The sequence below is a fragment of the Pristis pectinata genome, chromosome 10 (genome assembly GCF_009764475.1).
Source record: "Pristis pectinata isolate sPriPec2 chromosome 10, sPriPec2.1.pri, whole genome shotgun sequence".
In the NCBI taxonomy this organism is placed as follows: domain Eukaryota; kingdom Metazoa; phylum Chordata; class Chondrichthyes; order Rhinopristiformes; family Pristidae; genus Pristis; species Pristis pectinata.
In genome coordinates, this window is record NC_067414.1 from 8201948 (window position 1) to 8458050 (window position 256103).

The 256103-nt window shown below is 45.8% G+C and overlaps 1 protein-coding gene across 1 annotated transcript; it reads right to left on the minus strand.

Annotated features, from left to right (window-relative positions):
* Window positions 1–69093: 69093 nt before the first annotated feature.
* Window positions 69094–238432, minus strand: bmp5 (bone morphogenetic protein 5). Its single transcript, XM_052024412.1, has 7 exons — window positions 237679–238432; window positions 128831–129023; window positions 115586–115734; window positions 80905–81102; window positions 72881–72957; window positions 71466–71576; window positions 69094–69720 (listed from the first exon to the last, which is right to left on the minus strand). The coding sequence occupies exons 1-7, from the start codon at window positions 238085–238087 to the stop codon at window positions 69571–69573; spliced, it is 1287 nt and encodes a 428-aa protein (XP_051880372.1). The 5' UTR covers window positions 238088–238432; the 3' UTR covers window positions 69094–69570.
* Between the last annotated feature and the right edge of the window lie 17671 nt (window positions 238433–256103).

The following is a 256103-nucleotide window of genomic DNA, read 5'->3' on the forward strand; positions in this document are numbered from 1 at the left end:
CCGACGGGAGAGGGGAGAAGAGAGAATGTCCGGGGTGGGAGGGGTCCTTCACTATGTTGGCTGTTTTACTGAGGTAACTGTCGAGCTGTAAGTCATCTGGTCCATGTGACTTACCTGCATCCAATAAAGACTAATATTGGTATTGGTACTGGTATTGGTATTGGTTTATTATTGTCACTTGTACCGAGCTCCAGTGAAAAACTTGTCTTGCATACTGATCGTACAGGTCAATTCATTACACAGTGCAGTTACATTGAGTTAGTACAGAGTGCATTGAGGTAGTACAGGTAAAAACAATAACAGTACAGAGTAAAGTGTCACAGCTACAGAGAAAGTGCAGTGCAGGTAGACAATAAGGTGCAAGGTCACAACAAGGTAGATTGTGAGGTCAAAGACCATCTCATCATATAAGGGAACTGTTCAATAGTCTTATCACTATGGGGTAGAAGCTGTCCTTGAGCCTGGTGGTACGTGCCCTCAGGCTCCTGTATCTTCTGCCTGATGGGAGAGGAGAGAAGAGAGAATGACCCAGGTGGGTGGGGTCTTTGATTATGCTGGCTGCTTCACCTAGGCAGCAAGAGGTAAAGACAGAGTCCAAGGAGGGGAGGCTGGTTTCCATGACACGTTCTGCAGTTTCTTGCGGTCCTGGGCAGAGCAGTTGCTGTACCAAGCCAATTGTCTTTTCCATCTATTATGATCCTGCCTATAACATGTTGATCAACTTTTAACTTAATTGTAAAATAATCTGCTTATATTATGAAGAATGAAACAAACTTAATGCATCTTCCACGTCCTCAGTTAAAGGTGCCAGCTGTTACCCCTCTCCCTCTTACATTCCAAGCCCTCAACACACACAGTTTGTAGGCAGTCTCCTCTCGCCAATACAATGGTTGCCAGAACTGCTGCATCTCTCCCTCTCTCTCTCTCAGCCATTACGTAAGCTTTCATCTTTATAAAATGTCAGAAAAGACACCTGCAGTATTTGGCAACAACACAGCCACTCCCCAGGGCTCAGTCTGTGCTCCACGATTAGAATGGATGGCTCCGGAATACTCGGCAACACAGCAGAATTCTGAAGTTTGGGTCCAGCATACAGAGGCTTTGTTTGGCGTTAGGGACCTCCCTGTCTCAGTCATAAAATTAAAACCAAGGTATTACAGAGACAGATGTTGCTGTGCAATGTGTGAAAGGTTAGCCTGACGCGTCGTACGTTCCATTGCTCCTGCTGCACTCGTCCCCAACACAACATCTACAGGTGTCTGTGTTCAGCACCCACCGGCAATCACTCCCCACATGTCACCAGCCTGCTCCTCATGCTCACACACTCACCACTCACACACCCTCATTCACACACATACACACACACACACACGTGCATATACACTGTATACATGCACACATACACACACACACACACACATAGAAATGTACACATACATACACACACACACACACACACACACACACACACACACACACACACACACACACACAGAAACATACACAGGCAAACACATATAAATACATGCACGTACACCTACATACACAGACACATCCGCACATCCACACATACTCACATGCAAACACACACACACACATAGCTACACATACATACACACACATATGCAAACACACACACACACAAACACAGGCACCCACAGACACGTATACACACATGTGCACACACTCACATGCACACACAATCACAGGCACACACAGACACACACAAACACAGGCACACACACATGTGCATGCACACGCACACACACACGCATGTATACACACATATGCACACACATTCACAAACACATGCACACAAGCACACACATGCACACACTCAAGCACAAACATGCATACAAGCACACATATGCACACACCCACATTCACACACGCATGCACACACATACATGCACACATGCACACACATACACACGCACATGCACACATATGCACACACACCACACACACACACACACACACACACACACATACACACACAGAGTCAGCTACTCCACCTTGACCCATTCTCCAACCCTCCCCTCTAGACCTTTCACACCTCACCCGTTCTCTCAGGAAAACACCACGAGGCTCCAGATAACTGTGCTGAGGAGGAGACGGACCCCTTGCACACACAAACACACACAGACGTACACACCACTCCAGGGCCTGAGCTCCGGTTCAGACCAGGCACCCCGCAGAACTTGGAGCGGATGGAAGTGGAGGAGCGAACTGCGTGTGCTGGTCCCCCCGTAGGTGACATTTGCAGCTGCCCAGGCAGAGGAAGAGCACCCAGAGGTGCCAGTTCACTGGAGGGCAAGGGTCAAGCACAATTTGTGATCCGGGGGTCTCAGGAGCTAACCTTGACACCTAGGTCCTGAAGGAAGCTCATGGAAACATATCGGAAACATGAGGTGAACTGGACACCCTACCTGAGAGCTTGTGCACACTCTCATGGAGTGTAGATGGAGTCATTGAGTGATACGTCACAGAATCTGGCCTTTCGGCCCACTATCCCATGCTAACTATCAAGTGCCGAACAAAACTAACTGTTAAGGGTGAGTGGCTAATGCCACTGGAGGGAGAATGGCCACGCCGGATTATTTATTCCTTGGAGCGTGGGAGAACGAGGGGTGACCTCATAGAAGTTTATAAAATCATGAGGGGAATGGATAAGGTGGACAATCACAGTCTTTTCCCCAGGGTTGGGGAGTCCACAACTAGAGGGGCGAGATTTAAAAGAGACCTGAGAGGTAACTTCTTTACACAGAGGGTAGCGAGTACCTGGAATGAGCTGCCAGAGGAAGTGGTCGAGGTGGGTGCAATTGCAACATTGAAGAGGCGTTGGATAGGTACATGGAGGGGAGGGGTTTGGAGAGTGATGGGCTGAATGCGGGCATCTGGGGCTAGCAGGGAGGATGTGTGGTCAGCATGGACCAGTTGGGCCAAAGGGCCTATTTCCGTGCTGTATTAGATAAAATAAGATCTCTTTATTAGTCACATGTACATTGAAACACACAGTGAAATGCACCTTTTGCGTAGAGTGTTCCGGGGGCAGCCCGCAAGTGTCACCAACACTTCTGGCGCCGACATAGCATGCCCACAACTTCCTAACCCGTACGCCTTTGGAATGTGGGAGGAAAACGGAGCACCCGGAGGAGACCCACGCAGACACGTGGGAGAACGTACAAACTCCTTACAGACAGCAGCGGGAATTGAACCCGGGTCGCTGGCGCTGTAATAGCGTTACACTAACCACTACACTACCATGCCAGCCCTTATGACTCTATGACTGTCACCAGTATTTGGTCCCTAGCCTTCTATGTCCTTATGATTCAGTTGCTCATCTAAATACTTTTTAATTGTTGTGAGAGTTTCTGCCTCCGCCACCCCCTAAGGGAGTATGTTCCAAATTCCAACCATCCTCTGGCTGATAGAATTCTTCCTTATACTCCCTCTAACCTTACCTCAAACCTATGCCCTTTGGTTATGGATGCCTCTGCTCCGGAGAAACGTTTACAACTGTCTACCCTATCTAGTCCCCTCATAATAGTGTAGCGGTTAGCATGACGCCATTACAGCACCAGCAACCCAGGTTCAATTCCGGCTGCTGTCTGTAAGGAGTTTGTACGTTCTCCCCGTGTCTGCATGGGTTTCCTCCGGGTGCTCCGGTTTCCTCCCACATTCCAAAGACGTACGGGTTAGGAAGTTGTGGGCATGCTACATTGGCGCCGGAAGTGTGGCGACACTTGCGGGCAGCCCCCAGAACACTCTACGCAAAAGATGCATTTCACTGTGTGTTTCGATGCACATGTGACTAATATAGAAATCTTATCTTATGGACGAATTGGGCAGAGGGTCTGTTTCTATGCTGTGTGACACTATGGTTCTATGACACTATAGCAGGAGTTCCTGGGACAATGGAGTTCTTTTTACCAATATGCCCATGTAATGCTGATCTAAGAGGCTGGTCAGCTCTTAAAAATTCAATCTGCAAACCCAGAATAAATTCTTCAGCAATTTTTGGGACTGAAGTAAAAATATTATTTATCTTTTATTATTTACGGCGGCACGGTAGCGTAGCGGTTAGCGCGACGTTATTACAGCGCCAGCGATCGGGGTCCGGTTTCCTCCCACATTCGAAAGACGTACGGGTAAGTTAATTTGGGGGGTTTAAAAAATGGGTGGCGCGGACTCGCTGGGCTGAAAGGGCCTGTTACCACACTGTAAATAAAATTTAAAAAATTTACCTCGCAAAGCCAAATAATGGACAACACAGAGACACAAGAGATTCTGCAGATACTGGAATCTGGAGCAACACACACAAAATGCTGGAGGAACTCAGCAGGTCAGGCAGCATCTATGGAGGGAAATAAACAGTCGACGTTTTGGGTCGAGACCCTTCATCAGGACTGGAAAGGAAGAGGGCAGAAGCCAGAATAAGAAGGTGGGGGGAGGGGGAGGAGCACACGCAGGCAGGGGACAGGGGAGTTCAGGTGAGTCCAGGTGAGAGGGGGAAGGTAGGTGGGTGGGGGAAGAGGAGAAGATGTAATAAGCTGAGAGGTGACGGGTTGAAGAGGCAAAGGGCTGAAGAAGGAGGAATCCGGTGGGAGAGGGCCGTGGACCATGGAATAAAGGATGGGGGAGGGGACGAGAGGAGATGGGCAGGTCATCAAGGTGGGAGAAGGGAACCACAGGAATAAGGGGACTAACGAGCTGGGGGTGGGGGGGGGGGAGGGGATGAAAGGAAGGGGTGGGGTTACCAGAAGTTAGAGAAATCGATGCTGAGGCCATCAGGTTGGAGAGTCCCAGGTCGGAACATGAGGTGTTGTTCCTCCAACCTGCGCCTGGCCTCAGCATGGCAGTAGAGGAGGTTGTGGAAAGAAGGCTGACAAGAATGTTGCCAGGACTTGAGGGCCTGAGTTATAGGGAGAGGTTGGACAGGCTGGGACTTTATACATTGTGGTGTAGGAGAACGAGAAGTGATCTTTAGAGGTGTTAAAATCATGAGGGGCATTAGATAGGGTGAATGCCCTCAGTCTTTTTCCCAGGGAAAGAGAATCAAAAACTAGAGGGCATGGGTTTAAGGTAAGAAGGGAAAGATTTAAAAGGGACCTGAGGGGCAACTTCTTCACCCAGAGGGTGGTGCATATGTGGAATAAGCTGCCAGAGGAATTGGTTAAGGCAGAACCATAGAACCATAGAACCATACAGCACAAAACAGGCCCCTCGGCCCACCATGTTGTGCCATCCATCAGACCACCCTCACACTACCTAACCCTTTCCTCCCGCATATCCCTCTATCCCACACTCCTCCATATGCCTATCCAACAAACTCTTGAACCTGTCCAATGTATCTGCCTCCACCACCACCCCAGGCAGTGCATTCCATGCACCAACCACTCTCTGGGTGAAAAACCTCCCCCTGACATCTCCCCTGAACCTCCCACCCATAACCTTAAAGCCATGACCTCTCGTCTTGAGCATTGGTGCCCTGGGAAGGAGGTGCTGACTGTCTACTCTATCTATTCCTCTCAATATTTTATATACCTCTATCATGTCTCCTCTCATCCTCCTCCTTTCCAGTGAATAAAGCCCAAGCACCTTAAGCCTCTCCTCATATTCAATACTCTCTAATCCAGGCAGCATCCTGGTAAATCTCCTCTGCACCCTCTCCAATGCCTCCACATCCTTCCTATAATGAGGCGACCAGAACTGAACACAGTACTCTAAGTGTGGCCTAACTAGAGCTTTGTAAAGCTGCATCATCACCTCACGGCTCTTAAACTCAATCCCGCGACTTATGAAATCCAACATCCCATTGGCCTTCTTAACTGCTCTTTCCACCTGTGAGGCAACTTTCAATGAACTGTGAATATGAACCCCCAGATCCCTCTGCTCCTCCACACTGCCAAGTACCTTGCCATTTACCCTGTAGTCTGCCCTGGAGTTTGTCCTTCCAAAGTGTACCACCTCACACTTCTCCGGATTGAACTCCATCTGCCACTTGTCAGCCCAGCTCTGCATCCTATCAATATCCCTCTGTAAGCTCCGACAGCCCTCCACACTATCCACAACACCGCCTATCTTAGTGTCGTCCACAAACTTACTAACCCAGCCCTCCACCCCCTCATCTAAGTCATCTATAAATATCACAAAAAGTAGAGGTCCCAGAAACGATCCCTGCGGGACACCACTAGTCACTGCCTTCCAATCCGAGGGCACTCCTTCCACCACAACCCTCTGCTTTCTACATGCAAGCCAATTCCTAATCCACACAGCCAAGCTTCCTTGGATCCCTTGGCCTCTGACCTTCTGAAGAAGCCTACCATGAGGAACCTTATCAAACGCCTTACTAAAATCCATGTAAACCACATCCACCACACTGCCCTCATCAATCTTCCTGGTCACCTCCTCAAAGAACTCTATCAGGCTTGTGAGGCAAGATCTTCCCTTCACAAAGCCATGCTGGCTGTCCCTAATCAGTCCATGATTCTCAAGATGTTCATAAATCCTATCCCTTAGAATCCTTTCTAACAGCTTACCCACCACAGACGTGAGACTCACCGGTCTATAATTCCCTGGCCTATCCCTATTACCTTTTTTGAACAAGGGGACAACATTTGCAACCCTCCAATCCTCCGGTACCACCCCCGTAGACAACGAGGACTAAAAGATCCTTACCAGCGGTTCAGCAATCTCCTCCCTAGCCTCTCGAAGCAGCCTGGGGAAAATCCCGTCAGGCCCCGGAGATTTATCTGTCTTAATATTATTTAACAACTTCAACACATCCTCCCTCTTGATATCAACAACCTCGAGAACATTACCCCTACCAGCACTCCCTTCTGCATCATCAAGACCCCTCTCCCTGGTGAATACCAAAGAGAAGTATTCATTGAGAACTTCTCCCACTTCCGCCGCCTCCAGGCAAATTCTCCCACCTTTGTCCTTAATCGGACCTACCTTTACCCTAGCCATCCTCCTACCCTTCACGTACTTGAAAAAGGCCTTGGGATTTTCCTTAACCCTACTAGCCAAAGCCTTTTCATGTCCCCTTCTAGCTCTCCTCAGCCCTTTCTTAAGTTCCTTCCTCGCTACCCTATATTCCTCACAGGCCCTGTCTGAACCTTGCTGCTTATACCTCACGTATGCTACCTTCTTCTCCCTAACAAGTCGTTCCACCTCTCTCGTCACCCACGGTTCCTTCACCCTGCCATTCCTTCTCTGCCTCACAGGGACATATTTATCCCTAACATCCTGCATAAGATCCCTGAACATCGACCACATCTCCATGGTACATTTTCCTTCAAAAAGGACATCCCAATTTACACTCCCAAGTTCTCTCCTTATAGCCTCATAGTTAGCCCTTCCCCAATTAAATATCTTCTTGTCCTCTCTGCACCTGTCCCTGTCCATGACAATTTTAAAGGTTATGGAGCAATGGTCACTGTCCCCCAAATGCTCACCCACCAATAGATCCTTCACCTGTCCCAGTTCATTTCCTAAAACTAGATCTAACATGGAATTCCCTCTAGTCGGCCTGTCAACATACTGCGTCAGGAATCCCTCCTGGACACACTTAACAAATTCCGTCCCATCTAAACCTTTGGCACTAAGCAGCTTCCAGTCTATATTTGGGAAGTTGAAGTCTCCCATTATAATAACCCTGTTATTTCTGCTTCTCTCCAAACACTGCCTGCCAGTCTGCTCCTCTATATCTCTACTGCTACCAGGGGGCCTATAGAATACTCCTAGTAGAGTAACTGCTCCTTTCTTGTTCCTTAATTCCACCCATACGGACTCTAGAGATGATCCTTCTACAACATCCATCTTTTCCACAGCCGTAACAGTGTCCCTGACCAGTATTGCCACCCCTCCCCCTCTTCTCCCCCCCTTCCCTATCCCTCTTAAAACACCGAAAATCAGGAATATTCAATATCCACTCCTCTCCTGACATGAGCCACGTCTCAGTAATAGCCACGATATCATAGTCCCCCATACTTATCCAAGCCCTCAGTTCATCCCCCTTATTCCTGACACTTCTTGCATTTAAGTAAACACACTTCAGTCCATCTACCTTACTACTTTTACAGCCTGTATTCTGCTTCTCCTTCCCCAAAGCCTCTCTACCTGTTTGATCTAACTTTTCCCCATCCCCTTCTTCCTCTGACCTACTCCTCCAGTTCCCTTCCCCCTCACAAACTAGTTCAAACCCTCCCGATCCACCCTAGCAAATCTCACTGCAAGGATATTGGCCCCCTTCTGGTGCGGGTGTAACCCGTCCTCTCTGTACAGGTCCCACCTTCCCGAGAAGAGATCCCAATGATCCAGAAATCTAAAACCCTCCCTCCTGCACCAGCTTCTCAGCCACACATTTATCTGCCACCTCCTCCTATTCCTACCTTCACTATCACGTGGCACTGGCAGCAATCCCGAGATTGCTACCCTTGAGGTCCTGCTCCTCAATTTTCTGCCTAGCTCCCTGAATTCACTCTTCAGGACCTCATCCCCCTTCCTACCTATGTCGTTGGTGCCAATATGGACCACAACTTCTGGCTGCTCTCCCTCCCACTCAAGAATTCTGTGGACCCGATCAGTGACATCCCAGACCCTGGCACCTGGGAGGCAACATACCATCCGGGATTCATGCTCACTGCCACAGAACCTCCTGTCTGTTTCCCTGACTATCGAGTCCCCTATCACTACCGCATGTCTCTTTCCCACCCTTCCCTTCTGAGCAGCAGTACCAGTCCCAGTGCCAGAGACCTGGTAACTGCAGCTAGGCCCCTGCAGGTCATCCCCCTCAACAGCTTCCAAGGCAGAAAACTTGGTACTGAGGGGAACAGCCTTCGGGGCTCTCTGTCCTGTCTGCCTGCCTGACTTCTTCTTCCTCTTCCCTCCCCTGACAGTCACCATTCTATCTGTCTCCTGAACCTCAGATGTACCTACCCTAAGGGGGGGTGACTGTCACCTGATGCACTGTGTCTACATAACTCTCTCCCTCCCTTATGCTGCGCAGTGTTTATAGCTGCGACTCCAGCTCATCAACTCTGAGCCGAAGTTCGTCCAGCCTCAAGCACTTACTGCAGATGTGGCCATCTTGGACCGCAGCAAGGTCCACGAGTTCCCACATCAAACAGCTGCAGCACACCACCATGACCTCCATCTGACTACCTTTCTTTTTTCCCTAGTTAGTCCCACCTACAAATCTATAATGAACAAAAGGTAAACCTTGACTTTACCTACTTACCAGCTATTACCCTCCTTGCCCATTCACGCCGAAGCCCCTTGAGCCAAAGCCCAGAACACTCTGCTGCCACTCACTCCGCTGCCCGCCGACAACAGTTAAAAGACATTTGGACAGGAACTTGGATAGGAAAGGTTTAGGGGGATATGGGCCAAATGCAGGCAAATGGGATTAGCTCAGACAGGCATCTTGGTCTGCATTGACGAGTTGGGCTGAAGGGCCTGTTTCCGTGCTGTGTTACTCTTTGACTCTATGACCTCAATCTTTTATTCATAAACATAGAAAAATCACGGCCTTAAATATGGGAAGGCACAGTGGCACAGCGGGTAGAGCCACTGCCCAGCAACATCAGAGACCCGGGTTCAATCCTGACCTCAGCTGTTCTCTATGTAGAGTTTGCATGTTCTCCCTGTGACTATGTGGCTTTCCCCCGGGTGATCCAACTTCCTCCCACATCCCAAAGACATGCAGGTCACTGGGTTAATTGGCTGCTGTAAATTGGCCCCTGGTGTGTCAATAGGGTGGGGGAGGAGTTGATGAGAATGTGTGGGAAATAAGATGGACTAGGATGGGCTAAGTGTAAAAATGGGTACTTGCTGGTTGGCATAGAACTGGTGGGCTTGTAACCTATTTTCATGTTAAATCTCTCTATTCTGGACAAGAGATGCAGAACAGTTAATGATTCATATTCTGCTGAGTTACAGGAAGATGTCTGTATCTTGCCCTGAAAGAGTTAGTTTATCATTTCTCTGTTTCCTTGACAAGCTGGTGACAGCCTGCTATGAGATATCCTGTCTAAGTCAGTACAAGGTCAGAGGCTTGAAAATGGGAATGGAGTGAAATAGAACATCTTGAGGACTATTGCAAATTCATCAGCAGAGCAGCCTGTGTTCATGACCAAGAGCACAGGCATAGTGACAGAATGCAAAGGACGGTATAGGATGCGCAACGGAAACTTCCGTCTTTAATATGACTTCTTTAGCACTGAAAACGTCCCATGACAATTTGCAAGAGTGTCACCAAATAGAATTTAACATTGAGTCGCAAAAGAAGGTACTAAGGTACATGAAAGAGGTTGAGCGAGGAGAGGTTTAGGAGGGGTATTCTGGAACTTGGGTCCTGACACCATGCAGTAATGATAAGACCATAAGACCATAAGACAAAGGAGCAGAAGTTGGCCATTCGGCCCATCGAGTCTGCTCCGCCATTCTATCATGAGCTGATCCATTCTCCCATTTAGCCCCACTCCCCCGCCTTCTCACCATAACCTTTGATGCCCTGGCTACTCAGATACCTATCAATCTCTGCCTTAAATACACCCAATGACTTTGCCTCCACAGCCGCCCGTGGCAACACATTGCACAGATTCACCACTCTCTGGCTAAAGAAATTTCTCCACATTTCTGTTTTGAATGGGCGCCCTTCAATCCTAAAGCTGTGCCCTCTTGTACTAGACTCCCCTACCATGGGAAACAACTTTGCAACTAGAGTGATTAAGGGAGAAAGTGAATATCTTGAAAGATTCCACGCTTGGCAGAGACTGGGCGAGCTGAGGCCATCCGAGAGCCAAGACGACAATCAAGGCATTGCTCAGCTCGGGGGTGGGTCACCGATAGATGAACAGTCAGGAAGTGAGCAGCAGAGTTCTGGATAGGGTCGGGTGATAGGTGGAGAGTGTGCCAGGAGTGTGCTGGAGGAGTCAGGGCCACAGGCCACAAGGTTACAGATGAAGGCTCCCAAAAGCAGATGACCTAATCCACAGCTGGAGTCAGGCAATGCCATGGAAGTGGGAGTTGGAGAACTTGGTTTTGGCACAGATATAGAGCCTGAAGCTTAGTTCAAGGTCCAGGGTTGCAAATGATCCCCGGCAATTGACAGGGATTGGAATGCACTTGAATAAACAACTAACTGCTTGCTCTGGCACCCTGAAACGAAACAGCTGCCTGGTATTTGCCCATAACAAACTCAAAGCCTCTTTGTATCTGTCCCATATTCCTTGTTCATTTAGGGATTCTTCAAAAGGGACAAGGTGCAGACAGTAGCAATGCCTTACCCGGGCAGTGTAACACCTCGGAATAAGAGCCACCGAGGACTCATGCATGCAAGGCAAGTGCCCAGCCAACTGTAGGGGAGCCTTGCATCTCCAGAACTTCCTCCAGTCAAGTGACTGCCAGTTCAGCCAGGGTGAATGTTTGTGGAGATTCTCTTCCTGAAAACGGAATTCCAAATGTTTGGAAGAGGTTCGACTTTGAAACTGTGAATTTCCACATGACCAGAGTGAAAGAAATAAAATAAAGGGGATTAATGCGGGATTAGTGTCGGTGGGTGGTTAATGGTGAGTGCAGACTCTGTGCTGTATTTGTCTATGACTCTATGGTTCCATGACTTTGGTATATAAAGCGCTTTGGCAAGCACGGTAGTGTAGCAGTTAGCATAACGCTTTACAGCGCCAGTGACCCGGGTTCAATTCCCGCCACTGTCTGTAAGGAGTTTGTACGTTCTCCCCGTGTCTGCGTGGGTTTCCTCCGGGTGCTCCGGTTTCCTCCCACATTCCAAAGACGTACGGGTTAGGAAGTTGTGGGTGTGCTATGTTGGCGCCGGAAGCGTGGCGACACTTGCGGGCTGCCCCCAGAACACTCTACGCAAAGATGCATTTCACTGTGGTTTTTGATGTACGTGTGACTAATAAAGAAATCTTATCTTATCTCAAAGAAAGTGCATAAGACTCTGTACTCCAGAACATAGAACACGGAACATACAACATCACAGCACAGTACAGGCCCTTTGGCCCATAATGTTGTGCCGACATTTTACCCTGCTCTAAGATCTATCTAACCCTTCCCTCCCACATAGCCCTCCATTTCACTATCATTCATATCTTTATCTAAGAATCTCTTAAATGTCCCTAATGTATCTGCCCCCACAGCCTCTGCCGGCAGTGCGTTCCACCCACCCACCACTCTCTGTGTAAAAAAACTTACCCCTGACATCCCCCTTATACCTTCCTCCAATCACCTTAAAAATGTGTCCCCTAAAACAGTACAGTACAGGAACAGGCCATTCGGCCCACGATGTTGTGTTGAGCTAATTAAACTAGTAATTAAGCTCCTAACTAAACTAATCCCTTCTGCCTGCACAATGCCCACATCCCTCCATTCTCTGCACATTCACGTGCCTAAGAGCCTCTTAAATGCCTCCATCATATCTGCCTCCACAACCACCCCTGGCAGCGCATTCCAGGCACCCACCACTCTCTGTGTAAAAAACTTGCCCCGTACATCTCCTTTGAACATTCCCCCTCTTGCCTTAAATACATGCCCTCTAGGATTAGACACTTTGACCCTGGAAAAAAGATACCAGCTGTCTATCTATGCCTCTTATAGTCTTATAAACTTCTATCAGGTCTCCCCACAGCCACCACCGCTCCAGAGAAAACAACCCAAGTTTGTCCAGCCTCCCCTTATAGCTCATACCCTCTAATCCAGACAGAATCCCGATAAACCTCTTCTGCACCCTCTCTAAACCCTCCACATCCTTCCTATACTGGGGCGACCAGAACTGAATTCAATACTCCAGATATGGCCTAACCAGAGTTTTATTAAGCTGCAACATTACTTCCTGACTCTTAAATTCAATGCCTCACTTAATAAAGGCAATCATGGAATATGCCTTCTTTACCACCCTATCAACTTTTGCTGACACTTTCAGGGAGCTATGGACTTGGACCCCAAGATCCCTCTGTACATCAACACAGTTCTAAGTCAAAATTGAGCCTATTGCCATCTGCACAAGTCCAGGTAAAATAAGATTTCTTTATTAGTCACATGTACATCGAAACACACAGTTAAATGCATCTTTTGTGTAGAGTATTCTGGGGGCAGCCCGCAAGTGTTGCCATGCTTCCGGCGCCAACATAGCATGCCCACAACTTCCTAACCCGTACGTCTTTGGAATGTGTGAGAAAACCGGAGCACCTGGAGGAAACCCACGCAGACACGGGGAGAACGTACAAACTCCTTACAGACAGCAGCCGGAATTGAACCCGGGTCGCTGGCGCTGTAAAGCGTTACGCTAACCGCTACACTACTGTGCCTGCTCACAGATGCAATGAAAAGCTTACTTGCAGCAGCATCACAGGTACATAGCATCAGGTAAGCAGCATTCACAAGAAAAGCACAAATTATACATAAATTATACAAAATCTTGACAAGAAAGAACACAATTAGAACAAAAAAAAGTCCATTGTGGTGGAAAGTGGTCGAAGTGGTCCCAGTGTTGCTGTACTGAGGCAGTGATTAGGGTTGTGCCGGTTGGTTCAAGAAGTGAATGGTTGAAGGGAAGTAGCTGTTCCTGAACCTGGTGGCATGGGACTTCAGGCTTCTGTACCTCCTGCCCGATGGTAGCTGCGAGAAGATGGCATGGCCCGGATGGTGGGGATCTTTGATGGCAGGTAAGGGTCCTGCCATTAACTGTGTACCGTCCTTTTACTTTTGATCTCCCAAAGAGCAGCACCTCACACTAACCTCCATATTACAAGCTTTGTCTGACCATTTCTCTCCAACACAACCCAAGACAACAGTTGTGAAGTCACTGAGTTCAAAGAATAAAACACACAGGAGACTTGTGTTCAGACAGGGAACAGGACAAAGGGCGATTCAGGTACTGGCAGGCAGTGTGGGGGTATACAGCTGAGCAAATGAATCACTTATCATTCACATGCACGGTAGTGTAGAGGTTAGCAAAATGCTATTACAGCGCCAGTGACCGGTGTTCAATTCCGGCCACTGTCTGCAAGGAGTTTGTACGTTCTCCTCGTGTCTGCGTGGGTTTCATCTGGGTGTTCCAGCTTCCTCCCACATCCCAAAGACGTACAGGTTAGGAAGTTGTGGGCATGCTATGTCGGCGCCGGAAGCGTGGCGACACTTGCGGGCTGCCCCCCAGAACACTCTACACAAAAGATGCATTTCACTGTGTTTTGATGTACATGTGACTAATAAAGATATCTTCCCATATCTTATCTATGGAAATACCCTTTCTGAGTTAAAAATTGCACTGACAATGCACAGGCATTGAAGGCTGCAGTGTGAGGGTGAAAGGGAGCAATCGGCTTTGAAACATGTCGCAACAAGTAACTGTCTAGAAAGCCAAATAGGTATTCTTCACGGAGGTAGGACAGGAGTTGGGAGGTTACTTCCATCCACAGCCACCTGAAACAGCAGAGCACCATACTCAGCACACACAGTCACAACATGGGAGAAAGAATCAGTGTTCCATTGAAAGACCAATCGAGACAATGTACTTTTGGAACATATGATGCTGGGGCAGGAGTAATCCTCTTGACCCTGCATTCAATAAGATTATAGTTACTCTCAAAGTAACTTCAACTCCACGCCCCCACCTACTCTCGGTAATGTTTCACCAACCCCCCCCCACCCCCCATGCTTATCAAAAATCCCCCTGTTTCAAAGACTCTGCTTCCACTGTGCTTTGAAGAAATTCCCAACGACTTACGACCTCTGGGAGTAGAGATTTCACCCCATATCTTTCTTCAGTCTGCCACCCTGTATATTTCAACAGCGAGCCCTAGTTCCAGGTTTCCCCACTCTTCACCTTGTCAACACCCTTCAGGACCTTCAGACGACAGCCTACGGGATGGTTTAAACCAAAAAGCCTCACAAGGTGCTAAAAACAAGAGGGTGTTGGTTTAAGATCAGAGTCGAGAGATTTAAAAGGGACATCGGGGCAGCTTCTTCATTCAAAGGGTGGTGCGTATTTGGAATGAGCTGCCAGAAATAGTGGTTGAGGCGGGTACATTAGCAACGTTTAAAAGCCATCTAGATACGTACATGGATAGGAGAGTGTTAGAGGACTATGGGCCAAACGCGGGCAGATGGGACTGGCTCTCTGGGCATCAACAGTCAGCATGGACGAGTTGAGCTGAACGGACTGTTTCCATGCAGCATGGCTCAATAACTCGATGATTTGATCCGGCTTGCAAGATTGCAAACTTTAATGGACAGAGCCATTAAAAAAAACAAGGGTTCTGCCCACTGCCAAGCACAAAGGTGACGGTAGTCTAAAGAGGGGAGGGAACAGAAAGGCTTCATTGCAGAAAGTGCATGAGCACCAGCGGGAAGTGAGTGGTGCAAATCCATGTCACTGATGCAATAGCATTCACGCTCAGTGTGATTATCCCTCCAGGGACACAAGGTGCCATTTATACCGGAAGACAGGGCACATAGCAACAGCATGCAAATCCAAACACAGAGCAACAAACAAGGGCAGTGTTGGCAATGCAGCACCTACACAGATTAGGAGGCTCATTGGTAACAGAATGTTGATTGGGACCCACAGCATGGAAAATGATGCACTCAGTGCAGAGCTTGTTTTGCATTTACATCATGAATGTAAATTGGTAAATTGGTTTATTATTGTCACATGTACCGAGGTACAGTGAAAAACTTGTCTTGCATGCTGTCCATATTGATCATTTCATCACATTAGTGCATTTAGTACAAGGGAAAACAATAACAGAATGCAGAATAAAGTGTTACAGTTACAGGGAAAGTGCAGTGCAGGCAGACAATAAGGTGCAAAGTAGATTGTGAGATCAAGAGTCCATCTTATCATACTGGGGGTCTGTTCAATGGTTTTATAACTGTGGGATAGAAGCTGTCCTTGAGCCTGGTGGTACGTGCTTTCAGGTTTTTATATCTTCTGCCCGATGGGAGAGGGGAGAAGAGAGAATGTCCGGGGTGGGTGGGGTCTTTGATTATGCTGGCTGCTTTACCGAGGCAGTGAGAAGTATAGACAGAGTCCATGGAGGGGAGGCTGGTTTCTGTGATGTGCCGGGCTGTGTCCACAACTGTCTGCAATTTGTTGTGGTCCTGGGCAGAGCAGTTGCCGTACCAAGCCGTGATGCATCCAGATAGGATGCTTTCAATGGTGCAGCGACAAAAATTGGAGAGCATCAAAGGGGACATGCAAAACTTCTTTAGCCTCATGAGGAAGTAGAGGCGCTGGTGAGCTTTCTTGGCTGTAGCATCTACGTAGTTGGACCAGGACAGGCTATTTGTGACGTTCACTTGCAATAAGATTTTAAAGTCACACTGCTGGTCAGTGGAAAGTTATTTTTGATGCAAGTGCACACAATACACATTTTTCCATCATGTACCTATGACAAGACATTGAGTTACTTGGCTTTAGCACAGAACACAGTCACTCACAGGACTTACAGGAGTGACGCTTTAAACATATTCAGGCAAATAAATTGCATGGTGCATTGTTACAGTAAGCAAAGAAAATCCCCCATAGTAGTAGCTACCTACACAGAGCGAACATTGTTATTCGGCAAGGATTGGCCAAGGACACCAGAAATTGATTAGGCAAATGTGCTTTGTGCTCAAGCTGCACATGAAGGTTCCCACGTGGGCACTGAAGGCACGATTCTTCCATTACAGCTAGCGGAGGATGATTTTCCAGTCACAGCTGCAGAAGTTGCTCAGGAGACAGAACGAGACAAGCTCCTGAAATGAGTCTGCAAACATACTGGCGGAGGTTGCACCGGTTTGGACCAGTGTGTTGAAATGCAGACCTGCAAGTATTCCACAACCTGTCCGAGTTAGGCGTAGATCAAGGAAGCGGGGACCAAGAGTAATTATCCTCCAGTGCTCAGGGAAGGTAGATTTTGGATGGGTTGCATGTGGAACATACTGCTGTTGTCAACATGGAAGCACTGCCAGCAGATTTGATTGATGGTCAGGTATACCTAAGGATTCAGAAGACTTAATGTCTAAGAGTAGCACTTGCCAGAAATGCAGGATGGCACAGCATGAGGTACCATCACAACCTTGGAAGAGTCTAACGTGATTTTGGTGTCATTTCGGTGTCAAACGTCTACATTTCGGTGAACCCGTGGTCACCGTTGAGTATGGAAGATCAGTCTTCCGGAGAGTGAACCAGAGGAAAGCATCTGGCCCGGATGGTGTCCCCTGGCCGTGTGCTCAGATCTTGTGCTGATCAGCTGGTAGGGGTATTTGCAGATTTATTTAACCTCTCCCTGCATTTATCAATGCACCCTATCTGAATGCATCACGGCTTGGTACGGCAACTGTTCTGCCCAGAACCACAAGAAACTGCAGAGAGTTGTGGACACAGCCCAGCGCATCATGGAAACCAGCCTCCCCTCCATGGATTCTGTCTATACCTCTCGCTGCTTCAGTGAAGCAGTCAGCATAATCAAAGACCCCACCCACGTGGGTCATTCTCTCTTCTCTCTTCTCCCATCAGGCAGAAGATACAGGAGCCTGAGGGCACGTACCACCAGGCTCAAGGACAGCTTCTATCCCACTGTGATAAGACTATTGAACGGTTCCCTTATATGATGACATGGACACTTGGCCTCACTATCTACCTTGTTTGACCCTGCACCTTATTGTCTACCTGCAATGCACTTCCCTGTAGCTGTGACACTTTACTCTGTATTCTGCTATTGATTTTACCCTGTACTACCTCAATGCACTGTGTAATGAATTGATCTGTACGATCGGTATGCAAGACAAGTTTTTCACTGTACCTCGGTACAAGTGACAATAATAAACCAATACCAATACTTCAGAGACTCCACTTTGTTTCAGCAAAAAGGCATTGACAACTGTCCATTTTTCACTGACGCACACTCAAAATGGATTAAAGTGAGATAAATGGACACTTATCAGACAATGGAACACCCAGCTGAAGAATTGAGATGGACCTTTACGACATGTGGCATACCTGAGGAGTTGGTGTCTGACAGTAGACCACAGTTCACATCACATTAGTTTGAAAAGTAATGGTATCAAGCATCCATTAGTTCCTCCAAATCATCTTGCCTCCATTAGTACAGCTGAAAGATTTGTGTTCTGAAGGAAGACGTAAGATGCAGATCTTCCAATGCTTTTCCAGTTTGTCATTCAATTTTTGGTCGGCTAACTTCTTGCTTAGGTGTCGCATCACATCATATTCTACCACAGGTACCATCCCAGCAAAGCTATTGCTGTAATGTAGACTTCGAATGGGCTTGAGTTTTGTACAGTCTACTGGAAAGAAGAGTTGAGAGGTAGCAGTTGAATCTAAAACTAATGGAAAGAGGCAAAGGTGGAAACGTGAGAACAAGAATCCACACACTGATGTAGGATATTGGTGACACAGTACAAGTCCGCATTCTGAAACAGTAGGTTGGAGCTGACTTCAGAAGTGTCCATTTTGACCAGTTAACTGCAGCGAGAGACATAGCCGAAGATGTTGAATAAGTGTGCAACGATACAGTCACTCCAGGAGTGGATATAAAGCTAGGTACTGGGGAAAAGACCCGGATCAATGCTGAGCTGAGTCATGACATCACTCATTCCGCAGATCCAGCAGTAACTACGGTGTCAGAGACTCAAACGTGGTAGAGAAAGCTGGTTAACAGAGTGGATAGTGTTATGTTTGTTCTTCATCAAGAGACAAACTTCGCGTGGGTTTAACATCTGAACGTTTATTAAAACAACAACAACAGACTGGCTGCAACAGACAGGCTGGCTTACTTTCCCGCTCTTTACAGCCACTTCCTGTTCCCTCATGTGACCCCTTGCATTGCCTTCTGGGAACTGTAGTTCTTTATTATAACTACATAACTACACATAATAACACAGATAGTTGTGAAAGTGTTCCACACTTTGTTTGTCAAGGAGTTTTTAAGGAGGTTTTGTTTGTTTTGTAGGGCAGCACAGTGGCACAGCTAATAGAGCCACCACCTCACAGCTCCAGTGATCAGGTTCAATCCTGACCTCCGGCGCTGTCTGGGTGGAGTTTGCACGTTCTCCCTGTGACCGCGTGGGTTTCCTCTGGGTGCTCCGGTTTCCTCCCACGTCCCAAAGAAGTGTGTGTTGGTGGGTTAATTGGCCTCTGTAAATTGCCCCTAGTGTGCAGGTGACCTGGGTGGAGTCGATGAGAATGTGGGGAGAATGAAAAAAGATTCTTGTGGGACTGGTAAAAATGGATGCTTGGTAAATTTTTTAATTGGTTTATTATTGTCACATGTACCAAATACAGAGAAAAACTTGCCTTCCAACCAGTTCAAAACGATCAATTCATTGCATTGAGGTAGTACAAGAATAACAGAATGCAGAATAAAGTGTTACAGTACGGAGAAAGCACAGTGCAGGTCGACAATAGGTCATAACGAGGTAGATTGTGAGGTCAAGACTCCATCTTACCGTATGAGGGAAGCTTTCAATAGTCTTATCACAGCGGGATAGAAGCTGTCCTTGAGCCTGGTGGTACGTGCTTTCAGGCTTTTGTATCTTCTACCTGATGGGGAGAGGGGAGAAGAGAGAATGTCTGGTGTGGGTGGGGTCTTTGATTATTTTGGCTGCTTTCCCGAGGCAGCGAGAAGTGTAGACAGAGTCCATGGAGGGGAGGCTGGTTTCCGTGATGCGCTGGGCTGTGTCCACAACTCTCTGCGGCTTCCTGCAGTCGTGGGCAGAGCAGTTGCCGTACCAAGCTGTGATGCATCCAGATGGGATGCTTTCTATGGTGCATCAATAAAAATTGGTGAGGGTCATGCTAAATTTCTTTAGTCTCCTGAGGAATTCGAGGTGCTGGTGAGCTTTCTTGGCCGTGGCGTCTACATGATGGCTGGTGGGGACTCAGTGGATGGAAGGAGCTATTTCCATGCTGTATAACTCTATGATTCCATGACTCTTTGAGTTAAATCACTGTGGTGCACACAGGTATATAAGTAGGACTTAAGAATATCTATGTAATAGCATCATCATACATTTGACATAAACACCCATGTAAATTATTGCCTGCTAAAAAATACACACCTTTGTTCCATGATTTCTGGTACTTTAAGGCATGTCTAAAGTTAGAGTGTACTGGCATCTCATGACTGGTTAAAGACTCTCTTATCCAAGTAAGATAAGATAAGTTTCTTTATTAGTCACATGTACATTGAAACACCGAGTGAAATGCATCGTTTTGCGTAGTGTTCTGGGCGCACGCTTCTGGCACCTTTTTTTTTACAAAACGTTTATTCACTAAAAGCACTACAAAAACCAACCAACATCAAATACAGTACATCTACTACAGAAGGAAACAACTAGGCAAAACTAATACCTGCGCAACACTACGCCCGCCACCGCAACACGCAACACTTCATATCAAAATCGTATCGGAACCATCCCCAACACATGTGATCCCCTGAGGGGCCCACTGAGTGCGGAACTTGGCCAGGGTGCCCGCGGAGACAGCGTGCTCCCGTTCCAAAGACACCCGCACGCGCACGTAAGCACGGAAGACGGGCAGGCAGGCCGACCTGCCGGAACCCTCGGCCGCCCTCCGCCGCGTCCCATGGATGGCCAGCTTGGCCAGGCTCAGCAGAAGACCCACCAGGAGATCCACCGCGCACCCCTCCCCACGCCGCACTGGGTGCCCGTAAACCAACAGCGTCGGGCTGAAGTCCAGCCAGAACTTAAGCAGCAGCCCCCGCAGATACGCAAAGAGGGGCTGCAACCTCTCGCACTCCACGTACGCGTGGTACACCATCTCCAGAAGTGACAGGCGGCCAGGGTGTTGGTGAACCGGCTCAGGAAACAGTTGCATGGCACCACCTGGTGCAACACCCTCCACCCCAGGTCCCCGATATACAGTGGGAGTACTCCCGCGCAGAGAGACCTCCACCAGGGACCCCCCTCGCCACCCGCCGGCAAGACAGACCACCATGGCGTGTCCGGCTGGCAGACCAAGGCGAGGAAGTGAAAGGTGTGCAGGAGCAGCCCGTACAAGAACCGCCTCGGCACCTCACGGAACGGCACCTTCGGCATGTCTGCCAGGTGGCTCAGGTTGTGCCACGCCGCCTCCCGTGAGAGATGTCAGGCCCTGGGCCCGACCAGTAACTCCGGCAGGGCGGGGGCCGGCGTGGCCGGGACCCCTCCGGCATCCCCCCCCCCAGCGCCCGCCACGACTGGAGGGGGAGCAGTCACGCACTTGCCACACGACACCACGCCCCACACCCGCATCAGATCCCAGTAGAACCTGGGCAGCCCCCACAGAGCGGCACGGCCGATGCCCGCCACTGGGAGACGCGCCCTCTCCCGGAGGCAGCGTCCCCGACGGAGGAAATAGGTGGCCAGCACGTGCCACCATGGGGGGTGCTCTGTATACACGTATCTCTGCAGCGCCTGGAGGTGGAGGGCCGCCAGCTGGGTACGCACGCACACCAGCGACAGACCCCCCCCCCCCCTTTCGCCAACGACAGACTCAGAACTGCTGCAGAGACCCAGTGCCTCCGGCCACCCCAGAAGAAGTCCGTCAACCTCCTTTGGGTGGTGGCGACAACGACGTTGGGACGCTACCGGCACCAACATAGCATGCCCACAACTTCCTAACCCACACGTCTTTGGAATGTGGGAGGAAACCGGAGCACCCGGAGGAAACCCACAGAGACACGGGGAGAACGTACAAACTCCTTACAGACAACGGCTGGAATTGAACCCGGGTCGCTGGCACTGTAATAATGTTACGCTAACCACTACACTACAGTGTACACTCCCTAATCTACCTGTAATTATATTGTATAGATGGATCATATACAGATTCATTCAGGTTGGTTTTGTCAATCTGCTTCATATCTTTCAACCCTGTCCCCTTGAAACATCTGGCCAGAAGCACCTCATGAAATAATTTTCTTTAAATCCATTGCTATTGTCATCCATTTTGACCAGTTAATTGCAGCAAGAGACATACCCAAAGGTGTTGAATAAATGCAATTGGTAATTGGTTTATTATTGTCATGTCTACCAAGATACAGTGAAAAACTTTCTTTTGCATGCCAGATCATTCAAAAACATAAGTACATTGAGGTAGTACAAGAGGAAAGGCAGTAACAGAATGCAGAATATAGTGTTACAGTTACAGAGCAAGTGCAGTGCAGGTAGACAGTAGGGTTCAAGAGCCACAACGAATTAGATTGAGGGATCAAGAGCTCATCTTTATCGTACAAGAGATATTGGTATTGGTTTATTATTATCACTTGTACCAAGGTACAGTGAAAAACTTGTCTTGAATACTGTTTGTACAGATCAATTCATTACACAGTGCAAATACATTGAGTTAGTACAGAGTGCATTGAGGTGGTACAGGTAAAAACAATAACAGAGTACAAAGTGTCACAGCTACAGGGATGTGCATTGCAGGTAGACAATAGGGCGTAAGGTCATAACAAGGTAGATTGTGAGGTCAAGAGTCCATCTCATCGTATAAGGGGATTGTTCAATAGTCTTATCACCATGGGATAGAAGCTGTCCTTGAGCCTGGTGGTACGTGCCCTCAGGCTCCCGTATCTTCTGCCTGATGGTTCAAGAGTCTCATAGCAGCCAAATAGAAGCTGTCCTTCAAGCTGGCAGTGCGTGTTTTCAAGCTTTTGTATCTTCTGACCGATGGAAGGGGGGGAAGAAGAGAGAATGTCCTGGGTGGGTAGGGCCCTTCATGATGTTGGCTGCTTTCCCGAGGCAGTGCGAAGTGTAGACAGAGTCCACTTGGGAGGGGAGGCTGGTATTCATGATGGACTGAACTGTGTTCACAAGTCTCTGCAAGAAAATGGGCAGAGCAGGTGTGATGCATCAGGATAGGATATTTTCCATGGTGTATCTATAAAAATTGGTGAGGGTCAACATGGACATGCCAAATTGCCTTAGCATCCAGGAGTGGATATAAGGCCAGCAGGACCTTGCAAGAAAACATGTGGAAGCAGAGATGCTGTGCTCAGTAAATATTCTTCACGTGACAAAGGACAAAATTCCCAGCTGTTTCCTCCAAGCCGTTTTCGGTGATCCTCAGAGCCACCAAATGTCCCAGATGTTGTGACTTGCAAGGGAGAATGAACTTGTGAGCAGTACAATGAAGCAGTAGAAGTGTCTCTTCCTCACTGATTCCTGACAGTTGTTCAGGCTTTATAAGTGGTTACTGCGCTAAGAATTATCATTGATTCAATGCCAAAGTGCCTCCAATGATAGTTTAAATAAAATGTTATCAATTACTTTGCTGTTGAACAAAAATATCTACAAACATTATGTATTAAACACAATAATTACATTTTATTTCAACACTCTCGCAGGTAATCGCTTCCCATCTTGTTAAATTCAGTCAGGAACAAAGGACTGCAGATGCTGGAGTCTAGATGAAAAACACAATGATGCTGGAGGAACTCAGCAGGCCAGGCAGCGTCCGTGGAGAAAAGCAGGCGGTCAACATTTCGGGTCAGGACCCTTCTTCAGGACCGAAGATAGGAAAAGGGGAAGCCCAATATATTGGAGGGAAAAGCAGAGCAGTGATAGGTGGACAGAAGAGGGGAGGCGGGGTGGGCACAGGGTGGTGATAGGGAGATGCAGGTAAGAGATAGAGATAGGCAGGTGCGGGGGAGGAGGGGAGAGCAGATCTGCAAGGGGGTGGGTCAAAGGTAAGGAGAGAGAGGGAAAAAAGAAGAAAAGAGGCAAGGAAAGGGAAGATGAGAAGAAGCCTGGTGTGGGGTGTGGGGGGGGGGGGTGTGGGGAAGGGGGGTGGGGATTACATAAAGTGGGAGAATTCAATGTTTGTGCCGTTAGGCTGCAAGGTTCCAAGACGGAAAATGAGGTTCTGTTCCTCCAGTTTGCGCTTGGAATTCTCCCGGCAGCGGAGGAGGCCGAGGACTGACATATCAGTGATAGTGTGGGAGGGGGGAGTTGAAGTGACCGGCAACGGGGAGATGCAGATCGCGGTTACGGACAGAGCGCAGGTGTTCTGCGAAACGGTCACCTGGTCAGATTCAGTGCACTGAAGCAAGTCACTGCCGGCTGCAGACAGTGTGAAAGAGGCGACAGTTGTCGCCAAACGAGTGGAAGACACAAAGTGAAGCTGTTCTGGAAAAGGGAAGATGTAAAGTGTAATTTTTTTCCTCAACACCCCCCCCTAATCCTTCCACTCTATGCCCCCTGGTTACTAACATTTGGGACGTTCGACCTTCTTGTTCATCTCAAGTTAATCTCCCTTCAGCCTCCTATGTTCCAAAAGAAACAATCTCAACCTCGGCCATTCTCTTTCCTCACTGTATATCTACAGCCCCAGCCTTGATAGATCTCTTCTTCATCCTCTCCTGCAGTGGGTGACCAGAACTGTACACTGCACACAAGCCTTGGCCAAATCATTTGTTTTACACCGTTCTGGTATGACTTGCCCGCTCTTGGTCTCTCTGCTTCACCAATGAAGGCAAGTATTGCACATGCTTTCATAACAATCTTATCTATGTAAGCTGCTACCTTCTTGAGTGCATGGGTGTGCGTTCCAAAATCTCTCAAATTCAATCTTCCAGGAGGGTCCTGACCCCAAGAGTTGAGACGAAGGACCTGGCTACTTCGACCTCTGCTCAAGGGTAGGCATGGTAGTGTAACAGTTAGCGTAACGCTTTACGGCATCCGCAACCTGGGTTCAATTCCGGCCGCTGCCTGTAAGGAGTTTGTACGTTCTCCCCGCGTCTGCATGGGTTTCCTCCGGGTGCTCCAGTTTCCTCCCACATTCCAAAGATGTACAGGTTAGGAAGTTGTGGGCATGCTACGTTGGCGTTGGAAGCGTGGCGACACTTGCAGGCTGCCCCCAGAACACTCTACGCAAAAGATGCATCTCACTGTGTGTTTCGATGTACATGTGACTGATGAAGATACCTTATCTTGTCTTATCAATCACCTCCCTCAGAACCCAACTGTCCCATCAGCTGTCAGGTGCATATCATGCAAACCCCACACCACTCGAGGGACAAACCTGTCCATTCCATTCCCAACTCTTTAAGTGGCTTTAGGCGGCTTTTGGGAATGACTGCCTCAAGGACTCCTCTCACAGCGGGAGGCAAATTCAGGCTGCTTTGCAAATTCTGCTTTGCCACCCATTTTATAGACCACTGGATCTGAGATCTGCATTCTAATGTGCTCAATGGATTCTTAGAATGGTTGGAATATCACCCCACACGTCTCCAATCAAAACCCCATCCTCCACCACCTGAATTAGTGCTCTGATGTGTTGAAGTTTTCTCAGAGCCTGATGTCCCACTGATGCGGAGCTGATTAGACTAGCACCAACTTTTGCCTCAGTTTTCTCTCTCAAGAGGATTGTTACCAGTCCCAGCAGACCAGTTGGAAACAGAGGAAGTATTGCACTCACAACATAAGGGCATGCCAACATCATTGTTAGAACCATGAAATCTGACCAAGAATCTAGATAGACAACATAGAACATAGAACAGTACAGCACAGAACAGGCCCTTCGGCCCACAACGTTGCACCGATATAGCTATTCCCTCCAACCTACAGAGTGCTCATATCCCTCCATTTTCCTCTCATTCATGTACCCATTCAAGCTCCTCCTAAAAGCCCCTGATGAATTTGCCTCCACCACCCTATCAGGCAATGCATTCCAGGCATCCACCGCTCTCTGAGTAAAAAAACGTAACGTCTGTTTTGAACCTACCCCCTCTCACCTTAAACGCATGCCCTCTGGTATTGAATCACTCAATATCTGGGGACTTCAAATTCAGTTAATTATGTGATCCAGCTGGTATTGGTAAAGGCAGCATGAAATGGCCTCACACTCCCAAATCAAAGAAATTTTCTGTCCTTACCTGGATTTTTCGAAGAGTATAACTTCAAAGAGTTATACTCGGAGAATGAGACGTAGTCTTACTATAAGATTCTGAGGTGGATTGACTGGGTAGATTCTGAGTGATTGCTTCCTCTTGTAGGGATTTCCAGGACTTGGCACACAGTTTCACAATAAGAGATTGCTCATTTAAGATGGAGCTGAGGAGGAATTTCTTCCCTCAACGGGTCATGACACTTTGTAATTCTCTAGAGACAGAGTCATTGAATATATTCATGGCAGAGACCGACAGACATTTAAACTAAAGGATTGTCAAGGGGTGTAGGGAGAGATGAGGAAGTGATGTTAAGGCCAAGTTTGGATCAGCCTAAAATAGTAGCAATCGGGCAGAAGATACAAAAGTCTGAAAGCACGTACCACCTGGCCCAAGGACAGCTTCTATCCCGCTGTTATAAGACTATTGAACAGTTCCTTAGTACAATAAGATGGACTCTTGACCTCACAATCTACCTCGTCATGGCCTGGCACCTTATTGTCTGCCTGCACTGCACTTTCTCTGTAACTGTAACACTTCATTTTGAAATCTATTATTGTTTTACCTTGTACTACCTCAATGCACTATTGTAATGAATTGAATCAAATTGAGAGCCCTTTGGTATGGTTAAATTATACATGAAATTGTTTGATGCAATCTTTGAGGTTGAATGAGCTGGGGCTTTTCTCTTTGGAAAGAAGGAGGAGGAGAGGTGACTTGATAGAGGTGTACAAGATGATAAGAGGCATAGATCGAGTGGACAGTCAGAGAATTGTTCCCAGGGTGACAATGACTAACACAAGGGGGCATAATTTTAAGGTGATTGGAGGAAGGTATAAGGGAGATGTCAGAGGTAAGTTTTTTTACACAGAGAGTGGTGGGTGTGTGGAACGCACTGCCAGCAGAGGTTGTGGGGGCGGATGCATTCGGGACATTTAAGAGACTCTTTCATAGGCACATGAATGAAAGAGAAATGGAGGGCTATGTGGGAGGGAAGGGTTAGATAGATCTTAGAGCAGGACAAAATGTTGGCACAACATTGTGGGCCGAAGGGCCTGTACTATGCTGTAATGTTCTACGTTCTATGTTAAGTGAACATACAATGCATATAAACTGTGGAGAGATACAGCACAGAAAAAGAGAGATACAGCACAGAGATACAGCACAGACACAGGCCCTTTGGCCCACTGACCCCATGCTGACCATCAACCAGACATTAACACTAATCCTGAATTTTCCATTCCACTCACATTCTCATCAACTTCCCCCAGATTCTACCACTTCCCTACACACTGGGGGCAATTTCCAGCAACCAATTGACCTCCCAACCCACACATCATTGGGATGTGGGAGGAGGCCGGAGCACCTGGAGGAAACCCACGTGGTCACAGGGAGAATGTGCAAACTCCACACAGACAGCACCAGAAGTCAGTCTTGAACTCGGGTCTCTGGAGCTGTGAGGCAGTGGCTCTAGCAGCTACGCCAGTGTGCTGCCCTTTCTGATACGTTGAATATTTCCTAATTTGAGAATAGAAAGGCTTGAATTTATTGACCTTGCAATAGTCAGGGAAATATGTCTCAATACACCACAGGGAACAGATAAAATATATTGAAACCTCCAAAGAAACTACCATTGGGTCTGTATAAACCCCAATGAAAGAGCTGCTGAAAGCAGTTTATTAAGAAACTTACAACAATATTTGTGCAGGATAAAGTCACTCTTTAATTACTTCCCATTCAGATTATGGAAAGTTGGCCTCTCCCAACTGGTTTCTAACACAACTCTTTGGGCAGAGGTTCATTTCTATGAATAAACAAAATTGCTCATTGAAATTCTGCATGAGCCCCCATCACACCCACATTTATCAGTAGCATTTCGAGGCATATTAGCACAGGTTTCTGGAGAAAATATCGAGCATCACTGCAGAGTTTTTATTTATTCATTTTTCAGGAATTGGAATTGGAATTGGTTTATTATTGTCACATGTACCGAGGTACAGTGAAAGACTTGTCTTGCATACCATTCACACAATTCATTACATAGTGCATTGAGGTAGTACAAGGTAAAACAATAACAAATTGCAGAATAAAGTGTTACAGTTACAGAGAAAGTGCAGTGCAGGCAGACAATAAGGTGCAAGGGCCATGATGAGGTAGATTATGAGGTCAAGAGTCCTCTTATTGTACTAGGGAACTGTTCATAGTCCTTATAACAGTGGGACAGAAGCTGTCCTTGAGACTGGTGGTATGTGCTTTCAGGCTTTTGTATCTTTTGCCCGATGGGAGAGGGGAGAAGAGAGAATGTCCGCGGTGGGTGGGGTCTTTGATCACGCTGGCTGCTTTACCAAGGCAGCGAGAAGTGTAGACAGAGTCCATGGAGGGGAGGCTGGTTTCCATGATATGCTGGGCTGTGTCCACAACTCTCTGTGGTTTTTTTGTGGTCCCGAGCAGAACAGTTGCCATACCAAACCGTGATGCATTCGGATGGGATACTTTCTATGGTGCATCTATAAAAATTGGTGAGGGTCAAAGGGGACATGCCAAATTTCTTTAGCCTCCTGAGGAAGTAGAGGTGCTGGTGAGCTTTCTTGGCCATGCCGTTTGCATGGTTGGACCAGGACAGGCTGTTGGTGATTTTCTTTCCTGGGAACTTGAAGCTCTCAACCTGCTCGACCCCAGCACCATTGATGTAAACCCTTTGATGTTACCCAGCTTTGCGCTGCTCTTACTACCACAGTATTTATGTAGCTGGTCCAGTTGAGTTTCTAGTCAATCATGACACTCCAGGTTGTTCATGATGGCGTCTCAACAATGGTAAAGGTGTTGAATGACATGGATACGTAGTTCGAATCTCTTTCAGCAGAGATGATGTGGAGGAGGAGGCTGAGGGGAGACCTGATAGAAGTTTATAAGATTATGAGAGGCATAGAGTCGACAGCCAGTATATTTTTCTCAGGATCGAAATGTCTAATACCAGAGAACATGCACTTAAGGTGAGAGGGGATCAGTTCAAAGGAGACGTGCAGGTCAAGTTTTTTTTACACAGAGAGTGGTGGGTGCCTGGAATGCGCTGCCAGGGGTGCTGGTGGAGGCAGGTACAATAGGGGCGTTTAAGTGGCTCTTCAATAGGCAAATGAATATGCAGAGAATGGAGGGATATGGACATTGAGTAGGCAGAAGGGACTAGTTTAGTCAGGCATTTAATTAATTTGGGCCCTTCTGTTATGTTCTTTGATCATTGCCTGTCAGGTATGTTATTTATTTATTAGTCACATGTACATCAAAACACACAGTGAAATGCGTCATTTTGTGTTACTGAGAACGTTCTGGGGGCAGCCCACAAGTATCACCATTCTTCCGGCGCCAACATAGCATGCCCACAACTTCCTAACCCGTACATCTTTGGAATGTGGGAGGAAACCGGAGCACCCAGAGGAAACCCACGCAGTCACAGGGAGAACGTACAAACTCCTTACAGACAGCGGCCAGAATTGAACCCGGGTCGCTGGCACTGTAAAGCGTTACACTAACCGCTACACTACCATGCCAGTATGTGGTGTGTATGTTGTTCGCCACTTATCAGCCCCTGGTTCAATGTTGTCCAGGTCTTGCTACACACAGACACAGGCTGCTTTATTTGCTGAGGACTTGCAAATGGAATTGAACGTTGCACAAACATCAACCAACATCCCCCCTTGTGGTCTTACGATGGAACAAAGGTATTTGATGAAGCAGCGGAAGGTGATTGGGACCAGGGCACTGTCCTGAGGAACTCCTGCAAGATGCGTTAAGGCTGGGATGATTGTCCTCAAACAACGACAGCCATCATCTTTTGTGCAAGGTACGAGGTACGAGGATCCCAACCACTGGAGCGTCTTCTCCTGATGCCCATTGACTTCAGTTTTACAAGAGCTCCTTGATGACACATTTGGTCAGATGTTGTCTTCATGACAAGGGTCTCACCTTTGGAATTCCACGTTTAGACTAAGGCTGTAAGGAGGTATGGAACAAGTGGGTTATTGGTGAACAAGTCCTACAGATTGGGTCGTAATTAGTCACATTGGATTTATCCTGGATTCTGTAAACAGACATACCTGGGAATTTCTTCACATTGCCAGTGTTGCAATTACACAGGAACAGCTTAGCTAGAAATGGATCTATTATCAAAGGACCTCATCATCCAGGCCATTCCATCTTCTCGTAGCTACCATCGGGCAGGGGGTACAGAAGCCTGAAGTCCCACACCACCAGGTTCAAGAACAGCTGCTTCCCTTCAACCATTCGGTTCTTGAACCAACCAGCACAACCCCAATCACTACCTCAGTATAGCAACACTATGACCATTTTTCACTACAATGGACCTTGTTTTTTTGTTCTAATTGTGTTCTTTCTTGTATAATTTATGTTTTCCTTGTGAGTGTTGTGTCTCTAATGCTTTGTGCCTTTGATGCTGTTGCAAGCAAGTTTTTCGTTGCACCTGTTCACACATGTACTTGTGCATATGACAATAAACTCGACTTTGACTTCAGCTAGTTCTGAGCACAAGTCTTCAGCATCATAGCCAGATGTTGTCTAGTCCCATAGCCTTTGCTTATCCAGTTCCCTTAGCCATTTATATAAGTTGAATTAGCTGAAGACTGCTGGATGTGCTTGTGAGGTTCCCAGAGAAGCTGAGACCAGGTGGGATCTAAGGAGAGAGAAACGGAGATTATGTTTTAGGCCAATAGTCCTTCATACAATGCTGCTTTGATGAAAGGTCATCGACATGAAATGTTAATTCTGCTCCTTTCTCCATGGATTGACCACTTTCTCCACAAAACCAAGGAAATGATCGTGGACTTTAGGACGGAGAAGTCAGCCGATCATGCGCTAGTCCTCATTGAGGGGTCAGCAGTGGAAAGGGTGAGCATCTTCAAGTTTCTGGATGCCAACATCTCAGAGGATCTATCCTGAGCCCAGCACATAGAAGTGACCATGAAGAAGGCACGCCAGAATCTCTACTTAAACTTCTAAGAGAATCAGCATGTCATCGAGGACTCTGGCAAACTTCTATGGATGTACAGCGGGGAGCATTCTGACTGGTTGCATCACGGCCTGGTATGGAAACCCCAATGCACAGGATCACAAGAGGCTACAGAGAGTGGTGGGACTCAGCCAGCTCCATCATGGGTACAGCTCTCCCCACCATCAAGGAACATCTACAAGTCGCAATGTCTCAGGAAGGTGACATCTGCCATTCCCAAGGCTCTTTACTAATGCAGCAGCCTCAGTCCAAGTTGCAGGTCCAAGGACTAGGTACAAATCAAAGGTCCCATTTTGGCCAAGCCTTGGGCCTCTAACTTTGAACCCCCATTTGCCCCCAGGATTGTCATCCTTTACATAGAAACATAGAAACATACAAACATAGAACACTACAGCACAGTACAGGCCCTTCAGCCCACAATGTTGTGCTGACATTTTATCCTGCTCTAAGATCTATCTAACCCTTCCCTCCCACATAATGCCTTATTCCTCTATCATTCATTTGTCCATCTAAGAGTCTCTTAAATGTCCCTGATGTATCTTCCCCCACAACCGCTGCCAACAGTGCGTTCCACGCACCCACCACTCTCTGTGTAAAAAACTTACCCCTGACATCCCCCTTATATCTTCCTCCAATCACCTTAAAATTATGTCCCCTTGTGTTAGCCATTGTCACCTTGGGAAAAAGTCTCTGACTGTCCACTCGATCTATGCCTCTTATCATCTTGTGCACCTCTATCAAGTCACCTCTCATCCTCCTTCTCTCCAAAGAGAAAAGCCCTAGCTCACTCCACCTAACCTCATAAGACATGCTCTCCAATCCAGGCAACATCCTGGTAAATCTCCTCTGCATTCTCTCTAAAGCTTCCACATCCTTTCTATAATGAGGTGACCAGAACTGAACACAATACTCCAAATGTGGTCTAACCAGAGTTCTACAGAGCTGCAACATCACCTCGCAGCTCTTGAACTCAATACCCTGGCTAATGAAGGCCAACACTCCATATGCCCTCTTAAAAACCTTATCGACCTGTGTTGCAGCCTTGAGGGATCTATGGACGTGGACCCCAAGATCCCTCTGTTTCTCCACAGACATTGTTTCCAGACATTGGCTGACCCGTCGCAGAATGCCTTGTTTCATTTACCGGTTACCGTTAACGAATTCAGCCTTGGAGCGCAATAGATGAAGATCGGGTGGAGGGTGGGGCGGGTGCAGAGAGTGGGTTGGAGGAGTCAGGCGAGAGAAGCCTTCCTCTGAAATGGAAGCGGCATATATTTCTGAGCTTGTACAAATTACAGAGAAAATGGCATCTTTCTGTGCTGCGTCTATTACCCATATGAAGATGCACATTAAAAAATAGCAGTGGTGATAAATCTCAGTCTCAAAGGAAGCCAATACAAAGAGCTCCCTGTGAAATGTAGCAATGAGAAACACATTTTATGTTCATTATGGTAAATATTGCTGAAACGTAATTTACTGGTTCACTTTTCAAACCAAAAATATTACGCTACTTCAACAGGATGCTGTGGTCAAGGGAATCAAAGGTTTTAGATCAAGGAACAGGACCTCAGCTTGAAATTAAGGCATTCATAGTTCAGGAAGGTTCTCTCAAAGCTGGTACGGTGGGTGTGTAAAGGATCCTAAACTTCACTGCGACAGATCAGGAAAACCTAAAGTTGAAGCCTTGAAAATAAAATCCAAGCTATAAGGTTGCAGTGTCAGATGACTTATTTTCTAAGAGTTTAAGTCCAATGATTGACAACATGGTTCACGCTGGTGATAAGCGTTGGATTCCAAGTCAAATTCCAGGAACACAACTAAACACCTAGATAGATAATAGATAAGATCTTTATTAGTCACATGTACATCGAAACACACAGTGAAATGCATTTTTTGTGTAGTGTTCTGGGGGGCAGCCCGCAAGTGTCGCCACACTTCTGGCGCCAACATAGCATGCCCACAACTTCCTAACCTGTACATCTTTGGAACGTGGGAGGAAACCGGAGCACCCGGAGGAAACCCACGCAGACACGGGGAGAACGTACAAACTGCTTACAGACAGCGGCGGGAATTGAACCCAGGCCGCTGGCGCTGTAAAGCGTTATGCTAACTGCGACACTACCGTGCCCCATCTTCCCCATTTGCCCTGCCAAAAATAACTCATCCAAATTATTTCAAAGCTCGATTACTTTAGGAAATAAATACCTAAACACAGATTATAACACAGAACAGTTCTATATGGTTCTAATAACATGATAAGTATCTGAAAACCTGATCTGCAAGCTGGATTCAAATCAAGATAGCTTTGTATGAACACCAGGAATGATTTTACCTCCCCAGCTCAATTTCCACTTTGGCGTGATTTGTGATGGATCAGTCTTGATTTTGAATAATATCAGCATTTTACTGTTCATCAAAGAAAACACATAATGTGGGATATAGAAACACTGTAAAATAAAATTTAGAACATAGAACAGTACAGCACAGGAACAGGCCCTTCAGCCCACGATGTTGTGCCAAACTAATTAAATTAGTAATCAAATGCCCAACTAAACTAATCCCTTCTGCCTACACAATGTCCACATCCCTCCATTTCCTGCACACTCATGTGCCAATCCAAGAGCCTCTTAAATGCCTCTGTCATATTTACCTTCACCACCACCCCTGGCAGCACATTCCAGGCACCCATCACTCTCAGTGTAAAAAACTTGCCCCGCACATCTCTTTTGAACTTACCCCCTCTCACTTTAAATGCATGTCCTCTAGTAATAGACATTTCAACCCTGGGAACCCTGTCTATTCTGTCTATGCCTCTCATAATCTTATAAACCTCTTAAATTTGAAAACTGCATTTTAATCTTGCCAATCGTGCTTCTTCCAGTCCAGTTGGCCACCAACTCATCCTCTCTCTCATGCAGATGGGAGCCTGCTGCCTACGTCTATCCTGATTTGCATCTTTAAAACAAAACCACCAACCACAACTCTCCACTGATGTCACCATGCATACAACGCAAAACCTTGATTGACAAGCCCATGCATAAAGCACGCAGCCCTCAACTGATATCCCGATGTCTATAGTGCACAATTCTCAACCAATGTCACCACCCATGCAGAGAGCAACCGTTGACTGATGTCAATGTGTGTACAATGCTCAACCCCTGATTCACGGTAGTGTAGCGGTGAGCGTAATGCTATTACAGCACCAGCAACCCGGGTTCAATGCCGGCCACTGTCTGTAAGGAGTTTGTACGTTCTCCCCATGTCTGCATGGGTTTCCTCCGGGTGCTCTGGTTTCCTCCCACATTCCAAAGGCGTATGGGTTAGGAAGTTGTGGGCATGCTATGTTGGCGCCAGAAGCGTGGCGACACTTGTGGGCTGCCCCCAGAACACTCTACGCAAAAGATGCATTTCACTGTGTGTTCCAATGTACATGTGACTAATAAAGAAATCTTATCTTATCATATAACGGTATCTATAGTGTGCAACACTTGATTGACATCACCTTGGATACAACACGTGACGCTGGACTGATAACACAGTGCAGAACCCTGCAATAATGAGACCATGCACACAGCATACAATGCTCATTGGTGCCACTGTGCACAGAATGCACATCACTTGTCTGGTGTCACCGTGTGTACAGCAAGCACTCAGCTGTGTGCACAGTGCACACCTCTTGATTGATGTCTCTGCACAAAGCATGCAAAATGCTCAAATTGTGGCACTTTGCATACAGTACTGTCACCACAGGCACAGTGCGTGACACTGAGATGTTGTCACCATGAATACAGTTCACCACACTTGATTGATATCAGCCTATATACATCAGAGTCAGAATAAGAATCAGATTTATTATCACTGACTCAAGTGATGTGAAATGTGTTGATTTGCGGCAGCAGTACAGTGCAAAGGCATAAAATTACTATAAATTACAAAATAGATAAATAGTGCAAAAAAAAGGAATAACGAGGTAGTGTTCATGGGTTCATGGACCGTTCAGAAATCTGATGGCGGAGGGGAGGAAGCTCTTTCGGAATCGTTGAGTGTGAGTCTTCAGGCTCCTGTACCTCCTCCCCAATGGTAGTAACAAGAAGAGGGCATGTCCTGGGTGGTGAGGGTCCTTAGTGACGGATGCTGCCTTCTTGAGGCACCGCCTCTTGAAGATGTCCTCGACAGTGCGGAGGGTTGTGCCTGTGATGGAGCTGGCTGATTCTACAACCCTCTGCAGCCTCTTTCGATCTTGTGCATTGGAGCCTCCATACCAAGTGGTGATGAAGTCAATCAGAATGCTCTCCACCGTACATCGATGGAAATTTATACAACTAAAACTAAAACAAAAATAGGAAATGCTGGGAATACTCAGCAGGTCAGGCAGCAAGTGAAGAGAAGCAGAGTCAACGTTTCAATCGAGAACCCTGCCTCAGAACTGAAAAGGAGACAGAAGAAACTTGTTGAGCTGGAGGGAAGGTGGGGATGAGGATGTCTCTGATGGGGTAAAACCGGGTGACCATGGGGTTAGGCTGTAAACAAGGTCAAAGAGTGAATTGGAGCAGTTAGAGGGTGAGAACCCGAACAAAAGAATGTGGGAGAGGAACATAACACTGACATAACATAAAACATTTGATTTACTATCCATTCAAAGGGAAGCCAGCATAGGCTAGAGAGCCAAATGGGCACTTCACAAATATCTTGCCAATGCAATAATGATTGGACGTTCTGCAAAAACGGAAAGTTGGAAAGCTTTCTGAGATAAGCAGGAAGAGCAAGGGATACTGGATAATCCCAGCAGTTCAGAAAGCACCTGTGGACAGAGGAACAGTCCATGTTTCAGATCCAGAACCCTTCCTCAGAATAGAACTCTTTCTCAGTTCTGATAAAGGTTCCCTCACCTGAAACATTAACTGGTTCTCTCTCCACAGATGCTGCCTGACCTGCTGAGTTTTTCAAGCATTTTCTGTTTTGTTTCTGAGTTCCAGCATCTGCAGTTGATTTTGATTTACCACAGCTAAATCTATTGTTTCGTAATAAAGTATCACAATTAGGTACTCAAACCCAATAATTAATTGGGAAGATACATTTCCAAAGAAACTTTCATTTTCCTCATTGTCCTCAATGGAAGGACTAGAGCCAGAATTCCACCTTCAAATCCAAGGAGTCCTAATGTAATAGAAAGCAAAGAATGTGCATTTTTTAAGATATCTTTATCAGTCATATGTACCTCGAAACACACAGTGAAATGCGTCCTTTTGCGTAGAGTGTGCTGGGGACAGCCCGCAAGTGTCAGCACACTTCTGGCGCCAACATAGCATGCCCACAATTTCCTAACCCGTACGTCTTTGGAATGTGGGAGGAAACCGGAGCACCCGGAGGAAACCCACACAGACACGGGGAGAACGTACAAACTCCTTACAGACAGTGGCGGGAATTGAACCCAGGTCTCTGGTGCCGTAAAGCGTTACGTTAATACTGTTCATAAACAGCTAAGCCAGCTCAATACCTCTATTATGGAAAGTCTTGCTACTTTTTATTACAAAATTAACCTGGAAAAAAAGGCCAAAATGTCGGAAAATTATATTATGTTCTTTTAAACAGGAATTAGAATGATCTATTTATCCCAGGATTTGAAGTAAACTTACTATTGGACTGTCTCAGATATAAGGTATGGGAAGGTGCATGCGGTGAATTGGATGAAAGAGAAATAACCATTGTTACCTGGGGCAGAGTGGCTCAGACAGGTGAAACAGATGAGCAAGAAATGATGAGCTGGTCCACCAAGTGTGGCCCATCAACATAACCTCCCCCACCACCTCGCCCATACACTGCCAAGTGTCGTCTTGGGTAAACTGGAAGAACTGAGCTACCAAGTGAAAAAAAAGTACACAGAAGAATTCAGCTACAAAGCTGCCAGATTTTGGCAGTGTAATGTGTTGCATTCGACAGAGTGCGAGTGTAGTAGACTCTTCACTCGTCCATGTTTGCCTCTTCACTCAGCCCTGTCTGGACTTGATTCTGGCTGGCGATTGGCCTATCACAAGGTGGGTTAGAAAGATCAGATGCTTAGGCTTGTGGTTTCTTTCATGGGTGCAGCTCATTGGCTGCGCATTTGCAGTGATCGCGGCACCCATTACACAGCGGATTGGAGAGTCATACTGTACATCCTGTTAAGGATGACATCCACGATGTGAAACCCTCAGGGGTATCCCGCATGCATTTGTTGACATGACATTAAACTTGTGATGCATATCATTGTGGGCTGAAGGGCCTGGACGGTGCTGTAATGTTCTAAGTTCAGCATGAATCAGAGCTGGACACACTGTAAAGTCTGCATCAAGGTAAACGATAACATTGAGTTGTGATAATTTCCGTATATCCCACAGCCCAGACTCAGAGATCCTCATGGAATCATAGAGCAGTACAACACAGAAACAGGCCCTTCGGCCCAACTCATCCTTGCCGACCTAGATGCCCTATCCAAGCTAGCCCCATTTACCTACATTTGGCCCATATCCCTCTGAACCTTCCTGATCCATGTGCCTGTTCAAATGCCTTTTAAATGTTATTGTACCTGCTTCAACCACTTCCTCTGGCAGCTCGTTCCACATAAACATCACCCTCTGTGTGAAGCAGTTGCCTCTTTGAAATCTTTCACCTCTCACCTTAAACCCAAGCCCTCGAGTTCTTGATTCGCTTTCCCTGGGAAAAAGACTGTGGTATTGATATTGGTTTATTATTGTCACTTGTACCAAGGTGCAGTGAAAAGCTTGTCTTACAAACCGATGATACAGGTCAATTCATTACACAGTGCAGTTACAATGAGTCAGTACAGAGTGCATTGATGTAATATGGGTAAAAACAATAACAGCACAGAGTAAAGTGTCACAGCTACAGAAAAAGTGCAGTGCAATAAGGCGTGAGGTCACAACAAGGTAGATGGTGAGGTCAGAGTCCATCTCATTGTATAAGGGAACCATTCAATAGTCTTATCACAGTGGGGTAGAAGCTGTCCTTAAGTCTGGTGGTACGTGCCCTCAGGCTCCTGTATCTTCTACCCGATGGACGAGGAGAGAAGAGAGAATGTCCTGGGTGGGTGGGGTCTTTGATTATGCTGGCTGCTTCAGCAAGAGGTAAAGGCAGAGTCCAAGGAGGGGAGGCTGGTGTCCGTGATGTGTTGGGCTGTGTCCACAACTCTCTGCAGTGAAAACCTTGTCTTACAAACCAATTTCCTGTCAATGTCCCTTGTGATTTTATACATCTCTATAAGTTCACCCCTCCTACGCTCCAAAGAATAAAGTCCCAGCCCGCACAACCTCTCCCTATAACTCAGGCCTGACAACATCCTTTTAAATCTTCTTTGCACTCTTTCCAGCTTAATGGCATCTTTCCTTAACAGGGTGACCAAAACTGTCCACAAAACTCCAGGTGTGGCCATAGTAATGTCTTATACAATATACCAGACAACCTGGACCCATTGCAATTCGCCTATCGCCAAAACAGGTCTACAGCGGATGCCATCTCCCTGGCCCTTCACTCAGCTCTGGAGCATCTGGACAGTAAGGACACTTACATTAGACTATTGTTTATTGACTACAGCTCTGCCTTCAATACAATAATACCAAGCAAGCTTGTCACCAAACTCCGAGACCTAAGACTCAACACCTCCCTCTGTAACTGGATCCTTGACTTTCTAACAAACAGACCGCAATCAGTGAGGATAGGCAGCAATTCCTCCGGCATGATTATTCTCAACACTGGTGCACCTCAAGGCTGCGTCCTCAGCCTTCTACTCTACTCCCTATACACTCATGACTGTGTGGCCAGATTCTGCTCTAACTCCATCTACAAGTTTGCAGACGATACCACCGTTGTAGGCCATATCTCAAACAGTGATGAATCGGAGTACAGGAAGGAGATAGAGAGCTTAGTGGAATGGTGTATTGACAACAACCTTTCCCTTAATGCCAACAAAACTAATGAGCTGGTCATTGACTTCAGGAAAGGGGGCAGTGTACATACACCTATCTACATCAATGGTGTTGAGGTCGAGAGGGTTGAGACCTTCAAGTTCCTGGGAGTGAACATCACCAACAACCTGTCCTGGACAAACCATGTGGATGCCATGGCCAAGAAAGCTCACCAGCGCCTCTACTTCCTCAGGAAGCTAAAGAAATTTGGTTTGTCCCCTTTGACTCTCACCAACTTTTACCGATGCACCATAGAAAGCATCCTATCAGGATGTATCACGGCTTGGTATGGCAACTGCTCTGCCCAAGATCGCAAGAAGCTGCAGAGAGTTGTGGACACAGTCCAGCGCATCAAGGACACCAGCCTCCCCTCCTTGGACTCTGTCTTTACCTCTCGTTGTCTTGGTGAAGCAGCCAGCATAATTAAAGACCCCACCCACCCAGGACATTCTCTCTTCTCTACTCTTCCATCGGGTAGAAGATACAGGAGCTTGAGTGCACATACCACCAGACTTAAGGACAGCTTCTACCTCACTGTGATAAGACTATTGAACAGTTCCCTTATACGATGAGATGGACTCTGACCTCATGATCTACCTTGTTGTGACCTTGCACCTTATTGCACTGCACTTTCTCTGTAGCTGTGACACTTTACTCTGTACTGTTATTTTTTTTACCTGTACTACATCAATGCACTCTGTACTAACTTGATGTAACTGCACTGTGTAATGAATTGACCTGTACGATCGGATTGTAAGACAAATTTTTCACTGTACCTCGGTACAAGTGACAATAATAAACCAATACCAATACCAATACCAATTGCAACATAACATCCCATAACTCCTATACTCAGTGCACTAACTGAAGGCCAGCGTGATAAATGCCTTCTTCATCACCCTGTCTACCTGTGACGCTGCTTTTGGAGCAATTGTCAGCCAGCAATATCCTTATATCACGGCTTGGTACGGCAACTGCTCTGCCTGGGACCGTAAGAAACTGCAGAGAGTTGTGGACACAGCCCAGCACATCATGGAAACCAGCCTCCCCTCCATGGACTCTGTCTATACCTCTCGCTGCCTTGCTGAAGTAGCCAGCATAATCAAAGACCCCACCCATCTGGGTCATTCTCTCTTCTCTCTCCTCCCATCAGGCAGAAAATACAGGAGCCTGAGGGCACGTACCACCAGGCTTAAGGACAGCTTCTATCCCACGGTGATAAGACTATTGAACGGTTCCCTCATAAGATGAGATGGGCTCTTGACCTCACGATCTACCTTGTTATGACCTTGCACCTTATTGTCTACCTGCAATGCACTTCCCTGTAGCTGTGACACTTTACTCTGTATTCTGTTATTGTTTTTACCCTGTACTACCTCAATGCACTGTGTAATGAATTGATCTGTACTAACGGAATGCAAGACAAGTTTTTCACTGTACCTCTGTACAAGTGACAATAATAAACCAATACCTATAAAGGAGTATTTCTGGGATACACATACCTGATGTGCTATTTTGAAACTTCCTTGACACAGTTCACATAACCAGGGAAGACCTGAGGCAGTAGATTTAATTGATAGCTGTGTCTGGGATGTTTGAAACTGGGTGGGAGCCATTAATTAGTTCTCATCCTCCTTGATGGAGTGATATCTACTCCACATTGTCTCCAACTATGGAGTTACATTAGAGAGTCAATGTAAACTCAGCTTTTCAGCAGTGCTGCTATTGGCTATGTCTTTTCATCTTTTGTGACAGTTTAGCTTCTGATATCCAAAGCAACACACAAAAAATGCTGGAGGAACTTAGCTGATGTAGAATCTCGGCCCGAAATGTCGACTGTTCGTTTCCCTCCATCGACGCTGCCTGACCTGCTGAGTTCCTCCGGCATCTTTTGTGTGTCTCTCCAGATTTCCAGCATCTGCAGTCTCTCTTGTGTCTCTGTTCTGATATCCAAACCCCTTTTCTCCACCAGTGTCTAAATAGCCACGAAAGTTTAATGCAAATGAAAGTCCGGAAGTCTGAAAAGGTAAAAACAGTTCAAAAGTTCTCAGACACTGTTTGCTTAGTGCTGGTAACCTGTTCTTCCCTGCTGAGCAGCATGCAAGACAACCCAGTTTATCCACTCTCTTCACATCCTGGAGATCATGTTCTGTACTGTTTCCAGAACAAAGGCTTTTTTTTAACAATCTGACTCATAACTTCCCAGCAGACTGTCTGGCCGGGATGAGATATCACCATCCCAATCCCATCAGATGCAATACAACCCCATGTATCCAAATCATTCTGCTCCCCAGGACAGTTGATGCTACACCTGATGTGACATTAATAAGTTGCACTCATTCAACACTTACTTCAGTTCAGTTCGAGTAACCTCCCGTAGGAGCTTGTGTACACAACTTGTGCCATTGCAAAGTCAAACAACTTTTCACGAATGCAAAATGTATTTTATAACTGGATTATTGTCCAGTAATTTTACACCGTAATACATAGTCGAAGGGTCTTTATTTGGGAACTTTTCTGTGTGGTTGATACTGAAGTACCATTGAACTCGATTAACAATCAAGCAATCTCTAGTCTGTCGTCTTTCACTGAAAGAACGAGAGAGTCATGGATAAAAAAAACCTATTCATCTCGCATTCTTTTTCTAAAAGAAGGCACAAGCTCTGCCTAATTATCTGATTTTTTTTTTGTGCAATGCTGACCTTTGAATTTTGTGGCAGCAGCTTTCAACAAGAAGGCAGCGGGGCCAGAGAAGATGCACTTTGTTAAACTCGAGGCTCGCCATCCATCTATAGAAAGCACCTCCGCTGTCTGTGACGGTATCAGAAATCTCAGTGTGATCTGATAAAAAGCAAAAGCCCCTTTTTTATTATTTGGAAAGATCTAAGGGCATAAATGCTACGCAGCAAAGAAACGTAACTTGACCTGTTATCTGTAAATCACAGGTGATGAGGGAAAGCAGAGTGGAGGATTGCAGAACAAGAAAAGCTTTAAACTGACACTATTCACTCAAGTAAATTTAGCTTGCTGAGAAACTTCTCTGCTCTACAATATGCATTCAGCTTTTCTTTAAAGACCCAAACAGACTTATACCATGTGGCTGCTTGTAATTTTTAAGTGTGACCTATGCATGAAACTAATTTAAAGAAATGAAACTGCATCAAGGTGTGGTTCACAATAAATAGCACATTCAAAATGATTCACTCTAATTTGACAATAGACTGCTTGTGCAGAAGTCAGTGACGTTATTGTTTTGTTGGAGATCTCTTTTGGCTTGAGGTAAATTACATTATAATAACATCATTATTACAGGATGCAGGCTTAATTTGTGTTTTTATATAGAGTTAGTGGATATACAAGTTTACTATTGTGTCAAAGTAATGATAAGAACAGTCTTGGAAAAAGGGTGCGTCTTAACCTCAGGATATTATTGACATTCCTTGGCAGAAAGAGAGAAAAGTAGACAAAAGGATAATTGTTACCCAATTACTTAACTGATGCTGTTGCAACTGTCATGAGCGAAATATTAACCCTGTAGCACTAAAGAGTTAACCATAACGGGAGATGATTGTTTCAAAAATGGGACATTTAATGGGAATCGTGCACTTGGCACTTATAACTATAGATTATTAGCACTCAGTATAAGTTATTGTAAGGCTAACTGGGAAACGTCCCAGAGATGTAGGGGCTTTGATTTAATATTAACTTCTGCCAATTACATTACGGAAGCTAAAAATTGGTCTTTGCCAGCAGTCATTTTACAAAGCTTCCATCTTTTATATTTTACTGCATTTAGCTGCAAATACATTTTACAACACTGCTGAGTATCAGTTCATCCCCATTGTCCCCCAGTCATGACACACACACATTGCAATATGGTGATACTGTAGCGGCTAGCTACACACTACGAAATGAAGACACAGAGTCGCCGGTTTCGAAATCAGAGGTCGAATGCCGACAGGGGCGTGGTGCGCCTTTAATATCCGAAAACTTCCCGCGCTACAGTTCCCGTGCTGACGTCACGCGCGGGTCACCTGACCTTCCCGCACGCGGGCTTTCTCAGCCCGACACTGGGGAAGAAGGAGGGCCCCACGCCATCTTGGATCGGGGCCTCCGACGACGTCGCGACGTCGGGAGCCGGTGCGGTGAGTCGCTACAATACCTTAATACTTTTCTCTTCAAAATATGCCATCCTGGCAATATAGCAAAGTACTCAGATCGTTGGAGTCCAAATTACGCAGGCAGATCAGGTCAGTGTAACTGGAAACCTGATCTTCACCTACTGTTGCTTTGTCTGGTTTACACATAGTAAGATCCCACAATCAGTGAATGGTTGAATATATTTTTGAATGGCAAGTGAAACAATTCACTTGAGGTGCCAGGAGGTCTCCATGCTCCTGTTTGAATCGGGCCAAGCAAGCAGACTATGTAGGGGAGAAGTGGAACATGTTCCCAGTGGTTTTCTGGAGTACAGGTTCATAAACTGTGCTCATGATGGTGGCCTTCATCCACACTTGAGCCAAATTGATTCATGCAGAAGCCTTTGCAAATGACTGCTATTGAAGATGACCTCACACAGACTGCTCAGTTAGTAAACTGAGTCCCGAATGAACGTAGAACATAGAACAGTACAGCACAGAACAGGCCCTTCGGCCCACAATGTTGTGCCAACATAGCTAATCCCTCCTACCTACAGAATGACCATATCCCTCCATTATCCTCTCATTCATGTGCCCATCCAAGCCCCTCTTAAAATCGCCCAATGAATTTGCCTCCACCGCCCTATCAGGCAACATATTCCAGGCATCCACCACTCTCTCAGTAAAAAACGTACCCCTCACGCCTGTTCTGAACCTACCCCCTCTCACCTTAAATGCATGCCCTCTGGTTTTGGATCACTCAATAATGGGGAAAAGATACTTCTTGTCCACCCTATCAATGTCTCTCATTCTTTTACACACAGAAAAAAGAGGGGACAAAATTTCAAGATAAAGGGCTGGTCATTTAAAACCAAGGTCCATAGAAATTTCTTCTTGCAGAGGATGGTGAATCTCTGGAATTCTCTGCCTCAGGGAGATGTAGAGGCCAGATCATTTGAAGTATTTAAAGTGGAGGTAATTACAAGATTGGGGATTGAGGGCAATGGAGATCTGGTACAGAGAAGGAGGTGAGGTCTGGGGTAGATCAGCCAAGATCATATTCAGTGAGGAGCCAGCTGGCCTACTTCTGCTCCTATTTGCTTCAGTTCTCCTGATCTTTCCTGTGTAGTTCCCACAAATTCACGTCCATTAAGGTGGCGCAGTGGCACAGTTAGTAGAGATGCTCTCCCACAGCTTCATCAGCCCAGGTTCGATTCCGACCTCCGGTTCTATCTGCGTGGAGTTTGCACGTTCTCCCTGTGACCGCGTGCGTTTCTCTGGGTACTCCGGTTTCCTCCCACATCCTCAAAAATGTGCTGGTTGGTGGGTTAATTGGCCACTGTAAATTATCCCCAGTATGTGGGTGAGGGGTAGAATCTGGGAACGTGGGGAGAATAAAATGGGATGAGTATAAATGGGTGGTTGATTGTCGATGTGGTCTCGGTGTGCCAAAGTGCCTGTTTCTGTGCTGTATTTCTGCAAGATTTGAAAATTGTTTTGATTTCGACACCTATTCCACAGCAAAGGGAATTAACACCTCTGCCTTGTGAGATTTGACTTTTGGAACATGATGGCTGAGAATCTTTGGAAGTGCACCAACAACATTCATTTACTCACCTACAGCAAGTGGTGTTACTTGTTACGGCAACTGCTCTACCTGGGACCGCACACAGCCCAGCACATCACGGAAACCAGCCTCCCCTCCTTGGACTCTGTCTATACTTCCCACTGCCTTGGAAAAGCAGCCAACACTGGTCAGCGTTATGACCTTGCACCTTATTGTCTGCCTCACTGCACTTTCTCTGCAGCTGTTACACCTTATTGTGCAGTCTGTTATTGTTTTACCCTGTACTACCTCAATGCACTGTGTAATGAATTGATCGGTATGAACAGTATGCAAGGCAAGTTTTTCACTGTACCTCGGTACATGTGACAATAGTAAACCAACTTACCAACATAATCAAAGACCTCACCCACCCCGGACATTCTCTCTTCTCCCCTCTCCCATCGGGCAGAAGATACAAAAGCCTGAAAGCACGTACCGCCAGGCTCAAGGACAGCTTCTATCCCGCTGTTATAAGATTATTGAATGGTCCCCTGGTACAATAAGATGGACTCTTGACCCCACAATCTACCTCAACATAGCCCTTGCACCTTATAGTCTGCCTGCACTGCACTTTCTCTGTAACTGTGACACTTTATTCTGCATTCTGTTATTGTTTTCCCCTGTACTGCCTCAATGCAGTATAAAATGATCTGTAAGGATGGCATGCAAGGCAAGTTTTTCACTGTACCTCGGTAGGTGCATCAATAATAAACCAACTCTTCACCTCTGGTGGATTATTCGGTGCTAACCATGAACCTGGTTTTCAGCAATCTACCATTTGGATTAGTTAAACCAAATGGTGCAAGTCGTCACGATCCAGTTGTGCTCCACTTGTTAGCTGATGCTGCATTGGTGCTCATTTGACCTTGACTGAACGGAGGTTCTTATGGGATGAGTTACTTGTGCCGGTTTCATCTGGTGCAGATCACACATACACGTCCTGGTGTAATTTCTGAAGTTTATGATTGTTTTCTGTGCTTTGGGAATAAATGCTGCTACGTTGGTAATCCAGAACAACAGCACGCATTTGATTCATTAACCCCTTATTCTGAACCAACAAGGTAGATTAGCACTGAAGTACGGCTCCTCCTTTCTTCCTGGCTCAATTCATCAATGTTTATAAAGCCCAGCACCAACAGGCTTGAAGTAACATTGAGTCAATGGAGTCATACAGCACAGAAACAGGCCCTTTGGCCTAACTGGTCCATGCTGACCAAGATGCCCCATCCAAGCTAGTCCCATTTGCCAGAGTTTGGTCCATAACCTACTAAACCTTTCCAATTCATGTACCAACTGTCTTTTAAATGTTGTTAATGTACTGCCTCAACCACTTCCCCTGGCAGCTCGTTCCACATGGATACCACCCTTTGTGTAAAAAAGTTGCCTCTCAAGCTCCTATTAAATCTCTCCCCTCTCACCTTAAGCCTCTGCCCTCTAGTTCTTGATTCCCCAACCCTGGGAAAAAGACTGAGTGCATTCACCCTATCTGTGCCTCTCAGGATTTTATACAGCAGCATAAAATCACCCTTCTGTCTCCTCTGCTCCAAGGAATAAAGTCCTAGCCTGTCCAACCTCTCCCTGTAACTCAGTCCCTCGAGTCCTGGCAACATCCTTGTAAATCATTTCTGCACTCTTTCCGGTTTAATAACATCGTTCCTACAGCAGGGCGACCAAAACTGAACACAATACTCCAAGTGTGGCCTCGCCAGCATCCCATACAACCACCGCATGACCTCCCAACCTTTATACTCAGTGCCCTGACTGATGAAGGCAAGTGTGCCAAAACTGTTCTATAGTTACTATTAAGCAGAGTTGGTTTGTCATCCTCTCATGGAGACAGGCCCTTCAGCCTAACTAGCCCATGTTAACCATCAACCACCTATTTTTACATTAATCCCGTTTTATTCTCCCCAGATTTTCATCAACTCCCCCCAGATTCCGGACTCCAATCCTGATGCAGGATCTCAACCCGAAACATCAACAATTCCTCTCCCCCCAAAGATGCTGCTCGACCCACTGATTCTTCCAGCAGATTGTTTGTTGGTCCCCCCACAGATTCTACCCTTCCCCTACACACTAGGGGCCATTTACAGACACCAGTTAACCTACCAACCTGTACATCTCTGGGATGTGGGAAGAAACCGGAGCACCCGGAGGAAACCCACGCGGTCACAGGGAGAACGTGCAGACTCCACACAACCAGCGCCGGAGGTCAGGATGGAACCTGGGTCCCTGGCACTTCGAGGCAGCGGCTCTACCCGCTGTGCCACCGTGCCGTCCTTAACAGATCTGCCTTAACACCATTGAGATATTTAGGGTGATACTGTCCCAGTGCAGGCCTGTTTCCTCAGGAGTTGTAGGAGAATGGAAGATACAGCTGGAATTTCCCAAAAAATCAATAGGGAAAGTACATGGAGAGTATACGCCGGGAAACCGAGTCACATGTGGTGATAATATAGAATACAACCGTGGTTATAGCCATATACAAAGATTTCCATTGTTCCCATTTATGTAATAAAATCCTTTTAATAGAATCTGTTGCTTCATAGCATTATTCTCTGCCACTCCTTCTGGGATTTAAAAGTTGGCAGGACACCACGTTGTAATGAGATCATGACGTTTTGTGCTTCACTACTTTTTTTCAATCCAAATACAGATGCTGAAAAAAGCTTCGGCAAGGAATGTGGTAGAAGTCAAAACCTTAATCATTGGAAGGTTTTAAATTATATTGGTGCTAATTAAATTGTTCCTTCCTATTGCCATTAAAAGTAGATTTATTAAATACATGAAGTATAGTCCAAATAAAGTTTGATCTATTGCTGAGATTTCCAGCCTAATAAATTCATTACTACCAGACCGCTCGAACAATTCAATGGGATTAGAGGCCAATTTTCATGAGTCCATATCATTAGGGTATAAAGCTACTAACAGATTCCAAAAAGTTTCGGGTTGGACCCATTTCTGGGACCCGTTTCGGGTGAAGACCCTGGTGCAGGGTCTTAATCCAAAACATCGACACCTGCCTTTTGCCATCACAGATGCTGCTTGACCTGCTGAGTTCGTCCAGTTTAGATTTTGCTCCAGATTCCAGTCTCTTGTTTCACCCTGTTATATCCAGGAAGTGCACTGTTTTGTAATCAGTTTTGGAATGGCAACTAACTTCAATTCACAGGATAATTCAATGGTGAAAAAAAAAATCTTCACATAGAAAGTTTGTAAGATTTGAAGAGATCAGTGTGTTGGGTGCATACAACTGGAAGAGGTCCATATAATGGTGGGTTCCTATTGTGCACTGATTTTCACCTGTATCGGCTGCAAGTTGACTGGACTAAGAGCTAAGAGAGTGTGTTCTGAATCTCCTGACCCTGCCTGACACAAATGACATCTCATTATTGCCTCCCAACTAATTTTCAGGGCTTGCAGAAGTTGCACATTAAATCCCCAATAAGCCCACCATCAAAAGTTAGAGCTAATAATTAGCATGGTAAGTAACAGCGGTAATTGTTAACGCAATGTCCTTCAAGCCTAGTGATGCAGGAATCAAATGATTCCAATTCTTCCTCTCAAGAAGTTAAAACATTTAATTGCCTTGAAAACTCTTTTCCTGTGTCTTCCTTTCAACACCTGAACTCATTCTAATCCCCCTCCTTTTTCTACCTTTATACACCCTTCTGTCCCATTGGTTCTGGAGATACACTGAGACTTCCACCTTTCACTGAAGTCCAGGACATCTTGTGAAATGATAATCAGCTGGCTCATCCAGCAACTTACAGCGCGAGTGATACTTGAGGTGCAAAGTACAGTAGGGTCCCGGTTCAGTAGAATTCGGCTCATTATTGCTGTTTGCTCCCACCATTCCATTCACAGAGTAGGAGTTGATGAAGACCACCATGATCTCACACGCACATAACAAAACTGTAAGTCCTGCTGCCAGTCCTACATGTAAAGAGGGTTCACACCTCCACCATCTTATGGGAAATGCCATCTCAATCTTAATCAGTCCACATGAAGAAGTTCTTTGGTATTGGTATTGGTTTATTCTTCCTCACATCTGCCCATTATTGTCCATTCTGCCTGTTTTATAGGCATCCTTACTTGCCTATACTCCTGCAACTGATTTTCTATCATGCACGCCTGATAACTCTCCTTTAATCCATTATCCATTAACCTACGCTGAGGGGTAATTTAGATAAGAAACGATCTCTTTATTAGTCACATGTACATCGAAACATACAGTGAAATGCATCTTTTGCATAGAGTGTTCTGGGGGCAGCCCACAAGTGTCGCCACTCTTCCGGCACCAACGTAGCACGCCCACAACTTCCTAACCCTAACCTGTACGTGTTTGTAATGTGGGAGGAAACCGGAGCACCTGGAGGAAATCCATACAGTCATGAGGAGAACGTACAAACTCCTTACAGACAGTGGTGGGAATTGAACCTGTGTCGCTGGCGCTGTAATAGCGTCACGCTAACCGCTACACTACCGTGCCTACCCAAATCATGTTCCTGCCCAGGATTGAACTGGGGACCCTTCGGGTGTGAGGCGAATGTGATAACCGCTACACTACATACCGACTGTCACTCCTTTGGTTTGGGGTGTGGGAGGGAATGGGAACAGGGAGAACATGCAAACTCCACACAGACAGCACCCGAGGTCAGAATCGAACCTGGGTCACTGGAGCTGTGAGGCAGCAGCACCAACCGCTGTGCTACCATGCCAGCCTTAACCTTCATAGTATTTTGACTTTACTGGGTTTGATTTTAGCCACAGGTTGACCTTGAACATGGCAGGCAGTATGTAAACTGGATGTCCTCAGCTTGAGGACCAAGCTAGATTGAGCCCTAGGCCTAGACAGACCTCAGATGTTGATCAACACTCCCATGCGGCACCCTGATCAATTTTGGTCGCTCTGTCTCAGGACTGACCTGGAAGAAATTAGTTGAAGGACAAAGGGGAGGTTACAGTGGAATGAGATGATGGCTTGGGGAAGTTTCCAGAGCTCCATCTGACCCCACAAAAATCTCTTAAAAGTTTGTGCTCTTTTTTCCTTAAGAGACCTGCTATGCTCCATTCAATGACTGTTCAGTGGGCCCTCTCTGGGCTCAGTATAAATAGGAAAGTGTAGAGGACAAGTACACGCCCCTTTAAGTTGAGGTCCTGTTTACCTCACAGGACCTAAACTGGCAGACAGATCATAGGCTCACCTTGAAGGAGCTGCTCAAGTGTACGACAGTGATTGCAGGAAGAACAGAGACATAACCGACCTTGTGCCATGTTTAGATCCCTGCTCCATTGGCCAAAACCATGAGGTTGACCCAGGGTTATCTTTGTCCCATGTTCCAAATCCACAGAGACATCCACAGTATCCAATGTCAGCAACTGTGGTTACTCTCAGTTCCCTGTTAGCTGCAAACCTTTCCAGTATGCCTCTAAAGTGTTGCATATTCCTCCAAGAAGCTTTTCTTCCCTTTCTCCTGATGCATTGGTCTGGCACTGAAACGCCTAGACCCTGGAACATCATCAGGAATTTCAGTGGCAGGACAGTTGTGTTAGGTTATATTAGCCAACCAATTCCTAGCCATTAGAGTATTAATGTATTTAAGGTAATGCATTTACTTATGAGTCACATGTACATCGAAACACACAGTGAAATGCGCCTTTTTGCGTTACTGAGAATGTTCTGGGGGCAGCCTGCAAGTGTCGCCACGCTTCCGACGCCAACATAGCATGCCCACAGCTCCTAATCTGTACGTCTTTGGAATGTGGGAGGAAACCGGAGCACCCGAAGGAAACCCACGCGGACACAGGCAGAACGTACAAATTCCTTACAGACAGCGGCAGGAATTGAACCAGGGTCGCTGGCACTGTAATAGCGTTACACTAACCGCTATAAGAGAGACTGCAGAGGTTGGAAATCTGGAGCAACACACACGAAAACAACAAAGGACTGATGAAGGGTCTCAGCCCAAAACGCAACTGTTCGTTTCCCTCCATAGATGCTGCCTGACCCGCTGAATTCCTCCAGCTTTTTGTGTATTGCACTGGAGCGTTATCCAAGTTCGCCACATACATGGTGATCTCTCTGAGTGGATCGCCTACCCACTGTATAATACACCACCACAGGGGCTTCTGCCCGATTACCAAGCGGAACAGAGACATGGAAGGGTGAAAAACAAATTGGACCACCATGCAAAATAACGTTAATAGGACTCAGAGTATTCAAAAGCCAGACTTTAAGACGGTGTTAATTCACAGAATACTTTCAGTAAGGTGGATGAATTAATTGCCCGCTTAGATGTCATCAAGTAATGTATAATCTCTGGTTGCTTACTCCAGAAAACTACCCTGTGTACATTCCAGAAATTCCTTCTTTGTGGTATTGTTTCTAATTTGGCTCACACAATCTATGAATTAAAGTAACCCATGATTACAAGTGTACTTTATCACATGCACCTCTGATATCCTGTTGAATACCAACATAGAACATAGAACAGTACAGCACAGAACAGGCCCTTCGGCCCACAATGTTGTGCCAACATAGCTATTCCCTCCTTCCTACAGAATGTCCATATCCCTCCATTATCCTCTCATTCATGTGCCCATCCAAGCCCCTCTTAAAAGCCTCCAGTGAATTTGCCTCCACCACCCTATCAGGCAACGCATTCCAGGCATCCAGGCAGGCACGGTGGTGTAGCGGCTAACGTAACGCTTTACAGCGCCAGCGACCTGGGTTCAATTCCCACTGCTGTCTATAAGGAGTTTGTACGTTTTCCCTGTGTCTGCTTGGGTTTCCTCCCACATTCCAAAGACGTACGGGTTAGGAAGTTGTAGGCATGTTATGTTGGCGCTGGAAGCGTGGCGACACTTGTGGGCTGCCCCCAGAACACTACGCAAAAAGATGCATTTCACTGTGTGTTTCGATGTACATGTGACTAATAAAAATATCTCATCTTATCTCTCAGTAAAAAACTTACCCCTCACATCTGTTCTGAACCTACCCCCCTCACCTTAAGTGCATGCTCTCTGGTATTGGATCGCTCAATAATGGGAAAAAGATATTGCTTGCCCAGAGGAGGTTTACTAGGATGCTGACTGGATTAGAGGGCATGTGCTATCAGGAGAGGCTGGACAAACTTGGGCTCTTTTCTCTGGAGCAGCAGAGGCCTAGGAGTGATCTGTTGAAAGTGTATAAAATTATGAGGGGCATAGATAGGGTGGACAAGCAATATCTTTTGCCCAATATTGAGTGATCCAATACCAGAGGGCATGCACTTAAGGTGAGAGGGGGTAGATTCAGAACAGACATGAGGGGTACGTTTTTTGCTGAGAGAGTGGTGGATGCCTGGAATGCGTTGCCTGATAGGGTGGTGGAGGCAAATTCACTGGGGGCTTTTAAGAGGGGCTTGGATGGGCACATGAATGAGAGGAAAATGGAGGGATATGGGTATTCTGTAGGTAGGAGGGATTAATTATGTCAGCACAACATTGTGGGCCGAAGGGCCTGTTCTGTGCTGTACTGTTCTATGTTCTATGAAGAAAGATTGGGACAATTGGACTTCTCCTCAGTAGAGCTTAGGAGAATGAGAGGGGATGTCATTGAAACTTACAACATCCTAATGGTACTGGAGAGATACAGAAAAGATGTTTACAATGGTGGGGGTGCCCAGAACCAGGGGACACAAGCCGAGGTTAACCGAACAAAACATGTAGGACTGAGATGAGGAGAAGCTTCTTCACCCAAGGAGTGGTGAAACTGTGGAACTCTCTACCACTGATGGCTGATGAGGTCAAATCATTTAAAATATTCAAGAAGGAATTATACGTAGTACTTACAGCTAAAGAGATAAGGGCATAAGGGGACCGAGCTGGAACAGGGGACTGTATTTGGATGATCAGCCATGATAGTATTGAATGGCGGAGCAGGTTCGAAGGGCCGAATGGCCTCCTATTTTTCTACCTTTCTACATTTATCTGAGGGAGGTCCTGACACATGGTGTGGATATTGCATTCAACATTACATGCCCAAAACTCACTTGGAAACCCGGCAAGAAGAGGCAGGAATGGGGCTCAAAAGGAATGTAGGTTTTGTATATTGAGACATTACACTTGATAGCGCTATGGTTCTTTTTTTAAAACGTTACAGTTTTGTTCACTAGGTTAAGAGATGAGAAAACAAAGAAATGGAAGGTTATTCACATCTGATTGTCGATCAGGTCAATGCAATGTATGATGCCCTTTGCATTGTTCTTGAGAGTGGCTCAACCCCAGAATAACAAGCCTTTTGGAACAAGTATTATTCTTGGTATAACACACAAAAAGCTGGAGGAACTCAGCGGGTCAGGCAGCATCTGCGGAGGGAAATGAACAGTCGATGTTTCAAGTCAACATCCTTCATCTGGACAGTCCAGAGGACGGGTCTTGACCTGAAATGGCGACTGTTCATTTCCCTCCGCAGATGCTGCCTGACCCACTGAGTTCCTCCAGCTTTTTGTGTGTGTCTCCAGATTCCAGCAGCTGTAGTCTCCGGTGTCTCCATTATTCTTGCTGCCTCTTCCTAATTCCACCAGAAAATGGCAAGGGATTCAAATGAACAACGTGGCCACTTTAATCAAAAAAAGTGGTGGCAGTGAGGGACAGAATCACTGCTCTGCTTTAATTCCAGACGCACACACACCCACACACACACTCACACACACACACACACACTCACACACACACACACACACACACACTCACACACACACACACACACACTCACACACACACACACTTGCACACATACACACTTGCACACACACTCACGCGCTCACACACACACTCAAACGCACGCACACACACGCTCTCACACACACACTCACACGCTCACACACACTCACGTGCTCACACACACACACTCACACACACACGCTCTCACACACACACTCACGCTCACACACACTCAAATACACACACTCACACACACACACACGGTCACACACTGACACGCTCACACGCACTCACACACACACGCTCACACACACCCACACACACACACTCACACACACACTCACGCGCTCGCACACACGCTCACACACACTCATGCACTCACACACACGCTCACACACACACACTCACACGCTCACACACACTCACACGCTCACACACACACTCACATGCACACTCACACACACACTCACGCGCTCACACACACACTCACACACGTACCCAAACACACACTCACACACACACGCTCACACACACGCTCACACACTCACACACACACACACTCACACTTCTATACTCAAGCAGCTGATCACAGGCATCAATCCTTAAAGGGGCATGCACCCAATATGACATCAGCCCCTTTTATTACCTGTTCTATTCCTTCTAAATAGCCAATACCCCAGCAGCATTGCTGAATTAATATTTGATTGTGAGCAATTTGACCTATGGGTGGATACCACAAAGTAACGAATCAAAATGGCTGGAAATAATTTTCTTGTTATCATTAACAGCTATTGGACATCAAATGTCTTGCTTCACTGTCTAATAGTTATATAGGCACAGAATGGTTAGCTTTGACTTTGTTACAGTATATTTTAAAAACTTTAATCGATAAGTCCGATGGAAGTATATTTATGATTCGTGCATCCATTTGCCTGAACTGGAAAGGAATATACTGTCATCTCCATTTGTCTCAATAGCACTTCAGTTTCTGCATGAAGCCCAGTGAATGAATATGAGTCTGGAACATTTTCTTTCAATTGGACGCAAGATTGCAGTGGGAAATGGGAAGCCTTGGTAAAAAGGAACAATGATATACAAACCAGCATGGTGGAGAACAGTAGGATTTAATCCATCTCCTTTGGGGCTGCCTCACTAACTGCCCCCACAGACACAATGGGAGCATTTTGCCCACCCTTCAACTTAGGTGCCACACGCAAAAGTTTGGTAAGCCAGGGATAAACCAATTAGGAATGCTCAGAGCAACAGATCTCAAGGAATTTTCTGCCATCTCCAATACCTGAAACAACTCTGCCAAAAGTGATCGATCTCAAAGCATTCCCAAAGGTAAGAGTGCCAAAAGGATAGAAATCTCTGTCAATGTACAAGGAATTGAACCCCTCCCCATCCGAAGGCCAAGAACAGTTTCATCAGAACTTGTTAAACATAAAACCTTCCTTTCCGAATTAAAAAATGTTTTGCTGAGGAAGCCTCAGGGAGCTCAGAATTTTTTTCCTCTGGAGATATTCAGCTATCTTTGTCCAACCCGCATGGCACTGTGGGCCCATCCACTACCCCTTTCAACCATTATTCACAACTACCCACATTAAATCAGCACTGGACCTGGTCTGTTTGAACATCTGCTGTCATCTGTAGGCATTGCTATTCAGTTAATGTGTGAACCATTTGCTAGTCATCAATATAGTTGTCTATAAATCCTCCTTATTGAAGAACAAGCACTTCATTGCACTAGTCCAACCTCCAGCTGATGAACTTTGACCAGCATTTGACCAGCAATTAGAGTCCCAGACCAGCCATCAGTTGTGGCAGGGCTTACATGCTATAACATGCTATAACTGACATCCACCATCATGAAGTGCTTCGAGAGGCTGGTCATGGCACGCATTAATTCCAGCCTCCCGAAAAACCCCGACCCACTGCAATTCGCCTACCACCAAAACAGGCCTACAGTGGACGTCATCTCCCTGGCCCTACATTCATCCCCTGTACGATGAGATGGACTCTTGACCTCACAATATACCTTGTTATGACCTCGCACCTTATTGTCTACCTGCAATGCTCTTCCCTGTAGCTGTGAAACTTTACTCTGTATTCTGTTATCGTTTTTACTGTACTACCTCAATGCACTGTGTAATGAATTGATCTGTACAAATGGTATGCAAGACAAGTTTTTCACCGTACCTCGGTACAAGTGACAATAATAAACCAATAGCAATTTGGAAAACTAAAGTATTGGAAAAGCAACTCCAAATGAAATTGGTTATTTTAGTTCCAAAACAACTGAACAGCTGCAGACATATGTTTGAGCCTTTCCAAAGTGGATCTAAATGGGTTGCTGTGGGGTTGATATCATGCTGTTATCAGTTCATCAATAACTAAGATTGTACATTTGTTCTCAAATGCAAGTGAATAGAAAACATCAAAAAAAAAGTGCATATGGACCTGTTAGTTGTACCAAAAGTACATCAGAGATCAGGAACTTAGAAAGATTTTGCAATGTTATTTTTATGCAAAATCTAGATTCAATTGTGGGTTTTTTGTGTTTTTTTAAATTTTGGCTGCATCTTTATCTGAACTGATCCTTTTGTTTAGATTAGAGTCAAGTTTCAGTACCAAAATGTAATATTTTTTAAAAATTACTCCTTAAATACTTGAAATTAACAACTGTTGAGGGTCAAAGGGATTCTGTACTTTAACTATTTGTAGTTCTTTATTTAATACAAAGAAGCAGCAATTTGTCACTGTTCTCATGAATTCTCTGTGTTAATGATGCAACCAAACTATATTCCTCTGCCACTGTTTTAATAGGGACATCACATTCCTATTACAGCAAAGACTAATTTTTAAAAAATTTTTTAAATTTAAATTTTTAAAAAATTTTTATTTACAGCATGGTAACGGGCCCTTCTGGCCCGACGAGTCTGCACCGCCCATTTTAAACCCAAATTAACCTACCCGTACATCTTTGCAATGTGGGAGGAAACCAGAGCACCCGGAGGAAACCCACGCAGACACCTTACAGACAGTGACAGGAATTGAACCCCGATCGCTGGCGCTGTAATAACGTTGCACTAACCACTACGCTACCATGCCGCCCATACTGCACATGTGTGACAATATTGCCAAATGAATAAGCTGGCCAACATTATCCCGCTAAGGATGTTATAGATCCTTACAGTGATTGGGAGGGCAGTATGATGGTGCAGTGTGGTGGTACTGATTGCTGTTAGTATTCATGGTTAATTGGTTTATTGTTGTCACATGTAACGAGGTACAGTGAAAAACTTTGTTCTGCATGCCATCCATACAGATCATTTCATCACATCAGCACATCGAGGTAGTACAAGGGAAAAGCAATAACAGAATGCAGAATGTAGTGTTACAGTTACAGAGAAAGTGCAGTGCAGGCAGACAATAAGGTACAAGGGCTATGTTGAGGTAGGCTGTGAGGGCAAGAGTCCATCTTATCGTACAAGGTGACCATTCACTAGTCTTATAACAGTGGGATAGAAGCTGTCCTTGAGCCTGGTGGTTCGTGCTTTCAGGCTTTTGTATCTTCTGCCCAATAAGACGAGGGAGAAGAGAGAATGTCCGGGGTGAGTGGGGTCTTTGATTATGTCGGCTGCTTTACCGAGGCAGCGAGAAGTGTAACCAGAGTCCATGGATGGGAGGCTGGTCTCTGTGATGTGCTCCGCCGTGTCCACAACTCTCTGCAGTTTCTTGTGGTCCCGGGCAGAGCAGTTGCCATACCAAGCCATGATGCATCCAGATAGGATGGTGCATCGATAAAAGTTGGTGAGCGTCAACAGGATCATGCTGAATTTCTTTAGCCTCCTAAGGAAGTAGAGGCGCTGGCACGCTTCCTTGGCCATGGTGTCTACACTTCATAGCTTCAGGGAGCTGGGTTCAATACTGATCTCAGGTGTTGACTGCCTGGAATTTGAATGTTCTCCCTGTGACACTGTGAGTTTCCCAAAGACGTGTTGGTAAGTTAATTAATGACTGTAAATTATCCAGTATTGGTTTTGGTATTGATATTGGTTTATTATTGTCACTTGTACCGAGGCACAGTGAAAAACTTGTCTTGCATACAGTTCGTACATGTCAATTCATTACACAGTGCATTGAGGTAGTACAGGGTGCATTGAAGTAATACAAGTAAAAACGATAAATAGGCAAAAAGGAAGGATGATGATAAGCATTTATGTTGCAGGGCTATAGAGAAAGTAAGGAGAGGGGAAATGGGACTGCTAGGAGCTAACATGACCCGATGGGCTGAAAGACCTCTTTCTGTGTCAGACTAAGTAACGTTTTAATTTCCAGTGCCTCCAGCCATTGTACGTTAAAAGGAAAGCAGGAATCTTTGAAATCTCCTCAAGTCCCCCCACACTTATACCACTTTTGGAACCAGTAGTGTGAAGCAGAGGCAAGTCCTATCAAGATCAATCACGGAAGCCGGATGAAATAGGCTAAGTCAGTTTTATTTCTTTCCCAAGCAAACACTTCTGTGTGGTATTTCAACCAAACAGCATGATAAGGATCTGACTCAATCCCCTGACAGGCAGTGAGGCAGTCCTGGAGCAACAATACACAGCCTATTAAGTGGAAGTCAAGTGTTCAAATGTTTGGACGACTTGGTGGTGTGCCATTTTAATATTTGCCTCTTCTGAGCTCAAATGGAAAATTTTTAACCATGTTTATGAAATAGAAAACTTAATATTGTTTCACAATAGGAATCACGCTAGAGGGGTAAAGATTCTGGTTCATTCTGCTCACCACATGCAAAATATTCTCAAATCCAACAAGGTTCAGGAATAAGAGTAAAGACAATGTGACATGAAGAAAGACAAGGCAAAGCTGGAACTTTCAGGTCCTGAGGGAAAAAAGATTAAGTTGCCTCTCACTGAAGAATGCAAAGACTAATGTGGTAAATCAAAGGTTAGTAAGGTTTGTAAGCAACGTTGAACAAAAGGGAACATATGGGAATGAGTGGAAAATAAACAGAGTGTTGGGACAGCACAGAAAACAGTCTGTGCTCAGACCAACCTGGAACAAAAACAGAAAATGCTAATGACACTGCAGCACCTGTGCAATGAGAAACCAGTCATCGTTCTAGGTCAGTGACACTCCCTCACAACTGGAGCAGACTGTGGGGGTTACAGATTTCAAAAGAGAGACGGGGGTATTGGTATTGGTTTATTATTGTCTCTTGTACCGAGGTACAGTGAAAAGTGTCTTGCATACCGATCGTACAGGTCAATTCATTACACAGTGCAGTTACGTTGAGTTAGTACAGAGTGCATTGATGTAGTACAGGTAAAAACAATAACAGTACAGAGTAAAGCGTCACAGCTACAGGGAAAGTGCAGTGCAATAAGGTGCAAGGTCACAACAAGATAGATCGTGAGGTCATAGTCCATCTCATTGTATAAAGGAACCGTTCAATAGTCTTATCACAGTGGGGTAGAAGCTGTCCTTAAGTCTGGTGGTACGTGCCCTCAGGCTCCTGTATCTTCTACCCGATGGAAGAGAGAAGAGAGAATGTCCCGGGTGGGTGGGGTCTTTGATTATGCTGGCTGCTTCACCAAGACAACGAGAGGTAAAGACAGAGTCCAAGGAGGGGAGGCTGGTGTCCGTGATGTGCTGGGCTGTGTCCACAACTCTCTGCAGTTTCTTACGGTCCTGGGCAGAGCAGTTGCCGTACCAAGCCATGATATATCCAGTAGGATGCTTTCTATGGTGCATTGGTAAAAGTTGGTGAGAGTCAAAGGCGACAAACCAAATTTCTTTAGCATCCTGAGGAAGTAGAGGCGCTGGTGAGATCTCTCCCAGGAACTTGAAGCTCTCAACCTTCTCAACCTCAGCACTGTTGATGTAGACGGGAAGCAGCAGAACCCATCACAGACCCATCCCATCCAGTGCCCCCAAACACAGCACAGACCCAACCCAACCCTGACCACATTACAGATCCATCCCTGACCACAGTACAGACCCACCCCTGACCACAGTACAGACCCATTCCTGACCACATTAAAGACACAACCCACCCCTGACCACAGTACAGACACACCCCAGACCACAGTACAGACCACCCCTGACCACAGTGCAGACCCAACCCATGCCTGACCACAGTACAGTTCAACCACACCCCTGACCACAGTACAGACCCACCCAACCCCTAACCACAGTACCGACCCACCCCCGACCACAGTACAGACCCAACCCACGCCTGACCACAGTACAGAACCACCCCACCCCTGATTACAGTACAGAACCACCCTACCCCTGACCACAGTACAGACCCATCCCTGACCACAGTGCAGACCCACTCTACCCCTGACCACAAAACAGAACCAACCCAACCCTGACCACAGTACAGAACCACCCTACCCCTGACCACAGTACAGACCCATCCCTGACCACAGTGCAGACCCACTCTACCCCTGACCACAAAACAGAACCAACCCAACCCTGACCACAGTACAGAGCCACCCCTGACCACAATGCAGACCCAACCCATGCCTGACCACAGTACAGTCCAACCCCATGCCTGACCACAGTACAGACACACCCCTGACCACAGTACAGACCCACCCCATCCCTGACTACAGTACAGACCCACCCCACCCCTAACCACAGTACCGACACACCCCTACCGTACAGACCCACCCTTGACCACAGTACAGACTCACCCCACCCCTGACCACAGTACAGACCCACCCGACCACAGTCCACACCCAACTCACCCCTGACCACAGTACAAACTCCACCCCTGACCACAGTACAGACCAACTCCTGACCACAGTACAGACCCACCCCACCCCTGATCACAGTACAGACCCAACCCTGACCACAGTACAGACCCACCCCACCCCTGACCACAGTACAGACCCACCTCACCTTTGACCACAGTACAGACCCACCCCACCCCTGACCACATACAGACCCACCCCTGACCACAGTACAGACCTAACTCATCCACAACCCCTGACAATCATTATTTACCACATTTTGCCTCCAACCCACTACCACCCACCTGCCGCCACAGCACCAACCATATCATCTGTCGTACCCTGACCACCGCACAGACCTTGGCCAAATTCCCAACCAAACCCTGGCACGGTTCCGAGGATCACATGTTCCCTTCTGCAGCTCAGACTTGAAGCATCTGTCCAGTTCGGCCTTGTGTGCTCCTGAAGCTAATAGTGGGGAATGGGTACCTACCACCCAAATCCCTGCTGGCACAACACCACCGGTCTAGTGGGCATCTTTGGCACTTGTTCTCCCAGCGATGTCACAGTGAGGAAGTGAAGCAGACACTGGAATAAAACAGCGAACGCTGGAAACACTCAGCAAATCAGGCAGCGTCCGTGGAGAGAGAAGCAAGGCTGCTGTTTCGGTTTGTGACCCTTCATCGGAACTGGGCTAAGTTCGGGATAAAACAAGGTGCAGAGGAAAGCGGGATGGGTGAAGTGAATGAAGGGAATGTCTGTGTTAGGGTGAAGGAGGCCCAGGTGGGGGTGGGTGCCTGCTGAGAGGCAGTGGTGAAGGCTTGTGATTAACAGGAGCGACTCCTACCACAGGAAGAGGTGAGTGAAGTCTATCATCAGCTGAAGACAAGACAAAAAGCTGCCACACAGATATTAGAACTTACCTTAAAAAGAATTGTTGCATTTTATTTTAAAACAGCTCTCCTGGTTTTTTTTTAACCAGATTATCCAGTGCACATTTGTAAAATATTTAAATATTTTGTTTACAAACAATATATAATTGAAAATACATTCAACCCAAGTATTATACGTAGAACACTACAGCACAGTACAGGCCCCTTGGCCCACGATGTTGTGCCGACATTTTATCCTGCTCTAAGATCTATCTAACCCTTCCCTCCCACATAGCCCCCTATTTTTCTATCATTCATGTGTCTATCTAAGAGTCTCTTAAATGTCCCTAATGTATCTGCCCCCACAACCTCTGCCGGCAGTGCGTTCCACGCACCCACCACTCTCTGTGTAAAAAACTTACCCCTGACATCCCCCTTATACCTTCCTCCAGTCACCTTAAAATTATGCCCCCTCGTGTTAGCCTGAAAACAATAACTTCATCGATGATATTCATTGATTAATTTATTTTATTTGCTTTGGAAAAAATTAATTCCTTTCCTTAACTGTAGAACCCAATGAAGCCCCAAGACTGGATAATTAAGCAGGACTTTCAAGCATTCCATTGAGCTGGCATGGACTAGATAGGCTGAAGGGCTTATTTCTGTGCCGTAGTGCTCTATGACTCTATGTGATGAAACTGAGAAGGCAGAAAAATGCAAATGTTCTGGTTTGCTGAGAAAAGACATAAATTTTACACATTCCGTATAGAACATTCACAAAAGTCTTCTGCCTTCATTACAGGATAGGTTACTTAATGGGTTGCTAAATCTCTCCATGTGCTGTGAATCTGCAATTCTTCATAACCTGTAGTGAACTGAGGAAAATAAGCGCCACCCCTCACCCCATTCACCAGCACTTCACCTGAGGCCCACAGCAGTGTCTAAACTTGTCCACACCCACAACTGCCTGCAAGGCGGCTTCAGAAGTAGAGAATGTTGGAAGAACTCAGCTGGTCAGGCAGCGTCTGTGGTGGGAGAAACTCATTAACGTTTCAGGTCAGGGTCCCTCTGTTTCAGATTCCAGCGTCTTCAGTTCCATTTACTTTCCAAGGCAGTCTCAACCCCGATCGTGCTTGGCAAAGTGAATGGAACTCATGAGATATGACAACAAGAGGGCATGCATTTAAGGTGAGAGGGGGTAGGTTCAGAACAGATGTGAAGGGTACGCTTTTTACTGAGAGAGTGGTGGATGCCTGGAATGTGTTTCCTGATAGGGTGGTGGAGGCAACTTCACTGGGGGGTTTTAAGAGGGGCTTGGATGGGCACATGAATGAGAGGAAAATAGAGGAATATGGGCATTCTGTAGGTAGGAGGGAATAGCTATGTCAGCACAACATTGTGGGCTGAAGGACCTGTTCTGTGCTGTACTGTTCTATGTTCTATTAACATCTGACACAGATGCTCTCGGGCTTTCAGCTATCACAGAGGTTATGTTTTATCCTAAATCACATCGATGCAAATCATGGCAGCCGTCGACAACAGGACGTACAAATGGAAATTAAGAACTTCCCCAGTATGGGAGGGTGAACATTAAAAATGGACAATGGAACCCATAACAAAGGAAGTGGTCGAGGCAGGTACAGTAACAACATTTAAAAGCACTTGGACAGGTGCATTGATCGAAAAGGTTTAGAAGGATATGGGCCAAATGGGACTAGCTTCGATGGGAATCTTGGTCAGCACGGATGAGTTGGGCAGAAGGGTCTTTTCCCTTGCGGTGAGGCTCTGTGGCTCTAACCCTAGATGCAAACAACAAACATGAAGGTGGCATCACGCTGCAACACCAGTCTAGTAGACATCTTTGGCACTTTGTCTCTCAGTGATGTTAGAGCTCACTACCAATACAATAGACTTCTCTCCCCAGATACAATGATCTGGACTCAGCATCTGGTGTAACATTATGTCTGTTATCCACAGACAGGCATTGGAGATAGAGAGTTGAAGCAGGAGAAGAAATGGTTTTCAATGCACCACAGTTAACAGTCACTCAGAAAGAGTCTCCACAGTTCAGCTATTAACACGTATTCATCTTTTATTCTAGAAAATATATTCCTGTATAACATACATACAATACTGGTATAAGACTTTCTTACAAAACAGAGTTCCAAAACCTTTTAGTGTTCAGTTATGATTTTGGCCAAGGATTATCTGAAAGTAGACAGTCTAAATATTAAAGATTTAAAAGTTCTCTGATATTAAAACACAACTGATGAGAAAGTGTTCCTGTAAAGCTATCAAGAACATAACATATGCAAGACTCTCTGTACGGTACTTTCTGCATAGATCTCATCAAAGTCTTGCCTGTGAGGCAGAAGGTTGGAGGTTTGAGCCAAAAAAATCTGGGCTAAAGCTTCAGTGCAGCACTCTGAAATGAGACATTAAAGCAAAGATCCCATGGCACACAGTTTTATTGAAGGTCAGTGTCCTCAATGTCCCAGCCAATGGTTATCGCTCGACCAGCTCCAAAGAGAAAAGATTACCTGGTCATATCACTATGTGGAGTCTTGTCGTGTACACATTGGCCGGCGTGTTTCCCGCACTGCCACGACAGAGCTTTGAAACGTTCCTCTTTGGCCCCAAGGCAGTTTATGAGGTTAAGAAAAAGCACAAATGTAGGCAACAGACAACCTGCTGGAGGAACTCAGCAAGTCAAGCAACATCTGTGGGAGGGAAAGGAACTGTCGACGTTGGCATCTCCATAGCACATTGGTTCGGCGGCATTTAGAGTATTGCGTGCAATTCTGGTCACCTCACTATAGGAAGGATGTCGAGGCTTTAGAGAGGGTGCAGAGGAGGTTTACTAGGATGCTGCCTGGATTAGAGGGCATGTGCTATCAGGGGAGGCTGGACAAACTTGGGCTCTTTTCTCTGGAGCAGTGGAGGCTGAGGGGTGATCTGTTGGAAGTGTATAAAATGATGAGGGTCATAGATAGGGTGGACAAGCAATATCTTTTCCCCATTATTGAGTGATCCAATACCAGAGGGCATGCATTTAAGGCGAGAGGGGGTAGGTTCAGAACAGACGTGAGGGGTAGGTTTTTTACTCAAGAGAGTGGTGGATGCCTGGAACGTGTTGCCTGATAGGGCAGTGGAGGCAAAGTCATTGGGGGCTTTTAAGAGGGGCTTGGATGGGCACATGAATGAGAGGAAAATGGAGGTATATGGGCATTCTGTAGGTAGGAGGGATTAGCTATGTCAGCACAACATTGTGGGCCGAAGGGCCTGTTCTGTGTTGTACTGTTCTATGTTGTATGTTTTGGGTTGAGACCCTGCCTCAGGACAGATGCTGCTCGGCCTTCTGAGTTCCTCCAGCAGATTGTTTGTTGATCTAGATTCCAGAGTCTGTACAGGAAGTCCCCGGGTTACGAACGAGTTCCATTTTTGAGACTGTTTGTAACCCGATTTTGTGTGTAACTCGGAACAGTATCCGCGCATACGCACTTGGCCCGGGATCGCGGCCGCACATGCGCACTTGGCTCGGGTTCCCCGACCGCACATGCTCACTCGGCCCGGGGTTGGGCCAAAAAAGGTGTACCGCCGCCGTGGTAGGATCGGGGGCTGGGCCCGCTTACCAACCGACCACAAAGGTCGGTTCGTAAGTACGGACGTTCGTAATTCGGGGACTTCCTGTAGTCTCTGTGTATCCGGCGTAAATATGAGTCTTTTATTCACCTTAATAGTGATGAATCAATGTTGGCTTTGGAGGAACGTTTTTATATTTCTGGTTAAGCAAGTCATTGAAGGACAAGCAGCTTCGATTTTAAACCTTAGAAAAAGTGACTTGTCAGAAAAATGTAATTTGGAACCAGTTAAATCCAACACTAAATGCCTCTATTTTAGCATTTTTCTGAAGGATGCATTTTAGTCCATTGACACCAATTGTTAAGGTGCAATGAAAAAATTTAATTTGGACTATGCCAGACTTAAATATTGGAACACAACATAGGATTTGAGATTGAAAACAATGTTTTGATCTCTTCTTTGCTTTCAACACAAGACAATGTCAAAAGCAGGTTGAAAAAACTGTAAAAATACTCAAGTGCTAAATAACCTGAGGATTTTTTGTTGAAAATTAGTTGCACTGGATGTAAACCTTCAGGAATACAATAAGATGAGATCTTTATTAGTCACATGTACATCGAAACACACAGTGAAATGCATCTTTTGCGTAGAGTGTTCTGGGGGCAGCCCACAAGTGTCGCCACGCTTCTGGCGCCAACATAGTACACCCACAACTTCCTAACACATACATCTTTGGAATGTGGGAGGAAACCGGAGCACCCGGAGGAAACCCACACAGACACGAAGAAAATGTACAAACTCCTTACAGACAGCGGCGGGAATTGAACCCGGGTCACTGAGAACACACAGACCTTGTTTAGGTGCCAGACAGGAAGGATATATGTTCCCCAAGAGTGATCTGGGTAAGGTAGTGAGTGGTGGCAAAAAGTCACAGACAAAGTTCTGAGTCGATGGCTTGGTGGGGAAGTGGGTGATCTTCTCTGGGACAGAGTCAGAATGGGGGTCTTCAGTCAGCTGAAGGAACTGGGGAAGCTGGAGTTGTACTAAGAGCAAATACTAAGGGAGAATCAATGGAGACGGCCAAAATTTGAAGGCATTTAGTCAAAGTAAAAGTGAACAGTTGCCACTAACAGAGGATACAGATCTAAGGTACGGAGGGTTGAATAATACTTGTTCTTCTGCAATGAGTTCTAATGGACTGGAACGTACTGCCTAAAATGGCAGTGGGAGCAGATTCAATCATAACTTCGAAAAGGAGCAGGGCAGCACATTGATGCAGCTGGTTGAGCCTCACAGCTCCAGTGACCCTGGTTCGATCCTGACCCCTGATGCTGTCTGTGTGGAGTTTGCCTTGTGACTGTGCAGGGTTTCTTCCAGGTGCTCCAGCTTCCTCCCACATCCCAAAGACGCACGGTTCAGTGCGTTAATTAGCCGCTGTAAATTGTCCCTCATGCTTAGGAGAGTGGTAGGATCTGGGTAGAGTGGGGAGAATAAAAAATGGGATTGGTGTGCGTGGTTGATGGTTGGCACGGACTCAATGGGCTGAAGAGCCTCTTTCTGTGCCTCTGTGAATGTGTGCTTAATGTGGAGAAATTGGCAGGGCAATGGTGAAAGAATAAAACCATAGAACCATAGAACACTACAGCACAGAAAACAGGCAATTCGGCCTTTCTACCCTGTGCCAAAACTTTATTCCGCTAGTCCCATTGACCTGCACCCAGTCCATAACCCTCCAGGCCTCTCCCGTCCATGTATCCATCCAATTTATTCTTAAAGCTTAAGAGTGAGCCCGCATTTACCACGTCAGATGGCAGCCCATTCCACACTCCCACCAGTCTCTGAGTGAACAAGTTCCCCCTAAACCTTTCCCCTTTCACCCTAAAGCCATGTCCTCTCATACTTATCTCTCCTAACCTAGGTGGAAAGAGCCTATTCGCATTTACTCTGTCTATACCCTTCATAATTTTGTAAACCTCTATCAAATCTCCCCTCATTCTTCTGCAGGTGATTCCAACTGGATTACTTCCTCAAAGACATGGTGTGGGTGCAATCACCTCTCCCTGCAGTGCAAGGTTTGGAAAAGCAAAGAACAGTGAAACTATTTCACTCTCTTGAGAAAAAAGGCACTGGCTTGGTTTCTGCAGTGCACGTCCGCACTGCATCACAACGGAAATTGGGTTCAAAATTAGGTAAACCTTGTCCAATTTATAAGTTTCCATGTCATAACATGGAAGATCCCCTGTTGTGCTGTTTTAAACCATATTCTCCTAATTAATATAGTAAATAGTTTATATAGTGCATAATGTTACACCTTTATTTTCAAATAAGCCCATTTAATTAGTCATTTATTGTAAACACGTTAATGTTTTCACTACAATAAAAAGAGAGGGACATCAGCAAGTAAGTGTCTACATCCTACTATAATTGTATTGTTGGATCATTTCTGTGTAAAATTTAAGATTCTGTCTAAAGGATCAAACTATTCTGTTTCGAGAATTAGTTGCTGTGACTCAGGAGTCATTGAGTCACAGAGAGAGACAGCACAGAGCCAGGCCCTTCAGCCCACTGAGTCTGTTCTGACCCACCCATTTACACTAATATGATATTATTCTCCCTGTTTTCTCATCAACTCCACACCCTCCCTCCCCCAAGATTCTACCACTCACCTACATACCAGGGATAATTTGCAGCGGCCAATTAACCCACCAACCCGCACGTCTGTGGGATGTGGGAGGAAACCGGAGCCAGGCACCGGAGAACCTGCAGCACCCGAAGTCAGGATTGAACCCGGGTCTCTGGAGCTGCAAGGCAGTGGCTCTGCTCACTGTGCCACTGTGACACCCAAACCAATGTATTCAATGTACTAGTCATGAGGGAGAATGAAAGGCAATGGCTAACAAAACCATTGCCTCAGTTTTGACTTGCTGTCAGGTTTCAGGCAGTTATCAAATAATTCAGAAAGTTCTGGAGAGGTTTGGAATCATGAGTGAATTGGCCCTGGGGAAATGTGCAACGGCAGAACGAAGCAAGTCTCAGTCGCACCAAACAGCCCCAGACAGGCTGAGAGATGTAGCATTAAGAACATGAAATGGTTGTTCACTTCTCTAAACCTATTCTGCTAGATTGTCTCTCTTATTTGCCGGCATTGATTTGCATCTCTTTATATGCCTGTTTAACAAAAACTGCATCAGTCTAGGTCATTGATTTGTATCTCTTTATACGCCTGTTTAACAAAAACTGCATCAGTCTAGACCTTGAACCCTTTAGCTTTGGTGAATCTGTACTGTGTCGCCTCCATGGTTAATAGGTCCTTCCTGAGTGGGGTGGCCAAGATTCACCCTCCGGGTATTAATTCCACCCACCCCTTTGTATTCGACCTTTTATTCAGATTATTGCTGAAGGTTAATTTCTTGCTGAAGTGACTTAAAGATGGAATGTAAATTTTGTCATTTGCCAGGGTCAATGTACAGTAAAACTTCGATAATCCGCTATCTGATTGTTCAGAAATTCCGGTGGTCCAGCATCCGGCTCACCAGGCACTGGATCCCACACTCCCTTTAACAAACCAGTACCCCGGTTCCCATGATCCCTTTAAAGCTCCAGGGCCTCTTTCTGACATTCTCCTTTAAACTCACCTGCTTCTGTTTCCCACGTCATTAAAGCAGAGCAGAATTGGGGGCTGTGGGAAACAAGGAGCTCAGGCCAGTGTAGACCAGCCATGATCTTATTGAGTGGTGGGACAGGCTGAAGGAGGTGGCCTACTCCTGCTCCTATCTTCTTGTGTCCTTGTGTTTTTGTCCTTCTGTAAACTCACCAGGGCCCAGTTTCCTGCACTCGCTTTAAACTCACCAGGGTCCTAATGCCTATCATCCATTAAAGTCAACAGGGCCCCGTTTCCTGAGCTCCCTTTAAACTCACCAAAGCCTCATTTCCTGAGCTCCCTTTAAACTCACCAAGGCCCCATTTCCTGAGCTCCCTTTAAACTCACCAAAGCCTCATTTCCTGAGCTCCCTTTAAACTCACCAAGGCCCCATTTCCTGAGCTCCCTTTAAACTCACCAGGGCCCCGTTTCCTGAGCTCCCTTTAAACTCACCAGGATCCCATTTCCTGAGCTCCCTTTAAACTCACCAGGGCCCTAATTCCTGTGCTCCCTTTAAACCTACCAGGTTTGCTCGAAAATTTATTATTCTACTGCATAACATCTAAAATAAAGTGAATTAAAAGTGTGTTGAAGCGACGTCCAATAGTCTGGAAAATCTACCAGTCCGGCACTAAATCAAAGTCCTGAGTGTGCCAGATTAATGGAATTAAATTGTCAAGGGTTGGATTCGTTCAGCCTAAATCCCAATATGCACAACCAGTTTCCTGTAATGGTACTTTTATTTTGCTGTAGTATTTTGATAAAGAGATGTTAATATTTTGAACTGCTGGACTGAATAGATGCAAATAATTAATTGAAACACATTTGAAAATTAAAATCTCCAAAGGAATTGTAATGTACTTCAAATAATGGCCAGCAAGTTTGTAGATATACAGAATATTATGGATAGGGCAAATATTAGACAACTTTTTAACCTCTAATATTTTATGTAGTACAGATTAAGAAAGAGATGATGTAAAAATATTTTTAAATCCCTCTGTTTAATAAAAATATATATAGCAGGAAATCAGATAAGTTAATAAACCATTTACCACCTTTGCAATGTTTGTATCATAATGAAAAGCTTTGTCTAAAATTGTACCAGTTCTCAGCTCTACTGAATAAATATTTAGTTGACCACAGTTGTCTTGTGCACTACCAGAAGGGACTGAGGACACCTGTTTTATTTTCCTGTAGTAAAGTAGTTAAATTGAAAGAAATAAATTATAAGCACAATGAGTACTATATACATAATACTGTACAGTTAAGCACCTTCAAACCCAATTTGGAGTCAGTTGAACAAATCTTAAGGATGATTTAAGGATTGAATTTTTAATTGGATCCTCATTCCACTTGAATTTATGTTAGTGGCAACCGCATGATCTTACCACCATGTTTCTATATTTCTTTAATATGACATTTGAACTGTCATCAAAGTACAGCACAGAGATTGCATTTAGTTTGGTTGGTGCACAGCAAGGTTTGGGGACGTTGTCAGGGAACATCAAGTGAACCTGGAAAAGGAAAGAAAATCCTTAAATCAATGTACATGCTTGGAGACTTTGAGAGATATGCATGGAAACAGGCCCACCAAATCATGTCAGCCACCAACCCACCCACTGACACTAATCCATCATTAATCCCAATCCCAGTAATCCCATACTAAGGGGCAATTTGCAGCAGACAGTTAACCAACCAACCCTCACATTTTTGGGATGTGAGAGGAAACTGCAGCACTGAAGGAACTCCATAAGGGGCGAACATGCAAACTCGACATAGGCACCACCCAAGGTCAGGATTGGACCGGGGTCTCTGGCATGGTGAGGCAGTGGCTCTGCCAGCTGCGCCACAGTGGCACCCATAAACAGCCTTGTTAAGGCAGCCAAACCCTGAGAAAAGCCAAGGTAATTGGATGCTAGATTGCTTAGTAGGCTTTCAAGACTTAGTGGTGGACCCATGACCCAAAAACTACTGAAAGAATTCGCAACCCCTTTACAGCAGGGTGGATAAACAGTAGAGGAGCAAGCATGGCCCTCGCAACATGTACCCTGATACACTATGTCATTAAGACACGGGCAACTTCCATCTCCTTCGGGACCAATGCACTCTCTGGCTTGCCAAGAATGGTTGTGGCAAAGACAACCAATTTCATGTGCTGCCTCAATTTTGGTTTTCACTGTAGTTGGTCATGAATTAACACTTGAACCAAAATATCACAGAACTGCAGTAGTCTGTGTGTTCCCGAAGCTGAAGCCTCAAGGTGCCATCCCATCTATTCACAATCTTAGTAAGAAGATCATTCTATGTACAATGCAGGATTTTTTTTGATATCTGCAAGCTGCCTTTTTTTGTCAAATCATCAACAGGAGAAATTCCAGTCCTGCTATCAAAGTGAAATGGGGGGAAGTTAAGGATTGTAGGTTTATTTTTATCAATGTTAAAATCATCAAAATAATGAGACTATCATAGAATCCCTGTAACTACAACTTAATCCTTGCATAATAAGATTTCTTTATTAGTCACATGTACATCGAAACAAACAGTGAAATGCATCTTTTGCGTGGAGTGTTCTGGGGGCAGCCCGCAAGTGTCGCCGCGCTTCCGGCGCCAACATAGCGTGCCCGCAACTTCCTAACCCGTACGTCTTTGGAATGTGGGAGGAAACCGGAGCACCCGGAGGAAACACACGCAGACACGGGGAGAACGTACAAACTCCTTACGGACAGCAGCCAGAATTGAAGCTGGGTCACTGGCGCTGTAATGGCGTTACGCTAGGTGCTACACTACCGTGCCTGCCCACTCACAATTTTATCGAAATATCTGGATATTCAGTTTTTTCCCACAATATAATCACTTTCAAGAATAACTTGATAGTCAGTGTGCATGAAGTTATAGACTGGTTCAATTCTAATTTTCAATTCCAAGAAATATAAACTACCAAACAAAAACTCAAGATACCTGGGCTAGAGATTCACTACAGCTGGTGACACAAAGCAGATGATATCTAACCAGCTGCCCATTATACAGTGGGCCTGGCCTTAACTCCATTTACTGCAAGGGTGCTGAATAAACAGCATTGCACACAATAGGTGTCCAATCCAATACTATAACTTTACACCACCACCTAGGACAGATCTCTGCAGAACTTGTCTGCAAAGAGGCGAAAGTTCATCGACCTGTCTATAGATCACGTAAAATGGCATGAGCAGGTCTGTGAAATCCGAGCTTGGAATCCAGCTATTAAGAGGATGGCACCTACCAGTGTTTGGACAATCGCATGGTTTGTAGCATTCATGTGAGCATTGAGTGGGAAGGAGCACTCTCCGTCACAGTAGAACGCAGCATATCCTTCTGGTGCTATGATCCAGTCCTGGGAACACAGTTCAGGAAAGTTCCATTATCGTTATTTCAAAATGACAATAATAAATGCATCTTCTTCCTGCCAAATTCATAAACTCCTTTCTATATTACAATCTCTCTTTTCAACCAAATCAGTTAGGATTAAGCATCTGAAGTAAATCTTGGAGCAATTTGCAATGATCAGCAATGATACCGATAGCACACTCTTAACTTTTTGGTTACGGTACTTCTAGTTTCTGTTTTGGAGACAGATTTCAAAACAGCCTCCCCTTAAGGTATATCGAGAAGATTAAGTTTTTAATGGGATCCACAGTGACTTGATAGTTTGGATTCAGAATTGGCTTGGCAGAGGGTAGTGGTGGAAGGGTGTTATTCAGGCTGGAGGTCTGTGACCAGTGGTGTTCTGCAGGGATCAGTGCCGGGGCCTCTGTTGTTAGTCATATATATAAATAACTTGGGTGTAAATGTAGATGGGTGGGTTAGAAAGTTTGCAGGCGACACAAAAATTGGTGGAGGTGTGGACAGTATAGAGGGCTAACAAAGGATACAGCAGGATATAGTTACAGATCAGTTACAGATAGGGGCAGAGAAATGGAAGATGGAGTTTAATCTGAGCAAGTGTGAGGTGTTGCACTTTGGGAGGTCAAATATAAGGGGAATGTATACAGTTAGTGGCAGGATCCTTAACGGCAGTGATGTACAGAGGGATCTTGGGCTCCAAGTCCACATCTCACTAAAAGTGGCCACGCAAGTAGATAGGACGGTAAAGGAGGTGTGCGGCACGCTTGCCTTCATTGGTCGGGGCACTGATGTGACAGTCAGGGAGTCACATTGCAACTATATAAAACATTGGTTAGGCCACACGTGGAGTATCGTGTGCAGTCCTGGTCACCTCATTACAGGAAGGATGTATTGGTATTGGTTTATTATTGTCATCCGTGCCGAGGTACAGTGAAAAACTTGTCTTGCATACTGTTCATACAGATCAATTCATTACACAGTGCATTGAGGTAGTACAGAGTGCATTGAGGTAGTACAGGGTAAAACAATAACAGAATACAGAGTAAAGTGTCACAGCTACAGAGGAAGTGCATTGCAGGTAGACAATAAGGTGCAAGGTCGCTGTGGGCATGCTATGTTGGTGCCAGAAGAGTGCCAACATAGCATGCCCACATTGTCCACCGATTTCTGTGTTGTCTGTAATGTCTACTGTACTCATTGCTCCAACCTTGGAAGGGAGTGACCAGAAGATATCCTCAGTTTAGAACAATACTCCAAACACAGTACAGAAATGGAAGAGAAAAGATGTGTTACCTGCCAGCCCAGGTCTCGGAAACTGACGTAGAGTTCATGCTTCTTGCAGGCTTGCTTCTGCTCACTGGTGTTGTAATCTGTTCAGTGAAAGGTAGGTATCAGCCTGCAGTCTAAACGAATGAAATGGCAGCATCGGCAACCTGCCTGTGTATCCAGTGCAATGCAGAAACTTCATGCCTCCAACCTTACAAATGCAAATTTAAATATGCTGACCCTGGTAGTTCTTCGGGCCCCTCCAGTTTCCCAACATCAGAATCAGAATCAGGTTTATTATCACTGACTTATATGTTGTGAAATGTGTTGTTTTGCGGTCACAGTGCGATGCAAGACATAAAATTACTAAATATTACAAAATAAATGAACAGTGCAAAAAAATGGAATAATGAGGTAATGTTCATGGGTTCGTGGACTGTTCAGAAATCTGATGGCGGAGGGGAAGAAGCTGTTCCTGAAACGTTGAGTGTGGGGCTTCTAGCTCCTGTACCTCCTCCCTGATGGTAGTAACGAGAAGAGGGTATGTCCCGGATGGTGAAGGTCCTTAGTGATGGATGCCACCTTCTTGAGGCATCGCCTCTTCAAGATGTCCCCAATGGTAGGGAGGGTTGTGCCCATGATGGAGCTGGCTGAGTCTACAACCCTCTTGCGATCCTGCACGTTGGAGCCTCCATACCAGGTGGTGATGCAACCAGTCAGAATGCTCTCCACCGTACATCTCCAAAAATTTGCAAGAGTCTTTGGTGAAATACCGAATCTCCTCAAACTCCTAATGAAGTAGAGCCGCTGGCTTGCCTTCTTCATGATTGCATCAATGTGTTGGGCCCAAGATAGATCCTCTGAGATGTTGACACCCAGGAACTTGAAGCTGCTCACCCTTTCCAACACTGACCCCTCAATGAGGACTGGTGTGTGTTCTCCTGACTTCCCCTTCCTGAAGTCCACAATCAATTCCTTCGTCTTGCTGATGTTGAGTGCGAGGTGGTTGTTGTGACAGGTTGTTGTTGTAACTCCACTAGGAGGCTGCAGGACCTCTACAGAAAGGGCCGTTTATACATGTTACCTTGGAGTTCTCTCACTCTTTCTCTTCTTTTTCATTCTTTCTCTTTCCCAGTCCCGGACTTGAACTGTTAAGTTTCTCTCCCCACAGATGCTGCCTGACCTGCTGAGTGCTTCCAACATTATCTGTTTAGATTTCAATTTCCAGCAACTGCAGTCTTTTTTTAGTTCCAACCCTGGTTTTATTGATACTCCGACAGGGAAGGCATGCATTCCTTGTTGCTCCCACCAACATACATGAAGCATCTTTTATTTAAATGGAACATCATTTGCCACACTGTGGTCCATTCCTCCCTGGACAAACCAATCTTTGTGCATTCAAATTTCCTGCAAACTTGCTGACCATACTCCCAGTAATTGATCCCAGGTTGCTAATGCAGCCCCATCTCTGTCAGTAATGTACCCCCAGCATGAATCATTTCCATTACTGCAACATTTCAGCTATAGATTGGGAACTAATCACTCACCCAGCCCTTCAAACTCCCTTATCACATGACTCCATGTTGTGAACTAACCTTGTATGAATTTCTCTATCAAAGGCTTTCTGCAGGATCCAATGAAAAATGCCCACCTTGTCCTTCGTAATTCCTCACCCAAGACATTCCCTAAAGTGCTGCATCAAATCTATTTCACAAGAGCCCACAAATTTCCAATAGTCCTTCCAAAAGCTCCTAATGTCCTTTCTAAAATCATCTCAACAATAGACTTCAGGCTGGTAGGTTGACGTTCCTTGGCTCTGGGGACAATCTCCTTTAGACTACAAGAACCATACAACTGCTTTCTGGACTATAGGATCTATCTATTAAATGATTGAAGAAATGACCAAGGCACCAACAGTGCACTTGCCCACTTGCCACACCACACCATGATTGGTATTATCACACACAAAATGCTGGAGGAACTCAGCAGGTCGGGCAGCATCTACGGAGGGAAATAAACAGTCGACGTTTCAGGCCGAGACCCTTCATCAGGACTGGAAAGGAAGAGGGCAGAAGCCGGGATAAGAAGGTGGGGGGAAGGGGAGGAGCACAGGCTGGCAGGTGAGAGGTGAGTCCGGGTGAGAGGGGGAAGGTGGCTAGGGGAGGGGGGAGATGAAAGGGGGTGATGTAATAAGCTGAGAGGTGATGGGTAGAAGAGGCCAAGGGCTGAAGAAGAAGGAATCTGGGAGGAGAGGGCAGTGGACCATGGAATAAAGGGAAGTATTATCTAGGGATGAAGCTAGGTGATTCACAACTTTCTTAATATTAATAATGTTACTTTACAGTTGTAGGCCTGGTGCATAAAGCCGCTTGAGATATATTCAAGGACAATTATTTAAGTTGAATTGCGGCTACAACAACAAAAAAATGTGGGAGGGAGGTGAACTAAATCAGATTGCTCCGAAAGGTTTGTGAATAATTAGATCCAGTCGCCACGTCAGACCTATCTCCCACTGCAAATTTGTTGCTAAGGCATGGCCAACTTTTAAACAGAAAGCTGGATTTTAATTCCCAGTCTGAAACTGGTCATAGCCCAAGAACCCTCCGTCCTTTCCTTATCCCCTCCATCCCTCCAAAGCCAGGACTGTGAGCTGCAGACCCCACATGTACCAGATGCCAGCAGCAGCTTTCCCCACTGAGGAGCAGCCAGTCAGTACCAAGGCAATGAAGATTGCCCGCCATATCTACAGGGAGCTGCCTGCTGGATGTGGTGCAGTGAGTGTCTTCTAGCAGGGGATCCTGAGGCAGCGAAGGACCAAGCACTTCCCTTGCTCCCTCTCATCTTCCCCTGGTCAACTTCTTACCTCGCACCCCTAATATAGTCCTGGAGAGATACAGCACAGAAACAGGCCTTTCAGCCCATCAAGTCCATGCCGACCATCAGCCATCTGCCTGGTTGAGGTTCATGGCCTGAGATATTGGTTGGATATCACTCGCCGTGCACCCTTTATTCATGGTTGGCTGCTGTAGGTGTCATCATCAAATCATTGAATTGATAGGTCAGAAGGAGGCCATTCAGCCCATTCTATCCCACCAGCTCCCACTTTTCTTCATTATGAGTAGCAGGGATGGAATTCAAATTTTGCAAGGTCACAAATTGGGCAGGACGCAAACAGATTTTCAATCTGCTGTCAAACATTGTACAATGGTGCTCAGTCTCATTTCATCTGTAAAGATTACAGTTCATAGATCATAGAAATGTAAAGTACAGAAGGTGCCTGTTTGGCCTTCCATGTATGTCACACCCCTTAAAATCAGCAGTGAGTCTGATACTCAGAAGGCTCCGTACCCTGAGGAACTGCCCGATCTCTTCCCGAAGTTATTTACAGACTCAACTTCAGGTGGAGCTTTCCAGATCCTGGCAACTGTGAGCGAAAACCTTCCAATGCGTTACATCTTCCCCCAGTGATTCTGAATCGTGGTGACCATTTATGGTCCATTCTCTTGTGAGGTTACTTTTCTCTACCCATTCAATCAAAGCCTCCCAATATCTTGAAAAGCTCCCACTTCTTAACTCCAAAGGAGAAAAAGTCCGAGCTTTTCCAACATCTCATAACTTAAATGTTATTTCCATGGCAGCGTTCTGGTGAATTTCCTCTTACCCTTTCAGTGCCTTTACATCTTTCCTGAAGTTTGGTCTCCAGAAATGCCCTCGATATTTCCACTGAGACCAACCAATTACTAACAAGGTTCTGACATTTCCTTTGCTTTTACATTCTATTCCTCTATTTACAATCCAAATAACAAATGCTGCTTTAACCATCTTCACAACTTGCCCTATTTGGGTCCCTCAGTCATTCGCACTTTTCAAAATTGTGCTCTTTGTCGAATCCCGTTCTCCACAGCAGCCTTACAAAGTGTTAGCTCTTCCCATTCCTTCCCACCGAACACCATCTGGGGGTTCTGCCCATTTCACCTTCCAGTCTACACCATCCTGACCATCATTACCTCGTGCTTTGCCAAGAGTTGTACCACCTGAAGATGTTATAATACAGCTCCCTACACTTGAATCTTTTGCAGAAATGTGAAAGAATAATAGACACAAAATTAACCCTTCTGAAATTTATCTTTCAGTCAGTAAAACATTCTCCATCATCCTTTGCTTCCTTTCACTCTCCATTCCTTATGCATAGAACCAATCCTTTTTAATTCAACGGACCCCTAATTTCTTATGATATGACATTTAGTATTGGTCATTGTCACGAGTACTGAGATACAGTGAAACACTTTTCTTAATGTGCCATCCAGACAGATCATGCCACACGTAAGTACATCGAGGTAGTAAAAAGAAAACAAAATGCAGAATATAATGTTGCTGCTACAAAGAAAGTGTAGTACAGGTAAACAAATAAAGTGCAAGGGCCACGATGAGGTGGATTGGGAGATCAAGAGGATCTTTTTATACAGTATTTATTTATTTTTGTAATTTATGGTAATCTTATGCTGCCGCAAAACAACAAATTTCATGCCATATAAGTCAGTGATAATAAATCTGTTTCTGATTCTGAGAAGTCCCTTCAAGAGTCTGATAGGAGCGAGATAGAAGCTGTCCTTGAGCCTGGTGGTACGTGCTTTCAGGCTTTTGTATCTTCTGCCCGATGGGAGGGAGGAGAGAGAATGTCCCGGGTGGGAGGAGTCCTTGATTACATTGGCTGCTTTCCTGAGGCAGCAGGAAGTGTAGACGGAGGTTTTATTAAAAGCCACCTGAGATCCAATATTCAATATCTAACAATATCTCTCCAAAAAATGCAAACAAGTTCCTAAGATGTGTCAAACGACCCGGAGGGGTCAGTGGGCTTGCTGGCTGGAAGTTGATACTTAGGATCTGGTCCAAGGGTCTTGCCTTCTCATCACACCATCACCTTGCTTATGACAGGGGTGCAACCAAAGAGTCACAAACCTCTGGGGCTTTATTGGTGAGACCTCACTCAGTTTCATCAGGTATAAAGTCCATGGCTCCACTCAGAGCTAAACCTGAATGAAACCCTTCAGGCTTTCCAACAAAGGTTTACTTTCTGCTCGTTGTTTTTCTCTGGTGGCGCTGACATTATTTAAGGTGAGAGTCATGGAGTTATACAGCACGGAAACAGGCCCTTCGGCCCAACTGGTGAGAGGAAGGAGTTTGCAAGGGAATCTGAGGGGAAGGTTCTCTACACAGAGAATGGTTGATATCTGGAATGTGCTGCCAATGAATCAGATACTGTTACTACATTTAAGAGGCATTTAGACAAAAACTTGAATAGGTAAGGTGAGAAGAATTCAAACCTAATGCCAAGTGTGGGTGGACAAAATGGTCGACGCGGACGTGGTGAGCCACAGGGCCACAGAGGAGATTTACCAGGATGCTGCCTGGTTTAGAGAATATGCATTATGAGAAGATACTAAGGGAGCTAGGGCTTTACTCTTTGGAGAGAAGGAGGATGAGAGGAGACATGATAGAGGTGTACAAAATATTAGGAGGAATAGATAGAGTGGACAGCCAGCACCTCTTTCCCAGGGCACCAATGCTCAATCCAAGAGGGCATGGTTTTAAAGTAATGGGTGGGAAGTTCAAGGGAGGTATCAGAGGAAGGTTTTTTACCTGGGGAGTGGTTGGCGCATGGAATGCACTACCTGGGGTAGTGGTGGTTCTGGTTCAAATTCAAGAGATTGCTAGATAAGCAAATGGAGGAATTTAAAATAGAGGGATATGTGGGAGAAAGGGGTTAGATAGTCTTAGGCGAGGTTTAAAGGTCAGCACAACATTGTGGGCCGAAGGGCCTGATCGTGCTGTACTGTTCTATGTCCTATGTTTCTGGGCTGTACAACTCTATAACTCTCTGACTTCTCGTTGGACCATTTGGATTGTGAGTGCTTGGCCAATCCTTCCCGCGTTGACAGAACAGTTGGCTCGGTTGAAGGCTGCAGCTGAATCTGATCCACTCTTCAACCGACAACCAGGCAGGGGCATCTCCAACATGGTGATCCGGACTGTGAACCCTGGGTGACTGCTCCCCCACCCAAGACCACCACCACCAATTTCAGTGCAACTGCAGCCTCTTGGCTGTGCATCACAAACTTCAGCACCATAAGACCATAAGGTCATAAGACATAGGAGCATAATTAGGCCATTCGGCCCATCGGGTCTGTTCCGTCATTCGATCATGGCTGACATTATTCTCTCTCAACCCCATTCCCCTGCCTTCTCCCCGTAACCTTTGACATCCTTACTAATCAAGAACCTATCAACCTCCACTTTAAATACACCCAATGACGTGGCCTCCACAGCCGTCTGTGGCAATGAATTCCACAGATTCACCGCCCTCTGGCTGAAGAAATTCCTCCTCATCTCTGCTCTAAAGGGACGTCCTTTTATTCTGAGGTTGTGCCCCCTGGTCCTAGACTCTCCCACTACTGGAAACATCCTCTCCACGTCCACTCTATCCAGGCACAGAGCAGTGATTGAATCCTGACCCACAAGAGGACTCTCATTGCCTTCTTGACACTCCCAACATTTGAACTGAGTGTGTTTGAATGAAACACCTCTGGTTCATTGAGACACTGAGTGACTGTTACCGATCTTATGCAGGTGAATTGCTTCAGCAGCACAGTTTGATGGGAAAACTGGTCACTTCATCACATCACTGGCCATGGAGGTATACGGTATGTGTTTGACTCATTCTTTTAAATGTGCTTTTAATTATCACAATTACAAATGACATTTTTGTCATTCTGTTTCAACTGAGTCTTAAGTACAGTATTTAGGACACTCAAAATAAGTTTTACACTCTGTCAAACATAATCATACTCATTATCCAGAAACAGATGTCATTACTGTTCAGAGAAGCAGAAAGGAAAACAAAATGGAACATTGACTATTGCATGAACTATATGGAGGATTAAGCACAGTTCCCAATCTCCTTGGCAACTTACAAAACTTCAAATGCTGCCTTTGCCCAAGTAGCTTTTTGAACCCTTGAAATACATAAACAGTGAAGTGTAGTGTTCCATTTTTCAATCTTTTTTCGTGTGTGTGTGTGTGTGTGTGTGTGTGTGTGTGTGTGTGTGTGTGTGTGTGTGTGTGTGTGTGAGATAGAACCCACAACAAACACTCTTAATATGTTTTTGGCACTGATGGAATGCAGGATTAGTGAACAGATTTCAATATTGTATTAATTACATTTGACAGAAATGGTTTCTCTTTCTTGGTGAATGTTTCAGTCATATTTTTAAGCTATCTTAGGGGACGGAGTAGAGTTTAATTCTTGATGCCTGCAGCACTCAGTTTACCACTCGAAGCAGGATGCTCTGATAACCAGATGCACCTTGAGGCAATGCTTGCATAAAATACAGGCAAATCTGACCACAAACATATACTCTCGGAGGCAGGAAGTAAGAAGTCGTTCTTGTCATCTAACTCTTTAATTATGTTTTCCAAGCCCTGTGGTAAACACTACAGATTAGGACCCTTTTCCTCAATGTAAATGAATGACAGTGTGCTCAGATCATGGTTCTAATCAAATCAACAAATATTAAAGTATCCACAGTAAACACTGAGATATTAGGAACGACAGATACACTGAAGGGAGAATGTTTCTGGAAGATCAAAGCTGTCCGCATGAATTCGATATCACACTAGACATAACATCCTGTAATAATAAGGAGCTGGTTTAATTGTGGTTGGATAGGTCACAGCTTACAGTAAGGAGGCTCAGGCAGTTTCAATGGATGATAGACTTTACCTTATCAAGTTCTTGTTAATGCTTCTTTCAAATTTCCATCTATAAGCAACTAGGGTTATAAAGTAATTAAACCAGACAAAGAACAGAAGACAAACAGGGCCACCATTCCAATCAATCAGGGAAATAAGTAAGAAAGTGTGAAAAGTTTGGTCAAGGAGTATTTTCAATGGGTGATATATGTGGAGAAATTGTAAAAGCCTTTCCAAGGAACCTCATGGAACACCGAGGAGATTTGCGCCCTGATTTCAGGAACAAGGCTAGGCTTTCATACCTCCAGGGCTGGATAACCTTGAGGAATCTTGAGAGCCACTGGACTTGTTTCGGTTTTGGTTTTTGCGCTTGCTGTTGGTAGCCCGGACAGAACGAAGCAGTACCTCACTGGCTTTGAAAAAGGCCACCATGAACGGCTGTTTGGACTGTGGTCCGTGTCTTCCTATTAGGCCAGCTGACCTAATGTTGATGGTCCGACCTAAAAGGAATCCAGAGGTAAAACTTGAATACATGCAAATCTTCAGAGTAAACATAGAACACAGAACAGTGCAGCACAGAAAAAGGCCCTTCGGCCCACGATGTTGTGCCAAACCAATTTAGCTAATGACATCTAATCCCTTCTGCCTACTCAATGTCCATATCCCTCCATTCTCTGCACATCCATGTGCCTATCCAAGAGCCTCTTAAACACCTCTATCATATCTGCCTCCGCCACCACCCCTGGCAGCGCATGGCATGGTGGTGTAACATAGAACATAGACCATTACAGCACAGTACAGGCCCTTCGGCCCACAATGTTGTGCTGACATTTTATCCTGCTCCAAGATCTATCTAACCCTTCCCTCCCACATAGCCCCCTATTTGTAACACTATTACAGCACCAGCGACCCAGGTTCAATTCCGGCCGCTGTCTGTAAGGAGCTTGTACGTTCTCCCCGTGTCTGTGTGGGTTTCCTCCGGGTGCTCCGGTTTCCTCCCACATTCCAAAGACGTACGGGTTAGCAAGTTGTGGGCATGCTATGTTGGTGCCGGAAGCGTGGTGACACTTGCGGGCTGCCCTCAGAACACCCTATGCAAAAGATGTATTTCATTGTGTGTTTCGATGTACATGTGACTAATAAAGATATCTTATATTATCTAAGGTTGTAGAGGCAGATACATTAGGGACATTTAAGTGACTCTTAGAGAGGCACATGAATGATAGAGAAATGGAGGGCTATGTGGGAGGGAAGGGTTAGATAGATCTTAGAGCAGGATAAAATGTTGGCACAACATTGTGGGCCAAGGGGCCTGTACTGTGCTGTAGTGTTCTATGTGTAAAAAACCCTGCCCCGCACATCTCCTTTGGACTTTCCCCCCCTCAACTTAAATGCATGCCCTCTAGTATTACACATTTCAACCCCAGAAAGAAGGTATCAGTTGTCTGCTCTATCTATGCCTTTCATAATTTTATAAACTTTTACCTTAAACCTTACTGCCATAATTTTTGACAGGGCCTTTTGTACATGAAATTACTAAATAAGATCACACGCTCAAAAAGACACTCTTCAGATTTAAAACAGTCAACACTCCAGGATATTTTTTCTCACTTACCCTGTTATAATCCTGCACGTTTCAAGTTAGTTTTTGATGGCTGAAACTGATAGATCTGCTGTCGTACAGCTCGAGAAACCCGGGTTCAATCCTGACCTCTGATGCTGTCTGTGTGGAGTTTGCATGTTCTCCCTGTGACTGCGTGGGTTTCCCCCATAGATCTCTAGTTTCCTCCTACATCCTAAAGACATGCAGGATGGTGGTTTCATCGGCCATTGTAAATTGCCTCCAATGTCGATTGGGTTGCAGGTAAATAGGGAAGGAGAGAGTTCAGGTGGAAACTTAGGCCAGCGAGATAGTCCTTCCTCCTCTGGACCAGGTAAGGACAGGTATGGGGTGCCACGGACAACGATTGCAAGGGCTGAGCCCAGGTGAATAAGATTCAGCCTAAAACATTTACCTGAGCTTCCCCATCATTGTGTTTGGTTTAGCAATTAGGGGACTGAAAGCTTTCCCATTTAAGATTTTCTCTGAGTAACTATGATTGCTAATATTTTACTGACAAGTATACCAATTCCATGCATAGATATTTATGTTGGCAAAGTAAACAGTTTGTTTTACAAAATGTGAGGCTCGTTTTTCACTGAAAAATGAGACTCTGTCATATGAAACTCTGCAGCTGCTCACACCAAGCACTTTCCAAACTCATCAGGGGCTGAGCCTGAAATAAGATTCTGAAATTTCTCCACCCCCTTTTATCCCCCTGTTTTTTTTTCTTGTTGGCATTTCATGATCAAACAGTTTACTTTATGACACAAACAATTTCCTGTCGAGCAATTTGCACAAAACAGTTTTGCAATATGGAACATTTCTGAGCAGCTGTAGTAGAGGAATCTGCCTCCCAAATGTGCAAGCAAATTCATTTTCTTTTCAACTAATGAAGGAGCTTGGATTGATTCATATGAGGACACCTTAAACAAATAATCTATTAAGGTACTTTTAAAGGCAGCTAAGAGCCAAAGTCTGTATTTTGTTAGCAAATGTTCTGTCCTGGCACATATGAATGGAGCAGTTTCATTTGTGGTTTCAGCCATTTTCATTCTATTTCCACTGTTACAAACATATTAATTCAGATCCAACTTCCTCCCTCTGGCAGCCTGTCCGCTGTAAAACAGAAATTAAAAATTCCAGCCCAATAGCATACCTTGAAATGGCCCACCTCTACAACTTTTATAACATGTTTGTTCAGGTGTTTCACTTTAAATTAGTTTAAGATGTTCCCAATGAAAAGAAGCATAGCTCCACCAGAAATAAGTAGGCATCTTAATGAATGTGTGCAGCTGTGTCATTCAAGTCCGCACCTAACTACTGTTCAAAACAAAACTTCCAAATCACATCACAGAAGTATCTTTGCAAGTTTACAGTGGACACTTTGTAATTGGATGTTTTAGAAGTATGGACTCTGAAAAATAAATTAGATTACTTTCATTTAATTTTACTTGGTCCAAGATCAACAGATGACCTAATGCACATTCAAAAGGAAAACTGCAGACATGTATTTTTGTCCGTTAAAAGGTCTTTTTGTTGGACTCAGTCAGAGCTTAATCTTCAGAAGAACATGAATCCATAACCATTCATGAAAATGGTTCAGCTCTGGAGCTTGGCCCACAGATACAACTGCGGGGAAAGTGCTGAGTGTTTTTAAAGGATTCCTTTCTCTTGCCTATTTTCTTCCTTTGCCCCCAACCCATCCTTACTCCCAGCACTCGTAACGGGGAAGAGTTCCACAGTGGGGCTGGTTGCCATCACTATGAGTCACAAGAAGAAGCACCATCAGGTCATTTGAAACATCAGTCGTGGTTTCAACCACCATCCACGAGGAACATTCTCCATGGGGAATCATCGGGATCACGGTCGAGGGCGAGGAGCCAGGCGGATTTATATCGCCAATCCAGGAGGATATGAAATTGACGTAGGTGGGTATTGATGGCTGACGTGGACATCAACCCCACCCACCCGTGACATTCTCTCTTCTCTCCTCTTCCATCAGGTAGAAAATACAGGAGCCTGAGGGCACGTACCACCAGGCTCAAGGACAGCTTCTACCCCACTGTGATAAGACTATTGAACAGTTCCCTTTTACGAAGAGATGGACTCTGACCTCACGATCTACCTTGTTGTGATCTTGTGCCTTATTACACTGCACTTTCTCTGTAGCTGTGACACTTTACTCTGTACTGTTATTGTTTTTACCTGTACTACCTCAATGCACTCTGTACTAACCCAATGTAACTGCACTGTGTAATGAATTGACCTGTACAATCGGGATGCAAGACAAATTTTTCACTGTATCTCGGTACAAGTGACAATAATAAACCAATACCAATACCAATACATAGAGGCAGAGAGTCATACAGCACAGAAACAGGCCCTTTGGCCCAACTCATCCATGCTGACCAGGTTGCCTACCTGAGCTAATCCTATCCACCTGCCTTTGGCAAATATCCCTCAAAACATTTCCTCTCTATGTACCTGCCCAAATGCCTTTTAAATGTTGTAATCATACCCGCCTCTACCACTTTCTCTGGCAGATTGTTCCACATACCCACCACCCTCAGTCTGAAAAATTTGTGCCTCAGTTCCCCTTTAACTCGTTCCCCACTCACCTTAAACCTATGCCCACTAGTTCCAGATTCCCATCATGATGATTTTATCATCAAAGATCCCCACCATCCAGGCTGTGCCATCTTTTCGCAGCTACCGTCGGGCAGGAGGTACAGAAGCCTGAAGTCCCACATCACCAGGTTCAGGAACAGCTACTTCCCTTCAACCATTCGGTTCTTGAACCAACTGACACAACCCTACAGTTTAGCAACACTATGACCACTTTAATCACTTTGCACTAAGAGGGGCTGTTTTCTTTTGTTCAATTTCTTATAAAAGTTGTGTATAATTTATGTTTAATTCATGTTTTCCTTGTGAATTCTGTTTATCTGATGCTGTGTGCCTGTGATGCTGCTGCAAGATTTTCATTGCACCTGTGCGTACACGTACTTGTGCATGTGGCAATAACCTTGACTTCGAAATTTTCCAGAGAACCCGGTGAGTTTAAAGGGAGCAGGAAACACACGACCACTCCGGACCCCAGTTCCAGCCACACACCTCACTCACACTCTGGATCCTTGGCTCACACTCCGGATTAATGAGTGAGCCAGCTGTCGGACTATGTCAGATTTCCAAACAATCGGGTGACGTACTATTGGAGATTTGCTGAACTTGGGATAGAAAATATGCTTGAGAAATCACAATATTTCCAAACGGTGTGCACCAAAAGCCTTTGTGCACGGAATTTTCTCAGAGACACAATCCACCAAGGATTCTGGTTCACCTACCAGCTGTGCCCATCCCTCTCATTTTCATTGCACCTGTGCATACATGTACTTGTGCCTATGACAATAAACTCAACTTTTAACTGTCAATTTTTTTGACATCTATCCTGAGATAAAGACTGCCTGAAATGCTGAATTCCTCCAGCACTTCTTGTGTGTGAACTCACCTATCCCCTGCCTGCGTGTGCTCCTCCCCGCACCTTTTTCTGGCTTCTGCCCTCTTCCTTTCCAGTCCTGACGAAGGGTCTTGGCCCAAAACGTCGACTGTTTATTTCCCTCCATGGATGCTGCCTGACCTGCTGAGTTCCTCCAGCGCTTTTTGTGTCTTGCTCCAGAATACAGCATCTGCAGAAGTTTTTGCGTCTCCATAAAGACTGAAAGGCCTGTTTCATCTTTCTATGAGTAGAGTGAACTCCTGTAGACCTTCTCCTGTTCACCTTGTTGAGTTGAGGTGATTAAACTTATATCTCAAACAGCGATGAGTCAGAGTACAGGAAGGAGATAGAGAGCTTAGTGGAATGGTGTCATGACTACAACCTTTCCCTCAATGTCAAAAAAGAGCTGGTCATTGACTTCAGGAAAGGGGGTGGTGTACATGCACCTGTCTACATCAATGGTGCTGAGGTCGAGAGGGTTGAGAGCTTCAAGTTCCTGGGGGTGAACATCACCAACAGCCTGTACTGGTCAAATCACGTAGATGCCACGACCAAGAAAGCTCACCAGCGCCTCTACTTCCTCAGGAGGCTAAAGAAATTCAGTATGTCCCCCTTTGACACTCACCAACTTTTATCGATGCACCATAGAAAGCATCCTATCTGGATGCATCACAGCTTAGTATGGCAACTGCTCTGCCCAGGACCGCAAAAAACTGCAGAGAGTTGTGGACACAGCCCAGTGCGTCACGGAAACCAGCCTCCCATCCATGGACTCTGTCTTTACCTCTTCCTGCCTTGGTGAGGCAGCCAGCATAATCAAAGACCCCATCCACCCGAGTCATTCTTTCTTCTCTTCTGTTCCATCAGGTAGAAGTTACAGGAGCCTGAGGCACGTACCACCAGGATCAAGGACAGCTTCTACCCCACTGTGATAAGACTATTGAACGGTTCCCTTATATGATGAGATGGACTCTGACCTAACGATCTACCTTGTTGTGGCCTTGCACCTTATTGCACTGTACTTTCTCTGTAGCTGTGACACTTTACTCTGTACTGTTATTGTATTTACTTGTACTATCTCAATGCACTCTGTACTAACTCAATGTAACTGCACTGTGTAGTGAATTGACCTGTACGATCAGTATGCAAGACAAGTTTTTCACTGTACCTTGGTACAAGTGACAATAATAAACCAATACCAATACCAAATTAAGCTCCAATGTATGTACAACTTTTCTTGTCTGCTACTGATCTAACATTGCTTTTTGTTCTGAAACAAGGTAGAGCAAATTAGAAGCTGAGGTCAGTCACTGGTTCCCACTCCCTACCATGTTAAGCTGTTAGCACTGGTCACCTCACTGTGATGCTGTGATCACCAGAGTCAGAAGTTCAGCCTCTGCTGTGATTTGAACCCCAGACGAAGGGTAAAAGGTCAACCTGCCACATTTGGGATTGTGTCACCAATCTTTAAATCAAATTTAATTCCTGCATTAATGAGAATTCTTAACTCAAAAGTATAGCTTAAAGCCACCATGTAAGATACCACCTTACAATTACTTGTTTCACTGCAGGATACTGCTATTGATGTTTAAATCATTAAAATAGCCTTAGGTTAAACATAGGAATTCCTATGGAATATTTTGGTTTTATTAGCAAGAACATCATTGGTCATTTTCAGAGCCATGGGTACAGCATTTTTAAAATACTTGTGTATTGTCTGTTCTTATCTTCTAGTGGGACAACGTGTAAGATTAGGGTGGGCTTGGGTCTTAAAATGTTAAAAAATCTCTAACACAGATCCTCCCTAGGACTGCCCATGTCCAGTTTTAATGGAGAGTCACGGTAGTGTAGTGGTTCGCGTGACACTATTACAGCGCCAGCGACCCAGGTTCAATTCCCGCCGCTGTCTGTACAGAGTTTGTACGTTCTCCCCATGTCTGCGTGGGTTTCCTCCGGGTGCTCCGGTTTCCTCCCACATTCCAAAGATGTACAGGTTAGGAAGTTGTGGGCGTGCTATGTTGGCGCTTGGAAGCGTGGTGACACCTGCGAGCTGCCCCCAGAACACTCTTACGCAAAAGATGCATTTCACCGTGTGTTTCGATGTACATGTGACTAATAAAGAAATCTTATCTTATCTTCTTTTCTTAGAGTCTGTGGGCAACTGACCAACAGGTTCGCTGGAGACAAGTCCCTCAGTTTTAATGAGACCCTCCTTTTTATCTCCATTTTAAGCTAAGGCCTGGTGATTCTGGGGGTCCCATGTTACAGAGACATAGAACACGATGTGGTGAGAGCTGACCCATTTCTCTGCCCAGGATTGACTGCACCTCACTTCCCACCCCACCCCACCAACACCTACCACGCTGGGTCGCTGCTTCCGAACCCCCACCATGATCAAATCTCACCTCCCTCCATAATAGAGCACAGAACGGTACAGCACAGGAACAGGCCCTTCAGCCCACGATGTCTGTGCCGACCGTGATGCCAAATGAAACTAATCCCACCGTGGTCCATATCCCTCCATTCCCTTCATGTCATGTGTTCGATCCCGACCTCCGGTGCTGCCTGTGTGGAGTTTGCACGTTCTCCCCGTTGACTGTGTGGGTTTCCTCTGAGATGCTCTGATTTCCTCCTACATCCCAAAGACACGCGGGTTGGCAGGTTAATTGGCCGCTGTAAATTACCCCCAGCGTGTAGGTAAGTGATGGAATCTGGGGGGAGTTGACGGGAATGTGGGGTGATTAAAACGGGATTTATGTAGTGTAACTGGGTGGTTGATGGTCGGCACAGACTCGCTGGGCCGAAGGGTCTATTTCTGTTCTGTATCTCGTGATGACTCAATGACCTTAGGTCCATCTCCCTCCACCCACCAACTCTCCACAATTAATCTTGGACCAGTTGCTTCTCTACTTCTTAATAACTCATAAATACTCTCGACATTATTACGTTCAAATTTTCACTGCGTTAGCAAAGGGAGGAAGTCGAGTAACTGGAAGCCTGTTATGAGTGGTAAATAGGGGTAACATTCCCTTCGACTCCTCCTATGTTCCATTTCACGGGCTTGCTGTAAATTAATTCTTGGCTTGGTTAGGTATCCCCCTTTGAGGCCCAGTAGAAGTTGGAACTGCTTGTCCCAAGCGTGTTACAAACCTCAGACTGAAAGGAAAGGCCAAAATGTTTCCTCCAATCTCACTGCCCATTGCAAATCCTGGCTCTGCAATAGGTGGTTTTCAAATAGAAACCCATTTTGCGAATCAGAGTGTGGTCAAACACTGAAAAGTACGTTCGATTCAGGAGCAACACACAAAGGAGGAACTCAGCGGGTCAGACGGCATCTGTGGAGGGAAATGCACGGTCGATGTTTCTGCAGTCTCTTGTGCCTTTGCATTAGATTCAGGTATCAGTTGTCTTCACCCCTCTCTGATTGGAGTCTCATTGTTAAAATAATGACCAGAAGAAGAATGAGCACAAGGAGACAATTTTGCCCGGAGCCAGCACTCCTTGCGTGCTCCATGGCCGCCCATCTCTGACTCCAGCGGACTGGTATACATCGACCGAGCAGTGGGTGTCCGTTAATGTTTGGCACAAGGTGCTTGGTTAAACCAAAGTCTCTGCAGCAGCCCAAAGATTTGGTGAGGCTGTATAAACTGCTCCCCCTCCACCCCAACCCCACCCGATCCCTGCCATCCCTCCACCCCACACAGGGACTCCTGGTGCAGGGGTTAACCCAGCGGGGAGCTGGCTACAGAGTGACAGAGCTTCCTCTGGGCAGGCAGCTCAGTGTGTTCTGTGTCATGGATCTCATCACCATGTGCTTAGTGACATGATGTCATGACAACAACCTTTCCCTCAAGGTCAGCAAATCAAAAGAGCTGGTCATTGACTTCAGGAAAGAGGGTGGTGTACATGCACCTCTCTACATCAACAGTGCTAAGGTCAGGAGGATTCAGAGCTTCAAGTTCCCAGCAGTGAACATCACCAATAGCCTGTCCTGGTCCAACCACGTAGACACCATGACCAAGAAAGCTCACCAACATCTCTATTTCCTCAGGAGGCTAAAGACATTTTGCATGCCCCCCTTGAAACTCACCAACTTTTATCAATGCACCATAGAAAGCATCCTATCTGGATGCATCACGGCTTGGTACGGCAACTGCTCTGCCCGGGACCGCAAGAAACTGCAGATAGTTGTGGACACAGCCCAGCACATCACAGACACCAGCCTCCCCTCAGAGTCCAGAGTCTATACTTCTTGCTGCCTCGGTAAAGCAGCCAGCATAATCTAAGACCTCACCCACCCCGGACATTCTCTCTTCTCCCCTCTCCCATCGGGCAGAAGATACATAAGCCTGAGGGCACATACCACCAGGCTCAAGGACAGCTTCTATCCCACTGTTATAAGACTATTGAACAGTTCCCTCGTACGATAAGATGGACTCTTGACCTCACAATCTACCTTGTCATGACCTTGCCCCTTATTGTCTGCCTGCACTGCACTTTCTCTGTATCTGTGACACTTTACTCAGCATTCTGTATTGTTTTACCTTGTACTACCTCAATGCACTGTGTAATGAATTGATCTGTACGAACGGTATGCAAGACAGGTTTTTCACTGTACCTCAGTACAGGTGACAATAATAAACCAATTCCAATTCCAACAGCTCCCTCACAGTTCTTCCTTCCTCTATGTATGTACACAAGATAAGTCGGGCCAAGAAGCATCCAAAGAATTGAATCTGCGCTACACCCGCATCACCTTAAATGGCAAGTAACATTTCAGCGGGCACAACCAGCAAGGTTTGGTGCTTGTTCGTGTTGTGCATAACTGCGCATAAACATGCAGCAAGCCCGAAGCTGTGCGCAGTTCTGGTCACCATACTATAGGAAGGATTTGATTAAGCTGGAGAGGGTGCAGTAAAAATTCACAAGGACGTTGTCAGGACCGGAGGGCTGGAGTTATAAGGAGAGATTGGATAGGCTGGGACTGTTTTCCCTGGAGCGAAGGAGGCTGAGGTGTGACCTTATGGAGGTTTATAAAATCATGAGGAGCATGGATAAGGTTAATGGTTACAGGGGATAGGAGAGTCTAAAACGAGAAGGCAAGGGTTTAAGGTGAGAGGGGAAAGATTTAAAAGGACAAATTTTTCACACAGAGGGTGGTGGGTATATGGAAGGTATACCTGCCAGGGGAAACGGTGGAGACGGTTACACTTCTGACATTTAAAAGACATCGGAAACCGAATCAGAATCAGTTTATTATCACTGACATATGTCGAGAAATGTGTTGTTCTGCGGCAGCAGTACAGTGCAAGACTTAAAAATGACCATAAGTTACAAAAATAAATAAAAAGAGCAAAAGAGGAATAATGAGGTAGTGTTCATGGGTTCATGGACCGTTCAGGAATCTGATGGCGGAGGGGAAGAAACTGTTCCTGAAATGTTTAGTGTGGGTCTTCAGGCTCCTGAACCTCCTCCCTGAGGGTAGTAACGTAAAGAGGGCATGTCCCAGATGGTGAAGGTCCTTTGTGATGGATGCCGCCTTCTTGAGACACTGCCTCTTGAAGATGTCCTCGATGGTAGGGAGGGTTGTGTCCATGATGGAGCTGGCTGAGTCTACAACCCTCTGCAGCCTCTTTCGATCCTGCACATTGGAGCCTCCATACCAGGCGGTGATGCAGCCAGTCAGAACGCTCTCCAGCGTACATCTGTAGAAATCTGTAAGGACCTTTGGTGACAGACCAAATCTCCTCAAACTCCTAATGAAGTAGAGCTGCTGGCATGCCTTCTTCATGATTGTATCAATGTGTTGGGCCCAGGAGAGAGCCTCCGAGATGTTGATGCTCAGGAACTTGAAGCTGCCTTTCCACCGCTGACCCCTCAATGAGGACTAGTGTGTGTTCTCCCAACTTCCCCTTCCTGAAGTGCACAATCAATTCCTTGGTCTTACTGATGTTGAATGTGAGGATGTTGTTGCGACACCATTCAACCAGCCGATCTATCTCACTCCTGTACGCCTCCTCATCGCCATCTGAGATTCTGCCAACAACAGTAGCGTCATTGACAAATTTATGGATGGCGTCTGAGCTGTGCCTAGTCACACAGTCATGAGTGTAGGGAAAGTAGAGCAGTGGGCTAAGCACACGTCCTTGAGGGGTACCTGTGTTGATTATCAGCAAGGAGAAGATGTTACTACCGATCCGCACTGTGGTCTCTTGATAAGGAAGACGAGGATCCAGTTGCAGAGGGAGATTTGATCCAGGTTTGAAGCTTGTTGATTAGTACTGAGGGGATGATGGAGTTGAATGCCGAACTGTAATCGATAAACAGCAGCCTGACTCATGTTTTGCTGTTGTATAGGTGCTCCAAAGCCGAGCGGAGAGCCAGTGAGATTGCGTCCACTGGAGACCTGTTGCAGCGGTAGGCAAATTGCAGCGGGTCCAGGTCCTTGCTCAGGCAGGAGTTAATTCTAGCCATGACCGACCTCTCAAAGCACTTCGTCACAGTAGATGTGAGTGCTACCGGGCGATAGTCATTGAGGCAGCTCACCCTGCTCTTCTTGGGCACTGGAATGATTGATGCTCTTTTGAAGCAGGTGAGAACCTCCAACTGCAGCAGTGAGAGGTTGAAGATGCCCTTGAACACTCCAGCCAGTTGGTTGGCACAGACATTTGGACAGGTACATGGAGGGGAAAGGTTTGGGCGAAACAGGGCAAATGGGACTGGCTCAGGAAAACACATTGGTCAGCATGGATGAGTTGGGCCAAAGGGCCTGCTTCTGTGCCGTATAACTCTATGAGTCTAAAAGCTTGATCTTGTAGCGACTCACCGTCTGCGCAAGCGAACTGGCTCGGCGGTAGGGTTGCGTGTCATCGGAATGGCGAGGACCAAGATGGCGCTGGGCCTTCGTCTTCCCCAAGCGACGGGGAGAACCCGCGTGCAGGAAACGTTTGATGACGTAGCACTTACGTCATTTCCGTTTTCAGTGGGCGGGAACCGTTCCTCTTAAGAGGTCCACGCAAGGCGGGAAAATAAATCAGTTTTTGTTCTGCAACTCATCAACTAGTGTCCTACTTTCACATCACGGTAGCAGCCGCCACATTGGTGACCCGGACGGTCCAAACGGATTTTGGACCCACACAATGGATGACAATGCAGCAGCCAGCACAGTGGCACTCAAGCTGCCCACCTTTTGGACGCTTCGGCCCAACATCTGGTTCGACCAGGCCAAAGCACAATTCCAACTTTGGCAGATGACCTCCAACTCCACACGGTACTACCACATGGTCAGCTCCCTGGACCAGGAGACAGCCGCCCAGGTCGGAGACTTCACCCAGTCTCCTCCGGAGGAAGGCAAGCACCCGGCTTTCAAAGACCTTCTTATTTGGACCTTTGGCCTCTCCTGTCGCGAGCGCGCCGCCCGCCTGCTTCATCGCGACAACCTAGGGGACAGATCCCCATCGGCCCTGATGAACGAGATGCTGGCCTTGACTGAGGGACGCAAGCCCTGCCTGATGTTCAAGCAGGCCTTCTTTGAACAACTACCCGACGACATTCACCTGCTGTTGGCCAATGCCAATTTCAGCAACCCACGTGAGGTAGCCGCCCAGGCAGATGTCCTGTGGAAGGCCAAAAGCGAGAGCGGGTCGTCCGTCGGCCAAATCGCCAGACCACGGGCCCAACGCCTACCTAAACCAGTCCCAGCAACCAAGCGACCACACCCCAGAAACACAGACGACAACACTGACGACCAGCTGTGTTTCTACCATCAGAGGTGGGGCGTGGAGGCCCGTCGATGCCGCCCACCCTGCAAGTTTCAGGGAAATGCCAGGGCCAGCTGCTGCTGATGGCTACGGGGGCTGGCCACCAACACAGCCCCCTATTCGTTTGGGACAAGCAGTCCGGGCGTCGTTTCCTCGTCGATACTGGAGCAGAGGTCAGTATTTTGCCCCCGACCAGCTGCGACACTCGTAGCAGGCAACAGGGTCCCGCACTCAAAGCCGCGAACGGCACAACAATACGAACTTTCGGTACCCGTACAGTTCAATTACAATTCAGTGACAGCCATTTTACCTGGAACTTTACCCTTGCCGCCTTCGCCCGGCCACTCCTGGGAGCTGATTTCCTTCGAGCCCACAGCCTGTTAGTCGACCTGCGAGGGAAGCGGCTAGTGCACTCCAGAACTTTCCAAACCTACTCCCTGGGAGAAGCCAGCCTACCAGCCCCGCGTCTGGACTCCGTTTCCCTGTCTGACAACAAGTTCGCCAAGCTCCTAGCCGAGTTCCCATCGGTTTTGGTACCTCAGTTCACAAATTCAATGCCCACACACGGGGTGCGGCATCACATCATTACCACAGGGCCACCCCTTCATGCCCGAGCACGACGACTACCTCCAGACATGCTCCGCCTGGCAAAGGAAGAGTTCCGCCACATGGAGGAGCTGGGGATCGTTCACAGGTCAGACGCCCCTGGGCCTCCCCCTTGCACATGGTCCCCAAAGCCACCGGCAGGTGGAGGCCCTGCGGCGACTACCGCAGGCTGAATGACGCCACCACCCTGGACTGCTATCCCGTCCCTCACATCCAGGACTTCACAGCGAACCTACACGGGGCCCACATCTTCTCCGAGGTGGACCTCGTTCGGGGATACCACCAAATCCCGGTCCACCCTGACGACGTCCCCAAAACTGCACTCATCACTCCATTCGGCCTCTTCGAATTCCTTCAAATGCCATTCGGCCTTAAGAATGCCGCGCAGACCTTCCAGCGGCTGATGGATGCGGTAGGCCGCGACCTGGACTTCGTGTTCATTTATTTAGATGACATACTAACCGCCAGCCATGACCGCCAAGAACACCTTTCCCACCTCCGCCAACTGTACTCCTTTCTTCATGATTTCGGCCTCACGATCAACCCGGCCAAGTGCCAATTCGGACTCAAATCTATCGATTTCCTCGGCCACAGAATCTCCAGCGAAGGAGCAACACCCCTACCCGCCAAGGTAGATGCTATCCACCATTTTGCCCGTCCCAACACGGTCAAAGGCCTGCAAGAATTCCTGGGGATGGTCAACTTTTACGATCAGTTCATCCCTGCAGCAGCCCATATCATGCACCCTTTGTTCTCGCTGATGTCGGGCAAGGGCAAGGACATCACCTGGAACGATGAGGCCGCGACTGCCTTCATTAAGGCCAAGGACGCCCTGGCTGGTATACACTAGGACAGACGTCCCAACCGCCCTCACGGTGGACGCATCCAACACCGCGGTTGGTGGAGTACTGGAACAACTAATCGAAGGCTGATGGCAACCCTTGGCATTTTTCAGCAGGCACCTTAGACCACCCGAACTGAAATACAGCGCATTTGATCGGGAACTTCTAGCGCTGTACCTGGCGGTCCGGCATTTCTGGTATTTTTTTAGAAGGCAGGCCTTTCACTGCTTTCACTGACCATAAGCCTTTGTCCTTCGCCTTCTCCAAGGTCTCCGATCCCTGGTCAGCTCGTCAGCAGCGCCATTTGTCCTACATTTCCGAATTCACAACGGATATCCAACATGTCTCCAGAAAGGACAATGTCATTGCTGACGCGCTTTCCAGACCGACCATCCACAGCCTGTCCCTGGGTGTTGACTACGCGGCCCTGGCTGACGCACAGCAAGTCGACGACGAGCTGCCCAGCTACAGAACCGCAGTCTCGGGCCTGCAGCTCCAAGATTTCTTAGTCGGTCCAGGTCAGCAGACCCTCCTTTGCGACGTTGCAACAGGTCAGCCCTGCCCTATAGTTCCTGTAGCCTGGCGGAAACACGTTTTCGACTCGGTACACGGGTTGGCGCACCCGTCCACCAGATCAACTGTCCGACTGGTCGCCAGCAAGTTCGTCTGGCACGGCCTGCGAAACAGATCAGTGAGTGGGCCAGGACTTGTCCGCACTGCCAGACATCAAAAATCCAACGACACACCAAGGTCCCGCCACAGCAGTTCGAGCCTACTGGTAGATGGTTCGACCACATCCACGTCGACCTCATTGGTCCCCTGCCAGTTTCAAGAGGAGCCCAGTATCTCCTTACCATCATGGACCAGTTCACAAGGTGGCCAGAGGCAACCCCTCTATCCGACATCACGACTGATTCCTGCGCCCGGGCGCTGCTCACAACTTGGATCTCGCATTTTGGTGTTCCGGCCCACATCACTTCAGACGGGTGCCCAGTTTACCTCCAGCCTATGGTCAGCATTAGCGAACATGCTAAGAACGCAGCTGCACACCACCACGGCCTACCACCCTCAATCAAACGGGTTGGTAGAACGTATCCACAGCCATCTGAAATCAGCCCTGATGGCCCGCCTGAAAGGTCCTAACTGGGTCAACGAACTGCCTTGGGTCCTGCTTGGCATACGCACTGCCCTCGAAGAAGATCTCCACGCTTCGTCAGCTGAACTCGTGTACGGTGCGCCCCTGGTCATCCCAGGGGAGTTCATACCCGCCCTTCGGGGCCAAGAGGAACAACCTGCGGCAGTCCTGGAAAGACTGCGCAAGAGGCTCGGCAGCTTGGCACCGATTCCCACTTCGCGGCGTGGTCAAGCCCCATCCTGTGAGCCCAAGGAGCTACGAGACTGTAAGCTTGTTTTCGTTCGCAGGGGGACACCCCGGGCACCGTTGCAATGACCATACGAGGGGCTGTTCCGGGTTATCAGGAATAATGGGTCCACCTTTATTTTGGACATTGGGGTCAAGGAAGAAGTCTTCACGATGGACCGCCTCAAACCGGTCCATTTAGACCTACAACAACCGGTCGAGGTCCCAACACCACGACGCAGAGGCTGACCTCCTAAACAAAGGCTAGCACAGCCTGCGAACCTTGGGGACCGTATCACCGGTTCGGAGGGGGGGAGGGGGGGATTTGTGTAGCGACTCACCATCCAAGCAAGTGAACCGGCTCGGTGGTCAGGTCGCACGTTGTCAGAGCGGCGAGGCCCAAGATGGCACTGGGCCTTCGTCTTCCCCGAGCGACGGGGAGAACCCGTGCGCGGGAAAAGTTTGATCACGTAGCGCATACGTCATTTCCGTTTTCGGTGGGTGGGAACTGTTCCTCTTAAAAGGCCCACGCAAGGCAGGAAATAAATCAGTTTTTGTTCGGCAACCTATCGACTAGTGTCTTACTTTCGCATCACGGTAGCAGCCGCCACAATCTTACCTATTGCCATGGCAGTGGCTCTTAAAGTGGTGGTAGCAAGCTGCTCTGGAGTAGATGGGCTGTGATGGGTGCTGGTGGCCTTCCATGCCCATTGGAACATGATGCCCCTGGAGACTGGCACCAAGGGGGAGGTAAACGCCACGACAACCCAGGAAGGGAGAAGAGAACCTTTTCTTGGGATCGTCCTCTCCCTCCAGCGGCCTTTCACAAAGCCATTCTCCGCCCTTGGGCTGAGGCAGGCTGGGCTCAGAGCATTCGCAAAACACACAGCCGTGGTGGGTAACAGAACAGGGGGCTGCAATAGTGCACTGCGCCCCGGCAACCATTACTGCAGGTGGTCCAAGGTTTCCACCTGGGGGGACACCTTGTGCATTCTGAACTGCACTCCGATTTCTGGAAAGAAGCTGCGAGGTCGTGGCGATTCCCCGTCACATTCAGTGACTGGGTTTCAGATAAAATTCCATTACATGGCGCCCAGGAATGTTGCTCTGCACAAAAAGGATTCTTGGGCCATTACACCCTGCTATTTTTAGTTTTAGCTGCCAGTTATGTTCTTCATGTAGTCGTGATTCAGTTATTCCTACTACATCTGGTTCTGTTCTGTAAATTACTTCCTCCAGTTTTGTTTTGGATGCTGTACACATTGCTGTGCAGTATTTTAATTTGTTTTTATTAATAGCTCCTCTAGTTTATTTTTGTCGCTTAGTTTAAACACACGTTCCAAAACGTTACCTCTTGGCTGACCAGTTATAATTGCCCCTCTTCCATTACTTGCCTGGTCTTTCTTCTTACAGCCCCCCTATCTTTAGGCTACTGTAAATTGAGACAGACCCTCCCTCTGTCTTCTTAGTTCAATATCTTGGTCATACATGCCCACAATGTCCATCTGCAGACCTGGAATCGATCTCTGCCGCTGTCACCACTGATGACTGGGTTAGACATGGCACAGGAGGACGAGCTAATCACTACAATGAAAACATATGCCGTGTTGTGGGTTTTGAGCTCAGATCTTTTTCCGACACTCAGCGCCAAGTCTATAGCTGAGTGCTTGCTTCCTACAATATGTGCATTTACATTGACACGGGTTATTGAACCGACCTGCACAACCCTAACCCCACCTCTGCCAACGGAACACGATGGATCGCCTCTTGCACAACATGGACTTGTTCTGATTGTGTTTTTCTTTTGCTCGAATATCTTGTTCGGCATCATTTTGTTTTCCTTCACTCTATTGTATAATTGATGTATAGTTTATATCCTCTGTGTTGTGATGATGCTGGTGCAAGCAAGTTTTCCATTGTACCTGTACCTCACCGTACTTGTGCACATGACAATGAACTCGACTTGACTTGCCTTGAATTAAGCCCTGGTCACTGTATTTGGTTCACTATATATGTATGTCAGGAACTTTAAGACAATTCTCCAAACTTCACAAAACAGGTGAGTAAACAGTGCACAATGTCCTGGTTTAGATTCCAAACTCAGAAACTGTCCAAGAGGTGTGGGTGTGCCATGGGAACAGAATACACCATGTCCTCTATCTGTCAATTTTCTGCTCACGGTTCCTCCACAGATAAAGAAATAATAGCAGCAGCGTTCACTCAAGTCCCTCACTCTGCATCTGGAACATGGCAAAGAGAATAATAGAAAGCTATCATTTATTGGAATTAAGTATAAAAGTAGGGAGGTTCTGTTTCAGTTATGAGGTTATGAGCCGCGTCTGGACTACTGGGTAAAATATTGGTCTTATTATGAAGATGTAAATGCATTGGAAACAGTTCAGAGAAAGTTTAACAGGCTGACACCCAGAATCTGATGAGAAAAGATTGCATAGGTTGGGTTATATCCACTAGAGGTCCAAACTGTGAGAGGAGACTTCACTGAAACAAAGAAGAACCTGAAGGAGCTAAGCCAAATGGATGTGGAGAGGATGTTTTCTTGTGGGAGAATCTGGAACTCAGGTTCACTGTTTCAAAATATGGGGTCATCTATTTAAGACAAATTGAATAGACTAGGCGCTATGTAATGGCAAAATATTTTCTCTCAGAGGGCCATAAGTCTTTGGAATTACAAAGGCCAGCAGGAGAAGAGTCTTTGAATATTTTTAAAGCAGAGTAGATAGATACTTGATAAGCAAGGGGGTGTAAGGTTAACATGGGTCGAGGGGAATGAGGTGACAATCAGATCAGCCATGATTTTATCAAACAGCAGAACAGGCTTTCAGGGGCTTAATGGTCTACTCCAACTCCTAATTCATGTTTGTTCAGGGGGAAATTCCAGAGACGAGGAAGGGTAAAGTCATTTGAAAAGAAGGACGCCAATTTTAAGATCTAGCTGTTGCTTAACTGAGAACCAGTGCAGGTCACTGAGCACAGGAGTGATGTGCAGCATGAGTAAGAACAAGGGCATCAAAGTTCTGACTGGTCTCACATCCGTCCAGAGTAATAAGTCACTGTGGTGGAGTGTAGAAGAAGCAAACATATAAAAGAGTCAGCAGCAGAAACAGCGAGGGGCAGGGAGGGTAATACATCGCCTAGGGTTGGCATGAAATATAAATGCTGAAACTCAGCTCTGGACCAAGTGTGGCCAAGACTGAATAGTCTGGATCAGGGTCAGAGGGTTCCTGGGGAGAGAGGCCGAGTTGGTGTCAAGGGAGCAGAGAGTGACATGGAGCGAGTTTGTGAAGGAGACCAAAGACAAAGTGAATAGCATGCCACTACTTGAAGCCTGAAGTCTCCCACCACCAGGTTCAGGAACAGCTACTTTCCTACAACCATCAGGTTCTTGAAGTGACCTGCACAACCCTAACCCTACCTCAGCAACAGAACACTACGGACCACCTCTTGCATGACCATGGACTTGTTTCTATTGGTATTGGTAGTGGTTTATTATTGTCACTTGTAACGAGGTAAAGTGAAAACTTGTCTTGCATACCGATCGTACAGGTCAATTCATTACACAGTGCAGTTACATTGGGTCAGTAAAGAGTGCATTGATGTAGTACAGGTAAAAACAATAACAGTTTCGAACTGTGTGTTTGCACTAACATGTTGTTTTGCAGTCTTTTTCTTCAATGTCTTCTATAATTGATGTATCATTTACGTTCTGTGAGCAGGCACGGTAGTGTAGCGGTTAGCGTGACGCTATTACAGCGCCAACGACCCGGGTTCAATTCCAGCTGCTGTCTGTAAGGAGTTTGTGCGTTCTCCCCGTGACTGCGTGGGTTTCCTCCCACATTCCAAAGGTGTACGGGTTAGGAAGTTGTGGGCATGCTATGTTGGCGCCGGAAGCGTGGCGACACTTGCGGGCTGCCCCCAGAACACTCTACGCAAAAGATGCATTTCACTGTGTTTCAATGTGCATGTGACTAATAAAGATATCTTATCTTATCTTGTCTGTACCTATGTGCCTGTGATGCTGCTGCAAGCAAGTTTTTCACTGTACCTCACCGCACTTGTGCACATGACAATAAACTTGAACTGGATTGGTATCCATTAAATAAACAACGAGGCTCTGTACTCACTGCATGGTCCATCAGCCCCTAACACACGGGTCTCAGATGTCCTTTCAACTAGTTGCACGATACGAGAAATATGTTGCTGAAGCCATTTGAAATTTGACTGGGTCGAATGAAATCAATGGGCTACTGAATTTAAATTCATCAAAAATTGTCTGCTGAGAAGCAAAGAGGGTGCTCCCTGCCTCCAAGTTTCCGACATCATTCAGATCCATTCAGGACACTAAGAACCCAGAGGAGATGAACAAACAATCTGCTGGAGGAACTGCTGGAGTCCTGATGCGGGGCTTTGACCTGAAACATCGACAGTTCCTTTCACCTCGCAAGTGTTGCTCGATCCACTGAGTACCTCTGGTAGATTGTTTGCTGCTCCAGATTCCAGCATCTCTTGTGTGTGCAGAGGAGATGAACATAGAACATAGATAAGATAAGATATTTATTTATTAGTCACATGTACATCGAAACACACAGTGAAATGCATCTTTTTGCATTACTGAGAATGTGCTGGGTGCAGCCCACAAGTGTCACCACTCTTCCAGCGCCAACATAGCATGCCCACAACTTGCTAACCTGTACGTCTTTGGAATGTGGGAGGAAACCGGAGCACCCGGAGGAAACCCACGCAGACATGGGGAGAACGTACAAACTCCTTACAGACAGCGGCTGGCATTGAACCCAGGTCTCTGGCGCTGTAATAGCGTTACGCTACATAGAACATAGATGGACTTGGATGATTCCAAGCAAGAGGAACGACAGTCATGTGGGGGTGATGGGGCAGCTCAGCTAGTTCTCTGCGAATCAGAGAAGGGGAGGGAAATGTTGGCTAGAGCTGACATCGATAAGGGAAACTGATTTGCTCTGGCACAAAGGTTAGTGACAGGATGGTGCAAGTTTAATCTAATTACCAGAAGAAGATCAGGAGAAAATGTTTTACGCAAAGACTTAATGTGAGCTGATTGCACAGTCTGGTAAGGTTACGGAAGCAGAGTAAACTGTAATATTCCAAAGGGAATTAGGCAAATACTTAAGAAAGAGAAATTTGGCAAGCCACAGAGAAAGAGTACGGGACTGGGAGAAGTGGATAAGTCTTTTTAAAGGACCAGCACAGTCTCAGTGGGCCATAAGATTTCTTTGACTCTAGTTCCTGCTTGAATGGATTAATCAGTTTTATTGCTTCAGTAATGTTCCACAAGGAAACAATCAGAAAGACAATATTTTTTCTTGTAACTCTTATTAAATTTGTCCTCCCAGCCTATTCCCACAGTCACAGATAAAAAGCAGAACAAAAGCTGTTTCACCTTTGTCTTAATCATTTTAAACGTGAAGATCATGATCCTGAGAAAGGTTGAGAGGGATATGGGCCAAGCATGGGCAAATGGATCTAGCACGGTGGGCACCATGGTCAGTATGGACGAGTTGGGCTGAAGGGCCTGTTACAATGCTGTATTACTCTGTGACACTATGAGATACTCGGACTCCAGTGACAACAAATTATTTTTATTGATTGCAGTTGAGAAATATCTTTGTTTCTCAACCTCAAGCACGGTAGTGTAGCAGTTAGCGTAACGCTATTACAGTGCCAGAGACCCGGGTTCAATTCCGGCCGCTGTCTGTAAGGAGTTTGTATGTTCTCCCTGTGTCTGCGTGGGTTTCCTCCCACATTCCAAAGATGTACGGGTTAGGAAGTTGTGGGCATGCTATGTTGGCGCCGGAAGCGTGGCAACACTTGTGGGCTGCCCCCCAGAACACTCTACGCAAAAGGTGCATTTCACTGTGTGTTTCGATGTACATGTGACTAATAAAGAAATCTTATCTTGTTGCACTTCTGTGAAACACAATTAATCCCTCGGAGCTTTTATATAGACAAGATGCCCTGAGTTGTACCTGTGTCGGATTTAGAAAACATGTTTTGACTGCTCAAATGTACTGAGATGCATCCAAGTACCTGAATACCCTGCCAATAACAGCATTAGGTTGACTGGAGAGTTTTGGTGGCCCTGTTTTGTTGGTAAATGCTGGCATTACAGCTATTTATCTGTTTAAATGGCAGTGTTTAGGACTTAACTCGCATGCAATCAAACACAGGAATCCTGAGCTGAGCATCAGTTACTGCCATACATCTCAGGATGTTTTGCTGATAGACTCCCTGTAGAGTCCAGCAGCAGAACTCCATCTGGCTGGGATCCCCAACACTTACACTGGGGAATCAGCTCTCCAACCCTGTGCCCAGATTTAGTCCAGCACCATTGATTTCAACAGTGAATGCATGGCTGCTGGAGAGAAATGGAAACAGAAGGCACATTCGCCCTTACATTATTTTTGTTTTGATACTTTTAATTTAAGTTTTTAGTTGAACTTACTTTCATTTTTTTAAAATGTTTCTACTGTTTTTTTAAATTTTTTAAATCCTTTATTTCATTTTTAGTGGTTTAAAATGTCCTAAATGTCAGAGGTAATCAGAAATACTTAAAAGCCCTGACATGTCTGACAGGTGACAAAGCTGGGGACAGGGCTTTGCTGGCTGTCAAACATACTTGGGGAGTCAGAGCTTCTCTGTTGAGCTGTCTGAGGCCCTGTCATCACTCAAGGTCTCACCACTGGCATCCAGGACACATCAGGATGGATGGTCAAAATATGGATCAGGTAAGTTCGGGTGCAGAGTGATAATGTACCAGCAAATCCCACTCATTGTATTACAGCATTGAAGCACTCCAATCACTGAATCAAAAGGCTGTCCATTTTGGAATGATTCTGGGTCTATTACACTGAGGCTTGAGTTAGGGAATGCACTGTTCTTGTAGTTGCTAATCTAAAGATTAAACTGAGCTACTTCCACCTTACTCAAATGGACATTACAACTCCTTCACCTTTATTTGAAGGAGCAGAGGGAATTTACCAAATGTCTCAGCCAACATTGTTGTTGGCATGTAGTGGTTAGTGTAACGCTATTACAGCACCAGCGACCCAGGTTCAATTCCGGCCGCTGTCTGTAAGGGGTTTGTACGTTCTCCCCGTGTCTGCGTGGGTTTCCTCCGGGTGCTCCGGTTTCCTCCACATTCCAAAGACGTATGGGTTAGGAAGTTGTGGGCATGCTATGTTGGCACTGGAAGCGCGGCAACAATTGCGGGCTGCCCCCAGAACACTCTATGCAAAAGATGCATTTCACTGTGTGTTTTGACATACAGGTGACTAATAAAGAAATCTTATCTTGTCTTATCTTATCAACTGTACTCAAAAATTTTTTTAATTTTTTTAAAGTTTTATTTACAGCGTGGTAACAGGTCCTTTCGGCCCAATGAGTCCATGCCGCCCATTTTAAACCCAAATTAACCTACCCGTACGTCTTTGGAATGTGGGAGGAAACCGGAGCACCCGGAGGAAACTCACGCAGACATGGGAGAATGCACAAACTCCTTACAGACAGCGACGGGAATCGAACCCCAATCGCTGGCACTGTAATAGCGTCGCGCTAACCGCTACACTACCGTGCCGCCCCCTACTCGTGAAATCATGTCATTGTTGTTTCTGGTATCTTGCTATGTGAAAACGTTGCTCTCTGTAAGCACAGGGCAGTACAATTCAGTATGCTGAAGTGTTCAAATATTTCTGAGACAGGTGTCATAATAAATATCTTCTCCAAATCTGAAATCAGCTAGTTTCGAAACATAATTAATACATCGCGATCATCACCATAACCTTGATGGAATCACAGAATCATGGAGCACAAAAACAGGTCCTTCAGCCCATCTTGTCTATGCCGACCATGATGCCTGTCTATGTTATTCCAATTGGCCTGCATTAGGCCCATATCCCTCTACGCCTTTCTTATCCAAGTACCTATCCAAATGCCTTTTGAGTTGTATCTACAACCTCCTCTGGCAGCTCGTTCCATATATCTACCACACCCTGTGCCAAAAACTTGCCCCTCAGATCCCCAGATTCCCCTCTCACCTGAAACCTGTGCCCTCTGACTCAAGACTCTCTACCTTGGGAAATAAACTCTGGCTTTCTACCACATCTATACCACTCCATAAACCTCTATAAGCCCCCTCCATTCCAGCCAACATCCTGGTGAGTCTCTTCTGTGCTCTCTCTATTGCTACCACATCCTTCCTGTAATGCAGCAATCAGAACTGTACACATTTCCTTCCTGTAATGTGATGACCAGAACTGTATACATGCTGTAATTCCTCAAAGTCTTGCTCATTGTGAATGCTGTGAATCACCAGTTTCTTTTACCACAGGGCCATTACAGGAAGTTTCATCCTCCATTCTTAAAGGGTTCGAGAGGCTGGATGCAGGGAGGATGCTTCTTCTGAATGAAGAGTCTAAGACCATGGAGCACATTTTAGAATAAAGGGAAAAGAGAGTAGAGAACCTTTGGAATTCGCTTTCCTGGAGGACTAGAAGACATTTGGTCAGTTACATGGATAGGAAAGGTTTAGAGGGATATGGGCCAAACTTAGGCAAATGGGCCTAGCCCAGGAAGATATCTCAGTCGACGTGGATGAGTTGGGCTGAAGGGCCTGTTTCCGTGCTGTATAACTCAATGACTCGATGAACTCCATAGTTACATTCATTCAAAACAGAGATCAATAGATTTCAGACCATTAAGGGAATCAAGGAAAATTATGCTGTAGTGGAAGATGAGCTATCATCTTGCTGAATGCTAGAACGAGCATGTAGGGCTGAATAGCCTACTCCTGCCCCTGCTTCATGTTCTTAACTTTGCACATGACATTGCTTACCCCGAACTACCTGATAGAAAGTGGACCCTTTGAACGGCTCCTGTTCAAAGCAACAATCTGCCAAACTTTGAATGTGATGTGATCTGAACAAATGGTGGGGCCAGTTCCTGGAAGGGCTGAACGTCCCGCTGCTGCTCCTGTTTGTTATGTGGTGCAGATCGATACCGAAAGTTGTGCCAAAATTATTTATTGAAAAGCAAAAAAACTGCTGATGACAGAAATGGGAGGTAAAAACAGAAAATGCTGGAAATACTCAGCAGGTCAGACATTGTTTGTGGAGAGAGAAACAGAAATAATGTTTCAGGTCAATGCTTTTTCAACAGGACTTTGATAGAATCAATCTTAGAACATAGAACAGTACAGCACAATACAGGCCTTTCGGCCCACAATGTTGTGCCGACCTTTAAACCTCGCCTAAGACTATCTAACCCCTTCCTCCCACATATCCCTTTATTTTAAATTCCTCCATATGCTTATCTAGTAATCTCTTGAATTTGACCAATGTACCTGCCTCCATCACCGCCCCAGGCAGCACATTCCATGCCCCAACCATTCTCTGGGTAAAAAACCTTCCTCTGATATCTCCCTTGAGCTTCCCACCCATTATCTTAACGCCATGCCCTCTTGTATTGAGCATTGGTGCCCTGGGGAAGAGGCGCTGGCTGTCCACTCTATCTATTCCTCTTAATATTTTGTATACCTCTATTATGTCTCGCCTCATCCTCCTTCTCTCCAATGAGTAAAGCCCTAGCTCCTTTAGTCTCTCCTCATAATGCATACTCTCCAAACCAGGCAGCATCCTGGTAAATCTCCTCTGCACCCTTTCCAACGCTTCCACATCCTTCCTATAATGAGGTGACCAGTTTTGTAGAGCTGATGAAAGATCATTAATCTGAAAAGTTAACTGTTTCTCTCTCCAAGGCTGCTGCCTGACCTGCTGAGTATTTCCTGGATTTTTGATTTAATCTCCATAATTACATTGCTTCTACTTCACCCCTTGTATCAAACTCTGCTTGTTATGCCAAAACCCATTATAAACTGCTGTTATCATCCTTACTAATGATAAGTAGAAAGGGCAGGGCAGATTGGATATGATTTGGACAAATAAAAATAAGGTAATAAGGTAAAAATAAAGACACTTTTTCCCAGTGCCACAATGGCTAACACGAGGGGACATAATTTTGAGATGATTGGAGCAAGATATAAGGGGGATGTCAGGGGTAAGTTTTTTTACACAGAGAGTGGTGGGTGCGTGGAACGCACTGCCAGCAGAGGTTGTGGGGGCAGATACATTAGGGACATTTAAGAGACTCTTAGATAGACACATGAATGATAGAGAAATGGAGGGCAATGTGGGAGGGAAGGGTTAGATAGATCTTAGAGCAGGATAAAATGTCGGCACAAGATTGTGGGCCAAAGGGCCTGTTCTGTGCTGTAATGTTCTATGTTCTATGTTCTACTCAATAGAGGCAGGCAAACAAATGTTTCAGTGAATGGGAAAGTATCCACTAAAACGGCTCTGGTTTCTGTCAACGGATAAAGAACTTAGCGGCCAGTCAAATTTCCAAAAATATCATGGGATATAGGAGGATTTCATAGGAAAGAGGGGGATCTGACTGGAGAGAAGCAGCCTTGGCTCATTCTGTTGTGAAAAGCTGTTAGAAGCCTCACCACCAGAGAGAAAGTCAAGAGAAAGCCAAGCACCATCCAGGAGAAACATATGGAAATGTGGACATTACATCATGACCTGCTCAGAGATGAAGTGTTTGATTTTTGAAATAATAAATGTGTGAAGTTAGTTTTTTTCAAAAATTGGTCAGAACTGCCGAAGGTTTAGACCAGTTTACTCTCCCACCCTGAAAGAAGTCCACTCTCGTTAACATCCCCCACGGCGTCTCTGCCTACACTTGCTCCCACACTCCTCCTGTCTTGAGGACTGTCACCATGACACTGCATCTGGTAGGCTACCTCAACCAAGTGATGCTCTCTGAGTCAAGGTTCACGCCTGTGCAATGACTTCCCATGGCAATGACCAGTGTAAACAAGCAGGATTATCTTGAGCCAGAACTGGTGGGGAGATGCTGGCAATTCTGTGGTGAACTGCGGGCATTTACCCCACCCACTGCCCAGCCCCTGAATGGTCTGCAAGATTGGGGCGCACATGCATATTTGCTGCCTGGGCCCCACCAACCATCTACCAGCTACACTCCAGTCTTGGACATCACACAGAGTCTTGATGTTACAGCCCAATCTGCTTAATTCCCTGACAGTTACACTGGGGGATATTCTCCTGGGTTGAACCTACCACAGGGACATCGAGACCCTTCATTTCAATGGACAGGAATAGGCTGGAATGTAGAAGATTTAGAATAAGTTCTTACTTCTTATTTAATTATTTTAAAGTGTTTTAAGTTTTATGTTTTTTCACCCTTAATAACTGATAATATATTTACTTGTACGTTTGATATTTAATGGTCTTTGAAAGATTCTGAATCACTTTCTTCGACTGTTTTCCAACGACCAGGTAAACTCAGAAAGTAGATTTACCAGCAGTCAAAGGTATTTATATCAATCTCAGAGGCAGGGTTTGCAATAGACAGAGCTCAGCGACCTCACACCCAGTGGATCGGGTCAAAGCTCGGCCGTGCTGTCACATCTTGGTGGTGAACAGCTCATTGGAGGATTCTTCAATGTGGCCTCATTACTGATGCAAGGCTCCGCCCACGAGAATATTAAATGATGCAAGGCTCCGCCCACAGGAATATTAAATGATGCAAGGCCCCGCCCACATGAGAGCGTTACTTAATGCATGGCCCCACCCACACGAGAGCATTACTGATGCATGGCCCTGCCCACATGAGAATATTATGTGATGCAAGGCTCCGCCCATACTAGAATATTACTGGATGCATCAGCCTGGCACCATCAGTTCCAAGTCTAGACCTTAATTATTGATAAATTGACACCCAGGCTCCACAAAAGTCAAGCACAAGGTATGTAGTTCTGCACCGATTTCTCTTCCCTGGTTGCTGAGGTCCTGAGCCCAACGCTCAGCTGCTGCCCAACACAGGGGTCTTCTGGGCTACGTTGTCCTCTATTCCCACACCTACTCATTATGGGAAGAGGTCATGGAAACTGAGAGTTGGAAGCAGTCAGTGATAACCCAGATGTGACCCCAGTTGTGCTTGTATCATGTCCTTCTGTTTGTCCTGCATCTGACATGTGGGCGGGGCCTTGCATCATGTGGAGCCTTGCATCAGTAATCCTCTCGTGTGGGTGGGGCCAAGCATTAAGTAGCGTCCTGCACGCAGGACTTTCATTACGTCAGGATCCTGCCCTTCCCCACCATAGGGAATGCATTTTACCAGCGGCCTGAGTTAAAACAATATCTAGTCATAGAGCAATACAGCACGGATACAGGCCCTTCGGTCCAACCAGTCCATGCCGACCACAGTGCCCACCCAGCTGGTCACAATTTCCTGCGTTCAGCCCATATCCCTCCAAGCCCCGCCCCTCCATGTACCTATCCAAGGGCTTCTTAAATGATACTGTTGTACCTGCCTCACCCACTTCCTCTGGCAGCTCGTTCCATATACCCACCACCCTCTGCGTGAAAAAGTTGCCCCTCAGGTCCCTTTTAAATTTTTCGCATTTCACCCTAAACCTCTGCCCCCTAGTTTTGGACTCTCCTACCCTGGGGAGAAGACCGTTACTGTCCACCTTATCTCTGCCCCTCATGATTTTATTGGTTTATTATTATTATTGTCACTTGTACAGAAGTACAGTGAAAAACTTGTCCTGCATGCTGTTCATACAGATCAATTCATTACACAGTGCATTGAGGTAGTACAGGGTAAAACAATAACAGAATGCAGAATAAAGTGTCACAGCTACCGAGAAAGTGCAGTGCATGAACTTCTTTCAGATCACCCCTCATTCTCTTACGCTCCAAGGAATAAAGACCTAGCCTGTCCAACCTCTCCCTATAACTCAGGACCTCTAACACTCTCGTAAATCTTCTCTGCGCCCTTTCCAGTTTAACCAAGTCTTTCCTTTAACAGGGTGACCAAAACTGTGCACAGTACTCCATGTGTGGCCTCACCAACTCCTATACTCAGCGCCCTAACTGATGAAGGCCAGCTTCCGAAATGCGTTTTTCACCACCCTGTCTACCTGTGACACCGCTTTCAATGAACAATGCACTTGTACTCCTAATTTCCTCTGTCCCATTACACTCCCTAGTGTTCTAGATAAAAATAATGAAAACCGGTGTGGTCTGTACTGGCATAGAGATTATATAACGGACTGGTAATCCAGAGAGCATGACTAATGTTACTGCGACTGTGGCAATCCAAGAATTTAAATTCAAATAAAAATTCTACACTGGGTAAGTGGTTAAATTACTGGGAGAGAGACCCAGGTCAAGTCAAGAAACGCAGTCATATCCTACACACAATATGCCTGATCCTTCCATCGTAATCCCTGGGTATGTCTTGTTCCACTGGCTGAGAGGTGTACAGGAGGGAGAGAGTAACCCTGGGAGTCCATGCCATCCAGTCCAGACCCCACAAAGTCTCGGGCATGAGCAAGGTACCGTCCTCCTGATTCCCACCTCCCATCTTCCCTCATCTGATGGCTCAGTGCTCCTCCTTGTTGAACAGCACTTGGAAGAAGCACTCAGAGCAACAAGGGCACAGAACGCCCTCTGGGTGAGGACTTCAATGTCAACCTGCCACTAGAGATTTCTAGATTGGTCCTTCATTACCGACACGTTGACATCGGGAATCCACAGACAGTGAACACAACATTCTCCTGTTTGCCATGAGCAAGTGCAGACAGCTCGGTGCTGGGATGGATTTCTGTACGGATTTCCCTACAAGATTGTCCAAGTTGGCTGAGTCCAGAGTCCTTACTGGCAGGTGGTGGTGGGTGAACCAACATAAGGGATAAACCCACTTGACCTCAGCGTCACCAGTCCTCCTGTGGACGCTACGCCCAGAAAGGACCCCTACACAGTCCTAGCAGAGACAAAGCCCTGTCTTCCCACTGAGAACACACACCATCATTTTGTGTGTCTCAGCAGTTGTGCTAAACTTAGACAGATCTGGCAGCCCAAATCTTCAGCAGCAACAGAGATGTCCTTTGCCGCATGTAACCTCATATGGGAAACTGGAAATTGGTTTATTATTGTCACATGTACCGAGGTACAGTGAAAAGCTTTGTTTTGCATGCTGTCCATACAGATCATCTCATCACATCAGTACATCAAGGTAGTACAAGGGAAAAGCAATAACAGAATGCAGAATAAAGTGTTACGGTTACAGAGAAAGTGCAGTGCAGGCAGACAATAAGGTGCCAGGCCATGATGAGGTAGATTGTGAGGTCAAGAGTCCATCTCATCATACAAGAGGTCCATTCAATAGTCTTATAACAGTGGGATAGAAGCTGTCCTTGAGCCTGGTGGTATATTTTTTCAGGCTTTTGTATTTTCTGCCCGATGGGAGGAGGCAGAAGAGAGAATGTCCGGGGTGGGTGGAGTCTTTGTACGTTCTCCCCGTGTCTGCGTGGGTTTCCTCTGGGTGCTCCAGTTTCCTCCCACATTCTAAAGACGTAGAGGTAGGAAGTTGTGGACATGCTACGTTGGCACCAGAAGCGTGGCAACACTTGAGGGCTGCCCCCAGAACACTCTACGCAAAAGATGCATTTCACTGTGTGTTTCGATGTACATGTGACTAATAAAGATATCTTATCTTAACTTATGTTGGCTGCTTTACCGAGGCAGCGAGAAGTATAGCCAGAGTCCATGAAGGGGAGGCTGGTTTCTGTGATGCGCTGAGCTGTGTCCACAACTCTCTGCGGTTTCTTGCGGTCATGGGCAGAGCAGTTGCTATACCAAGCTATGATGCATCTGGATAGGATGCTTTTATGGTGCATCGATAAAAATTGATGAGGGTCGATGGGGACATGCTAAATTTCTTTAGCCTCCTGAGGAAGTAGAGGCGCTGGTGAGCTTTCTTGGCCGTGGCGTCTCCAAGGTTGGAGACACCACATCCCTCCCCTCTGCCTTTACCGTCAATCCAGGAGGTCAACCCTGGATCAACGAGGAGTGGAGAAGGGCATGCTGGGAGCAGCATCAGGCGCGCCTAAAAGGGGAGAGATACCAGCATCGTGAAGTGCCACACAGGACTGCCTACAAGCTGAACATCAAATCAACCTGCAACGGACAGAGCTCAGCCATCTCACACCCAGTGGATCAGATCAAAGCTCTGCCGTGCTGGCACATCTGGTCCTGAATGGTGGCGCACAATTAAAGAGCTCTAAGAACAACCCCCTTCCTCAACGATGGTGGGGTCCAGCAAGTGAGAGCTAGAGAAAAGGCTGAAACATTCGCAAGCATGCTCAGCCAGAGGTGGACAATTCCTCTCAGCTCCCCCCTGCGATCCTCACCGTCACCAAAACCAATTCAATATCGAGGAACGGCTACGAGCATTGGATTCAGCAGGGGCTACAGGACCACCCAAAGTCCCAGCTCTACTGCTGAAGATCTGTGCTCTAGAAATAGCTGTGTCTCTAGCCAAACACACAAAATGCTGGAGGAGCTCAGCAGGACAGGCAGCATCCGTGAAGGGGAAATGGACAGTCAACGTTTTGGGTCATCTGAGATGAAGGGTCCAGGTGGAGGGTCTCGACCCAAAACATCGACTGTCCACGTCCCTCCACAGATGCTGCCTGACCAGTTGAATTCCTCCAGTGTCTTGCTTGTTGCTCCGGATTCCAGCATCTGCAGATGCTTGTGTCCTGTCCCTCTAGGTGTTCCAGTACAGTTACAACACCGGCATCTACCTCACAAGGTGGAAGGTTGTCCAGGTATATCCCATGCAGAAATAGGACGAAGCAGTTCCAGCTAATTACTGCTAGGTTTACTCTCAATTATCAGCAAAGTAATGGAAGCTGCCAAAGTAATCGAAGACGCCAACAGTGCCATCGAGAGCTACATACTCACCCGGTCATAGATGCCCAGTTTGGGTTCTGCCACAATCACTTGGCTCCATATCACAGCCTTGGTCCTGTCAGATCTGGTTATTTTCGAATCCGCAGGTTCTTTCAGGAGTCCAAGAATGAGTTGAAAACAACTTGGTGCTTCACAAAGTTTTATTGGAAAAGTTTAAAGCAAAGAAACAGTCACAGAGCACATGGCACTGGCTTTACTACTGGGAGATGAGCCGAGACAAAAGGAACTAAAGATGAGCTAAGGCCGGGGGGGGGGGGGGGGGGGGGGGGGGGGGGGGGGGCGGGGGGGGTGGGAGGTGGGAGGGAGCAAGATAAGCAAGAGAGAGAGAGAGAGAGGCAAGAGAGGTGAGTGAGGGAGGGAGGGAGGGAGGGAGGGGGAGAGAGAGAGAGAGAGAGCAAGAGAGCAATAGAGTGACTAACAAAAAACAACACCTTTTATACATGAGATAAGAGGTGCTCTTTAGCTAACAATAGTCCAATCAGAAAACCTATTAGATACCTGTGGCAAAATCAACCAATGAGGAAACAGGTATTCACCTGACAGATGAACCAATAAGCTAGGAAGCAGCCATTGCTTGTGCAGCCACTTCAGGTCTATTAAACACTATACACGTTAAAAACAGTCGAATCCAACAGTCCCAACATGGACTAAAGTACTAACCTCCAGAGCGAGGTGGCAGTGGAAGCTTTGGCTGTGTGTGGCATCAGGACTTGCTGGTTAAACCGATGTCATTGCACATTAGAGGGAAAATATCCCACTGGTTGGAGTCATACCTTGCACAAAGGGTGTGGTTGTCAGGTCAATCAGCCCCATCCAAGGACAACACTGGAGGAGCTCCTCAGGGCAAGGTCCTAAGTCCAACCACCTTCAGCTGCTTCATCAATGACCCTCTTTCCCCCTTTTGTTGGAAGTGGGAATGTTTGCACAATGTTAAGTTCCATTCACAACTCCTCAACAAATGAAGCAGCCTATGTCCGCATGTGGCAAGACCAGACAACATTCAGACATGGGCTCTTGGGTGGCATGTCATGTTTACAACCACAAAAGTGCCGGGCAATGATCACCTTCAACACGAGAGAGAGAGACTAACCACATACCCTTGGTCATTGACTTCAGGAAAGCGGGTGGTGTACATGCACCTCTCTACATCAACAGCGTTGAGGTCGAGAGGGTTGAGAGCTTCAAGTTCCTGGGAGTGAACATCACCAATAGCCTGTCCTGGTCCAACCACATAGATGCCATGGCCAAGAAAGCTCACCAGTACCTCTACTTCCTCAGGAGGCTAAAGAAATTCGGTATGTCCCCTTTGACACTCACCAACTTTTATCGATGCACCATAGAAAGCATCCTATCTAGATGCATCACGGCTCGGTCCGGCAACTGCTCTGCCTGGGACCGCAAGAAACTGCAGAGAGCTGTGGCTGCAGCCCAGCAGGTCACAGAAACCAGCCTTCCCTCCTTGGACTCTGTCTATACCTCTTGCTGTCTTGGTGAAGCAGCCAGCATAATCAAAGACCCCACCTACCCAGGTCATTCTCTCTTCTCTCCTCTTCCATCAGGTAGAAGATACAGGAGCCTGAGGGCACGTACCACCAGACAGCTTCTATCCCACTGTGATAAGACTATTGAACGGTTCCCTTATATGATGAGATGGACTCTGACCTCACGACCTGCCTTGTTGTGATCATTACCACCACCAAGTCCCCCATCAGCAATATCCTGGGGGGTTACCATTGACCAGAAACTCAACTGGAGCAGACACATAAATGTAGTTCCCCAAATGTAGGTTAGATGCTGGATGACTCACCTTTACCCCCCCACTCCACCCCCCCAGAGCCTTTCCAACATCTACAAGGCACAAACATGCAAGTGTGATAGAGTACTCTTCACTTTCCTGGATGTTAACAGCTCTCACGAAGTTCAACACTACCCAAGGACAAAGCAGCACACTTGAATGGTATCCCACCCACTACCCGAAACATTATTCCTTCACTGTGTCACCTAGTGCAGGACTGTGAGTCCACAACCTTCTGGTTAGGATGAGAAAATCCCACGGACACCCGGAGAGCAGAAGTTAAGCACAGCCGCCTGTTAGTAGCTCAGGGAAGGGGGGTGAGAAGCTGAAAACTGGAGGAGCACCTTCCCCACATCACCGGCACCCAAATGATACAGTGTTGGTGAGACTTTACAACAGAGGATTGAGAAAGCCTGTCTCAAAATGCCACCTGCCTGGTCTTGAGCAGACACAGAGTTTTGTGAAGTTTATACCTTCCAGGCCCAGGACCAAACTCAGCGCAATGGTTTTCCCTCCCAATGCACTTCTGTACTGAATCTTCTCCTTCCATCCTCCCCCCTTCGCAACACACACACACACACACACACACACACACACACACACACACACACACACACACACACACACCACAAACGCACAGACACAAAGCACGCACACACACACACACACACCACAAACGCACAGACACAAAGCACGCACACACACACACACACACCACAAACGCACAGACACAAAGCACGCACACACACACACACACCACAAACGCAGACACAAAGCACGCACACACACACACACACCACAAACGCACAGACACAAAGCACGCACACACACACACACACACACCACAAACGCACAGACACAAAGCACGCACACACACACACACACACACACACACACACACACACACACCACAAACGCAGACACAAAGCACGCACACACACACACACCACAAACGCAGACACAAAGCACGCACACACAGAGCGCACAGACACATACACACACAAAACACAGAAACACACACACACACACACAGATCTCCTTCCACTCAACACCCAGCCAGAAGTCACCAGTCCCTTTCCAGAAAGCTGCAATGGGTCGATTATTATTAATTATGGGCAGGCGTGGTAGTGTAGCGGTTAGCATAAGACCTTACAGTGCCAACGACCCGGGTTCAATTCCGGCCACTGTCTGTAAGGAAGCTTGTACGTTCTCCCCGTGTCTGCGTGGGTTTCCTCCAGGTGCTCCAGTTTCCTCCCACATTCCAAAGATGGACGGGTTAGGAAGTTATGGTCATGTTATGTTGGCGCCGGAAGCGTGGCGGCACTTGGGGGCTGCCCCCCAGAACACTCTACGCAAAAGGTGCATTTCACTGTGTGTTTCGATGTACGTGACTAACAAACATATCCTATCTTAATTTCCTGCCAATTGCATTCAGGCACACAGGCCAAATTCTTTACTGATATGCTGGAAATGTTGGGTGCAATTTGAAATCCTCCTCTGCCTCCAATGCAACCTGTGCAGCTGAATATAGGCTTTTCATAAAATGGTAAAACAACCCTCCTATAGTGAGCTCCCAGGTAGTTTTAATAATGATCACAATTTGTTTCCAGCAACAGATAACATACCATCCATTATTTCCACACATAGTTGCAAGCCCAGGTTATGTTGCGGGTTCAGTACCCAGTGATTGCTGGTAGCTGTGATGTCGAAGACAAGCCATCCGCCCTCTGATGCTCGAATCTTCTTGCTGTCCAACAGGAAGAGGTCGGCATCCCTAGTTGAAAGAGAAACAGCCAGCGGTGAGTCCGAATGCAGAGCAATGGATGCAGTACATTCCACGCTCCCAGTTAGTCCCAAAGTGATACATCATCAATGAGTTACTCTTCAAGTGTAAATTGCCAGATTATTGCAGAAAATGCCGGAAACACTCATCAGGTCAGGCAGCATCTGCGGAAAGAGAAATGGTTAAAGTTTCAGGCCTGGGACTCTTCATCAGAAATGGGAAGGAAGGGAAACTCGTTCCAAGTCTTTGTATAGCAAAACAATTTTGGTCTCGTCTGCATTGCAGGGCATGTCCTACAACCAGCCATTTGCAACACGTTACATAGACAGGGAAGATTAATCTAATCATCAACTCACTTGGTCTCACCTTATCAGAGATACTCCCTTTGTTCTAACCATCCCTCCTTGCACCTTCTCTGCTACTTAAGACCAACATTTTCTCTCTCTCTCTTCCACACTTCTGATGAAGAGTCTCAGCCCCGGAAAGTAAACCGCTTCTCTCTCCACAGATGCTGCCTGTCCTGCTGAGTGTTTCCAGCATTCTATGTTCTTACTTCAGATTTCCATCATCTGTAGTTCTTTTTTATTGTCACCAGGTAATCTGTTTTGAAGACTTTGATTGAAGGGTAACTATCCCCTGAGGAATTAGAACTGCAAGCTGTCCCATGATGTACTTTGCATCCACCTGCGCAAGGGGACTGTGTTTCAATTTGGACATCGCTTTTAAAAGACCACGCCTTCAATAGCATCTGCTCCAAAGCACACTCAATTAATCAGCAGTCAATTCAGCATCTCCATCAAACACAGTCAAGAAACTTTGACACATGGATAAAGATTTACTCAGCCAAAACATGAAAGGAATGTGACACCATGCAAAATACATCAACAGGCTTCAACTCCAGCCCCATTCCATCATCAGAAATAACTTCCACCGCGTTTACGGATGTCGTAACTCCTGGGCCACCTCCTAAACACCAGCACACATCTACCCCATCCGCCCCCCTCCCCCACTCCGCTCAACAAGAGTGCACTTAAAGTCCCGTCTGTTCCCAAGGCAGAGCTATGCAATTTACGTCTTGTCGTAAATGGGACACAAACCAGACACTGTCCAATTTTCCCAGCTCCCAAGAATGCCTCTACATGAAAATACATTAAAGGGACAGCTGTAAACATGCCACAGCACACACGCTGCAGTGGGAGGGATTGACAAACCAGCTGCCGACCATCCCCTGGAGATAAGGCCCCAGCACAAGAGCGCACAACTGGTGATAATTATATCAGTCGCAGTGCTGCTCCATCAGGCAGCTAATTCTGATTACTTTCTCATTTCAATCTCCTTGACTCGATATTTCGGCAATGCTCCTGGAACGACCACACAAGAAGGACATTTCTCACCTCCCAGGGGTGACTCGGAGATGGCAACAGCCATATAATTACTGCAGCCTTGACATGCCACTCCAGAAATGGTCAAATGATCAAACAAAAAGGTTCCAATACCTAATAAATTGCAGCTAGTGCTCTCTGGAGCCTGAAATGGGAAATCTCAGACTAATGGCCAGTGTGTTCTTTGAACTGCAAGATAGCCGGTAATTAATTAAACATGTCTCTTGTGATGGTTCTTTAAGTGTAACCACCTAAAATAAACATTCACAATCTTAGGAGTGATTAATGGGATCAGGGTCTTTGATTTTACTATTAACTTGCAAGAGGCAGGAACTCATTCTATAAGAACATGAAGGGTGGAGATCAGTTGACGGAAATTTCAAACATTTAGGACTTTTGATACTCCCCTTCAACCATTTGGTTCTTGAACCAACCAGCAAAATCCTAACCACAGAAAGTTTAGTAACACTATGACCACTTTGGTCACTTTGCACTAAAATAGATATTTGATTTTTTTCTGCTAATTGTGTTCTTTGTAAAAAATGTTATATAATTTGTTTAATTTATGTTTTTCTAGTGAATGCTGCTTATCTGATGCTATGTGCCTGTGATGCTGCTGCAAGTAAGTTTCTCATTTCACCTGCGCACACATGGACTTGAGCATGTGACAATAAACTCGACCTTGACTTTGACTTCAACGTACAGAAGAAGGATTTGCCCTTTTTTTTAGGTTTTATTTACAGCGTGGTAACAGGCCCATCCAGCCCAACGAGTCCGTGCCACCCATTTTAAACCCAAATTAACCTACCCGTACGTCTTTGCAATGTGGGAGGAAACCGGAGCACCCGGAGGAAACCCACGCAGACACAGGAGAACGTACAAACTCCTTACAGACAGCGACGGGAATCAAACCCCGATCACTGGCACTGTAATAGCATCGCGCTAACCGCTACGCTACCGTGCCGCCCCTTATCCTGTAACATATTTTATTTAGCTGCGTTGTTTAACCTCAGTTTCCCACCAGTAAGATATACAAATAGCGAGCTGGTGTTTTGAAATTGTAAGTATCTTTATTCATTTGGGGCTTACCTAGTGAAATGAAAACAAGGCAAGATAACTAAAATTTACTGACCACCGTGGTAACATGTTTTGGGCATCTGAATGTTTGAATGCCTGCGGCAGAGAAAAATTGAGATTATTCATCCAGATTGTGAGATATACCGACTCTGAACACTTCAATGGACTCCTAATAGTTTATATCCAAGATTGTACTGGAGTCATACTCTTCTTCAAAAATGATCCCGGGAATGAAAAGGTTAACATATGAGGAGCATTTGATGTCTCTGGGCCGGTACCCGATGGAGCTCAGAAGGATGAGGGGAGATCTCATTGAAACCTACTGAATACTGAAAGGCCTGGATACAGTGGACGTGGAGAGGATGCTTCCATCGGTAGGAGAGTCTAGGATCCAAGGGCACAGCCTCAAAATAAAGGGATGTCCCTTTAGAACTGAGAAGAGGAGGAATTTCTTCAGCCAGAGGGTGGTGAATCTGTGGAATTTGTTGCCACAGAGGGCTGTGGAGGCCAAGTCATTGGGTGTACTTAAGGCAGAGATTGATAGGTTCTTGATTGGTAAGGGGGTTAAGGGTTACAGAGAGAAGGCGGGAGAATGGGGTTGAAAAAAAATCAGCCATGATTGAATGGCAGAGCAGATTCAATGAGCCAAATGGCCTAATTCTGCTCCTATGTCTTATGGTCTATGGTCTAGTAAGCGCAGCATAATCTGCAAATTGTTGCCCGACTGGAAATTTCGCTCAGCTGGGTCATGCTAAACAATAGCGGTATGAGAATTGTATCTGTTGGGCAGAAGATACAAAAGCTTGAGGACATGTACCACCAGGCTCAAGGACAGCTTCTATCCCGCTGTTATCAGACTCTTGAATGGACCTCTTATACAATAAAGGTGAACTCTTGATCTCCCAATCTACCTCATCATAGCCGTTGCACCTTATTTGTCTACCTGCACTGCACTTTCTCTGTAACTAATGGTAACACTATATTCTGCATTGTTTTCCTTTTGTACTACCTTGATGTACTTATGTAGGGAATGATCTGTCTGGATGCCATGCAAACTGTACCTGATGTGCAGGAATGATGTTTAAATAAGTTCAAACTTTGTGTTTTAAGACTTAAAGAAGCAAGTATCTGGTAAGTATCATTTCAGTACATGTGATAATAACAAATTAATTCCAATTCCAGTTGGAAATGTTGGCACTGATGTGAGGGTTTTTGTTGACCTTGTGGTTAAGCTGAGCGAATGGGGTGAAACAATTTGCTCTTTGCCCCACTGTTGTACCTGACCGCAATGTGTCTGTTGCCAAAGGATGAACATATGTCATAGAGTCAAGAGTCATTGAGTCAGATGGCCAGAAACAGGCCCTTCAGCCCACCATGTTAATGCAGACCCTCGAGTACATAATTATACTAATCCCAGTGTAGCAGTTAGCATAATGCTATTAGAGCACCAGCGACCCGGGGGTTCAATTCCTGCCGCTGTCTGTAAGGAGTTTGTACATTCTCCCCGTGACTGCGTGGGTTTCCTCCGGGTGCTCCGGTTTCCTCCCACATTCCAAAAGACGTACGGGTTAGGAAGTTGTGGGCATGCTATGTTGGCGCCGGAAGTGTGGCGACACTTGCGGGCTGCCCCCAGAACACTCTACGCAAAAGATGCATTTCACTGTGTGTTTCGATGTACATGTGACTAATAAAGGTATCTTATATTATCTTAACTTGTACTTCATCCTCTTCTACCTTGGTAATTCAAGTGTTTGTCTAGATGCTTCTCAAATATTGTGAGAGTACCATGCTCCATTACCCATGTACTCAGGCAGTACAACCAAGATTGGAACTACCCTCTGGGTAAAAAATTTCTTCCTCAGATCCCGTTAAAACCTCCTACCCCTTTCTGTAAAGCCATGCTCCCTGATTATAGAAACATCTGTCATGGTGAGAACTTCCCTACTATCTACCCGATCTAAACACATTATTTTGGACACCTCTGTAAGGTCCCCCTTCAGCCTCCTCTGCACAAAGGAAATCAAAATCAGTCTATTCAGTCTCTCCTCATAACTGAAACGCTCTATCCCAGGCCACATCCTTGTGAATCTCCTATGCACCCTCTCCAGTTCAATCGCCTCTGTGTTATTTTGATGTGAAGTTGTTTCAGGTGCACATTGACATGAAAATGGCATTTTAACTTGGCGGTCAGGCACTAGGCCAACGCACTATCACCAGTGTGGCAAAGGTAGAAGGTGAGTCTCCACAGGTGTTGAGCAGAAGAAGATTTGGGATGAAATTGGCTGCCATCCAATGACATGCCACAGGAATGCCATTGAGGAACACAATGTCCAGGTGAGTGCTTACCCTTAACCCACTTCATCAAGAAACTTGGCATGTCCCCTTTGACCCTCGCCAATTTTTATTGATGCATCACAGAAAGCATCCTATCTGGATGCATCACGGCTTGGTATGGCAACTGTTCTTCCCGGGATCACAGAGAGTTGTGGACACAGCTCATCACATCACAAAAACCAGCCTCCCCTCCATGGACTCTGTCTACACTTCTTGCCACCTCAGTAAGGCAACCAGCATAATCAAAGACCCCACCCACCCCGGACATTCTCTCTTCTCCCCCCTTTCCATCAGACAGAAGATGCAAAAGCCTGAAAGCACGTACCACAAGGCTCAAGGACAGCTTCTATCTCGCTGTTATAAGACTATTGAACGGTTCCCTCGTACAATAAGATGGACTCTTGACCTCACAACCCACCTCGTTGTGACCTTGCACCTTATTGTCTACCTGCACTGCACTTTGTCTGTGACTGTTGCACTTTATTCTACATTCTGTGTTGTTTTACCTTGTATTATCTCAATGCACTGTGTAATGAATTGATCTGTATGATTGGTATGCAAGACAAGATTTTCACTGCACCTCGGTACATGTGACAATAATAAACCAATTGACCAATTTGTTTCCTGGTAGCTAGTTGCCCAGAAATTCAATCCCAGTCACTTTACAGTTGTGGCAGTAAGTTGAATTCGCTCCCAGACCCAGAGGGCAATACACAGTTGTTAACAGTGGCATGTCAGAACGAGGATGAATTTCCAGGCATAAATACTCAGTAATTAAGGCAGCATCTGTGATGGTTAAGGGTGGTTAAGAAGGCTTATGGAATGTTTGCTTTCATTAATCGAGGTATTGAGTACAGGAGTCAAGAAGTTATGATGCATCTCTGTAGAACTCTGGTTAGGCTGCATTTAGACTATTGCGTTTAATTCTGGTCACCTCATTACGGGAAGGATGTTGAGGCTTTAGAGAGGGTGCAGAGGAGGTTTACTAGGACGCTGCCTGGATTAGAGGGCATGTGCTATCAGGAGAGGCTGGACAAACTTGGGCGCTTTTCTCTGGAGTGGCAGAGGTTGAGGGGTGATCTATTGGAGGTAAAATTATGAGGGGCATAGATAGAGTGGACAAGCAGTATCTTTTTCCCATTATTGAGCCATCCAATACCAGAAGGCATGCATTTAAGGTGAGAGGGGGTAGGTTCAGAAGAGATGTGAGGAGTAAGTTTTTTACTGAGAGAGTGGTGGATGCCTGGAATGCGTTGCCTGATAGGGCGGTGGAGGCAAATTCATTGGGAGCTTTTAGGAGGGGCTTGGATGGGCACCTGAATGAGAGGATAATGGAGTGATATGGGCATTCTGTAGGTAGGAGGGAATAGCTATGTTGGCACAACATTGTGGGCCGAAGGGCCTGATCTGTGCTGTACTGTTCTATGTTCTATGTTATTTGTCCTTCAAATGCAATTATAGTCAATAATGCCAACAAAATTAATTGTTAATGAGTCCTTATAAAATGCCTGAGCCCAGCAATTCAAACTTGTCACACCATATTATATGCATCCCAATTTCTATGAAAAATAAAATGTGAATGGAAATCAGGGACTTGATAGATGGATCATTTACTCTGTGATTTTCAACCCAGGTCCTTCAAGTGTTTGTCAGTAATGGATGTGGGGTTCTGTAGTTGTGTCCAATTGTTGGATACAATCTTTATGTGTCTAAGGAGCTGTGTACAGTTGTGTCCAATAAAATGTGCGGATGCAACATCCATGACTTCAATGTCATTTTGAGTGCCCGTCGGTTACTCGCACCGATGTAGGCTTTTGAAGGGTTTGGTTCCACACTTAAAGGGGAAATAGTCTGAGTAGGTCGCAGAACAGTATGTAGAACAAGATTCAGATGGGCCCTTTTAAGGTGTTGGGCCCTCCTTCAGCTCCCAGCACACTGGACAGCCATTATGCTGCCCCCACAATGCGCACACAAACCCTTCTTCACCCACGGACTTTCCAACTCAATTCCTCCTCCCACCCCCATTCCTCTATCGATCTCTCAACCTGACTGAAGCCCAAAACCAACTCGCAGCCTCTCCCCGCCTCTATCGCCAGCATTGACCCACTTCCTAAAGCAGGATCCTCCCACTCCACTCTGGTCCTCCCTCACCTGTCACCTTTGATGAGCTGACCCCAAACCTGGGATTATCAGATCTCATTAGCACATTCCGCTTCAAGGTGGCCAACAAAGGCTAGACCTTACTGTCCATGAGGTCACCTCAATGCCTCATGAAGTCTTGAGCCTTGGGCTTCAGGCCTGCGGCTGCCACATTTTCCAGCACCAGATACATCTGTGGCTCCACTATGCTACAACCTTATATCGTGCCTTTGCTGGGAGCGGCAAACTTCTGGACCGCTGAGCTTTTGTTTCTAGTTTGAATTATCATTTGCTCAAGTGTTTGAGCCAATTAAAGTGAAAGTAATTGGAGAAAGCGTATTCACTGACTCCTACTAGTGCATAGGTTCAGTCTCAACCCTTGCCTGAGATAAAGAGGTTTGAATTCCTCTTGAGTCAGCTCTGCCTCAAAGCCTCGCCTGTATGATATTCCTTGGGGTAATTCACAGACCTCCCACAATAATGGCATAATGGGAATGGATATATGGATTAAACACCCTGAAAGATCTCCATGTGCCTGAGGTGTTGGGGAGGCAAGTGCTGTCACTACACTTAAGAAGTATCAAGATAAAGCACTTGAATCACCAAGACAGAGAAGGCTGTGGACCAAGTGCTGGTAAATATCATTAGCATTGATGGGACTCAACAGTCAGTGTGGATGGAGTGGGCTGTGACTCTATGACTATAACTTGGAGACTATTTGAAAGGAATAACGGATATCGCGACAATTCTTCATGTTCCTACTCTCCTGTGTCCAAGAGCAACACTTGATACAGTTAGCACTACAGTGTGGCGACTCACCGTCTAGTCGGGCGAACCGGCTCGGCAGTCGGGTCGCGCGGCGTCGGAGCGACGAGGCCCAAGATGGCGGCGGGCCTCGTCTTTCCGAGCGACGGGGAGAACCCGCGCGCGGCAAAGTCCTGATGACATAGGACTTACGTCATTGCCGGTTTTTTTGGGCGGGAGTTTTTCTCCCTTAAAGGGCCCGCACAAGGCAGGAAAATAAACCAGTTCTGTTTGGCAATCCTCCGAGTAGAGTCTTGTTTTATTCCGCGGTAGCAACCGCTACATTGGTGACCCCGACGGTCCAAACGGCTTTTGGACCCGCGAAATGGACGACAGCGCAGCAGCCAACGCAGTGGCCCTCAAGCTGCCCACCTTTTGGACACTTCGGCCCAGCGTCTGGTTTGACCAGGCTGAAGCGCAATTCCACCTTCAGCAGATCACCTCCGACTCCACGAAGTACTACCATGTGGTTAGCTCTCTGGACCAGGAGACAGCCGCCCAGGTTGGAGACTTCATCCAGTCGCCTCCGGAGGAAGATAAGTACCCGGCTTTCAAAGATCTTTTGATCCGGACCTTCGGCCTCTCCCGTCGTGAGCGCGCCGCCCGCCTGCTTCATCTGGATGGCCTGGGGGACAGATCCCCATCCGCCCTAATGAATGAGATGCTGGCATTGGCCAAGGGACACAAGCCATGCCTGATGTTCGAACAGGCCTTCCTCGAACAGCTCCCCGATGACATCCACCTGTTGTTAGCCGACGCCAACTTCAGCAACCCCCGTGAGGTGGCTGCCCGGGCAGATGTCCTGTGGAGGGCCAAGCGCGAGAGCGGTTCGTCCGTCAGTCAAATCACCGGACCGCTATCCCATCCCTCACATCCAGGACTTCGCAGCGAACTTACACGGGGCCCGCATCTTTTCCAAAGTGGACCTCGTTAGGGGATACCACCAAATCCCGGTCCATCCGGATGACGTCCCCAAAACTGCGATTATCACCCCATTCGGCCTGTTCGAATTCCTTTGGATGCCGTTTGGCCTTAAGAACGCCGCGCAGACCTTCCAGCGGCTGATGGACGCGGTAGGCCGAGACCTGGACTTCGTGTTCATTTACTTGGACGACATACTGATCGCCAGCCGTAACCGCCAGGAACACCTTTCCCACCTCCGCCAGCTGTATTCCCGCCTCCGCGATTTCGGCCTCACGATCAACCCGTCCAAGTGCCAATTCGGACTTGACTCTATCGATTTCCTCGGCCACAAAATCACCAGCGATGGGGCAACACCCCAACCCTTGGCATTTTTCAGCAAACACCTTAGACCGCCCGAACTGAAGTACAGCGCTTTTGATCGGGAACTTCTAGCGCTGTATCTGGCGGTCCGGCATTTCCGATACTTTCTAGAAGGCAGGCCTTTCACCGCTTTCACCGATCATAAGCCTCTGTCCTTTGCCTTCTCCAAAGTCTCCGATCCCTGGTCAGCTCGTCAGCAGAGACATTTATCCTACATTTCCGAGTTCACAACTGACATCCAACATGTCTCCGGAAAGGATAATGTCGTCGCTGATGCACTTTCCAGACCAACCATCCACAACCTATCCTTGGGTGTCGACTACACGGCCCTGGCTGACGCACAGCAAGCCGACGACGAACTGCCCAGCTACAGAACCGCAGTCTCGGGTCTGCAGCTCCGAGATTTCTTGGTTGGTCCAGGTCAGCGGACCCTACTTTGCGACGTTGCTACTGGTCAGCCCCGCCCTATTGTCCCTGCAGCCTGGCGGAGACGCGTTTTTGACTCGGTACATGGGTTGGCGCACCCGTCCATCAGATCTACTGTCCGACTGGTCGCCAGCAAGTTTGTCTGGCATGGCCTGCGCAAACAGGTCAGTGAGTGGGCCAGGACTTGTCTGCACTGCCAGACGTCAAAAATCCAGCGACACACCAAGGTCCCACCACAGCAGTTCGAGCCTACCCGTAGGAGGTTCGACCACATACACGTCGACCTCGTGGGCCCTCTGCCGGTTTCAAGAGGAGCCCGGTACCTCCTTACCATCGTGGACCGGTTCACGAGGTGGCCTGAGGCAACCCCCCTGACTGACATCACAACTGATTCCTGCGCCCGAGCGCTGCTCACAACTTGGATCTCACGTTTTGGTGTTCCGGCCCACATCACTTCAGACAGAGGCACCCAATTCACTTCCAGTCTCTGGGCTGCATTAGCGAACCTGCTAGGGACGCAGCTGCACACCACCACGGCCTACCATCCTCAATCAAACGGGTTGGTGGAACGTTTTCACCGCCATCTAAAATCGGCCTTGATGGCCCGCCTGAAGGGTCCTAACTGGGTTGACGAGCTGCCTTGGGTCCTGCTCGGCATACGCACTGCCCCCAAAGACGACCTCCGCACTTCGTCAGCTGAGCTTGTATACGGGGCGCCACTAGTTGTCCCCGGGGATTTCATACCTGCCCTTCAGGACCAAGGGGAACAACCCACAGCAGTTCTACAAAGACTGCGCGAGAAGCTCGGCGCCTTGGCCCCGATTCCCACCTCATGGCACGGTCAAGCCCCATCCTGCCAGCCCAAGGAACTACGGGACTGTAAGTTTGTTTTCGTTCGCAGGGGCACACCTCGGGCGCCATTGCAACGACCATATGAGGGACCGTTCCGAGTCATACGGAATAACGGATCCACTTTTATTTTGGACATTGGAGGCAGGGAACAGGTTTTCACGGCGGACCGCCTCAAACCGGCCCATTTGGATCTGCAACAGCCTGTCGAGGTTGCCACGCCACGACGCAGAGGCCGCCCCCCCTAAGCGGCAGCTGGCACAGCCCACGGACCTTGGGGACTGTCTCGCCGGTTCTGGGGGGGGGGGTTGTGTGGCGACTCACCGTCTAGTCGGGCGAACCGGCTCGGCAGTCGGGTCGCGCGGCGTCGGAGCGACGAGGCCCAAGATGGCGGCAGGCCTCGTCTTTCCGAGCGACGGGGAGAACCCGCGCGCGGGAAAGTCCTGATGACGTAGGACTTACGTCATTGCCGGTTTTTTTGGGCGGGAGTTTTTCTCCCTTAAAGGGCCCGCACAAGGCGGGAAAATAAACCAGTTCTGTTTGGCAATCCTCCGAGTAGAGTCTTGTTTTATTCCGCGGTAGCAACCGCTACAACAGCTAATCTACCAACTGTATGTTCATCCATTACTTCACGAAATTAATCTGAACTAATAAAAATCATACAGTGTAGGAGCTTAATAACTAACTTTTGTAGGCTGCGTGCAAAGCATTGCAAATTCTATTCATACATGTGAACATCTTGGAATGCATTAATTTGTCCAGTAATAGGTTGCATTTGTTTTTAATTCTACTTGTAAATTCAAACTATTTCCAACCATTTAAGATAGAATTTAAATAAAAAAATCTCCAATATCTACCTTCATAAATCCTCAAGCTCCTAGCAACCAACATTTTCTGTTTCTCTTTTGTTTTCTTATTACCATGCAGATGCTAACTGTTTGATACGATACATAATTTCAGTTTTTCAAGAGATACTACTGTTTAACTCCATCACCAACAGATTCTTAACCATCTTCCTTATGCATTGCTATACTGTCACCTTTTGCAAAACACAAAGTATTTTTCAAGAAGAAAAATCCCTTCCAACCTTTCAACCGTAACTAATAATTATTCAGAAAGGCCACTCTTTAATCTCAGTTTTGATGAATGTTATTATCCTCTAATACATTATTTAATAGAGTAAGATAAAATGTAAAAGTTGTAATGTAGTTGAAATAGAACATAGAACATTACAGCACAGTACAGGCCCTTCAGCCCACGATGTTGTGCCGACATGTTATCCTGCTCTAAGATCTATCTAACCCTTCCGTCCCACATAGCCCTCCATTTCTCTATCATTCATGTGTCTATCTAAGAGTCTCTTAAATGTCCCTAATGTATCTGCCCCCACAACCTCTGCCGGCAGTGTGTTCCACGCACCCACCACTCTCTCTGTAAAAAACCTACATCTGACATCCCCTCTATACCCTCCTCCAATCACCTTAAAATTATGCCCCCTCGTGTTAGCCATTTTTACCCTGGGAAAAAAGTCTGACTGTCCACTCGATCTACGCCTCTTATCTTGTGCACCTCCATCAAGTCACCTCTCGTCCTCCTTCTCTCCAAAGAGAAAAGCCCTAGATCACTCAACCTATCCTCATAAGACATGCTCTCCAATCTTGGCAGCATCCTGGTAAATCTCCTCTGCACCCTCTCTAAAGCTTCCACATCCTTCCTATAATGAGGTGACCAAAACTGAACTCAATACTCCAAGTGTGTTTTAACCAGTGTTTTATAGAGCTGCAACATTACCTTGCAGCTCTTGAACTCAATACCCTGACTAATGAAGGCCAACACACCATATGCCTTCTTAACAACCCTATCAACCTGCGCAGCAACCTTGAGGGATCTATTGACATGGACCCCAAGATCCCTCTGTTCCTCCACACTGCTAAGAGTCCTGCAATTAACCTGGTATTCTGCCTTCAAATTCAACCTTCCAAAGTGTATCACTTCACACTTATCCGGGAAATATGTCTGAAATATTTGCAAGTCAGAAATCTTTCCGATTACATTAATAAAGTAGGTACTATGTAGAGCACAGAAGCACTGAGAGTATTGTGTACAGTTGTGGTCACTACAGTACAGGGAGGATGCAGTAGTTATAGAGTGCAGAAGGGAGTCACCAGGGTGTTGCCTGGAATGGAGGGCTGTTGTTTTAAGGAGAGATTGGATAGGCTATGTAAAGCGTTATGTAGGAGACTGAGGGCTGACCTTATACATAAGATATATAAATTGATGAGGGTCATAGATGGGGTGGATAGTTTGAATCTTTCTTTCCCAAGGCTGGGGAATCTAGAACTAGAGGACACAGGTTTAAGGTCAGAAGAGAGAAAATTTAAAGGAGATCTGACGGGTAGGTTTCTCACACAGATGGGGTTGACTATCTGGAACGAGCTTTAAAATGAGTTTGGACAGGTACTCGGATAGGAAAGGCGGAGAGGGATATGGGCTTAATGTGGGCAAATGGGATTGGTGTAGATAGGGATCGTGGTCAGTACGGACGTAATGGGCCATAGGGCCCATTTCTGTGCGTACATCTCGATGGTTCTGTGTAGGTGACTCGATCCATTCCAGTTTCTTGAATTAATCCCACTCCCCTGCATTCTCTCTCTGCAGTCTTTTCCTATAGTACCACCAGAGTATAGCATATGGTATATAGTATAGTGTATTGTATAGTATCATTATCACTATAGTATAGTACATTGAATTATAAGAACTTAATGACGTCTGTACTTTACCAAATACATTACCTTTTAGTATATTCTTTAATAACTTGGTATATAGTAATCCTGAAGGTATCATTTTCATATCTACTGTTGCTTCGGTCTTTGTAGATGCGGAATTCTGCTACCGTTACTGCTTCTCCTTCAGGGATCTGTGTGAGATCAAATCGGAATTCCTTGTAGTGCCTTCGTTGGTGAGAAAAATACTTGTCCCTTTCAACTAAGATAAGGAATAAGAAGAAGAGAAAAAGAACAGTTAGTATCTGTTATGATTTCTTTTTGCTATTTATACTAGAATCAGAACCTTTTCTTTCACCCACTATTCTGCATGGTTCAACGCTCCATTGAAGATATTTTTGTTCAGTTGACCGTAGTCCAGGACTTAACACAGCTCACTTCAGGAGTAAAAAAATGAATACTGAAGAATAATATCCACAGCCCTCACCACGTTTCTCTTTGGGAAGACAGATGGACTGACAATGAAGAGAAACAGATTCCACAATTTTCAAGCTTTTCATCACTTTTTAAAACACAATCAAAATTTGTACCAGAGCAAAGAAGCAGTCATTAGTAGCATTCATAAATAAACAGAACGAATGATCACCACCGTGCTGTAAAATGGTATGTTTGCTTTTTGCCTTCCAATATCCACAGAAGATCTTTCAAAGAAAATAAATTCAGTGTAGTACTCTGGGAGTACCAAACTGTGAGAGAGAGTGCTGTGCCAAAACCTAAGAATACTTACTGTCCCTTTTTCCTTGTATTTGTTTATCTAAAATGAAAGGCAATGCAATTCCATGTGTACCAAATAATTTGTCTTTGCATGATGTATTTTGAAATAAATGCATTCATTTTGTTCTGTAGGCAACACTGGGTGAATGAATGACATTTCTCAGCATCGTTGTCAAGTCCAGACGCCAATACCAATTTGGGCGGCACGGCTGGTACAGCCACTGTCTCGTGGCACCAGAGACCCGGGTTCAATCCTGATCTCAGGGGTGCTGTCTGTGTGGAATTTGCTTGTTCTCCCTTTGACTGGGTGCTCCAGTTTCTTCCCACATCCCAAAACCATGCGGGTTTGTAGGTTAATTAATTGGCCACGTAAATTGACCTTGGCATTTAGGTAGGTGGTAGCATTGGGGAGGCGGAGAGAGGCAGTTAATGGGAATGTGGAGAGAAAGAAAATGGAATTAGTGCGGGATTAGTGTAAATGGGTGGTTGGTGATTGTCGCAGTCTTTCCCTGTTTCTATGATATCTTTCCCTATGATTTTATGACCATTTCTTCTTCATTTATACATTACCATGTTCCTTTCAGCTTGCTGTGGTTTACTTGCCCTTGATTATTGGGTTTTGCCTGCAGGCAGTTTAAGCAAAGCGACCAGCCAGAATTCAACTCTTTGAAACACTGTGAATAAAGTAAAACCGTTTGCATTTGATTGGAGATTTCTGTAACTGAGCAAATGCATACCCCTGCTTCCTTAATCTCAGAAAAGTAAGATATCTTTATTAGTCACGTGTACATTGAAACACACAGTGAAATACATCTTTTGCGTAGGGTGTTCTGGGGGCAGCCCGCAAGTGTCGCCATGCTTCCGGCGCCAACATAGCATGCCCACAACTTCCTAACCTGTACATCTTTGGAATATGGGAGGAAACCGGAGCACCCAGAGGAAACCCACACAGACACGGGGAGAACGTACAGGGAGAACATACAAACTCCTTACAGACAGTGGCCGGAATTGAACCCGGGTCGCTGGCGCTGTAAAGTGTTACACTAACCACTACACTACCGTGCCTGCCTGTATACACAGAGGAGCAGTGGTCCAAAGGATGTGCAGAACGGAGTGTATAAATGTATAAATCTTTGGGGACAGCAGGGTTTGTAGAGAAAGGGTTTGTACAGCTCGGGAACCTGAGCTTCATAAATTGAGTGCAAAATGCGGGTGTTAATATGACCCTTTCTAACACTCTGGGCAAGCAGTTCCGGGAGTATTGCGTCCAATCCTGGTCACTGTGCTTGAAGAAGGAAGAGAAGGCTTTGGAAAGTGAGGAGAAAAGATTCACTAGGATGGTTTCAGGGATGAGAAATTTCAGCTGTAAGGCTAGACTTGAAAAGATGGGATATTTGGCATTTATACAACTATTCTGCACATCCTTTAGAACTGGCCTGTCCTGGGCCCAGCACATAGATGCAATCACAGGGAAGGCATGCCAGCATCTTTACTTTCTTAGAAGGTTAAGGAGGTTCAGCTTGTCACCAAACACTCATAACAAACTTCTACAGATGTGCTATTGAAAGTATCCTGACTGCATCGTGGTCTGGTACAGCAATTCGAATGTGCAGGAACGTAAGAAGCTGCAGAGAGCAGTGGACTAAGTACATACAAAGTAGTACATACAAAGTTGGGTGGCAGTGCGACATGTGTAGAGAAAGTTAGGAGAATTCAAGGTGATTTGGATAGGTTGGGTAAGTGGGCAGATACTTGGCAGATGAAGTTTAATGTGGATAAGTGTGAGGTTATCCACTTTGGGAGCAGGAACAGGAGGGCGGATTATTATCTGAATGGTGTGGAGTTAGGTAAGGGGGAAATACAAAGGGATCTAGGAGTCCTTGTTCATCAGTCACGGAAAGTGAATGAGCAAGTGCAGCAGGCAGTGATGAAGGCTAATGGAATGTTGGCCTGTATTACAAGAGGAATTGAGTACAAAAGCAAAGAGATTCTTTTGCATTTGTACAGGGCCCTGGTGAGACCACTCCTGGAGTATTGTGTACAGTTTTGGTCTCCAGGGTTAAGGAAGGATATCCTGGCTATAGAGGGCGTGCAGCGTAGGTTTACGAGGTTAATTCCGGGGATGTTGGGACTGTCTTATGCTGAGAGGTTGGAGAGACTGGGATTGTACACGCTGGAATTGAGAAGATTGAGAGGGGATCTGATTGAAACATACAGGATTATTAAGGGATTGGACAAGATAGAGACAGGAAATATGTTCCAGATGTTGGGGAAGTCCAGGACGAGGGGTCATGATTTAAGAATAAGGGCTAGGCCATTTAGGACAGAGGTGAGGAAAACCTTCTTCTCCCAGAGGGTTGTGAATTTGTGGAATGCACTGCCTCAGAGGGCAGTGAAGGCCAATTCTCTGGGCACTTTCAAGAAGGAGCTAGATAGGTTTCTTATAGATAGGGGAATCAAGGGATATGGGGACAAGGCAGGAACAGGATATTGATTGTTGAGGATCAGCCATGATCTCAAAATGGCGGTGCAGACTCGAAGGGCCGAATGGTCTACTTCTGCTCCTATTGCCTATTGTCTATTGACTCAACACAATACATTACGGGCACATCCCTCCCCACCATCAGTAGTATCTACAGGCAGTACAGCCTCAGGAAGGCAACATCCATCATCAAAGATCCCCACCATCCAGGCCATGCCATCTTCTCACAGCTCCCATCGGGCAGGAGGTACAGAAGCCTGAAGTCCCACAGCACCAGGTTCAGGAACAGCGACTTCCCTTCAACCAGTTGGTTCTTGAACCAACCGGCACAACCCTAATCACTACAGTTTAACATTATGACCACTTTGATCACTTTGCACTATAATGGACTTCTTTTTGTTCTAATTGTGTTCTTTCTTGTAAAATTTGTGTATAATAGATAGGCAACTTGGTCGGCATGAACGAGTTGGGCTGAAGAGCCTGTTTCCATGCTGTATCACCCTATCACTCTATCACTTATGATGCATCTCTATAGAACTCTGGTTAGGCCGCATTTAGAGTATTGTGTGCAATTCTGGTCACCTCACTACAGGAAGGATGTCGATGCTTTAGAGAGGGTGTAGAGGAGGTTTACAAGGACACTGCCTGGATTAGAGGGCATGTGCTATCAGGAGAGGCTGGACAAACTTGGGCTCTTTTCTCTGGAGCAGTGGAGGCTGAGGGGTGATCTGTTGGAAGTGTATAAAATGATGAGGGGCATAGATAGGGTGGACAAGCAATATCTTTTGCCCATTATTGAGCGACCCAATACCAGAGGGCATGCATTTAAGGTGAGAGGGGGTGGGTTCAGAACAGACGTGAGGGGTAAGTTTTTTACTGAGAGGGTGATGGATGCCTGGAATGCGTTGCCTGATAGGGTAGTGGAGGCAAATTCAGTGGGGGCTTTTAAGAGGGGCTTGGATGGGCACATGAATGAGAGGAAAATAGAGGGATATGGGCATTCTGTAGGTAGGAGGGAATAGCTATGTTGGCACAACATTGTGGGCTGAAGGGCCTGTTCTGTGCTGTACTGTTCTATGTTCTATATTCGTTATTCTATCACTTTAATTTATGTTTCTCTTGTGAATGCGGCTTATCTGACACTATGTGCCTGTGATGCTACTGCAAGTAAGTTTTTCATTGCACCTGTGCACACATGTACTTGTGCATATGACAATAAACTCAACTTTGACTTTGACTTTGAGCTGTGCCAGTCAGTCTACAGTCTACTCAGCTAACTAATTTATGCCCCCGACACAAGTTCCTGAATTGAAAGCACCATGCCTCTAGTTCAGCAGTGAATGGCATCAGTAATGACAACCGTATATTGTTTGTCAAGTGACTCCATTTCCCTGGAACGATGGCGGTTGAGAGGAAACACAGCTGTGGTACACAAAACCGTGCCTAATTTAGAAAGGATAAATAATGAGAAGTTATTCCTATTTGCAGATGATTCATGGACACAAATTCAAAGGTTAAAGACCAACAGATACAATGGAGATTCAAGGAAAAAACCTTCTAAACAGAGATAGGTTACAATCGAAGTCACAACCTGAATGGATATACAATCAGGTCTTTCTCAAAGGAACTTTATAGACACATTTTGCAAGCCAACATAGAAAGAGTGGAGGAATGGTCATGATAGGATTGCTGTGCAAAGAACCAGTATGGAAACAATGGGCTGAATGGCCTTTTTCTGTATCGTAGCCATTCAATGATTCCAGATTATTATAATGTAATGGTTTGTAATCAGTGCAGGATGAGATCATTGTGAATCCTGTCCTGTGTCAGTAACCTTTTCCGCAAGCAATGGTGTGCAAAAAATATCTTCAGGACTTTTTCAACATAAAAATAAGCTATTTCTGTGGAAAAAGTATTTGGCAATTTGCTGGAAAATGCATGGCAAAATATTGAAGGTCACCGCAAGTAAAAAGATTTACATTTCTACTGCAGCGTAATGAGCCTTTCAGGATTGTCCAAAGTAACTCACAGCCAATGAAGTACTTTTGCAATGTGGTCACAGTTATAACAAATACATTATTCTAGCGCCAGTTTGTGACATTATTAAAATAAAATTTGCATCTCTCTTTTCTGGATCTTTCCCTTCCCAAGCTATTAGTGAGTGTGCCAGATCTTTTGTCCAGAATATAATTTACTCCATCAGAGAGGTTGCTAACTGCATGGAGTGGCTGTTTCTAAATTCTAACATCTAGACATCTATAAGCAGCCTTACTGCTAAACAAATGCACCATGCAATAAACTAATTTCATTTGCATATATAATTACTTAGTGAAAAATAGGGGAGGTCATTTGGACCAATCCCTCTCATAATGTTTGAAAAAGTCAACCAATTATACCCAGTCACTTGCTCTTTCCCTGTGGAGTTACAGATTTCTCAGTTCCTTTCTTAACGTCACCACGTATTGAAAGGCCTGGATAGAGTGGACGTGGAGAGGATGTTTCCAGTAGTGGGAGAGTCCAGTAACAGAGGGCACAGCCTCAGAATAGAAGTACGTTCCTTTAGAGCAGAGATGAGGAGGAATTTCTTTAGCCAGAAGGTGGTGAATCTGTGGAATTCATTGCCACAGACAGCTGTGGAGGCCAAGTCATTGGGTATACTTAAAGCGGAGGTTGATAGGTTCTTGATTAGTAAGGGTGTCAAAGGTTACGGGGAGAAGGCAGGAGAACAGAGTTGAGAGGGTAAAATAAATCAGCCACGATCGAATGGCAGAGCAGACTCGATGGGCCGAATGGCCTAATTCTGCTCCTATGTCTTATGGTCTTATTTGATTTTCCCATCCTTATTGGCAAAGCTGCTCAGCTCCTGCCCAACATTTTGGCATTACATGTCACCAACTATTTCTCAAAGAAAATTGGCCTTCTGACCAACTGCAAATGACGTTCTTAACCATCTGAAATCAAACTTCTGTCTCCCTACTTTACAATGGTTATCACCTACATTAAAAACAAACAGGTCAATGCTTCCTCGAAGAAGGAGAGACAAAGTTGGGGCATAAGGACGTGCATGAGCACACCATCATCCAGTAACTTTCAGAGTATGTAGTTACTCATTAAGTTTAACGAAAACACCATTGAACTTTCTTTAAAAAGTGGTTTAAGGCTACACCCATGTGTGGTTACGTTTCTGAAAGGAACAGAGTGTGATGAGAGCTGTGGCCTTGAAATGTGTGGTCAATCTTTTCAAACTGCATTGCTGGGATGATGAGTTGCCGTCTAAGGTCTGTGGTTGCAGACATATGGGCCGCACACACTCTCAACACGGTTCTTGGTAGGAAACTCAAGGATGGTGGCAGGAGCTATGTATAAGATCCAATACATAAGTCAATGTGCAATTTAACTTTGTTTACACAAGGGACCTACCTAGCTCCTTTCAGAATATTCCATAGGATTACTTAAAACATTTGGAAACACCATAATGTCATCCACAGAAATCTTTCCTTATTAGATGCATCATTCTTACAGCTTAAACGAAAGCACCACAGAGGATTGGGTCTATGTAAGCAACAGTATTACTTTCAAAGATATTTCAGCCTCTCAAGTCTTTGTGTTTCCCGTTATCACAGCTTCTTTTTTCTGTAGCAGAGTGTGATAACAATTCTTTTATCACAAGATAAGCTTGAGAAGTTATTTACTCAGCAAAGGTTTCCTCAGAGGAGCAATGATGCAGTAAGTGTATGAGATATATGCGTGTTCTCACACATTAAATAATGACCAATAAATCAACACTGCATGCTCGCAGATTCGAAGAAATGTGCAAATGTGCTTTGAAAAGAGCAGATATATGGAATTAACCCAATATTTCATATCCATGAGTTTGCATTTTATACCTTTTGAATATTTTAAAAAGGGAATGCATTATTTTGGTAAGAAACAATCATTTTATGCATTGCAGAATAAATCCGTGTTATTCCAATAGTTTTACACAATCTTTAATAGTTTTCATACTGCAGTCTTTGCCACTCTCATTGCAAATCGTGTACATGGATTGAAATAAAAAAGTTTTGTATAAAATACTGTATGCAAATGTTCTTTTTCTTTATGTGATTACATTCAGTTGACTATTTTTGAAAAAGGTACAGAGCTTTTTTACGTCTATTTATTCTATTTGATGTTCATTTTTACTTTAACCAAACAAGTTTTGGAAAGATAACCTGCAATCCAGCAACAGAGAGGCAGGCACAAGGTTTGTCAGACTTTACTGCAAGATGACTGGAGTATAAGAGTAGAGAAGTTTTATCACAATTATATATGGTCTTTGTGAGGATACTGTTGTGTAAACGACACAGAAACAGAATGATGAAGCTCACTGATCTGAAAGAATAACTGTTCATGTCCCCACAGAAGCTGTCTGACCTGCTGAGTGTTTCCAGCAGTTTCTATTTTCATTTGAGATCTCCAGCTTCTGCAGTTTCATAAATGCATCGTATGGTTTACCAGTAAACCAATGCACCAGATTTGCTCAATTATTTTACTACAAGCCTAGAATTCTTTAAAATTCATGTTTAATCATTACATTCATCGAAAATGTCCTTTCATTCTGTAAATTTCCAGGATAGAACTTACAGGGAAATACCACCAACTCCACATGAAACGTCTCCCCAGAGGTGCCACAGTGACAGGATACCATCAGGAGCACAAGGGCCCGAACTTTGTGGCCACACATCACGCACAATTTCCTGGCTGTGCTCTGATGTTGGGTTTTCCGTGGAAGAAAGTGGCAGTGATCATAAACCTGTGTCAATTCCCCAGCACATAGGCTTGGGAATCTGCAAACTATTCCCGCACAACTTTCGTTCTGGTGCCATTCACTCCACAGCCATATGCCACTAAGATAAATATTAATTAAGTAACATTTTTGAATTAATTGCATTTGCTTAATTTTTTCAGCATTATTTACGGGGTTTGTCTATTCCTCATTAAAAGGATATGGTAGTTTTGTTATAATTATTTAATTGTTTCATTGTATTTCTAATAGCCTTTGAATGTTTCTTGGGATGAGGAACATTTCCAGTGCATTGAAGTAGTACAGGGTCAAAACAATAACAGAATACAGAGTAAAGTGTCACAGCTACAGGGAAGTGCAGTGCAGGCAGACAATAGGGTGCAAGGTCATAACAAAGTAGATTGTGGGGTCAGAGTCCATCTCGTCGTATAAGGGTCTTATCATCGTGGGATAGAAGCTGTCCTTGAGCCTGGTGGTATGTGCCCTCAGTCTCCTGTATCTTCTGCCTGATGGGAGAGGAGAGAAGAGAGAATGACCCGGGTGGGTGGGGTCTTTGATTATGCCGGCTGCTTCACCAAGGCAGCGAGAGGTATAGACAAGAGTCCATGGAGGGGAATGCCATCTTCTCCTTAGGTTAGGCCTCAGTCTCTTTGAGTTAGAGTGGGTCCCTTTGGCCTTCTCATAGGTCAGCAGCATCAGCAAGGCCGTCCCCAATAGGGTGCCGTGAAAGGTCAGTTGGTTTTCCCAGGAGTGTGGCTTAGCCACTTGTCAGTCTTTCGGCTATTTTGCGGGCCGGGCTTATTCTGGCCCATCCCACTCCATGTGATGGCATTCCATCACACAAGGCCCCGCCCCCCCCCCCCCCCCCCCCCCCACATTCATGAATAGGTAGCCTTTTGAAAGACAGTTGACAATGGAGCATCTGCAAGACATAAACATGTGCTTCTTCCCTAACACGGTCAGCTCCAGCCAAAGATGTTCTCCAGAATTGTGTAAATGATTCCTTTAATTGATACAGGGAGTTACAACGGGATTTAGCCACACTAGATGGGGACATCTTTCTGCACCACCTTGGAACGGCAGTTCAAGGTGCTATATAAATGACGTAATGTGGGCATTGCAGCTCCCTCTAGTGGAGCAGATTCACCCCCAGGAACTGGTCCATTAAAACCTGAGGCAGAATTGGAATTGGTTTGTTATTGTCACATGTACCGAGGTACAGTGAGAAACTTGTCTTGCATACCGTTCGTACAGATCAATTCATTACACAGTGCATTGAGGTAGTAGAAACTAAAACAATACAGAATGAGAGTAAAGTGTCACAGCTACAGAGAAAGTGCAGTGCAGGTAGACAATAAGGTGCAAGGTCATAACATAGAACAGTACAGCACAATACAGGCCCTTCAGCCCACAATGTTGTGCAGACCTTTAAACCTCGCCTAAGACGATCTAACCCCTTCCTCCCACATATCCCTCTATTTTAAATTCCTCCATATGCTTATCTAGTAATCTCCTGAATTTGACCAATGTACCTGCCTCCACCACCACCCCAGGCAGCGCATTCCATGCCCCAACCACTCTCTGGGTAAAAAAACCTTCCTCTGATATCTCCCTTGAACTTCCCACCCATTACTTTAAAGCCATGCCCCCTTGTATTGAGCATTGGTGCCCTGGGAAAGAGGCGCCGGCTCTTTAATGAGCTAGATGGTGAGGTCAAGAGTCCATTTTACCGTATTAGGGAATCATTCAATAGTTTTATAATCTTATCTGAGGCTGAGTGGGAGGAAGGAACCATGCTTCAGATGCACAGATTTTATGAAGCACCAGTGCCACTTATCAAACAATTAAACAAGAGGGTCCATGCAGAGCTACACTGACAAACAATAGGTGGGAGGTGGATCTGACCAGAACTTCCTTGAGTAAACTGCTGCATTTACAGAGGTATAGATGCTGGATGGGATCAGATGTGATGAAAGAGAAAAGTTTTTCACGGTCAAATGTACCAATCTTTTTACACAGCTATGTGGAAGGCAGTCTGTGCTGTAATAAAGTGGACAACAACAGAACCAAGGAACGTACAATAAGCGTTTTATTATTTAACGCTAGCGGGAGTTGCTAGCGGGAGTGAGGGATACAGAGAAAGAGTAAACAGTGTAACCTGGGCTCTGTACTGATCCCCACTCAAAGATTTACATGTTTGTGTCCCTCTTTTTATACTTAATTTAAAGATGCCAACATGCGGAGTTACACATACTTGGGCAGTTGCTTACAGCAAACTTTTAGCAAAACAACATATGCCCTAAGCACTCCCAAGCACCTGCACATCTTGCAGTCATAACTATAGTCATGCCATGGTTGAAGCAATAACAGCCGTACGTTATTAACCCTTACATATCCTGTTACTTTTACAGGTAGGGTAGGCGGTCTTTTCCAATGAAATAGCTTCTCATTCTCCTCAGCGATTTTTTTGCAATTCCTTTCATACGATCCAACAGAAGGACAGCTCTCTGACTGTCATTATAAGCAAATAATATGGCTTCATACGTCAGGAGAAGCAAAATTCTATGCCAGTTATATTATGTGATGGGTTAAAATAAGGTTTGAGGGTGAACCTGCGTTAAGTGTGCAAAATGAAAATGTAATGAATTTGTGCGGAAGTTTAGACCATCTCTAGATTAGCTCTTTCCTTTACTTCTTCTGGTCCCACCGGCCCCCATCACCCTGTCTCTTTCCCCTCCCCTGCTCTCTCCAGCTGCCCATCACCCACACCCTCCTCCCTCCGATTCCCCTCCCCACCTCCTTCCCTTTATTCCAGGGTCCACTGCCCTCTCCTATCAGATTCCATCTTCTTCAGCCGTTTGTCACTTCCACCTATCACCTCCCAGCTTCTGACATCAGTCCCACTACTCCCCCCCCCCCCACCTACCTATCACCCTCCCCTCACCTGGATCCACCTATCACCTGCCAGCTCTTGGTCCACTGCTTCCCCCCCCCCCCCAACCCCTTTACACCAGCCATCTCCCCTCGTTCTTTCCAGTCCAGATGAAGGGTCTCGGCCTGAAATATCGACTGCCCATTTCCCTCCACGGATGCTGCCTGACCCGCTGAGTTCCTCCAGCACTTTTGTGCGTTGCTCCAGAGCTCCAGCATCGGCCGTCTCTCTTGTATCTCCACTTTTTCCATCTGCTCCCCTCCTTTACATGAGAATAGCATGTATAACGTTTGAGGCTTTTACACTTCAATTTCATCCATTGGTATCTGCAAGAGGTCCGTGCGTGAAGAAGGGCGTATTTTCTATTTGAATGCATATTATCATTCTGTGTAAAACTTCAGCTGTGATTTGTGCTACTATCAACTGCAACTCTTTTATGTCAAACATTTCTTTACTTTTCTTAAACTTCAAACGCCTCTCTTGCCGAGTGAAACTCTGTCTGTTGATCCCCAGAGCCACCTTATCTGGCAAAATTAGACCAAGGAGGACTTACCCAGCAAAACTTTAGGACAATTGTTGTATTTTCAGTCATCCTTCTTGGACGTGCAGTGCACTCTCTCCGCACAGAGAAAGGAACCATCTCATGCTTCATTGGATATGTTCTTTGCGATTTCCCCATCATCTAAACATTAACTAATTACGAGTTCCTGAGACGGGCCATTCATTTTTCTACAGTGTTCTACAGGCCTGATCTTGCACCCATTATAACCAACCTCAGAAAAATGCACACCAGATCCAAGCCTGGAATTTCACTGTACACAACCACTTCCCATTCACTCCCATTGTAAAAGAATTCTGATCCAAGCATAATATTTAAACATAGATCCTTGATCCAAGCGAAAACTGTTCCTCAATTAACTGGTTTACAATGGTCAGTGCATTAAGTACTGCAAATTCACTGCCAAAAGTTTTATCTACAAACAACATTGCAATTTTGGATAAATCTGACCACTTTTGAATCAAATGTGTGTTTGATAAGTGCTTTCCGATGCATTTATTCTGATTAATTTGCCAACTGAGTAATTAAATGGGCTGTGATGCAAAGATTTTCAGATTGATTATTGTTATCTCCAGTTCATAAAACTCTGATCCAAGTATCACATTTCTTGGCAAATGGGTTACACTTGAGGATTCAGCTGCACTGCCACAAGTTAGGTTTTTCATCTGACATAAAGCATTGAATGTTTTGGTTCTGTCTTGTATTCATGAACATTTTGGCACATGGAGGTAATCCCTCAACCTGAATAAATTTGCAACTTATCAACAAGAACACCAGGGCATGTTTTTTCAGTCTACTGAATAGAACATATTCACTTCTTTCTGCTCTCTTACTTCATGACTTCAAAAGATTTACAAAGATGTTGCCAGGACTTGACGGATTGAGTTAGTGGGAGAGGTTGGACAGGCCAGGACTTTATTCCTTGGAGTGTAGGAGACTGAGAGGTGACCTTAGAGAGGTGTATAAAATCATGAGGGGCTGTAGATAGGGTGAATGCACTCAGTCTTTTTCCCAGGGTTGGGGAATCGAGAACGAGAGGGCACAGGTTTAAGGTGAGAGGGGAAAGATTTAATAGGAACTTGAGGTGCAACTTTTTTACATAAAGGACGGTATGAATGTGGAATGAGCTGCCAGAGGAAGTGGTTGAGGCAGGTACATTAACAACTTTTAAAAGACAGTTGGACGGGTACGTGGATAGGAAAGGTTTAGAAGGTTATGGGCCAAACGCTGGCAAATGGGACTAGCTTGGATGGGGCATCTTGGTCAGCATGGGCCAGATGGGCTGAAGGGCCTGTTTCCATGCTGTATGACGCAATGACTCTGTGATCAAACTCAGTGATAGGCTTGGAAAGAAGAAATTAACAAGTTCTACAATTCTAGTCTTTGGTGAGTCTGGCTTTAATGGGTTGCGGCAGACACAGAGAACAATGTTTATCAGGTAGAACCTTTGTTCAGAAAGGAAACAGCTTATTGAGGACTAGTATACACCCAATGGGAAAACAACTCTACTTCATTTTAATGCACGGGAATGTAAGAGGCTGCAGAGGGCAGTTGGCACAGCCCGGTCCAATACAAGCACAGTCCCCCCCCACCTTTGACAGCGTCTACAGGAAGTGCTGCCTCAAGAAGGCGGCATCTACCATCCAGGCCATGCCATCTTCTCGCAGCTACCATTGGGCAGGAGGTACAGAAGCCTGAAGTCCCATACCACCAGGTTCAGGAACAGATACTTCCCTTCAACCATTCGGTTCTTGAACCAACCGGCACAACCCTAATCACTACCTCAGTAATAACAACACAATGACCACTTTGATCACTTTGCACTAAAATGGACTTTGTTTTTTTGTTCTAATTGTGTTCTTTTTTCTTTCTTGTAAAAATTGTGTTTAATTTATGTTTTTCTTGTGAGTACTGTTTTTTGATGCTATGTGCCTGTAATACTGCTGCAAGTAAGTTTTTACAGCTACTTTCCTACCACTATCAGGTTCTTGAACTGACCTGTACAACCCTAACCCTACCTCAGCAACAGAACACTACAGGCCACCTTTTGTATTACCATGGACTTGTCTTCGATTATGTTTTGTTTGCACTAAGGGCTTGCTTTAGCACAGCCTTTTTTTGCATTGTATTGCATAATTTTATGTATAATTTATATTCTGTGTGTTATCTTACCTACGTGCCCGTGATTCTGTTGCTAGTAAGTTTTTCATTGTACTTGTCTACATGACAATAAACTCGACCTGACTTGACTTGACTCAACAACCAGCTCTGGCTTCTAAGACTCTGAGAGTTGAGGCGTGGTAATTCAACAGTTAGTGCTGCTGCATTACAGCTTCAGGTATCTGGGTCTGATCCTGACTTCAGGAGCTGCCTGAGGGGAACTTGCACATCTTCCTGTGTAGGACAAGGTTTTATGATTCTCTGAGTTCACTCCTTTTTTGTACCAACTGTCACAGCAAGCTCAGTCCCACCACAGATTAACCCCCAACTGCCTTATCAAGCTTCATCTCTGCACAGATGCAATAATTGCTTTATCAAATTCTCTGCCCAACCAGCCAAACACAAGTTCACAGTTACTTTACCATTTACTGTTTCCATGGACTAAAAGCTATTCAATTTCCATCTTCCCATGCACCAGTTAGCAGAGTGGCTCACTCTGTCCAGTACCACCCATGTCATTAAGCTCATACTCCCCATACACTATGTAAACTATATCAGGAGAACACACACCAGTCCTCATTGAGGGGTCAGCAGTGGAAAGGATGAGCAGCTTCAAGTTCCTGGGCGTCAACATCTCGGAGGATCTATCCTGGGCCCTACATTCTGATGCAATCATGAGAAACGCATGCCAGCGGCTCTACTTCATCAGGAGTTTGAGGAGATTGGGTACATCACCAAGTACTCTTACAAATTTATATAGATGTATGGTGGGGAGCATTCTAACTGGCTGCATCACCGCCTGGTATGGAGGCTCCAATGTGCAGGATCAAAAGAGGCTGCAGAGGGTTGTAGTCTCAGCCAGCTCCATCACGGATAGAACCCTCCCACCATCGAGAACATCTTGAAGAGGCGGTGCCTCAAGAAGGCAGCATCCATCAGTAAGGACCTCACCATCCGGGACATGCCCTCTTCTCATTACTACCATCAGGGAGGAGGCACAGGAGCCTGAAGACCCACACTCAACGATTCAGGAACAGCTTCTTCCCCTCCGCCATCAGATTTCTGAATGGTCCATGAACCCATGAACACTACCTCGTTATTCCTTTTTTGAACTACTTACTTATTTTCGTAATTTATAGTAATTTTATATCTTTACACTGTAATGCTGCCGCAAAACAACACATTTCACGACACATGAGTAAGTCAGTGATAACAAATCTGATTCTGATATCATCACTCTCAAACTGCCCATGCACCAGATATCTGATCAAACTCACCTCTGATTGCACCATTTAGGCTATTATTCTCTCTAGAGAAAGATCATATCAATTTGCTTCACAACCCATGCACCAACCACTATATCATGATTTATTCCAACACCAACTAAGCACCAGTTATCTCAACAAAGACTCTCTCTGAGTGCACTAACCCTCCTGCCTGCTGGATCTGCACCAGTTAACTAGATGTAAATCCAGTGACACACAGATTTCATTTATGCTATTAATTACATAAGGCACGGTGATGTAGCGGTTAGCGTAACGCTATTATGGCACCAGTGACCTGGGTTCAATTCCCGCTGCTGCCTATAAGGAGTTTGTACGTTCTCCCTGTATCTGCGTGGGTTTCCTCCGGGTGCTCCGGTTTCCTCCCACATTCCAAAGACGTACGGGTTAGGAAGTTGTGGGCATGCTATGTTGGCGCTGGAAGCGTGGTGACACTTGCGGGCTGCCCACAGAACACTCTATGCAAAAGACACATTTCACTGTGTGTTTCGATGTACATGTGACTAATAAAGATATCTTATCTTATAATTGCCTGTGAATTTGTGTGTTTTAACTTCCTCTTTAAAAATATTGTTTGACCTTGCACCTGCCTGCAATGCACTTCCCTGTAGCTGTGACACTTTACTCTATATTCTGTTGTTTTTACCTGTACTACATCAATGCACTTTGTAATGAATTGATCTGTACAAATGGTATGCAAGACAAGTTTTTCACTGTACCTCGGTACAAGTGACAATAATAAACCAATACCAATACTTAATTTTTTTTAAAAGGTAACAGTATTTTTAACTTTTAATGATCTTTCAATGCAAGTGTCAGAGTTATAGGATGTCTTCCATTTGATGAGCTGCCTTCTCCATGGAACTTATATCACGGCACACTGGGGTTCTGCAGACACAGACCCCAGCCTTCCCAATATTTTGGATGCCTTAAACAGGCCTTAGTCATGGCTAGGTGTGCTGTCACTGGGATCTCTTCCGAAAGAACTGCCTTTGAGGAGGAGTCTTGCCAAGGGAGGAAAAGTGTGCAGTTTATTTACACTACATCACACCTTTCTTAAATCGTTGTTCTCAGGAGAAACAACTCTAACTTTTTCAGTGATACAAGTCCCTTGTTTCTGCAACTATTTTAGTTAATTATTTCTGTATTTTCTCCAAGAACTTTACATCCTTCCCAAAAATGAGCTGCACAAGATCGGAAACAATCCTCCAGCTGAGGCTGAAAACAGTGTCACAGAGATTTAGCTAAATTTGTGCAGTCTCTCTAAATCCCAAGAACACACAGATGGAGTTTAACCCGGGTAAACGTGAGGTGTGCACCTTGGTGGGACTAATGTCAAGACCAAACTAAAGGGCAGGACCCTTAACAGTTTTGAAGAGCAGAGAGACCTTCGGGTGCAAGTCCACAGCTCACTGAAAGGGGCTACACAGGTAGATAGGGTGGTAAAGAAAGCTTATGGAATGGTCACTTTCATTAATTGAGATAAAATTATGAGGGGCATAGATAGAGTGGACAAGCAATATCTTTTTCCCATTATTGAGTGATCTGTACAGCGCAGAACAGGCCCTTCGGCCCACAATGTTGTGCCAACATAGCTATTCCCTCCTTCCTACAGAATGCCCATTTCCCTCCATTATCCTCTCATTCATGTGCCCATCCAAGCCCCTCTTAAAAACCCCCAGTGAATTTGCCTCCACCACCCTATCAGGCAACGCATTCCAGGCATCCACCACTCTGAGTAAAAAACGTACCCCTCACACCTGTTCTGAACCTACCCCCTCTCACCTTTACTGCGTGCCCTCTGGTATTGGATCGCTCAATAATGGGGAAAAGATATCGCTTGTCCACCCTATCTGTGCCCCTCATAACTTTATACACTTCCAACAGATCACCCCTCAGCCTCTGCCGCTCCAGAGAAAAGAGCCCAAGTTTGTCCAGCCTCTCCTGATAGCACATGTCCTCTAATCCAGGCAGCATCCTAGTAAACCTCCTCTGCACCCTCTCTAAAGCCTCGACATCCTTCCTATAGTGAGGTGACCAGAACTGCACGCAATACTCTAAATGTGGCCTAACCAGAGATGTGTCCACAAACAGAATTCCCAGGCAGCAGAAGATGCCTGTGGCCCCACAGCAGCCGATAAATCCATCCCGCCAGTCTCCCAAACACTCGATCATACGTATGGGCTGTACATCAGTCAGCGGGCCTGTTGTCACAATCTAGATGAAGGTTTCACATGTTGGCAAAACCATTGGATTGATCCCATGTACAAGTGAATCTGTTTAACAATCAACTAATTTCCTTGTTTGCTGAACCATATTATCATTGTACCAACAATGATGGTGAGCTGTGACTGGCACACTTAGTCACCCTGCTATTAAACTGGACAGAGTGCAGAACGATTTACAAGGATGTTACCAGGACTTGAGGGACTGAGTTATAGGTTGAGATTGGACAGGCTAGGACTTTATTCCTTGGAGCGTAGGAGACTGAGAGGTGATCTTACAGAGCTGTATAAAATCATGAGAGGCATAGATAGGGTAATTGCACTCTGTGTTTTTCCCAGGGTTGGGGAATCTCAAACCAAAGGGCATAGGTTTAAGGTGAGACGGGAGCGATTTAATAGGAACCTCAGGGGCAACTTTTTCTCCCAGAGGGTGGTCGGTACATGGAATGAACCGCCAGAGGAAGTGGTTGAGGCAGGTACATTCGCAACATTTAACTGGCACTTGGACAAGTACATGGATAGGAAAGGTTTAGAAGGTTATGGGCCAAATGCTGGCACATGGGACTGGCTTGGATGGGCATTTTGGATAGACTTCAGTTGGGCTGAAGAGCCTGTTTTGGTGCTGTATTGCTCTGTGACTCTCTGTGTCGCACAATGCAAGCAGTGATGCACATCCGTTAAAGTTTATGCACTGGGGTGTTTCTTCATAAAATGGGCAGATTAGTGGATTAATAACTGAGCAGGCAACCGAATTTTAGTTTTCAATAGGTCACAATGGAAGTGATAATTATAGAGTTCAAAACAGACTAGCAATCCACAACTATCCATTTTCAAGCCAAACTCCATGGCAAAAGGACTTCTCCTTCAAAAACACTCTGCATAAAATGTCAGCTGTGGTCATGTGGTCAGCTCTGAAAGATAAATATCTTAGAGCTTCTCTCTGCTACCACAGTAAATCAGGTTAATTATGTGATTAAAAGATCTTAAGAGTCATAGAGTTGCAGCATGGAAAAAGGCCCTTTGGCCCAGATGTATCCATGGCAACCAAGATGTATACTCGAGCTAATCCCATTTCCCAGCACTTGGCCCATAACCCTCCAAATCTTATTTAAGAGGAAACTATCGTCGTAACTAAATTAGATGCGATGACAGGTAGGAAAATTCAGGTAGGAATAAAAAAGTACAGGCCTTTTCCAGGATACGGCAAGGTCCTGTTCCTGTGCACTGTTTGTAACCCCGGCAGTTCGCAGGTCCGAACCACGTTCCCCACGGCAAAAGGTACCTGCGGTCCCACACCAGCCGGAAATTCCATCCCGCCGGTCTCCCCAAACGCTCGTTCGTATATACGGGCTGTACACAAGTCGGGCGTTCCTGAGCTGGGGGTGGGACCTGTAGTGTCAGGAGAAAAGGAGGGAGAAGCCAGAGAGACGATCCTAATTGATTTGTGGTTGTGTAACTAGATACATCAGATCCACTGACCGAAAATATACCCTAAATATTGAAAGAGTAGACTGCAAGCAGAAGAGACATCTGCTCCTAAAGGGGCTCTTGTTTGCTAGTGGAGGAGAATAAGACCCAAAGAAAATGCTCCAGTTATACTGATGCTGCCCCTGATTAAACTTCCAAGCTACAGAAAGGAAGGGCTGCCTTACTTATAAGTACTTCCCGGTTTGACAAGTAAACATTCATAAACCTTTGACTCAAGCAAGTAAAAGAAATCTGTTCACACTAAAAAGGATTTTTTACAACAATTACAGGCTGGGAAGTCCATTCTCCCCAACTGTCCGTCACGTGGTCACTACCAGGGGGAATCAGTGTACACATTTCCATTTATTTTCCTATGATAGAGGCATATAAAGTTGATGGAAGAGGGGCACACAGGGTCAGAGACCACACCACTACCTGCATGTAGACAGGCACGGTAGTGTAGCGGTTAGCGTAACACTATTACAGTGCCAGCGACTGGGGTTCAATTCCCGCCGCTGTCTATAAGGGAGTTTGTACATTCTCCCCGTGTGTCTGCGTGGGTTTCCTCCGGGTGCTCCGGTTTCCTCCCACATTCCAAAGACGTACGGGTTAGGAAGTTGTGGGCATGTTATGTTGGCGCCGGAAGCGTGGCGGCACTTGCGGGCTGTCCCCAGAACACTCTACGCAGAAGATGCATTTCACTGTGTGTTTCCATGTACATGTGACTAATAAAGAGATCTGATCTTACATGTGACAATAATAAACCAATTACCATTTACTTTTCAACAATGCAGCCAGCCCACAACCAAGTAACGTGTCTTCCCTCACCGTCTACCTTGACAGATCATTCAACTGGACAGGAGGCAACATTGCCAGGAACGTGCTCTCTGGAAGTGGAATAAAATGTACCCCAAGATGGACAGGGAAAAGTCACGATCCCGGGGAGAAAGGCCTGGGAAGGTTTTGCTCCCAATCCCCACCAATAGGTTTAGGATAGCATTTTCCTTTGAAGCTGGAGTGGGGTAGGGAGCAGGAAGCCAGCAGAGGAGACACTTGCCCGGCAGGAAGCCACTGCAGGAATGTGCACAAGTCCGCAAGGAAGCTAAAATTACATATCTAAAAGCTTAATTTTAAAGATTTACTTTTGGACCTTTTAGGAGCCACCCTTAGCCAGAATTATTTTAAACTCTTGCTGGTTTTCTCATTCTCCTTCCTCTAGTAAAGGTGTTAAGTCCCTTTTGAGGAGAGGCCATGGTGCATATTAAATAGTGAATGTCCCCACATATCCATCATTGGATATGCACATCATAGAGTTTGGGCTATTCTGTCAAGATTTGCATTAGGGCAGCTCCTCAAAGAATGTTTCAAAAAGTTCCTGGCATTCGTTTCAAGATCTTGGAACATCCTTGTCGAGTTGGAAACATCTGCACGGGATGGCCACATGTGATATAATGTGTACAACTTAGCCCTGGACAGGAAGAGGGAAGTGCTCAGAGTGTCCAGACCTGCCATAAAATAAATCACAAACCAATCCAGACCACCAGGCAAAAAAACAAATCCACACTGAGCAAGGATAATGGAAGCCCGTAAAAAGAATGTATAAGGGGGAGAAAAACCAGTCAAAGAGATTTAGCGTTTGTTTTAAGCAAGGACTATCATTTTAAATTCTGTGAATGGCTTGCCTTTGGTTTGCAGGTAATGACTTGTAAACATCACAATTAGTGTGTAGTGACTATACAGTTAAATGTTGATAATAGGGGATGGCCTGAAGGAGACTGAGCTGCACGAGAAGGGTAAAAATATCCTTGTCAGTTGTCCTCGCTTCAATAGATTGTAAACTGACCCAGCAGTTGCTTAGCCACTGTGAATAAACATTTATTATATTCATGTGTATTTGTTTCCTGCAATATAAACAGGTTTGGTACACATGGTTTAACCTATATACTCTAAAGTTTCACAACTGACAGATTTAGGATTGAATGCAGACAAATAGTCAGCACACCCATAAAAATTCTGATTATTTTCTGCCTGCACATTTTCCTATTGTACAGTTTAAAATAACTAGCCTTGTACAATATTCTTTGGGGCAATTAAATAAGAACTTTTTATTTTCTTGATTTATTGCCAATCTTTAAATTAGCCTCTAGCTTTATCTCAAACCGAGGTTTATGAGAGTGCAGGTAAACTTTCCTGGTGAAAATGTTCAAAAGCAACCTTCAGTTTAACAATAACCACATGTATGTTATGTTCTGAAATCTCATAAAGAGATCATTTGCCACAAGAAGTGTCCTGAACCTCAGAATTGACTACATTACAGATCTTACTGTCTCAACATTACATTCTGCTACCCTCTGGCATCTATAACTGATGACGAGCTAGAATTGCTAAGTTCTTTGGAAACATTTCATGGCTTATTTAAGTTAATTATCCAATTCTTTTCCTTTCTGATCTATCAAATTTTACGTTGTAACTTAATCATTGTGCTGCCATTAAAAATTGAAGCTATGGATGAGTGCTGGGATTCAACGATCCCAAAATTAACTAGCTAATAAACTACATATCATTTATTTAAGAGATTTCACTACATGAATTAGCACAAGATTGAAAGATATTGCTTGTTCTTACACTATCTATTTCATCGTTACCCCTTTGTTATGCACAAGTCAATGGCATAATCTGCCCTTTGTTGTTCCTACATAGGATGTGGGTGTTGTTAGCATTGCTAATCATCCTTGATGAGATGGTGATGAGCTGCCTTCTGAACCACTACAGTCCATGGATGAAGGTACTCTAACAATATTAGGCGGGGAGGTTGGGGCGAGTAAAGCTGCTGCCTCACAGCTTCAGAGACCCAGGTTCAATCCTGACCCAGGGCGCTGTCTGTGTGGAGTTTGCACGTTCTCCCTTTGACTGCGTGGGGTTTCCCACAGGCACAGTAGCGTAACGCTATTACAGTGCCAGCGACCCGGGTTCAATTCCCGCCGCTGTCTGTAAGGAGTTTGTATGTTCGCCCCGTGTGTCTGCGTGGGTTTCCTCCGGGTGCTCCGGTTTCCTCCCACATTCCAAAGACGTACAGGTTAGGAAGTTGCGGGCATGCTATGTTGGCGCCAGAAGCGTGGCAACACTTGCGGGTTGCCCTCAGAACACTCTACGCAAAAGATGTATTTCACTGTGTGTTTCGATGTACGTGTGACTAATAAATATCTTATCTCACATTCTGGAAATGCACAGGTTGGTAGGTTAATTGGCTGCTGTAAATTGCTCCTCGTGTGGGTGAGTGGTAGAATCTGAGGGCGGGAGGGGGGGTTCGATGGAAATGTGGGGAGGAGAAATGGGATTAGGTGTGAATGGAGATTTGATTGTCGGTGCGGACTCAGTGGGCAAAGGGGCTGTTTCCCTGTGTGCCTCTGTGACTCTATTTTGACCAGGTATCGGGTCTTAATACCAGAATCAGAATCAGGTTTATTATCACTGACACATGTCGTGAAATTTGTTGTTTTGCAGCAGCCGTACAGTGCAAGATATAATGACATAAAAATGACTATAAGTTACAAAAATAAATAAATAGTGCAAAAGAGGAATAACGAGATAGTGTTCATGGGGTCATGGACCGTTCAGAAATCTGATGGCAGAGGGGAGAAGCTGTTCCTGAAACACTGAATATGGGTCTTCAGGCTCCTGGACCTCCTTTTTTTCTAACGCGAAGAGGGCATGTCCCGGATGGTGAGGGTCCTTAGTGATGGATGCTGCCTTTTTGAGGCACCGCCTCTTGAAGATGTCCTCGATGGTGGGAAGGGTTGTGTCTGTGATGGAGCTGTCTGAATCTACAACCCTCTGCAGCCTCTTGTGATCCTGTGCATTGGAGCCTCCATACCAGGCGGTGATGCAGCCAGTGAGAATGCTCTCCACCGTACATCTGTAGAAATTTGCAAGTCTTTGGTGACAGACCAAATCTCCTCAAACTCCTAATGAAGTAGAGCTGCTGGCATGCCTTCTTCATGATTGCATCAATGTTTTGGGCCCAAGATAGTTTTAGTAACACACTGCAACACGCGATACAATTCAAGCAGAGAATTTAATATTATTGTTCCTTCACAATCCCCACCCCTACCTCCTCCCAACCCATCCACAAAAAAAATGAAGATTTCTTTCCAAAACTGGGGTCAAAGGTTACTTGAGGGTCCTGGAGTTACTACAGTTCCAGTAATTTTGTTAATTTGAACCAGAGAGCCGAAATATGAAGCATGCTGAGTGACAGATAAGCTGCAGACAACAGTAGATGCCTGCACTGCGTGTCATGGGTCAAAAGAAACAGTTATTACCTTACTATGAAAGAACACAGCTTGCCCTTGCCTGCTAGGACTAAATTCTAACCATTCAGCTAAAGATCTCCGCTTTCAAGTATATCCGAATTTCAACTGACTATAGAAAACGAAAAAAGTTAAGTCCATAAGAATAATAAACTGTCCTTAATATGAATCACTGCAAGCATACACACAAGACTTTCAATTCCGTATTGTATCGTACCGGCTGAACATTTAAATGCATTCAGCAGAACTTCATTATTTGAAAGTGAAACGTACATGAGGAAAATTGGACATATTTTCTTTCTTTGCGGCTCCCATTACTTAGATTCCAGATTCAGTTATTCCAACCTGAAACGTCGACAATTCCTTTCCTCCCACAAATGCTGCTCGACCCCCTGAGTTCCTTCAGCAGATGTTTGTTGCTCCAGATCCCAACAGCTACAGTCTCTTGTGTCTCAATTGTCATTGAGATGATACCTTGTCAAGCCATCAAAATGAAGTCAGTTGTCCTGTTCCTCCACTTGTCCAGTGTTTCAATACATTAGCGAATGTAATTCTTCAATAACTATGGAGAGTAATATTGAACACACACTGCCCCACCCCTGTTAAAATACATCATGTGCTGCTTGATTTGCTGTAAGTTACTCTCAGAATACATTGAAACTAAAGAGGTCTGTGCAAACTAGTCTATGACCAATTTAAGTATCAACGGTAGGATCCTACCACATTAATCTTACCATCAAGGAATTGGAAATGATGTTGGGAAAATGGGGGTATTGAATTCAATAGCAAGCCCGAAAGTGTTATGCATGTTGTGTAGCTCGGTTTCCTTCATTCCCAGCAGAAATCCATCAACAGAGTCAAAGGCTTTTGTAAGGACTGGCTTAAAAGTCAATGCCTCTCCCTCCATTTACAAGTTTGCATCTACAAGTTTGCAGATGATACCATCGTAGTGGGCCATATCTCAAACAATGAGTCGGGGTACACAAAGGAGATACAGAGTTGGTGGCATGTTGTCATGACAATAACCTTTCCCTCAATGTCAACAAAACAAAAGAGCTGGTCATTGACTTAAGGAAAGGGGGTGGTGTACATGCATCTGTCTACATCAATGGTGCTGAGGTCGAGAGGGTTGAGAACTTCAACTTCCTGGGAATGAACATCACCAATAGCCTGTACTGGTCAAATCACATAGATGCCATGGCCAAGAAAGCTCACCAGTGCCTTTACTTCCTCAAGAGCCTAAAGAAATTCGGCATGTCCCCTTTGACACTCACCAACTTTTATCAATGCACCATAGAAAGCATCCTATCTGGATGTATCACGGCTTGGTACGGCAACTGCTCTGCCCAGGACCGCAAGAAACTTCAGGGAGTTGTGGACACAGCCCAGTGCGACACGGCCACCAGCCTCCCCTCCTTGGACTCTGTCTTCACCTCTCACTGTCTTGGTGAAGCAGCCAAACATAATCAAAGACCCCACCCACCCGGGTCATGCTCTCTTCTCTCTTCTTCCATCCAGTAGAAGATACAGGAACCTGAGGGCACGTACCACCAACTTAAGGACAGCTTCTACCCCACTGTGATAAGACTATTGAACGGTTCCCTTATAAGATGAGATGGACTCTGACCTCACAATCTACCTTGTTGTGACCTTGCACCTTATTGTCTACCTGCACTGCACTTTCTCTGTAGCTGTGACACTTTACTCTGTACTGTTATTGTTTTTACCTGTATAACCTCAATGCACTCTGTACTAACTCAATGTAACTGCACTGTTTAATGAATTGACCTGTACGATCGGTATGCAAGACAAGTTTTTCACAATGTTGTGCCTTCATCAGGGTCTTGACCCAAAACGTCAACTGTTTACTTCCTTCCATAGATGCTGCCTGACCTGCTGAGCTCCTCCAGCATTTTGCGTGTGTTGCTCCAGACTCCAGCATCTGCAGAATCTCTTGTGTCTTCATGCTGGAAACCAATGTGGAGCAGTTTCAAGGGCTCTGACATTCACTAGTATTTTAAAGTGTCTGCATTATTGTCACCAAAGTGATAAGTAGCCGTTTTGCTTTAATCCAGTAATGGGTCTGTTGACTACTAATGTAGTCTTCCAGTCACATTCACTGCATGAGTCATCACAATGATCAAGGATTTGGATATTAAGGACAGCTTCTATCCTGCTGTTATCAGACTCTTGAATGGACCTCTTCTATGCTAAAGGTGAACTCTTCATCTCTCAATCTACAGCCATGGCCCTTGCGCCTTATTTGACCACCTGCACTGCACATTCTCTGTAGCTGTAAAACTATATTCTGCATTCGGTTATTGATTTTCCTTTTGTACTACCTCAAAGTACTTCTGAGTTTAAGACAAGATACGATATCTTTATTAGTCACATGTACATCGAAACACAGAGTGAAATGCATCTTTTGCGTAGAGTGTTCTGGGGGCAGCCCGCAAGTGTGGCCACGCTTCCAGTGCCAACATAGCATGCCCACAACTTCCTAACCCTTATGCCTTTAGAATGTGGGAGGAAACCGGAGCACCCGGAGGAGACCCACACAGACACGGGGAGAACATACAAGCTCCTTACAGACAGTGGCCGGAATTGAACCTGGATCGCTGGCGCTGTAATAGCGTTACGCTAACCGCTACACTACCGTGCCTATAGTGGTGTGCAAACAAAAGCTTTTCACTGTATGTCAGTACATGTGATAATAATAAGCTAATTACCAATTACCAAAGAAAAACAGAGCTATGGGCATAAAGTAGGGGATTGGGACTAATTAGATTGCTCTTTCAAGCACTTAGCACATACAAGAAGGGCCAAATGGCCTCTGAGCAATATGATGCTAAGATCTATAATAAATATTATGAGGAATACAACAACAGTTTCCATTTAACTATTTTGCAATTAAATTATTTTGCATTAAACTCAGGGCACACTGTGGCCCTCATAAAACTCCATAGAACTGTTGCACCAACATAAACTCTTTGGCAGAAAGATATAGGATGAAGATAAAATCCTCCAGGAGAGCCAGCTGCCAGTTATCTGCAATGTTTGCCAATTTATGCTGCCGCCATTAACTGGTTGTAAATTAGTTAAGAGCCTTGTGGAAGTTGGACATTCAGTAATCAATTCATTCAGCAAACAAATTTTTTTCGTCCTTTCAGTCAACATAACTGTAAACTAAATAGTTGAAAAGAGTGAAGCCAAAAATCATTTCCACCATAAACCTACCTAGTTGTTAAAAGGGATTAACAAAGCACTCTCACACAAATTATTCTGACATAGTTAAGTACGTATATTTGTTATTACTTGTAAAGCTTCCTGCCTCCATGTCTCACACAGATCCAAGTTTAATTTTCGCTTGTGAACTTGCAAACAATTTAGATTAAGCTGATAGGATTTTTGCTTCAAAAGTTCGGAATTCTTGACCTTTCCCACAGGAGTAGGGTGTCCGAGCACTGGGAAGAGATGGGCTGATGATGTCGGGCTGCAATAATGCTTCATCACTCTTTAATTGTCTCCACAATGTCCCTCCCTTTGGCTGAATTACATCCAACCATCACACTCAACTTTGTCTCCCTACAAAGCCACTGAAAGACAGCAGTCACCCAGCGACGTGTGTGGGGATGATAACAGATGGTAGGTGGAGGAGCTCACTTGTCGTACGGTCATGGAGAGAAACAGTGCAGAAACAAACCCACTGAGTCCATGCCAGACATCAGCCACCCATTCACACTAATCTACATTGACCCCATTTTATTCTCTCCACATGTCAAAGGTTGCTGGTTAGACTCTCTCAAACTGGAGATTATCATATATTTATCATATTTAGTTATGGATAACATGATGATGATGTACCTTTATTAGTCACATGTACATTGAAACACAGTGAAATTCATCTTTTGCGTTGAATGTTCTGGGGACAGCCCGCAAGTGTCGCCACGCTTCCGGTGCCGCATGCCCACAACTTCCTAACCCGTACGTCTTTGGAATGTGGGAGGAAACCGGAGCACCCAAAGGAAACCCACGCAGACACGGGAAGAACATACAAAATCCTTACAGACAGTGGCCGGAATTGAACCCGGGTCGCTGGCGCTGTAATAGCGTTACGCTAACCACTGCACTACCGCGCCTGTCTGTGCCAGTTTATAGAACAATCCCATTCCACACTAATTTGCTCTGTAACCTGTGTGCCCCACATTCCCATCAACTTCCCCCAGATTGTACGACTCACCCACTAACTGGGGGCAATTTACAGCAGCTTTTGGGATGTGGCAGGAAACCGGAGCACGCGGAGGATCCCCACGCGGTCACAGGGAGAACATGCAAACTCTACATAGACAGCACCTGAGATCAGGTTTGGATCCAGGTCTCTGGCGCTGTAAGGCAGCGGCCCTACCAGCTGCACCATGGTTTGCTAGTGACAAATTTTATAGAGATGGACAGATGGTGAGAAACCGGCCAGTGCTTACCAATGGAAGTTAACGGTTGCTACGCGGTAGCAACCGTTTTCTTACGTCCGCGTGCGGGTGCCCTTGGAGAGGGAGCATGCGGTATATGCAGGCACCCTGGCTGAGTTCGCAATGGTGGGCCCCTCAGGGGATCACGTGTGTCGTGGACGGTGAAAATGCGATTCTTCTCTGAAGTATTGCCGGTGCGTTTAGCGGTTATTAGATAGTATTATTGCTGTAGTTCTGTAGTTTTTCTTCAACTTTCTGTATTAATTGTAGTAGTTTGACACTGGATGTCCTTTTGTAGTGCTTTTAGCGAATAAACGTTTGTCTAAAAAAAATGGTAAGTCAATTACTTAAAGGGGATCTACCTTAGCTGGGTTTCCAATGCTGGCCCAGAGCCGATTCGGACCAGTCCCCTTTAAGAAGCACAGAGCAGGATTCCCAAGGCTGTTCCATCACCGAGATTCTGCAGCCACGCAAACATCAGCAAAAACTATGAATGTGGCTTCCAGACGTCAGTTGCATATCGTTGGATATCACGGCTCGTGTCTGGACTCCTGTTCATTACGGATGACAGCGTCAGAGTGTGGAACACTCACTAATGATTGTTCAGTGGTCGGTTTCATTCACAGCTCCTTCCTGGGATAATAAAGCAGTCCAGGCCTTCACGCAACAAGACCCAGAAAACATTCATGTGTGGGCAGGTCAGTGGCAAGTAACTTTCACACCACATAAGGGCCTGTCAATGACCATCTCCAACAAGGGCGTCTAACCACTCACCCTAAATATCGATACTCACCCTAACATCACCAAGTCCCCCGTTAATAAAGTGTTCACCATTGACCAGAAACCCAATTAGCTCAGCTTATAAATTCTGCATCTATGAAATGGTTGTGTAAACAGCAGAGGGAAGGGTTCAGATGAGAAAAGATTTAAAAATTTAAAGATGATGCAGTAGTATAATGATCTACTGATAAGCAGAGAGCAGTACAGATGAATAACAGTAGTCAGTGCAAAGAGTAAACAGGCACAAAATAGGATAAAAAGGTTAAAAATTTAAGATCAAAGGCTTTTAACCTGAAGGCCAGACACAGTAGTGTAGCAGTTAGCGTGACTCTACTACAGTGCCAGCGATCGGGGTTCAATTCCCGCCACTGTCTGTAAGGAGTTTGTACGTTCTCCCCGTGTCTGCGTGGGTTTCTTCCGGGTGCTCCGGTTTCCTCCCACATTCCAAAGATGTATGTGTAGGTTAACACGGGTTTAAATGGGTGGTGCAGACTCGTTAGGTCAGATGGGGCTGTTACTGCGCTATATAAGTAAGGTCTTAAATTTGTGCATATCATTTACAAGAGTGTTTGAACCCAGGGTGGATCAGGCTAGCAACCATTTCCGGATAAAAACACACATATCCAGAAATTGGATTAGGCATTCTGCTGTGTCAGTTTTTCTGAGGAGTGACTGACTTTTACCCAATGACAGACACGCACTGAACAATATCACAAGTTGCGCCATGCATATTTCCTTCCCAACTGACACACCTCATGATCTACCTTGTTGTGACCTTGCACCTTATTGCACAGCACTTTCTCTGTAGCTGTGACATTTTGTACTGTTATTGTTTTTGCCTGTACTACCTCAATGCACTCTGTACTAACCCAATGTAACTGCACTGTGTAATGAATTGATCTGAACAATCGGTATGCAGGACAAGTTTGTCACTGTAACTCAGTACAAGTGACAATAATAAACCAGTACCAATACCAATCTGCGACCAGAATTGAATGCTCACAGAAGTGCTCAGAGCACTGAAGTCGTCAGTGTGACCTTGGTTCTATTCCAAGGACGATGTCATACATCTGCCAGCCTCAATTTTCAGTGTTCGTCTTTGCCTTTCCCTTAGTGATGGGGGTTTTCCAGACACCTCACACCAGAGCTGCATAGTGTGACTCCTGCCTGATGATCTGACCAGATCATTACACTGGGAAGTGGGGGTGAGGTGACCATCCACGACATCTCAAGTCCCAAGTGTTGTCGCCTCCTCAGAAGTCTTTGATGCAGCCATTTACCAGGACTGCAAGAAACTGCAGAGAGTTGTGGACACAGCCCAGTGTGTCACAGAAACCAGCCTCCCCTCCATGGACTCTGTCTTTACCTCTTGCTGCCTTGGTGAAACAGCCAGCATAATCAAAGACCCCACCCACCCGGCTCATTCTCTCTTCTCTCCTCTCCCATTAGGCTGAGGACACATACCACCAGGCTCAAGGACAGCTTCTATCCCGTTGTGATAAGACTATTGAACGGTTCCCTTATACGATAAGAGGCACTCTTGACCTCACAATCTACCTTGTTGTGACCTTGCACCTTATTGTCTACCTGCAATGCACTTCCCTGTAGCTGTGACACTTTACTCTATATCCTGTTATTGTTTTTATCTGTACTACCTCAATGCATTCTGTACTAACTCAATGTATCTGTACAGTGTAATGAATTGATCTATACGAACGGTATGCAAGACAAGTTTTTCACTGTACCTCGGTACAAGTAACAAAATAAACCAATACTAATACCACTTTATTGGCTGTCATTGAAAGAGTTGCTTTAAAGTCTGATGCATCTTTCAGTGACCAGCACAGCCAAGGTGCAGCAGTTGCGAATTCTTTGAGGATGTTTCTACCAGGGTAGAAATGGGGGAACCAATAGATGCAGTGTTCTTGGATTTAGAAACACAGAAACATAGAAAACTACGGCACAATTCCAGCCCTTCAGCCCACAAAGCTGTGCCGAACATGTCCCTACCCTAGAAATTACTAGGCTTACCCATAGCCCTCTATTTTACTCAGCTCCATGTACCTATCTAACAGTCTCTTGAAAGACCCTATCGTATCCGCCTCCACCACCGTTGCCGGCAGCCCATTCCACACACTCACCACTCTCTGAGTAAAAAACTTACCCCTGACATCTCCTCTATACCTACTCCCCAGCACCTTAAACCTATGTCCTCTTGTGGTCACCATTTCAGCCCTGGGGAGAAGCCTCTGACTATCTACCCAATCAATACCTCTCATCATCTTATACACCACTATCAGGTCCCCCCTCATCCTCCGTCGCTCCAAGGAGATAAGGCCGAGTTCCCTCAACCTGCTTTCATAAGGCATGCTCCGCATTCCAGGCAGCATCCTTGTAAATCTCCTCTGCACCCTCTCTATGGCTTCCACATCTTTCCTGTAGTGAGATGACCAGAACTGAGCACAGTACTCTAAGTGGGGTCTGACCAGGGACCTATATAGCTGCAACAATACCTCTCGGCTCCTAAATTCAATTCCCTGATTGATGAAGGACAATACACATATGCCTTCTTAACCACAGAGTCAACCTGTGCAGCTGCTTTGAGCGTCCTATGGACTCGGACCCCAAGATCCCTCTGATCCTCCACACTGCCAAGAGTCCTACCATTAATACAATATTCTGTCATCATATTTGACCTACCAAAATGAACCACTTCACATTTATCTGGGTTGAACTGCATCTGCCACTTCTCAGCCCAACTTTGCATCCTATCTATGTCCCTCTGTAATCTCTGACAGCCCTCCAAACTATCCACAACACCCCCAACCTTTGTGTCATCCACAAACTTACTTACCCACCCCTCCACTTCCTCATCCAGGTCGTTTATAAAAATCACAAAGAGTAAGGGTCCCAGTATAGACCCTGGAGGTCACCAACCTCCACACAGAATACGACCCTTCAACAACCACTCTTTGCCTTCTGTGGGCCAGCCAGTTCTGAATCCACATTGCAATGTCCCCCTGGATCCCATGCCTCCTTACTTTCTCAATAAGCCTTGCATGGGGTACCTTATCAAACGCCTTGCTGAAATCCATGTATTCACTACATCTACTGCTCTCCTTTCATCGATGTGTTTAGTCACATCCTCAAAAAATTCAATCAGGCTCATAAGGCAGGACCTGCCCTTGACAAAGCCATGCTGACTATTGCTAATCATATTATACCTCTCCAAATGTTCATAAATCCTGCCTCTCAGGATCTTCTCCATCAGCTTATCAACCACTGAGGTAAGACTCACCGGTCTATAGTTCCCTGGGCTATCCCTGCTCCCCTTCTTGAATAAGGGAACAACATCTGCAACCCTCCAATCTTCCGGAACCTCTCCCGTCTCCATCGATGATGCAAAGGTCATCGTCAGAGGCTCTGCAATCTCTTCCCTCGCCTCCCACAGCAACCTGGGGTACACCTCATCAGGTCCCGGCGACTTATCTAACTTGATGCTTTCCAAAAGTTTCAGCACCTCCTTTTTCCTAATATCTACATGCTCAAGCTTTTCAGCCCACTGCAAGTCCCCACTACAATCCCCCAGATCGTTCTCCGTGGTGAATACTGACGTAAAGTATTCATTAAGTACCTCCGCTATTTCTTCCGGATCCATACACACTTTCCCCCTGCTGCACTTGATAGGCCCTATCCTTTCGCATCTCATCCTCTTGCTCTTCACATACCTTTAGAATCCCTTGGGGTTTTCCTTAATCCTGCCCGCCAAGGCCTTCTCATGTCCCCTTCTGGTTCTCTTAATCTCCTTCTTAAGCTTCTTCCTATTAGCCTTACACTCTTCCAGATCTCTAACATTACCTAGCTCTCTGAACCTTTTGTAAGCTTTTCTTTTCCTTTTGACTAGATTTATTATTGCCTATGTACACCACAGTTCCTGTATCCTCTTGTGACTCCCCTGTCTCATTGGAACATGTCTATGCAGAACTCCACACAAATATCCCCTGAATATTTGCCACATTTCTTCCATACTTTTCCTTGAGAACATCTGTTTCCCATTTAATCTTCCAATTTCCTGCCTGAGAGCCTCATAATTCCCTTTTCTCCAAGTAAACACCTTTCTAGCCTTGTCTGTTCCTATCTCTCTCCAGTGCTAACGTAAAGGAGATAGGATTATGATCACTATCACCAAAATGTTCACCCACTGAGAGATCTGACACCTGACCAGGTTCATTTCCCAATACCAAATCAAGCACAGCCTCTCCTCTTGTAGGCCTATCTACATACTGTGTCAAGAATCCTTCCTGAACACACTTAACAAACTTGTCCCCATCTAAACCCCTCACTGTCTGGAGATGCCAGTCGATGTTTGGGAAATTAAAATCCCCCATCACAAAACTCTGTTATTCTGGATTTCCAAAAGGCATTTGCTCAGTTAACACAAAGAAGGTTACTGCATGAGATAAGAACTCATGAAGTCAAGAACAACATATCAGAAAGGATAGAGAGATCTTCGGAATACTCTCCCCCAGAGAGCTGTGGCTGTTGGGTCATTCAGTATATTCAAGGCTGGGATAGATTTTTGGAAAGTAAGAGAATGTAGAATTGGGCAGAAAAGTATGATCTTGCCACCTGGCTGAAAGGCCACATGGCTTAATCTTGCCCTTAACTTGTACATTATTTAAGCGGTTTGTGTAACGCTATTACAGCACCAGCGACCTGGGTTCAATTCCTGGTTTCCGTCTTACAGACAGGAGTTTGTACGTTCTCCCCTTGTATCTTCATGGGTTTCCTCTGGGTGCTCCGGTTTCCTCCCACATTCCAAAGACATATGGGTTAGAAAGTTGTGGACATGCTATGTTGGTGCCAGAAGAGTGGCGACACTTGCGGGCTGCCCCCAGCACATTCTCTCAGTAACACAAAAAGACGCATTTCACTGTACATGCGACTAATAAATAAATAAATAAAATGATAGATAGCTAAATATACCCAGAGGCTGAACATTCTAGGGCAATTGGCTCACCTTTCACAATCAATAAGGCACAGGTCAGGAGCATAATGGAGCACTCTCCACTTACCTGGACGAGGCATTAACCAGAACAGATTAGCCCACCACATCCAACACCATAAAGGTTCCGTCTCTTCCCCATCAGTGCAGAGTAGTTGCAGTGAGTACTATCTAGACTACTCTGGTAGTACCTTCCAAATCCATGGCCCTCACCACCAGCAAGGACAAGAGCAGGAAACGGGAGAGAACACCATCCCAGGAAGGCGCCCCTCCAAGTCACACACCAAGCTGACTTGGAAATATACCAACATTCCTCCATCGTCACTGTGCCTAAATCCTCAAACTGCCTCCCCAACAACACCATGGGAGCGCCTTCACCCCAAGCACTGCTGTGGTTCAGAAGGCTCACCACCATTTCATCAAGGATAGTTGTCAATGGACAATAACTGCTGGTCTTTCCAGCGACACTTAAATCCGCCAAAAGAAACAATTTGGACACGTAGGACAAATATTTTTCTTCGATTCCAATTGAAGTATTTTTTTTCCTACTGGAATAAATATTCACCGCACACTGAAAACATAAAATGTTCAAATTTATACTTTCCAAGATCGGAGAAACAGAACATAAATGTATACTGACTCACAGACAATACACCCACCGTCTGTGCTTCAACAGAACGCGGTGGTAAACTTAATTGATTGAAATTTCAATGTAAATTGTTTAAACTGCGTGAAGTTCACTCCCTTCATCAAATCAGGGAACACTACAACACAGAAGGAAGCCATCTTGCCCATCCGATCTGCTGGCACTTTGACAGGGATACCCAATTATTCCCACTCTCCCCCGCCGACCTCACAACCTGCTGCATTTCTCCTTTCAAGTGTGTATCCATTTCCCTTCTGAGCAATATTATTGCAGTGCATTCCAGATCATAACATGGCATGAACAAAATTTGCTCTCCTTCTACCTTATTTGTCATTTATCATAAATTCATGTCCCCTTGTTACCAGATCCTCTGCCACCGGGTACAGTTTCCCCTTATTTACTGAATCAATCCACTCATGATTTTGAATCCCTGCATTAAGTTTTCCCTTAACCCTCCCTGCTCTAAGGAGAACAGCTGTAGCCTCTCTGGCATGTCATCCCTGGTAATATTCTAGTAAATCTCCTCTGCACTCTGTCTAAGACATTGGCATTCTTCCTAAGGTGTGCTGCCTGGAGTAAGGCACAAAACCTTTGTTAATATCTAACCAATGATTTATAAAGGTTTACCTTAACTCCCTTGTCTTTGCACCGGCTTTTTAAAAGCCTTCTCTACCTGTTCCCCCTAAGACCTTTGCACAATGCCTCCCCGCCCCCACCCAGCTCTCTTTATTCCTAAATTCACCCTGCCACCATCACCCCCACCCCTCCAACTTTAAAACCGGACTGTTTTGTTTGCATTCCTACGGCACATACTGTTTCAAAAGCCTGTCAAAAGGCAGTTAATGATTCACACCAGGGGAATCCTCATCTCAAGAAAATAACGTCCAGGAAAATGCAACAGAGTGTGCCCATGGTAAATTCTGCCTAGGGAAATGGAACATAGAGTCATACAGCACAGAAAAGGGTCCTTTTATGTCCATGCTGACCAAGATGCCCTTCTAAGGTGGTCCCACTCGGCCCCTATCCCTCCAAACCTTTCCTAGCTAGGTACCTGTCCAAATGTCTTTTAACTGCCAACCTCTACACTACCATGGATGGCCTCCACTCCATAGGAGTGCAATCTCCTATGCTCCAAGGAATAAAGTTCTAACCACTCCCTATAAATCAGTCCCTTGTGTCCTGGCAACATTCTTGTAAATCTCCTTTGCACTCTTTCCAGCTTAATGACGTCTTTCCTATAACATGGGAACCAAAACATTTTAGAAATTTACTTTTTCAATCTGTCTTGTCGTACTAACTGTAAATTTTTAAGATAGGTAGATATCTTTATTAGTCACATGTACATTGAAACACACAGTGAAGTGTATCTTTGCGTAGAATGCTCTGGGGGCAGCCCACAAGTGTCACCGCGCTTCCGGCGTCAACATAGCATGCCCACAACTTCCTAACCCATACGTCTTTGGAATATGGGAGGAAACTGGAGCACTGAGGAAACCCACACAGACACGGGGAGAATATACAAACTCCTTACAGACAGCGGCCGGAATTGAAAATGGATCGCTGGCACTGTTAAAGTGTTACGCTAACCGCTACACTACCATGCCTGCCCATTTTATTATTTAGTATTTGTCTGTCTTCTAAACCAAGCAGTAGCATTGTGGGTGACCCAGTACAGCTCACGTGGTCAGTAAATGCCATAGATTGATCTGCACCACAACTTCGAGCCTCCAGTGGGGCTGGTTGACTGCACTGAGCCCCTCCCCAGCCTGGAAACAATGGAGAATGCAACAGCAAGTCAAATCTAGATGGGAAAGCTCTGGGCTCCATGACAAGGAAGGTGCAGAGTTTCTATTCGTGAACAAAATCTCAAGGTGGGCAATCAGACAAAACAAAATGGCCACGCTAAAGATGGCAATATAAGGAGTAGCAACCAAAAGCTATGTTAAGCCATTGGGTTTTTAGGAAGGCCTTGATGGGGGACAGTCGGAATGGAGAGGCAGAGGTTTGGGAAGGAATTCCAGAGTTTAAAGCCCAAACAGCTAAAGACACTGTTGCCATTATGGAGATGAAAGAGGTGGTTTAGCAAAGGACCAGGGTTGACAGAGGGTTGGTATTGGAATTGGTTTATTATTATCACTGTACCGAGGTACAGTAGAAAACTTGTCATGCATACATTTTGTACAGATCAATTCATTACACAGTGCAAGTACATTGAGGTAGTACAGAGTGCATTGAGGTAGTACAGGGTAAAAACAACAACAGAATGCAGAGTAAAGTGTCACAGCTACAGGGAAGTGCATTGCAGGTAGACAGTAAGGTGCAAGGTCATAACAAGGTAGATTGTGAGGTCAAGAGTCCATCTCATCATATAAGGGAACCATTCAATAGTCTTACCACTGTGGGATAGAAGCTGTCCTTGAGTCTGGTATGTGCCCTCAGGGAACAGGAGAAAAGAGAGAAAGACCCGGGTGGGTGGGGTCTTTGATTATGCTGGCTGCTTCACCAAGGCAGTGAGAGGTATAGACAGAGATGGAGCCGGTTGAGGTTACTGAGGCAGCAGAGCTATTACAATCCAAGGAGGATCATTTTAACTGGTGGATCGGAAGCCTTTGTAGGACAGTAAGTTAGGATGTAGGGCTTGAACCAGGAGGAGCAACAGTGATCGAAGAGTTACTCAGGGGGAGTTCAATGGGCAAGGTGAAGTCAATGTTTGTTTAGTTATATTCCTGTGAAGCAGCTTGGGAAAACTTGCTGCATTCCAAGTGCTAAACTGCAAGGGGCTGGATTTGGTGGGGAGGAAGCTGAGGTTTAAGGAGTTTTTTGTTTACAAAGGACGGAAGATGGGAGGCAGACAAGGAGCAGTCAGCTCTGGACTTACCATGAGGATACCAGCACTGGTTATTGCTTTATTCATCATGGTGTGTGGGATTTTACCGCCAATTCCTAACAGCTTAGGCATTTCAGACAGCACTAAAGAATCAACCACTTTTCTGTAGGTCTGGAGTCACACATTGACCAGACTGGGTAAGACAGCTGATCTCCTTTCTTGGAAGGTCATTAGCAGAGCAGCAGTCCAGTATTTCATTGGAACTATCAGTAGTGCGGCCAGTTTCATTCCAGAACTTACTTCATTAACTGATCATCAATCCCCCTGTGCTGCAGTGAGCTTTCAACTCATGTATCCGGATCGTTGATCCACGGTTATTACTCCTGTATATTCTCCACTGTGCTGCCTTTCTCTAGGTAGGTTCGGGTGGGAGATGTTACACAGGTGGATGTAGGCAGTCCTTCAGATATCCCCCTCTGAAGGACCGTGGGGAAGACACTCGATATGTGTCGAGGCCGCAAACACTTTGGTGTAACCCGATACAGGGGCCTGGGAAGGGAATGGAGCCAGTGACAAGAGTGAAGAGAACGAGGGTCAAATCTGTAGTTTCTGTAGTGTCCATAATATTGGTTGCGGCCAAAAAATTGGTAAATTGGTTTATTATTGTCACTTGTACTGAGCTACAGTGAAAAACTTGCCCTGCATACAGTTCGTACAGATCAATTCATTACACAGTGCATTGAGGTAGTACAAGGTAAACCAATAAAAGCTTGCAGAATAAAGTGTTACAGTTACAGAGAAAGTGCAGTGCAGGCAGACAATAAGGTGCAAGGTCACAATGAGGTAGATTATGAGGTCAAGAGTCCATCTCATCGTACTAGGGAACCATTCAATAGTCTCAAAACAGCAGGATAGAAGCTGTCCTTGAGCCTGGTGGTACATGCTTTCAGGCTTTTGTATCTTCTGCCCAATGCGAGAGGGGAGAGACGAGAGAATGTCCAGGGTGGGTGGGGGTCTTCGATTATGCTGGCTGCTTTACTGAGGCAGCGAGAAGTGTAGACAGAGTCCATGGAGGGGAGGTTGGTTTCCGTGATGTGCTGGGCTGTGTCCACAACCCTCTGCAGTTTCTTGCAATCCTGGGCAGAGCAGTTGCCGTACCAAGCCGTGATGCAACCAGATAGGACGCTTTCTATGGTGCATCGATAAAAATTGGTGAGGGTAAACGGGGACATGCCAAATTTCTTTAGCCTCCTGAGGAAGTAGAGGCACTAGTGAGCTTTCTTGGCTGTGGTGTCTACATGGTTGGACCAGGACAGGCTACTGGTGATGTTCACACCAAGTAACTTAAAGCTCTCAACCTTCTCAATCTCAGCACTGTTGATGTAGATAGGAGGATGTAAGTGCCCCATTCCTTTAAAGTTTGTGTTGTGTGACTAACTGCCCTCTGGTCTGCAAAAACTGTTCGTCAAAAGCGCGAGACTTGAATTAAGCCCCATGCATTTTTTGAGCTCTTTGCATTTCCTGTACGTCTATACATTCAGCAGCAGACTTCTTCAGAGACTAAGAACCCACTGAACGCACACAGCCCACAATTTCACCTTCCCAATGTTTAATTGTCTTTTTCTAGCCAATATACAAGGCATGCACTATGCAGAGAGTCAAAGAGCTGTACAGCACAGAAAGTGGCCCTTCCAACCCATCTACACCAATCCCATTTAGCCGCATTAGGAATATATTAATAAAGTATTTATTCACATTTACCATCATGAAAGACTTTAAAAGGAACTTCTACAACAGCACCAGCTATAACATGGAGGCAAACACAGAATGTGAGTCGATAGTGAACTTAATTATGATTTTTGTAAACTAGAAAACTATTGCCTCAGAATTATCCCCCAGTTAATAGAACTATTGTAGCGATGGGCTATGCACTGAGCGAGGAATAATGACGCGTAGTCGGTGGGTTGAACTCGAGACTGGTTTATTCGAACCTTGCCGCGCTGGCTTTTAAACAGTTAAGTTCCCGGGCTCGACGCGCGGCGATGACGTCAGACGTGCGCTAACCGAACTCCTTCCCGCACGCGGGCTTTCTCCCCTTACTGTTGGAGAAGGAGGCCCAGCATCATTTTGCGGCTGGCCTGACTGCTGACGTGCGGGCCAACTTCGGAGCCGGTTCGCTTGCGTCGAAGGTGAGTTGCCACACTATATAGTACTGTCTGTGTGCTGTGTACTGCCTGTGAAATTCGTTCCATTGACTTTGGAACGAATTTCAGATGCAGAGTACAAAGTGCTGGCTCTTCTATACATTATATATTTTTAGACATTCATAGTTCAGTGGTACGTTCTGCATGAACAGCAACATTGAAACAAAACCAGTTGAGCCCCAATTACATTTTCTGTGCCTGTGGCAATTTTGGCTCATTGTACGCCAATTCAAATGCGAAGCTTGCACTAGCTGTCATCCTTACAGACTAATATGCAATGTTTCAAAAGTTCTGGACTCATTTCCTAAAATGTACTCGACTATTTACATATTGCTTCCAAGAAGCCCTTTAAAATTAACAGGAGGAAATTGAGGAAAAGTAAAAAAAAATCCTTCAAGTTCTTGAAATATTTTAATTTGTTACATGTGCCTCTGAAATCCTATCAACCATGAATCCAAATAAAAGCATCAGCACTTGGGGCTTGAGCAAAACCAAACTGAAAAAGCAGAAAATGAAACCGGATTGCAGATATAAATTAGTAGGAAGCAGTCAATGGAATGCACTTCTGGTTTCACTCAACCGTAAAATACTTCATCTGAATGTACTGGCAAGTCAAGAAATCTTTGTCAAAATAAATTGGGCAAGTGGCTATAGTCACTTTGCATCACACTCTCTGCAACACAAAAAGCACATTGTGATAAACTTCCAATAATCCGGCATTGTTGGGATGATGGCAATACTGGTCAGGCAGATTTTCTAGACTTGGATGTTACTCCTATTCATACCCAAGCACGTTTTTATTTCAGTTTCTATTTACAAGTTACACAGAAATATAATACTTTACTTTCTTATGAGGTTAAGGAGGTTCGGCTTGTCACCGAACACTTGAACGGACTTCTAAACATGAACTGTTGAAAGTATCCTGACTGGTTGCATCAGGGTCTGGTACGGCATTTCGTATGTGCAGGAACGTAAGAAGCTGCAGAGAGTAATGGATTCTGCCCGATACATCACAGGCACATCCCTCCCCACCGTCGGTCATATCTACAGGAGGCGCTGCCTCAAGAAGGCAACATCTATCATCAAAGATCCCCACCACCCAGGCCATGCCATCTTCTCGCAGCTACCATCAGGCAGGAGGTACAGAAGCCTGAAGTCCCACACCACCAGGTTCAGGAACAGCTACTTCCCTTCAACCATTCAATTCCTAAACCAACCGGCAAAACCCTAATCACTACAATTTAGCAACACAATGACCACTCTGATCACTTTGCACTAAAATGGACTTTGCTTTTTTTTTCATTGTGTCCTTTCTTGTAAAAATTGTTTATAAGTTATGGTAAAGTTATGTTTTTCTTGTGAATGCTGCTTATCTGATGCTGTGTGCCTGTGACGTTGCTATGAGTTTTTCATTACACCTGTGCATACAAGGACTTGAGCATATGACAGTAAACTTGTCTTTGAAATTTTCCGGAGAACCCGGTGAGTCGAAAGGGAGCAGGAAACACACGACCACTCTGGATGCCGGTTCCGGCCACACACCTCACTCACACTCACACTCATACCCAGATTAATGAGTGAGCCAGATGTCAGACCATCAGATCTCCAAACAACTGGGTGACGTACTATTGGAGATTTGCTGAATTTGGGATAGAAAACATGCTTGAGAAATCACAACATTTCCAAACGGTGTGCACCAACAGCCTTTGTGCACAGTATTTTCTCAGAGATACAGTATTATTGCACTCCACTTTCCCTGTGTAGCTGTGACACTTTACTCTGTACTGTTATTGTTTTTACCTGTACTATCTCAGTGCACTCTGTACTACCTCAATGCGCTCTGTACTAACCCAATGTAACTGCACTGTGTAATGAATTGACCTGTACGATCGGTAGGCAAGACAAGTTTTTCACTGGACCTCGGTACAAGTGACAATAATAAACCAATACCAATACCAATATCTACCAGCTGGACCCATGTTTCTTGCTGCCTCACTAAAGCAGCCAGCATAACCAAAGACCCCATCCACTCGGACATTCTCTCTTCTCTCCTCTCCCAATAGGCAGAAGATACAAAAGCCTGAAAGCACGTACCACCAGGCTCAAGGACAGCTTCTATCCCACTGTTATAAGACTATTGAACAGTCCCTTAGTACAATAAGATGGACTCTTGACCTCACAATCTGCCTCATCATGACCTTGCACTTTATTGTCTGCCTGCACTGCACTTATTCTGTAACTGTAACACTTTATTCTGCACTCTGTTAGTGTTTTCCCTTGTACTACCAGAATTGATCTGCATGAACAGTATGCAAGACAAGTTTTTCACTGTACCTCAGTACATGTGGCAATAATAAACCTACTTACCAATTTTTACTCTGAGAATACCCAGCACAAATGTTCTTAAACTGAGCTGGTTCTAACCTGAGACCCTTGTATTCGTTGGGAAAATTCTTTGGGGGCTTTTAAGAGGAGCTTGGATGGGCACATGAATGAGAGGAAAATAGAGGAATATGGGCATTCTGTAGGTAGGAGGGATTAGCTATGTCGGCACAACATTGTGGGCCGAAGGGCCTGTTCTGTGCTGTACTGTTCTATGTTCTATGTACAGTGCAGGTCCTCTCGATTGTAAATCCATTGAAACAATCTGACAAACACAATCCTCCCAGGGCAAACCAGCTGTCAAACAGCCTGCCTGGCTACAAATGTCACAGAGTCATAGAGAGCTACACCAGAGAAACAGGTCCTTCAGCCAATGAGTCTGCACCGACCACCAACGACCCGTCTTTACACGACTCCAATTTATTACCCCTACAATCCCATCGACTTCCCCCACATCCTACCCCACTAGGGGCCATTTACGGCAGCCACCAGCCCGCACATTTTTGGGATGTGGGAGGAAACCGGAGCACCTGCGGGAAACCCAAAGGGAGAACATGCGAACTCCACACAGATGGCGCCTGAGGTCAGGATCGAACCCGGGTCTCCAGGGCTGTGAGGCAGCGGCTCTACCCGCTGCGCTACCGTGCTGTCCCTGGTCTAAAGGCATGAATGTCTCCAGCCTTCACAGTTAAAAACCACCAAAAATTAAACACGAATTAAATAATTCCTAAATTATTAAAACCACTATAAAACACTTAAAAATAATTAATAAAGCTCAAGTCAATTCATCAAAAGATAAAAATGTAAATTACCTGAAACATCTTCCTCTCTTGCAATCATTTCCCCCCAACCCTCACACACCACCATTGAACTGAGGTTCATGCGACAGGATTCTCAACCTAACTGCTGGGAAACTGTGGGAGGTTTGTGCTCCAGGAGGAATCCAACATCTGACCCTTTTCGGTCTGCCTGAAACGTGCTGGTCTTCCAGCACAGCGAGGTGTCCGTCAGGGAATGCTGCTGACCGGCACATTCCAGGGTGCGGGAGCACGTGCTGAGGGATGCACTGAAGCTCGGTGCAGCCAATGCAAAGGCTCCGTGGGGAAGGACCACAGTCTGGGCTCCTTCCGCGACCAGACATGAGCGGCCTGAGTCCAGTGGGGAAGCCCCTCACACAACAGAAGGCTGTCTCACCCCAGGGGGCCACATGAGTGGAAATGGGGCTGTGAACAAAAAAAATGTTTTAACACTAGATGAGGTAACATATCTTTATTTGTCACATGTACATTGAAACACACAGTGAAATGCAACTTTTGCGCAGAGTGTTCTGGGGGCAGCCCGCAAGTGTCGCCACGCTTCCAGCACCAACATAGCATGTCCACAACTTCCTAACCTGTACGTCTTTGGAATGTAGGAGGAAACCGGAGCACCCGGAGGAAACCTACGCAGTCACGGGGAGAACGTACAAACTCCTTACAGACAGCAGCTGGAATTGAACCCGGGTCGCTGGTGCTGTAATAGTATTATACTAACCGCTACACTACCGAGCCTACTGAACATATTGACCAAATGACATTAAAAATAAAAAGGGTTTTGCACTATGTTTAGTCTTCTTGCATTTATATTTTATTATGAATAAAGTTTAATTTTGAAATGAGGGAAAAGAATCTAACATCGGAGCATGACCACAATGGCAGCAGCATTCAGATGTACAGAGGTACAAGACTTGTTCACATGCATACACAGGTGTAGGACTCTTGAACATCCTGATACTCAAACAATGATGAGCTGGAGTACAGGAAGGAGATAGTGAGCCAAATGACATGGTTTCATGACAACAACCTTTCCCTCAATGTCCGCAAAACAAAAGAGCTGGTCATTGACTTCAGGAAGGGAGGGCAGTGTACATACACCGGTCTACATCAATGGTGCTGAGGGTTCAGAGTTCAAGTTCCTAAGAGTGAACACCACCAATAGCCTGTTCTGGTCCAACCGCGTGAATGCCGCGGCCAAGAAAGCTCACCAGCCTCTACTTCCTCAGGAGGCTAAAGAAATTCAGCATGTCCCCTTTGATATTTATAAATGCACCACAGAAAGCATCTCCTCCAGCTGCATCACAGCATGGTATGGCAACTGCTCTGCTCAAGACCGCAAGAAACTGCAGAGCTGTGGACACAGCTCAGCACATCATGAAAACCAGCTTCCCCTCCAAGGACTCTGTCTACACTTCTCGCTTCCTCAGTAAAGCAGCCAACATAACCAAAGACCCCACCCACCCCGGACATTCTCTCTTCTCCCCCCTCCCATCGGGCAGAAAATACAAAAGCCTGAAAGCACGTACCACCAGGCTCAAGGACAGCTTCCATCCTGCTGTTATAAGACTATTGAACGGACATCTTATACAATAAGATGGATTCTTGACCTCACAATCTACCTCATCATTGCCCTTGCACCTTATTGTCTGCCTGCACTGCACTTTCTCTGTAACGGTAACACCTTATTCCGCATTCTGTAATTGTTTTCCCTTGTACTACCTCAATGCACTGACGTGATGAAATAATCTGTATGGATGGCATGCAAAACAAACTTTTTCACTGTACCTCAGTACATGTAATAATAATAAACCAATTAACAAAACTTTAATTTATACTCACAGAAGTAAATGACAAGAGCCCTGCAGAGGCCTGCAAGATTTTTTGAGGAAGCTTCTAACCCTTGTTTTAATAAGCAGTAAACTGTACCAGTTCGCACAATTGCATAAGATATCGGCCTGATGTAACTGCGTGGGTTGTTCACGATTAAGCACTTCATTGTTTGCAAGACGTCTTATGAGTTGCACGAACATTTCCAAAAGTATTTGTGTTGGAAAGTTTTCTAAATTTCCATGTTTAATCATTTTCCAAATCACTGTTTCCTTTCACGTCACTTATTTATAAGTTACAGGGAAGAAATTAATTCAGTCTTTTATCATAAACTACACATTTAATGTATTAAGAGAAAACACTCTGGTTCTTGCTGATCTCCAGAAGTAGTCAAGCTAGTCGGCTTATTATCGCCAATATTCAAACTTCCAACGATGACACTCCTCCTCAGTTCCTTTAGCCCCATTTTGTCCTACTGAGCATGTAATTACCTTATTTTATGCTTTCCCAATGTATACACATCCTGGATGTATAAACGACCTGGATGAGGAAGTGGAGGGGTGGGTTAGTGAGTTTGCGGATGACGCGAAGGTTGGGGGTGTTGTGGATAGTTTGGAGGGTTGTCAAAGGTTACAGAGGGACATAGATAGGATGCAGAGTTGGGCTGAGAAGTGGCAGATGCAGTTCAACCCGGATAAGTGTGAAGGGGTTCATTTTGGTAGGTCAAATATGTTGGCGGAATATAGTATTAATGGTAGGACTCTTGGCAGTGTGGAGGATCAGAGGGATCTTGGGGTCCGAGTCCATAGGACACTCAAAGCGGCTGCGCAGGTTGACTCTGTGGTTAAGAAGACATATGGTGTATTGTCCTTCATCAGTCGGGGAATTGAATTTAGGAGCCGTGAGGTATTGTTGCAGCTGTATAGGTCCCTGGTCAGACCCCACTTGGAGTATTGTGCTCAGTTCTGGTTGCCTCACTACAGGAAAGATGTGGAAGCCATAGAATGGGTGCAGAGGAGATTTACAAGGATGCTGCCTGGAATGCGGAGCATGCCTTATGAAAGCAGGTTGGGGGAACTCGGCCTTTTCTCCTTGGAGAGACGGAGGATGACAGGGGACCCGATTGAGGTGTGTAAGATGATGAGAGGTATTGATAGGGTAGATAGTCAGAGGCTTCTCCCCAGGGCTGAATTGGTGGCCACAAGAGGACATAGGTTTAAGGTGCTGGGGAGTAGATATAGAGGAGATGTCAGGGGTAAGTTTTTTACTCAGAGAGTGGTGAGTGCTTGGACTGGGCTGCCGGCAACGGTGGTGGAGGCGGATACGATAGGGTCTTTCAAGAGACTGTTGGATAGGTACATGGAGCTGAGTAAAATAGAGGGCTATGGGTAAGCCTAGTAATTTCTAGGGTAGGGACATGTTCGGCACAACTTTGTGGGCTGAAGGGCCTGAACTGTGCTGTAGTTTTTTCTATGTTCTATGTTCTATCTCTTCACCGAGAGATGCTCATCCACTTGAAGCAATTATTTGACAATTTATTTGTGTAAATGCCTACCTCCAGCAGTCCCTGTGCATAACTTTGTGCAGAGTAAGTGCATTCCAAGAAAAAATGGTGCAATACAACCAACCCAAACCCAAAATTGCGCTCAAGATTGAACTCTATCTTATTCTCTGCTTTATTGGTATTGGTATATTATTGTCATTTGTACGAGAGTACAGTGAAAAACTTGTCTTGTTTGTACAACTTGTCTTGATCTGTTGGTACAGATCAATTCATTACACAGTGCAGTTACATTAGGTTAGTACGGAGTGCATTGATGTAGTACAAGGGAAAAACAATAACAGAATACAGAGTAAGGTGTTACAGAGAAAGTGCAGTGTACATAGACAACAAGATGCAAGGTCACAACGAGGTAGATCGTGAAGTCAAGAGTCCATCTCATCGTACTAGGGAACCGTTCAATAATCTTATAACAGCGGGATAGAAGCTGTCCTTGAGCCTGGTGGTACGTGCTTTCAGGCTTTTGTATCTTCTGCCCGATGGGAGGGGAGAGAGAGAGAGAATGTCCGGGGTGGGTGGGGTCTTTGATTATGCTGGCTGCTTCACCAAGGCAGCGAGAGGTATAGACCATGGAGGGGAGCCCAGTTTCTGTGATGTGTTGGGCTGTGTCCACAACTCTCTGCGGTTTCTTGTGGTCCTGGGCAGAGCAGTTGCCGTACCAAGCCGTGATGCATCCAGATAGGATGCTTTCATGTCTGCTAGCCTGTGTTTGCACATATATGTTCCTGTGTGTGTAGACACACTCTGTGTTTGCACACATATAGAGTCATAGAGCACTCCAGCATGGATACAGGCCCTTTGGCCCAACCAGTCCATGCCGTCCACGGTTCTCACCCAGCTAGTCCCAATTTCCTGAGTTTAGCCCATACCCCTCCAAGCCCCGCCTCTCCATGTACCTATCCAAGTGCTTCTTAAATGATACTATTGTACCTGCCTCACCCACTTCCTCTGGCAGCTTGTTCCATATACTCACCACCCTCTGCGTGAAAAAGTTGCCCCTCAGGTCTCTTTTAACTCTTCCCCCTCCCACCCTAAATCTATGCCCCCTAGTTTTGGACTCCCCTACCCTGGGGAAAAGACTGTTACCGTCCACCTTATCTATGCCTCTCATAATTGGTAATTTGCACGGTAGTGTAGCAGTTAGCGTGATGCTATTACAGCACCAGCGACCCGGGTTCAATTCCGGCTGCTGTCTGTTAGGAGTTTGTACGTTCTCCCCGTGTCTGTGTGGGTTTCCTTTGGGTGCTCCAGTTTCCTCCCACATTCCAAAGACGTACGGGTTAGGAGCTGTGGACATGCTATTTTGGCGCCGGAAGCGTGGCAACACTTGCGGGCTGCCCCCAGAACACTCTACGCAAAAGATGCATTTCACTGTGTGTTTCAATGTACATGTGACTAATAAATATATTTTATCTTATTTTAAACACTTCTATAAGGTCACCCCTCATTCTCCTACGTTCCAAGGAATAAAGACCTAGCCTGGACAACCTCTCCCTATAACTCAGGCCCTCGAGTCCTGGAAACACCCTTGTAAATCTTTTCTACACTCTTTCCAGTTTAACCACATCTTTCCTACAACAGGGCGACCAGAACTGTACACAGCACTCTCAGTGCGGCCTCACCAATGACTTATAAAACAGCAACACAGTGTCCCAACTCCTGTACGCAATGCCCTGACTGATGAAGGCCAGTGTGCTAAATGTCTTTTTCACCCTCCTGTCTACCTGTGACGCCGCTTTGTGCATCTGTGTAAGCATATTACACACGTTTGAATGGAGTTACTCCTAACCTGCTACCTCTTTCATGCAGGAGCTAACATCAAATAAAGTGTTTCAGGTTGTGCTGATGAATGGTCACTGATCTGAAACATTAACTGCTTCTCTCTCCTCAGATGCTGCCTGACCTGCTGAGCATTTCCAAGTTTATTTTTGTTTCTGTTTTATGTGTCCAGCATCTGCATTGTTTTGCTGTTTAATGCAGTGCATAACACTGCATCTAAAACTTCTCTCTTCAGAAGAAGAAATAGTCACACAGTCAGCCTGGGCTGGTGTATAATTACTAAATGTAAATGTGTGTATTACTTGAGTCACAGATTATATAGCACAGGAGCAAGCCCCACTGAACACTAAGAACCCACCTGCAGTAACTCAACACCATTTTATTGACTACACTGACCCCATGTTTTTATTCCTCCCAGATTCTCATCAGCTCCCCCCAGATTCTACCACTCACCAATAAACACGGGGCAATTTACAGCAGCCAATTAACTTGCCAAGCCACGTGTCCTTTGGACGTGGGAGGAAACCCCCGCTCTCAGAGGGAGAACATGTGAACTCTACACAGACAGCACCAGAGGTCAGGATTGAACCCGGGTCTCTGGAGCCACGAGGCAGCGTCTCTCCCAGCTGTGCCGCTGTTCCGCTCATTTCAGAATGAATTTTAACTGTGAACCAAGTATGGATGAGTTGGGCCAAAGGGCCTGTTTCCGTGCTGGATGACTTTAAATCTCGAACAATCATCTCAGTGTGCCACAAGCTGCAATAAACAGCAATATGTTGAATCGCTAATTGATTTTGGAGGTGCTAGCTGAGTGAGGAGCACTGACCTAAACCTTGGCTACTTCAAGCAATGTTTTGAGATCATTAACCTTCACCAGGAATGAACTTTAGATCAAGCCACTGGGTTGAATCCTGCCTGACCCAGCCCTTGCCTTGCCTTTCCACACACTCCTACCTGCAACCTACGATCCCCACGACCGTGGTTACTTCTTGTACCCCTGCAGAACCAGTTGAACTGGAGCCCTCAAGGCCTTAACATAGAATATAGAACATTACAACACAGTACAAGCCCTTCGGCCCACAGTGTTGTGCCGACATTTTATCCTGCTCTAAGATCTATCTAACCCTTCCCTCCCACATAGCCCCCCAATTCTCTGTCATTCACGCGTCTATCTAAGAGTCTCTTAAATGTCCCTAATGTATCTTTCCCCATAACCTCTGCCAGCAGTGCGTTCCACACACCCACCACTCTCTGTGTAAAAAACTTACCCCTGACATCCCCCTTATAACTTTCTCCAATCACCAATGCCCCCTTGTGTTAGCCATTGTCGCCCAGGGAAAAAGTCTCTGACTGTCCACTCGATCTATGCCTCTTTTCATCTTGTGCACCTCTATCAAGTCACCTCTCATCCTCCTTCTCCCCAAAGAGAAAAGCCCTAGCTCACTCAAACTATCCTCATAAGACATGCTCTCCAATCTTGGCAATATCCTAGTAAATCTCCTCTGCACCCTCTCTAAAGCTTCCATATCCTTCTTATAACGAAACGACCAGAACTGAACACAATACTCCAAGTGTGGACTAACCAGAGTTCTATGGAGCTGCAACATCACCTCGCGGCTCTTGAACTCAATACCCCGACTAATGAAGGCCAACACTCCATACGCCTTCTTAACAACCCTATCGACCTGCGCGGCAACCTTGAGGGATCTATGGACGTGAACCCCAAGATCCCTCTGTTCCTCCACACTGCTAAGTGTCCTGCAATTAACCTTGTATTCTGCCTTCAAATTCAATCTCCTGAAGTGTATCACTTCACACTTTTCCAGGTTGAACTCCATCTGCCACTTCTCAGCCCAGCTCTGCATTCTATCAATATCCTGTTGTAATCCACAGCAACCTTCTACACTATCCATACCACCACCAACCTTTGTATCGTCAGCAAACTTACTAACCCACCCTTCCACATCCTCATCCAAGTCATTTATAAAAATTACAAAGAGCAGGGATCCCAGAACAGATCCCTGCAGAACACCACTGGTCACCGACCTCCAGGCAGAATACACTCCATCTACCACCACCCTCTGTCTTCTATGGGTGAGCCAATTCTGAATCTACACAGCTCAGTTTCCTAGGATCCCATGTCTCCTGACTTTCCGTATAAGCCTTCCATGAGGAAACTTATCAAATGCCTTACTAAAATCCATGTACACCACATCCACTGCTCTACCTTCATCAATGTGCTTTGTCACATCCTCAAAGAATTCAATCAGGCTCGTGAGGCATGACTTGCCCCTCACAAAGCCAAGATGACTGTCCCAAATCAGCCTATGCTTCTCCAAATGCCCATATATCCTGTCTCTAAGAATCTTCTCCAATAATTTGCCCACCACTGAAGTAAGACTCACTGGTCTGTAATTCCCAGGGTTATCCCTACTCCCTTTCTTAAACAAAGGAACAACATTTTCCACCCTCCAATCATCTGGCACTACTCCTATGGCCAGGGAGGACGCAAAAATCATTGCCAAAGGCGCAGCAATCTCTTCCCTAGCTTCCCGTAATTTGGATGTATCCTGTCCAGCCCCAGTGACTTATCTATCCTAATGTTTTTCAATAATTCCAGCACATCCTCTTTCCTCACATCGACATGCCATACTATAGCAGCCTGTCGTATGCCATCCTCACAAACGTCAAGGTCCCCCTCTCTGGTGGATACCAAAGCAAAGTATTCATTAAGGACCTCCCCTACCTCTTCCGACTCCAGGCATGTTTCCTCTTTTATCCCTGATCGGTCCTACCCTCACTCTAGTCACCCTCCTATTCTTCACATACGTGTAGAACGCCTTGGGGTTTTCCTTGATCCTACTCACCAAGGACTCCTCATGCCCCCTTCCAGCTCTCCTAATTCCATTCTTAAGCTCCCTCCTGGCTACCTTGTAACTCTCCAGAGCCCTTTCTGACCAATGCTTTCTAAATTGAGGTAAGCTTCTTTCTGCATCTTGACATGATATTCTACATCTCGTGTCAACCACGGTTCTTTCACGCTACCATCCTTACCCTGCCTCAATGGGACAAACCTATCCAGAGCCCCATGAAAGTATTCCTTAAACCTCCACATTTCCGCTGTGCACTTCCCCAAGAACATCTGTTCCCAATTTACGCTCCCAAGTTCCTGCCTAACAGCATCATAATTCCTCCTCCCCCATTTAAATACTTTCCCATATCGTCTGCTCCTATCCCTCTCCAAGGCTATGGTAAAGGTCAAGGAGTTATGGTCACTATCTCCAAAATGCTCTCCCACCGAGAGATCTGAAACCTGATCAGGCTCATTGCCTAGTACCAGGTCCAGTATGGCCTCTCCTCTAGTTGGCCTGTCCACATACTGTGTCAGGAATCCTTCCTGTACACACTGAACAAACTCTGTCCCATCCATCCTGTAGTATGAAAGGCCAGGTGTCAGATGACAGTGACAGCACTACTGACCCCCATGATCGGATGATAGCATTGCCTATAGGTCGGAAGCTACACCACTGTCAATCAGGGGTCCAGTTCTGCCCCACCCATTAAAGAGCACACCTGAGGACTGGCTCGTAACCGGCCTTTTGTTCTTGACCCTAAATCATTGGCTTGTTTCACCTGAGCGGGCTCCACCCCGCTACAGCCCTATAAAAGATGGTACACGTGGGCTCTCTTCCTCTTTTCCGATTGCTGCTGGGGTCGAGACCACAGGTGAGAGGGTGCACTTCCACAGGGGTCTAGGGGCATCCTGAGTAGATTCCCAGTAGCGTAGAGCCGTTGTTTGTCCCGATGCAGGGGGTCCAGACAACATATTTGTTCGTTCCCTGATCGTTTGTACTAGTTCGTTGTGTGTGTGTGTGTGTGTGTGTGTGTGTGTGTGTGTGTGTGTGTGTGTGTCTGTGTGTGTCTGTGTGTGTGTGTGTGTATATGTGTGTGTGTGTGTGTGTGTGTGTGTGTGTGTGTGTGTGTGTGTGTGTGTGTGTGACCGTGTGTGCACTTCACCCCTGTTGCAACTCCCCCCAACGTTTCGCGATCACCCTAGTGCGAGTGTGCGAGGGTGCATTTGTTCCTTCACATTCTGTTCCCACGTTGGTCTTTGTGAATAAAATCCTCCTTTTAAAGTACAAAGACTGTGTGTCCAGATACCTTTATCTTTAAGATACCAAAAGAACCTTTCTCATAACACATCCCCTTTGCATTAAGGAGGTGCCAATCAATATTAGGGAAGTTGAAATCACCCATGACAACAACCCTGTTATTTTTGCACCTCTCCAAAATCTGGCTCTTGATCTGCTCCTCAGCTTCTCTGCTGCTATTGGGGGGTCTGTAGAATACTCCCAATACAGTGATCACTCCTTTCCTGTTTCTGACTTCCACCCACACTTGGCCAGGTGCTAATGAAGAGCAGTAATAATTTAAAAATAAAAACATATTTGTAAAAACAATTTAGTTAAAAATACATTGAAGTGAAGTAATTAATTAAAATCATTAATTTGAACTAAAATAAAGAAATATTAACAGATGTCCATAAATTGATTTTGTCCACAAATCGGAAAATATGCAAAATTCACCCATTACGATAATCACACCTCCACAGTACTCACATAGGACTGATAAGCAATTACATAAAGTGGAGAAAGAGAGGAAACTGGTTCTGCCATTCGTAGGAATGAACGTATGTATGTACGTCGGGCTTTTGAATTTAATAATGTTATGGGAGCTCACTCATATGTGTGATTGTCCATAAGTCAGGCGTTCGTAACCCAGCGATGGTCTGTAAAATCAAACTACTTCACTTCATTCAAACTTCACATCTAGGACAGTGGTGAACGGAGCTGAGCTAAGTCCACCAGTCTTGGCTGGCACGAGGCTGAGGGGCCAGATGTGAAGTGCATCAGCATGACTGAGCTTGGACACAGTGCTAAGTGCAGTGGTGAATGGTCAGGTCGGATGCGCCAGCAACTGAAAATCAAAGAAGTGGAAGGTTGGCGGTGTCTCCTATAGAACTACCTCTACCACCCTCCTCCACACCCTGCTTCAGAACACAATCCAACGGCAGAGTTGTAACACAGCCGTTCCACCTGCTACGCTACTTTGCCCTCAATGTGAGCTGGGTGCATATGTCCGATGTGCAGTCCTTCCAGAGTTCCAACCATTTTCTTCTACATCTCTGATTCAACACTCCCTTCGAGCAGCACTTCACCCAACCAAGCTCTTGCAACTTTGGGGTTTATATTAATCGTAAAAAACAGTCAACAGAGCAAACGTTTCCAATGAGTTGCTGCACATTTCGGTTACGATGCCGTTGGAGAGAGGCAGGGCAAGCACCTGGTTTTGGCGCCAAGGAGTGATCTGTCTGCCTTGTCCTTTCAGTCAAAAGCCCATGGGCGGAACAACGGGATTCAGAAGAAAAAGAAAAGATGTCTTCAGAAACTTAGAGTTGGTTTTAAGTACAAATGGTAAATTTGTAATGCAGTCTTACAATTCAGACCACACCAGGTTGAAATGTGCTTTATTATAATAGGACAAAAAAACTTTGTTAAACACAACTAATTCATAAGTATGTCTTGAGTTAAGTTACTGAACTAGTATCCAAGCCCTGGATCATTGAACTAGAGACGTGAGTTCAAATCCCACTATGAAACCTGGCAAACTTAAGTTCAAGTGATTAAATAAACCTGGGATACAAAGCTAGTATCAGTAATCATGGACTTGAAACAGCACATCTGGTTCACGAATGTCCTTCAGGAATGGACGTCTGCCATCCTTACCCAGCCTGGTCTCCATGCGGCTTCAGACATGTGAATGTGATTAACTTTTAACTATTTCCCCAGATCATGGGGAATTAGGAAAGGACAGTAAACGACAACCTCATCCATATCCTGTGAATTAAAATAAAATCGACTTATGCTTCAGGCTAATTAGGCATGTCGTTAACAACACACAAAACTCTGGAGGAACTCAGCGGGTCAGGCAGCATCTATGGAGGGAAATGAACAGTCGACGTTTCGGGCCAAGGCCCTTCATCGGGACTGGAAAGAACGAGGGGAGGTAGCCTGTAGAAAGAGGTGGAGGGAAGGGGTGGAGCAAGAGCTGGTGGGCAATAGGTGGATCCAGGTGAGGGGAGGTGATAGGCAGATGGGGGAGGGGGGAGGAGTGGGAAGAACACCAGAAGCTGACAGGTGATGGGCAGAAGTGACAGAGGGCTGAAGATGATGGGATCTGATGGGAGAGGAAGATGGAATAGAGGTGGGGAGGGGTGTGTGGAGAGGGTGGGGCAGGGGAGAGATGGGGGTTGGGGGCCAGGTGGATCGGGAGAAGAGAGAAAAGGGACGGGGGGGTGAGGTTTATTGGAAGTTGGAGAAGCACATCGCTAAGATTTTTACAGTAAGTTTTGGAGTTCCAACTTGGAAAGAAACAAGCTACCGTCTCGGGGGATTTAGGAGAATAAGAGGCAATTGAACTGAAGAATATAAGTTTCTGAGAGTGATTGACATGGACATAGCCAAGAGACTGTTTCCTTTGGCTGGAGAGGGTTGAACTGTTGGGGGCAGGAGGGGAGGGGTCTAGTCTCAGTGTAATGGATTGGTCAGTTGGAACCAGGAGAAATTGTTGATGCAGTGGGTTGTGCGTGTTTGGAATGCTCTACACTTGACGGCTATGGATGGTTAGCTATTAAGAACATTCAAGATGAAGATCAATTGAAGCAAGGTACATAGGAAAGAGGCAGGAAAGAGTCAACCACAGCAGAATGACAGGTGACCCATTCCCACTATTACCAGTTTCTTATAAATTAATGGAAAAAACAAACAGGGATCCAGGGATCAGAGCTTTCATCCTGGAGCCAGAGTTCGGAATTGGCCGGGCGTGACATATTATCATTTTGTGAAGACCAGCTCCCTGACCAGCTAAGGCAGAAGCCTTGTTAATCTGAACATGCTGCCTTCCCTCACCCACAGCTTCACAGTTTACCCGGGTGAGAGTCAAGGAGATGACTGCCTGTGCAGAGGCCCATTGGAAGATGCTTTGTTTTCTAACTTCAAACTGAAACCAACTGAACACCCTGCCAACATCCTCAGGACTATTAGTAACCTGGTCATTGGCAGAATGTAGTGTGCAGCTGTTTCCTAAAGCTCTGCCAATATACAGCCTGGTTTATTCCGATGTGTTTAGTAATGAGGCTGCTTAAACCAGATTAGTCATCCAGTAATATAGCTCATGAAAGAACCTAGTTCTCCCCCAGTGTCAAGAGGCAGAGGTTGTTTGATTCTTCCCAGCTGACTCCAGCACTCAGTTTCTCCCCCTCCGGGTCTGCACTTCATTCATTTAGAGGTAAAGGCGCTTTTAAATTCATGAAAAAAAAGACCTGGCTGCTTCCAGATTAATGTAGGGATTGTCTCAGGAACACCGTGTCACGCAGGAGAGAGAGAAACACTGAAATTTCAGCCTAACAGCCAGCTCCAATACTCCCATTCCGACAGTAACAAGCCAGCACAAGCCTCAGACATACAGCAATGCAATAATAATGAGTGCTTGACTACAATTAAGGGTAATTAGAGCTGACATCCAGCAGGAGGGAATTTGTCAGAATCTATTATTAAGGAAGTGGTAACAAAACACTCTGAAAATAATAATAAGATTGGACAGAGTCAACATGGATTTCATAGAGTTGTAGAGATGTACAGGACAATAACAGGTCGTTAGGCACATGCCAACTCATCCGTACTAATCTCATTTACCCACATTAGTTCCATAGCTTTCAGTGCCTTGGTGCTTCAAGTGCTTCTCTAGATGCTTCTTAAACATTGGGAGAATATCTGCCTTCACCACCTCTTCAGACAACGCAAGAAGGGGTGGTGAAGGCGGATGTTCTCCCAATGTTTCAGAAGCATCTAGACAAGCACTTGAATCACCAACGCATTCTATACTTCAACCATTCTCTGTGTGGAAAAGTTCACAATCAGATCCCCTCTAAACTTCCTTATTGGACCCCCAGCTGTGTGGATGGGGTGATCGAGTTTTTAAAGATGCCCCTCTCACCTTACACCTCTGCCCGTGTGTCTTGGACACCCCCACCATGGGAGAAAGGTTGTTATTATCTACCTTGCTGATGACCCTCATAATTTGGTTTTCCTCCATCAGGTCTCTCGTCAGCCTCCTCCGCTCCAGAGAACTCAAACCCTGCCTATCCAATCTACAATACAAAACAACATCTTTATTAGTCGCATGTACATCGAAACGCACAGTGAAATGCGTCTTTTGCGTAGAGTGTTCTGGGGGCAGCCCGCAAGTGTCGCCACGCTTCCGGCGCCAAGATAGCATGCCCATAACTTCCCAACCCGTACGTCTTTGGAATGTGGGAGGAAACCGGAGCACCCGGAGGAAACCCACGCAGACATGGGGAGAACGTACAAACTCCTTACAGACAGTGGCAGGAATTGAACCCGGGTCACTGGCGCTGTGATAGCGTTACACTAACGGCAACACTATTGTGCCTGTTATAATTGAAATGCCCCAATCCTAGCAACATCCTGGTGAATCTCCTCTCTAATGCAAGCACATCCTACCTACAGTGTAGTGACCAAAATTGAACATAGTAAATTGGTAAATTGGTTCATTATTGTCACAAGTACTGAGGTACAGTGAAAAACTTTGTTTTACATGCTGTCCATACAGGTCATTTCATTACAACAGTGCATTGAGGTAGTACAAGGGAAAACAAGTAACAGAATGCAGAATAACGTGTTACAGTTACAGAGGAAGTGCAGTGCAGGCAGACAATAAGGTGGAAGGTCATAACGAGGTAGATTGTGAGGTCAAGTGTCCATCTTATCGTACTGGGGACCATTCAATAGTCTTATCACGGCGGGATAGAAGCTTGTACATGAATCACTACAGGTTAACTAGCAGGTATTGCAAGGAATTAAGAAGGCAAATGGCTTGTTGGCTTTATTACAAGGGGTTTTGAATGCAAGTATCTCACTGGAATTGGATAGGACCCTTGTTTATTGCACCCAGGTTCAATCCTGACCTAGGGTACTATCTATGTGGAGTTTACACATTCTTCCTGTAACCACAAAGGCTTCCTCTGGGTGCTCCAGCTTCGTCCCACATCCCAAAATATGTGCAGGTTGATATTTAATTAGTCACTGTAAATTCTCCCTTGTGTGTGGGTGGATGTAGAATTTGGGGGAGAGTTGAGGGGAGTATGGGGAGAATAAAATAAAACTGGTGTAAATAGGTGGTTGATGGCTGGCATTTGTCCAGTTCTGGTCGCCTCGTTATGGGAAGGATGTGGAGGTGTTGGAAAGGGTGCAGAGGAGATTTACCAGGATGCTGCCTGGTTTAGAGAGTATGCATTATGAGGAGAGCTAGGGGTTTACTCTTTGGAAAGAAGGAGGATGAGAGGAGACATGATAGAGGTGTACAAAATATCAAGAGGAATAGATAGAATGGACAGCCAGCGCCTCTTTCCCAGGGCACCAATGCTCAATACAAGAGGGCATGGCTTTGAAGTAATGGGTGGGAAGTTCAAGGGAGATATCAGAGGAAGGTTTTTTACCCAGGGAGTGGTTGGGGCATAGAATGCGCTGCCTGGGGTGGTGGTGGAGGCAGGCACATTGGTCAAGTTCAAATTCAAGAGACTACTAGATAAGCATATGGAGGAATTTAAAGTAGAGGGATATGTGGGAGGAAGGGGTTAGATAGTCTTACGAAGGGTCCGTTTCCATGTTATGTGACTCTATGACTGTGACAATGACAGGTCTGGTCTCTCAAACTCAGGAAAGATATACTTGTGATAAGAGTTGGGGCAACAAGGAGCAAGTAATCTAACAATAAAATATAGATTTCCTTTGATGCAGCTGCAGAGAAGCAGGTTTCCTGCTCTTGCCCTGCTAGGACCTTCCATCAGGACATCCTGAGCCCAGCAATTGCCAAGAATATTGATTCTTCCAGGGAGAAGCCTTAGGACCTTGCTTCTCTCAACAAAAATTGGATTTTCACCTTGGAATATCAATCTGGTGTGTCAAAGGAAAAAAGCTTCACATTTTGCAGGTGATCTCATAAATTGTTTGATTGATCTGAATTCCTGCTGGAGATTGGTTGAACTGGTAGATTAACAGTGACCGGCTCTTGTTGAAGAATTGCTGCCGTCTTAAATAAAAAATTTTAAAAACTGCAGATGCTTTTAAAAGAGCCTTGGATGGGCACATGAATGAGAGAAAAATGGAGGGATATGGGTATTCTGTAGGTAGGAGGGATTAGCTATGTCAGCACAACATTGTGGGCCGAAGGGCCTGTTCTGTGCTGTACTGTTCTATGATTCATGGACTAATATGCTGGAAATCTGAAACAAAAACAGTCAATGTTTCGGGTCTTCTGTTCTGACCGAAACCTTGACTGTTTCTCTCTCCACAGATACTCCCTGACCTGCTGAGTTTTTCCAGCATTTTCTGTTTTGTTCCGATCTTAAATGAGCTTTCTCTAGAATCTGCTCTTAATTGATCAGAGGTGAAAATTTAAGTCTAAAAAAGTGATTCAGATCCTCAGATTCAGAAGTCTCTCCACTGATCAGCACATTGTGGGATCCAAAGTGTGGCTGTACCAATAAGTTGCAATCGTGTTGTGGATAAATGCTTTGGCTCATAATTACACATACTTAAGATCAACCGTGCGTGAGAGCCTAAATGGTGCCAACATGACTCTTGCTGCAAGGAAGCCAGTTATAGTACTCCTCACAGTCTCAGTGCTGGGTTTAAACATTCTCCCTTTAAGGCCCAATCCAGTGGATTTGTTCACTTAATTATCAGAACACTCCGCTGCACAGAAACTTTGTCCCTCTATTTCAGTGAATGTAAACGCTGTTAATTCAATAGCCAAAGGGCACAATCTTTTTATGATTAAGTTCATGAAGCATGAACTCGTCCGTGGAAGTGCAGCGGAGATAGGCCTATCGTAATCGGCTTCCTTTCATAGATCTTGTACAGCGAGCAAAAGTGGATAACCATCAGAGGTGATCGAAAGTTTAGTCTGCTCACCACAGGCTGTGTAAAACATTGGCACCTTTGCTCAGCACCCAGGTTAAAACACTTGGCATGGTGCCAGGACTGGAAAGGGGTGAGCTGATTTTACAACAGAGAAAGGGAATTTCTTTTTTCTACCTCAAAGTTAAAAAATTGCAGATGCTGGATATTTGAAATTTGGATCTGCTCTGGGACCCCTGCTCTTTGTGATTTTTATAAATGACTTGGATGAGGATATGGAAGGGTGGGTTAGTAAGTTTGCTGATGATACAAAGGTTGGTGGTGTTGTGGATAGTGTAGAAGGTTGAATGATAGAGAAATGGGGAGCTATGTGGGAGGGAAGGGTCAACATGTCGGCACAACATTACGGGCCGAAAGGCCTGTACTGTGCTGTAGTGTTCTATGTTCTCTGTCCTATTCCCTGCCAATGCTCTTCAAAATAACTTCTTATGAAAGGCCCTCAAGCACACCCCACATTGCGGGCAGGACGCCCATTGGGACCGTCTCCATCCCACCTGATGGCGGGCAGGGAGGCCAGTACAATAGCAGGAGACCTATTACTGCGCCATTACCTCCAATGTCAAGGTCACCACCACTTGGTTGTGGCCTTGAAGCAGGCTCTCTAAGTGGCAGCTGAAACAGGCAGCCAGAGGTGCCCAAGCCATTTGAGATCCTGAGTCTTAAATGGAATTCTAACCAGCAACCTATAGCACTAACTCAGTTTTTCTCACTAACTTGCTCTTCATTTATCTCAGGTTTAGAAACATAGAAAACCTACAGCACAATTCAGGCCCTTCAGCCCACAAAGCTGTGCCGAACATGTCCCTACCTTAGAAATTACCAGACTTCCCCATAGCCCTCTATTTTTCTCAGCTCCATGTACCTATCCAAAAGTCTCTTAAAAGACCCTATCGTATCCACCTCCACCACCGTTGCCGGCAGCCCATTCCATGCACTCACCACTCTCTGAGTAAAAAACTTACCCCTGACATCTCCTCTATACCTACTCCCCAGCACCTTAAACCTGTGTCCTCTTGTGGCCACCATTTCAGCCCTGGGGAAAAGCCTCTGACTATCTACCCTATCAATACCTCTCATCATCTCATACACCTCAATCAGGTCCCCCCTCACCATCCGTCGCTCCAAGGAGAAAAGGCTGAGTTCCCTCAACCTGTTTTCATAAGGCATGCTTCCCAATCCAGGCAGCGTCCTTGTAAATCTCCTCTGCACCGTTTCTATGGCTTCCACATCCTTCCTGTAGTGAGGTGACCAGAACTGAGCACAGTACTCCAAATGGGGTCTGACCAGGGTCCTATATAGCTGCATCATTACCTCTCTGCTCCTAAATTCAATTCCACGATTGATGAAGGACAATACACCGTATGCCTTCTTAACCACAGAGTCAACCTGTGCAGCTGCTTTGAGCGTCCTATGGACTCGGACCCCAAGGTCCCTCCGAACCTCCACACGGCAGGATCATTAATACTATACTCTGCCATCCTATTTGACCTAGCAAAATGAACCACTTCACACTTATCCGGGTTGAACTGCATCCGCCACTTCTCAGCCCAGCTTTGCATCCTATCTATGTCCCGCTGTAACCTCTGACAGCCCTCCACACTATCCACAACACCTCCGACCTTTGTGTCATCCGCAAACTTACTAACCCACCCCTCCACTTCCTCATGCAGGTTGTTTATAAAAATCACGAAGAGTAAGGGTCCCAGAACAGACCCCTGATTTCCAGCGTTCTCGTATTGTATTTTACTTCTCCTCTTTTCCACTCATTCCCCTCCTTCTATTTACACCTCCTTCAGACAGATGAGCTGCAATTCAACGTCCCCTCTCAGCCAGCTCCACCACCGATGCCAGTCAGCCTCTCCCCATATGGTAGAAGTTACCCCTGTTCTCTCCACAGCCATTTTCATCACCATTAAACATGTGTGGTTTCTAACGTTTCCCAGAGAGGTCCTTGATCTGAAACAACCGACCCTGCTCCTCCTTCCACAGATGTTACCTGACCTGCTGAGTATCTCCAGCATCTTCCGCTTTCACTTCAGATTCTCATTCAGTCAGCCTGTGGAAGTAGTGTCATTGCCGCGACAATTCTACATGCAGTTGAGACACGAGAGGCTACGGCCGCTGGAATCTGGAGCAACAAACCATCTGCTGGAGGAACTCAGCGGCTCGAGCAGCATCTGTGGGTGGGAAAGGAATTGCCGACGCGTCAGTCCTGAGGCAGGGTTTCCATCCAAAACATCGACAATTCCTTTCCTCCCACAGATGTCGCTTGACCTGTTGTTCTTCTAGCGGGTCGTTTGTTCTATACATGCAGTCCTTCCTCTGGGCATTTTAGAACAGTGGCTATCCCGAATCGATTCTATTAGAACATAGAACACTACAGCACAGTACAGGCCCTTCGGCCCACAATGTTGTGCCGACATTTTATCCTGCCCTAAGATCTATTTAACCCTTCCATCCCAACACATAGCGCTCCATTTTTCTATCATTCATGTGTCTACCTAAGAGTCTCTTAAATGTCCCTAACGTATCTGCCCCCACCACCCCTGCCAGCAGTGCGTTCCATGCACCCACAACTCTCTGTGTAAAAAACTTGCCCCTGACATCCCCCTTATACCTTCCTCCAATCACCTTAAAATTATGGCCCCTCATAGAACATAGGACATAGAACACAGAACACAACAGTACAGTACAGGCCCTTTGGCCCACAATGTTGTGCTGACACTTTATCCTGCTCTAAGATCTATCTAACCCTTCCCTCCCACATAGCCCCCTATTTTATAGCCATTGCTTGTGTTAGTCATTGTCGCCCTAGGAAAAAGTCTCTGACAGTCCACCCGATCTATGCCTCTTATCATCTTCTGCACCTCTATCAAGTCCCCTCTCATCCTCCTCCTCTCCAAAGAGAAAAGCCCTAGCTCATTCAACCTATCCTCATAAGACATACTCTCCAATCCAGGCAGCATCCTGGTAAATCTCCTCTGCATCCTCTCAAAAGCTTCCACATCCTATTCTGAAAGGAATAAAAGAAATACTTTCTGTGCTTTACTGAGATTTTCAAATCCTTGCCATGAAGTTTCCAAAATGTTTGTAAATCCAAGTTGCAGTTGAATGCATTCCTTTTTCTAAGTTGACTCCAAAAATTCGAAGCCAGCCATGTAATTTCTTTGTTTCCCCTTACCCTCAGGCCAACAGCTCCCAGTGGAGAAGGGTATGAAGAAAGAACTTATAATTCTCAAAATGAAGCAATGAAGCAAACAGCTTTTTTAATTTCAAATAACTGGCAGAATAAACATCTGTATTTTTTAAAGCTGCAGCTTCTTCAGGAAGCAGTGTCTATATAAATTTAGCTATAAATCCTTTGATTAACTTCAATTATAGAGGTTCTAAATAAATCAGTCAGCCTTACAACACTGTTTCTAAGAGGTTCTCCAATTCTGTGAGTTTAGATTCCTGTCAACGCAATACCTCTAGCAGTGCACCGCAAAGTGAGTGGGCTGCATTTTCTTGGAACGCAATTTTGGAATTTTAGTCTCAGAACTAACATCTGGTCCATGTGAGTTGAAGCCTTACCGAGTGTTGACACCCACGTGCCCCAGGAACATTTCCTAGGTAGGAATTCTTTCCTTCATTTTGAAAACCCAAAAAATAAACCGCAGATGCTGGAAAGCTGAAGTTTTTTTAAAAAGCAGCACTTTCTGTTTCGATGGAAATTCTGTTTATAAACGGCAGAATTCTAAGAAACCATTTGCTCAGGTCCTTAAGTAATTCATGGGGTAGCTTAGAGAAACTAAGGACCGCAGATGCTGGAATCTAGATGAAAAACACAGTGATGCTGGAGGAACTCAGCAGGCCAGGCAGCATCCGTGGAGAAAAGCAGGCGGTCAACGTTTCCTGAGCCGAAATGTTGACCGCCTGCTTTCCTCCATGGATGCTGCCTGGCCTGCTGAGTTCCTCCAGCATCATCATGTTTTTCATGGGGTAGCTTCCTTTCTACCAATCCTCTTAGCTCATTGGCACAAATTAACTGTCCTGCTTAGCTTTGCCTTAGGGATGCTAATGGTCTGGATGCTAATAATACTTTATAACCTATCAATGTGAGATGAAAGTTGTGAGCAAAATATCAAGTTTGAAATAGCCTATATCCAATGTGTAAATTTGTTATGGTTCCCCAATTAAATGCATTTCAGAAAGATGGTCCAAAAACATGGATTATGTTAACTTATTCATAATTCTCAAGGGGTGGGGAGTTCTTAACAACTTGTCGAACATAAACATATGAATTAGGACCAGGATTGTGCAACCCTGCTCTGTTATTTGATAATGGCTGAGCAGAATTTTAAACTCGTCTGCATTCCCATATACTCATTCACCCCCTTTCTTACCAAGTATCTATCTATATCTGCCTTAAAGGTATGCCAAGAGTCTGCTTCCACTAACCTTTGAGGGAGAGAGTTCCAAAGACTCACAAACCTCTGAGAGAAAAATAATCTCATCTTTTATTTTTAAACAATGGGCCTTACTTCTAAATTTTCCCACAAGAGGAAACATCTCCACATCCACCTTGCCAAGACTCCTCAGGATCTTAATCAAATTCCTTTTCACTGTTCTAGACTCCGGGCAGCAGAGTGGCGCAGCTGGTAAAGCCGCTGCCTCACAGTGCCAGAGACCCGGGTTCGATCCCGACCTCGGGTGCTGCCCACGTGGAGTTTGCACGTTTACCCCGGGTGCTCCAGTTTCCTTCCAGATCGTAAAGATGAGCAGATTGGTGGGTTAAGTGGTCACAGTAAATTGCCCCTAGTGTGTAGGTGAGTGGTAGTATCTGGGGGGAGACTGATGAGAATCTGGGGAGAATAGAAAATGGGATTAAAGTAGGATGAGTACAACTGAATGTTGATGGTCAGCAGGGACACAGTGGGCCGAAGGGCCTGTTTCCATGCTGTATCTATGACTTGGACTGCAACTGAGACACGAGCCTAGGCTGTCCAACCTTTCCTCATAAGACAACCCACCCATTGCAGTGCAACAAACAATCTGCTGGAGGAACTCAGCGGGTCGAGCAGCATCTGTGGGAGGGAAGAGGAAACATCGCAATTTCAGGTCAAAACCCTGCATCAAGGCTCCACCCATTCCAGAACTGCTTCCTGTTCGCTCCTTATTCAAGGGCACAAATACTGTACACAGTTCTCCAGATGTGATCTCCCCAACGGCAGGCACGGTAGTGTAGCGGTCAGCGTAACGATATTACAGCGCCAGCGACCCGGGTTTGATTCCGGCCACTGTCTGTAAGGAGTTTGTACGTTCTCCCCGTGTCTGCGTGAGTTTCCTCCGGGTGCTCCGGTTTCCTCCCACACCCCAAAGACGTACGGGTTAGGAAGTTGTGGGCATGCTATGTTGGCGCCGGAAGCGTGGCGACACTTGCGGGCTGCCCCCAAACTCTACGCAAAAGATGCATTTCACTGTGTGTTTCGATGTAGAAATTTAGAAGTATGTACATGTGACTAATAAAGAAATCTTACCTTAATGCTCTGTACAACTGAAGTTTCCTGCTTCTGCATTGAATTCTCTTGGCAGTGAACAATAACATTCTGTTAGCTATCCTACTTACTTGCTGCACCTCAACACTAGCCTTTTGATAATCATCCACTAGGCAGAGTTCTGCAATCTCTCACCATTTAGATAATATTCTTCTTTATTACTTTTCTTGCTAAAATAGACAATTTCACATTATACTGCACCTACCAGATCTTTGCCCACTCACTTAACCTATCTATATCCACAGTCAGACTTTCATTGCCATCATCCAAATCACTTATATAAAAGTTGAGGGAGCAGCACCAATCCCTATGATACACCACTTGTTAACGCTTCACAAATAGAAAAAGACTCATTTATGTCTGCTCTCTTTTTCCTGACAGCCAGTCTTCTAACTGCACCATGTGTTACCTACACCATGAGCTTTTACTTTCTCCAATAATCTTTGATGAAGTACCTTATCAAGTGCCTTCTGGAAAGCTAATCATATATCAGTTGGCCTGCACCCACACCACGTATTACTTCTTCAAGGAACTGGTCAGACATAATCTCATTTTCACAAAACCATGTGGACTTTACCTGCTTTGCTTGAATTTTCCTTATTAACTTTGAACTCTGCCTAGTGGATGATTATCAAAAGGCTAGTGTTGAGGTGCAGCAAGTAAGTAGGATAGCTAACAGAATGTTATTGTTCACTGCCAAGAGAATTCAATGCAGAAGCAGGAAACTTCAGTTGTACAGAGCATTAAGATAAGATTTCTTTATCAGTAACTTCTAAAATTTTCCTAATGACAGATATTATGCCAACTAGCCGTAATCTTCTGATTTCAGAACGATGGAGTTACTCTTGCTATTATCCAACCTAATGGAACATTCCCTGAATGGAAGGATTTTGGGAAAATTGAAAGCAAAGCATCAGCGATCTCAGAAGCCACTTCTTTGAAGACACAGGATGAAGTTCATCAGAACCCAGAGGTTTGTCAGTCCGTAGCTCTAATGGTTTGTCTCGTCCCATGTCAATGGTGATTGTAATTTTCGTGAATTCCTCCTTCACTTTGAATTGGTATTGGAATTGGTTTATTATTGTCACATGTACCGAGATACAGTGAAAAGCTTTTGTTTTGCATGCCTTCCAGACAGATCATGCCATAACTAATTATATTGGTAGTAACAAGGAAATAGAAGGCAGAATATAGTGTTACAGTTAGAGAAAGTCAGTGCAGGTAGACAATAAGGCGCAAAAGCCACAATGAGGTAGATTGGGAGATCAAGGGTTCAAGAATACATCCATTAGCATATGAGAGGTCCATTCAAGAGTCTGACAACAGTGGGATAGAAGTGTCCTTGAGTCTCGTAGTTCATGCTCTCAGGCTTTTGTATCTTCTGCTCAATGGGAGACAGGACAAGAGAGAACATCCAGGGTGGGAGGAGTCCTGCTGAACTTAGAGGAGTGGAGGGACCAGGTCTGGTGAATTTAGAGGGGATGGAAGGACCAGGTCTGGTGAATTTAGAGGGAGTGCAGTGACCAGGGCCCTGGTGGGTCTAAAGGGACCAGTGTATACCCCTAAATTCGAGGCAGTGGTGTTAAGCTGCCTTCTCAAACAGCAACAGTAACATTACTGCTGCTACCACAGAGCTACAAGCTTGGAAGTTGCAGATGAGGACCAAGCCCTGGTGACGCAGATGCTGAACCTTTACGATTTCTGAACAATAGGATAGCAAACTATTGGAAGTTTCACTGGACTTCTTTCCCTTCGGATGTTCAACAGTTCATCATCATTTTCTTCTTCCTGCCTCTCAGACAATGCTGTACCCCTGATGCAGGGTCTCAACCCGAAATGTCAACAGTTCATCTTCCCCCACAGATGCTGCTCGACCCACTGACTTCATCCAGCAGTTTGTTTATAGGTCCAGATTCCAGCATCTGCAGTCTCCTGTGTGCCCAGTTGTTCATGGCTGCTTTCTCCTTTTTTATTGCAGTTCATTATCATTTTCAGAGAGGAATTTCACAGCACCTTTCCAAGCATCGAAAATTTCATATTGTTAATTTTACAAAATGCAGAATGGATATGACTTTCTGCAATTTTCCACTATGCCAACTCCATTACATAACGTTAACGTAATGAACTACCCTGTTAACAACATTCTACGGTGCTTTTTGTCTCTGTCCTCTTGAGTAGCTCCAACACTCTACGCAATAGATGTATTTCACTGTGCGCTTCGATGTACGTGACTAATAAAGATATCTTATCTTAAACAATCCCTGCTCAAGTCCAATGACATTTTAGATCTTTTTAACTATGCCAATATATGAAATATGAAAGAAAGACTTGCATTTATCTAGCACCTGGCACAGTTGCACTTTACAATCAATGAAGTCGTCCAGAACAAGAGACACTGTTCTAATATCGGAAATAAGGCAGTCAGTGTGTGATCAGCAATCTGTTATAAACTGCAGTGATAAATAACCAGCTCATTGTAGGTGTTGGTTCAGGGAGGCCATTAGGCAGGGCAGTGGAGACCACTTCCCTATTCTGTGACCAATGTCATGGAATTGTCTGCAGTCACCTGAAAAGACAAACAGGGCCCATTTAAAATCAGCAAATGACGACTTGTTTTGAGAATTTGGCAATTTTGTGGATAGGCGTTGACTTGTGTGCTCCTTGAGGAATTGAAATCCCCCTGTCAGAAGTGGCATCTCAAATTGGCATTGCAAAGTACTGTGTAAATTTATCACTTCAGCATGCATGGAATGGGCCGCATCGGACTGGGGAGGTTGCAAACCTTCACAGAGAAGAATCCTGAGCAGGAGCAAATGAAGCCTCTGTTGGAAGCACTGATGGGGAACGTACCACAGTTGGAACAGATGCAACAGAGAACCAGGAAGTGAAAGAATTAGTCATTGGTGATTGATAAATTGGCTTATTATTGTCACATGTACCGAGGTATAGTGCAAGACTTTGTTTTGCATGCCATCCATACAGATCATTTCACCACATCAGTACACAAAGGTAGTACAAGGGAAAAGCCATAACGGAAAGTAGAATATAGTGTAACGTACACAAAATGCTGGAGGAACTCAACAAGTCTGGCAGCATCTACGGAGGGAAATAAGCAGTTGATGTTTCGGGTCGAGACCCTTCATCAGAACTCAGAATACAGTGTAACAGTTACAGTTACAGAGGAAGCGCAGTGCAGGCAAACAATAAGGTGCAAGGTCATAGCGAGGTAGATTGTGAGGTCAAGAGTCCATCTTATCGTACAAGACGTCCATTCATTTTCCATTATGTTTAATTTATGTTTTTCTTGTGAATGCTACTTATCTGATGCTGTGTGCCTGCGATGCTGCTGCAAGTAAGTTTTTCATTGCACCTGTGCACACATGGACGTGCAGATGACAATCACTTTGACTTTGACTTCGAAAAGCAATTGAAATATTGTGCAAGATAGTAAGATTTATCAACTAAGGAAAATCACCATCTTCCTGCCAGCTCACTGTGCTTCCACAAATTGTGCCATTACGGCCTTGGAGAAGAAGCAGGAGAGAGTTCATTCCAGGAACTGGGGCTCCAGGTACACAGGTAGGCTGGAAACACTGAGGTTGATTTCCTTGGAACAAAGTAGAGAGAGGACACTTGAAGCCAAGGATGGTCCAGCGAATGTGGATGGAGGGAAACTGTTCCCATTGGTGATGGCCCAGGAACCAGAAGATGGGAGCTCAAAGGTATTTGACCAAAAAAAGTGGGATGAAGGACTTGCTCTAGGGTCTGGAATACAATGCAGGGGTGGGGTGGTGGTATGAGGTAACAGGTATTGAGGGCAGTGAACAGAAGTTCTACTGCTTGGTTAAAACGCATTTGAGCATACAGCCATAGCAAGGAGTTGCTAAATGTTGCTGCTGGCTGACTGCCTCGAGTGAGGACTTCTCACATATCCGGTTGCATCATTGTCTGCTACGGCAGTTCGAAGCCGCAAGAACGTAAGAAGCTGCAGGGAGTAGTGGTAGCCCAATACATCACAGGCACATCCCTCCCCACCATCGGTAGTATCTGCAGGAGGTGCTGCCTCAGGAAGGCAACATCCATCATCAAAGATCCCCACCATCCAGATCATGCCATCTTCTCACATCTACCATCGGGCAGGAGGTACAGAAGCCTGAAGTCCCACACCACCAGGTTCAAGAACATCTAATTCCCTTCAACCATTCGGTTCTTGAACCAACCAGCACAACCCTAATCCCTACAGTTTAGCAACATTATGGCCACTTTGATCACTTTGCACAAAAATGGACTTTTTTATGTTCCTGTTGTGTTCTTTCTTCAATAATTTTGTATAATTTATGTTTAATTTATGTTTCTCCTGTGAATGTTGTGCCTCTAATTCTATGTGCCTGTGATGCTGCTGCAGGTAAGTTTTTCATTGCACCTGTGCACACATATGACAATAAACTCGACTTTGACTTTCACATCCTACGCTCATGATCTCCTGTAGCCATCATAACCAATCTCAACCCACTTCAGTTTGCCTACCACTGAAACAGGTCTACAGTGGACGCCATCTCCCTGGCCCAACACTCATCTCTGGAGCACCTGGACAGTAAAGACACCTACGTTAGACTATTGTTTATTGACTACAATATAATAATTCCAAGCAAACTCATCACCAAACTCCGAGACCTGAGACTCAACACCTCCCTCTGTGACTGGATCCTTGACTTCCTGACCAACAGAGGATAGGCAGCAATACCTCCAGCACGATTATTCTCAACACTGGTGTCCCACAAGGCTGCGTCCTCAGCCCTCTACTCCTTATACACTCATGACTGTGTGGCCAGATCCTGCTCTAACTCCATCTACAAGTTTACAGATGATACCACCGTAGTGGGCTGTATCTCAAATAATGACGAGTCGGAGTACAGGAAGGAGATAGAGAGCTTAGTGGAATGGCGTCATGACAACAACCTTTCACTCAATGTCAGCAAAAGAGCTGGTGATTGACTTCAGGAAAGGGGGTGGTGTACATGCATCAGTGGTGCTGAGGGCGAGAGGGTTGAGAGCTTCAAGTTCCTAGGAGTGAACATCACCAACAGCCTGTCCTGGTCCAACCACATAGACAGCACAACCAAGAAAGCTCACCAGCGCCTCTACTTCTTCAGGAGGATAAAGAAATTTGTCATGTCTCTGTCATTCCCTCACCAACTTTTATCGATGCACCATAGAAAGCATCCTATCTGGATGCATCACTGCTTGGTACGGCAACTGCTCTGCCCAGGACCACAAGAAACTGCCGAGGAATGTGGACACAGCTCAGCACATCACAGAAACCAGCCTCCCCTCCATGGACTCTGTCTATACCTCTCGCTGCCTTGGTGAAGCAAAGAACCCACCCACGCCGGACATTCTCTCTTCTTCCCTCTTCCATCAGGCAGAAGATACAAAAGCCTGAAAGCACGTACCACCAGGCTCAAGGACAGCTTCTATCCCACTGTTATAAGACTAGAACGATAAGGTGGACTCTTGACCTCATTACAACCTTGCACCTTATTGTCTGCCTGCAATGCACTTTCTCTGTAGCTGTGACACTTTACTCTGCATTCTGTTATTGTTTTACCTTGCACTACCTCAACATACTGTGTAATGAATTGATCTGCTTGAACAGTAGGAAAGACAAGTTTTTCACTGTACCTCAGTACATGTTACAATAATAAACCAATTCCAATATAAATACTAATTCCTTTCCTGAGAGATTCAAGATTTATTTCAGGAGGGAACTGAGAGCACCCAACTCAGCACACTGCATAGTTGGGACGTTCGAGGTCTTTGTAACTCATTCCCAAATTGGGAAAGTAAAGCTGCCACGAGCCTCCCAGACTAGCTCAAGGCTGACGTCACCTGCATGTACAAGGGCCAGTCACTTGCCCTCCTGCGCTCGCCCACGAGGTCAGTGACACGTGCAATTTGCCAACAGGAAGAAGGACTGACCTGGAACGCAAAAATCGGGCGAGCAGGGTCTAAGCCAACACCCACAGAAGGCTGCAAAAGGTAAGGGGAAAACAGCAGCTAGAATTAGACGATAAGAAAGGATGGTGAGTTTGCGCTTGATGAAAGATGGGTCCAGCTCGTTAACCGATAATGACAGCAAATTAGAATTAAAGAATAAGAAAGGTTGAAGTACTGAGGAGGTAAAACCAGGAGAGGAGAGGAAAGCCATGACAAATGAGGAAAGGTAGAGGGAAATAAAACTAAATGTGTTGATGGAATGTTCCACATTATATGTTCGGCAGAGGACGGCTGCCACAGGTAATATCGTGGCACTGCTTAGATTTCTGGCTGGATTCCCAACAGTGTCAGTATGTTGGCTGATGATGTGGCATCTGTAGAAACATGATTTTTTTATTTCTGCTGCTGTCAGACCACACAAACCCCAGCCATGAATCAAATCTCAATGCACAATGAATGCAGCGGCATAGGAAAAGCCTTATTACAGCAAAGCCCGTTTCTGGTACGATGTTCAACTCTAAATGACTTGCTTTTGTGTAACATTACTATATTCCATTACATTAGCAGTCCTCTAACTTTAAAACATATTCGGGGCTAAATTCAATAGCTCCTAAAAATAGGTGCGATGATTGAGAAGTGGGATTAACCCTGCGTACATAGCTTTCAATGCAGACAGTGTTCCAATACTGTGCTGGCTTTGCTGTTTGAGGTGCACACTCCCCTAAGCATGCTGCAATATCGTGAGAGGCTGCTCTTTGATAACTCCAGCCTGTAGCATGTAAAGCTGGTCCCCGCCCAAATAAAAGCTGCTGGAGGAACTCAGCGGGTCGAGCGGCATCTGTGGAGGGAAAGGGGTGGTCGACGTTTCGGGTCGAGACCCTGCCTCAGGACTGGGAGTGCGAAGGGGAGATGGTCAGTATGACGAGGTGAGGGGGAGCGGGGAGGCAGGGACTGGCAAGTGATAGGTGGATCCAGGTGAGGAAGGGTTGATGGAGATGGGGGTCAGGTGGAGCGGGAAAGGTAGAGGCTGGGAGGTGGTAAGTGGAGACCACAAAAGACGACAGATTATGGGATCTGATGAGAACGGAAGGTAAAAGGGGGGCAGGTGGGAACAGCAGGGTAGGGGATAGTGGGTTGACTGTGCAGGTAGTAGGCAGACGGAACCCAATGGGGGAGGGAGACCCAGGGCGACAATGGCTAACACGAGGGGACATAATTTTAAGGTGATTGGTATAAGGGGGATGTCAGGGGTAAGTTTTTTTACACAGAGAGTGGTGGGCGCGTGGAACGCACTGCCGGCAGAGGTTGTGGGGGCCATTACATTAGGGATGTTTAAGAGACTCTTAGATAGACACATGAATGATGGAGAAATGGAGGCCTGTGTGGGAGGGAGGGGTTAGCTAGATCTTAGAGCAGGATAAAATGTCGGCACAACGTTGTGGGCCGAAGGGCCTGTACTGTGCTGTAATGTTCTATGTTCTAGAACTTGGGCAATGGGGGCAGGTGGGGGTTGTATGAGAGGACCTGTGCTCTGCCACTCCCTGCCTCCCTCTCACCTCCTAACACTGACTGTCTCGCCTTTACACCCTCAGTCCTGCGGCAGGGTCTCGACCCGAAACGTCGACCATTCCTCTGCCTCCACAGATGCTGCCTGACCTGCTGAGCTCCTCCAGCAACATGTTTTGCTCTGCTCTGGGATTCCAGCATCTGCAGTCTCTTGTGTCTCTGACATACAGAGATTGCAGCAAGTAGCAAGAACGTAGTGAGGAGCAGGTGTATCTAACCGAGGTTCAGGGGCACAGAATGCCCTCCGAACGATAGGGGGTCGATCAGGTCTCCTGCCGAGGCCCCATTTTATCCTTTTCACATCTCGGCTTCTGGCCATCGCTGGTGAGACCAGCGTTTATTGGGAAGGTGGAGGTGAGCCACCTTCTTCATCCAGTGCAGTCCTTCTGGTGAAGGAGCTTCCTCACTGCGGTTGTGGCGGGATCCAAACCCATTGGCAGCGAAGGAATGGACAGATATTTTTCCAAGCTGTGCAGCCTTATGTTAAACCTACAAGTGATAGAGTTCCTGTGCACTGTGCTGCCCTTGTCCTGCTTGGTGGAGTGGCCGTGGGAGGGAGTGTACACTTTGCAGATGGTACACAGTGCACGCGTAATTAAATTGGGGGGTCATGGATGAGGAGCAGTCAGTTTTTGCCCTGGGTGGTGTCGAGCTTCTTTAAGGGTTGTTGAAGCTGCACTCATCCAGACAACGCAGAAAACTCCATCTCACGTTCCCGATTTGTGCCTAGTAGGTTGTGGAAAGGTTTTGGGAGGTCAGGAGCTGTGTCATTCACCACAGGATACATGACTTCTGACCTTCTGCTGTTGCCATTGTATTTCTGTGGCTGGTCCAGCTGAGTTTACGGTCAATGGTGACCCCCAGAATGTTGATGGCAGTGCAAATGTCATCTGCCACTTACTAACCTCACCTCACGATCTACCTTGCTGTGACCTTGCACCTTATTGCACTGCACTTTCTCTGTCGCTGTGACACTTTACTCTGTACTGTTATTGTTTTTACCTGTACTACCTCAATGCACTCTGTACTAACTCAATGTAACTGCACTGTGTAATGGACTGACCTGTACGACCTGTACGGTTTGCAAGAAAAGTTTTTCACTGTACCTCGGTACATGTGACAATAATAAACCAATACCAATACCCCAAGCCTGAATATTATCTAGGTCTTACTTCAGTTGCTGAGGGGCCACATCATGTTTTGCAACACTTACATGATGAAGTTCCAATGAAGGGTCATCAACTTGAAATGTTAACTCTGCTTCTCCCTCCACAGGTGCTGCCTGACCTCAGCATTTTCTGTTCTTACCTTCAGATTTACAGTGTTTCTGCTTATTTATTTTTGAACAGCTTATCCAATACAGCATAAACTGACAAATTTCCATTGTGAATGTCAAACCAGAATGAAAATACCATCCACAGCTCCCAAAAACACACAATGTGGAGGCAAACGTGGCATTGATACAGTTCAGCTTCCCTTTACCTGGTAATCACATTGATCAACAAACATAAATAACAAGGCACAGTATCTGGGCACTCCAGTTTCCTCCCACATTCACGGTAGTGTAGCAGTTAGCGTAACAGTTTACAGCACCAGCGACCCGGGTTCAATTCCCGCCGCTGTCTGTAAGGAGTTTGTACGTTCTCCCCATGTGTCTGCGTGGGTTTCCTCCGGGTGCTCCGGTTTCCTCCCACATTACAAAGACGTACAGGTTAGGAAGTTGTGGGCACCTTATGTTGGCGCCGGAAGCGTGGCGACACTTGCGGGCTGCCCCCAGAACATTCCACACAAAGATGTACTTCGCTGTGTGTTTCGATGTACATGTGACTCATAGAGATATCTTATCTTATCTTATAATAATGGATTGAAATTGAAGAAATGAGCTTCAAGTTCCTAGGAGTGAACATCACCAACAGCCTGTCCTGGTCAAATCACGTAGATGCCACGGCCAAGAAAGTTCACCAGCGCCTCTACTTCCTCAGGAGGCGAAAGAAATTCGGTATGTCCCCTTTGACACTCACCAACTTTTATCGATGCACCACAGAAAGCATCCTCTCTGGATGCATCACGGCTTGGTATGGCAACTGCTCTGCCCAGGACCCAAGAAATTTCAGAGAGTTGTGGACACAGCCCAGCGCATCACAGAAACCAGCCTCCCCTCCTTGGACTCTGTCTATACCTCTCGCTGCCTTGATGAAGCAGCCAGCATAATCAAAGACCCCACCCACCCGGGACATTCTCTCTTCTCTCCTCTCCCATCAGGCAGAAGATACAGGAGCCTGAGGGCACCTATCACGTGGCTCAAGGACAGCTTCTATCCCACTGTGATAAGACTATTGAACGGTTCCCTGATACGATGAGATGGACTCTGACCTCACGATCTACCTTGTTGTGACCTTGCACCTTATTGTCTACCTGCAATGCACTTTCTCTGTAGCTGTGACACTTTACTCTGTACTGTTATTGTTTTTACCTGTATTACCTCAATGCACTCTGTACTAACTCAATGTAAATGCACTGTGTGATGAATTGACCTGTACGATCAGTTTGCAAGACAAGCTTTTCACTGTACCTCGGTACAAGTGACAATAATAAACCAATACCAATACCAAGATTGCAATGGAACTTCCTTTACCGTTTCATTGAGGCTGAAGCACAACATTAAACAATGGAGCACAGGAACAGGCCCTTCAACATATTGTGTCTGAGCCAACATGGTCCCCATACAACTAAACCCATATGCCTACACATGGTCCGTATGCCTCTATTCCCTACCTCTTCATGCCTATGTCTAAGTGCACCTTGTACACATTTTCATGCTTCTCCAAGATATACATGCATGTCGCATGTTTCCAATGTCTTTGAACACTTTTGCATATATCTCGTATCTGAAAGGTGCACTTTTAAGAATAAGGTAGATCTTTAATAATATGGAAATAAACCTCATCTGAACGGATTAGTCTTGGAGTTCCTTTTTGCCTTTGTCCAAAGTATTGATGTTATTTTGAGTGCATACAGATGGTTAACAGAATGATTCCCCTTTAATTTGAGTCTAGATCATGCTGTGGGGTCTGCTGGCCAATTCAGAGCTGGTGAAAGGATGAAGTACTGTCAAACTCTTAAAGGGGCAGACACACGCCAGACATTCATTGTGTAGGTTTTCAGATCTGTTTCTCTTGTACTGTTTGATTTTGCCTTTTATTTTTTTTATGCTCTGTTTTTTTTTAAACATTTTCTTTCCCCATCAATCATCAAACATTTTAGTCGAAGGAAACAAGTCAACTCAACGGGAGAGGGAAGAGCATTGAAGGGGATGTTCAGTGTAAAAGAAAACAAGATGCTGGAGGAACTGAGCGGGTCAGGCAGCGTCCGTGGAGGGAGATGGACAGTCGATGTTTCTGGTCAAGACCCTTCAGCTGGACTGAAAGATAGCGGGAAGATAGTCAGTATAAAGAGGTGAGGGGAAGGGGTGGGGCCAGAGCTGGCAAGGAAATAAAGGAGGGGAGAGGGGAAATAAGAACAGAAACTGGGAGGTGATAGGTAGAAGTGACGAGGGGGGGGTGGGAGCGTGGAATCAAGCGAGGGAGGTGGGGAGGGCAGATGGGAACAGTGGGGGGGAGGGGAGGGGACCCAGTGGGAGGGGTGTGTGGGTGACGGGTAGATGGAGTGGGGGGGAGGAGGGGAAAGGAACAGGGTGATGAAGGACTGGGGAGAGTGTAGGGAGATCAGGAGGAGAGAGAAAAGGGAGCGAGGGGAAGCAGGTTCATACGCTTGCATCTGTTTAGCACTGACAACAGACGGTGGATTTCTTTCCACAGTGAATCTACTTTCCCAGGCATTGAGACTCACTGTGATAAGACTATTGAACGGTTCCCTTATACAATGAGATGGACTCTGACCTCACCATCTACCTTGTTGTGACCTTGCACCTTATTGCACTGCACTTCCTCTGTAGCTGTGAGACTTTACTCTGTACTGTTATTGTTTTTACCTGTACTACCTCAAAGCACTCTGTACTAACCCAATGTAACTGCACTGTGTAATGAATTGACCTGTAAGACAAGCTTTTCACTGTACCTCGGTACAAGTGACAATAATAAACCAACCAATACCAAGTGGTAGAACTAGCGACCAGATTACTTGCACAGAAATTGGAATTTTTAAGGTCCTTCTTCAGCCATTACTTCAACAGGATGCTCCCCCCAGCCCAGCATTAAGAATTCCCACCTGCCATTTGGTTACATCAGAGATGCCAGGGAACTAGAGCAAAATGTGACAGGACATGAAGGAGTCTTGATTCGAGATGTCCCAAGGCTTTGTACAGATGTTGGGAACCGCTGGGTCCAACAGTTGTCAGATCAGTCAACGAGCCAGCATAACTATGATTATCGTGTGTTACCACAGCTCTTACAACTGCCGTAAGAGCTGCGAAATTGGCTTTGGAGGCCACTGTTAGAACAATACAGCACAGTACAAGCCCTTCGGCCCACAACATTGTGTCGACCTATATAAACCTACTCCACGATCAACCTAACCCTTCCATCCTACACAGCCCATAACCCTCCATTTTTCTTACATCCATGTGCCTATCTAAGAGTCTTTTAAATGACCCTATTGTATCAGCTTCTACCACTACGCCCGGCAGTGCGTTCCAGGCACCCACCACTCTCTGTGTAAAAAACCTACCTCTGACGTCACCCCTAAACTTTCCTCCACTCACCTTAAACGGATGTCCTCTGGTATTGGCCATTGCCACCCTGGGGAGAAGGTGCTGGGAAGAGTGGTTCAAAGGTGGCAAAAAGGTGTTGAGAGTTTCCAGAATTTCATGTCTCCCTGCAATGTATTCTTGAGTAAAGCCACAGAATTACTGAAGTCCCAACCCTGGAGAGTGGCCAATGCTCCAAGCAGGGATACCAGCACCTCACAACAACCCTCTTGTTCTCCCATCACCCACTGCAGTGAACTTAATGCTGATCCCAGTTCCATGTCCTGTCCTGTGTTATTTTCATTGGTACCTGCCACGGTTTGACTACGGCACAGAGGACTGCCTTGGAAGAAGAAAAGTTGGACCACACAACTGCTTTTAGTTTCTGCATTAGGTTAAGTCAGCAGCAAGTGCTTACTCAAAATTTAGGAGGAAGGGGGTCATGTAAAAACTTTTTCCAGATTTCAATTCATTGTAGGTACAGGCATTCTTCCAACATTATAGACAAGGCGGTAAGTTCACCACTTAAAACATGATAGCTTGACTCCTGCTAGTTTGCTTCCCTTGTCCTGCTTTTTTGCCACATTTCTTTTCTAATTGTTCCTTACTCCAATATTGCAGTTGTTTTAAAGGAATAAACATTGTTTATTCTGGCACTGGTCACAGAAAAATATTTCCTGTGTTGTCACCATTCCCTCTGCATTCTAAAAAGATTGGTATTATGTTAGGAAACAGTGCACTGCAAAGGAGATCAAATATAATTCCTTGGAGTGCCGTGAGGGCTACTGAAAACGACCAGTAAGGTCAATTATAGTAACCGACATGCAGAATAACTGACTTTAATCAGCATCCACAAAGCACTGCAGTATTCCCAGATGTGGTACAGAATAGTATTGCAGACATTATGGAAATAGTTGTAGCACTACCACATGACAGACCTCAATAGATTCCATAACTTCCTTTCAGCTCGTGTCCATAAATCCATGAATGGAAGTTATATATCATCAAGAGTCAGCAACGTTTTTAACTGCAAGATGACTCTAGTTAACATGGCCCCAATTATCAAGGCATCCTTTTATTGTAGATGGCCTTTTATCTGCATTTCTTTTGCCATTGCGTTTCATGGATTGTCTACCAGAAGCTAGAAAGACACTAAATCATTCCCACTTATGAAGAGCACTCACAGAAACTTTCAGAGCCCGTGCACAGGGTGAAGGCTGTTGTGTGACTTCTAGACAAATTTTTCCTGGGGAATGGTTTTTCAAGTTGCAGAGGAAAGGGGCACATCCTCCCCCCGCATGTTAGAGAATTACATAATCTATGGAATGGGTCAACAATGGTGTTGGAAGGCCCCAGCCAACACTCTGGAAAATGTCTTCTGTTAATTAGAGTTCATTAGATTGCATGCATTTGCTTTGGTGGCTAACTTTACCTCCTAGTACCTCAACATGATGAATCTTGTCAGCTGTACGGAATTCATCCTACTCCACAGACTAACCAATTTTTCTGGGATATTCGAACACCATGGTCAGCTCACCGAGATTCCACTGATATTTTTATTCTTTTCAATGAATTGTGGTAACATATAAAAGCATAACAAATAAGGACTGGGTTCACCATCTCCTGGTGGTTACAGGCTGGCCTCAAATTTCAGACTTGACAACTTCTAAGGGTTTTCGGTAAAACGATTGGACTCATGCCCAAACTGGGTCATGTGAGCGCAAATTGGACGAACCGCATAGGGGTGTGCTGATAGGAAGTCATAGGCAATTTCAGCACCAGGCCTTGTTGGCATCCAGTCAGCACCTTCCATGTACCAGTGTTGAAACAGCTTGCCACTGCTAGCAGCGGAAAAGGCAGCTGGTTGAAATGCCATTGACACCCTCGGTAGAGTTGGAATAGAGTTGCGTAGAGTGTTCCGCCCGCAGAACACTCTACACAAAAAGACGCATTTCACCGTGTGTTTCGATGTACATGTGACTAATAAAGAAGTCTTATCTTATCTTATTTTATAAGACCACCTCTGGCCACATATCTACAATTTCTGCCACAGTGGTGTGTTGTCCATTGGTCACATTCGGTTTAGAGTCATGGAGTCATAGTCACGGTGTTTCTCACCCTACTTTGTCTTATGAGGATAGGTTGAGTGAGCTCGGGCTTTTCTCCTTGGAGAGAAGGAGGATGAGAGGTGACTTGATAGAGGTGTACAAGATGATAAGAGGCATAGATCGAGTGGACAGTCAGAGAATTTCTCCCAGGGCGACAATGGCTAACACGAGGGGGCATAATTTTAAGGTGATTGGAGGAAGGTATAAGGGGGATGTCAGAGGCAAGTTTTTTACACAGAGAGTGGTGGGTGTGTGGAACACACTGCTGGCAGAGGTTGTGGGGGCAGATACATTAGGGACATTTAAGAGACTCTTAGATGGACACCTGAATGATAAAGAAAATGGAGGGCTGTGTGGGAGGGAAGGGTTAGGTAGATATTAGAGCAGGATAAAATGTTGACACAATATCGTGCGCCAAAGGGCCTGTACTGTGCTGTAATGTTCTATGTTCTTTCACTTTAGAGATGTGCAGCAGTGCTGTGAGGAGAGTATCCCTGTAGTCTGTTAACTGGAGTTGAGATACAGACGATTTCTTGCTGTCAAGAGTTTGGACTTTAGCAGTGGCATCCCACAGTCTACTTAAGCCATTACACACCTGAAAGGACTATCAAGCACTACCTGTTTCATATTGGGCTCCTACAGTCAGCAAAGAGTTCTGACTTACAGAGCAACCTCAAACCTGCCACACTTCAAGTTTGTCATGAGGTACACTCCCAGGGCAAATGGGCCAATTCGCTTCTTCTTCCACAGTTTTTAATAACAAGCTTCACTTTACCCACACAACAAGACGTGTCGGTAATTGCCAACAGCCAGTTGAGCAGGTTGTTTTGAATTTTGTATTGATTTATAAACAGTGTACATTCATATTCTCGAAAATAATGAGCTGGCCCATTCTGATGCACCAATCCCAAATTCAGCAACAAATTCGAGATAGTTTGTTAAATATTAGTGATGGAAGTTTGCTTGGAGTTGAGAAACTACAGCTGACGTGAGTGGTCTAACTTTTCAATCATCTGAGTTGCTACTTTTTATGATCAGGATAGATCTTGCTGACAGCAAATTAACAGTCTGTTAATGATACACGTTACCATTGAAGTTCCATCCAGCCACCAGACTCACGGGGCTGACAGAGCAGCAGCTACAAACCTCCAGGACCTGCCAGCCCAACTTACGTCACCCTTCACTTTGATTCACACAGATGGCATCATCTTAGCCTCACATCACCTGGACAAACTTGCTGGATTTGCGCATTAAATTTTCCATTCTTGCCCCGTGAAGTCAGGACATGAATCTAACTGTGTCTTTTTATGTCCTTTGCACTGTACTGCTGCTGCAAAACAACAAATTTCACGACATATAAGTCAGTGATAACATACCTTATTCTGATTCTGGCTTGATAACTGGAGCAAGTTCAACCTCTTTCCCTTGAAAAGGAACAACTTAAATTAGCGAGTTTTATTCTTGAAAGCGATAAGCTACTTGAGACTTTAAAAATATCAAATGCAATTATTTTCTTACTTTTCCTTCCTGTCTTTTATTCCCTGTCTCTAACCAAATCATCCTGCCTTTCTGTAACTGATTACAATCAGCTGTTCTTCCATTCCTTTCCCCATCCTTAATTCCCATTCATTAGGGAGCCACATTGCTGATGCGGAAGTTTGCCGAGATTCCAGATGTCGTGCTGCCCTTGTTATCAGCCGGGACCGCCAACAAGTTACAGCGTGCAACCTGGCACAGGAGCACGAGTGGCGAGATTCCCCGTACACAAGCGCCAGCCAATTCCATTCGGCAATCGCTAACAGCGTTGGAAGTGCACTTTGAAAGTGTATAGCTTGAGATACAACGTGATCATCTGCCTCACAAGCTAACGTACAACAGATCAGACAGTGCCAAAGTCAACAGCAAAATTTTAATTTAGCAGTTAACTGACAGTATGGTGTGACAGAGGGTTGCAAAGCTACAAAGGTATAAGCCATCCCTGAGTAATGATTGGGTTCCATTTTTTACAGACGTCCATAAGTCGATTCTGTCCATAAGTCAAAAAAACATAAAAATCACTCGATATTGCAGCCATATGGATAGGTTGAGTGAGCTGGGGCTTTTCTCTTTGGAGAGAAGGAGGATGAGAGGTAACTTGATAGAGGTGTACAAGATGATAAGAGGCATAGATCGAGTGGACAGTCAGAGACTTTTTCCCAGGGCATCAATGGCTAACACGAGGGGACATAATTTTAAGGTGATTGGAGGAAGATATAAGGGGGATGTCAGAAGTAAGTTTTTTACACAGAGAGTGGTGGGTGCGTGGAACGCACTGCTGGCAGAGGTCGTGGGGGCAGATACATTAGGGACATTTAAGAGACTCTTAGATAGACACATGAATGATAGAGAAATGGAGGGCTATGTGGGAGGGAAGGGTTAGATGATAACAGAGCAGGATAAAATGTCAGCACAACATCGTGGGCCGAAGGGCCTGTACTGTGCTGTAGTGTTCTATGTTCTATATTGTAATGACTGCCATCAAAAACACATTAGACTGATAAGAAAGAGGAATTACTAAAACTAGGGAGCACGAGGAAACTAGTTCTGCCTTCCGTAGGAACAAACTTACTGTATGTCTGTTCGTCAGACTTTTAAATTTAATAACATTATGGCGCTTGTTCATATGTAGGTGTGTCCATAGGTCAAGAATTCTTAACCTCTTAATGATAAACTGTTGCTGGGGAACTTGTTACCATGAGTTGGTGCTCAAATATTTCAGCATTTGTAAATTGATTAAGTACGGATGTTGATGTTACATAAAAAGGCAAGCAAAATCCAAATATTTTTGTTTCGGTCCATGTATCCGTAATGGTCGATCCCAAGAAGGTCCATTCATATAACGTAATGCAAAGCCTTTCAGACTTGATTTGGGTCAAATGTTTTGAAAATGTTTAGCTGTTTTCTGTAACACAGGAGAGCATCAATATTATAAAGTGTCCTTCCACTATCTCTGCCAGACTAGAACAACGGTAAAGCATCCAAAATCATTTTTGCAGGAGAGTTATTAAACAAAACTGGGTCACAGAAGAAGAAATTCAACCAGGTGAACAAAGCTTAACCGTGGGGATAGGCACACTAAAGGAGAAAGTGGTAGGGAAGTAGAGGGGTTTCCAGGGGGACTCCTTGACCGTTGAAGGCACAAGATAAGATAAAATATCTTTATTCATGTACATCGAAACACAGTGAAATGCATCTTTTGCGTAGAGTGTTACTTCAGTGCTCTGGATGGACATAAAAGGGCATGCGTTTAAAGTGAGAGGGGGAAATTTCAAAGGAGATGTGTGGGGCAAGTTTTTTTACACAGAGAGTGGTGGGTGCCTGGAATGTGTTGCCAGGGGTGGTGGTGGAGTTAGATACAATAGAGGAATTTTAGAAGCTCTTAGATAGGCACATGAATGTGCAGTGAATGTAGAGATATGGGCTGTGTGCAGGCAGAAGGGATTGGTTTAGTTAGGCAGCATTATCTTAATTAGTTTGGCACAACATCGTGGGCCGAAGGGCCTGTTCCTGTGCTGTACTGTTCTATGTTCCATGTTCTATGCTCTAAATTTTGTGTTCCATGTTCTCTGTTCTAAAAGGGCTTCAACAATCCAAAGAATGCTCTTGGATACCATTTAAAAATCTAGTCTTTTTCAATGTAATGTGCAGTCAAAGAGTCTTCAGTATGTAATCTCATTGTCTGCGTGGATCAACGAATGAATGGGCAAGGCCCTGTCCTGGCAGCCGAGGTCAAATTGAAACCAGCCAACACCCTTCTGGCTTCAGGTGGCAAACTCCAGCTATCAGTGCCCTTCCAGAAGCTCACGTCACAAAGCCACAGAAGAGATACAACACAGAAACAGGCCCTCCGGCCCACCAAGTCTGTGCTAACCATCAACCACTAATTCTACATTAATCCTATATTTTTCATTCTTCCCAGACTTTCATCAAATCCCAATTTACAGCGGCCAATTAACCTATAAGCCTGCATGTCTTTGGGATGTGGGAGGAAACCGGAGCGCCTGGAGGAAACCCATGTGGTCACAGGGAGAACGTGCAAACTCCACACAGACAGCACCAGAGGTCAGGATCAAACCCGGGTCTCTGGCGCTGTGAGACAGCGGTTCTACCAGCTACGCCACTGTGCTGGCTTATGTATAGCTGTGAACTCCTCAAGTTGATGTGAAACATAGGAAATGTTTTGTTCCAAAGCACTGATCCCCCTTGAAGCACACAAAATCACTAAATAATTTTGAAAAGTACAAAAGTCAATTTTTTAAAAGTTTGGCACAGTGTCATTCTTAAAATGGGGCCAAAAACGTACCTAGAGTCCAACAGCTCTGGAGCAGAACCTTGTTTACCATGGCAAGCGTTCACCAGAGCGGACGTTTCAATACATCATGTGTAAACGTTCAGGCTGACAGTTTGTTGAAATAAAGAAAGCAGGAAGGTCAGTTACAATTGAGTTAGCGAAGTCTGGAGCTACTGTATTCTCAACAGTAGAGGTCTAGAAATTGAACCAGGCCCTAATGCAAGCACAATTCAGTTGAAGCATTAACTGCAGGTGCTCAAGATGTTGGCTACAAGCCCAGAGTAATAGGTCCATTGGCCTGATTTGTACTCTAATAGAAATAGAAGCAGGAGTCAACCATTCAGCCCCTCATGCCTGCTATATTCCTGAATAATATCACGACTGCTCTTGCACTTTGGCACAAATTTTCTGCACTAACCCCATAGACTCCGATTGCCTTAATAGCCAAAAGCTTATTGATGCCTGTCTTGAATTTACTCAGTGACTGAGTCCCCAGAGTCCTCTTGGGTAGAGAATTCCAAAACATCACTATCCTCTGCAGTAAGAAATTTCTTCCTGTCTCTGTCCTGAGTAATCATAAGATATAGGAGCAGAATTGGACCATTCAGCCCATCAAGTGACTGATTTTCCTTCAACCCCATAATCTCCCGCCTTCTCCTCGTAACCCTTAACCCCCTTACCAATCACGAACCGATCAGTCTCTATCCCCAGTGACTTGGCCTCCACAGCCCTCTGTGGCAACGAATTCCACAAGTTCACCACCCTCTGGCTGAAGAAATTCCTCCTCATCACAGTTCTAGAGGGACGTCCCTTTATTCGATCCCAGACTCTCCTACTAATAGAAATAACCTCTCCATGTCCACTCTATCCAGGCCTTTCAGTATCCAGTCGATAGTATAGCCTATACTCTCCAGCCAATACTCAGGACTCTCCAGGCATTCCAGGATCTGGTACCTCAAATTATAACCCAAACTTTCAGCCACAACACCGAGGCTTGGTTGGTATCATTTTGCTTTAGACCCAGATGCCATGTTTAATGTTAGTACAGCATGGTGTAGTACAGTGCGGTGTGGTACAGTGCGGTGTGGCGCAGTGTGGTGTGGTACAGTGCGGTGTGGTGCAGTGCAGTGTGGCACAGTGTGGTGTGGTACAGTGCGGTGTGGTACAGTATGGTGCGGCACAGTGCGGTGTGGTACAGTGCGGTGTGGTACAGTGCGGTGTGGTACAGCGTGGCGTGGTAGTGCGGTGTGGTACAGTGCGGTGTGGTACAGTGTGGTGTGGTACAGTGCGGTGTGGCACAGCATGGCGTGGTACAGTGCAGTGTGGCACAGTGCAGCGTGGCACAGTGCGGTGTGGCACAGTGCGGTGTGGTACAGTGCGGTGTGGCACAGCGTGGCGTGGTACAGTGCGGTGTGGTACAGCACGGCGTGGTACAGCACGGCGTGGTACAGTGCGGTGTGGTACAGCGCGGTGTGGTACAGTACAGTGTGGTACAGTGTGGTGTGGTACAGTGCGGTGTGGCACAGTGCGGTGTGGTACAGTATGGTGTGGTACAGCGCGGTGTGGTACAGTGCGGTGTGGTACAGTGTGATATGGTACAGTGCGGTGTGGTACAGTACGGTGTGGTACAGTGCAGTGTGGTACAGTGTGGTGTGGTACAGTGCGGTGTGGCACAGTGCGGTGTGGTACAGTATGGTGTGGTACAGCGCGGTGTGGTACAGTGCGGTGTGGTACAGTGTGATATGGTACAGTGCGGTGTGGCACAGTACGGTGTGGTACAGTGCGGTGTGGTACAGTGTGATATGGTACAGTGCGGTGTGGCACAGTACGGTGTGGTACAGTGCAGTGTGGTACAGTGTGGTATGGTACAGTGCGGTGTGGCACAGTGCGGTGTGGTACAGCGCGGTGTGGTACAGTGTGATATGGTACAGTGCGGTGTGGCACAGCGCGGTGTGGTACAGTGCGGTGTGGTACAGTGTGGTGTGGCACAGTATGGTGTGGTACAGCGCAGTGTGGTACAGTATGGTGTGGCACAGTGCAGTGTGGTACAGTGCTGTGTGGTACAGCGTGGCATGGTACAGTGCGGTGTGGCACAGTGCAGTGTGGTACAGTATGGTGTGGTACAGTGCGGCGTGGTACAGTGCGGCGTGGTACAGTGCGACGTGGTACAGTGTGGTACCATTAGTTTTCTGTTGATACCATATTTAAGCTGTATTTAATTTTTGATGGCCACATGCTGCCAAAATATATTTGTTAAATTTCAGTTTCCTGGTTAGTGAATAACACAGGGCTGGGAGAGATATCTTCGAGCCATTTGATATGTGAGGACACTGGTCTGAAATGAGTATCTGTTATGCAACAGCACCCGAAGAGATGTAATTATGGTGCAATAAATGCTCTATGGCTGGAAGCATATTTCACTCTTCATAAGGTTCAGTGGTAGATCAGTACTGACATTGCAACTGTAAGGGGAAAAAGTACTATTAAACACCACCGCGTGTGCATTCTGTTAGATGATGACCACTTTTTGTAATTTTTATCCTTGTTAAGATAAGGTTTTCTGTGATTAAACTACAGGGAGATCTTCTTCAAAATTCCACTGGGAACTGATTGGCACTTCCTTAGTGCAAAAGGTTCAGATGGGGCAGAATTTGTTAGGTGTGTCCAGGAAGGATTCCTGACACAGTATGTGGACAGGTCGACTAGAGGAGAGGCCTTACTGGATCTAGTACAAGGCAATGAACCTGGTCAGGTGACAGATGGCGGGTGAGCATTTCAGAGATAGTGACCACAACTCCCTGACCTTTAGCATAGCCATAGACAGGGATAGGAGCAGATGATATGGGAAAGCTTTAATTGGGGGAGGGCTAATTATGGCGGTATTCGGCAGTATCTTGGGAGCATAAATTGGGGGCAGATGTTCTCAGGGAAATGCACAGAAGAAATGTGGAGGCTGTTCAGGGAACACTTGCATGGGGTTTTGGATAGATTTGTCCCACTGAGACAGGGAAAGGATGGCAGGGTGAAGGAACCATGGTTGACAAGAGAGGTGAAACATTTAGTCAAGAGGAAGCATACTTAAGGTTTTGGAACCAGAAGTCAGGCAGGACTCTTGAGAATTATAAGGTAGCGAGGAAGGAGCTTAAGAAGGGAGCTAGAAGGGGACATGAGAAGGCCTTGGTGAGTAGAATTAAGGAAAACCCCAAGGCGTTCCACACGTATGTGAGGAACAGGAGGATGACTAGAGTGAGGGTAGGACCGCTCAGGGATGAAGGGGGAAACGTGCCTGGAGGCGGAGGAGGTAGGGGAGGTCCTTAATGAATACTTTGCTTCAGTGTTCACCAGGGAGGGAGACTTTGACGAATGTGAGGTCAGCGTAGAACAGGCTAATGTGCTGGAGCATGTTGAGGATGAGATAGAGGTAGCATTGGAGCTTCTGCAAAACATTAGGATAGATAAGTCCCCAGGACCGGACAGGATACACCCCAGGTTACTATGAGAGGCGAAGGAAGAGATTGCTGGGGCGTTGACGAAGATATTTGCATCCTCCCTAGCCACAGGAGTGGTACCAGAGGATTGGTTAGTCTATGACTACTTTGATCACTTTGCACTAAAATGGATTTAGTATTTTTTGCTCTAATTGTGTTCTTTCCTGTAAAGTTGTGCATAATTTATGTTTAATTTATGTTTTTCTTGTGAATGCTGCTTCTATGATGCCAGGTCCCTGTGATGCTGTTGCAAGTAAAGTTTTTCATTGCACCTGTGCACACATGTACTTGTGCACATGACAATAAACTTGACTTTGACTTTGCAACTTATTTTTCATTTCTTATAATTTGCCTTTATTGTAATTAAGTCTTACTGTGAGGGCACAGAGTGAGAATCTAACTCTTCTTAATTGTTCAGTTCTTGAGATGAGGTCGTCACTGACAAGGCAAGCACTTGTAACCGTGTTGACAATCCTATTTCAGAAGAAAGTTAAATAGTTAACCACAGTGTAATGTGAATGGAGTTACCTATGGACAGTGGGCTCCCTTTCCTAAATAAAATCAGTAATGGGTTTTGATGGTTTTTATTCTAATTAAATTCTCCATCTCCCCTGCTGGGATTTGAACCATTGCCAGATCACCAGTTCTGGACCCTGGATTGCTAGTCCAGTAACTTAACCCCATGCTATTATGGAGCATCAAAGCTAACTCTAATCTTACACTGATCCACTGGAAGCCAATTTCCACCAGCAGCAGCAACAACAACAAAAGTGAAGTGTATTTATGTGGTGTCTTTAATGTTGTGAAATGGCCCAAGGCTCTTCCCAGGAGCAATATCAAACAGAAATTAACACTGAGCCACAGAAGGACAAGATACCAAGTGATTGGTCAGGGTGGTAAATTCCAAGGAGGTTCATAAAAATTGAAATATAGGAATGTGGAGAATTCTGAGGAGGGAGTTCCAGAGCTCAGGTCTCTTCAGAACAGTGAAAGTAATGTTAGGTTTTCCGGGAGCACAGGAACGATGTGGTGGATCGTCCCAGGTAGATCTACAGCTTCAGCACAGACTAGGACTGAACCTGGAACCTCCTTAATCTGCGCATTTCACCGCCGCAGTAACGAGGAACAAAAACCCTTTCATCACACAAAGCGAGGGAAGACTAGGTTTTCTCTGCAACTAAAAATCTCTCAGCAATGGCATGTTACTCATTTCCCTAACTCACTTTGGGACACATTAATAAAAGAGAAAAAATATGTACTTTTCATATAAGTCACTTCTGGGCGCATGCAAGCAATCAGCCCTTGTCCTTTTGAAGATTTGTGAAAGCGTTGCTTTTAGTTTATTTGGCCCATTTTAGAGATTGTGAATTGGCCTCAATATCTTGGGCAGCCTGAACATAGAACATAGAACAGTACAGCACGGAACAGGCCCTTCGGCCCACAATGTTGTGCTGACATAGCTAATCCCTCCTACCTACAGAATGCCCATATACCTCCATTTTCCTCTCATTCATGTGCCCATCCAAGCCCCTCTTAAAAGCCCCCAATGAATTTGCCTCCACCACCCTATCAGGCAACACATTCCGGGCATCCACCACTCTCTCAGTAAAAAACGTACCCCTCATGTCTGTTCTGAACCCACCACCTCTCACCTTAAATGCATGCCCGAAGTCTGCTGAAGTGTTGCAAGGTCCAAAGCCAATGTTATTCTGTAACTGACCACTGTGGAATGTATTGAGAAGACACACCAATCGCTTTTCCCTCCCTGTCTGAACTGGGTGTTCAGCCTCTCCTACGTGTGGCTCTTTCTACTGATCACACACCCGTGGCTCACCAACTCAGAATGTATTAACGTGCAACCCCTCAGCTACCTTTGCTCAGAGACATTCACAATGCAGATCTCACTTCAGTCCCTTGGTCTTGTGTATAGCATGGCTTCTTTTCTCTCTCTCTCTCTCTCTCACATAGATTACGTACAGAATATTGTGATTGCCCCTATCAAATAATAGAGGTTGAATAGAGCTTAACTTAGTCTTTTGTTACGATTGATGATTAGACCAGCACATATATTTCCCATCATTACTAAATTACCGTCACATCTGTTACTATTTAGTAGATTTTTTTTCTCGAATACTGCCACAAAGAAAAAAAATGTTTGTCCTGGAAACCGTACTAAGCTCTTTGAGAGGACTGCAAAGTATTTGCTGCTGGTTGAGAAATTTGATACTGACATTGGGATTTGATAACGTAAGCTCTTGAAAAAAAATCACAAAACACACCCCTCCGTCCCCTCTGCCCCAACCCCCACACTCCATTTTCTTTAATTTACAACAGGAAATAATTAAGTGCAATTACCAGCAGGTCAGATGGTCATCTGATAAGAACAGCCCAGATCAAGCAGTCAAGGAAGGTCACCATTGCTTAGCTCAATTGATGTTAACCAAAGTAAATAATAGGAGGTTCCCCCACAACAACCATCAAAGTTCAAAAACTAATATTAATAGTGATTTTTAGAATAACTTTAATATTTTACTGAATAGATCGATACAAAAGATGTCCAAATGGATGTTTTTGATTTTAAAAACATTTAATAAATAGAAAGTAAAGAGTTCACAAGACTCGGTTACAAGCTGTAATCTAACCAAGGGGTATAGATGGCATCATAAATTTCAATGACAAGACTTGAATGGTTTATTACCTTCATCTGTATCTTAGGTTAGATTACAGCATTAAACGTACTCCCTCATTCACTATTATTCCTCTTTACCTGTCTTATCTGACTGTGGGCTTCTTACTTCATTCATAAGTTTGACAGCAAGTGTTAGGGTTTTGATGCATGATGCTGGCAAAAAAAAAGATCTTAACCATTTTTGTTTTGAACTTACAAGGACTCACAATAATTGATACAAGAGCAGGATAAATTACAAAGCCGTAAAATAAAGCGATTGCAAAATGGGGAAAGTGCAATAGCCCTTTTAAATCTGTTGCTAACAACAAATGTAAAAGTAAAATATTTAGTAGATCAAATGTATATTTAAAAAAAAATTTAAATGACTGTGACACTTTACTCACAAGATCACAAGATAAGGGAGCAGAAGCAGGCCATTCGGCCCATCGAGTCTGCTCCAAGGAAAAGGGAAAAAGAAATGGGGTGGGAAAAAAAGAAGAAAAAAAACTATTCTAATCCCATTTGCCAGCCTTATCCCCATATCCCTTGATACCCTGACTATTTAGATATCTGACTATCTCCTCCTTGAATACCCCCACTGATCTGGCCTCCGCTGCTGTGCGTGGCAAGGAGTTCCACAATTTCACCACCCTCTGGGTAAAGAAACTTCTCCTCATCTCTGTCTTGAAACTGTACCCTCTAATTCTAAGATTGTGCCCTCTGGTCCTGGACACGCCCACCAAGAGAAACAGCCTAGCCACATCTACTCTATCCTTACCTGTCAAAATTTTAAATGTCGCTACGAGGTCCCCTCTCATCCTTCTGTACTCCAGCGAGTACAGTCCAAGAGCCGACAAACGCTCATCATACTTAAGCCCTTTCATTCCTGGAATCATTCTCGTAAATCTCCTCTGAACCCTCTCCAACGTCAGCACATCCTTCCTAAGATGTGGGGCCCAAAACTGCGCACAGTATTCCAAATGAGGCCTCACTAGCGCCCCGTAGAGCCTCATCAACACTTCCTTACTTTTATACACTATACCTCTCGAGATGAATGCCAACATAGCATTCGCTTTCTTAACCACCGATCCAACCTGGTGGTTAACTTGTATGAGTACCCCCAAGTCCCTTTGTACTACCGTACTTTCAATCTTCTCTCCTTCTAGATAATAATCTACCCGCTTATTTCTACTTCCAAAGTGTACAACTGCACATTTCTCAACATTGAATCTCATCTGCCATTTCCTTGCCCATTCTCCTAAACTGTCTAGGTCCCTCTGCATTCTTTCTATTTCCTCTATGCTCCCTACTCCTCCACTTATCTTGGTGTCATCCGCAAACTTAGCCACACAACCATTTATTCCATCATCCAAATCATTGATGTACAAGGTAAAAAGGAGAGGCCCCAACACCGACCCCTGCGACCCCTGTTCTTGTTTTTACCCTGTACTACCTCAATGCACTCTGTACTAACTCAGGGTAACTGCACAGTGTAATGAACTGACCTGTACGACCGGTATGCAAGACAAGTTTTTCACTGTACCTCGGTACAAGTGACAATAATAAACCAACACCAATACCAATAATAAACCAATACCAACCCATCATTTTTTAGATGTGGCTTACCTTTCTTTAAATAGCAGGATTTGTAGTTTGCTTGCTCTTGTCTGCTCCTGAAGATATTGACAGACACAGTTTCAGGAGGGCTCTCCAGATACCAGAAGGGGCCTCCAGCATGTGTACTCCTCCTAAACCCAGGGCACTTGAGGTCACTTGTGGTGTCGGCTCTGCCGCGATCAGCGAGGTTAGTGGGGACCAGCGATCAAACCCAGGGCTTCAAGTAGGATTTACAGCGCAGAAAGAGGCCAGTTGGCCTATACTGGGAGCATTTTGGCTCCGCATGAGGCTCAGCCCCAGCTGCCTGTGCAACCAATCCCGGATGTGGATCCCTCCCTGCCCACTGACTTGACAACTTGCTGTCGGGCTGTGGGAGCCCTGTCATTGATAAATCTGACCAAAAATAATATCCTGATATAACATCAAAAGTTAACTTCCAGTTAGTACCTTTCCTTCTCCTATTTGGAAGTATGACTGACGTGTACTTGAAATCTGCAAACCCACAAGAATTGTGCCATTGAGCATTAAAGACACGAGATATTTATTTATTAGTCACATGCACATCGAAACACACAGTGAAATGCATCTTTTGCACAGTGTTCTGGGGGCAGCCCGCAAGTGTCGCCATGCTTCCGGCACCAACATAGCATGCCCACAACTTCCTAACCCGTATGTCTTTGGAATGTGGGAGGAAACCAGAGCACCCGGAGGAAACCCACGCAAACACGGGGAGAACGTACAAGCTCCTTACAGATGGCGGCCGGAATTGAACCTGGGTCACTGCCGCTGTAATAGCGTTACGCTAACCGCTACACTACCGTACCGTTAAAGAGAAAGGAATTACCATAATCAGCACATATTGTGATCAACAGATCAATTGCACCCGGCTTGTGTGGTCTGAGTAGTTGGGTCTTGCACCCCTCCCTGCCCCTGCCCCATGCTACAGTCTCACCCTGGGGTCCAGCCTTGCCACTGCTCCAGGTCACTGACTACACAGTTCGGGTCCCACGCAGCAGCTCAGGTTGTAGGACGCCGCACTCCCTACCCTACCCACAGGGGTCGTCCAGCCTGCACTGGTTATCTTCATTTAACCCTCAATAAGTTTGGCAGCCATTCTTCAGAGAACACACCTTCCGCACATGTGGAGAGGGACATAAGCAGATGGGAGCGGGAGTAGGCCACTCGGCCCCTCAAGCCTGCCCCGCCATCCAATGGCCGATCTGCCCAAGGCCTCGTCTACTTTTCTGTGCCAGCTCCCCAGCGCCCTCAGTTCCCCGATCTTCCAAAGATGTATCTAACCTCCTCTTTGAAGCACCCGCAGTGATCCAGCCAACACAATCCCGGAGCAAGGAGGCGCCACAGCATGGCGCCTCGTTGCAAGTTGCTCTCCACAGATCTACTCATTGCCCTTACTATAATCGTTCTACACTTTTAAACTTAAATTCTATGTCATTTAGGGCAGGCACGGTAGTGTAGCGGTTAGCGTAACGCTATTACAGCACCAACGACCCAGGTTCAATTCCGGCCGCCGTCTGTAAGGAGTTTGTACGTTCTCCCCGTGTCTGTGTGGGTTTCCTCCGGGTGCTCCGGTTTCCTCCCACATTCCAAAGATATACAGGTTAGGAAGTTGCGGGCGTGCTATGTTGGCACCGGAAGCGTGGCCACACTTGCGGGCTGCTCCCAGAACACTCTACGCAAAAGGTGCATTTCACTGTGTTTTGATGTACATGTGAGTAAGAAAGATCTTACCTTACTATTACTAATAATGTTCTTTTAAATCTATGACACTTTACTCTGTACTGGAATTGTTTCTACCTGTACTACTTCAATGCACTCTGTACTAACTCAATGTAGCTGCACTGTGTAATGAATTGACCTGTACGATCAGTATGCAAGGCAAGTTTTTCACTGTACCTCGGTACAAGTGACAATAATAAACCAATACCAATAGCAATACCAATTCTAGAGATTCACCACCCCCTGCGAGAAACACTGCAGCCTCTGTCAATCCAATGCAGGCCATATCTTACAAGTGGGATTTCAGTATCAGATTCCGAGTGATAGAGTCATACAGCATGGAAACAGGCCCTTCAGCCCAACTCGTCCATGCCGACAAAGTTAGATAGACACATGACACGTGAATGATAGAAAAATAGGGGGCTATGTGGGAGGGAAGGGTTAGATAGATCTTAGAGCAGGATAAAATGTCAGCACAAGGCCAAAGGGCCTGTACTGTGCTGTAATGTTCTATATGTTCTAAGTTGCTTATCTGAGCTAGTCCCATTTGCCTGTGTTTGGCCCATATTCCTCTAAACCTTTCCTATCCATGTCCCTGTCTAAATGTCTTTTAAATGTTGTAATTGTACCCGCCTCTACCACTTCTTCTGGCAGCTCGTTCCGTACACCCACCAGCCTCTGTGTGAAAAGCTTGACCCTCAGGTCCCCTTTAAATCTTTCCTCTCTCACCTGGTACACCTTTCTTCAATCTATCGGGCTTAATAGCAGCATTTTGGTTATACTGTCCCTATACCCCCCCCCCCCTTCCCCCTATGTTAACCCTGCCCTGTGTTAACTTTCATCTGCCATCTTCCTGCTGGCTTGTCTCCCAGATGTTTACCACCATTCCCCTCACTGTTTACCTGACTGAGCTTCCTATCACTTACCAAGTTGTAAACGTTGTCCAGGATAACCATGTCCAAGCTTCCAATGCACGACGGGGCTGCGTCCTCAGCCCCCTACTCTACTCCTGATACACTCACATTGCATGGCCGGATTCCGCTCTAACCCTGAGGCGGCAGCAGATTAAGTTCGGTCCCAGTACGAGGCAACCATAAGGACTGAACAGAAGCCCTTAGCCTTTCAAACCTGCTCCACCATTCATCAAGATTGGGGCTGATCTAACACAGTGCCATTTTCCTGCCCCACCCTCATCTACTAATGGCCAGAAATCTATTGATCTCTGGTTTTGAGTGAACTCAGTAGCTCTGAGGGAGAGAACTCAAACGGAATGGGGTTCCAAATAGCTTGCCCCTCATCCTCCTCCTTCAATATAAACCCGAGGGAGGAGAGGGGAGCGTCCTAACCCTACTTCAACAAGTTGGAATGGGAAGAAATCACTGGATGGATGGATTTCCCCGGAGTGTGGAAGTGATTGACAGAATACTTCCTCCCAAACCCACCAAACACTAAGGGCTTCCAGTCCTTCCCTCTGAGTGAAGACATTGCTCCTCAGCTCCCTCTGGTTATTCTGTGACCCTCGTGTTCTAGAGCCCTCAGCCAGGGACAGTATCCAGCCTGTCGAGCCCTGTAAGAATGTTATAGGTCTCAACGTCATCACCAGTGACTTCAGCAAGGGTCACAGGACCTTGGGTCATCAGACTAGCATCGTGCACCTGTCTACAAAAACGGCGCTGAGGTCGAGAGGGTTGGGAGCTTCAAGTTCCTAGGAGTGAACATCACCAATAGCCTGTCCTGGTCAAAACACGTAGACGCCACGGCTAAGAAAGTTCATCAGCGCCTCTACTTCCTGAGGAGGCTAAAGAAATTTAGTCTGCCTCCTTTGACAGTCACCAACTTTTATTGATGCACCATAGGAAAGCATCCTATCTGGATGCATCGCAGCTTGGTATGGCAATTGCTCTGCCCGGGACCACAAGAAACTGCAGAGAGTTGTGGACACAGCCCAGCGCGTCATGGACAACAGCCTCCCATGCTGAAGCAGCCAGCATAATCAAAGACCCCTCCCACCCGGGTCATTCTCTCTTCTCTCCTCTCCCATCAGGTAGAAGATACAGGAGCCTGAGGGCACGTACCCCCAGGCTCAAGGACAGCTTCTACCCCACTGTGATAAGACTATTGAATGGTTCCCTTATACGATGAGATGGACTCTGGATCTCACAATCTAGCTTGTTGTGACCTTGCACCTTATTGTCCACCTGCACTGCATTTCCCCTGTAGATGTGACACTTTACTCTGTACTGTTATTGTTTTTACCTGTACTACCTCAATGCACTCTGTACTAACTCAATGTAACTGCACTGTGTAATGAATTGACCTGTACGATCGGTTTGCAAGACAAGTTTTTCACTGTACCTCGGTACAAGTGACAATAATAAACCAATACCAATACCAATGTGCCCCAACCTTTGGCCCAAAGGTGTCTAGGAGCCACACCAGAGATGAGATTGGCTGGGACCCATGCTGGTACAGGGACCTACGGACAATGTTAACCCACCTCTGTGACCTCCTCGTTCTCCTCCCTTCTCATCAAAGGATCATAGGATTAGTTGGGAAACAGTTAAATATTTATTTCAATGTTTAAAAGCTGGCAACGTCCGCCCAATACTTGGAAAGTTTACACTGGTAAGCACGGCTTTGAATGTTTAATCTTGTTTGACATACTATACTTCTTATTCTTTTCTTCAAATTTCTAAACAAAGTTTAACATTTAACTTCAATGCTTTTGTTACCAAAATAAGTTCCCTTATTTAAATAACTGTGGGTCTTATGAAAATTATATATACTGCAATATTTATAGGGTACAGGTCATTTAGCCCACCTGGTCTCTGTTGATGTATAGGCTCCACACAAGCCTCGTCCAACTCCCTTCATCTAACCCTGTCAGCAATCCTCTCTCCCCCATGAGTCGATAAACTTAAATAGAGTTATAGAGTCATACAGCACAGAAACAGACCCTTTGGCCCAATGGTCCATGCCAGCCAAGATTCCCATCTAAGCCAGTCCCATTTGCCCGTGTTTGGCCCATATCCCTCTAAACCTTTCCTATCCATGTACTTGTGCAAGTGCCTTTTGAATGTTGTTATCGTACCTGCCTCAACCACTTCCTCTGATAGCTCATTCCATATACAGACCACCCTCTGGGTGAAAAAGGTGCCACTCAGCTTCCTATTAAATCTCACCCCTCTCACCCTAAACTTACACCCTCTAGGTCTTGGTTCCCCAACCCTAGGAAAAAGACCATGTGCATTCACCCTATCTATGCCCCTCATGATTTTCTACACCTCAATAATATCACCCCTCATTCTCCTATGCTCTAATGAATAAAGTCCTAGCCTGTCCAACCTCTCACCATAACTCAGTTCCTCGAGTCCCGGCAACATCCTCGTAAATCTCCTCTGCACTCTTTCCAGTTTAATAACATCTTTCCTAAAGCAGGGCGACCAAAACTGAACACAATATTTCAAGTGCAGCCTCACTAATGTCTTGTACAACTGCAACATGACATCCCAACTTCTTTACCCAATGCCCTGACTGATGAAGGTCAGCGTGTCAAAAGCCTTCTTCACCACCCTGTCTACCCGTGATGCCACTTTCAGGGAACCATGTACTTGTGCTCCTAGATCCCTCTGTTCTGCAACACTCCCCGGGGCCCTACCATTCATTGTGAGAGCGCTACCCTTATTTGTCTTCCCAAATTGAAACACATCCAAATTAAACTCCATTTGCCATTCCTCAGCCCACTTACCCAGCTGATCAAGATCCCCTGTAATCCTGATAACTACCTTCACTGTCCACGACACCTATTTTAGTATCATCTTCATCTGCATCTATGCTATTTGCAAATCTACTTCATGAGGCAGAGTGTAGCCCTGTTCTATCATTCCAGCAGGTATGGGTTCAATTCCCGCTGCTGCCTGTAAGGAGTTTGTACAGTCTCCCCGTGTCTGCGTGGGTTTCCTCCGGGTGCTCCGGTTTCCTCCCACATTCCAAAGATGTACAGGTTAGGAGCTGTGGGCATGCTATGTTGGTGCTGAAAAAATGGCGACACTTGCAGGCTGCCCCCAGCACATTCAGTAATGCAAAAAGACGCATTTAACTGTGTGTTTCAATGTACATGTGACTAATAAATAAATATCTTAAATATCTTACACAATCTCCAACATTTTAGGAATGAAACGTTATTTTGATTCGAAGAGTCCTGTCTCCAAGTCTTCCGGTGGTGAAATTTGAGTGGGGTTAGGACCCACCCTCGCCTCCCTTGGGTTGACATTGGAGGAGGGGGAAGCAGGGAATGAGGGGCAGGCTATTTGAAGAGTGGACCCTGCAGGAGAAGAACCTCGTTCAACAGACCAGGACTTCCAGGAGAAGCAGACAGAAGCTGTTGGTGCATTCACAAGAGAAGGAGGGACTTACAAATACCTGGTGCCTGGTAACTCCTTGGACCCTCTAGCCTGAGGGCAATGGAGCTCTGGTCATCTGCTGGGTGCCATCACCACGCTGGGACTGATCCAGCCCAATGATCCAGGCGGATAGAAGGTGAGAGGTGTGGTCACCTTGTTCCCCACAGCTGGGGTTCTACAACGCATCGAACCAGACCCCAAGCCATCTCACAGCAAGTTCAAGTTTGCTGAAGGCAGCTGGTCTAGTCTGATCTGTCTCTGTTACATTGGCTCAATGATGAGATGGTGGATAGAGAGGGTTTGGAGGGATGTGGGACAAATGCAGGCAAATGGGACAAGCTTGGATGGACAACTTGGTAAGCATGGATGAGTTGGGCCGAAGGGCCTGTTTCCACGCTGTATAACTCAGACTCTATGAATTTTTGCACATGTCTTCCTGACCCATGGCTTTCCCTTTAGTACTGTTAACAAAGTGCTTGACCCTGTCTCATCCATGTCCCGTGCCTCTGCTCTCACCCCTCTCCCCAGGACAGAACAAGGTTAGAGTCACCTCGGTCCTTGCCTTCAACCCCACCAGCCTCCATATTCAACAGATCATTCTCTGCAATTTCTGTCACCTTCAGAGAGATTCCAGCACCAGACACATCTTCCCCTCTCCTCTTTCAGAAGGACTGATCCCTTTGCGATACCCTGGTCCACTCTCCTGTTCCCACCAACCAGCCCCTTCCTAATGACATTTTCCCTCACAACTGCAGGCAGTGCACCACCCGTCCTTTCCCCCCTTCCCATCATCCAGGGACCAAATGGTCTTTCCAGTTGAAGCAGCAATTCACTGGAGCAATTCAGTCCTCTACATTGGAGACACCAAATGTAGGTAGGATAATCACTTTGCAGAACATCCTGTGTTCAGGATGCGGGGACAACCCAAAGCTTCCCGTTGCCTGGCACATTAATTCTCCATCCCACTGCCACTCTTGGTCTGTGGCCTCCTGAGGTGCTACAATGACGCTCAACACAAGCTTGAGGAACAGCACCTCATCTGTCTGGGCACATTGCAGCCTTCTGGACACTGTTGAATTCTACAACTTCAGTTAACTTGTTTTCTGCCTGTATCAGTCATCCGCCTGTGACGTTCGGTCAGCTTGTTTGTTGTTTTCCCCCCTTTTTTCCGCTGGATGTGTCTTCCTGCTCTGCTTTCGCAGGTCCTACATTCTTTTGTCTATGTTGTCCCTCTCTGACTGCTCCCACTCACTCATTTACCAGATAACCTTGTTTACAGTTTACCCCCATGGCCACCCCGGTTTCCCCCATCAGAGACGTTCCCTTCCCTCCCTCCCTGCAGTGTAACAAGCTTCTACTGTCTCCCTCACGGTTCTGACGAAGGGTCTTCGACCTGAAACACAAACTCTGTTTCTCTTAGGACATAGAACACTACAGCACAGAACAGGCCCTTTGGCCCACAATGTTGTGCTGACATAGCTATTCCCTCCTACCTACAGAATGCCCATATCCCTCTATTTTCCTCTCATTCATGTGCCCATCCAAGCCCCTCTTAAAAGCCCCCAATGAATTTGCCTCTACCATCCTATCAGGTAACACATTCCAGGCATCCACCACTCTCTCGGTAAAAAACGTACCCCTCACGTCTGTTCTGAACCTACCCCCTCTCACCTTAAATGCATGCCCTCTGGTATTGGATCGCTCAATAATGGGAAAAAGATATTGCTTGTCCACTCTATGTACGCCCCTCATCATTTTATACACTTCCAACAGATCACCCCTCAGCCTCCACAGCTCCAGAGAAAAGAGCCCAAGTTTGTCCAGCCTCTCCTGATAGCACATGTCCTCTAATCCAGGCAGCATCCTAGTAAACCTCCTCTGCACCTTCTCTAAAGCCTCGACATCCTTCCTGTAGTGAGGTGACCAGAATTGTCCACAATACTCTAAATGCGGCCTAACTGGAGTTCCATAGAGATGCATCAGAACTTCTTGACTCCTGTACTCAATATCTCGATTAATGAAAGCAAGCATTCCATGAGCCTTCTTAACCACCCTGTCTACCTGTGTAGCCACAGATGCTGCCTGACCTGCTGAGTATTTCCGGAATTTTCTGTTTATATTAGCCTAGTCTGACAGTGCATTGCCATCTTGAGGGAGTGCATATATTTAATGCGCCCCTCCTATCCTAATATCCCCCTCATTTACTGTATTCTGCATTCTGTTATTGCTTTTCCCCAGTACTACCTCGATGTACTGATGTGATGAAATGATCTGTGTGGATGGCATGAAAAACAAAGCTTTTCACTGTACCTCGGTACATGTGGCTATAATAAACCAATTTACCAAAAAGTGGTCAGATCTAAATCCCTGCACATGCCCATGACTAACAGCAATGATCTCCACAATAATTATAAGTTGTTGCTTGAGCACCTCTCAGTACCAGCTGCAGTACCATCTTGCGGGTGCAACGTTACACCGAGGTCCTATCTCCCCATTTATGAATTGACCTGTACGATCGGTATGCAAGACAAGCTTTTCACTGCACCTCGGTACAAGTAACAATAATAAACCAATACCAATACCAATTTGGATGGACTTTAAAGGTTCCACAGCACCGCTTTGATTCTCAAATACCCCGTCTCTCAGATGAGACATTAATATGAGGTCCCACCCGCCCTCTTAAGGTGACTGTAAAAGATCCCATGGCACCATTTTAAGATCACCAAGCACACCATTCTGAAACAAACCCTGCCTTTCTCTCCTCATTGATGAAACACTCCACCCCAGGCAACATCCTGGCGAATCTCTCCAGTGGAATGAAAAAGTAGAAGTAAGAAGAAGGGAAAACTAAACTAAATCATCATTATAAGAATTGTTTCTGTTGTTATGATAACGGGATGAGCATTATTTTTACAAAGGTTCCAGAGCCAAGATTGTAGAGAAGGGCAAAGCAAGTCACCCACAGCAATAATCAATAAGCAAGTCAGGGGTCTGTGCACAAAAGCCCATGCATGTGTTTAATGGGTCCCTCCAAAAGTGGTCCGATCTAAACTCCTACACGTGCCCATGACAAGCAGCTTATGACCAATGATAAGTTGCTGTCAATGCCAGGAGCAGTGCAGAGCAGGTGCTAGACTGTCTTTCGCAGGTGATGTGAAACCAAGGTGCCATCTCCTTACTTGGGTGGGCTGAAAAGATTCCATGGCATTGCTTTGTAAGAGAGCGGAGGAGTTCTCCCCAGACACTAGGTCAATAATAATCCCTAAATAAGCCACTATCACACTGGTGTGTCCGAGATCTGCTGCACAAATTAGTCACCATATCTCCAACATTACAATAGCAGTTACCCTCCAGAGAAAACACAGATTGAGAAATGCAATTGGATGCCCTGATCGAAGTCTTTTCTATTCCCATAGACGTTGATCTAAATTCAAACCAGCGCAGGAAAATGACTACAATTACACTGCATAAAGCATAAAAGCCGTAAGCAGATATTTTTCACATATTTATTCAATAGCCTCAATGTTACAGTATTAAAGTTGTTTGACTGGATACTAACAGGGGTATTTTTTTTTTAATTCCTCTGTGTCATTTTAACAGAGGAAACAACCTGTTTAACATTAAAAGCATCATGTTTCTTCCAAACAATGGACAGAAAAATGTATATTTGTGCTTGCCCCCACAGTGTGATTTCACGGTTGGTATAACTGCTGATATCCATGAATGACATGGATGAAATTGGATGTTGTGGGCTCTCCAGACTAAACTCAGTGCGGGGAACAACATCAGGTAAGGCAAAGGCACCCTCAAAACCGGGCGAAGTGCTTTCATTTACATTGGATCAGCAAGCTGTGGTTGTTGACATTGAGACATACAACAGAGAACGGGCCATAAGACCATAAGACGTAGGAGCAGAATTAGGCCATTCGGCCCCATCGAGTCCGCTCCACCATTCGATCATGGCTGATTTATTTTTCCCTCTCAACCCCATTCTCCTGCCTTCTCCCCGTAACCTTTGACACCCTCACTAATCAAGAACCTATCAACCTCCGCTGTAAATATACCCAATGATTTGGCCTCCACAGCCGTCTGTGGCAATGAGTTCCACAGATTCACCACCCTCTGGCTAAAGAAATTTCTCCTCATCTCTGTTCTAAAGGGATGTACTTTTACTCTGAGGCTGTGCCCTCTGGTCCTGGACTCTCCCACTACTGGAAACATCCTCTCCACGTCCACTCTATCCAGGCCTTTCAGTATTCGGTAGGTTTCAATGAGATCCCCCCTCATCCTTCTAAACTCCAGTGAGTACAGGCCCAGAGCCATCAAATGCTCCTCATACGTTAACCCTTTCATCCCCAGGATCATTCTTGTAAACCTTCTCTGGACCCTCTCTAATGCCAGCACATCCTTCCTTAGATATGGAGCTCAAAACTGCTCACAGTACTCCAAATGTGGTCTTACCAATGCCTTATAAAGCCTCAGCATTACATCCTTGCTTTTATATTCCAGTCCTCATGAAATAAATGCTAGCATTGCATTTGCCTTCCTTACTGCCTCCTACATGCTCCCCTTCAGCCCACCACGTGTACGCCATCCATCACCCCTCCTCCATTCATCCCATGTTTATTCTCTCCACGTTCCCATCAACATCGTTTCCACCCCCCTCCCAGATTCTACCCCTCACCCACACACTGGGGGCAATTTACAGCAGCCAGTTAACCTACCAACCCGCACTGCTTTAGGACGTGGGAGGAAACCGGAGCACCTGGAGGAGACCCACACAGTCACAGGGAGAACGTGCGAACTCCACACAGACAGCGTCGGTGGTCAGGACTTGAACCCGGGTCTCTGGGGCTGAGGGGCAGCAGCTTTACTAGTTACGCCACTGTCTGTCTGTTGCATGTTCCCAGGTAGTAAACCAGTGGGACAGATTTTAACCCGAGACTGTTGCAGCAGTGATACAGCATGGAAACAGGCCCTTCGGCCCAACTCATCCATGCCGACAAAGTTAGATAGACACATGACACATGAATAATAGACACATTGGGGGCTATATGGGAGGGAAGGGTTAGATAGATCTTAGAGCAGGATAAAATGTCGGCACAACATCGTGGGCCAAAGGGCCTGTACTGTGCTGTAATGTTCTATATGTTCTAAGTTGCTTATCTGAGCTAGTCCCATTTGCCTGTGTTTGGCCCATATTCCTCTAAACCTTTCCTATCCATGTCCCTGTCCAAATGTCTTTTAAATGTTGTAATTGTACCCGCCTCTACCACTTCCTCTGGCAGCTCGTTCCATACACCCACCGGCCTCCGTGTGGAAAAACTTGCCCCTCAGGTCCCCTTTAAATCTTTTTCCTCTCACCTTAAACCTATGCCCCCTAGTTTTAGACTCCCCTACCCTGGGGAAAAGACTGTGCCCCTCCACTTTATCTGTGCCCTCTACCATCAGATTTCTAAATGGTCCATGAATTCATGAACACTCCCTCGTTATTCCTCTTTTGAACTATTTATCTATACTTGTGAAGGCACAAGGGACTGCAGATGCTGGAAGTCTGCAGCAACTCACAAAAAGCTGGAGGAACTCAGCAGGTCAGGCAGCATCCATCGACGGAAATGGGCAGTTGACATTTTGGGTCGAGACCCTTCATCACGCCTCATTTTTGTAATTTATAATAACTTTATGCTGTTGCAAGACAACAAATTTCACATCTTTTAAGTCGGTGATAATAGACTTGATTCTGATTTTGCCCCTCATGATCTTATAAACCTCTGACAGCTCACCCCTCAGCCTCCTTCACTCCAGGAATATAAACACAGTACGCAGGCACGGTAGTGTAGCGGTTAGCGTAACGCTATTACAGCGCCAGCGACCCGGGTTCGATTCCGGCCACTGGCTGTAAGGAGTTTGCACGTTCTCCGTGTGTCTGTGTGGGTTTCCTCCGAGTGCTCCGGTTTCCTCCCACATTCCAAAGACGTACGGGTTAGGAAGTTGTGGGCATGCTACGTTGGCGCCGGAAGCGTGGCGACACTTGTGGGCTGCCGCCAGAGCACTCTACGCAAAAGATGCATTTAAGATCTTAAGATCCTTATTAGTCACATGTACATCGAAACACACAGTGAAATGCATCTTTTGCGTAGAGTGTTCTGGGGGCAGCCCGCAAGTGTCGCCACGCTTCCGGCGCCAACGTAGCATGTCCACAACTTCCTAACCCATACGTCTTTAGAATGTGGGAGGAAACCGGAGCACCCGGAGGAAACCCACGCAGACACAGGGAGAACGTAAAAACTCCTTACAGATAGCGGCTGGAATTGAAGCCAGGTCACTGGCGCTGTAATAGCATTGCATTAGCAACACATTACACAGGCAAAGAAGCTTCATCTGATCCTCACTGCTCCCTGACTGCCACAGGTTCACCCAGTCTCAATCTATCCATATCCCACTCCCCCATCCCTTCCCAACCTTCCCTGCTACCTAAAGCTACTTTGTTTTCCTTCTTTCACAGTTCTGATGAAGGGTCCCAGACCTGAAACATTAGCTGTTTTACTTTCCCTTTCCGTGGGCAATTTCCAGCATTTTCTGGGTTTTATTTCACACACGGACTCAGCTACCAGGAGATAGTCACGTCACAGTGGCAGGCAAGGTCAGCAAATTGGTGGAGCTACTCCTGAAGCAGGACTTAAGCCCCCTATCCCCATATCCAAAGGGCCTTGCATCTGTCTTGGATGTAGCTCAAGTGTAAATGCAACCTTTGCAAGCAGAGCAGTGGCCCACTGCAGCTCAGAGTGTGCACACTGACCCTTGTCCACCTCATGTAAAAGGTGTACCACCTCACTAAACTTCTCCATCCTTGTTTCCCCAACTAAAGTTAACAGTCAGGCTTGTTAAGGGTTCAAATATTACATGTGGTATGGTTAGAAACCAAACATAGTTCTCTGGGCAGTTGGCTGTCAATGGAATGTGTTACAGTAATCACATCATTTTGAAATATTATTTATCCCAGTTGTAAGGTTTCTAATTGGAAAAGTGTGATACTTGTCGAGGTCTGAGTTTGTGATTGCCCACAGCAGGATTAAGCGATGAGTGGGAAAACAAATTTCTGAAATAAAAATTGAATTGTGTATTTATCGGTAAAAACTAAATGGTCTGGTTTCATCTGCATTGATATTTAGGAGCAGTCAGAGGGTGTGTGAGGGAGACTGAGAAGCAACGAGGATATCCAGCATGAGACATAGAAATCATTGATAAGATATCTTTATTAGTCACAAGTACATCAAAACACAGAGCAGGCACGGTAATGTGTAGGACAGGCACGGTAATGTGTAGGGCAGGCACGGTAGTGTAGCGGTTAGCGTAATGCTATTACAGCGGCAGCGACCCGGGTTCAATTCCGGCCGCTGTCTGTAAGGAGTTTGTACGTTCTCCCCGTGTCTGTGTGGGTTTCCTCCGGGTGCTCCGGTTTCCTCCCACGTTCCAAAGACGTACGGGTTAGGAAGTTGTGGGCATGCTATGTTGGCACTGGAAGCGTGGCGACACTTGCGGGCTGCCCCCAGAACACTCGACGCAAAAGATGCATTTCACTGTGTAGTCACAGATACAGTGCAGAAACAGGACCTTCAGCCCGAGTCTGTGCTAGCCATCATCCACCCATTGAAACTAATCCTACAGCTAAACTGAGATGAGAGGGGAAAGACTTAAAAGGGACCTTAGGGCCAAGTTTTTCACACAGAGGATGGTGGGTGTGTGGAACGAGCTGCCAGAGGAAGTGGTAGAGGCAGGTACAATAACAATGTTTAAAAGGTGTTTGGATGGGTACTTGGATAGGAAAGGTTCAGAGGGATATGGGCTAAATGCAGGGAAATTGAGCCGGAAGGGCCTGTTACCGTGATGTATAAATAAAGTTTAAAGTTTAAATGGGGCCAGCTGACGTAGACAGCTCAGTCGACACAAGCTGTGCTGTATAACTCCACAGTTCTATGACACTACATCAACCCTATTTTATTCTCCCCACATCCCCAGATTCTACCACTCACCCTTACGCTCGGGGCAATTTACTGTGGCCAATTAACCGACCGACCCACACACCTTGCCAAATTTAACCAAAAAGGCTCAGTAAGGTCTCTTACTTCCAATTCCCACTTAATAGCCAGAAAACTGTTGGCCTGGTGTGCGGGCCGGACATGAAGCCACATCCAGGGATCTCTGAGTGCATTCCCTACCAGTCAGACTGGTAGCTGGGCTCAGGGTAGGAGTTGGCAGGTTCGGGGCTTCAGCGATGAGTGTGGGACGGCTGAGACCAGGGCTTAGGGCAGTAGGTCATTGACAGTGGCCTGGGGTACAGAGATACTGATTGAAAGGAGAGAATTTGTGTGATTGAATACAGAATAGATAAGATCTCTTTATTAGTCACATGTAGATCGAAACACACAGTGAAAATGCATCTTTTGCGTAGAGTGTTCTGGGGGCAGCCCGCAAGTGTCGCCACGCTTCCGGCGCCAACACAGCATGCCCAAAACTTCCTAACCCGTATGTCTTTGGAATGTGGGAGGAAACCGGAGCACCCGGAGGAAGGGGGAACTCAGCGGGTCGGGCAGCATCTGTGGAGGGAAATGGCCAGTCGACGTTTGGGGTCGAGAACCTTCAACTGGACTGAATGATAGAGGGGAGGTAGTCAGTGTTAAGAGGTGAGGGGAAGGGGTGGAGCAAGAGCTGGTGGACGATAGGTGGATCCAGGTGGGGGGAGGTGATAGGCAGATGGAGGAGGGGAGGGCGGGAATAGCGACAGGGACTGGGAGGTGATGGGTGGAGGCAACAAGGAGGCTGTAGACGGTGGGATCTGATGGGGGACGAGAGTGGAGCATGGAACCAAGGGAGAGAGGTGGGGAGGGTGGATGGGAACAGTGGTGGGAGGGGACCCAGTGGGGCCTGTGGGAAGAGGCAAGACATCTGACCCACAAGGAATGCCATAGGAAACTCTTGATTATTGATTGAGGGGAAAGCAGTCCTCTTGCACTGGGGTGCCACACAAAGAACCCACCTTTGCTGCTCACATTCCAATTCAGTGCTGGGTTTGCTGGGCTTGGAAAATCGAGCCAGCAACAGTTAAATTTAAAGCGGGCTTCCCCCACTGCCCAGTGGGAGCTGAATCGAATATCAGAATGAAGTGTCTTGCCTCACCGAAATTCAGATGGCTAACTACTCGTCGCTGTATGTTGAGACCACCTCCATAGTTTTTATTACCGTTTAAACCAGCATCCCAACCCTTCACCTATCCCCGTGACTTCTCACCCATGGTAGAAAGGTTGATATCAAACTCCGTCTGCCCAATCGTATCAAAATCAACATGGGCTGTAGTAATTAACAAAATCTTCCTATTCAGTCACAGTTATAAAACAGCACCTCCTGACAACGCAAGCACAGAATGTATAAATGTTATAATCACATAGACATTTGCAGGGTCAATGGGAACGAATGCAAGTAACCACAAAATTGAAAGTGTTACTCATGAGAAATACTTTGAAAAGAACTATTAATGATGAAAAGAACCCCCTTTACCAAAAGTTCTTTCCTGGTAATTGAGGACATAATAGCAGGTAACAGTTTTCAAAACCAGCGCTGTTTTGAAGCATTGTTAATATGTCCCACGCAATCCATTTCATTACTTTAAAGGGCTCGCTTCAGTTAAAACTGCACGCAGCTTGCAACAATGATGAGCACCCTGCCTCAACTTCATTTGAACATCTGAAGCATTCCGTTTGATTCTGTACATAATTGTTTTGCCCAAGTATCTTAGCAACACGCTCGTGTACAGAACCAACCCTGTTTAGAAATTGTTGCCGTTTACTTTTCCAACTGGTTGAAAAACAAGCCCTCGTGTGTTTCCTTATTTTACGCCTCCAGTAATGAAACTGGATACACATCTACCCTACATTTTCAAAGAATATCCACGCTCCACCCAAAAGTCCGTTTAAAATTATATTTCTTAATTCTGCTGTTTAGTAAACTGGAAGTCGATCCAGTTTTGCCTTGTTACTAGGAGGCTTAGTTTTCAAGTAACCCGGGACAAGATGTTATATTTCAAAACTCTCAAGTAATTACAGACTTGTCAGTGATTTCAGTGAGAATTAGGAATCGCCGCAGAAGCTTTGATATTTAGAGGGTATTATCAATTCTTACAAGTAAATACTGTTCATCTGTTTGTCTTTGTAGAATCGGCTACAATGAGTGACACTGAAGAATGTAGACGGCCCTTAACCTGGAGAAGTACAAAAGTTCTTTTAGCTTCGGGGGAAATGGAATTGCAACAAAATTAAACTTCACTTCACATAGCCTCCGCCTTTGCTGGCAGCAGTGGTGAATTCGTGGGAAATAATTATAAGGGATTGAAACAGGCAAGTTGGTTTGAATTCTCCAGGGGAGCCTTTAGTCGCGCTTCATAATTGACACCTTGCAAACTGTTTTAATTTAAACTAACATAGTACGCTTTAGCCCAGATTATGAAAGAACATGTTTTCTAAACCAACTAAGTTGGGTATAAGGAAACGACTGGTTGACTTGTGAGTTAAAAGCACAATGCCAACGGAATCCAAACAAACCTGTATCTGCAGCGCCTGTTGTTTGCGGTATTTAAATTGATGGCAGTGAGATTGCTAATTAAAATGGATGTATGGACAAGGTGCACGTACCGGTGTCGCCACAGAAAATTGCGACTTCTTGCCAAGTTATTTCAATAATATAATACACTTCAACTGAGAATGCATAATATAAAGACTGCCCTTTCAAAGAGAGGGACAGATTAGATCAAGTTTATTTTGTTTTGCCTCGAGATCTGTCGCACAGAATCGCGCAAGATGTGTTAAAGATTCCCTGTAACTCTGTCACTTCAGCGCGAATTGCTCCGAAACCAAGTGGTTGTATCGTTGGAGTGTAAATTATGTTAAGTCTGGTGTTCTGTGTTTCCTGGTACTACGTTAAAGCGTCCCTTTCTCTCGGGTAATAAAACACACAGTACGCTTTTAGCTTCTGCTAAACTTAGTCCGCGGCGAATCTCTCTTTGATTGAGATAAGAAATGAGCAAAGATGTGTGGCTGTCACGAAGACCGCACTCACAAAACTACCCCCGAGATAACAAAGAAAGCAGTGACCCTGTTTGTATATAAATGCACCTTTTCTCATTTGTTTGACATCTTCGAAGGAAGTTCGATCACCGTTTACTATTATTACAACTTGCTTTGACAAGGAACGCAGTTTCAATTGGTTTTACTAACAAATACGGTTTCTGTTTAAGTACATACACACTAACTCAATTTACGACTGGTGATTAAACATCAGCTTGCAAAGAATCCCTGCAGTGGCATTGGATTCTCCTTCAGTTTCTCAACTCTTTTTTACGCCGGATCTTGCCATTATGTTAGAAAGATTTAGCACGGTGTGTAACCGCGGTTCTTTTTAAACTAAAAACGACCTTGCGTAATGTTTATCGACAACCTGCAAACACGTTGAAGGCATTTTTTTTGTAACTAACACCGCCTGTTGTGGATAGGTCGCTGCAAGCCTTGCTTTATAAACTGGGGCGAGCAAACTTCATCACGAAGAAAACTCTGTTGAAACCATTCAGGTTAACAACAACTGAAAGTTTAAATAACGTGAAAGATAAGCGTTCAAGATCAATTCTCTGGCAATTCTTTTTCTTGGTATTAGCATTTTGTATTCGCCGATCTTTGCGCAGGTGCCAGCCACCCACAATTGAAGGACTTCCTTCAAACCTACTTTGTTCGCATTTATTTTCGTGGGACGTTACCGCACTTTCAAACCTCTGCTCCTCTCTGAAGTCTTTGCAAAAGCAATAATGTACGTTTTCGGAAACTGCATGTGTCCCACCTAAAGTGGTGTGGTAAAGCACCTCTCATTTGGAAGCAAGGGAAGGCGTGAAGAGAAATTACTGAGTATATTCGATCTCGACCGAGATGAATTTGGATATACAGGGGGATGGATGGATAGCCGGATAGATAGATGGAGATGATTGATAGATTAGATTAGATTAGATAGATAGATAGATAGATAGATAGATAGATAGATAGATAGATAGATAGATAGATAGATAGATAGATAGATAGATAGATAGATAGATAGATAGATAGATAGATAGTGTCCTTTGTAGGGAATGAGTGCACAGATATGATGTGTGTCTGATAGGTACCTGATAGGCACCTGATAGAGACAGTGTGTGATAGAGAGAAAGACAGAGAACTAGATAGACCCATGGGTGGACGGGGTCAGTTATGTGTAACCACCACCTGGGATACCAATCAGAACTTTGCAAACCATAATGCAAACAACGAAGTGAACAGCAATGTTTCTAAGTTTACTCGGCGGCCAGGGACTTGAGGTGTAACGCGAGCCTTCTGGCGGACAAGCGGTGGCAGGGAGGTTACCTAGGTTAACGAAGCTCATCACCATGTCAGCGTCGTTGAGGAAGTTGGTGTCGTGCGGGCTGGCGAGCGACGGGCTGTGTGTGGGGAGAGCGGCGCGGTAGGGCACGGCACCCCTGGCCGCTCCTCGCTCCGCCTCTTGCTCGCTGGACATGGCGTTGTACAGATCCAGCATGAAGAGCGGTGCCGACGAGCCGTGCTTCCCCACCGAGAAGGGCCGGGGACGGTGAGGAAGCCCCAGGATGGACAGGATCTCCCTCTGAATCTCCCTCCTCTCGTGGTTCCGGAGACGCCTGTAAATGAAGCTGGAGTGGACATGCTGATCCGCAAAATTCCCCTCGGCGCTCCCCAGGAACGTACAACAGAACAGCCACAGTCCCACGGTGGCCTTGCAGAAGCCTAGTTTGCTCATTGCAGTAGTGTCTCTGTTTCCCCCCGGTGAATGAAGGCGGTCCTACCGGTCGCTGCTCGCCTCTCGGCGTCTGGCGTTGCGTCTGACCACGGCTCTCCTTCCCCACACATGGAAGTCCCCTGTCAGCTTCGGGAGTTAGCTGTCAGCGTTCATCTCGCCGCCTTGCAGATTCCACTCTTCCTCTCCTCACTGTTATCCGTGTCACTCGGGCAGGACGCTGGATTCCCCCAGCTCGCCCTTTTCCCCACCAAGTTGGTCGCTTGTCTCCTCGGCGTTTAATTATAGAGCGGGGCAGCAGTGTGTTGGTCACTGAATGCGAACTACTTGACTCTCCCCCACCCACCCTCTCTCTCTCTCTCTCTCTGAACTGCACGCTCCGCACTGTAGCCTCTAGCTGGCGCAAGTACCGCCAACACTTCCCACCCCCCCCCCCTCCCCTCCCCTCCCCTCCCCTCCCGCCTCCCCTTCCCCTCCGCACTCTGCACCGTGGGAGTCCGCTCTCCATCCCGCAAGCACAGCTTTTCTCCAGCCCGCCTCTTGCTGATTCTTAATTTAAATGCGAGGGCTTAAAATGGTTAATTGGTTCAAAAGTAAGCATGCATTTGCAAGCTCCTGTCACTGGATGTTAAAGGAACTGCTTTATTTCCACTGTGCACGGCTGATGTTCTGATGAATTAGCTCCGTGCAAAGCTGGGTTTGCAATTTAAGCGGGGAGCAGTCTTCAGTTTGATTCGGGGCTTGCGTTGCGTTGCAGGCACGGTTCCGCACACGAGGGTCCTTCCCGTCCCCCTTCCACCCTACCCCTCGCTTCTGAAAGCACTCAGGGTGCCCGGCCCGGGGACTGCAGACGCGTGGGGTGTCGCTGCCCTGAGTGGCTGCCTGCTCTCCCGGCGCAACTCGGCGTATGGACACGGGGAAGTGCTCAGCAGGTCGGGCAGCATCCGCGGAGAAAGGAACGGTTCACGTCTCAGATCCACGCCGCACGTTGGCCGGCACTGTCTCACGGTGAATGAACTCAAAAGGTAAATTCCAGGCAGAAACTGAACCCCATCGGCGTTGCCTTCAAATTGGTATTGGTTTATTATTGTCACTTGTACCGAGGTACAGTGAAAAGCTCGTCTTGCATAAGGATTGTACAGATCAATTCATTACACAGTGCAGTTACATTGAGTTAGTACAGAGTGCATTGATGTAGTACAGGTAAAAACAATAACAGTACGGAGTAAAGTGTCACAGCTACAGAGAAAGTGCAGCGCAGGTAGGCAATAAGGTGCAAGGACTGTTTACTTCCTTTATTTGTGTCTTTGTGTATTTCTATTAATGGTCAGTTTAACTTATAATGGTTTTATTATTAGTTTGTTATTGTCACGTATATGGAGATACAATGAAAAACTCTTCTTTGCAGTGCCTTGCAGACAGATCATGCCATACATAAGTACATCCAGGTAATAAAAACAAAACTATGCAGAATATTGAATGCAGAAGCAAAGCAGAATTAGATTTAGGGTGAGAGGGGAAAGATTTAAAAGGGACCCGAGGGGCAACTTTTTCACACAGAGGGTGGTGAGTCTATGGAACGAGCTGCCAGAGGAAGTGAGTGAGGCAGGTACAACAGTATCATTTAAGAAGCACTTGGATAGGTGTTATGTAACAGATCTGAGGGACGAGGACTCTGGACGCAGTCTTTGGAGAGTTAAAATGATTTATTTATAAAAGACAAACGCAGGACAGGATAATGGGAACAACACGCACAGACGCACATGCACACTGGTGATTGCAAATGTGGGGGGAATTGCAACAAGGGTAAGATACACACACACACACACACACACACACACACACACATACACACACACACACACGGTAGAAACGATCAAGGATCAACGACTCAGTGCAGCATGGCTCTACGCTACCGGGAATCTACTTTAGGACGCTCCTAACCCTGGGGAAGTGCACACTCTTACCAGTGGTCTCTTCAGCATTGTTTCACGATTCCTCGGAGCAATCAAAGATAACGAACCACACACATGTGGTGCTCTTTATAGTGCTGGAGGGCTGGGTGGTCCAGCCCAGGTAGTTCAAATGAGCCAATGGCCCAAGGCCAGGTACACAGGTGTTTACAGAGACCAGTGGTCAAGTATGGACTAATGGTTGGGTGGAGCCAGAGCTTGATTGACAGTGATGTGACTTTCGACCAGGTGATCAGTGCTGTCACGTGACAGCCACGACCTTTCACAATATAATAGGTACGTGGAGGGGCGGAGCTTGGAAAGATATGGGGCTAACACAGGAAATTGGGTGGTCACTATGGTCAGCATGGACTAGCTGGGCTTGAAGGGCCTGTGTTCCATGCTGTATTGCTCTATGACTCTAATATAGAATATACTGTAGCAGCTTCAGAGAAAATACAGTGCGGTTAGACAAATAAAGCGCATGGGCCACGGTGAGATGGATTGGGAGATTGAGACACAAGAGAGACCACAGATGCTGGAATCTGGGGCCACACACACAAAATGCTGGAGGAACTCAGCAGGTCAGGCAGCATCTATGGTGGGAAATACACAGTCAACGTTTCGGGTCAAGAGTCTTCACTATCCCCTCCGACCTTCCCCTCTCTGAGGCTGAACGTTCTGAACTTGGCAGGTGCCTTACCTTTGTCCCCCTGCATCTGCACCTCAACGAGCTCCGTGCCCACCATGACGCCGAGCTCTTCTTCTGTTGCCTCCGTCTCTGGGCCTACCTCTTCGGCAAGGGTTCCCCACCCCCCCACTGATTACCTCTTCTCCCTCCTTAAGCCTTCTTCCTCCTCTTGGACACCTCATCCTCGCCTTCTGCCCACTCTGAATCTCTTCATCTCTAACTGCCGATGGGACATTAACCGTCTCAACTTCACCACTCCCGTTACGTATTCCAACCTCTGTCCTGATGAAGGGTCTCAACCCAAAACATCGGCTGTTTATTTCCCTCCACGACGCTGACTGACCCGCTGAGTTCCTCCAGCAATTTTTGTGTGTGTTGGGAGATTGAGAATTCATCTTTAGCGTATGAGAGGTCCATTCAAGAATCTGATAACAGCAGGATGTAAGCTGTCCTTGAGCCTGGTGGTAGCCTTGAACCAGCTTCTACCCCACGGTGATAAGGCTATTGAACGGTTCCCTTAGACGATGAGATGGACTATGACCTCACAATCTACCTTGTTGTGACCTCGCACCTTATTGCACTGCACTTTCTCTGTAGCTGTAACACTTTGTACTGTTACTGTTTTTACCTGTACTACCTCAATGCACTCTGTACTAACTCAATGTAACTGCACTGTGTAATGAATTGACCTGTATGAACTGTATGCAAGACAAGTTTTTCACTGTACCTCAGTACAAGTGACAATAATAAAACAATACCAATGCGTACTCTCAAGCTTTTGTATCTTCTACCCAATGGGAGGGGGGAGAAGAGAAAATAACTGGAGTGGGGGAGGTCTTTGATTATGTTCATGACCCAAGTTTACACCAGAGTCAGTGTGGTGGAAAGGTCAGTATTTATCACCCATACCCATTTGAAGAGCCATAGAACCATAGAACACTACAGCACAGAAAACAGGCCATTCGGCCCTTCTAGTCCCTTGCCAAAACTTTATTCTGCTAGTCCCATTGACCTGCACCCAGTCCATCACCCTCCAGACCTCTCCCATCCGTGTCTCTATCCAATTATTCTTAAAACGTAAGAGTGAGCCCACGTTTACCACATCAGACGGCAGCTCGTTCCACACTCCCACCACTCTCTGAGTGAAGAAGTTCCCCCTAATGTTCCCCCAAACCTTTTCCCCTTTCGCCCTAAAGCCATGTCCTCTCGCACTTATCTCTCCTAATCTAGGTGGAAGAGCCTACCCGCATTTACTCTGTCTATACCCCTCATAATTTTGTAAACCTCTATCAAATCTCCCCTCATTCTTCTACGCTCCAAGGAATAAAGAGGTTGCTTAGACCCACCTTCTGGCAGAGTCACCTTTGTAACACAAAAGTAAATGATGCAGTGTCTGGACTCTGAAATAAAAGCAGAAACTCCTTGTGCTGAATGTGCTCCCACAGATCTGGGAAGCTCTGGCACTTAGTTGATTTTTTTATTTATCTCGACCTGCTCACAGGGCATGTGTGTCAGTGGAAAGGTTGGCATTGATCATCCCTCTGTACTTGCTCCCAGAATTAAGTGGCATGCACATTGCTGGGTCACCTGCAGGCTGTACCAGGTGAGAACAACACACTTCCTTCCTCAAGGATGTTAGTAAACCAGATGGGTTTTTTACAACAATCTGGTGGTTTTACAGTTATGATTATCATACTTTTTTTTTAAATTCCAGATTTATTTAATTACCCAGCTGCCAGGATGGGACTTGAACACATGCCTCCAATCCATCGCCCAGAACTGTGGATACTGGTTTGTTAGTGAACCACTACACTGCCCCACCCACGAAGTGTTCTTGAACAAACCTGCGCAATCACTACCTCAGTATAGTAACACTATGTAACACTCTGTCCACTTTGCAGTACTTTGTTTTTTTTCTAGTTGTGTTCTTCCTGTATAATTTATGTTTAATTTATACTTTTCCTTTGAATGTTGTGGTCCCCAAGTACGATAAGATGGACTCTTGACCTCACAATCTATCTCGTCTTGGCCTTGCACCTTATTGTCTGCCTTTCTCTGTAACTGTAACACCTTATTCTGCATTCCATTATTGTTTTCTCCTGTACTACCTCAATGCACTGATGTAATGAAATGATCTGTATGGATGGCATGCAAAACAGCCTTAAGACTATTGAACAGTTCCCTTATATGATGAGATGGACTCTTGACCTCACAATCTACCTTGTTGTGACCTTGCACCTTATTATCCACCTACAATGCACTTCCCTGTAGCTGTGACACTTTACTCTGTATCTGTTATTGTTTTTACCCTGTACTGCCTCAATGCACTGTGTAATGAATTGACCTATATGAACATAATGCAAGACAAGTTTTTCACTGTACCTCAGTACAAGTGACAATAATAAACCAATTTACCGATAAATTCAACTTGACGTGACTTGAACAATTCAGGACTGCAAGTGACTTAAGAAACTTAAAGAGGGCAACGTGCCCCATAAGTCTGCTGCCCTTATCTCTGTAAGTGTTGGAGGTCACAGGTTTGGGAAGTGATGTTTTTGTTTATTTGCAGAATTGGGCATCGGTGATAAAGCTGACATTTGTTCTAGCTGAACTGCATTCCAGAGGGCAGTAATCAACCACATTGCTCCAGGTCTGGAGACACTGACAGGACAATATATTCCCTTACTGAAGATCGTTAGTTAACAAGATGGGATTTTGCATTAATACAGCACCAACATTACTGATATCAGCATTACTGACACCAGTTTTTCATTTCAGATTTGAATTCATTACTTGAATTTACCTTCTCCAGCTGGTTGAGGTCCACCAGTCTTATGGTAGAGCTTAACCAGGTCAATAGCCTTGGATACTAGTCCTTCATGGTTAGATAGCTATTTTGCTCCCAGACCCCTAAGTAACTTCGGTAATACTGGAGAAGCCCTGGTGAATTGGTGTAGATTGTCCTGCAGGTGATAACACAGGTTGTGAGTGAATGAGATTCAAGGGGAGTGGGAGAGAAATCAAATGGTTTGATTTGTCCTGGAGTTGCTGAGCATCCTGAGATTCTCTCTTCTCCCCTCTCCCATCAGGCAGAAGATACAAAAGCCTGAAAGCACGTACCACCCAGGCTCAAGGACAGCTTCTATCTCGCTGTTATAAAACCATTGAATGATTCCCTAGTACGATACGATAGACTCTTGACCTCACAATCTACCTCGTTGTGACCTTGCACCTTATTGTCTACCTGCACTGCACTTTCTCTGTAGCTGTGACACCTTATTCTGCATTCTGTATTGTTTCACCTTGTACTACCTTGATGTACTGTGTAATGAATTGATCTGTACGAACGGTATGCAAGACAAGTTTTTCACTGTGCCTCGGTCCAAGTGACAAGAATAAACCAATTCCAATTATTGACAAATGGAGAGTATTCCATCAAATTTATAAATTGGTTTCTTATTGTCACATGTACCAAGGTACAGTGAAAAACTTTGTTTTGCATGCCATCCATACAGATCATTTCATCACATCAGTGCATTGAGGTAGTACAAGGGAAAACAATAACAGAATGCAGAATGAAGTGTTACAGTTACAGAGAAAGTGCAGTGCAGGCAGACAATAAGATGCAAGGGCAATGACAAGGTAGATTGTGAGGTCAAGAGTCCATCTTATTGTATAAGAGGACCGTTCAATAGTCTTATAACAGCGGGATAGAAGCTGTCCTTAAGCCTGGTGGTACGTGCTTTCAGGTTTTTGTATCTTCTGCCCGATGGGAGAGGGGAGAAGAGAGAATCTCTGGGGTGGGTGGGGTCTTTGATTATGTTGGCTACTTTATGGAGGCAGCGAGAATTGTAGACAGAGTCCACGGAGGGGAGTCTGGTTTCCGCGATGCACTGAGCCGTGTCCACAACTCTCTGTGCTTTCTAGTGGTCTCGGGCAGAGCAGTTGCCATACCAAGCTGTGATCCATCCAGATGGGATGCAGCTGATTTGTGCCTTGAAGGTGGAGACACAAGACAAGAGACTGCAGAGGCTGGAAATCTGGAGCAACACACAAAGGTGCTGGAGGAACTCAGCAGGTCAGGCAGCATCTGTGGGGGGAAATAGTGGGAAGGCTTTGAAGGTAGCAGATCTACCACAGCATGCCCAGCCTCTGACCTGGTATTGTGACCACAGATATCACACGACTACCTACGTAAATTTCTAGTCACTGATGAGTTACTCTCATATCCTTTGCCCTCCTGCCCACACCAGGTTGATTGTGATGGCACTGGATGTTCATGAGAGTTGGTTACACCCTCTTTACCTACTTGGCATGGTGGCCTTCATCATCAGGGAACTGAGAATAGAAACTGGGAGGTTATATTGCAGCTGTACAGGACACTGATAAGGTTGCACTTGGAGGATTGCGTTCAGTTCTGGTCGCCCTGTTACAGGAAAGATGTTACTAAACTGGAAAGGGTGCAGAAAAGATTTACGAGGATGTTGCCAGGACTCGAGGGACTGAGTACTCGGGAGAGGTTGAGTTATAGAGGGAGGTTGGACAGGCTAGGACATCTTTCCTTGGAGCATAGGAGACTGAGAGATGATCTTAAAGAAGTGTATAAAATCATGAGGGGCACAGATCGGGTGAATGCACTGTCTTTTTCCCAGAGATGGGGAATCAAGAACTAGAGGGCGTAGATTTAAGGTGAGGGGGGAAAGACTTTTTAGGAAACTGAGGGGCAACATTTTTACACAAAGGGTGGTATGTATGTAACATGAACTGCCAGAGGAAGTGGTTGAGGTGGGTACAATGGCAACTTTTAAAAGACAGTTGGACAGGTACATGGATAGGAAAGGTTCAGAAGGATATGGGCCAAATGCTGGCAAATGGGTGTAGCTTGGATGGGCATCTTGGCCGGCATGGACCTGTTGGGCTGAAGGGCCTGTTTCCATGCTGTATAACTTTATCACTCTACGACTCTAGATGGCATAAATGTTATTCAGCATTTGTCAGGCTCTGGCCAAATGTTGTCCAATTTTCACTTCATGTTGCCACTATCTGGTGTTATCAAACCTCTGACACGTAAAGATGAGAAGGAGTTTGGGGAAAGGGTCAGAAACTGCTCTATTTCCAGCCACCCAGCCACCACTTTTACACAATGAGGCAGAGTTTATCTTTGGCTACCCCAATAATCCAGGTGGAATTGCCTGAACAAGGGCAATGAGCCAAAGATTTTTTATTGGGTGGCAATAGGGCAGCACACTGGTGTAGCAGTTAGCATAACGCTATTACAGCACCAGTGACCTGGGTTCAATTCCAGCCACTGTCTGTAAGGAGTTTGTACGTTCTCCCCGTGTCTGCATGGGTTTCTTCTGTGTGCTCCGGTTTCCTCCCACATTCCAAAGACGTATGGGTTAGGAGCAGTGGGCATGCTATGTTGGCGCCAGAAGCGTGGTGACACTTGTGGGCTGCCCCCAGAACATTCTCAGTAACACAAAAAGACGCATTTCGCTGTGTGTTTCGATGTACATGTGACTAATAAATAAATGTCTTATCTTAAATATCTATTGTAACTGTCACAAAACACTGGAGGAACTCAGCAGGTCAGGCAGCATCCATCGAAGGAACTAATACAGTCGACGTTTCAGGTCGAGACCCTTTATCACGACAGCCTTGATCGGAAATGTCGACTGTTTATTTCCTTCCATAGTTGCTGCCTGACCTGCTGAGTTCCTCCAGCATGTTGTGTGTGTGTTGCTGCAAATTCCAGCCTCTGCAGAATCTCTTGTGTCTCCTTCATTGTAACCGTTCACCCAAACCCACCTGTGTTTCTGTTTTCCGATAGAGGAGGAATGGCGCACTGGCATCTTTCCATTCAGTGTCGGTCAGTGTGGGAAGTGGCATTGCTAAGGCCATAACCTTTGGTGCTGCTGGAGGGGTCAATAAGGGTCATGGCATGGCAAATGCTTCTCCCATTCTGCTCATTCTCATTCATCCCTTGAATCCCTTCGGCTCACAGAGAATGAAAATACACACACTCCTTACTTCTGACCTCTCCCTCAATTCATAGAATCATAGAACATAGAACAGTACAGCACAATACAGGCCCTTAGGCCCACAACATTGTGCCGACTTTTAAACCTCGTCAAAGACTATCTAACCCCTTCTTCCCACATATCCCTCTGTTTTAAATTCCTCCAATATGCTTATCTAGTAATCTCTTGAATTCGACTAATGTACCTGCCTCCACCACCACCCCAGGCAGCGCATTCCATTCCCCAACCACTCTCTGGGTCAAATAACTTCCTATAATATCTCCCTTGAACTTTCCACCCCTTAGTTTAAAGACATGTCTTCTTGTATTGAGCATTGGTGCCCTGGGAAAGAGGCGCTGGCTGTCTACTCTATCTATTTGTCTTAATATTTTGTACACCTCTATCATGTCTCCCCTCATCCTCCTTCTCTCCAATGAGTAAAGCCCCAGCTCCCTTAGTCTCTCCCCATAATGCATCCTCTCCAATCCAGGCAGCATCCTGATAAATCTCCTCTGCACCCTTTCCAACGCCTCCACATCCTTCCTATAATGAGGCGACCGGAACTGGACACAGTACTCTAAGTGTGGTCTAACCAGAGTTTTATAGAGCTGCATCATCACCTCGCGGCTCTTAAACTCAATCCCATGATTTATGAAAGCTAACATCCCATAAGCTTTCTTAACTACCCTACCCTACCCTTCAGCCCAGTCCATTTTGTTTCCAGGGAACCCAGCACCTGGCAGTGGAGGGAGAGGAAGGGGGAAGGGAAGATGAAGAGATGCCAGCTCTCAGATCTCACAGCCGCTGATGTTGTTGGTACTTTAGAGGCTGCGGGAGTGGTGGGATCAGTGTGCCGTGAGACACTGGGCCAAATCGATGGGAGCCAGGGCAGTCGGAGAGGTTCCCATGAGTGTGTGCTCACCAGGGAGCAGGTTTGCCCACTAACTCCACCACAGATTGCTCGGGTGGTAAGAAGTGAAGCTTCAAATGTGCGCAGGTATTAGACAGCAAAACAACACTAACAAGGTCAGTGAGCTTCAAAGCTGCAACTGCTCTGCCCGTGACCGCAAGAAACTGCAGAGAGTTGTGGACACAGCTCAGCAGATCATGGACACCGGCCTCCCCTCCATGGACTCTGTCTGCACTTCTCACTGCCTCGGTAAAGCAGCCGACATAATCAAAGACCCCACACACCTGGGACATTCCCTCTTTTCCCCCCTCCCATTGGGCAGAAGATACTGAAGCCTGAAAGCATGTACCACCAGGCTCAAGGACAGCTTCTATCCCGCTGTTATAAGCCTATTGAACGGACCTCATGTACAATAAGATGAACTCTTGACCTCACAATCTACCTCATTATGACCTTGCACCTTACTGTCTGTCTGCACTGCACTTTCTCTGTACTATAACACTTTATTCTGCACTCTGTTATTGTTTTACCTTGTACTATTTCAATGCACTGTTGTAATAAATTGATCTGTATGGATGGTATGCAAGACAAGTTTTTCACTGTACCTCAGTACGTGTGACAATAATAAACCAATCTACTAATTGTACTTATGGACAGAATATGGAAATCACCTCAAGGGCAGAATTGAAGGTACCTAATACCCCTTCAAAGGTTGAGGTGGGCTACCTTCTTGAATCACCTTGACCCACAATATTGGTAGTTACAGAGCTTGAGGATTGGGATCCAGCGATAATGAAGCTCTGGCATCACTTTTCTATTCAAGTAGTTGGGGAGGGTGGTAACGGGTAGGTGGTGATATCCCCATCTGCCTGCTGGCTTTGACCTTCTGGGTGGTAAAGGCAAATTAGTAAATTGGTTTATTATTGTCACTTGTACCAAGGTACACTGAAAAACTTGTCTTGCATACCATTCATACAGATCAATTCATTACACAGTGCATTGAGGTAGTACAGGGTAAAAACAATAACAGAATGCAGAGTAAAGTGTCACAGCTGCAGGGAAGTGCAGTGCAGGTAGATAATAAGGTGCAAGGTCAAACAAGGTAGATTGTGAGGTCAAGAGTCCATCTTATCGTATGAGGGAACCGCTCAATAGTCTTATCACCATGGGATAGAAGCTGTCCTTGAGCCCAGGGTCCTGTATCTTCTGCCTGATGGGAGAGGAGAGAAGAGAGAATGACTCGGGTGGGTGGGGTCTTTAATTATGCTGACTGCTTCGCCAAGGCAGCAAAGGTATAGACAGAGTCCATGGAGGGGAAGCTGGTTTCTATGATGTGCTGGGCTGTGTCCACAACTCTCTGCAGTTTCTTGCGGTCCCGGGTAGAGCAGTTGCCATACCAAGCTGTGATGCATAGGATGCTTTCTGTAGTGCATCAATAAAAGTTGGTGAGTGTCAAAGGGGACATGCTAAATTTTTTTAGCCTCTTGAGGAAGTAGAGGCACTGGTGAGCTTTCTTGGCTGTAGCATCTACATGGTTAGACCAGGACAGGCTATTGGTGATGTTCAATCCCAAGAACACTGAAGCTCTCAACCCTCTCGACCTCAGCACCATTGATGTAGACAGGTCCATGTCCACCGCTGTTAAACAGAAGCCCTGGTCACCCACCTATTTACCCCAACAAGCCCGCTCACTGTACCTTAACTTGCCTTGTTAACACATCACCTCCAGCCTGTCCTGGCTTCCAATTAAAGTTAGAGGTTTCAACCTCGTTTTCAAATTCCTCCATGGATCCCTCCTGCACATCTCTGCATTCTCGTCCAACTCAAAACTCCTCTGAGATACAGCGCTCGCCCACCTTGTAACCTTTGGTTGGGTTCGATTTAATTTCCCCACAATTAACAAGCCTCTCACCCTCTCTCCCTGAACCCCACCTCTCTGCCTCTCCTCCCTCCTTAAAAGCTTCTTAAAGGTCGTCTGCTTCACCAAGGTCTTGATCATAATCTCTCCTCTTGTGTTTCGGTGTTAAATTTTGTCTCTGGGTCTTTCAATGTGTCATAAGCTACAAATTTCTGGAAGTGTTTGTAGAAGATTAGGGAAGTGATCACTGATGCCTTGGCCAATGTTCATCCCTAAATCAGCACGACTAAAGCACACTACCTGATCATCATCACATTGTTGTTTTGGGCTCCTCATTGTGTGTGAATTGACTGGACTGCTTCTTACATTTGAACAGTGAATGCACTTCCAAAACAGAAAGCAAATATAAGATAAGATAAGATAAGATATCTTTACTAGTCACATGTACATCGAAACACACAGTGAAATACATGTTTTACGTACAGCGTTCTGGGGGCAGCCCGAAAGTGTCGCTACGCTTCCGGCGCCAACATAGCATGCCCACAACTTCCTAACATGTACGTCTTTTGGAATGTGGGAGGAAACCGGAGCACCCGGAGGAAACCTACGCAGACACGGGGAGAACGTACAAACTCCTTACAGACAGCAGCCAGAATTGAACCCGGGTCGCTGACGCTGTAAAGCGTTACTCTAACTGCTACACTACCGTGCCTGCCCTTACACTACCATTTCTGCAAATAGTGTAAAGTACGCTGGGACATTGTGAAGCCATGAAAAGTGATTGAAGAATACTATACTATCTTTTCCTGCAATGATTATAGTCAATATTACAAATACCACATGATGAAGATTAAACCACATTACATGTGGGCTCACTGTTGCACATCTGAAAGTTTAGTGAACTCCCTAATTATATATGGGAGAATGTAATTACGTACTGATGTCATAATGACAAGGATTCACGGAAGGTTCAAGTATATATTTCGGTGGATCACTGAGATTATCTAGAAAGTGTCCATTTTCTATTTTGCCTTCCTTCCCTGAAGTTCTGTGTTGTGTCAGGATGAAGAGGGATACATTTGCAATGAAGAGCCATAAGGCCCAGCTCAAAGGACGAAATGTCAAAAAGGTCACCTGCTCTGAAAGCCTCGACATTTAGATGTTAAAAATGAGACTAAAACGTGGAAGGAACTACTGCCTTTCACAAACTCAGGATGTCCCAAAGGGCTTCATGGTCAATAAGGAAATCTAGGAAGCAGAACTTTAACCCTGTGCCTGGTTAACAGAGGGGTAAAATCCTTGCAGCTATGCATTTACCCCTTTGGTCTTGTGATGCACTGGATTGTATCAGGTGTGTCCTCACCAGCACAGGTAAGTGAGGGCCCTGCTAAAATTCATAAGTCACCTGACTGTGTGGTGCTGGTTCTCACAGAAGTGTTGAGTGCAGGTCCAGTGTGGGACTGAGGAACAGAACAGAATTCGTTTGGTACTGTGAGTAAATGTAGGTTGCTGGCTTTCCATCCTTTGCCTGGGATTGCCTGAGTCTTGCAATGGTTAGCACTGATATTAGGGATTGTTCTGGAGTTATGAGATTATGTCCATTCCTCTGTCCCTCCTCCCTGCATGTCTCCGATGTGTCCCTCTAGTTACTTTCTGTTTCCTTGCTCAGTGCAGGAGGAAGGAAGTCAGGAACTCACCAAGTGAGGGATCAGTTTATATCGAAAACCAGTAGAGAACTACAGCACAAAAACAGGCCCTTCCGCCCATCTAGTCCATGCCAACCTGATCTTTGGCCTAGTCCCATCTACCTGCACCCGCACCATATCCCTCCAAACCCCTCCCGTCCATGTACCTATCCAAACCTCTCTTAAATGTTACAATTGAACCCGCATCCACCACTTCCGCTGCCAGCTCGTTCCACGCACGCACCACCCTCTGAGTGAAGGAGTTTCCCCTCAGATTCCCCTGAAATATTTCACCTTTCACCCTAAACCTATGTCCTCCAGTTTTAGTCTCTATGTCCTATGTCCTCTACTTCCAGGGCGGGTACGGTAGTGTAGCAGTTAGTGTAACACTATTACAGTGCCAGCGATCAGGGTTCAATTCTGTGAGGAGTTTGTACGTTCTCCCCGTGTCTGCGTGGGTTTCCTCCGGGTGCTCCGGTTTCCTCCCACATTCCAAAGACGTACAGGTAGGTTAACATGGATTTACAATGGGCGGCGCAAACTCAGTGGGCAGGAAGGGCCTGTTACTGTGCTGTATAAATACGGTTTTGATAAAGTTTTTAGCCTCATCCAACCTGAGGGGAAAAAGCCTGCATGCATTCACCCTATCTATACCCCTCATCATTTTGTGTATGTCTATAATATCTCCCCTCATTCTCCTGCACTCCGGGGAATGAAGTCCTAACCTGTTCAACCTTTCCCTATAACTCAGGTCCTCAAGTCCTGGCAACATCCGTGTAAATTTTATCTGCACTCTCTGAAGCTTATTGATGTCTTTCCTGCAGGTAATTGACCAGACCGCACACAATACTCCAAATTCAGCCTCACAACATCTTGTACACTTTCAACATAACATCCCCAACTCCTGTACTCAATGCCCTGATTTATGAAGGCCAAAGTACCAAAAGTTATCTTAACAACCCTATCTTACCTGTGATGCCACCTTTCAAGGAATTATGGACCTGTATTTTCCCAGGTCCGTCTGTTCTACCGCACACCTCAGAGCCCTACCATTCGCTGTGTAAGTTTTACCCAGGTTTATCCTCCCAAAGTGCATCATCTCACACTTGTCTGCATTAAATTCCACCTGCCACTTTACAGACCATTTTCCAGGCTGGTCCAGATCACGCTGCAAGCTTTGAGATCCTTCCTCGCTGTCCACTACGCCCCCAATCTTGGTGTCATCCGCAAATTTTGCTGATCCAGTTTATCACATTATCATCTAAATCATTAATATGGATGATAAACAACAACGGACCCAGCACCGCTCCATTGCTAATGGATTTTCGGGGCTTCCATGAACACCCGAGTCCCTAGGACTGACTTGCCTTCACCCTGGGTGGCAGCAGTATACATGGACCAGACGTCCCCAGGGATTCCACAATAGACCAACCATGGCACAGACTTATGGGAAAGCTCAATCTGACACCCTAGTGCATGGACCATCCTAAAGTATGTAGGTGATGCACTAATTGTCTCAGAGGATGAAGCAGGTCACTTCGGGGCAATAGCCAGTGTTTTAGCAGGACCAGCGGTTTGAGATCAGCCCACATTGGTATTGGTATTGGGTTTATTATTGTCACTTGTACTGAGGTACAGTGAAAAACTTGTCTTGCATACTGTTCGTACAGATAAATTCATTACACAGTGCATTGAGGTAGTACAGGGTAAAAACAATAACAGAATACAGAGTGAAGTGTCACAGCTACAGAGGAAGTGCAGTGCAGGTAGACAGTAAGGTGCAAGGTCATAACAAGGTAGATCGTGAGGTCAAGAGTCCATCTCATATGATTAGGAAACCGTTCAATAGTCTCTTAACAGTGGGATAGAAGCTGTCCTTGAGCCTGGTGGTATGTACCCTCAGGCTCCTGTATCTTCTGTCTGAGGGGAGAGGAGAGAAGAGAGAATGACTCGGGTGGGTGGGGTCTTTGATTATGCTGGCTGCTTCATCAAGGCAGCAAGAGGTATAGACAGAGTCCACAGAGGGGAAGCTGTTTTCTGTGATGCGCTGGGCTGTGTCCATAACTCTCTGCAGTTTCTTGCGGTTCCTGGGCAGAGCACTAGCCATACCAAGCCGTGATGCATCCAGATAGGATGCTTTCTATGGTGCATCAATAAAAGTTGGTGAGTGTCGAAGGGGACATACCGAATTTCTTTAGCCTCCTGAGCAAGTAGAGGCGCTGGTGAACCTTCTTGGCCATGGTGTCTACGTGGTTGGACCAGGAGAGGATATTCGTGATGGTCACTGCTAGGAACTTGGAGTTATCAACCTTCTCGACCTCAGCACCATTGATGTAGACGGGTGCATGTACACCGCCCCCTTTCCTGAAGTTAATTATCAGCTCTTTTGTTTTTGCTGACATTGAGGGAAAGGTTGTTATCATGACACCATGTCACTAAGCTCTCTATCTCCCTGCATTCCGACTCATCATTATTTGAGATATGGTCCACTACGGTGGTATCATCTGCAAACTTGTAGCTGGAGTTAGAGCAGAATCTGGCCACACAGTCATGAGTGTATAGGGAGTAGAGTGGAGGACTGAGGACGCAGCCTCGTGGGGCACCAGTGTTGAGAATAATCGTGCCGGAGGTATGCTGCCCGTCCTCACTGATTGCGCTCTGTTGGTCAGAAAGTCAAGGACCCAGTTGCAGAGGGAGGTGTTGAGTCCCAGGTCTTGGAGTTTGGTGATGAATTTGCTTGGGATTCTTCATATTGGAAGGCGGAGCTGTAGTCAACAAACAATTGAGACTCAGACTGGGAAACAAATGGTACCGTACCTGGGACACATGATTTCACAGGGGAGGGAGGACATATCGGATGACAGACGTTCTGCGATCAGCTCCTTGCCCCATCCAGTTAATGGAAGGGGAGTGAGGAAGTTAACGGGACTGGACAATTACTGCTGTAACTTCACACCAGGGTTCTCAGCACTCGTGGCTCTGATACAGGCCTTAATCAAAGGAGGGAAGCCCCCTCTGGAGGAAGATGGACTCTTGACCTCACAAGCTACCTTGTTGTGACCTTGCACCGTATTGTCTCCCTGCACTGCACTTCCCTGTAGCTGTGACACTTTACTCTTCATTCTGTATTGTTTTACCCTGGACTACCTCAATGCACTGTGTAGTGAATTGATCTGTACGAACGGTATGCAAGACAAGTTTTTCACTGTACCTCAGTACAGGTGACAATAATAAACCAATTCCAATACCATTACCAAAGTAAAATGGGGGCCAGATGAGGAGAAGGCTTTTACGGAGATCAGGAAGGCCCTGGTCTCCGCACCCGCTTTAGGGCTACCAGATATTAGAACATAGAACATTACAGCACAGTACAGGCCCTTGGGCCCAAAAGCAACCTCCTACACTATCCACAACACCACCAACCTTTGTATCATCAGCAAACTTACTAACCCACCCTTCCACATCCTCATCGAAGTCATTTATAAAAATCACAAAGAGCAGGGGTCCCAGAACAGATCCCTGCAGAACACCACTGGTCACCAACCTCCAGGCAGAATGCGCTCTATCTACCACCACCCTCTGTCTTCTATGGGAGAGCCAATTCTGAATCCACACAGCCAAGTTTCCCTGCATCCCATGCCTCCTGACTTTCTGAATGCGCCTTCCATGAGGAACCTTATCAAATACCTTACTAAATACACCACATACACTGCTCTGCCTTCATCAATGTGCTTTGTCACATCCTCAAAGAAAACAATCAGGCTCGTGAGGCACAACCTGCCCCTCACAAAGCCATGCTGACTGTCCCTAATCAGCCTATGCTTCTCCAAATGCCCATAAATCCTGTCTCTAAGAATCTTCTCCAGTAATTTGCCCACCACTGAAGTAAGACTCACTGGTCTGTAATTCCCAGGGTTATCCCTACTCCCTTTCTTAAACACCCTCCAATCATCTGGCACCACTCCTGTGGCCAGTGAGGATGCAAAGATCATCGCCAAAGGCACAGCAATCTCTTCCCTCACTTCCCGTAATAACCTTGGATATATCCCGTCCAGTCCTGGTGACTTATCTATCCTAAATTACCAGCCCCTTTCACCTTCCCTGCAGCAATGAGGGAGGGTGTTCCAATGCAGGAGTGGTGTAGGCTCACGGGGACACAAGAAGACCAGTGGCATATTATTCAACAGAACAAACTTCTGTGCAGCGTGGGCAGTGTGGGTTAGCCAACCTGTCGTGACGGTAGGGCAGCTCATACTACACACTCCCCATACAATTGTAGAGCTCCTGGGAGGCAGTTCTCATCCCCAAAGACAAATCAGTGACAACAGAGAGAGACACGAGAGTGAATTCCCCAAGCGCCACCGAACAGAGGGGGGGAAGAGACACAAGAGTGCCAAATGGAAACAGAGCAGGAGGACGATACCGGTGTAGGGGACACGCCTCTGGAAGGGGAAGCAGAGGAGAATTTTATAGATGGTTCCGGGAGGTACGTAGATGTGAGGCCACGGACTGAATGGGCCATAGTGAAGGAAACAGCTGAGGAATTAGATATGGATATTTATTTATTAGTCACATGTACATCGAAACACACAGTGAAGTATATATTTTGCATAGAGTGTTCTGGGGGCAGCCCGCAAGTGTCGCCACGCTTCCGGCACCAACATAGCATGCCCACAACTTCCTAACCCATACGTCTTTGGAATATGGGAGGAAACCAGAGCACTTGTAGGAAACCCACGCAGACACGGGGAGAACGTACAAACCCCTTACAGACAGTGGCAGGAATTGAACCTGGGTCACTGGCACTGTATTGGCGTTATGCAATTCTGCAGATGCTGGAAATCTGGAGCAACACACACAACATGGTGGAGGATCTCAGCAGGTCAGGCAGCATCTATGAAGG

Excerpts from the sequence above, each read along its gene's own strand:
- bmp5 (XM_052024412.1), bottom strand. The coding sequence starts at position 238,087 with ATGAGCAAACTAGGCTTCTGCAAGGCCACCGTGGGACTGTGGCTGTTC. Across the intron at positions 129,024-237,678 it reads GATGAGCTTCGTTAACCTAG|TTGAAAGGGACAAGTATTTT; the intron begins GTAACCTCCCTG and ends TCCTTATCTTAG. Across the intron at positions 81,103-115,585 it reads ATGTGTGGAAATAATGGATG|GTCGGACCATCAACATTAGG; the intron begins GTATGTTATCTG and ends GATTCCTTTTAG.